Source organism: Anabas testudineus, chromosome 19, assembly GCF_900324465.2.
Source record: "Anabas testudineus chromosome 19, fAnaTes1.2, whole genome shotgun sequence".
In the NCBI taxonomy this organism is placed as follows: domain Eukaryota; kingdom Metazoa; phylum Chordata; class Actinopteri; order Anabantiformes; family Anabantidae; genus Anabas; species Anabas testudineus.
In genome coordinates, this window is record NC_046628.1 from 3,081,180 (window position 1) to 3,333,217 (window position 252,038).

Sequence of the window (252,038 nt, forward strand, 5' to 3'; positions counted from 1 at the left end):
AAGCAATTTCAAACATGGCAGCATCTGTGATTGTGCAGCTTTCATACAAACCACATGGCAGCACTGCCCTTCTTAACACAGTCTTGGAACTTTATTGAGTTGTGTGTGTGAATGCTGTATATGTAAGGTGTGTGTGTGTGTGTGCGCATATGTACTTTTACGTGTGTAAATCTGTGTGTATACGGCCTCTGCCGATAGCAAGGCAGTAATTATGTAAATGAATGTGTTCGAGGAGTAATGGTGAGGGGGCAACTGCCAGCATCTGTCACGCTCTACATCTGCTGGTTACAGCTCGCACACATTCAGCACAGGCATGAATCAACAAAGACAGAGAGGGAGCGAGGGAAGGAAACGGAAAAGGTAAGGTAGGAAGCAACAAAAGAAACCTGTTAAATTCCCCTGTTTGCATATTTACAGTACTCAAATACAGAATTCACAGCCTGTGGAGGCCTATGTATCACACTCCAGCATGTGGAGAAGTGAAGAATGGGTGTAAAATTAAATCAGCTTAATGAAGCTAAAGGTATTTTACAGCCACATAAACCGTGTGTCTTTATTCATATGAGCCTGGTAGATAATTGAAAAAATGTGTCCAGAATACTGCAATACTCCTACTTATTACTGTCAATGTTATTATTTTCATTATGTAAATCTTTTTACCTCAATTATGAATTAGCGAGTCACACTGTGTTAAAAGTGGTCTCTGTAAAACTGTAACTAATCATCAAAATGTGATGCTCTCATTGCATATTAACTCCCATTATTCCTCTTCTTTCCCCCCGTATCAACAAATGACAGAAGCCTGGAGGACCGTGGATTTACTGTCCTCCTCCTCCAACTACTTGAGTTTACTGACTTACGTAGTAAACATCTTTCTGTGCACCAATTATCCAAAAGTGTGTCATCTGGTACGTGCGTAAATGTAACCTGAAGTGTATTTTTAGGCTTCAAGCCCATTTTCCTGTGTTTACATGTTACTACAGTGATTGTGTTGTGTGTGGGCTCTTCCAAAACTCAGGTGACCTACATTTTCTATTGGACTCAAACGCCTCCTACGTAGATGCACACATAGCAACAAAACAGTTGCTGTTGTTGTGCTAACGTGCAGCTTGTGTTACACTTTCTTTGTAGATATGCCCTTAGCTTTGTAAAATCGGATTCACGTTTTCATGGTATCAAGTATCGAGATTCAAATCCTTTAGTTTATTTAAAGGAATTATTGAGTCTATTTTGTTTTCCATATCACGTCACCATTCAGAATGAAACGGTCTTATGGGGTTGCTTCTGTTGCCAGTTCAGTCTTATTATGAGTAGGTATTCTGAAACAGATGCAAGGGGTTGTGCTGTTGGTTGCATGTTAATTCAGGTAACAGAGAGAAAATGAAGTTCAGTTTGAGTAACTCACGAGTACATTAAATTATTCTATACGCTTCTCAAATGCACAATGTTACAGAAAGGCTATGGAAGGTTTTCACAGTTATTGCCTGATTCATCACATTTGCAGGATTTACATGCATGAAGACTTCCATCAAGAATGTGTCAGCATGTTGCTTTTAACCACATGGCTGTTTCGGATAGCTGTAATCTACGGGCTTTGTATCACAACTCCAACTATCTGTCTTTCCTTAAATTCTGAAAATGTGTGTGGAAACTACTTGCCACAAAGCAGCTGCACATGGAGCATGCTGTTTTATTGATGCACCAGTTACAATGGGTGTTAGCAAATTAACCACAAAAGAATTCTTGTTGAGTTAAATGAAATTCCCCAGATCAGACCTACTAACATCTTGGGGGTATGTAGCCAAATCTTATTATTACTGTTAATTATACCAGTCTCCTGAATGCATCATTAGTTTCGTTAAATGTTGCACTTTAAATAGTCTCTCTTATCTCTTCACGACCTGTGTAGACCCTAACTTTGCAGGCGGTGTCCTCTGAAGGCTCGATCAGGCTCTAGACTGCTGCTGCCAGCCTGAGCAGCTAGCGCTTCAAATAGTCCTCCACTTTGTCCACCCAGTGGACCTGGGGGCTCCAACCCGCTGCCTGTGCCGTCAAACCTCCATGCTGCTGTCACTTGTTGATATAGGGAAATAAAGAGAGGAAATAAAAAGAAGAGGAATATTGGAATTGATTATACAGTGAGAGCCGTTACATAATTACAGTTTTACAGACCCCACTTTTAAATGAAACCATGGCTGTATCTAATTTTACCTTGTCAACAGGTTCCACAAGATTGAAGTCAGTCAAACTAAAGGAAAAGTATTTAAATGCTTTCAACTCACATAATTCAATTTTGTGGAACCTGAAACTTTGACTTTAATTAGTAAAATTACTCTAATTTAATGAATTAAAATCTTTTTTTTTTTTTTTTAATGAATCTGATTACCTCATGTTTTAAATTTGTCATTTAACAACCAGTAGCATCTGAATGCTCCATTAAACAAGTGAACTTCAGAATATGAGGTGTGCTACACAGGATATGCTGGTTATGGTCTACACAGTTACGCAAAAAGATAATATAAAATATAAAATATGACAAAACTATAGTCAGTCTGCTGTATAAATGTGGACACTAGAGGATCCAGACTCAGTGCATGACTACACTGTAAAGCAGGGTGCAAACAAATAAATCCCAGATAAAATGTATGAATTCTTGCCCATTTCTGCATTTGACCTCACCCAGGATACTGGGTCACATGAGCTGACTCTGCAATCTTATCCTCTTGCAAGCATGCAATAACTCCAACTTTATTAATCTCTGCATCTGCCACTCGTCCCCACATATTCGTAAACGCAGGCAGTACATGGGACGGCTGAAATGTCTTATCGAGGCGCCCCGCGAGGTCCTGCAAGGTCTCATCGCCCGTCCTTGGAGTTTTTCTTCTTTGGCTCTGGGGCAGGAAATGAGTCAAGCAGCAGAGCGGGCCCTCACTGAAATATTCCAGTCAGAGTGAGACCTCCCTCCTACAGTAACAGTATAGATCATCCTGAAGGTGACAGAGCCCGAGGATGCAAGATCAAACTGTGCGTGTGTGTGTGTGTGTGTGTCCAATCCAAGCACTGTGGATACAGTCCCAATAGCTCCACTATTGATTATATCTGGCGCACACACTAACACACATCACACTGAGGATATGACGGGAAGCAGCAGCAGCAGCGCATACATCACTGATATTAATTAAGATCATTACTGTGTGGTTCGATGAGGGAAAGAATGCAAAGGGGGTGGAAAATGAGCAACCGTGTTGTATCTCTTCTTGAGCCACATTCATCCAGTGTGTGTGTGTGTGTGTGTGTGTGTGTGTACGTGTGTTTGATTGTGGGTCGGTGTAGGTCAGTAGGAGGAGGAGGGCATAGAGGAAAGAGTGATGACTTTTAATCTCATGGGACAAATGTATGCCGTTCCTCGACAGCCTCCTCCTAACACACACACACACTCTCCTCCTGTGTCACACCACCCCATGACCGCGCACACACATACTGTCCACACTGACACACACCATTTCTCCCATTGTTATTCATATCCACAGCAGGAGGAAATTACTGATGGACATCACAATGTGCCGAATATCCTCAGACCACACACACACACACACACATTTATATAAGATAAAAACCTGCCAACAAAATATTAGCGGGTCATGCTTGAATATTTCCCCACCTCCAGCTGTTTCACCAGCCTCCTGCCCACCCTGACCTGACACCAGCAGAGCTATTCCCTCGCTAGCAATTAGGTGGTGGTGCTGTCAGTATCTGTCTGTTAGTGGAGTGATAAACTTTCACTGTCAGCAGTTATTTTTTCTCTCCTTTCATGGGGGGATCCAGAGGTCCCAAATGCTATGGGCTAAAAACTACATCATATATTTACACAGGTTTTTATTTATTGATTTTCTTGGGGGGGGGGTTATATTTTATATGCTTAACTTTACTACAGTTCCAACTTCTATCATTGCTACCTTTATTTGATGGACTTTACATGTCAGATTTGCATTAATGAAACAAAATAAGAATTAATAATGACACTCCTTCACTCTTTTAGTATTATTTAAATATGGGATTATTAAAACAACATATGACTGCAAGCAGGTGCAACATTAAAGTGATAAACACGTGAATGCATCAATAATTTTCATCCTCTAACATCTCTGATGTGAAATGAGTCATTCTGCATCAAAGATACTTTTAGTACATTTGTAACTGTTGCAACACTGTGGTCTGTGTTGACCCAGCAACACATGGCTATTTAGTGGAAATGTGTAAAGTGTAAGAACGTGTGACTAATCGAGCTTTAATGACCTTTATTTCCATACTGTATAAAGATTATTGTTTTAAACAACTGCTCTAAACACTTCCTTCAGTCTACAGACAAACAAGACATCGTGTAAAAGCTTCATATCAATTTTCATTTATTCTCTCAGCTTGTCTCAGAGATAACAGAGATACAGTAGTTTGAAAAGAAGAATATGCAACACAATACAAAGGGGACTGAAACACTGGTGCTCTGGATATTCGTGCACCCCGGTTCTGGTTGGTTTGAATAGAATCCAAACGTTTTGTTCAGCGTGTCATTTGGTCGCTTATACTGCAGAGGTTATCTTTACTGACCTGTTCCTTCAGTTGACATCATCTGGAGGAGTTTTTTTCAACTAGAAGCAGAGAGATATGTTCACATGAGCTGTCAAAATAAAGCGTTGATTTTCTTCAATTCATGACACAAGAAATAACACATTAAAAATTAAACCAATACTAATCATGTTGTGTGGTTTCCTTTGACCTGAAGGGAATAGTACAGTAGAGTCCTTAACTCAGAAAGTAGAAAAATCTCAGGCTCAGCTCCATTGTTATTTATTTATTTATGTTTTAATTTGTCTTATGTGAGTCTAACTCTGTGGAAATACAGGAATAAAAAGCAAAAACCAAAGACCCATATACGTTATACAGGCATTTACTGTGGTGGAATGGTTGAAACAAATCATTTTTATTGACTGTTAAACAAATCTAAAAAACAAACAAACTGATTTTCAAAATAAGAGTCATTGGCAGCCTTGAAGAAATGTCTTCAGCGTCATTTCACATAAAGAATATAACTGAAAAAATGGAAACAACAGTTAGAAAAGTTGTTTTAAGAAGGAGTGCCATCAAAGAAAGACTGAGAAGCGAGTGTGTGAGTGTGTGAGTGTGCTGGGAGAGGGAGGGAGGGGGTATCAGGTGGTCATGGAGGGGGGGTAGCCCACAATATGAGAGGGTCGGCGGCACTGGAGCAGCAGATGTGAGCGGAGCACCGGAGGAGCCAGACGCGCCGCGATAATTAGCCGCGGATATATTCACGGGAATAACCGGATTATGAGGATCTGAGCAGGAGAAGTCGCCACAATCTGGTGTCACACGAGCCGAGGGATTAAGTTCGGCGTCTTCACTCCTCCGGTCGCCGTCATGGGGATAGACCGGCGGCGGAGAGCATCTCTGGCTCTCACCTTGAACTTTGTCGCCTTGTTCCTCGCCGTGTCGGCCCTGACCACCAGCTACTGGTGCGAGGGGACGCGGAAAGTGGTGAAGCCGTTCTGCACCGGGCCGGCACCCGCCAAGCAGTCGTTCTGCATCGGGTACAACAGCTCCAGCGTCAACGACACGCGGACGGTGCAGTACATCTGGGAGACCGGGGAGGACAAGTACGTGATGAGGAAGTTCCACACGGGCATCTGGTTCTCCTGCGAGCAGAACATCAACATGTCCGGTAAGTTTGACAGGGAAAAGCTGCCCCCGGGAGGGAGGAGGGGGGGTGGGGAGCTGCTGATGGTGGGACCCGGAGCGCAGCCGGGCGCAGAGCGGTGCGCGCCGAGAGGTGCGTCACGGGCAGGCACGTGCGTTTTCCACATTAAACATCAACATTAAAGTCAGGATTTAAAATAATCTATGATTATCGTGATTTTATATTCTAAGAAGAGTGTAGAAACATGTTCAAGTTGACTCACTGAGTGCGGTAAACCTCGGACATCAGACTAAGAAAAGCTGGAACCATTCATCTAATATCATAAACTCACTCTGTCTCTGGACTAATCAGCTCATTTCAGATGGATTTTAATGTCTCACAACACACATATGAAACATATCTTCAGCAGCCATCTGTGGATCTATGAGTACGCGTGGCTCCAGCTCCAGAAACCGTGCGTCTCCTCAGCACCATTTGGTCTCCAGATAGGACCCGGAACAGTGGCACACTGCTGGATCTAAGACAGGAGGTGTTTTTTTTTTTTTAACATGCTGCTGCAGGAGGAGGTGACAGGAGTTGTTGTTATTTCACTAACACCAAAACGAAAATCCCATCCCAGGCTGGATCAAATTGTAATTTCTTTTTTCTTTAACATCACAGCTTCATTCTGTCTGGTTGATGGTATACAGATGAAGTCCCTGTCTCACTTATCAGCTTGTGGCAGGAGTTGCCTGTTGTCACTGAGTTTTCAATCAAATGGCTAATTTGCCTTCTTTTACAGGTGAACAATGCAGAAGTTTCCTTTATGTTGCACCTTCGAATGAAAGAGGTGAGTGTTTATGTTTATACATCAATGCATTTACATGTCAGTGTTGCAAACGCACCTTAAAATGATAGTTTTTGCAGAGATTCATGTTAAAAATGTCTATAGAACTCAACATAGGAAACATAAGGGTTTCACCCAGCTGGGTTTCATCTAATGGCAAATAATATTGAAGCTTACTGCACTGCTGGTGCTGGTTTAAGAGCCTGATGATCAGAGTTGCTCATGAAAAGGAAACACAGTGGGGTTTTATCAGGTTTGTCACCTTGAAGTCCAAAATGCCTCCCTCTGTCATTACAGGGGCTGTTTTCTCATCGCTGTAACTAAGCTGCTTAGCTCTGCAGTGACCATTTTGACTGAAGGGGACATTTTGGAAAAAAGGAATTTCGGATCCTTTGTCACTGTAAGAAAATCCAATAAGAAGCGTCTATCGGCTTCCAAGAGCTGCGTTTATTCTTCTTTTAATCTTAAGGCTTACACTGAAATTTAATGCCATATGAGAACGCTTAGTGCTATGAAAACACCTCTATCACGCTGCAGTGGATCAGTAGAAAGCATCTCCATCACACTAGTCTTTCTTTTATTATAATGTGTATAGTCATTACAGTATATTTGGCAAAGTCAATGGTCCTTGGTTGAGCTGTAGATGAACTGATCTCTTCTAGAATTAGGAGGAGGTGTCTCGTCACATCAGTCACCCTGCTCCTGTGCTAGGACCTGCTGCCTGACGAACACACTGAACTGTCACATTATTCAGTCGAACGTCTTGCTCAGCAGCTCCTAATTAAAATCTTTGTCACGTGTTCGTCAAAGTGATGTGATGGTTTAAAGAAACGGTGTGCTTATTAAGGAGAATCTGTGCATTGAGCAAAGTGTCAAGAGGCAATCAGCTTGACTTAGACAATGGAAATAGAGAGAGAGCAGCAAGCCAGGCTCTGTCCGAAGCCCACAGGATTATGTTTTTATGGACGTCTAACATGTCAAGAAAGAAACTAGTTGTTTGCTTCTGGCCTCCAGTGAAGTTACAGTTTACATGCAAATCTGTCCAGACTCGTATTCTAATCAGTTCTTCCTTGAGTCCAAAGGGACTTTTGTTGTCCAAAGGTGATGAAATTCCCACCATTAAAATGGGGCAGACATGAGGTCGCAGTGATTTTGACCTTTAACAGTAAAATCTAATCAGTTCATTCTTGAGTCTGAATGAATGGAACAGCCTTGGATACACACAGACGGACAAGTTTCAAAAGATTTATTTCTCAGTCACCTTATAGCAGTCTGTACAGCTGCATCTGTTGCTTTTCACGCTTGGAGCCATTTTTGCAGCAGTTTCTCTTTCTACATTTTTCTGACTCATGAGCAAGATTACGCCCCCATCTTTGGAACCTCTATAGTCTTATTCTATATTTTCATTTTGCCAGAAGATTCCATGAAAAGAGCAAAAACAACAGTGAACTAATCTCACTAACAAGTCGTGTCTTGCCTCCAAGGCCATAATACATCCTATATTCAGGTAAAAGCACAGTTTGCAAAAAAACACAAATCTTTTATTGTGTTTGTTCCATTGGGTCATAGGGGTCAATTAAACTATTAAAGTCTGATTACGTTTTCCTGCGAAGATTTAACAGGTCTTGGGGGCTGACATGGTAGGAAAGTCGGAGAGTAGTCAGAGGAGCAGACTAACACTAACAGGTCAAGAAAACCACCATCTTTCTCCCTTAATCCCAGCTACAAACATCTTTCTCTGAGAACCTTTGTTTACCATGGAATAATCGTCAGTAAGCAGCACATATGTACCTTCAGTATGTGAATTAATCCAAGGTGTGGGCAGAGATTTAGAGTTTTGGAACCAGCCAACTCCATGTTTGCTTTTCCAAAACTTGACAGTGATCCAGAACTGAAGGGGTCCCTGAGACACTGAAATGACAGCTTAGCTGCATCGTCTTTCAGACAGTGTGTTTTTCAAGGAACTCTATATGCTTTACTTCCAATTGATACCTTCAGTCATTTTTGCAGTTTCATCTCTGCCTTATGCTGGAATCATATGATTGAAACATTAGATATACTGTGGGTAAGCAAAATTAAGAGAAATCTCTAATGAAACAGCATCTGATATTAAAGCCCTAAATGTCCTCCAATGAGGTTTTCCTTGTCGTCTCCACCTCCTTACCATAAACTGAATGGTCAAAATCTCGAACTGAAGCGTGGAATTCAGTTTAGAGCAGGTAATAAGGCTTTAGCTGAAGAATGTAACTAGTCATAATTCATACAGAGATATTTTGGGTAACAGGCATATTACTTAATCCACCTTGTGATTAATTAACCACACAATAACCACATGCCCTTGGGTGATGTATGCAATTACACTACAGCTTACATTTACAGGCTTTTAAATCCATTGATATTTCATTCTATCATGCACAGTCCCGTGAACTCAGGATGTCGTACAGCTCCTGGTGGATAATATATCCTTTCAGTGAATGTGAAGGTTAATGATATGGGTGACGGAGTCACTGGGCCACCTTTCCCCACACCGTCTCCCCCACTAACTCCTTCCTTTCTCGTCTCGTTCTCTCCCTTTGCCCTTGCTTACCTATATTCCTTCTTCAATTCCCTACCCCCATATCTCCTCTCTCTCATTTCCTATCCCTACACCCCCTCCATTATTCACTCACCCCTGTCACCCCCACTTCCATGACATGAATCTCTTCTCTCTCTCTCTCTCTCTCTCTCTCTCTTTGCAAATCCTTTTCCATAATCAACTCTTTCTGCAGGAGTGCTGTGGCTGTGCATTGTTGCAGAGTGCCTGTACATCCTCCTGCTGGCCACCGGGGGCATCCTCATGTCCATAGAGGTGTGTCACTTTGGCAATGTCATCGACGGCCTCAAGCTCAACGCCTTCGCTGCCATATTCACCGTGCTCTCAGGTGAGTGAGAGGACAGTTGAATGAATCACATGAATATGTTATATGCAGGGACATAACTGCGTGTGGGCCTTTTCATTAGCAGAGGGTGACTGACATATAAGAGTTAATGTACGCACGCTCAACTTAGACTGTTTACTCAAGAAGGTCATAGACTAAAGCCAGCTAACAATAAACTCTTTTTTCACTTAAAAAAAAATCCACATAGTGTTGGTTGGGGATTAAAACGTTTAGACCTGTAGGACCAGGGCCAGTCAGGGGCTGTGCCAAAAAAAAAAAACGATTTCTTCAGTCAGAGAGATCTACGGTTTGTCTAGAAGTGGAGATTTATCATAGCTAGATTTGGCAGAAAAGGCACACAGACAGGTTCAATTATCTGTATCAACATTAATAGTCAGAAGCAAAAATGTAATAATAATGTCATACTTTATTGATCTCCTTGGGGAAACTGCTGTTTGGACAGCTGCAGCAGATGACGGCACTACTGTGGAGTGTCGGTGTCTTGTCCAAGGACACCTCGACATATGGCCAGGAGGAACCAGGAATCAAAACAGTAACCCTGGGGTTTATAGATGACTGCTCTACCAACTGAGCTAACTGCCCCAGGCTAATGCCTACTGAACAACACTGATGCTTTGGAAAATAGCAGAAATGTAGATTACTTTGTTTGGCAAATACTATTTTGACCAAATATGTATACAAGTCAAAAAGAAACATTAGGGAGGGTGATATACCAGCAAAGAATCAATTTGCCTTTACAGCTATTCAGTCTTTCGTTCTGCTTCTAGGTTCTTTGCAATCACATGAATATTATAATGCGCAAAATTCAGTTGGAGGGCAGGAGGTGAGAAGCAGGAATATATGAGATGGAGAAAAGCCCATACTGTGCTAGTGTGGTGATCGCTGTGTTATGAAGAGGAGTGATGTTTCGATTGAACTGAAAGATCTGCCTGATATGTAGGTAGGAGATAACTATAGATCTAGAACCACGGTGTACTGGCCCCTGTCATACACACCAGTGTAGGGGTTCAGTTAGCCAGTAATTACTGGTTTTACCTGATAAAGAATTAATTCAAAACCTTATTGAATGATTTAATTTAAACCTGCCTGTTGTAAAGCTGTTGGCATGCTGTAAGCTCAGTGTTCGGCACGTGTGTGAAATTAGTGTTTTGTTTTGGGAAACAGCTCCGGAGCGCGATGGAAAATCTATATGTATAATATTCCAGAGGGAGAAAACTTTAATTGGTGTAGGGTGGCATTTAGTGATTCCGTGTCAGATCAATAACAACAACTAAGTTTCTCAGGAGCGAAGCTGGAGACTGCTGCTGTTATTTGAGTTAGTTTAATGCAAGCGTTACCTGTGTGACGAGGCTTCCATTCATGCTTTTATTGGACAATACGTGGCGTATCCTTGTCCACCAATAGAGCTAAATTTATGTCTACACTTGCTGTTTCATTACTCTTAACTAACAGCTGTGGTCCCTCCGTGTTAACATTACGGCCTTTACTTGATGTAGGGATGTAGTTGAAGCACTCTCAAAATTTTTGTGAAAACGCTGCTAGCACTAAATGAGTGTGTGACAGTATCTTCAATGTATAAAAACTGCATATGCAAATCACATATTCTAGCATATTCAGGCCAGTTGCTTCTTCTCAGCCCCAGAGAAGATTTCCAGCCAGTTTGCAGTCTGCCCCCCCCCCTCTCAACGGAGGAATTAACAATGACCTTCCCTCTAATCCACTCTGTGAAAATGATCCCGACCACCACACTCTGGGCAGTAAATCAGCAGTGAGAGATTCTCTGCTCAACAGCGATGGCTTGCAGCGTTTGACCGACTTGAAGGGTCAGGTTCAGAGGATGTCTCAAAGAGCCGCTGGTTGAGGGATTGAACCCAGTGTACAACCAGGGTTCAAACATTGAACATCTACCTCAATTCTCCTCAATATAGACCTATATTTAAGGAACATGGCTTTCCTTTTGTGTTTCTGTGGGGTTTAGGATTCTTACTTGAAGCATCCAGAGCTATGTCCATCCCTCGTGTGCAATAACAACTACAATGATAAAAAGCTGCAGGAACTCCCTTCTGAATATTGATCGGTTTGGAATTAGAGGTTCTCTCAGTCTGACTAATGCTTTGATTTTAGACAAAGCACAGACAGCTAAGTCCCATTTAATCTGTTGACATGTGAAAAAAAAAAAAGCTGTGACCTTATACTGGTTAAACATCCAACAAGCTTTGTAGAACTTGGTGCCAAATTAGTGTAATGTGATTTTTGCCTGAATCTATCTTAAACTGGCGATAAGATATGGTTTTTTAACACAATAAGAAGGGACGCCGCAGGATATATATGTGTATTCAACCACTGCTGAAAATTGTCCCAGGAAATGCATGAATTACTCATTTATGAGTCATGTTTGGCAATAACTAGAAGGCCCATGTATTTACTGTATATTATATTATAAAACAATTTGAGTCCTTTTTAGTGCAGTAAAGAACCATTAAAAGTGAAAAATCAACAATTCAGTAGAAATTTGCACATCATTTGGCATTTTAATTATTATATTCAGAAGACATACATATTGATATGTATACATTTTTTCATCTTGTTAGCACATTCCAGCTGATACAAAACAGCAAACGCAATCATTTGGAGTTGTGTTTCTAGCCAATGTGCGTCCACATCGTGTGCTGTTTGATTCTAAGCAGGTAGCATGTAATACCACGGTTTATTTAGCTTCCTTGCTGAAAACAAATACTGATGGGTATAAGGTTTATGAGAGGAATGAGACTGAACGAAAACAGTAAAGTTGCAGGTCTGAAAAACGAAGCAATGAGCTGAGAGACTCTAAATCATTAGAACTGAAGCCAACTGCTGCACAGTGTGGAGACAATTCTCTTTGGCGTACCCTTTTCACATTAAACATCCATTTGATTCATTGTGTATAAACATTTTTATTAGTGCAGCTTTAATTTAAAGCTTTTTAAAGAAGGAAAGTTAATCGAATCCTTAAAGTGGGAGAAGGTCTGGGCTTCTGCACTGAAGCCCAAGTATTTCTGGCACCTGCAACAAGGTGAAATGCATCCAAACTAACTCCCACTTGCTTCTTCTAACTTGACAAATAATGTCTGGAAATCTGGCAAGGTCCTTAGCAACATAGTACAAATTCCTGTAATAAAAGGCTGCAGCTCCTCCACCTGAACGTTTGCCAGAAAATATTTGGGTGGAGGTGCTTTTTATGTATGGCGGGGGCAGTGCATAGGTTAATGGAGTTGAAACAATCATGCTTATCAGTGTCACACATAAGAAAGGAATTGTTGACTGTCTTTCAGTCATCCAGTTGTGGTGTCCTCATCTTTTCATTTTAGTTGACAGGAGTCAAACCAAAGATGCCGTCTAGCCGCTGAAGCCTCTCCAGCTCAGGCTTCAGTGATTTATGTCTTCAAGGCCTTGCCCTGGCATTTTGCCTGTTCTGACTTTTAGTTGAAGAGTAACTGAACCTCTCAACTCTGCATGTCTTCATGTCTTATGTTTTATTTATACGCGGCTCACGGAGAAGTGAGCTGCTTGCATAAATGGGGAGGTGAACCCTGTAAAGTCCACACTGAGTGTCATTTTCATCCTTGTGAAAAGATATTCTGAGATGTTTTGTGGCATCTGTCAGTGTGTTGGCTTTCTTTTTTTTTTACCAGCTTCCCAGGCTTATAGCAAAGGGTTTAGTCTGATTGTAAAGTGTTGGAATTGAGGAAGACATTTAAAAGTTGTTGTTTCTAATGGTGTGAATAGATTGAGAGTGGTTATGGTAATGAAGTCTAGGAACACAATAGAGGGGGTCAAATTAACCCTTATTACAGCCGTCAATCATCTGGGTTATGATGAGAGTGTATAAAGAAGAGATGAGAGACTATGACTGTGTGTGGAAGAAAAACAGATCACTTTTTTCTGTGGGTGAGAAACGACTGTTGTTGTGGATGATAAATTTTATCATCTCTGTAAAAACAGCACTTTCTTCCGTTTTTAATTGATTTTGCTGCAAGTGCACAAAAAGCACAAGTGCTTTTTTTTTTTTTTTTTTATAGCCAAACTGTGCGACACCTGTGAGACTGACAATTTGTATAAAGGCTCAAGAGTGATGATACATTCTGTGCTGTACAAAACTACACTCATAAACCAGGGTGGCTGAATCCTTTTAGTTTTATGCTTTGTCTTTTTTTGAATGAATGAATGAAACAGAATCGCTTCTCGGAATTGCAGTTTCAAATGTGCATCATATTTGAGCAGGGAGGAAATACAAGAAAATTGAGAGATGTGAAGTTTCAGGTAAAGCAAGGAACTAATAAAGCAGCCAAAGCTAGACCCCTAAAGGACAGCACAGTGGTTGTAGTAATCTGAATTAGAATAGTCTAACTCAGAAAGCTTAAAATACTGGCAGCAACTGTTTTATGTTTGGCTGTGATTATTCTGAAATAAGCAGGAGAAATAAGGAGTAAACATCATAAGGTAATTCTTTCATACTGGATGAAGTTCACCCAGATACATTATTTTCTCCTAACAACACTGCAGTGTTTTGATGCAGGCCCCATACTCCCAGTGATACCAGTGGTTGAAGCAAAGAGGTATCTTCTCACAGAAATGAATGAGAAGGTCTGAAAGTCTGTCTGAACACAGCCTGAAAGACTAAAGGCCTGTGTGAACGCGGGCTGAAAATCTGTCTGACCACCATCATAGCCTAATAAGTGATGAGAAAACAATAAGAAGCATTGTTTTTTTCTTATTTTGTCATTAATATCTACTGCAAAACGTGTCCTTTTGTATTGTTCCATTTGAAGTAAGCACCACAGCTGGATGATTGGGATTGATAGCGTGTTTCTACTTGCATTTGTTGTTTATATATCATCCACAGCAAAAGTCGCATCCCTACATTCACCGGGCAGTTTTCTGACATCCTTAAAACCTGTGACACAGATTGCAATCACGATTTTCTTAGCCCCATCTGGCACAGTGCGGCATACAATGACCCTTCTAAATCACTGTTATGTAACAGTGTATAGGTATCTTTAAACTGAAGCAATATCTACATGCAGTCCTCGTTGCAGTTTGTTTTCTTAGAGTATTTTTAGTTGTTTAGTGGCAAAGGTGGAAAACACAGTAATCAACAAACTCAACATAATAATTTTCACGTCATATTACAACATAAACGTCATCATAATAAACTCATATTTAGTGTATTTGCACACTACATATATTTATAAGAACAAACTGAAACACATGATAACATTGGACATTTACAGATCATATTACAACTGAACAGTTTAAGAAGCACCCTCTTCCATGATGCCCTGTGCTCATGTATGTGCTTTGCCACTAAAAATAAATAACCTGGTCTGACATCCATTCTCTTCACATTGGATAATCTAACCTTGCATGAACAGAACAAGCAGAATTTTCTCATGACAGAACAGATTTGTTCCACTCAGCCCGACACAAAGCTGCCGCTTATCTGCATAACATTATGATAATATTGGACTGTGATATCTTTAAGAATAAACATGAGCAGTAAAACAGGGATGAGATGGGAATTTAGGTGTTTGGTGCTGAACCTGGTGCGCTCTTGCTCAGCCCAGGGATTTGTGGGGGGCTTATGCAGTAATCGGATTGGTTGGCTACACATGTTGGTTTTTTACTCCTGCTCTGTTTTATGGTCGATGAGAACTCCGGTGTGAGGACAGACGCAACCTGTGCTTCAGCTGACAAAATGTGGTACATTAACTGAAAAAAAAAACTGAATAGCGACCATGGCTCTGTTGGTGGGGAAGTATCAATTATAATTATTAAAAACGAAATAATCAGGGAGCAGAGAAAACCAGATAAGAGATGGAAGGAGAGACTGAGAGAAGTGCACTTGAGAAAATGACAATGAGTAGCACTGATTTGAGGAGCAGACGAAAAAAACATCCAGAGGGTGGTAGCACTATTATTCTTTCCATGTATGAAAACGGCATGTATGGAGCTGTTGCAATTTACAATGTTTTAGCCTTTTACATATTGCATGTAGCCTGTCTGGCTAACAGCCGTACTGTATACTGTACCTATATACAGGAATTTACTGTAGGAATCTAGCATTACTTTGTAACCATCATGTAACCATGATGGCCAACATGCCACTCAGCTCTTAACTCTTCCAAATTCAGAATTAGATTTGGAAGAGTTAAGAGTTAAATAAATAATACATAAATACAAATACATTTAGTCCCTATCCTCAAATGAAAAACTGCTCAGGGATAGTTGGGAGTAGCTTTATCTGCAGCTTCTAAAAATGACATAATAATGTATCACATACTTAAGAGACATAAAACAGGTCCAGAAGAAGTCAAAATGTTGGTTAAAAAAAAAAAAAAAACAATTATAAAACATATCCCTCTGAAATGCAGCGAGTCACATATGTAAAGCGAGGTACACAAATCTCACACTCGCATTAAAAACAAACTTGTATATTAGAAAAAGTGTGCCATATGAAAGACCTTCTTTTGCTGATTAGTTTGCTTATTTGAGTAAGCTTGCAAATCTTCCAGTACATGCAAAAATAAATAAATAAAAAGAAACAGAGTTGCAGTGGGTGTTCAGCCTCACATTATGTAACACTGCCACCAAGTGGTAAATGATGGGACGTGCAGCAACTTGGTCTCAATGGATGGGGACTGTGTGTGTGTTTAAACCTTTCTTCCTGTGTGATACGAGTGTCGTCCTTTTCTGTTTGGCAGGTCTGTTGGGTATGGTGGCCCACATGATGTTCACCACAGCCTTCCAGCTGACTGTCAGTCTGGGCCCCGAGGACTGGAAACCTCAGACGTGGGACTACAGCTGGTCATACATGTAAGCTCACGTACAGCAGGGGGTATGAGGCAGATACCGGCCTCTACTATTCTGAGAAGACTATCCAGCATTTGCTGGAACCTTTGCTCTCGTTTAGTCCGACCATTACCAAACTGGAGAAAATCATTTCTTCATACGGATCTCCACTGCATGATTTCGTCTTGTGATTACTAATCACGACAAGCTTTGTTTTCTTGTCATGTATTAATTATTGCTTGATTGTGCCAAAAATGGTGTCGACGGCTTGTTTTGCTGGGGTGGGGTAATTGTCACAACCCCACCAACTTTTATTTCTATTTTATTTAACTCAAGCTGCTTGTCTCTGCTTCCTTTAGTCTGGCGTGGAGCTCCTTCACAGCCTGCATGGCGTCCTCGGTCACCACCATCAACCGCTACACCAAAACCATCCTGGAGTTCAAGCACAAGCGCAGGAACATCGAGAAGAATCTGAAGATCAAGCAGAAGCTGTTGGAGCTGGACTCTCCGGAGCAGGTGTGGGACATGTACATCAGCTCGGTGCCGAGCACGGCCGAGGAGCTGCTCGACCTGTCGTCCAACGGCCGCAAACTCTCCAACGCCTCCATCTTCCTGGACCTCAACGACCTGCCTGACCCACAGGGAGAGGAGTACTGCTAGTGGAGCAGCATGTGGCGTTTTCAAACATCAGCAGGTCACTGTCACCTTCAAGCTGATACACTGGTTTAATTACTGGAAACAAAATGAAGCCGCGCTCGGAAGATCCCACAGATTCATTAGTTACTCGCTGGCTTTAACATTTTAGCAAACAGTTGGCCTTTAATCGTAAAATGATTGGGTATGTCCATTTCATGGACAAACCTAATCTATCTTAAAACCCATTTCAAAGCTGTATTAAAGAGATTAATAGGTCTTTAGAAGGCATTTGAAAACACATCTGACATGGCTGACGTGGTAGCTCATTATAATAGTGCTTATTATAGCATCCAGCAGACGTGGAGAAATGCTAACATCAATTTAGTATAATTTTTCAGTTTATCTGCTAAAAGTAGGTCTAATATTCTTCTTTAATGTAGTCTCCTTTTAGCTCTGTTTTGGTCCACACTAACTAGCTAATATACGACTGACTCTTCAGCTGCTAAGTGTTTTTTTTTTTAAGTTCATTAGCTAGTTAGCTCATTAGCTGCTATCTAGTACACAAGGTCTATGAGAGCAGTGGACACAAAACAGTACGCTAAAAGACACTTAAACTGCCTTTTGGTGCTTGTTGGTACACGACCAAAAGGTACGTTCACTTACAGACACGTTCAAGGCCTCTCTTTGCACGACAATGCTGTGCAGGTGCGCAAAATTTCAACGTTTGCAGTCATTTTGGCGGCGATCTCGTTTGTTTACTGTAGCTAATACCAATGTCACAGCATAGATGTGGTGATGGTGCATTGATGCTAAAATGCTACATGTAGCACCATTAAGACCTAGTGCTGAGCCCACCTTTTTTGCTCTAGTTGTGTTATACGGTGTTAACGTACGTTATACCTCTGCCCGAGCAATACTGTTGTTGTTGATCCCTGGGAGGATGGGACTACCATCTCAGTGGGAGAGGACTCAGCCTCCTCATCCCACAACTAGCACATTCCAACGACTGCCAAGCCTGGTTCAGATGCTATTCATTGAGGAAAAAGTACTAAATTGCTGAAGCGGCGTGTCCCCCCAAGCTGTAGATACGCATTGCTGGACGCCCCAGAGATAAGGTGCTCACACTGATTCTAAATGTGAAGTACATACTGCCTCCCACATGAGAGCCAAGTGGCATTAGGAAGCATCAAAGCCAGCTGATCAGATGTCTCGCTATGGAGGAGGTGAACTGAGATGAGGAATTGCAGAAGCACGGTGTGGACCTGAGGATTTCTGCTTCACCCACGGAGGGATTAAAGATGTTAAGGTGTATAGGATGATGGTTATATGCATGGAAGACGCTTAACAGGCCATGCTGAGTGCCTTTACTTCCAGCAGCATGCTCCGTGCTCACATTCCTAACAAGGGCGATGCTGATTCTCCGACTAACAACCGCTTTAGGGGTCACATGTAGCTGTCTGTGCAAACTGCCAAAAGTCATCCACGAGAGGAGCGCACCTCTTTTGAAGCTCTGTTCATATTTACTTGACTGTGGGACACTTTTCTTAAGTATTCACACTGAATTGTACTGATGGACTGGAAGAGTGTCATTTCCAGTGCTTTTAAGTGCATTTGAAAATGTAAATCTGTTTGTTCGATTCAAAATGAAATGTAATGTAGATAGCTTTCAGACTTGATCTGGTTCTGTTTCATTTCTATTTCTTCACCCTGGGTTTGGGGTGAATACTGAAGCATGGATTGTTGTGTCTTTGTGTGTACGTCGGACTTATGGCACTTTTTGTGTAGTGTTGTTTAGTCACAATTTTGTGGGTGATTATTTGGAATTTAAAATTATAATATAAATACATTTCTATCAGCAGATATCTTTTAAAGGTAAATGGGGAGGGTATATCATAATAAAGAAGGAACTTCTTTTTACTGTTGCTTGACTTTTTCCCTAAAGTTGCATTTATTGTCCACAAGAGGGCGATGGTGTCTTTTTGAGATGCTGCAACAATGCCTAACGTCTTCCCTCTCCCACCCAGTGATTACACACACACAAAGTGTTAAACATTCAAATGTTTAATAGTAATTTACCATTTTAAAATAGAATCACCCATAAAAATAAGTTTAACCAAACTCAGAGAAATAATTTAGTTATTCACATTACTACAGTGACCAACAGATTTTGCATCTTAGCAACAAGGCAGCAGTTGTTGCAGCCCCTAAATCTCTGACGTGAACAGAATTACATTAGTAAAGCAGTCGCATTAACGTTGCCTGCGCTCACATTCAACATAAAGCCAATTCTTATCCATCAACGCTCAACAGGGCCTTATAATAACAACAGCATTGTGTGGTAAACACAGAAGCAAAAGAAGAGATGTGAGAAAGATAAGCACAAAAATCAACTTTGCTTAAAAATAGCTTTATTTTTTATGCTTTCAAACTAGTGCAAATACATGCAAACTGAAATATGACAACCCTGTAAGCAGGCCCCTCATGGTACCACAGTAAAGACTGAAAGCTTCGTCACTGATGGGTCGACCCTCCCTTTTGGTTGTCCTCCAGCGGTCCCTTTACTTTGCACACAGCACAGTAGGGTTTTTTTGCAGTCATAATGCTAACCTAAGCCAAGACACATAAATGTGCCAACAGGCCAAGAGGCAAGTGATCCACATCCGTTCCCCTACATCCATTTATCCACATTCATTATTCAAGAATACAAAACCACTCAGTCAAATCTGAGCTCATATAAAGATTCTCTCGCTCACCCCTCTGCTGCTCGCCACATAAAAGATTCATCCCCCTCTTTTTCCAGAACAATGCTTAGAGGACGACGCTCAATATGTATGCATTGATTGCCCTTAAATTCTTAACCAGTGAGACTGAAGAACAAGCAGGTAGAAAAAGGAAACTGTGGAGGCTCGGGAATGTGACGTTGTTCTGGGTTTGTCTACAGCCTACCAGCTAGAGGACTGAACTGCAGAGCAGACACACTAAAAGCTACACTGTGAATTTCGACAATCAACTTTTACATAGCCACAGTGTTATTTATGACCCACCTGCACATGGATGCTTTACTTAACCACCTAGCGTAGGACTCAGTGTCCTGCCCAGCACTTACACTTTTGTTACATTGCACACATCCACTCTTTCACTGAACATCTATGATATAGAAAATGACACTGAACCACTTGAACAAGGTGACTGACAGACTGAGGTGAATGTATGGACACAGGGTTTTTATTATTAAGTCTCTGTGATGCTACTCTGCTGGTCACAAGTGGAAATTGGCTTTGTTCTCTGGATCTTTACACTTTGAGTCTTTGCATCTGTTTCAGTCAGATGGAAGATTTGCACAGGTTTCTAACCAAAGCAGTGTAATTCTAACATGAGCCACGAGTTTTACACAATCAAAAAGAGTCACTGCCATCCAAAGTCCTGTCCCGCCATCTGATAGAAGCGCTGGTTATGCGGCTTGTAGAAATCCCTCAGTCTCTGCATAACCTCTGGGTCGATGGAGGCGTGCGTCCTCCCTTTAGTTTTCCCCAGGCAATGAGGTTTGCTGCTGCCCTCGGGCTTTTTCAGGCAGGGGAAGCCTTTCGTTTTGTTGAAGTAGAAGTGCTTGTCCGTGACAATCCTCTGGAGGCCTAGAAAGTCCTGGACTTTGCCAAGTTCTCCAGCCGGGTCGGAGATGAGCCTCTCCCCGCTGACCAGATGGATCTGACTCCTGGGGAACCAGGCCAGCCAGCGCTCCAGGTGCTGAGCATATAAGCCAATCCACAGTGGGCTCCACAGAGAGTCGATCTGACCTGGAGGCAAAACAGAAATGTAAAAATTTAACAGAAAATGATCATTGCTATTATCACTGTAGTCCTAGGTCCTCATCCACCCTTTACATTTAAACTATTATCCTTTAGCCATTATCTTAAGTGAGAGGTTTCCAAAGCCTGGCACACTGCCACTTATCATTTTTAACCTGTTCCACTCCTGTTTCCTTTTAGCTTTCATATTAATTAATGTCACTTTAATTGCTACAACAGATAATAAGCATTACAGAGAAATCAAATCAGCGTGTTAAAAATCTAAATAAGAAAGGATTTTGCTAAAAACTAACTGTCACTGATGATAATATCAACATATTCCTTTCTTAAAGCTCCAGTATATAACTTTTTTGCTATGGATCAGACTAAACCCGGGCTGAACCCGATGAAGTTGAGTTTGTCCTGTGCTTATCTTTCAGAAGCAACGACCCAAATCACCAAATTACCAATGGTTCCCGTCCGGTTCAATTTGGGTGGTCATGTCAAAGGCTTCTATGACCCATTGAGGGTCAGTTATTTCTACTTAACATTCTTATTTATTGAAAAAGACTAATAATTGGACGGGTCGGATTGGACTTGGAAATATATACACACCTGGTATTTCCTGTCCACTGCATTAGTTGCATTATGTCCCAGTTTTTGCTTTTATTTGCTCATGTTCAAGTAAAAGAACAACAAAGATAGAGCAGAAAAGAAGTGGCTAATATGTCATGTTATATAGGCATAGCATGAGAAACCAGGAAGATGCCAGCTTAATCTTTTTATGAAAGGTTCATTGAGCACTAGTTAGGAAATCTTGAGCTCAGACACCAAACTGAAGTAGACCAAAACTGACCAAACTGAGTCAAACTGTACCTGTGGAGCGGTTCTTGAATGCAAGGCTCTCAAACGGAGGGATGTCTGGGGTCTTGGAGATGATCTGTGTGTAGTCAGATATGGCTCGGGTCACGGGGTCACGGACTACCACGATCAGCTTCACATCCCGCGACATAGCATGGACTCTTGGTGGCGTTTCCACAGTAACAAAGTAACGCGGCGTCTTCTCCATAACAATCTGGCCATCCAGGGCTTTGGGCATCATACTTCTGGAAGTACAGAAAAAGGTGTGTTAATTTATAGAAACATAATATATAATAATATAAAGACCAATAGGAGATTATAGCAGAAAATGTGGGCTGTGTTTGAAAGCATTTACCGGTTCACGACTCCCTATATAACATACATTACACAGATTTCAAACACTTGCTAATCAGTGTCATATTGTAACTGTTTGAACTATTCAACTGTAATTGTTTTATGTGCATTGTGGGACTGCTTGCAGAAAGAAGTATATACAGTATGATATGTGCCCGACCTTTACTGTTGCATTGTGGGATGCTTTCAGTGCACTATATGGACTGTGAGTCGACATTCAGAACATCCTATATAGTGACAAGGGAGTGATTGTTGAAGCAAGACAATGGCTGTGTCCAAAAGGTTTGTTTTGTAAGTACAAAATATGTACCAGAAACACTAAATAAACTTAAAAATAAAAGTAAAAAAAAAGTGCAATGTAAATTAAAAGAAAAAGGTTTTTAGTTAAAATAAGCAACTGTTTTCATCAAATAAAAATATTCTAGACATGTCTCCATAAATCACCAGTTCATTTGGTATACTGACCAGTGCTTTTTGAAAGCATTTTTATATTTTACAAAAAAAAAATGTCAGATTTAGGTGAGAAAACACCACCAGGACGTAGTTAGCTTAGCATAAAACCATGAAGCACCCGGAAATAGCGAAATATTTGTTTTTATTTAATGAACTTTAGAAGTGTGCTTGGGGAAGACCTTTAGGCTGACACATCCGAGCTGTTACCACCTGCTTACAGTCCAAATCTAGGCTAGAGCACACACTCTAAGCAAATAAGTATACTTTACAAAACAATGTCAGCTTAGCTTTAAAGTATCTTCACAGCTAATATTTGAGAAATCTCGAAGATTAAAAAGGTAATTATTGATACAGATATTGATGATAAAAATTGGGCAGTGACACAGTATGTGTACAGTAGATCTCCAGTGATCCAGATCTGCAGGCAGGTGACAGCTGCGCTACATAAACACAGGAGTCTTTCCGTAAATGTCTCTCACTCTGTTCACCTCCACCTCCACAGCAGAAGCCCAGCAGATGGGACTCATTTAGAGATAAATGACTCCAAAGGCCCAACAGGACCAACTGGAAACTCAGGGACATCTGCCAGCACACCTGCCACACACCTGACTGACTGAGTGAACATGCACTGCCTCAGTGGCATGATCACACGCAGCTCGGATTCAGCATCTCGGCTTGTTTAAAGGGGGGCAGAATGCGTTTTGTGAGACCAAAACAACAAGCTGAAAGAGTATAAAACGCTTGCAAAAACACATTAAGATGATCATTTTCTGTGGGTTTTTCATTATAAGCAGCACCTTCCACATTATAGACCATCTATAATAGTTATTTGTCCTTTGTCATTACAAATATATTTATCAATGCAGCTTTAAGTTGCCATCTCTATATTAGAGATTGCATAGTGATAACTCATGGGTGTGTACTGAGATGCCCTTGTTTTTATACAGTCTCCTATTTTAGGGATGTATCACAAAACAGAGACTCAATAAAACGTTGTAAAGGAGACAGACAGAGGCAGAGCAGAGGGGACATAGTGCTGATACAGTGAGGACAGGATGCACTGATTGTCCTCTGGTATCAGCTCAGGTTGCAGATGCACTTGCAACACGACCTCCTGTCAATACATTTCCCCCCAAACTGGCCCCACTATTACGAATCTGACAAAAACACACACACACACTCACAAACACACGAGTGATTTCATTTGATCGGATCGGTGTGAGGCAGCGCTTACCACCACTTAGCCTGAAGACTTCCCTTTTAACTCCAATACCCAGAGCAGGAGGAGCCGCGCAGTCTGTTACACACACATGCACGTGCAGGAAGCGCACACACACAATGGCACATACACACACACACACACTCATTATTCACTTATTAGCCGAGCGTTTGCCATCATGCCTCTAGTTTCCCAGTGGACCAATCTTCCAAAGCCTAACACACACACATTACACACAAATACTATGAAGACATAAAGGATGGGTGTGGTGGATTTTAACCAGACCCCGTAAAGACTGTGTGTGTGTGTGTGTGCTCATCCAACTGTGTGTCTGTCTCAGAACATTTTCTAGAGTGTTTTAAATGAAAGGGGTGGATGACTGATGAAGGAATGATGGGAGTGGATACAAACGCGACTCCATTAGCAATCTGTTTGTGAATAGCCTCAGAGCGAAGAGCCCCCATACCATTACCTAGGCACAAAGAGCTAATTACTGGCCTTAAGAGAAGCCTTAAAAGAAAGGATGTATTATAAATATGCTTCTGCTCTGAGGTTTTAACAGACACTAATTGACAAACAAAATTGCTGTTAGTTTTTCTAATAACTGAATTCTCCTTTATCCTACTTTTGAAAAAGTAAAAAACATTGATATCCCGGGGCTACGTCTGTAACCTCAATTCAGTTTCCACCCTGAATAAATGCAGACTGGAATTTTAATGGTGCAAGACTTTTTTATTATGATATTGGTTAAGTTAATCCTCAGGGAGCAGAATCAAACAATAGTTATTTGAATTTTAAAATTAAGTTTATATGAAATCCCATCTTGAACAAGAAATATTAAACAGTGCTGTCAAAGGTTATTCAGAGAAACCAATCAGAGAAGCTGGATTATTTCTGCTTGAGTGTAAGTTTTTGAAAGAGTCATTCCTGAAATAATAATAATAAAAGTATAGTAGTAGTAAGAGTAATTTACATACAAGGGTTTATGGCAGACAGTGGTTAATTGTATGTTGTGTTTAAACCCCAGACCACTAGACGGCAGTGTTGTGTATGTTGTGATTTTTTATTTTTTTTTTACTCAGAATTTATGCATACATACCGTGTATCATACCCAATTCTTGTCAATACACAGCCATATCTGTAAAGCAGTGCTTCAAATAGCATTTGATTGGCCAGTGCTACTAACTGACTTACAGCTGTCAGCAAGTCACATACATTTTCAGCGAAATCTAGAAAAAAATCACTTTACACTGCACTTAATTGCTTTATTCTGTTTGCACTCTGATTACGGGAAGAAGAGGTGTTGGAGCAATCTAATGTATTGTAATGTTATAATGACAAGTAACTGAAGTGCTGCGTGGAGCCTAACGGGGCAGGGAGAGGGAGGACTTTGAGTTGTGGATTGAGTTAGACTATCCTGCTAGTGTTACTGTTGCTTTAATGTGCACTTGACAGCTAGCATTTTCCAAATGATGGGCAATAAATCACTTTCTTATTATTTTGTTTGTAAATGTTGTTACTTTACTTAACGTGTTTAAACAAAAGACTAATTTTAAAGTTGAGTTCTTACTCACTTCTGCCAGAGAGGGCTACTTATTGGATATGTTCACTGATGGGAAGCCAGTGAGGGATCTCACTGTTCTTGCTGCAATCGTAATAACAACAAGAATAATAACTTCTGGTTGACCTGGGTGCAGTAGAATGGAGAAAGGAGGTGGGGCAGTAGAATGGGTAAACAGGGTGGGAGTGTTAACTTCTAATGCCCTATCACTGGCAAGTGAATAGAACCGGCTGGTGACACCATGTGTTACAGCGGAAATCTCTCCAAAAAAAAAAATGGCTGAATTAATTGACAGTTTAAAACCTGCTTTAGCAACATCCTTACACTGCTCATTTATTACTGAGTGTGAGATCAAACATCCAGTATGATGAACATGGGGATTATCCAGCAGCTTATAATAAGCCGGTTTTGCCTCTAAGGAACCTCTCTTTTGTCGATAAGTTCCCAATATTTCAGCAGGCCTCCCTGGTGAATTACTTCAGGCCAGCCAAGGCCACTGGCTATTGATCCTGTGGGGGCTTAGGGTAAATATTCCTAGGCGGGTGTGGATTGTGTACAAGCAGGAACAGTAGGGATAGTGTGTACCAGGATGCGTGCTTTATGACGCAAGAAGGTGTTGGTGTAAATGTAAGGGGACGGACTGAGAATGGTAATGCAGCCCGGGGCCTCAGCTGGGACCAAGAGTGGCAGGTGGAGAATAGGGGAACCAGGACCCTCTGGAGCCCCATCAGTTGCATGCTGTGTCATGCAATGTGTGTGTGTGTGTGTGTGTGTGTGTGTGTGTGTGTGTGTGTGTGTGTGTGGTTAACAAATGTGAAGCAATTGAAATGGCCATCATATGTACTGCAGGAGATATGCAGCAAAGGATCAGAGGGATTTGACTGGGTGCGAAATCAAAGATGAAAAAAATCTGGTCTGTTCATCTTTGATGTTTGATCCAAAAACAGAAACAATAGCCAACCCAAGAGCAGAGGATTGACTGTGTTCATTATCCACACCTGACTGCTTATTTATGAGTCAAATGTAGGATTTTAGTGTGTATTTGTGTGCCTGCATGCATGAGCGTGTTAGCATGTGTGTTACTGGGGGACCGCTCATCCATTTCCTCCGGATGGGGGACCATTAAGGGGTCGGTCCATTGTGGCTGTGCCCTGTCCACTTCCAGGAAGCATCCATCATAGAGGGGCCCCAGACCCCCCACCTTACCCCACAGCTTCGTTTCTGAAGCCCCATGGGAGGGCCCTAATGAGGGCCAGATCGCCCCACCCGTCTGGGCCTTATGGTGATCTCCTCCGGTACAGTACAGCGACAGAATAGAGCACACCTGAACCCCAGTTACACACACAACAAACAAAGCTCAGTGTGGCCGACAAGTCAAATCTACTCTTAAAGCTTTAATTATATCACACTTCAATACTAAAAATATTAGATACTTCTCTCTTTCTCTCTTTCAACTCAACAAATCTGATTCATCAGGAAATCCACTTTTTTTTTTTTTTGTTTGCAGCTAATACCCGCCCACTGAATCCTGCTGAACATCAAATGTTTTGGCAGCCATTCTTCTCTGATTTGCATGGCAATTATATTCCATTGTACAAACACAAAAACACAAGTAGCACCATGTGCTGTGTCATGGCAGGACAAAGCCGCCAATGTATGGGTATGAATTTAAAAGCCTCCCTTAACGAGTTCAATATGAATTGCAAATGAGTCGGGTGCCATCCGAGCAGCTGACTCTGAATAGGCAGAGTAATTTCGGCCCTCCCTTCCTGTCATTGTGTGTGATGAGAGGCATGGTATCTCAAAATTCAAAATAACTGAGGGCTTCAGAGACAGAATACACTTAGGAAGCACTGTTCATTTCTTTGGTTCATCACAAAGGTAGTAAACACCACACAGAAAACTCAAATGAAACTCTTTACATAAGCCCGGATCACGAAGATAGCCAATAAATTATATTAATAAATTAAATCTGGTGTTATTAATGTGGCAACAGGGGTTTATAAACTGTGTTATCTTAATGTGTTAAATGTCTGTTAGCAATTTAACACTCGATTAAAACAGGTATGAAACACCAGGTGGTGGGAGGAAGGAGACAACCTACAGCCTCTTTAGCTTTCAATAGGCCGATGGTAATCTTTACGACATATAACACAAACTTTAAATCCAGCTCATGGAATTCCAAGACATTCCAGGACATTTGCTGATTCACAGCTCTCTAAATAACGCACGCGCAGTAGTTCGCTCAGTGGCGACTTCACACTTACACTTACTAGTTATTGTCATTTCACATTAACAGCTGTGGAGCCACGCAGCAGTAATTTTCTCATCTGTGAAACAAAAGACAGATCCTAAAACTGCAACGCAAACGTGTGCAATGTCAGCAGAAAGACGACACACAAGTTTAGATTTTTACTTTCCTGACTATAATGACTGAAATCCCTGTTTTCTGGTTGTGTGGGGCTTCATATTTAGTTTTGTGAAGTTTGAACAGCTCTGTATCAGCCCATATAAATATGCATTAGACAGTTCCACCTTTGCCAAACTTGATTATTTCTTTTTCCTTCAGTTTTCTCGCTCACTGCAATAGCTTACATCAGCTAACTAGAGCTGACCTCAATGGTGAGTCTCCAAATTAAGCTTATTTTGCCTGGTTACCTTTTATTTATTATTATTTTTTATATCACTTCTTGGAAATGAACAAGAGCGACTGACTGTGGAATACAATGCAAAGATGTGCCGGTAATTCCGAGTCAATAATATATTGATAAATCTTACTGTACCTCAAGAACAGAATACTTGCAGCCCCACTGGACTGAGAGAGAACCTGGAGAAGTCAGCCGCTACACGCAAATTCACATACTCAAGCCCAGACCAGCTCTGATGACAGTCCCCCAGGTTGAAGCGAGGGTCAGCAGAGATGTGTGAGGCTGCGGTAACATTGACTTCACCCTTTAACCTCCAGCTCACCCAATCCTTATCTCTTCAGCCATAATATTATCTGCCCTTTTCGTTTTTTTTCACCATCCACTTGTCACAGCAAGAGACCATCATGAGTAAGATGCGAATTTCCAGCTGAACAATATTAATGGATGCCTCCAGAGCAACAGAGGAAAAAAAAAAAAGCTGTGCGTAACATGACCCTAGTGTGTCTATATAGAAGGCAAGGGTGGGGGGGGGGTGCCAGTGTAGGATAAAGCTTCCTGCTAATTGTAACAGAAGCCGAGCTGACCAACGCTAACCGCTCTAACGCTGGAGTCAACCCAAGGTCAGAATGAGGAGATAGAGCTATCGATCCCAGACAACACAGTAAGGAGGAAACTTCCAGTCCATCTTGAGGCTCATCGCAGCGCTCTTCCAGATCCAATCTCCGCTCCAAACGCCATTAGTGGATCTTTGTCAGGGGCTCTGATCTCAATTGCCCCGGCAAAGCTAAATGTTATTTTACTCTCAGGGAGACAAGGAGTGATTCTGAGGAAGATACACTATATGTCATTCTCTTTTATTGTCCGTGATAGGGCTAGAAGGAAAAAAAAAAAAAACGCCTGTCTATGCAAGAATTTAATGTTATCTGAGGAAGCACCACAGCTGACCCTCCATTTACTGTGTGATTCCCATAAAGGATAATCCCGCCTAAAGGATAATTCTATTCTGCTTTGTATTATTTTCATATTTATAGTCGTTTGCTAGAAAAATTTTATTCTATACTTTTGATGAAGTTGGGTGCCCATGTTACACATTGTCAGACGCCAAAGCTTGAGGTGAACCATGTGTTCGCATGGTGGTTGGTGGTGAAACGCCCTTGATTCAGTCTGGCCAATTCACTTTGCCAGTCCATAACTTGCCAACCATTTTGGGTTCCTACACTCACTAACTACACCCCACCAACCACCCTCTCAGTTTAGCTGCCACAGCTCCTATCACGGCTAGCAGTGGTTCAAGTGTTTGTGCAGACGCTGATACATCTATCAGAAATGTTTAAGAAAATTCCTTTTTTTACTTTTCCCAAAGGTTTAACCATAAACAAAATGTTTGCTCAGTCCACAGGAAGACTTTCACAAGCTGGCCAATCAAAACAGAGTGGGATAGAGGGAAGAGGGGACCTTAGAGGGAAAGACACTGGAGCTGAAACAACAACATTATTCATTATATGAATCTGTGCAGACATGCAGACAAGTCCAAAATACCAATCCCATATTAAGGGAACGCATTTTTTCAAGTCTGTCTGTCTGAAATAATAGGCATTTGAACAAACAGCATTCACGGAAAACTGCGGGAAAAACTTTCCCTCAAGTTCCTTATGTGTGACAATCACTGGTTTTGTGCAGTCTGGTAGAAGTCTTAGTAACAACCTGTTCCACTGCTCCTGTTTCTCTGGCCCTTTTTGGTCAGACTTTGCTTTCCCAGTGTCACTGGGTCCCACACTTTGAGCATATATTTAAAAAAAAAGAAAGTAAGGAGTTGTAAAAATCCTCTAAGGTGCTAGAAAAGACACTGAGAACTGATGAAGTTCAGTTCATTGGCAAAAAAGTCATTTTGTGTCTTATTTGTATATTTTTAGTCAACCCAAACACTGACACGTATCATTTGTCTGTGTGCACACTCGAGTGTGTGCTGTTGGTTATGAAGTGGTGTGAACACATCATTAACTCCCAGCGTAAAGTGACCCGGAGTCAGAGGTCAGTTGACAGAGCTGACAGTGATGTCAAGTGGCTCGACGTGCAGCGAGCCCCATCTGGCCCCGAAGGGAAGACGCGACAATCTAGTGTCGCACTCACATCACCTGGTGTGACACAAAACACACACACACACACACACACACACACACACACATATGAACAGCAGACATGCTGAAGCCAAGCGGCTTTTCCACTACATCCAGATTTGAAGAGTTCTCCAGTTCTGTTTCCACCCCGCAGCTTTGACAGGATGGTGCGCGGTCACGTCAACATAGAAACACAACCAGGAAGCAGAAATACATCATCTGACTTTATCTCTGTCATAGGATAAATTGTTGCAGACACGCCAAACATCGTCCCAGAACGGTGCCAACGCCACTGCTGAACTCAGTAATATACTGTAAGCTGGTTAACAGAACGCCACACAGTCCAGATCTGGATGCTTTTTTTTAATCTGTCATACTAGGAGGAATTTGTGGGACTATAGGTACATCCACTTATAAAAATACACGGAGCCCAGAAATCTGGAAGTGACTTGAATCTGATTCCACCCTGAATCTCATGCGTGTGTGTGCGTGTCTTCTGAGTATTTCCAAGTTTTCATTTAACAGGCTGAGAACAGAGCCACATGACAACAGTAACATCTGGCTCAGGCTCCAGAGATGATTACTCTGCTGCTCTGTGAGAAATCATCCTGCAAGGCCTCACTCGCTCTCCCTACTGTACACACACACACCCACACACACAAAGAGGATGCACTGCCGGCACACACGCACAGATTGGCATAGCCAGATGGTGGAGTCTATTTGATTGTCACCTAAACCTCAGCAGAATAGCTGTGGATGTGTTTGGGTATGCAAACAACACAAATAGGTTCATTTCATCTTTGTGGAAGTTACTAATTGGCTCTTGGACTTAGATTGGAATGATAAATGTAAAAACTTCCTAATTGCACACACACACACACACACACACACACACACACACACACACAAAGAACTCAAGTTAAAGTCCATTTAAATGACAAAATCACAATTTGTGAAACACAACAACTGTGCAAATAGGGTGGAGAGGAGCTGGCTGCTTTGAGGAGAGAAGCATATTTCACAAAAAACAAAGAAAGAAATATAAATGTCCAATGTGCTGGATTAATTTAATTGACTTTGCCGACATAGAATTCGTGCGTAACCGTGTGCATACCTGTACCAATCCAATCCCCGTGCGTAATGTCGGTCGAAGAAGTGCGGCTCCGAACCCAGTGCGCGGATGTCCGGGTGGAGCCGCAGAAACTCCAACAGAGCTCTGGTGCCTCCCTTTTTAACCCCTATGATCAGAGCCTGGGGTAACCTCCGAGTGGCTGTCCATTCTTTCCCCGAGCTGTTCGCCTCCATCCCGGGATGCCCGCTGAACGCGCCCTCGCCAGCACCGTTGTTCCCCTCCTGGGCCACGCTGGTGCCGTTCCTGTCGTATCGTGTCGGCCATCCCGAGCCAGACGCCAGGAACTCGCGCTGGGGCGTCTTGACCTCCGAGTTTTCCGCCAGTTGCGACTCGCAGCATCCGGTGAGGAGGTAGACAAGAGAGAAGCAGAGGATGCTCAGAGAGGACGCGATGGTGAGTCGGTGGAAGAGCCGCCGCAAGTCCGCGTGTGGATGGTGATAGTGGTGGTGGTGGTGGTGATGAAAAGCTGCCATCCCTCAGAGGTCCATGGGAGATACGGGGCCATTCTACCACAAGTTCATCTCACATCCCGCCAGCACACTCACACACAGCGCCGTTCATTCTGGGAGAGTGTCTCTCTCTCAGTGCGCTCCGCCGCTCTCCTCCTTAATGCTGCGCGCTCGTGGCTCATTGAGCCCCCCCCCCACACTGACCAGCCAAGCAGTCACCCTCACTAACTCAGTGGAACTAGTTTTTTGCGTGATGTCCAGGGGGTGTGAGCTCACGGACTCGCCAAACCCCGGGGGGTGGGGGTGGATAGATTTAAGGTGCTGGCTCAGAAACCTAACTTCCTAACTCCCAGGCAGCGGGGATCCACTCCACGGGACGACTCTCATCTCACGGGGATTCCACATCTCTCTCTCTCTCTCTCTCTCTCTCTCTCTCTACCTCACTCTCACTCTCCCCCCACTTTGATTGGAGGGTCATGGCCTGAGGCGCGTTTAATTTCAGTGTTATTTACTGGGGGGACCCAGGATGGATCAGATCCAGCGCACAGATGACGGCCATGCTCTGTACCTCATATGTGCCATTATCCCTCACATCTAATATGATTGATTGATTCTGCTCCTTTGTGACTGTATGTCTAAATGCAGTAAACAACACACACAGGCACACTTGTTTACCAGTAAAATGCTCTGAATGCACCACATGCACCAGTAAGTAAACAAGTGTGGGTCACTGGTGGCTGAGGATCTGGGTTTATCACAGTCAGCTGACTTCAAGCGGTCAACTCTGGACTCCAAGACTTATCACTTTATTGGCTTAGTGGTCAGACAGTATTAGACTGATCCTGAACCCAGAGAACAGCCTGAGTAAACCTACATTCAGCCGTCATTCAGAAATGTCTTCAAATCACCTCTCTACAGAGACGTTTGAGAGATTTCCAGATGAATCACACACACTTTTCTGAAAAATACCTTCAATACCCAATGGGCCTAATTCTCTAAACAACTGACAAATGACATAAAAGATACATTCTGCTGATTTATTGTTTTTGATAAAGAAAAAAAGTTTAAGAAAAAGGTCAGTACATCATCAGCGGATGCTTTACCGCTTGCACTAGCAGAGGAGTGTGTTGTGTTACAGTCTCCAGATAGGGAGCTCTGCAATGTTAGCTTTTATTATTGCAGAGTGCGGAGCTAAGGTACGGATAATAGCTCATAGGAGACTCATTAGTTCCCCCTTACAACCGCACGTGCACGCGAGCGTGCACACACACACACATTGGCTCACACGCACACAAAAAAACGCACATACTTTGTGTTCCATTTGGCTTACCCCTGTCATTATCTCACAGCAGATGTGACCCATGCCATAAAACCACTGCATTGTCCTACAGTGAGGGAAGAGATCCACCAGTCCATTTTCAACAGCCGGATACAACTTGGTGTTATTTGACTTTCCTGTGTCCCAACTTCATCCACAGAGTGAAATAACGAGTCACCGGATGTGATAGGATTTTGACTGCATACATATAATTTAATAAAATAACCTCATGCAGCCTGATAAACATACAGAATCTATTAATACAGTGCTTCCTCATTAACGTTTCATTGAGCAGTTGCCATCTGACTGAACCTCTGTCTGCACTTGAACGTTAATCTCCAACTCTTCTGACTTTTTCTTGCTCATAATTACCGTCTAAGCAGAATTACATCAGAATATGACTTGAACGCAGCAACAGAAGCTGAACCCGTTTCCAGGAAATGAGTGCAGAAGTTGGCTTTTGGCACATGACCTGGATATGGCTACAGTGTAATAAGCAATGTCATATTTTGATGTAGTTTACACCAGGACTTGCTGAACAGAGTGCTGGAAACTGAAAACCTTTTTATTACCACTTCATTATCATTGTCAGCACTTTGTCTGACTAGGGCTGAATATTGCCATGGTTTTATTATAAAGTGCTGCCAAAACAATATATTTAAATTTATGCAGTTGTACATTTATTGAAATCATTATTGCATTCAAGTGAAATTGTGGCTGTGATCTTTTTCAGAGCAACGCCGTAACTCTGTTACCCAGAAAGCTGTTGACAAAAGTTGCATTAAATACTGCAGAACCTTTAAAAAGTATGCTTTTACAATTTTTTTTCTTGAACATAAAGAAAAGCGCAAATTTCAAATAAGACCATTTTTATTTAGCATTCATTTAGGGAAAATTACAGATTTTACAAACTTACGAAGTTAATTTCCAGACATTACTACTCAATAATTTCATTGAGGCTCTTTGTTTTTGTCAGTTAGAAAAAGAAAAATTTTATTGTTAGAGCCTAAAGGAGCAAGACATATTTCTGTTGCCGTTTTCTTGTTTGTCACTGTTAAACTCCCAGTATCAGCCCAGTAAAAACTCTATACATTGTTCAACTGACCCTGAAATAAGAAAATCATTATGTGCCCCAGTTACTCAATAACCAATATCACCCTGAAATACCCCTTTAACTCCTCAACACGACGTTGCTGAAGAGCGACAGAGTTGAAAGTCTACAGCTCCATTATAAATTCATCAACAGCTATAAGTTGACGCCTCTTTCTTCTTATTATTTCCTGTTTATTTTATTCTCCGACCTCCCTCCATGGATGACGAAGCAAGGTCATCAGGTGAGGTAGTGCGTCTTTTGTCTGCAGTCTCCCAGCAGATTGTTCCGTGATGAAGTGGTCGTCTATAAAAGCTTGACCCCTGGGGTCAGGGCCAGAGCCCATGGCAGTGATTCATTATCCATTGCAGGGCTAGAGCTGGCTGAATTATACACTCCTGCTTCCCAGTGTATGAAATGACTAGATTTTAGACGATTTATGTTTTTTACATGACTCACAGTGTGTAATTCACTTCAGTCTGATAATGTTTTGGATTCCTGTGATATTAGTTTCCTGCAGGAATCAACATAAAATCAACATAATTGTCATCAGCCTCGCATATTTTGCATGAATCCCTCGCAGCCAGCTTGTCTGCATCATTCATCCCTGTGCTGAGTGACAGTCTAATTAGAGTCAAAGTAATGGTGTATGTAATCAAAGCTAAATTACAGCCATAAGTCACTCAGCAGAGAGCCTTATACCTGCAAGCCAATCACAGTTGCAAGCTAATAAACCCCGATCACTGACCGCTGGCCTCCCCATCCATTTCAAACATAAGGACCTGGCACTAACTTTCCTCAGCACCGTGAGCCACTCTGATGCTGGTTTCTGTGATGTCTTTAGGGGTTAGTTTAACTGCATTAGAAAATAGCGTCATCCTTAACCACGCAGATGGAGGAGAGAGAGTGGGTTTTGGTGAACTGACCCTTTAAAAGTTAGATTCCTTTTCTTTTTTTTTTAGTTTATCAATCCAGTCAGATGTGACCTATTTTAAAATTCCTTTAATCTCTCTGTGAAACCATAAGCAGAGACTAATTAAAGAACTGTGAAACTGGGGGTTATGTGAACATGCCCACGTGCACGTTTCGAGTAGGGAAACAAACCAGGATGGCTGGAAGTTAATGAGGAGATCAACAGTAAAGTCGCCTGTGAGCCAAATGTTAAACATCCTAAACACTACAGAGTGTAGAATTAGTTATGAGCATCCATCAAAACCACAGCGGTGAAGGAGGAAGGTGAAAGGTGATGTGCATTTTTTTACAACATGATGACTCAGCATAATGTAATTAAGTCATATACTGTTACTGTGTTATTTCTCAGTCACAGGAGACATTTCACTGCGCAATCTACATTTTAAAATGTATTTATTTATTTATTTGTAACTTCACGTGCACTTGACTCCAGCCAAACAAAGTAGTGGCCATATGAGGAACCTTAATGTCCTGCTTCTGTCTCTGGTTTGGAGGCCTGTAGGGTCACTGAGTCGTGCCAGAGCCGCGCCCTGATCAGAGGCCTGCACCTCCTGCTCCCCCAGCACCTTCTCCACCTGTCATTGATCCACACACAGGCCAAGAAACCACACTGTGCACTGATGAAGAGTGTGTGTGTGTGTGTGTGTGTGTGTGTGTGTGTGTGTGTGTGTGTGTGTGTGTGTGTGTGTGTGTGTGTGTGTGTGTGTGTGTGTGTGTGTGTGTGTGCATTTGACCCATTGGGTGAAGAGGGATGAGAGGTAGGTGCCAGATCAGATCAGAGCACTGCAAGAAGGGATAAGCTCTACTTATACAGCTTTGGGGAGGGCTTGTTCTATGTGTGTGTGTGTGTGTGTGTGTGTGTGTGTGTGTCCAGTTCCTTTGTGTGAGTGCCCAACCCTGCATGTATACGGTTTTGGTTTTAATGAGCAAGGTGCTTCTTTGACCCCTCCATGTCGTAGCTGCAATGAGGTTATGGTGTAGTTGTAAAATACAGGACACGGTCCACTGCTCTACTGAGCTGTCTACAGCCTGTGCCCAGCTTTTATCCGTGAGGTGTTCGAACTTACCATGAATTATTACATTCATTTCTCAATCAGAAAAGTTGGAATAATAATTCTGCGAGTAGAGAAATAAAATGATAAAATTTGACGTCAGGTGAATTAGATGAGAGCGAAGTGCAAGAAGAAAAAAATCCACCAGTAACCGAAGAACTGAACAGTCTATTTCCTGGAGGGAGTGAAAACAGCACAGCAGCAATGCAAAAGCGAGAGCTAAACAATGAGACTTCAAGGTTGCTCAGTCACTGATTCAACATTCAGCAGTTTAATTTTGTTTCTATTACTTTAAATGACACAAGACAAAAATATGAGAAGAAGAAGAGTGCTGGAAATAAAAAAGAGATTTCTACAGAAATCCAGGAGAAATCTGTGACAGCAGAGTTCAGAAGATGCTTGTGAGTGTGCCCTGGTTCTGGCCTGCTTGTTTTCCAACTGTTCCAGGTACCAGTTTACTTGCTCTCTGCCCCGCTGCACCTTAATCTGAGACATCTTCCAGCTTCGGATTGACTGAACACACTCGTTCCAGTTAATTGGCAGCGGCTAGGGCAGGAAGAGGCATAGCTGGAAAACAAACCCCCCCTTGTATGCCAAGGCCGTGAGACTGACCTGTTTACCTTGGTGTTTCTTGACTTTTTAAAATGCCTCGGTCACAGGCTGTGGCTTGTTGTGTCTCCTCCACAGCTCAGGAACTTTGAGGGAGTTGATTGGGCTTGCTAGGCCAACCCTAATCTCCCCTTAACGCCCCGCCGCTGGTGCCAACACCACTATCAGCATGGCTACATCTCCACGGTGGAGCAGAGTTGGGCTAATCAGCTGAGCCGCACCCTCTAACCCCTTTAAGTAACAAGATTAACAGAGTTGAAGGCACGGAGGCCTTTCGCATGGAAGGACGAACAGCATTTACAGTTTGTCCCGAAGACGGAATGAGCCTGCAGGTGCTGCACCACTTTCTGGATCGACATAAGTGTTTCTCTATGGAATCTAATGGAATAATAATGAATTGTAATTGCAAAAAGCCTCTCTCTGGGTCTTGATGCATTTTTGGTATTGACCTGCCTGCAGTCAGCTGAAGCATGAACACCTTACATTCCATATTGATTTGGCTTTTACAAGGAGGACCCGGCAGCGTGATGCATTTTTCTCCCAGTTTTCTGCCATTAAAATGTATAATTACACTCAGGCGAGAGCAATTGTGCGCACACGCATGAATGCTCGCAGGCACATGCACATGCACACGCGGCCCGATAGCACCCAGCGTCACGACTCTCACGGCCAGACTCTAACCGCTAGAGACAACAGGTTAATGTCCTGGCACTCAGAGGCAGAGAGTGCACGGAAAGATAAAGTGTGCGAGTGCATTGGAAAGACCGAGAGAGAGAGAGAGAGAGAGAGACAGATCGGGAAAAAAGAGATTAAGACTACCTGCTGGAAAGCCTGTCCTCATTTCCACAGGCTGCCAGACACATCTGCTAGCATTGTTTAACATCCCCATTGTAAAGAGAGACGGATTATTGCTCCCCTTGGCCTCTGAGAGGAGGGCAGACTATGTAACGACATGGACGTTATCCCAGATAAATCTGTTATCCAGGGTTTGTACAGGGATATCTGTGGAAGGGGATTAAAGACAGAGAGCGAGAGAGAGTTCAGCAATATGGGAGTAATCCCATCCAGTTTTCCGTTTCACCTTATAAAAGCTTCTGTCATGGAAAGAATTACTTCTCGTGGATGTATCTCCGTGTGGGTGGGAGGGTGTTTGTGAGGTTTACTAGCTCATTTTAAGGCTCACAGACATCCTCCGCACTCCGCTGTATCAATACAGCACAGTTTTCTCATTCCATGGTATAATAAAGGTTGTATTAAATAAACGTTCACCCTAAGCAGCGGTCAGATGGAGTAGCAAACACTGTCTCCAGGCTATGATTTGATTACACTAAAAAAAGGCTGTGTTAAATAATGAATCTGGACAGTTTAGATGATTTCAACAATTGGACATTTGCATCCACTCATTATCATTTATTGATTTGCTACAAGTGACCTGTCAGCGCTCCATCTGAGCAAGAACGCAGCAGAACATGTTGAATATTAGCCCGTATTCATGTGTCAAATCACCGAAATGGGGTGTGTTTCATCCCAATTTATCATGCACGGTGGAACTAGGGATTAAGTTTTCCCTCTCGCATCTCCTATCACTAGATTACCGCCTCCTTTAACCCCTAATTTCAAACAGGATTACACCCTTAATGTATTTATCTGGCTTTCATCAAATGTAGACACCAGGAGTCCCCATACAAGTGTCTGTGAGGGCAATACTTTGAAGAGATTCTCCTCACAGAACTCTTTGAAATCCACTCATGTCAGGATGATTAATGTCTTTTCAGGGCAAAGTAGGATTTTTTGTTTGTTCCCAAAAAATTTGGCTCAAATCCGGATTATTTTCTCTCAATGAGTTCTTATCAGCATTCTTAAATCATCTTCCTGATCTTATTCTGCTGTGTGTGATGTTATCACAGCTCCACGTGTTATTTGGTAATAATAGTGCTGATACACCCTGCTTCCCGTAGCCACCCCTAAATCTGGTCATGACAGCAGCAAGTAGCCAGAGACCGATGACCCTGTTCATTTAGCTGGCCCCCGGGGCTTTCCTCACATCAGTCTTTGATAGGACACACATATGTGCAGACGCCAGTACACACGAGGTAACACACACACTGACACATTTGTGTCTGTATGGAGGTGTCTGTCATTGTCACAAGTCTGTAGGTGTCACTTTTATGGAAGTCGGTTTAATTTTACTACTTTGCATTCTCTTAAGTACTGGACCCAGAGGTTCCCTGGACTTTATCCTGTGAGCCCCCCGGTGCAAAGCTGGGGTAACATCCGAGTGCGATTGTTGTGTCATGTTGGGCCTTCTGCACACTCAGTCGCCCCCCCTGCCCCTCGCTGAAATCATCAGAACACATCTGAGATGCATAATCTCCCACTGCTCCCTGTACACGATGTCCAGACCTGATTCTCCAACATTGTCTCCAAAAACAGAACTGTAACAAATGTACTTTATAAGTAAAGCTGATTATGCATTTTGAGCCACTTACTGAACATGGAAATATAGTGAAAGGAGGGAACTAAATACATTTTGATGAGGTCGGGTTGTAAAGGCCATTATGCTGCATTGTTGTTGAGTTGGCACTCCTGTATCTAACAACGCATTAATCCCCTCTAATTGTCCCGTTTTGTTGCTGCTAAAAAGCCCCACTTCCACTCCACACCCAACGCCACTGATTATACTGATTATACAGTGAGAATAATTCCGTCTTGTAAAGAGGTTAAGCATGAAGGACAGCTTTATATTTTCCTTGTGGTTCTTGTGTGTGTGTGTGTGTGTGTGTGTGTGAGTGTTTGTGTTTGTGTGCTCCCCTGTGAATGCCAGCTGTAGGGAGTGTATTCCCACTGAGACAGAAGCCCATCTGACTGAGCTGAGACATATGCTGCTCCAATCTAATGGACACACACATAGAGACAGTCCTCGCTTGTATGTACACAATAAATAACACACAGCCTAATCAGTTTTGAGACTATTTGCACTTTGTATTGTCTTTATGAAGAGCCATTCACAGTGATTGACATGATGTAAGTGAGGCCATTATGAGGATGTTGGCTGCTGACGTCAGTTTGTTGCATTACAGAAATACAAAAAAGTCTTGGCAGTCAGATCCCACGTCCTAAATATTGCCATTGTGAGACTAAGTAATAAGTTCTTCATCAAAGTCTTTGAAACAAATGTAAACGCCAGGACAAACGTCCAAAGCACTGGTCTGTTGTCAATGTGTGTTGACTTTGAATTAAAGTTTGGAATTAAATCATCATTAACTAAAAAGTTATTCTGTGAAAATTAGGGAAAATGTATCCTTAAGTTAGTTTGACCATGCTCTTATTTTGAAAACAGAAGAGTTTGTTTCATAAGATTGTGCTTGCTCAAATTTTAAAAGCCCCCCACAGATAAATGGGACCCAACGTTTAACTATCTGTTTCGATGTATCTTGTTCATCAATGCATCATTTTATTACACACAGGAAACTCAGAAATTAGGCAAACACAGCTCCACCTACAGCAACGTTTGGCCTAGCAGAGAAAAGAACAGTTGTAGTGAACAGCATTAATTGTGTTTTTGCTCCCAGTAAGCCGTGTCAATGAGTCAGCTCGCACAGTAGCAGCACCCAGGAACTGACAAACATGAATTAATCCAGTCATTATTAACTGGCTGCATCCTAAGCACCTTCCAGTGACTCTGTGGCTTTTATAGAAAACGGAAGATAAAACAAAACGACATGTGAACACACAACTTAACTCAGCCAAGTTTTTTTTTTTTCTGATTCCAGAGGAGCTTTACTCTGACAAATGTTTGTGGAGATAAAATCCCAATCTGCCAGTCTTTGCCTTCATCCCTGCTGGGTAAAGGAAGAAATAACACCATGGGACTCTAAATAAAATATTGTCATATATATAAAAAGGGTGCATACTACTGTTTGTGACTTTTGTTTGTACAATTTACAATAAAAATATGATGTCCATGTTGTTAATTTCTCTGTTTAAGTCAGATCTAAGCTGCTCAGAGCTTGCCTTCCCATTATGTACATACTCTAATACTCCCACAGAGACTGGAGCGGTTTGCCATTATTTCAGATGAGCAGAGGAGATCACAGCAGTCCCACCATTGATCCCCGAGTCCCCTGAGTCCTGCACAGCTTCTAACAGCATGGCTTTCCATCAGGACTGATAACAATTCCAAATTCATCAAACGGTAATAGGCTGCTAGAACAACATCAAATGTTATACAGCTGCATATCTGCTCAGAAGGGGTTGAAAGTGAAAACAGCACTAACTGCGTTGTAGTAAAAGCACAATGCACTTGGTTAAGGTTAGAAAAAGATGAGAGCTAGTCAACAATTGTTCTCTAATCTTTACCAAAGCAGAGTGTTTTTCTTACCTCAACCATACACCAGTCAAGCTCCACACCTTAGCTAAAGAACACAATTTGCTTATTGATTTATTTGATGAAAAACACCTATGATGCAGAATCCAAACCTCCCAAACCCTCCTAACTACCTTAATAGCACGACAGGAAGTGACATCCCCACTTTTGACCATGCTGAAATTTGTGCAGCCATTCTATCCTTTAAAATATTTACTTGGAAATTATAAATTATAAATATTAATAGATGGATAGATGGACTGTTAAAAACTGAAGTGGAAAGAAAATTAGCAGAACTCTGTAGCCAGCTGCTCATCGCTGCCAATCTCCGTTCAAGCTGATGGTGGTTATACAGCATCATGGTTAATGTAATAGGTATATTAGAGTACAACAATTAAAAAAAAGATTTAGTTTCTCTTACACAGCTTCCAAACAACCTGAACCTCTGTTTCTGAATTATTACCACAAATTAACAACAATGGTTGATCAATTTTCTATTAAACCTATGTTGTAATATAATTCATACAAATGCTTCAAAGTGTCTTCAAAAACTCTTTTAAGAGATCTTCTCATGGCTCAAAGAAACCTTCTGACTGATACGTTAGCGACTCGGATCACGTGTACACAGCCACGTTCATAAATCCGTCGTACGTTTGGGCCCCAGTTACTCATTACAAAGATTATCCAACAACCCACATGGTTTCCATTCACAAATTCAAAATAACCCCATCCTGCCTGAAGCCCAAACTCCAGAGAGCCAATCAGGGGGCGGGATTCCACCAGCGGATACACAACGGCTACCAGACGTTCTTTTCATAACCAGTGATCCGAGGCCTGTTAGTGGCCATGTAAATCCTGTACGACAGGCAATCGGGTTGACACACAGCCCATTTCACCTTCTCTTTTGATGAGGTGTACTGGTGAAGACTTGTTTTACAGGTGCAATTTTGTTGTAATGTCCCTCCTGGTGACCCTGATTTTATGTGTTTTACTATACAAGTAGTAAAGGAGGCCTATTGGTATTGACCGGCTCTACCCATGTGTATCTCAGTTGGAAACAGTGTCTTTGTTCATTTCTGTGTATAAACAAAAATTTGAATTATCCTCACATTTATTCATTATCGTTACTTTATACCAACACAGTAGCCATTTACACATGGGGATCACCAGTTTAACCATATTTTATTGTATGTATGCTGATGTGGTGACAATCATACAAATCTTGAAAAGAAGATAAATTAAGTAAATGATTTTTATACCATCCTAGAATACTATGTCTGGTAGTGGCATCCCATAAAACTCAGGTCACCTTTTCACTTGTTTTACAGATGCAATTTTCCTTTAACGTTTCCCCTGGTGACACTGATTTTATATGTTTCACTCTACAAAGCACAAGAAGGCCTGTTGACAGGCTCAACAAAGAATATTTATGATTTTCTAATGTTGCCCCAGAAATGTTTTTCATCTGTTTCATATTTTTCATATATATAACAGTGGCTCACAGGAATTTAAGTAAATCCACAATGTGTGACTGAACACAACATTTTTGAACTTAAGTGAGCATGTGTGTGATCAAGTGTGTTTTCTCTTCCCACGCAGCGTGTGTAAGGTAAGTCCAGGCTATTCAGAGGTCACTCACTGAAATGATCCTCTAGTAGTTATGCTGAAGCACACACACAAGATCCGTCTTCATTCTGAAGAGTGAGGCTGAGAAGCAGAGGTCCTCACATTGATGTCTTCTTCCCATTTCGCAGAAAAATCCAATCAAGTCCTCTGAAAAGCCTCTGCCTCTCTTTGGTCCTCGCTGGGTTACGTACGGTGGCTCAAGGAGGCCAAGATGGTGGCTGAGCTGAGCCAGGGGTCAAGGCATCCAGCAATGGTACACTTTAGAAATCCCTACTCTCCCGGTGCCCCTTCTGTTTCATTAGCCGCCCCTCCTCCCATTTTCACCCCTGTCTAAATTAGGTGAGAGGCAGGGAGAGGGTGGGAGCATGTGTAGGGGGGTGGGTAGCCGGACATGTGTGTTTGTTCAAGATTATTTGCTTGTGTGTGTTTGCTCCAACTCCTATCCAGGCAGGTTTCCAGTGATGCAACCCCTGCTTCTCTTCCTCTAAAGCAGCAGTCGGCCTAATGACCCCACTCTAATTGCACACTGTCAATATTGCCGCATTTCGATTCCCATAGCTCTCATATAATATGCACAAAGAGGGATGGCTCATCAGAACTCAATATGCCGGAGCTTAGCAAGTTGGTCGAGGCGCACAAACACTGATATCGTGTAGCAGACTGTCACCATCTGCAATAATCTGCAGTTTCACAGGAATGGGTCCACGTGCAGCGTGTCAGACTCCATCTGAACTTGTGGAGTCTTTGCTGCTGAAGTCACTGCTATGGAGTTTCTCTATTACTTATCATAGTGTGCAAACATTTCAATGTGACATAACATGAGTTTTCATTTATTTGTTCTCGTCACGTCTCTTGCTCATTGGCATATCTCACCCACAGGGGTCCGTTTACCAGACACGGCCCTTCAGTCTGCAGGCATGTAGGGAGTACGAAGTTTAGGACTTTGATACCAGGGGCAGGAATAAAGCAGCATAAAGAATTGCATACATAAGATGATCTAAATACACATTTATTTTCTTTCTTTTTGTTTCTTGTTGTTGTTTTTGGAACACTTTTCTTGAAAAAATTTAAATTTGACCTACAGCTGTATGAAAACCTGCAGGAAGGAGGAAAATCCATGAAAAGCTCAAACAGTGAGTGACATGGTTGAGCTGATCCAAATCAGAGATCATACAAGTTATTGTTTTTGTGTTACTTCCAACACTAAGCTGCGTATTGGGTATTATATTTTAAGTTCACAAGTTTTGCATTTTCCCAAAACAAACAATGATTGATAGCACCATAGTCACGTTACAGAGATCTTCCTCAATAAAAAACCCAATAAACTAACACTTAGGCGGCACTAAAACTCAACACAAGGCCAGAGCCTGACATTGAACACTGAGTTACCACCGAATACACTGAGTGATAATAGGCAGGCAATCAATACGGAGACTCAAACTTTATTAACATCTCCAGTTAGACTCAGTCTGATCAATAAGCGCTCGGAGACACAGACATGCTGACAGGGTAACAGAGAGAGGTTGCCAGTAGTCAAAAAAATCCAACTCCAAAAAGGAACGCTAAACTCTGCACTTATCAAATAAATCCAAATCTATTTCCAGAACAAAGTCTCAGGATTTGTGTTTCAGTTTTGGCCTTTGTTGCATTTGCGCGCATTGGATTTAGCCTGCCTAACTGTAATGCTTATTCCCTGTGGTGTGCGCTGATTTAAATCTCTCTCTGACATCCGCTGCTTGCACAATTATATCTATGGTCTCTCTTGGTTTCAGGGTCATGCGAAACATTATAATGCTTTTCCGTCTAAAGCAAGAAAACTGAAGGATTACCCAGAAAAAAACGTCTCTAATCTGCCACTGGCTGTGCAGCGCTGCTCTTTGGGAGAGTGCAGTGTGTCTGTGAGAAAGAGTTTCTCAAGTGATGGGATGATATGAGAAGCTGGTGCGTGCCGGGATTAAGGCAAACTTTTCCCTCTAAGATTAAATATGTGTAATCTTTAAACCAAGTCAGACTGAGGGATTAGGAAGACTTCTATGACTAAAAAAACATTTGTTCTTAAGATGACGTGAGGCCAAGATTATACCTTGAAAGATTAGTTGAATCCTGTGTAGTGTGTTCACTGACACGTCGAGTCACGGCACACACTTCCACTGTGTGCAGTGCAGCTTCAGAGCCTGTAATAGTTAATGATAACTTAGTGTTGCTAGCTGAGTTGTAGAATAATACATTTGAATCAATTTGACACAACCAACTTTGAGCTTTGTCACTAAAATTGATACCTTTCACCTAAGTCACACTAGTCATTTATTCTATTCTAAACAGATAAATATTGACCCATGAGTTTGATAGTAGGAGGAGATATAAATCTTAAAGATCATGATAATAATTAGTGCAATGTTGCAAATAAACAAATTTGCATTAAGTGCTTTTTTATTCTGTAAAGATGTTTTACAGAATAAAAACAGCAGCAACAATAAAAGATCAGTAAAAAAAAAACAATAAAATGCAAGCGGAACAAAGACGGAAAGAAAATATCATTACATTATGACTTTTTAGAGAAATTGGAAATCGGGATTATTACTCTAATAAAAAAGAACAATGCATAATAAAATGCGCACAGCGAAAGGAGTGAAATGACTGGCTGATAAGAAAGAAAAATGAAGACACATACAAAAAAAAAACAAGAAAAAATCCAAATATGTGATGTGTTTATTTAGTTTGATGATCCCTGATGGAGCTGGGGCTGCAGCTGCTATTAATGCCTCCAGTCAGCCACGTTTACAAGAACAATGGGTTTTCCAATGCTCTACTAAGCCTGGGTTAAACCTAAAATGTGAGGAGAAACTAGGATTTGTCACCATTCTGTATTTATTCAAAGTTCAGCATGAGCTGTAGTTGTGTTCTGGTTGATATATCCACTCTGAGTATACGTACTGCTTTTGAGTCACTTATTTTTATGTCTTTGGTGACCCCCCCAGGGCAGAATCCAAGTATTCAGAGCAACAAACAATGGACAAAGAGAACCCCACTGTGGAGACATGGCCGTAAGACTCACTGGAGCAATGACGTTCGCTATCAGCCAATATTTTAAACTAAGAGCCGGCCCCTCTGGTGTTGTGTGTGAAGGCTTGGGGAATCATTACCATGGCCTCTGCATAACCTCCATAAGTCAGGTTAGTGTCAATAACTTGGGCTTTAAAAATTGATAAGGGTGATCACCTCGCTCATGGAAAGACCATTTCTGAGCAGCAGACGTCCCTGTGAGGTGATTCTCATATATAAGTCATGCCTCGCATTCAGGAAGCATCACTCCGGACGTCGCCTCGGGGCAATCATGTCGGTCGTGTTTGGGCCTTATCAACATATCGCTCACCAGAGAGCCCAGACACATGATTGAGAGAATCTATTAGGCTTAGATCATTCAAAGATATTACTGCACACCTCGATGCATTTCTATTTGATTTACCTCCAAGCAGAAATAAATCTGACAATTTCATGGCTGATATGATATGGAGCGCCTGTGATCTTGCCCTGGAAATGCATGTTAAACAATTATTCAGTTGCGGGCTGACGTCCGTCCGCACTCAAAGAAACCTGCGCGACCTGGCAGTCGCGGGTGACACATGTAAATGTGTCTGATCAAAATGCCAATTTGGAGAGTCCAGCTGAGTGCTCTGAAGCCGCCCTTCCTGGTTGACATGTGGAAATGTCACAGAGCTGCATTTATTCATGTGAACATTAGAGGCACATTCCTGGTCCCGAGGCCCTGGAGACAAAAGATGCTGGACTCCCCAGAGGAGAGTGACCTGGAGGACAGCCTCACGCATACCAGCTGGACTTGATGCCTGTAGTCTCTCTCTCCCCTCTCCCTCTCACACATACACACACACACACACACACACACACACACACACACACACACACACACACACACACACACACACACACACAGCTTGGATGAGAATCATTTACATCACAGAAACCACACAATAAAAGGGATGCCAGTCACAAAGATGGACATCCTGGTTAACATATTCTGATATCATGTGCCAGGTTTTGAGGGTTTTGAGGGTTCTGGGTTCAGCCAACTGGTTAATTGTTAACTCTAAACTGCCCGCACACACCGAATGTGTGACTTTATACATGGTAGTCTTATTGATTTAGATGTGTTGAGGCCTCTATTTGGGCTTTGGACACATGGAGTAATCACTAAATAGCATATACATCATGTTCAGAGCATTGATCCCAGCAGTGTGATCCTCACAGGATAATATCTGGTTGAAGCTCCGCTCCTCCAGCCCTGAACTGATGAGTGCAATAAATCTATGAGTGACGTGTAATTGGATGTATTACGTCTGTGTGAGCGTCGTAGCTGCCTGGTCTGAATTTGTAGTGGTGAAATGAATTACTCCACAAACAAATTCATACGTTTTAGCTTCTTTGTTGTTGTTTTTCTATCTTACAATACTAACAGTTCGTGTAAAAATAGGTTTTCCAACATTTGAAACGTGTAGTTGTGAAATCTGGTGAAAGAAGCTCTGGGAGTGTCACTAACGCTCTGTTGCTGCCACCTAGAGGATAAATAGAGAGAGATATTCAAGACTTGACTCACTGTGATGCGATTGAGTTTCAATGATTTAAATGTCAATATTAAGAATTCAGTGATGGTTACATTTCACAGTTAGATATTGTGTTGCACATAGGTTCTAGAGGTAAAGATTGAGTTTGCTGTTTAAAGAGGCTAAATCTACGTGAAAACCACAGGGCTGTCTACAGGATTAAAGAAAGTCATTGTGAATCTAAGAAAAGAGGAAACGTCAATCAGAGGCACTGCACAAACGACGAGCAGGAGCAATGCAACAACCAGTAATGTCCTTAAAACGAAAGAATGCACTGGTGTACTGAGCCACATTCAGTATGTAGTAGTAGTAGTAGTAGTATGGTAGTAGAAGGTTTTAGACTGCATGCACGTGACCTGCTGAAGAGGTCTGTTCTGTAAATCTGACCAGTTGACAAATTTACAAGGCATGGCAAGATGTTTCACGTCATCTTTATTAACATATTGCAGTTGTTTTCTCACTGCATTACTTTTTTTGTTTCTTTCTCATCGGTTACAATATATCTGCATTGTTGCAGTTGTGAAAAAGCACAAGTGAATTTGAAGCACTCCAGTCATTGTATTGTTTTCAATGAGGAATTCCCATGTTTTTGACATACAGTGTGACCGTTTGTGTGTAATTAGTGAATGCATGTGGATTTGTCGCTTATTTGTTTGACTTAGAGCCAACATTTTATTCCACAGGATTCTTATACTTCTTCTTCTTACCTCTAAATTCTTCAGGTGGAAAGAAACTCAACTCTCTTTTCACACGTTTCTGCTGCCACCAAATGGCTAAGTTAGGAGCTATTGCAAGTACAGGACTCATCATATTAACGTTCAATGTATTTAGTGGGTATTGTTACTATATATGAGCAGCTGCCCACTGTTTTCCTTCCCATCCATTACATTACCTTACATAAACATAATCTCAATTGATCCATGCTTTATTTGACATCTCTCATCTTCCATTTCTACTTGTCTCCTACTGCACAGCCAACACTGAGTCCTTCACTCCAGCAGACAACACAGCAAAGAGGAAGGGGGGGACGAGGGAGCGGAGGTAGAGGGCCACCCTGGGGATGGGGTGGGCCAGCACGACTTCCTTCCTCTTCCTGTTCACCGTTTGCATAATCTCATTGGCCAGGACGGACGGGCGCACACCATGGGTGAGCTGACTGGCGATAACTGGGGAGGAAAAGATAAATATAGATTTGTTCGTGAACTTCAAAAAAGGGATCTTCCAAACATTTCAAATGGGTTTAGACAACTATTTCCTCTACTCTGAAAGCAAACAACCCACCATCAACTAAGCGCTGATACTCATTCAGTCACTTCCACACCAGTTCTTTTACTCACATGCAGCCAGGGTGTTGGGTTTAGGGGTGGGCTCCTCCACAGGTGGTGGATCAGAGGCATTGATGAAGGTATGACTGATGGTGCTAACAACAATCCCATACTCCTCCACCTCGGCCCGCAGGCAGTCAAAGAAGGCCTGCGCCGCGTGTTTTGACGCCGCATCTGACAGGTGCCGACACAAACACGCACACGATCATTGTTGTGCACAAGCACGAAAGGGGTGTGACTCATTCCACGCATTGCAGAGGGCGCTTTTGTTTTTGTTGTTTTCTGCTGTGTGACGCCACACTGTGAGTAGAAAACCAGCTGTTCGAACGCTGTGTTTCATTGCGATGAAGTGTAAGAGGTAATTTCTTGACTTTTTAAAATCCGTGCACGTTTCAAACACAGTTACTGATGTATGACAACACGGACTCAATAATTAAATAGGAACTTTGTGAATTATGACCCGTAACTGACAACAGTTTTTGAAACTGTTCCCATGTGGCTATATTCCTCACAGTAACATGATGTTGAGTTTTTGATGTCACACAACAGTCAACTAGTTGTTTCCCCGTCTGGCATTTACACACAGGGATTTCCAAAAAACTGAACCTTATAACCTGCAAGACTGAGTTTGTTTTACCTATGTGTTTCAAAACTGGCAACACAGTGAATATAATGGGATATTTCATTGCAAGGAATATAAATATCACACGTTTACATAACAAAACACTGAAGAGAAATTTATTAGTCAGTCTATTTTTTCAGTTTATACTTTCATAGATGGATCATTTGATTTAATTCTTCTTTACAAAAGTAGTTTAAAGATACTCTAGATACTATAGGTACAAATACTGCAATATGCTAAGTATAGTACTTGATCAAAGTTTTTTGGCCAAACCAGTAGTACTTGAATTCTAAAAGGGAATAAACCATCTTTTTCAGTTGTGTATAACAAGCCATGAAATATCATTGAGACGAAGTCATGCAGACTTTTGGTGGCAACTCACATGAACTCCTGAATGGGACGGCCAGTCTGCCCTGGATGCTGTTGACCAATACAATGTGTCCCGATCTTCTTGAAATCATCGGAGGAAGAACCCCTGAGGCACAATTTGGACGTGTTAGCATTTAGACAAGAGAGAGAGCAGGTCGTCTGTGTGGTGGCACATTTTGCAGGAATGCCTCGCTCACCTTTGGCCAGAGTGCTGGGTCCGAAGTAGTTGACATCCATGATGTTCCTGTCCAGTTCCAGAGAGACACTCTGCACAGGGGCCTTCACTTTCACGCTGCTGTTACAGATCAGCACGTCCACATAGCCATAGCACTCTAACACCTCAGCCACCACGTCCTCAATGCTATCCATGTCACTGAAGTCCAGAATCACTAGCTTTGGGGCAAATGTCTAGAAACACAATAACTTGTATTACTTTAATATGTGAGGACAAAATGTGCAGTTAGTAAGCATGACAGTCCTGACAGGTACTCCTACCTACAGGCACATAAGTCAACATTAGTATAGAAGTTGTAACAAGATGATAAAGAAGCCACAGTTCTTAGTCCCTTAGGTTTTCACTTGGCATTTGCATTTCTTCATTGATAATCTCTCGTCATCTGTGTTGCATTCCAACAATCTGTATCCTGTCATTTTCTGTCACTTGCTATTAAAGATAAACACCTGGGACCAACAACAGTGCGTGACCTATGACCTTTTTCTAATTGATTGACATTGCTGTCGTAGTTAGGCCTGTAGTATGTGTTTTTTTCCCCATATACACACGTCTGCTGTGGCTGTGGATCAGATCAGTGGAGGACAGTGTGCTGTCAGAGGGGACATCCTGCTATTGTGTTGCTCCGAGGCAGAAGTGGTGACAGAGCAGAGGATTATCATGAAAACAACGACAGAACCTGCTATTCTCTTACTGAAACTTTAAACCCACAGTGTCATGTGTTGATTCCTGGTGGCTATTCGAGGGATTTTTGTGGCATGATAAAGGCTTTGAGCTCAGATAAGAACTGTCACTGTAGACTTTCCAGTGCATATTAGTAGGCATGACATAGTGTCTAGTAGAGCAACCATACTGAAAGATTTGTTTCTCTGTCGGCCAGTTTGCCAAAAACGATTCATCAGCACCACAGAAAAGAGAAGCAGTATTAGTTTGGAAAGGTTTTCTCAGTCTGGCTTATTTATGATAAAACTTTCATAGTGTACCACTTTCATTTCCTCACCTCTTTGGGGTCAGCATCATTAGTCAGCCTGTCATACAGAGACTCCAGTTTATCCCAGTTAGTCCCACACAGAATCAGCCTGGCACCACCTTTATGGAAGAGCTGAGCACACTCTGACCAAAACAGAGAAAAATATTAATTGAATATATCTGCAAATAACTGCATAACATGATGTCATTCATTTGGCATTTGTGCACTTTGTTTTTCTGTTTTTGTTGTTGTTGTTGTTTTTTGCATTAGCTTTTTCTCCCTGTTTCCAGTCTGAGCAGGAAATAAGTGGCCTGGCCACAGTGCCAGCACTTCTAAAGCCCAATGACTAACACATTATGTATTAATAAGTAACTTATATTTGGATAGAGCCAAGCAGGCTGTTTTGTCAAGCTAACACAAGTGCTAGCAGCTAAAAAACTCTTTATTGTACTTTCATTTTCAGACAGTGATGTGGTAGCCTATTAATCTCCTCTTCTAACTGTTGGCAATAAAGCAAATACCTTCATTGCCTAAAATATCAAGCTATTGCTTTAATCATGTAGTTCAAAGCAGTGTGCCGAATTTTGAATTATCTGCATCATTTCATTTCTGCAATAATCAGCAAGTGGCACAAAGCCGAGATCTGAATCACCACTTAAATCAACTTTTCCTAAGCCCCGGAGGCTTATAAGCCTGGTGAAAATTTTATGAAATCTGCCTTTTGATGCACTTCTGCTGACAGACAGACGGAGCAACTAACAAGGAAAGAAGCAAAATAAAACGAAACCTCCATGGCGATGTGAGGTTAAACATTAAAAAAAACACAAGCGGGGTAGTTTTTACCGGTTCCCACTCCAGACACAGCGTCCGTAATCACCACCACTTTGTTTCGCACTTGGGACTTGGACATGAAGTGCATGACCTCATTGTAGATGTAATACACCCCCGCTGCAATGACTATGAGCAGGGGCAACACCATCACAGAGGGCAGCGCCATGTTCTGCAGAGGAGAGAGAGGAGAATACATGAAGTCCTGCGTTGAACAGCTCACATAAGGTGTAAACTGATGCAGGATAACAACAGACACTCCATTAAATTGAAAGTGAATGCACAACACAACTCAGGTGTCACTCAAACACAAACCTGTTCTCTAAATAATTTCTTCTACCCGTACTTTCTCTTTTGCTTTTGGTACTGATTGAATCATGGAAACCAATACTCGCTGATGAGTTTTATCTGGATTCAGTTTGTGTCAAACACAGCAGAAGTCCCTAATGTTTGTGTAAATTCGGTGGTTATCAGATAGTTATCAGTTATCAGATATAAGTGTAAAAGTTACCCTCCTGATTCTTTCCCCACAATAAACCTCAGGCCATGAAACACGTAGTTCTTTGTATCATATGTCTCCTCTCTACAAGACGAGGAGTGAAATCTGAGCAAAACATAGATCAGCGTTCAACATAGCGTGTAAAACAAGAGAATACTTTGAAGTAGTCTTGACGTGAGACATTTTCATCTCAGGTGTTAGACGAATAGTAGTAGTCGCTCACGTGTGTAAGCTAGAGCTAGCAGCCAGTTAGCTTGGCATAGCATAAAAACTAAAAACAGCACCATGCAAGGCTGTTCAAATGTGTGTCAAGATACGTTTATATGAACGTGTTTGATGCACAAAAATAAATGAGCTTAGATTAGCATAAATCAGTGGGAAATAAGTAGCCACACAAACCAATCCAGTGCTGAGAAAATCTGCAGATCAAAACCAGACCAGTCTTAATGCTAAGCTAACTTAGCCAGCTAACTGGCTGCACAGTCCAGTTTCATAGGTCCTACAAGGCCTGCAGACATTAAAGTTGGATCGTTCTTGTAATATTTAATCAAATAAGCTTATTTGAAAACATGTCAACTATTGCTTTAGAGTGGACAACACACAGTAAACATGCAAAGGCTAATAAACTGTAGCACCTAAAGATACTTGCAGACCAATATATCAGCTCTCTGGCGATCCAGTATTTGATTTGACTGTGACGAACTGTAGTTTTCTGCTCCAAAGCCCTCTGAGGTATGAATTTGTATTTGGTGCCACTGCTATCACACACAGCATGTCAAATGAGTTTGAGGCTAAATATATTCTGGCCAAGTAGCCGCCACAGAATGGCTCGCACTGTGTCACCTCCAGGATATTGTCATAGGATCCCCCCAAGAGGGGCGGCTGGCTGGGCTCACATTCATCAGCAATGGATGACCTTACTTGTCCCGCTTTACTCAGCAAAGCGCTGAGATAGCCCCTAATCCACCTTAAAACTAGTATTTCTGATTTACCTCTGGGCTCAGCCCTGTGTTTGGGCTGACACCTTATTGGATCTGAGTGGGTTAGTCAGCTTGTGAGTGCCATCTTAGCAAACACACACACACACACACACACACACACACGCGTAATCTGTGTTATTCTTGGTTCACTTACAGCACGGACAAGGAGCTATTCCTTCAGCAGGACCGGCTGTGTCTCTTGTTGTTGTTTTGTTTTTTTCCAGGGTCTAGTTAACAGCTCCTCTCCTCCCGTGTCCCTCGTCCATTCAAACAGCTCTGTTCCTCGGTGTGTCTGTGTGTCTGTCCCCCCCCCCCCCCGCCGTCCACTGGACCTGGTTACTTATAATAGCCTCTGCTTGAGTCAGCCATTAATACGCACATATGTGGTGCATAGAATCTGAGGCATGTCCCCTTGTTGCCAGCATGAAGGAATGGAGAAATGAGAGTCTTATGTGTTGGGGACACACGACTCATTTTGATTATTTTAAAATAGATTCTTTTTTACTGGCAATGATTTGAATAGGTAGGATGGTAACCACATTTACTGAGGTACGTGTAGTATGCATGAGTACTTCCACTTTGTGCAACTTTATCCTTCTATTTGGCTTATCGCATTGTATATTGTATTTTACTACATTCACCTCTTGTTAATGAGTTCTTTAATTTTTCTAATTCTATTAGTTCAACTACGCAGTAAGTAATAATAAACACTGTGTACTAGGTGTCACGGTGATGATACACTCAAGCAGCTCAGTAACTGTGTTTCCTCTGTAGGTGGCGACAGTGAGCCGCTATCGCGAGAACTGACAGAATTCCATGCGATTGTGCGAGCTCTCGTCGCTCCCCCTCGCTCCGCTGGGAGAGAAGAAAATAAACCTATTGCTGCTAACCAGGCTAGTTATGAACCGAGCCCTAAACACTTAGTTTGCCATCTGTGACGGGCCAAGAGGTGCTTTCTCTGCATGCAGCGTCGCTACCTGGGAGAAAAGCACGGCAAGCGTTTGGTTTTTCGGCCCGTCCCTTCTTGAAAAGTCAAGTTGAAAGCGCCAGCCAGGAGAGGATTTTATTAGCTATCCTCTCTGCGAGCTAGCTAACTGGGCTAACCGTAGGCTAGCACAGGAGCACTGGATGAACTTCGCATGGATTGACCGCTGCGACTGGTATAGTAGTCTGCTGTCTGACTGCAAGCTTTCTCTAGGCTTGGGTCCTTCACATGGGAGTGTGTTGTTACTTAATAGACACCACCGCCTCGGAGCTTGAAGGCGATAACTGTGCGCAAATGTTGTTTTTGTGGCTTACGCCATCACGTTATTGATTTGGCACTGGCAAGCTAACAGCACATTAGCCACCTTTCTCGCCACTGCGCTTTGTGGTTGCAGGCCATTGACTGAAAAGCATTCATCACTGACTGAGTGATGAGAAGGCTGGCTTGATGGCAGCTAATTATTTATTGGGAAGAAGCAATTGGATACAACTAAACGGACAAACGAAGGGCTTAATTTGAACTTTCTATCTGAACAGTTCCACTCATGTTTGGTCTTTTTACTTGAAAATGCATCGCGGAGCTGGAGCTTTTTCCAAGTTGGAATAGAAGAGACCGCACCAGAAAACAGCGGGATTATCAACGTAACGTTACAGTTTCACTGCTGATTAACAAAAGAAAACAAAAATCCTACAGAGAGGTTACCACAGAGGGATTATACAAGAGGAGAAATATAATGTCTGCCGCAAAAGAAAACCCCTGCAGGAAATTTCAGGCGAACTTCTTCAACAAAAGTAAATGTCAAAACTGCTTCAAACCACGGGAGCTGCATCTATTGACGGATCAGGATTTGACCCAGGTAAGCAAAGTGGGAAGCAATAATTACATTACTAACATTAGGATCCCCCAGTACCTTTGAGTATTTTAAAGTAATCGTTGCCAATTAGGATAATCCTTTTCTCTTGTTGCTGCCAAACTCTGAAAAGTGGGAAGTGATTGGGAGCTTAGTAACCAGCTTGTCAAGTCTATAGGTTTTTAAGGTTTGGATGACAGATGGGTCATTACTTCATTGCTTGCATTTGTATCTATTATGAGGCACTTTTCAAGTAGGGGAGCTTTAACTAAAGTATAAAATACATTAAAGTTGAGCTGTAATGTCTAGCAGGATGTCTAGATATCTCAGAGAGACAGATATGTCTGAATAGGGTACAATTAATCTTAAAGTAGCAGTTATGCAACAGTAAAATTTCAGCTAAAAAGTAGGGAAAATTAGGGTGTTTATTTTGGCTGAATCACAAAACATCTATGGTTTCTCCTTCATGTCTTCTTTGTGCTTTGACCCTCATATGTGACTGAATCAGGCTGGTGAAAGTGAATTCCTAAACTTGAAACTAAAGTTTGCCACCCGGTTTGGTCTCAGCAGTTCACTGAGTAACCTGCAGCTGTTGTTTATCTGCAGTTGTTTGTTTTACTGCGTACCCCAGGAAGGCTGGTGGTCACTGTGAGCAGGGTAATGGGAACACGAGTGATGAGGAACAAAGATGGGAGGGAAGCTCTATACGGCTGCAGAGATCAAATTCTAAGCATGTTTTCCTAGTCCCTCTTTCTCGCTCTCAGATCATTAGTTTAGTCTCTGTTGTGTCCTGTAATGGATCCCAGATGATGAGGCTCAGATGGGGCCTTGAACACAGCTTAAGAGCCAAACGGCAACGTCAGCATCCTCCTCTCCTCTGTGAGTGTGTGGGAGCCACGCTCGCTTTCTTTTTTTTTTCCTCTTCAGAGTGTATCTCTTGCTGAGCTGAGTTTATTGCAGGTTAACCCTTTAAATGCAAGACCCCTGAGTCAGGCTAGAAAGCGTATGGTTACATCACTTCCTCTAATCCCCCTATGTCCTTGCCCGCACTCTTTTCTGCAGCGTCTATGATGATAGCCACAACCTAAGCAGCAAGACAGCCTAGCCTTCAAGAATAATACACCATCAGTCGTCGTTGTCCCAGTCACCCACAGGCTTTTTGAAAGCGTCTCTAGTGTGTCACCTAGCCAAACAATTACCAGGGAGCTCAGTTGCACAATCAGGTTTTATAGGGATTTAATATGAGCTGTCCTCGAGCTAGTTAGTGCTATGCACCAGGTCATTACTGGCCTAAAGCTGTATTATGTAACAGGTGAGGGTTAGGCTTTATAAAATGTTCCAAGTGTTAACAAACTGATGCAGGACACCTCAGAGGAGATAAACTCAATAACCCAGTGTAAAGACAGTTCTGGTAAAGCTGTGTAATGATGTTAAAACACCATGAGTAGCTCATTTAGTTAACTGAATTTGAGCCCTAAATTAAATGCAGTTTAGTCAGAACTGGTAGGGAGCTGGAGCTGGAGGATGCAATTTTGTAACAGATAGCCCACATGGAAAAGTCATGCAAAGGGAACAGAGCTGAATGTCAGAAGGACAATATCCAATATAAACAATCTCTTTTTTTTCCAGTACTGCTAGAATAAAAAGTGAGCTGGGGGAGGGGTTGCTGCTAAAGCCCCCAGTGAATTCTTTTATTGCAGACAACACACTCCAAAAAGAGTTTTGTTTCCTCGTGAGTTCCAGCTCTGTTGTCACGGTTTTCACTCAGCCGCGTGAATTGTTCGTCCCCAGAGCGCTGAGATGTTCTTACAGGCCAGCATGATCTCTGTGGTAGAGAAAGAGAAGATCACACTTTGTCTAGAAGAGGTGGTGGTGGGAGGCAGGACAGTGATGGAGGATCCAGGCAGACTGAGGTTTACATGTACGTGGGAGAGCCGGAGAATGACAGGCGGGGATGTGATGAGACTTTAAGGAGTGAGAGCAGGAGTCACAGAGTGAGAACGGAAGTGTGGGGTTTGGGAAATGAGGGGAGAGGTTCCCAGAGGGCTGCTGCTCAACATCCCACTTTGAGCTTCTGAGCAGTGGATACAGAGAAGAATTAAACTTTACAGAGCCTATAGCTTTAACCTGTTCCAAATGTTCCAGTGCAGTTACAAGCTAAACTCAAGGATAGACACCATCACTACAGGTCAAATTGACTAATAAAAAGCTTACTGTATATCCATAGCCAATACAGTTTGTATTGGAGGGACTATTAAGATCACTGAGATATTAAGATATTTAAGATCACTGTTGTGATAATAACATAACTTTCACACCAGTGCCCAGGTGTCACACCCAGCTGTGTTTGTTTTTGTCACCTCCAAGTCAGTTCAATGAAAACAGGACCCCAGCTAGAATGAATCTGCTCTTCTAAGCCGCCATTAGAACTATGGCAACATCTCTGCTAATGCAGACAAACTTGAAACACCTTTTTCTTGATTTGCTACACATTAAAGTGGTGCTCTTCAGAAAAGAAATTAATATTAATAGACTGTTCTCGTACTATAGATCAAACAGAATTTAGACATATTATTAGCAAAGGCTGAGTACTTCTGTGTAGCAGCAGCAGGGAAATTAAGCCAACTTTCTGTCACCTCTCTCCCTGATAACTCATTCATATGACACCACAACCCATCACACAGTATTATGTAAATAATAATATAATTATCTTTACCCTGTCAAGTGCCAACTGGATTATAAAGCTGTTTGAAGGTTTGCCCAGGAAGCACTTAAGTCCATTGTGAGATAGTAGTTATGAGTTAATGGTTTTGCATGTTGTGTGACAACACAACAGTAAATTGAAACGGTAGACAAATGATGATGAGAGTTGAAGGTGACGTGCACCCTCCTTATCCACACACAGAAGACAATGGCAAAAAGAATACTGTTACACAGGGGTTCCATATAACCTGTTGACTATGACGTGTCTTTTGCTCTTGATGTGATCTCTGTTGGTCGACCACTCCTAAGGGGGGGTAATAGTGGTGTTCAGTCAGTGGAGTCCAAACTCTTTTGGAAACTATTGGAGTCCTTTCCAGCCTGGTCAGCATTAAAAACTCTTGTTCTGTGGTCTTAGTATCCATACTTCTACAAACCTGCATTCACTGATTGAAACACTAACATTTAAAGTTAGACCCTTTTCCTTTATGAATGGATGATCTCCCATCTTATTTGTTTTTTTTTTTTTGGGTTCCCTTTATCTAGTTTTAGGAATCACGTGATGCAGAAATAAAAAAAATAATAATAAAAAAAAGGTTATCTATGCAGACCTGCTGCAGTTTACAGGTTAGCTTTCCCATGCTCTCTCGTAATAGATTTAATAATCACTAACAATGCTAGTCTGATGAATGGGATACATTTCAAGAAAACAACAGGTGCAGGTAGATTAGAGAGTGGACCAGATCAAGACCAAGAAATGGAAGCAGCTAAATGGAATTCAGCCGTTTTCTGATTTACCTGTGATTTTACTGCTATGACGTGTCAAAATGTCTTCTAAGAAAAAGACTTATTGTCGCTGTGGAGATAACTTGAGACAAATCTACATTAGAATGGTCAAAACCATAAAGTCAGAATTACTGTGAAAAGTAGTGCAGTGCCGGTTGGAAGAGTTGTGGCTGGTTGTTCACTGCAGGATTAGCAGAGAGGAAGTTTGCTCCTTTGTGTGATTTCTGTAAGTGTGTGAGCATATGTGGGGCCTGTGTTGCTTCTTTTTAATAGCTTCTAAAAACAGCTGCTCCTTGTTTACCTCCTCTCCGGTAGTTCTCATCTCTTTTAAGTGTCTCCATGTTGGACAGAGCATGAGTAACATTGTTTATCATCCCTTTTTGTCAAATTAGCAGACTGGCTTGATTTATGTGGGTCCTCCACAATAACCTTTTTAATGGATTCAGCTCATCAAACCATGCCTTCATAAGCATGTCTATACACGCTCCAACAAGACACATATAGATTTCTGGCAGGCAAGCAGTGGCATGGAGCAGCAGCAGCAGGGCCGGCATTAGAACAGAAGACTAATAATCAGATCCTTCTGGCTTCCGGCAGAGACATTTTATTTAAGGTTTGTGTAAGAGTTGGGGGGTGTGAGTGCCGAGAGCTGCTTCCTAATGGTTAACACTTAGAGCACTGAGATTGTCAGCATTGATGGAGAGCAAAGAGCAGCAGTTTTAAAGGGCCTACGTGCTGCTTCTCAACAGCTCGAAGTCTTCATGTCTGCATGTCTTTGGAACTGTTCTGCCTCTGTTGAGCTGAGGCAGTTTGTGGTCAAGCAAGTCTGAGTACGAGTGAGTGTGTGTAGATAGACAGTATTTTGTTGTGTTCCACCAGTCGGTCTGTCCACGTTTGTCATACCGGTGTCATCTGCTGCAAGAAAACAGGAAACAGTATCACTCAAGCATGTCATCAAACCAAGCTCACTAACAGGTTGTGTGTGTGTTTTGTATGGCTATTATTGTAGGGACCAGCAGATTTTAAACCATTGAACTGAGGACATTTTAACAAAGTAAGGACATTTTAGCTGAGAATAAGAATGGTGTTTCTGAGTTAAGACAAGCTTTTAGGGTTAGGGTAAAGTTTAGGGTAAGTTATGGTCTACGCAACAGTAGGGAGCTAGGCAATGCATTGTGTCAATAAGTATTCTCACACTGACTGCCATGCGAAGGTGTGTGTGTGTGGCTGGAAAACGTCCTGTAAGAACAGAGGAAACATCTGGACCCCAAAAGGCCTCTCTCATATTTACACCCTCTCTCATACCTCACTCCCCCCCCCCCCCAGCTTACTCTCAGTTCCAGTTTAATGATTACCTAAATTGCTCTCTTCTCTCTCTCTCTCTCTCTCTCCCCCCCCCCCCCCTCTCATTTACAGGCTAAACCTATTTATGGTGGATGGCTGTGCTTGGCGCCTGAGGGAACTGACTTTGACAATCCTATGCACAGATCACGGGTAAGAGAATGTATATAGGCCTATTTGTTAGTGTGGTAAACATTTATTGTACAGTATATGTTTTTACTTCCTCATTAATTTAAACCTTCTGTGTTTATTCATTCACTGCCCTTACAGCCCTTTGCTTAAATGAAAAGTGAGCCTTACTGTTTTTGGTCCTTTTAGGAAAAACAAGTTGACCGTAAAGTGCAACTTTTCAGTCTGAGTGTAACTCATAAAAACTCTTGCCTGGTTTTAAGTTCATGTATTTCTTCGAACAGAAATGGCAGCGGAGATTCTTTGTGCTGTACGAACACGGGTGTCTGCGCTTTGCCCTGGATGAATCGGTAAGTAGCACATCTCAGACTACACTGACATAATGCCACAACTGCAGTTACAAGTGGCAGAAATCCACCAAGCAGGCACAACATTTGATGGAGGCCACCACCTTGTAATTTTCTGCTTACAATAACAGTGGTGTTGGTACCCAAAACAAGTGCTGTGGGCTCGACAATCACCATCAGTCCCCCCCATACCTTATTGTGCATAGTATGTTTCCAGCTTTAACTTTGTTATTGGTCTATAACTATCAGTAAGTAAAACCTGAAAAGTGTGTTGGTGTCTGAGATATGAGATTGTTCTGAGCGCCGCCTGGGACTGTCATGAGGATACACCAGGTCTTATCTGGTGGAGGGCTGATGAAAGCATGAGCCTACAGAGACAGCAGTGTTGGAAATGTGCTACGTCACCAGAAACGTACTCATCAGTTCATGGAGAAGTAAATAGAGCCTCTGAGATAACCCCCGATCTTCTTGAAAATTGGACTTGCACAATCTGCCGCCCCGTAGCACCATGGTCTCACATTCATTAAGGAAAATGTGTTGTTAAAATGCATTTTGAAACAGATAGCTACAACATTGGCATATGTTTTGGAGAGTCCAGGAAGGCAGGAGGAAGTGCAGTGAACAAGGTCTTAAAATCACAAAGAGGAAAAGGCTAGTGCCCCGTGTAAGCTCGTGTTTGTGGTGGTAGGACTGGTTGTGTGTAAACACCGGGAACCACACACCCCAGCCAGCCAGCCTGAAACACGCAGACACTGAGTTTAAGATGTTGCACTGCAGGATTTTCAGGTGTGTCGTTGTTTGAGAGTAAGGACAGTGAGGGGAGAGGAGATGAGCCAGCTGTGTAATAACACGACTACGCCTCAGTGTCACAGCCAGACGTTTGAAGTTACATTTGGTGAATCTCTTTGTGTTGCCAGTGATGACAATGGGAGGAAACTTGGTTGCGTTTGCGTGAGTGCGTGTGCGTGTTTCCACTGTGTGATGTGTTTCCAGTGACACCCAAGCTGGTGTGCAGTTGTGTTTTCCTCTCATTGTAACTGTGATTCCAAAACTGTCTGCCTCATTGTCCTGTGCTCTTTTCATCTCCTCCACAAGGCAGGAAAAGTGGGTCAGGGAAATGGCTGCTTTGTGCTCTGGGCCCTGAGGATAGGAACCCTCCTAAATCTTGCAGCTGATAACAAACCATTAACAGTCTTGATCTCATCAAGCTCATCATTGTTTACCCACTGGCTCGAGCCACAAGTGGAGGGCAGATATGATCCATTTCAGGTCACGGTCGAGGTTTACCTTCATATGTCTCATTTATCTTGTGTCTTATTACACTTTTGATCACATTATCTCCACTTTTATTGCTGTTCGTCTTCAGAACCAAGCCTCTCATAACGCAGAGGTTCTTACCGTAGACTACATGCAAACATTGTTGCTTTTAGCTCTGTATTTAATAGTGTATCAAATCTATTCCTTCATGCTCATGGTTTTTGCTGACTAAGAGTAAATATTTTTATTAAAAGTGACCGAGTTCTGCCAAAAATGGACATTTTTTTTCTTAAAGACCAGTTTTATTCTCTTGATTAGGGATGTGAGAAGAACTAGAAAAACAGCAACTTAATAAACCAACCAACAACTCCGCAACTGCAAAGAGAAAAAGGAAGTTAACGTTAACAGCTGTATGTGAGAGGGTGCAGCAACAGGTCCAGTGTGGCTTGTAGGAAAGACAATTTCATATTCGTGTATGGAGATATTTAGCATTTTAGTCGAATGATCAGGGACATATAATGGACTATCACAAGCAGGTATACAAACAGTGTTTCACAGCTTTTGGAACCAAAGGAGAAAAAAAACTCGAACTTAGCTAATCTTCTCAAAGACAGACATCGGTGACAGACAATTGTGAATTTCTATTGCCGAGTCTGTTGTAGCAGTGTGCCACAAACAGTGTTCATAAAGGCTAATGTGAGCTTGTGTAGGTCTAGGCTAAAAGGTGATGGCTTATAAAGTTACTAAGCTATTGTCATTACTGTTAATCTTGTGAACATATAGCAGTGAGTGTTGTAGTTAGTGTTAGTAGTCTTCTTCTTTTTATTATCTTACCGGCTAAAGCCATGACTCAGTAGAGCTCACTACTGAAGATATTATATCTTGTTTGTGTAATCTGTTCAAAAATCCCCGTGACATCAACAGTTGTGGATTTTACAGAAGGTCATGTGCACAAGTCACTTTCTAGTAAATGATTTGTCACTATTCCCAGTGATGTTATTAAAGAGCTACTCCACCAATTTAGTATTACATATTCATAAAGTTAGAAAATGAGAAAACAAAAAGAAGGTTGACATCTAAACAGCGGGGGCGGACGTTTAGTCCCTTGGATCAGACTATAAAACGTCATTTCCCACATCATGTTATGTAATTTTACACTATATCCACATCTGTTGCTTTACTGTTTATTGATCTTGGTCCTATTTTGTGGAGTTTGCAGCAAAGTGATTTTCCTTTTCCTGAGAAAATCCAGTAAATATCTCCGCTAGTCCCCAGGGAAATCTGTAGCCCCTAATAAAATGACGCAGAAAAACTTTATCGTACATGTGCATAACTTTCAAAGTGCATCAATATTCGGTTTATCTACAACTATTGTTTTTGAAAGCTATATGCAGTTTTTTTCTGATGTATGTTATACATCACTGTGGACGACATTCTAAGCACTATGATTTTTGTGTTGGCAAACCAACCCATCAAAGTTTAGTATATAACAAAATCTACTTTAGAGAAATTATCTTGATGTCAAAATGCCATCACCACCCAAGGCTCGTAATGTAGCCGGCCTGCTCGCTGTCACTGTATTTCAAGGTGATGTCATGTTCACCTCACATTAAGTTGGTCTTATGTTTACACCCTATTCAGAAACCCATTTTAACATTGTTGTATGCATGACTGTAACTGATGTTTTGCTTGTTCCTTCATGTGTATTGGCCCCAGAAAGCCAACTGTACAGACAATAGCTGTAATCTAGCTACTGTTGTGCGTACGAAGTGTGTTTGTTGACAGCTTAGCTGCAGACCAATTCCAACTGGTCACACAATTTACCAGGAACTCCACTTCTTCCTAGTATTGCCATGAGCATGACTTTCTTGTTTCCATACATTCAGATTGTTCTATGCAGTGACACCTTGTCAAATCAGTGCATTGTCCCTGTAAATGACCTCTTGAACTTGGTTAAGCTTGTGCTTCAGTAGCGTTGATTCATAGTTGTTGATAATGTTATGTTGACTCATGGCTATTATCAGCTTAGGTTAGACATCAACCAATGGTTCTTGTGTCATTCTTATTGCAGAAAGATGAGAATGGTGATATTTTTTTGCTCTTTGTGTGTTTTAGTCAGACTAGAAGTTAAGGTGTGTATGCTTTCACAAGTATGCGTGTGATGAAACTCCTATCATTGTCATCAGGTCCCAGTAAGTACAAAATGAGTAAGTAAAAAATGGTTAAATCGATCAATTTGGCTCAACATCTGAGTCATTTTTGAAGAACGAGGTCCAGGCAGCCATGACATCGTCTGCTATTTTTGCCCAGTAGACAGCAGGGTGCTATCTGAAGCAGTGGCCTCATAAAGCCAAACTATTTTCACCACAAGGGAAAGATGCTCTCCCGTCTAAATTCCTCCTCCAATGCCCTTATTTGGTGAACTGCAGCGAGCTTGCAGCCCCGGGACCAGAGAGAGGGAGAAGGAACAGGAGCCAAAGCCCCCAAAAACCACAGAGGAAACTTCAGATATGCCCCAGACCCAGACATTCCACACACAGCCTGCCACAGCAAGCATAGAGCTTGTTAATTGAACAGTTTAGAGTTAGGAATAGTTTAGTCACTATACACATGGGTAATTGATAATAATTGATATGAAGACAGATTTTTTTACATGAAAGTGGGACCAGTGAGACCACCCTGAAAGCATTAAGGTTAAAAGTTCAATGTCCATGAGAACTTGCTGGCAGAGGGACTGGGAGGCGAACTCTCTTCTCCAGATCCGCCTCTGTCCTACATCATGTATTTATAAAATCCAAAACACTTGTGTTTTACTCAGAATAACCCACTGTTGGTTTCCTGAAAGTATCTCAATCACATTAGACCTAGTGCAGACAGTGTTAGGGGAAACTAGACCAACTGTTCCTGTCTGTGAAGGGTTTTGATGTGTCTAGAACAATGTAGCACATAAAACGGCACTCTCCTCTCCAGAGCCTTCTGTTGCGGACTTGCCTTTGGCTCAGACTGTAAAAGCCTCCAGGAGAATTTATCCTTTATGGACTAGGTATACGCCACTTAATTCTAAAGCAGCTTTTGTTGTTTTTTCTTCCGCTGTTACAGGTTAGTGTTAAGCGTCGGCCGTAATAACATTATGGTGTGGACACATCTCTTTTCTGTTTTAAGAAACAGTTTGGTTCGGTTTTAGCTTGGTTCCGTCTCTGTGTGTTTTATATTCTCTTGTGTCATGTGAGCCACAGAGGCTGTGAGAAAGTCATTGCTTTTAATAATATCCCATAGCAAAGCTAAAAATAGTCAGCTTCATGGAAGGCAGACACAATTGGAGGATATGGAATTTGTGTAGAAATCAAACCCACAACAATTCAGTTGTGTTTGAATGGTAGCCTTGGCAGATACACCACCTTTGTTTTGCTGCCAGCAGCAGTGGGCAGTTTCCAAGCAACAAGTTGCTTTTCCACTTTCAGCACCAAGATCAGCCGGACTCTAGAAATCCACACCCCACATAACAGCAACAAATAAACTCGGAGGACTCATCTTCAAGCGCTGCACCACCTTCACCTCAGCTTGATCACCTACAGTGTGTTAAGCAGTTGTTGGATCAAACTAGACTCCATCTATTATTGTGAATATAGTTTGAATGTGTTTTCATTTCTTATAGCTCCCATAGCTGCATACTGTAAAAATAATTACACTGTTGAGGTCTTGGATCAATAAAGTTTTATGGCAAGGCTTTTGGTTTTATTTAAATGGGTGGGTTACAGCTCCATTACTACCACCGCAATTGGAGAAACTTTACCTGTGTTTCAACCTGAGGAAGCAACCCCGACCCTGCATTTAGTTCATTTGCCATAGTTTCAGGTTCCAAAAAAAGTTATTTTGTTGTGATGAGGGTGGTCAAAAAAACAACAACTTTTAAATCTAATTGACTAAATTAATCTTCACACATCTACAGATGTGGTGGCGAAATTGTTTTCTCAACGTTTCTGGTTTCATTCCGTGAATGGCCCCCTGCTACCTTCTCTTAAGTTTGATCACTTTCTTTCTAATGGAGGAAATTCTTCCATAGCATTTGAGTTCTGAAGTGCGACGCAGTGTAATTGCCATATTTGGCAGCCCTTGGGGGTTTACAGGCAGATCTTAATAAAGCTGGATCTGTGTTCAGTGGCCTTAAAAGGAGCTGGAAAGAGACCCAGCACCTGTTTTACATCTGTAGCAGGCATATCCTAGCAAAGCCTGATAACAGAGCTGCAGGATTCCGAGCAGACACAGAAAAAGGTTGGAGAGGAAGTTTGGAGGATTTCTTCGCTCTGTTGTTAACGAGACAATAAGTTATCAGGTTCAAATGGTAGTGCAGTCAAACAAAACCCACACGAAAGTTACATCAGTGTGCTGTCTGTGGCTTGTTGAAAATGCAGTGGCTTCAGAAAGTATTCAGACCCCTTCCAGCTGCCAACGGCTGCCAGAGGAGCTAACAGAAAGTACTGAGTTAAGTCTGACTACTTCCTGAAGCTACTGTATTTCTGGTTTTACCACCAAGGTATGGAGACATTTAAGCACTGCATGTGTGTAGCTGTTTGACAAAGCAGATACAACTCAACATTTTTCACTGATCACACAGACAAAGCAGCTTTAGTCCGGCATCCAATCGCTGTCATCTCCCCCTTTTCACTAACTGTGCACTACAACTGAAAGGATTTGCCTAGTTGCCATGGTGAGCCGATGATAACAGCCAGAGAGAGCACATAGCGCAGTGCCCTGAAATCTGCCTCTGACAAAGAGAGGCAGATGAGGAATGAAAGACTGGAACAAAGAAAAAAGAGCGCTGCTGCTGTGGAACACTATACAGCTCTGAGACATGTTTTTCCTCAGATCATCTCTGTTTGAAGTTTATAATATGAAACAAATTATATCCGTGTTTAGTCGGGCAGCCCCCAATCTTATATGGAAACACTACAGTGGACATGGTTGGAAACAGTGGCTCAAGCATTCCGTTTTCCACACTTGTCCTTTTTATGTTCAACTATTGCACTTGTGTTTGTTCCTAGTGTTGTAATACTTAATTGAGTTATGTGTCTATTACTCTCGAACTGTGTGGTTATTCTCTCTCTCAGCTGTTTATCAAAGGGTGAAGTAATACTAGCTAGTACACAAGATATAAAATAATCTGATGTGATGTTTGTCACGTTTCTCCTGTAGCCAAGCACACTGCCTCAGGGCACCGTGAACATGAACCTCTGTACAGACGTCATTGATGCTGAACCGAAGACAGGCCAGAAGAACTCTCTGTGCATCGTCACCCCCGACCAGGAGTACTTCATCAGAGGAGAGAATAAAGAGATCATCAATGGGTCAGTTGCTTTCCTTCTTGAGCTTTGGAGCATAAGGTATACAAGTGTAGGCTGGAGTTTGTAGACACAAATGCAAAACACTCTTTGTTTTGTTTTTTTTTCAGGTGGAGTGAGCAGCTGGTGGTATACCCTCGAACCAATAAACAGAATCAAAAGAAGAAACGCAAGGTGGAGCCTACAACCTTCCAGGTAAATCCTTTTTACATCACAAAGAGTTCTCGTTACATTGTATTTCCTTGCTCCATCGTGTTTGATTGAGTCACGCACTTCCGTCCAGGAGCCGGGTCCAGCCAAGGTAGCGGTGACCGGCTCTGGCATCCCAGAGGCAGAGAAGGGTCCAGACTCCAGCTCAATTATCTGGCAGGAGGAGCTGAACCAGATAGGGGCTGAGGGAGCTGCTGTCTGGGCCGCTGGCGACTTTCCTCCAGGATCGCCTGCAGGTGAGGAGGAATAACACCTATATAAATCATCGCTGGTTAAATAAAATCAAGCACAGTGCTCATAAATGGACCTGAAGAAAGTAGACTTAATATGTTGTAACACACTGAGGGTGCAGAGCTGGAATTTCCACATTGCTTAGTGTACTGATTGTTTTCTTGCTGAATGGGTCATTTGGTCTATAAACCAACAGAAAATGGAAATAAAAACACACTTTCCCAGACTCCAAAACCCTGAAGATGATTGTGTCAGATTAGAATAAAACTGCACATTTTAGCAGACGTATTAATGCTCTTTGGCATCCTCTGTTTGTCTTGTCAAGGTGACTGTGCATCTGTGGGTCAGGGCTCAGACGTTGGTTCGGTTAATGGCGACGAGGTGGACCGTGGCAGCCTGATGCTGCACGGCTCTGCTCCCCAACCTTCCAGTGACCTGCTCTCACCTACAGGCTCCTGCTCCAGCCTAGGAGGAGTCCCACGCTGCCTCTCCCCAGCGCCCAGCGACCCCTTCCCCTCCGGCAGCTCTCTGCTCTCCAATGGCTCCCATATCAGCGGCTCAGTCAGTTCTTTGGACTCGGATGCCAGCGGAAGCACGGTGACCAGCACCGACAGCCACCCAATCGCCCAGAGAGGCGGCCACTCCTACAGCCACCACGACACACCGCGATCCAGACGACTGGAGGCCGAGGCCAGAAAGGCTGAGAGGAGGAGCCGCTTTAGGAGTCCAGACAGGCAGGAGAGGGAGGCCATCCTCAGTCCCGAGAGGAGGTCGGTGTTCATCAGTTTATTTATTTTTTTATTGTGTACCTCACTTAAGAGATGAATCCTAAACAGAAGAGTCACAATCTTTGCAGCAGCAGCTATTCTCACAGACAACTTTATGCACGTTTTCTGAGCAAACCGATCTTACGTGTCTGAAGTCGTTCTGCATCTTTGATCTTTACTGGGTGTCATTCTATTTTATTTTTTTTTTTTTTAACTTACCATTACTATAATAAAACTAAAAACCTTGAGAAAACACTTTAAACACGTGAGTCCTTCCTCATCTGAGTGTCTGCCACACTCACTGGCAGACCAAGATGTTTGGGTGAAGTCATTACATGCACTTTGCCGTCTGAATAAATCAGGCTTAACTTGAGAACAGGCTCAGTTTCACTGGTCTGTTTCCTTCTGCTGAGGCTTGAAACAAGAACACATTAACACGTAGGTCAGACTGTAGAGGAAGTGATATTCTTAGCCTCACTGACATGTCAGGAATTTAATCAGTGTCTGATTTATCCTGATGAACCAGGTTAGTGGACTTCTTTCTTGGAATGTCTGCTCTGTGCTACAGACACTGGAAATAGTTAAGCTGCTGGCTTATCCTTTTAAAGGCATTTATGCACATATACACAGGCACACACACACATTTTGTGACGCACAAAGCTTTTGATGTGCACATGTACACTCTCACAGTAGTGTTTTTTAGTGTTTTTGGGTTTTTTCTTCTCCAAAGGAAGGAGAACAGACTGTGTTTGGTCAAAGAAGATATATTAGGATTTGTAATGTGCTTTTAATACCCCTGCTCTGTGTGTGAGAAAAATGCATTTCTTAATAATCACCCCTCCCAGTTTTCATTTTTTATCATACTAACTGTAAGCATAGACTGTAAAAACACACAGTAATCTGCCTCAGAGCCCTGCTATTGGTGAAGAGGTTAAACAGTCATACACATGCCATAGATGGCAAAACTTCCAACAAATGAGCAGATGAGGTGCGGGGTCATCTGTTTTTTCCTTGTTGAGCCAGCTTCCTGCTCCATCCAGTCCCTCCATTCAAACTGGGTGTGAAAGGAAAAGTAGGAGAGGAAAATGGGAGGGGTGCCCACATAGTGCCCCATAAACACATTACTGGAGTGGTCCATTTGAGCCAGGATTTAAGTGAGCAGACCTTTCAATAGCCACAGAGCCAGCCATAGACTCTGGCATTTAAGCCCCTTCAGACATTTAGCTCATTCTGTAAATGTCACAGCACTTTAACATGTCGGCCTTGTGTCTGAGTGAGCACCAGAATCACTTTCGTGTAAAAATTACAGTAGCACATATATTATATAATACTATAAACATTATATTCATGCAAAGTCAGTGTATAAAAAATATTTTCCCCTTGTAGTGAGAACTATTATAAAACATAAAAACTGAGGTTTTAGCCTCCTTTAACAAATCCAGAAATGTATTAAAATAGGACGTAAGCTTGTAACTTCACTCCTTCTTAAACATGGTGCCAAATATCATGCAGTCCCAGTGACATCATGTCTGAAGAAAAAGGAGCATGGCCATCATGTGCACCTCCTTTTGAAGGCCAAAAAGCCATCACTGCAAAAGACACATGGTTCCAGTGATGTTCCATGTCTGAAAAAGATCTAAACAAATTCAGAGTCAAACCTGGACAGTATTATTCAGATTAATAGGTTCACTGGGTAATATTTCGAGCTTGTTTTCATGGCAAATAAGCCACAAACTGAAACCTACTCTAAACCAGCTTTGTTTTCAGGTTGGGACATGTAAACAAAATAACCTCTCACATTTGAACAGTGCTGGCAGGAACTCCATCCTACCAATAATGCACCATAGTCATTTGTTGAAAACAAATAGAAAAATGGTGGCTGTTTGGTCTCACACTGTCCTTGTCCTCCACCCTTTTCCTTCATTTCCTTTTAAGCACAGCAGCTCTGGCTAAAGAGCCTCTAAATAAGAGTAATATAATATTTCCCTACTGCCTCTCACCCTGTTCCTCCCTCTCATGCAGATTCCTCTTGTCATTTAACAAAGTGTATGGGAACGTGTCACAGTTGGCAGAGTACTGTTGCAAATGGATACCAATGAGCGTAGGCTGTTCAGTGCTCAAACTCTCAGATCGTTCTTCCAGCAGCACTTTTTCATAAAGGACCTAATTTAGCTTTGCAGCTTCGTTATCACTGTGTGACATTCATTATGTCCTTCTTAAATATTGTCGATCATATTCTAGACATGTTAGGCTTTTAGCTGATTCAGCAAATCAACTACCATCGAAACACAACATGACTGCACTAGTAGCTTTATTCCCCAGGGTGTTTCATGAGATGTTATTTTTTACAACTTCTGACAGTTTAAATGTAGCCACATGTACATTATACAGCAGCATTGACAGAGACTGTACAATGGTGCTGGGGATTAGCAAGCTGAGCAATAGAAACCACTGAACCAACTAGAAGTCGTTTTCCCTGAGGTGGTTACAGCAAGAGCCTGTCATCTGCATCTCTGCACTGTGAAGCCGCTCACCGTGGCTCCTGCTTGTCCTCACACCTGTGTAACCTGCTTCATACAGAAAAACTCCAGAATATCTGGGTGTGTGGAGCTCTTTTTATATTTGATATAGCTGCTTCAAAAAAATAGCTTGTACTGTTAATAGCTGTAGGAAATATAGAAAACTTTGACATGCGTGAACACCATTACTTAGAACGGTTCTGAATCTGAAGCTGTAGCAGCAAAACTATCACATGTTGCGGTTCCACAGCAATGTGTGATTTAAGTGGACCAACCAAAAGGCCAGTACATCATAAAAGTGTAGTTACATTAGTAAGACATAAATTATGTATAAATTACGAAAATGTCATAAGCCAGATCTCAGTTGCAGATTATAATGGAAGCACTGAATCAGTCCAGCCTAAAGAACTATCATATAAGAACATAGTTCTTGGAAAAATTGAGACGCAAATAAGAAATGCTGAGTGGATTGTTAATTTACAGTTAGTGTATGTCTGTGTGTGTCTGTCTGTGTGTGTGTGTGTGTGTGTGTGTTGCCTGTACAGTCGCTCCGGTGTTATTGAGAAGCTGGAGGCCTTGGAGTTGGAGAATCCAGAGAAAATGGAGGTGGAAGAGTCCGGGAGGAGTGGAGCCAGACAGGGCCGAAGTGAGCACAGACGCTTCCACAGAGAGGTAATACTGCTGTGAGCGCGTGTCTGTGTGCGTGTGCGCACGTACAAGGCAACAGTGCCAACATTGTGCAGCCGTTTACAATAGATAGGGGTGAAACTTGTAAACACTGTTTTTAAGCAACATCACATGGCAGAACAGATGTGAGCTCAGCATCAGGCCGTCCAGCGTGGGTTTTGTTTTTTCACCCCCATCCCTTCTCAGCCTTCACTCCTCCTCTATCTTTTCCCTTTGCCCTCTTTCCCCCCCAATCGCTCCCTCTCTGTCCTGTCTTTGTTTTGGTTATAGGTCAGAGGTCAGCAGCGTGTGCTGTATTCATTTCCAGTTTCCATTCTGTGGTGGGATTCCCCTGATGATTATGCTTCCCTTTCCCACCCTGTCCCTCTGTACTCGGATAGAATGGCCCAAAATCAGAATTTTAGAACACAAAGACCCAACACAAACACAGTTAGTAGTCAGACACCATTAAAAACTTATGTTTTTGTCGTGGCACAAGATATTTGTCAGTCATACACGTGAAAATAATGCAAACACTGCTGGTGGTATTTAAACAATACACTCACAGATCTGTTGTGTTCACCCCCCCATTCTCACCCCTCAACCCCCTGATTCTCTTTACTTCAGTGCTGGGCTATGCGGAGTTGATCCTCAAATAATATGTGTTTGACATAGAAGGAGCAGTTTTCTTGACATTTCTCCACAGCACATTAATACTAGTCCAAACTGACCTAATGAGCTGCAGTCTATAGTAAATGATGTGTGGTTATTGTGTTTCATATGTTGACTAAAAGAAGCTGACGTTTCATGCTTCATGTATGTTTGAATTTTTTTTTTTTTAAAGTAATTTGTGAAACAGTGACTCATTTAACATCTACACAGGTTTAAAAACAATGTAGAAAGACTTACGTGCGTTTGTGTGTGTGTGTGTTGTTGTTTAGGAGCAAAGGCATGACGTGGATCAGGGTCTGGATTTCCCCTCCACACTGCCTCCTCTGAGAAGAGCAAAATCCCTGGACAGAAGGACGACTGAGTCAGTCATGACGGTGAGTTTTTTCTCTTTTTTCAGTTTGTAAAACATCCTCAACGAGGTCCGTTTGTCTGGATGTCATCTGCTATAACTGTCAAAAGTTCTGATGCATGTTAACAGAGTCAAAAAATCTTCTTTCACACTGGTAAATTAAAAAAAGGCAGCTTTCTGTTAATTAGATTGGATTGGATTAATCGTTTTAGTTCTACACCTGAAACCACTGCACAATCTACACATCCGGCTGCTTATTTTGTGCATGTCAGCTACAAACTACAGGAGATTCAGTCTGATTATTTTAACATTAACAAACACTCAAGTTTTGATATTACCTCCAAAGGCCAGTGTGTTCCAGTGTGTCTGTGGTTCCCCAGACAAAGCCTCTCCTGTTCCTGCTAAGCTGCAGGATCCAGGCTCAGCATCAGTGCCAGAGCTCCAGCCAGTGCAGAGAGCTAGCTAAGTTGTTGTCAGAAGTGAGAGGCTGGATTCAGTTAGGTAACAGAGTTAGCAGAATTAGCTATTGAGAAAGGTCTCTGTGGACGGCCAACAACAACGACATGCCTTAGGGGTTACATGGCAGCTTTTGAAAACAGTTTTTTTTTGTTGGTTTATTGCGTGTTTTGACATACACCTCCATCTCTCATCTTTTCATTAAACTGAATAAAAAGATTTGTTTTAGATGGTAGGACCGTCTGTTCAAAAAGACATGATATCAGTGCATCATTTCTTTTGAAAAAGAATGTATATTTTTCCTAATGTTTCTCTGGTCTTGCTGTGGGGGTACAAGGGTTTGGATGTTGTTGGGCAAACCTCCTTGCTGCAGGGGGCAGTGCAGCCCCCTCTTCTCCATCTCCTCTTCAGGTTATATTCCTCATTCTGCTCCCTCTGTTTGCAGACTTTTCCCACTGTGTGTTTATCGCATCCATTCTGTGCCATGTGTAGTGCCATGTATATCGTGATATGTTGACTGAGAAAGAGCGACGTGTTTGTGCGCGTGCGTGCGTGCGTGTTTGACTCACCATTGCTTCCTGAGGTCACTTTTCACGTGTGTGCGTGTGTATTAGTGTTTCTCCCACTGTGTGGAATCACAGCAGACTACAGCAGCATTGAGCACTGGGCTCTGCATCCTCAGTTGGAGTAGCACAGAACAAGAACAAGAGAAAGTATGGCAGAAGTTGTCCCCAGCCAGTGGTCCACCTTACTTAAACAGTCTCATATCCCTGGCCTTTAATTTGTCCGACCCAATGGTAGGGTCAACTTCTACCCTCAGCTTATTGAGTGAGCATGTGTTTTTATTAACGGTATGATTTTGTACCTCAATTTGGCACATTGCCGGTATCATTTGTGAACAGTTTCTGGCTTCCTTTAACTGAATCCTCAGCCTGCTTCATTTTGTTACATGTAGTTTTTTAGGTGGTAAACTACTGTCAGATGGTTTGTATTTAACTGGTTTCTGTCATTTTGCATGTTAAACACAAAAAGTATTTCCCTGCACTCAGAAAGGTTTTGCTCAGTGTTGTTTCTCTTTTTTTCTTCTAGCCAGATTTACTGAACTTCAAGAAAGGTTGGATGGTGAAACTGGATGAGCAAGGCCAGGTATTCTATTAAGTGCAAAAGATTTTAACAAATAAAATGTTTGTTTAATTGATTAAATGTAAATATAAAGGAAAATGTGGACGAAGATATACCAAACTTTATATTGTGTTGACAGATTGACATATTAAATGTATGGTGCTTTCATGAGGAACTGGTCTATTAACGAGAGTGTTCAAAAAGCAAGTCAAAAGCCAGTTCAAACAGCATCTGAACTGTCCTCCTAAATCACTCTTGAATGTCTGTAGCATTCTATGGCCTTTACAGAGGTGTGGTCAGACTTTGATGTTGTATCTTCAATGGAGTTAAAAGACAAGGGTGGAGCCTGAAGGCTTTGAAATACACATGTACATCATGTACAGATGTACATGCTGCTGCTAGAGCAGGTGTTATTGACCAACTGGATGGTTTAATTGTATGACTGCATTTTTATTTCTTTAACGTGCAGCATAGATGTGACTGGCTGCTTTCCAGAGCTCTGCCTTGTAGCCCAGCTCACTCTTTTCTTTGCTTTCCATGTTGTAGTGGAAGAAGTACTGGTTTGTTTTGACAGATCACAGCCTGAGATACTACAAAGATTCAATCGCAGAGGAGGTGAGCTTATTGGTTTTGTCTGAGTATCATTTTTTAACAGTCTTTTATGACACATTATTTATGTTTGCCCTGTTCCTTTGTGCCTCAGGCGTCTGACTTGGATGGCGAGATTGACTTGACTTCCTGTTACAATGTTACTGAATACCAGGCTCAACGCAACTATGGTTTTCAAATACATGTAAGACACTTTTCCTTATAAAAGGACAAATGTTTTTGCTTTTTATGTTTATTTATTAATGGTACAGGAAACAGTTTTTAATAAAGTAAACAGCTATAGCAGCCCTGAAGTAAATACTAAGCCAACCACAAACTGCAGACTCAACATACAAACAACTTAGACAAAAGTCTCAATAAGAGGTTTCACATGTAGTTACATTTATGTATTTGGTAATTTAGTAAATGTTAAAGAAACTTGTTCATAGCGTGCTGCAGGAAGAAGTGCTAAAACCTGCAAACAAGTTTACCACTTTAATCACAGTCAGTGGGATTTTTTTATTTTTTCTTTGGATGTCGTTGGAACTATTTTTCAAAGCTTTTTACAAGCCTTAAAAAGGTGATTGCTAAAAAGGGGCTAAGTAACATTAAACATCATCACCCTAGTCAATAAACTTTGAAAAAAAACTAACACTGACCCAGACAGGTGATAGTAGGAGAAAAGGCTTTTGAGATTGGCCTGCTAAATCAAGCTAAAAGTTGGAAGTGACGGTATTGTTAAAGTTACATAACTGTGGTGTAGTTCACGTATAGCCTGTACAAGGGAACAATTGTGATGCTAACCTCCACCTTGCTAACCTCATATAAAAAATATCATCCCTGCAGACCTCTGAGTGAAATAACCAGACATGAAAACCTGTTTCGCTAATCCACTGAATTAACCTTTTGTATTAAGATGATGATGATGTCAAACCTGATTAACCCTTCAGTGGCTTAATACATCCAACAACTCCTAAATGTTTAGACCCAGGAGGGAGTGCACACCCTGTCAGCCATGACAGCGGGCATACGCAGGAATTGGATCCAGGCAGTGATGAAGAACGTCAGACCCTCCACTGCCCCTGATGTGGCAAGGTCAGTACAGTTACTTAAATTTGCCATCATCATGTAAACTGCAGCCTTTGGCAACATAGAAATGTTACATGACATTTAGTTTGTTAAGTAACTATTTAAAATGGCAGTATTCCTTTCCTTACTTCTCAGACTCATGAACTAACAACTGGAGCTGGTTTGCTAAATTTATGTAAAAAACATGTATGTAGGTGTTCGAATAAAACTAAAGCTATTTTCATACCTCAGAGATACAAGTTGCCCAAGGTCACAGTATACTCGGTACACAGTCTCTGCCAATTGTGATGTATCCAGGACACTTGGGGGATCCAGGAGCTAAAACCTACTTGTTTTCTGTCTTCCAGCTCAACTGAGGACCATGTCTTCTCTCCTTCGGAAGGCCTCGTTAGACCAGATGTCACTCAGGACTCTCCCTCGTCAGAGGCCTCATCTGTGGATAGAGAATCCACTCCGGGAGTCATAAAGAGCCGGGCGCGTGAACGTAGACGAGAAGGCCGCTCTAAGACTTTCGACTGGGCAGAGTTCAGGCCCATTGCTCAGGCTCTGGCTCAACAGCGGGCACAGGAGGCCGAGAGCCTCCACACAGACTTAGGAGAACTCGAGCGGAGCCGGAGAAGGGAAGAGAGGCGAAAGAGATATGAGTCTGTGACCAGTTCCTCGGAACACACGTCTGTTAAGGAAGGAGAGAGGACAGACAATGAGAGTGGAGAGGTAGACGGACACACAGATTCTTTAGGTCCCACATCTTTGGAGAAGCAGCAGAGGGTGGAGGAGGTCATTGAACAACACTGGCGACAGGTGGAGAAGACGCCCATAAGGGAAGAGAGGAGGGTACCTCTGCCCACCCCAGTGCAGACTAGAGATACCGGGGAGCTGGAGCAGCTGTTGGAAAACTACAAGCAAGGGGTACATTTACTGTTAAATGTCGTGTGTTTGTGGGTGTATAAACAGCTAGCTGGTGTACCGAGGCCACACTTAAAAATAAAGAGAGTTCCTCAGGTCTTAGAATGGATCGATTGACTAGTTGCTTTAATTCCAGCTTTAATAGTTTTGTAATTTTTTTCTGCTAAACATACATCTTGGCTGTAACCCATTTGAGTAGTTGTAGCACATGCTTTTAATAGGTTATTATTATGATTAATAAAACACTGTCCCCTCTGCTCTGGCAGATAGAGGACCTCAAGGCACAGTTGGAGAGCTGCCACCAGCAGCTTCTTGACTCCAACAAGCATAAGCAGGAGCTGGAGTTCCAGCTAAGAACAGCCCTAGAGAGAGAGCAGGACATCCGGACAGGTTACATCTCACCGGTGAGTTATTAGTATGCATTCATACATTCATTCATTCATTCTGTTCTGGACTGAATGTTACTGTGCTACGATGAAAAGTGTTGTAGTAGATTTTATGCTCAATTCAGCAGTATTTCCCCTTCATTGTGTATCATTCTGTGCATGTTGTTTTTAATTGTAAGAAAACATCAAACAAACTGACACTGAAGCAACAAAGAGGCTACAGATATGTGCGCTTGCATGAGTTCATTGCATGTGGAAAAACATTAAAATCTTATTACTAAATTGGCTTCTACTAGTTCATCTCTTTTCTCTGTGTCATGGTACTATACAATATCTGAACTCATGCTATTAGCTACTTGAGTACTGTGCTAATTATGGATGAAATAATACCAGTTTAATGGTTCTTTGTGTGACTTTCAGAGGATTATTTCACTCTAAATAAAAAGAAAGAAAAGCAATTGCCAATAATTGCTGTAAATGACTATGGGCTACAAGTAAATGTTAAAATAGAATATCAAGAATAGGAAAATTGAAATAAAATTTATAATTAAAAGAACAAACAAGAAAATATATTCATGAAAAGGCTACTTTGAATAAGAAATAGGAATTGAAATGTAACAGTAAATGGACAAATTTGAATTGTACTTTGACTGTCAATTTAGACTTTTCCGTTTTAATGGACAGTAGAAACTGAGGTTGAAAAGATAAACTTGAATAGAGATGCCTTGAAAAATATAAAGTATCCCTATTTTCAATTGCCATTCATTTCCATATTATATGATACCCATGCCTTCAAACAACCAAAAGGAAAAACACAAGAAAAGTAGGAAAGAATTAGTAAAAAGACAAATATTTGTCATTTGAAATTCATTTTCCTTTATAAAAAACTATGTTTTTATTCATTGTCCATATAGAAGTCCTCCTTTCTATTGAAAAGGAAAATTGCATAATAAACACTTGTTGTATGTTCTTATGTTTTCATTTAGAGTGATATTATCCTTTGCAGCCACTGACAGAATAGCTTTACCTGTTGAAATGTTTGACTCAACATGTATGAATAATAACCTCTTGGCCTGTTGTCTAATTATCTGCATGGACGTCAGATTCTCATTTTCCCTTAACTGCTGTACAGACCATCCATTTGAGTTAACAAATAATGTGTAAAGATCTATAGCTGTGTGATGACAGTTGTATGATGTTGAATGAATTTCTGTACTTATGTGTCAATGTATGGATGGATTTGCCAGAGAGGGGCTGAATGAATAGTTTTACAGATGATTTAGTTTGTTTATGATTGAGTTAATTTAGATAATGCTGTTATTATAACTATAAATGTATGGATTTCTGACTTTGACTTTTGACTTGTCAGTGACTTGCACAAAATTATGGAGTCATACATATACATGTAAATAAATAAATGTTTCTACATATATAAATTAATTAATTAGACATAAGTTGGATAGTAAAGTTTGCTACTTCCAGTCAGATAATGATTGCTTTAATGAAAGACATGATCTTCGACTACAGAACGTCAGAAATGTTTGTAGGACCTGGTATGCGTTCCATCCTTGAGTAAACCATCCAGCTGAAACTAATATTGCATTACTTACCACATGAAGTAACCTTTAACCATTTAGTGCATGCTGTGTTGTGATTAACTAACTCCAGTCTTTAAATCTCTTTCCTTTGCTTTTAATTTGCACCATTAAACATAAGGGAATTTTTGAATTTGTTTTCAATCACTGTTGGTTTACAGAATATGGGATTTCTAATTGTAATGTCACTGTTTAATAGAAATTAGAGGCAAATGATTGGTAGATAATGCTGAGAATTATTAGCAAGCCTTGTGTCTCCCCTGCTGTGTGTTAACCAACTGTCTGGTCCCCTTTTCCAAGCTGGAAAACCCTTTGGTTCTGGAGGCTGATGTGACGCCCCAGACGAAGAGGCCTGAACTGGTTAGTTCTCAAGCACAGAGTTTAACAAAGAAGTACCAGGAGACCAAAGAGCTCCTGAAGCTGCAAGAGCTGAAAAAGCGCAATATGCAGGCACAGCTTGGCCTCTCGCTTTCTCACCTCCCCATCAAGGAACCTTACTTTTCTGAACCCCCAAAACAGACTATTCTGGAAGCCCCTCCCCCTGAACCTGTTCAAAAAACTGTTACCATCTTGCTCCAGGACAGTGCAGAGGCAATTCAACAACTAGAAGACTTGATAACAGATACCCCTCTTTCTCTAACACAGTTAGGGAAAGTGTTGAAATCCCATAGTTGTAATCAGGAAACGACAGAAAAGTACCATCTTGAGAAGTTGCTGGAGACCTGGAAATATCAGCAGGAAATTGAAAATGAAACGATAAAAAAGAGTTTTGCCAGGGCAGGAGAAAGCATCCGTGAATACGAAGCTCGTCTTCTTACCATGGAGGATTTGATTGGGAGGATTCAGAAGCAAAAAAGCCTCTATGGCCCCCTGTCAAAAATTGAAAACCATCCGGAGACAAATGAGGTGACAATTGGGATGCTCTCTCAGAGGGTTGAACATTTAACAAATGAAAATGGGGCGTTGAAACAACGATGTCAGGAGATAGTGAACCAGCTGACGGAGGCTGACAGAGAAATAGACAGACTGAAAGCCGAACTGATCGGCCAGCAGGGCAGCAAACAGCATCATATGGTTACGGAAGAGCTGAAAAGACTCAAAGCTGAACTGGCTGAAAACCAAGCTAACGCCATAGACAGGGAGTATTATGAAAGGGAGCTGAATGAGAAATCCTTAAGGCTCCATGAAGCTCTTGTTACATTGGAGGAGCTTGGCAACACCCTTAAAGATACTGAGAAGAAGCTGCAGCTGAAAGAGGCTACGCTGAAAGGTCTTGGCTTCCACACAGATTATGAGGATGAGGAGTTACACCCTGAGAAAGACCAAGTCAAAGTGCTACTGGAAGCTTCACAAGCAAAGTTATTTGAGATGGAGGCAAAGCTTCAGTATGCAGAGCAGCATTATATGGACCTGGAAGGCAGGAACAGTGAACTAATCGCACTAAACCAGGAATCTGAGAAAGTCAGTAGAGAAAAGCTAGCAGAAGCAGAAAATGAAATAAGAATGCTACGAGAGAAGTTAGAAATGACAGGGAGAGATGAAAAGGCAATTGGCGAGAGTGTTGAGACAAGAGACAAGCAGGTTGATGAAAAAAAAATTATAACGCAAGTAGTAGAAGAGATTGAGATGAAGTCTGAAGCAGTTACTCAGGTTGTAGAGATGTTAGCAAAGGTAGATATTAATATAAAAGGAATGCTCAGTGACTTGAAAAGCACTTTATTTAAGTTTTCAAAAGGAGAGTTTGTCTGTGTAAGTCAGAAAGACATGAGGTTGATAGTGGAGGCAGAGTTCTGGAGCCATCTGTTGAGAACCACTGAAGCCCAACAGGAAGAAGACAGATACAGCTGTTTGAGAGGGATGGCAGAACAGATGATGGCACAGAAACGATTGATGCTCTTGATTAGTAGGATTTGTCCGCAAGCAAATGTTGAGAGTGAGATGGCTACAGAGACCGATTTTGCATCCATGTACAGCTGGCTCAATAATGACACAAATGCTCAGATTTTCACAAAGCTAACAGAGACCTTGGAGGAAAAGTCAAATGAGTTGAGGCAGATTGCCTCCAGTGTGAAGCTGGACAAAGATGATGAGCTTCTCTCCATGGCTCTAGCAAGTTATCATCTTGGTAGAGAACAGAAACAATCGTCAGAATATCTCTTTGAAGCTCTCAAAGAAGCATGCACATATTACCTGATCATTAGGCTAGAGGCCCAGCATGAGAAAGAGATAAAGCAAAAGCAGACAGATGCTCAGATTGGTAGCTCTGACTGTCCAAATTGTCCAAAATTAAGAGAAGAGGTCCGTGATCTCCAGTCTAAACTAGGAGAACTTCAGAGTATATCCAATGCTTCTTTAAAAACCTGTCCAGGTCCACAGACTTTGATCCACATTGACGGAGAGCCCATTGACTCACTGGATAAAACCATTGAGCTTCAGGATATGATGGCACTGCACAGAAAGGAGTTAAGAGAGGTCAAAGAAAGCTATGAACAGGAAGTTGAAAAGTTAAGGCAGGAAATGGCTAAAGCCAGTGAGACACTGCGTCTCCGCTCAGAAGAAAATGTGAAAGAGATCGACTCCTTGACGAACTGCATGGAGAACCTTAAGAAGAAGCATGAGACGGAAAGGACAAACCTTGTGGAGAGGTTTAACAGGGAAATGGAAGAGCTGAGGAGTATGATGAGCGCAGCAAAACCACACAGGAACTCGACAGACGAGGACAGCGCATCACATCAGTCCCTGGCCCAAACATCAACCCTGAAGGAGCGCATTCAAGAGCTGGTGACCCAAGTCTCAGTCATGACCGAAGAGATGAGGCGCCGTGAAGAACAGGGTGACATGACGACTCTGCAGCTGAAATACGAGAAAGACCTGGAAAACCTGAAGGTGGAAGCGCTCCTTGTCCTTGCCGTCCTCCATCTGTGATGCCTTGTGTTCCTTTGTGGCATTTCAAGATCCTCCCTTCCTTCCCCAAACCCTCCTCCCCTCCCTAACCTTGCTCACCGTACTCTTGCTCTTTGTTCTGTAAACCACTTTGCTTCTGTGTTGCATGACACTAACCTCCCTTTAGGTTTATGTGATCAATGACAATGCAGTAGTTGTGCACTGAGGAACCCATTTTGTTGATGCTTCATTCCAATCACAAGTAGAAATATTAAAAACTGATATATAATATTAGCAACATGCAACCACATCATATAAGCCTGTTCTGCTATGAAATGAGTTCCTCCGTTGGTAGTTCAATGTGCTAAATTTGACTCAGCTTTGCTGCATTTTATGTTAAGGGCAAAGAGGTGACCCCCCTTTTTTTTAATTAATCAGTATCACCAAAGCCAGATCAATTTTGGCTGTGGTATTATTTGTAAGGGTCTGATCTCTTTTCCTTTGGCTGTTTCTACTAACAGTTTAAGTGTAATCCCTACTTTCTCCGAATAACAGTTGATTACTTAACATTTCAGTTCCTTGACTAAGTAATTTTAACCCATATTTCAGAAGCTAGTTTTTTGCTAGAGGTTTTAACTGCATCTCACAGTAGCTGTTCGTTCATTTGCCATCAAATAACCATTGTGTGGCGCTTTGACCATGTGATAAGAAGTGGTTGTGACAACAGAGGCAGTAAATGTGTTTGCTGATTTAAAAACTGTGAGCTGTGGTTGAAAACATGATAGCAGTTCTTGACTCAGGTTATATTTCTAAACAGCCACAAACATAAGGTTAAAGAATAACCTCTCAAACTTAAGTGTTCAAAGTTCTAGTCATGATAAATGGTCAAATACATATGATTAATTGTATTTGGCCAATAGTTGTGGTTTTATTTGGAGGAGAACGGAATTGTTGCTGTTTGTTTGTGTGTTCATAGAAATTAATGAACTTGTCACCAAGTGCACCATGTGGCCAATTTGTAGGCACACTAACTGCATATTGATAATTGGACATCAGAGTAGCTATGTCCGTTAGTGGGATGCATTCATTATTGGTTATGGTCTTCAGGGATTTAGAATATTGTCACGTTTATGTCCTTTTTAAATGGTAGTTTGATGCTTCATAGGCCAGGAGGCTGTGATGGAATAGAAAACGTGTCCAGATTAGAAGGTATCCAAGAATCATTAAAGATTTGATTACACAAACTTTATAAACCTTGCACTGGAATAATCATAAGGAATGTTCTTTTGCACTACAGTGTGACAGTAGTAGACACAACACTTGGCTTAACTACGTAATTATCAAAGTTAGAAAAATGACCACAAATGAAAGCGTAGGAAGAATGATTGCTGATGCAGTAGAGGCTAATTGTTGGTTTGGTTTGATGAAGCAGAACTTTGACTTGTTGAGATGGTCAGCTTGTGTTTTAGCTCAGCTAGTACTAGGCTACCTAGTATTAGATACTCTAGAGCAGGTTCAATCATGAACCTCGAGGGCCACTTCCCTGCTTGTTGTTCAACTATCTCTGCCTTAAACACTGCTGTTTACCTGGTTCAGGTGTGTTCAGCCAATCAGGAGCTGTAAGTGTAGAGATTGTTGCAAAACAAGCAGGACACTGGCCCACAGTATGTCTGAGTAGTGAGTCCATGCCTCCACCATGACCAAGGATATATTTACATACACAACAACATCTCCGGACATGCTTCCAAATAAAGCTGCTGCCTGGTCTGATGTCAGAGCAGGAAGTTTACATTTGCTCTGTGGGGAAACTTTTCATCCTCTCACAGTAGGTTCCTGGCTCTGAGTACACTTAAGGGGGTTTATCCCTCTGAAAACACTCTAGACCTCAATTTCCCCTGTTATAACGGGGAGTCTGCAGTTTAGTGGCATTGAATAGAGAAGGTGAGCAGCGCTAGGTTTTGGGTCCAGTTGTGAGGGTTATTCTGCTCTCCCTTTCTGCATACTAGAGAAAGGTGCTAGCCAGGCAAGTTGACTTCATATGCTTTTAACTGCAATATCTCACATCAGCCTAGCTATTTATGATTGCACTAGTACCGGCTTAACCCGACATTCCTTCAAAGATTTGACCTATGGGCAGATTAGGATTTGCACATTAGCTGCAGATTGCAGCCACTGTTCAACAACATGAGCTTTGTTTGGTGTAAGAATTTTCTACGCTTTATTAGTAGGTGTCACTGTGGATAGGAAATGGCAACATATACTTTCCTCTCTCATTGTGCATTCCTTCAGTGTGTTGTGTATCCTGTCATTCCTTAAACCTTTTATACTCACACAGGCTCAACTTGCTCATGGCTAACAAGCTGTAGCTTGCAGTTGCTGCAAATGAATGGATGATGTACATTGGTGTACAGTAGCTTCAAAAAGTATTCACAACCCTTCACATTAAATGTATTTATTTAAATATAATGTTTGCCCTGTAGCTCCTGATTACAATGTCAAAACATGGTTTTACAATTTTTTGCTCATATTTACTTATAAACTTATTAAAAATCAAAATCTGATAGGTCTCATTTACAAAAGTAAATAATATTTAGAGACTTAATTTGGTACTTTGGCAGCAGATACAGCATTGAGTCTTCTTGGCTAAGTCTCTAGAGGCTTCTCAAATCTGAATTTGAGCAGTATTTTCCTATTCTTCATGGCAGGTTCTCCCAGGCTCCATCAGATTTGGTAGGAAGTGCCTGTGAACTGACCTTCAGATCTCTCCACAGTTGTTCTGTTGGGTTTAAGTCTGGGCTTTGGCCAGGTTACTTAGACAGAGACTTGTCCTGTTCAAGACTTCTCTGAATTCGTTGCCTGAACTCACCACTCTTTTCTGTCACTCCCACTGAGAAGCCCTCCTAATAGCATTGTGCTGCCACTGCCAAGCTTTACCTTAGGAATGGTCAGATCAATCTTACCATCAAACAAAGTGTCAGGCAAGGGTCATTTGTACATTTTGAAGCAACTGTATATTTGTCCTGCTCAACCGATGCGCTGAGAAAAACCTTTAAATCTTTGTGAAGATAACCTTTGAACTCACTGTACTGTGTACTGCGTTTTCCATTGTCACAGGCCACCTGTGAGAGGGGCTTTGCCGCCATGGAGGAGTCACATCAGAAGGTGATAGACGAGCTGCAGAGGAAACACCAGAGAGAGCTCGAGAACCTGAAGGAAGAGAAAGAGAGGCTACTGGCAGAGGAGACAGCAGCCACCATCGCTGGTAAAGCGATTTAACAACAACAACAAAAAAAAAGCCTTTTGACTAATAAGAAGAAAGTCTGTTTATTTAACTGGCTAGCTCAACCCAAGTTAGTTATTATAGTTTTATACGTCAAGTAAATATGTTAAACTGGTACTTTTTACCTGTTATCAGCAATCGAAGCAATGAAAAACGCCCATCGGACAGAGTTGGAGAAGGAGTTGGAGAAGGCTCGCAAAGCCAACAGCAACACAGAGAATGCAGATATAGAGGAGATTCGCAGACAGCATGAGTAAGTTTTCTTCACTGACGCAGCAGATTATGGCTAAAACAAGAAGTAGTCGATGAACAGAATTGGTATTTTCTCATTAGGATGCGTATACATGCTGGGTTAGAATTGATTGAGACACAAAACAAGAAGCGCTACATGCTATGTTTGGGTTCATTTGGGATTTATGGCAGAGATGGCAAAGATTCATGTGTTTACAAAGTCACGTCACTGGACAACTCAAGACAAAGTTTACACTGTAGAACTGATGTCATTCTGCTCTCAGGCGATGGTGGCCTTCATCATTTCAGAGAAGTAAAAAAGGTGACTCACTAGATTGGTCGTTGCAGTCCTTTAAGGCAGGTTTATTTCACATACAGTTTTTTCTGTGTGAAATAAGCCTGTGCTTGACGTCAGTGCTGTATAGTCAGAATAATACTTCACAATGACTTTGAGTGCTTTTGGCCTTGGTTATCGGTTCAGCATGAGTGCTCCCTGTTATGACATTGAACAGAGAAACAGCAGCCAAGTTTTGCAGAGAGGGCAGTTGGACATGGAAAAGATCAGGAGTCATTTCAGTAGTAATAATAATTTATATACTACCTTTAATGAAAAGAAAATGTCTGAGTGGTGTGCACCAACAAAATAAGTCAAATATGACTGCATACTGAATCATATGAAATAAAACGTAATAATAAAAACATAAAATATACATGAAATATCATTAAAAGGCAAACAGATGTTGGTTTACAGTTTGAGGTCTTAAAAAGTCCTAACCAATCAGGCCTGTCTAATTTCCAGGGGAAGGTTATTCCGTATTCCAGACTATCTTAGCTCTTTGAGACGACACTTTAACTCCACAGCTACATGCAAATCAACAACTCTTGATCGTGGGTGTTCCAAGATCCTTTTTTTGTGAGGCATGGCTCACGTCAGCCAGTGCTGCTAACTAGTTGTTTTTTAGTTAATTTTTCGTGCAGCTGTATCCTCCAATAAAATTAGAAATCATGACATGCCTACATACTATGATTGTACAACGCACAGGCCACCTATAATTTGACGAATGGTAGAGAACAGGAGATGGCTGAGGACAGAGCTCTGGGGAAGAGGAGTGCAAGGCGGACAAACAAAAAGAGATCAGACTTGTAAAACATTGATACTGTTTAATTGTTACAAAACCACTTCACCAAAACTGTAGAAATAAACACTGATTTAGTTTATGTCTCGTTGGATTCTACCATGTAATGCGAAACAGATGTGTTGTGCTAAAGCAGTCTCAGGCAGAGCAGTCATGAACAGTCTATTGTATGTACAGTATTAAGGCAGTGAACATATTTGCTGAAAGCAGATACATTAGTATAAATACATATGTTCGCTGATTTAGTAAAAAGGAACAATACATTTGATGTTAGAAACAGTTTGTCCCTTTCTACTAGTATTCACCTGTGAAGTGTCCTTTCTGACATTAGTGTCAGCCTCAAAGGTCATTTGTTCTGAATGATCAGATTAATGCGGTGCTTTCACTTGCTGGGACATGTTTATTCCTCACCTGCTTGTCTTCAGTGGGCTCATGGGACCGCAGGTGATAACAGTAGATTAAAGCTGGAAGTCTTTTTTCTTCTTTTACTGTTTTATTTTATTTTATTTTTTTATCCAATGGAAATATTGGGACAAAGACGTCCTGCTGCACAGCTTGTCAGACTTAACTGAAGTAATGGAGGCCTGAAGTAGGAACATAAGGCACTGCCGAACATGGAATTATAGACACAGCTCGAGTCTGATGGCAATCTTTGTTCTGGCCACAGATCTGTCAGTTGATGAAGATCAACTGTTTAACTAAAGCAGAGCCTGAATGTCTAGCTGCAATTGCTCCTTTTTGCTCTTGAAGCACGGGTGCCATCATATTTTCTCTCACTGTGGTGTTGTGTTGTGTTTCAGGGAGGAGCTGTGTTCATTTCAGCGGGAGATTGAGGTGTTGTCAGAGCAGTATTCCCAGAAGTGCCTGGAAAACGCCCACCTGGCCCAGGCGCTGGAGGCCGAGAGGCAGGCCCTCAGGCAGTGTCAGAGAGAGAACCAGGAGCTCAACGCACACAACCAGGTGCAAACACACAGTCATGTCCCTCACTGGTACACACAACTCACCTGTGTCCAAATATTTACTCAGCATGGAGGCACACCTGACCACATGTGAAACTGTTCTAAGCTCCTACTTTGGCATTTTTAGGAGCTCAACAACCGCTTGGCAGCAGAGATCACAAAGATGCGTTCCATGACATCTGAGGATGGAGTGGGAGACACAAGCACCACAATACAGGGGAAAGAACTCTATGAGTTAGAGGTAAGGTTCAAGCGAAAAAATAACTTCAAGCAAAGCAGTAAAATCTAACAGCAGGTCTGAACTGGTGAGGTTTTAAAAAGCAGCTGATGCTCCCCAGGCTAGCTCTTAAAAACTCTTGAAATACCAGAAATAAAGGATGTTCCACCCTTTCATTTTGCCTGTGAATTTCTTTTCTTTGCTAGGTGATGCTAAGGGTGAAGGAGTCTGAAGTCCAGTATCTAAAGCAGGAAATCAATTCCCTGAAAGACGAACTCCAGACTGCTCAAAGAGTAAGTTTCATGTTTTGTTTTGTTTTTTGTTTTTTTTTGTCTTTGTCTGTTCCCTCTTCCCCTCAAGCCCCGTTTCACATGGGGACAGCCACAGATTTCTAGCTGAGTGAACATGAATATCTGAACTTTATCTGAACTGCTCAACAATGTGTTTTCAGGACAAGAAATATGCAACGGATAAGTATAAGGACATCTACACGGAGCTGAGCATTGTCAAGGCCAAAGCGGAGAGGGACCTGGGGCGCCTCAAAGACCAGCTGCAGCTGGCTCACGAGGCACTCGGAGAGTCGACGCTGGAGGAGGTGGAGCGAGGGGGTTACGGTGCAAAAAATATATATATACATATACACATATATAAATAAAATCCACTTCATGCAAGAACATGTTCACATTCTTATTTGAAAGTGCTGTGAGGGAGTTAAATTAACATTTTGAACATGTTCTGACTCTGTTGTGTCACTGCAGAGTGCAAGCGTTGGTTGCACGATACCCACTGTATGTGATGCGAATTAGTCCCTCCTGTGTCTCTGTCCCCACCTTTATTTTAACTCTGATACGTTTTCCCTCCTAGATATCATGAAGTCCAAAAGCAACCCTGACATCCTGAAGATGGCAGCTGCCGCAGCTAAACGCTCAGAGCGCACCATGAGGTCAAAGGTGGGTTTCCTGTCAAGAGACCAGTTAAGAGTTAAACAGTTATCACCAATTGCACCATTTTTGCTTAAGCAGCAACAGATTGAGAACTGACAGAGAAGTCTTGACTGCAGACTTCTTCCACCACAGAAGTTTCTAGTGCTATGCTGCCATCAACAGGTCACCAGCAGTGTTGCACGCAGCATGGCATGCCCACTGCCTCATTATCTCCAGTTCCCATTGGCCTGAGTTGTATTTATCCATTTTGTGACTCCATCAAAACTGCAGACTTGGGATTGTGATGCAAAATGAAACGCCGTGGTAGTCTAACTGTAACACACACTTACTGGTGTGTTTTCCCCCTTCTGTCCTCCAGTCTGTGAGTCGAGACATGCCCTGGGACAGTTAGGGCTGCTGAGGACGCGTAGGCCTCCCTCCCCTTCTCCTTTTAGGTAAACCAAACCAGACGCACCCACGCGTGGTTTAGGCACATCCTCCTGTCCTCCACCTCGGAAGCACTCAATAGCTCTGAGTCAGCACTTCACATTAGTATACACAATTATCCCACTCGACAGACGCATGGCAGTGAAGAACGAATGACATCAGCTCGGGCAGCGAGACAGTGTCTGATACATCACTGGGTTTTAAATAATCACTAATGGTACATTCTGTGAATGAGCTGCTTTCAGACTTGGTACCAAACCTAGAGACCCAAAGCCATGAAATGGCCGTACAAGAGACGTCAAATGTGTTAAATACTGTAATAAATTAAGATGGAACGTAGGATGTAAAGCTTTATATTTTCCTTCATCTCCAGTCCCTTAAATATGAGAACTTTCCACCAGTGCAGGTTATGTTATTCAGCTGCGTGTAATGTAGCATAATAACAGTTACTAAAGCTAACTATGAGTCTAGCTGTGTGATGCAACTTAACTTTAGTTTGACAGGAAGGAAATCTGAAACTGTACACAAAGGCAAATATCATTGTTTTGAATGAACTCCAAAATATTTGCATTGGCACTTTGTTTATAAATTATAATAATGTCAAGGAGATGGAAGTTGAGGGGTTTGCACTCTGTGTTTTTAGTTCTTTAATCAGCATTTTATAAATATTGAACTGAATCTTTAAAGTGAACTATACCGCATTTTACACAAATATTCATATGATGTCTACTACGTTACAACAGAAAGTGAACACAAAATTAAGAACACTTCTACACATTTTCATTTTTTTTTCTAATATAGGAGAATAAACAAAATGTAAAGCTTTACATTACTTTTTATTTAAATTAACTTTTTATTTTTAACTTTAATTGATGCATTTAGCTATGTTTTTGACTCATCTATTTTTACTTGTACTGCCTCTTGTGAGCTTTGGGGGTCAATTCTTTACAGGGTGTTAGTGCATGCTGTCAATCGTCACGTGGTGTGTGGGCTCTCCTGATTCCTTATAGAGATTCACTCACTGGGCGACAACAGGTTTACACTGACAAGGGGAAACACTGCCTGCTCAGGAACATTATGTCTATCCAGACAAATTACAGCGAATCCCGGTTATTAACGTCTGCTTTCTCTTTCTCCATCTCTTCCCAGAGTCTAAAGGAAGGGCTGACGGCGGAGCAGAGACTCCACCTGTTTGAAAATAAAGACACTAAGGAGTTCTGATAGTGATGCATCTTGTCTACCTGCCTTGCTGCATGTTTAAAAAGTCCACTATATTTTAGCTCTGTAACACCACACACTGGCCACAAACACAGATCATATATTATATATAAAAAAAACATGGTATGAAGTTTGAATTTCATGTCTAGACTTTGCATTCCATGCACTTCAGTTAACTGTGACATTTTTTTGTATTGTTTATTTTGTTGCTGCCACGTCTTACTGTAAATACTGTTTTTAATTGAGCATATGTCATGCGTACACTAAAACTACGAGTGTGTAAGCTACTGTTTTAACTCCCTAGACTGTTGCTAGCCAAGGGCATAAATGTGATGTTTAACGGCTACAACACAACTACATGAGTGAGGAATAGCTGCGTAACAAAATCATAGGAATGAGTCTTGCGTTCAGGTCTGCACGTTAACGCTCCATCACCCCGTTGATATTCCAGCACTGATGGAAGTGTTGCTCGCTAGACAAGCTAAGGGACAAAAGTGCTCGTCTGCATTACAAAACAAGGAACCTACCATGTTGCTTCGTCGCCTGACTGTAAAACTAACATCATAGATGTTCTCTGTAATCCTTGGCTCAGTCTGAGCTACCCATGGAAAGACGACAGCTGAATGCATGTGGATAGGATTCACTGATTCTCACTGACATATATATATATATATATGAAAATTTATATAGTGTTTTTTTTTTTTTTTTCTTACTGCAACCATTGGTCCACCTGTATAGGAGTTGTTGGAGTTGGTTTATGTTGTAGTCTTGTTAAGTGGCAGTCCCTTTGTATTTATTGAAATGGCTGGGATTTTTCGTTCACCTTCCCATTCCTCTGTACTCTATTATTGTAAATATAAAGCAAATATACACCAACTGACTACAGGTTTATTAGCAATAAATATTTTTGCACCCTTCCCAGAGTGTGACTGTTTCGAAGTCTTCATTCTGCTTGCTGCTCCTGTACATTGAAATTGGATCTCATCATAAAAGTCTGAACTCAGGATCCACTTACTAGCTTCTATTGAGCTTTCAAGTGTGTCTCACTGTCTTTAAGAGTGAATGGAGGTTTGATGGTGTAGGTAGGTTTTATGATATTACATAAGAAATTACTCAGCACGTGTAGCATGGGGCTTTTGGGGAGCATCACCCTGCCCTTTAAATCAGTGGTGCCCTTTTAAACATTAATGAACCGTCTTGGAGTTGAAGCATTTTTGTCCTGTTTTTACAGATGTCTCAACTCTCAGTATATATTTAAAAAATCTTGTACCAATCTTTTTTTTTTGTCAAATTTTTTTTTTATTATAACTAATAGCTATTGTGATTGCAGGTAATTACTATCGTTTATTTTAGCACAACATAAGTTATAAAAAAAATTTGATAGATGCCTCCTTCATTTTGAGCCTGTGCCCCAAGAAACACCCTGCATAGTGTATCATGTTCATTCAGATTGGTGTAAAATCCACAAGACTGACTTAGAATACGGATGTTCACATGGTCACTGGCCTTTTTATTGTTGATATTCGATATATAAGAGCAGGAAAAGCCTGGATTACATTAATAACTAATAATAGCTGCATTTGCATTGTTAGTTTTCACTAGTGTCTGTCCAAATGTCTACCATGACAATAGCCTTAGAACAATGAATACACACGTCATTATGTTTTAATGCTCATAATTAGAATGTAGCCTCGTAAAGTAGCAGATGACATCCCTCAGCTTGCATGATTGATTAAAGCACTAATGTTTCTGGCACACTTCCTGTTCCTGCTGGTGAAGCAGCAGCAGTGTTGCAATGATCCACTGGTGTGTTTATAACACTGAGGCGCAAAAATGTAGCCCACAGGAGATTTTTCCAAGAAGAACGTACAGTCGAGATGAAAATGAATCATAACGAGTGTTTAATCTCACAATTTATGTTCAATTAACAATGGTACATTTGTTTGTTCCCCCTTTGTGGAACAAAACTGTTGTTAAGGAGTTCAGTGAAAAAGGCCACATACTTTACATGTCCATGATCTCGTTCAGAGCAGAATGTCGTTTTGAGGTTGCGATTGTTTCCATAAATGTTTTCCAGATTTGATATGAACTCTTCCTGGTTGGAAATGCCGCGTTGACAAAATGATCCCAGCTCACAGGAACCCGTCTGCTAGTTTTCTCCCAGAGCTTACGGCCAATTTACATTCATGAACAGAGTGACCTCACTCACCTGATGCGTGTGTGCAAGTAGCTGTTTCATCCATAGCACTTTTGGAAATTGGAGGTCGGTTTAGTGTTGCAGATGAAAGCTTATCTTGGGACTTGGACGTAGTCATTTTACACAACTCATTTTACATTTTAAAGGGGCTCCCTAGTAGCTGTTGTATGCTCTGTCTTGAATGGTGCTTTCAAATGATAACCCTGATGATGTCATTGGGGTTCTCTTGATGATGTCATTAGAGTTATCTTGGCTTGCAGGCTAAATGTGTCAAACAAAAGATTGCAGTTAAGTTGCTTTACTAAAAATGTTGGATCCATTTTTATTAAGTTTGCTGCTTTCATGCTGAAGCTGAACTTTAATGCCGTTTGGTATTTTAAGCTTTTTCATTTTATCCCACTACTCAGACACAGTCAGCGTGAAGCAAATCAGTTGTCGTGCTAGTGTTTGTGTGTTCTCATCTTCCAAATCATTAAAGAGTGTGCGAGTTTCGCTTTTCCCCCTGAAATAAATGATGCCAAGTAGTAAGAGATCATCTTTAGTGTCTGATTGAAACAGATCCCACTCCTTTCCTCCCAGAATGCCTTTCTGTTGCCCAGCTGAGCGACAACTGTCCACCGCTGCTCGGTGAGCTCGTCAAGCCGCCGACACTTAGCACCGAGCTGAACGCAGCAGCAAGTCAGGAAGTGGCGGCTGGTAAACCCTCTGCACTCCACAGTCTGCATGCAACAGCTGCATAATGGGAAGACGGTTCCCGTCTGGGCAAATAATGGGCTGCCTTTAGTAAATACCCCAGTTTAATGTAGTGTTTCACTCTGCTTTTTATTCCCAATCTTTCAAATAAAAACATGATCACTAAAATGTCTTACTGTTGGTTTTATTGTGAAGGCGCTCTCCGGAAGTTTGACGGTAACACGCGAACCAACTCGACACTGCTATACTGATATCAGAGTAGTGTGTTCCTGGAAAGTGTGTGGATCTTCATTTAATTTGGGACTTTCACTCTTCGTAGTGTTACCAGGGCTCGCTAGAGCAGATGGGATTTTGAAAGACATGCCGGGTGGGACGAACTCTTAACGGGACGTTTAAACGCGCTACGGTCTCTCCTGTCCGGGTAAGTTTTGATGAGCAGCTCAGCTCAGCTCAGCGCTTCACCTCCGCTCTGTCTTTGTTTCACCCAGCCGGGCCTTGCCCCGATGTGTACCGTGCTTTTAAATGGAGAGAACATGCAGCCAAACTCGATTAAAAGTCGCCCACTATTGAATGATACACTATTTATCATAAGAAAAATGACATCCAGTAGGAAACATTGTGTACTTAATTGAACCAGTAAGGTTGGGAATTCAATTCGGAATTAATGTAATATAGAAACAAATGCCGTTTGAAACAACATTTAACATTTTCAAATGGGTTCAGCAGTTGTTCTTGCAAGAAAGTTAGTAAGAGTCGGATTCGGTAGTAAGGACCACTGACCTATAAAAGTTGACATTTTACGTAAATAATGAGTTTCCAGGTAGTGTAGACCTCGCCGAATTCAGATATGGCCTCTGATAAATAGTGCAAGCTGATAAGCTAAGTTCAGTGTTGTGTCACTTTGTGCCATTAACGAGAAAACTTTAAAGCCGTCTGATATTTGGTGGAGTTCGCCGTTAGGGAACGTTGCCGGAGCCAAGACGGGCCTAGCTAGCTCACGTTAGCTGTGGCTAAGCTAAGCTAAGTGTCGTTAGCAACCCTGCCCTGTCAGTGTTGGTAAAAAGTCAGCCGGTCGCATACAGAAACGCTATCCACCGAACCTAACAGCTGAATATTATGAGCATTAAATAATAATTAGATAAATTGGACCTAAGCCAAAACATAAATTGTCAGTTAACCCCTGCTAATCTCTCCAGCATTAATGAAATTCAAGCACACGCCAGTTTTCTAGCTAGTGACAGTGTTATGACTTTAGGTGTGAGGGCTTGTTGCTTAACTTTATGCTTCAAAATAGCAGGTTGAATGATGCAAACAAAAAAAAAAACAAAAAAAAACGATAACTCAGTGGTCAGAAGTAGGTAAACTCCAGGTCCTGAAAACAGCATTTGTGCTCGGTGAATCCATTCCAGTCAGATGAAGAGTGTCTGGACCAGAGACTAGTAATGATCATTGCAGAAACTGATTCTTCTAATCTTCCTTTCATCATTTCCCCTCTATCTCTGTCACTGTCTGTTGCAGTTGTTATGGAGCAGCCACCTGGGAGCTTAGATGATCTACAGCCTCAAGACCTCTCCACCTCCAGCATCCCCACTGTGATCGACCTGACCCGGAAGGACGAGGAATGTGTTCCCGATGCCACATCTCTTGACGCCCTGCAGATCAAGAGCCCTGGCTGCTACTCAAACTCCGGAACCAGCAACCCAGGTTTGCCCTTCTCAGAGACCGGCTCCTCGGACGTCACGCTCCAATCAGTGGATCAGAATCAACCAAACGATGCCTTCTCCCACACTACAGTCACCCTTTCTTATGTGAGCAGGTCTCACGTCCTCTCCAATCCTGAATCCCTGTCTCGACATTCACCTGGGTACAAAATGCCTCCAGTTAGCAAGTTCTCCCTCCACCCTCCTTGTGACTCAGATAAAGGGCTTGGGGAGACTGGCTTTGCACTGAACCAGCATTACTTGGAGCACGCTGAGGGGCCCGTGGACCTGGCCACTCAGACAGAACTTTTGCACTCATTGTCTCAGGCTCAAGTGCAACCAGACAATGATGGCGGTGTGTGTCTAGCAGAGGCGCTTCATGAGTTTAATGGAGAAGTTATTTCCAGTGAAGGGGACATGGGTAACAATGTAGAAGAGGAACAGGAGCGCAGTTTGTCACGGTTAAAGTGTAAAGCTCTGGAGAACGGTCAAGATAACAGCTGCTCAAGTTCTGGAGTATGCGCTGAATCCTCACCGGAAACTCTCACCCCTGTCACAGGGGAGGATGAGGACAGGGGGAGCTCTGAGGTGCTATTTCTCTCATCTGAAAAACAAGGGCCAGCGGTCATCAAAGACAGTTTCAGTGCAAGAGACCTATGTTCACTGAGCAGGGAGTATGTAAGTCCTTTAGAGGACCCCGTCTCCCCCTCTGCTACCTCACTGGACGATGTAGAGGACGTGTTCGACCTGCCTCAGGCCTCCAGCTCGCCCAGCGCCAACCACTCTTATTTAGAGACAGCTGAGGATGTCGCGTGGGATGGCCTAAGCACAGAGGGGGCCATTCAGCCAGGATCTGGCATCAGTGGTAGCTTAACAAGGTTGAATTCAAGCAGTGAAAATAAGCAGCCAATCTGTAGACAGAAGGCCGAGATAGAGCCTTTGATTGACTTGACAGATGATGTTTGTGTATCAGATGTTTTGGAAAACAAATCCAAGACTGCAGTTCCCCACATGAACGGGAACACAAAGGCACTACAGAGAACTTTAAAAGAAAAGAAGCTACCTATGCGTCCTGGCAGAGGGGTGCGGCTAGAGGCCATAGTTATGAACATAAATTCAAGCAGGTATAAAGTGTCAGGGTGTATACGCACTAATAAGAAAGCAAGTGCTTCCCAATCAGCAGCTAGTGATTGTAGCTTAACCAGTCCAAGGATGAATGACACTGTGTCAGTAGGAAGAAGAAAAAGCAGAGTGATGGCTACTCCTTCAGTGAAAACAGTAAAACGAAAAGCAGGAAGGAGTAAAACTAATGACATTAATACTGACAGCTGTAAATACTCTACCTCTGATTCTGAAATCCTCAGTAATTCTAAAAGGCCCCATCACAGCACAGCTCCAAAAAGTCCTCACTTTGCTGTGTGCAAGAGGTCAAAGAAAGAGCCAGAGAATGGTTCGATCATCGTACCCTCACCACAGACCAGCCCCCCAAAGTCAAAGAGGAGAAGCTCTTCCCAGTCAAGTCCTCAGTTATCTGTGCACAGGAACTCAACAAAGGATCCGGAGCTTCAATCCCATCCTAACCCCTCAGTGGAAAGTCATGTGGCGAGATTTTCCCCACCACCATCGAAGTCTCCAAAGAAAAGGCAAGGAAAAGGCAAGTCTGCAGGTATTAAAATGTCACCCACTGCCAAGACGAAGGCGGCTCGCACTCCCAAGAGGAGACAAAAGAAACACAAACGCAGCCAGTCATCATCCATGTTTTCACCCAGGGAGCCTGAGATCAAGCTAAAGTATGTCAACTACAAGGAGGAGAAAAGGGACTTGAGATTAGACAGTTTTTCTCCATTTATCCGCGTGGAGCGGCAGCAGTCATCACCTTCGCGGTGTACCATAATCAACTACCCTGAGGAGGAGAGGACCCAACGCAAGAAGGGTCAACAGCCTCAGGCTCACCCCAGTGGCTTTATTTCTGCAATTGTACCCAGCACTTCCTGTCTCCAGATAGGCCGAGCGTCCATGCACAGCCAGCACCAGCGCTCTCTTGTGTGCTGTCTGTGTGGGCAGTCGGCCAACGCCATGGACTTAGGGGACCTCCACGGCCCCTACTACCCAGAGGGATACCAGCCAAGCACCAAAACATCAGCCAGCATGTCGGGCCTCAAAGAGGACGGGGACGACTACAGCGATTCAGACTCCTCATCCTGCAGCATCCGACGAAGCAGGGGGAGAAAGTGTGCTGTCCCACCAACGCTGTGGCCCCTTAGAACTGGAGCTCAGCTCAAACAGAAGGGCCTCCTGGGGAGCCACCGGTGGAGCAGTGACAGAACCAGCAGCCCTGCAGCTAAGCGAGCTCGGTCGAATGATGGTTCTGCAGATGTGGAGGACTGGTACAGCCCCCCTGTGCTGCCTTTAGAGCCCTGCGAGTACTGGCTTCACGAGGACTGCGGCATCTGGTCTGCAGGCGTTTTCCTCGTGAAGGGCAAAGTCTACGGACTTGAGGAGGCTGTCAGAGTGGCCCAGGAAACGGTAATGATGCACTTAAGGCCTGTATACGACATGATGTGATCAGTTACAATGGCATGATAATGCATTAATCGTCTGGAAGTGTTTCCTCTGCCTCTAGGATACTAATAGATTTCAGATGTTAACAAATCAAAGTTTGAACAAGCATAAATAATCCATCAGTTAGACAAAGATGGGAAATTATTGGCCCCAGACAGGAAACACTGAGACGTGGCTTTAGCCCTTTATTTCATAGAGATTTTCACTCGTTGCTCTAGAAACAGTAGTTGGACTTAAACATCTACTGTATTTATTATTGCTACTTAAAATAATAAATACAGTATTTATGAGCTGTCTTACAGCGCTTTGAATCACATCTCAGTCTCCCTCAAGAGCCGTTGTCATGACAATATGCCAGTTGCCATGATGTGATCTAAATATGGAGCTTTGGGGTCACCAGTTTTCAGACTCTTTGACTTTTCGCACACTTCATTTTGTTACAGATTGAGTTGTAAATTTGCAGAATCTGTCTGTGTTCAGTAGCTCACAATGACAACAAGTAAACAGACTAAATACCCACTTCTCTTTTCTGTGGCAGATGGCAGGTGCAACCTGTTTGCTTCAGATTTTCTTGAGAGGAGTCTTCAGCTTGACTTTTTGTGATGAGGCACAGATAAGGACAAGGTTATAAAACTATTACCAATTGGCCTATATAATTGTGAAATGGTCTGAAACTACCAGGACTCTTCATAGAGTTGGCTGTCTTGCCAAACTAAGGAAGAAAGGTCAGAAGTCTTTTGCAAAGATTGAGGAACCTGCCAGACCATCTCAGCGAACACCGTGGTAGAGTGGCTATTATGAGACAAAACTTAGTGTTGGGCCAGAACTCCTTTGTGGCAAACAGCTGGCTAGTAAAAGAACTGTGTTGTGACTAGATCACCAGTCTACACAGTGCTTGAGGTGGGGAAAAAAACAACACTGGTTGACTTACTGGAAGAATTGTCTTATTAAAGCAACATGTTTTGGCACATGGGCCTTCATCAGGGTGATATACAGGAAATGCAAACAAAGAGCCTGAATGAACTCTGTAAGAGGGAGCAATCACTTAAAGATGTCACTGTTAGTTCAATTCTGAGACACAGTAATTGGTCAGTTTTTGACAAAAAAAATGACTTTTAAGTGATCGTTAAAATAGTCACAGTCGAACTGTGTTGATCAGATAAAGTGTGAGTAATAATGAGAACTCAGCCACCAGAGGCTGCTGGCAGAGCTGCAGCTGACTGAGTCATGTTTTCCCTCACTGGTGGTCACCAGTGAGCATGCCAGGAGCATGTGGTCAGATATGACCAAAGTTCAGTTCTGGCATCTTAAATGGTTTTCTGACATCATCTGTGCTGGTAATCAGGCCTATCTCTGCAGCTTCTAAAGGGAAAATATGATGGGAACTGGTTAGTGAGGGCTGTCCTGTCGCACTGTAATGTTTTGCACCTCCACTGATTAAATACTAGCATGTCTCCATGTAGACATTCCAGGAAATTTGTATGCAAAACAGAGAAATGAGGATTTGGAGGAACTGATCAGATGCATGGTTCATGTGACCCCCTACTTAATGAGCTCAGATTGCAGCTAAAATAAACAGGTTTAACTTTACTTTGAAAGCTGTTGAAGGAGTTCCCTGCTGTGCTCCATTTATGAATCTTATAATGAATAACTACTGAAAAGAAGAGTTTTAATTAAAAAAGCAAATAATCACCTGACTTCCTCCTCGCGACTGTCTTTAAATGTGTAGCAGTGCAAATGGAAGCTATCATCTACTGAATGCTGTCGGTGTTATATTTCTTTTTAGATGTGTTCAGCGTGCGGTGATCGAGGTGCTACACTGGGCTGCTTCTTCAAATGCTGCCCCAACAAGTACCACTACAGGTGTGCCCTGGAGTCGGGTGAGTCCAGCTTTCTTCTTTCTGCTCTGATGATCAGTAATGGTGATCAGTACTACTGCAGCAGAGTACAACAAGAATTATAGAAGGGAACATTTCAACCTTGTTCTTGAACAAACCTGATGTCTCACTTTAGCATTGTACCTGAGAAGTGCTGAATGCACCCACAACTTGTTTTTTTACTCTCTCTTTTTGTGAGTGTGAATGGAAATAGCTCTTGTGTGAACCGTCGTTGGCTGCTTTCACTTCCTGTTAAGCCCTGAACTTGCACGTGTGGGCGGTCAAACCTTTCACATGAATCAGTGTGGCGTCCTCAACTCCTGTTCTGTTCTTGTTCTCGCAGACTGTGTACTCATTGAAGAAAATTTCTCCATGAAGTGTAAAAAGCACAAGGTGAGCGAAGACAAACTGCACTTTGTAAAAGTTCTTTATCGAATCTGTTCGAGGACTTTGTGATTCATTCGAAGACTCTCGTGCCTGCTTTGTGAGCTGTATCAATAACTAAATACCAATCTCTTGATTCCTCATTCTTCCTCAGAACAAGACGTTCAAAGCCCCTCCAGGGAATAGATCTGATGACAGGTGACAAAGTTAGCAGACACCTCGTGAGGTTAGTAAACGCCGCTCTACGTTCATGTCGAGGCTCGTCAGTCTTCAAAGTAAATCTAACATGACACTTCTTTGAAGCATGTTTCTTGTGTTCTAAACTGGGACTGTGGGATCTTTTGGGAAGTGATTTTCTTTTCTTAATTGTCTCTCGTAAGTTCCTCTATTGTATCAACGGGATTTTTAAATGTAAATTTGTTTATTGGTTTAATTAATTATTCAATTTAATGCCGACAGAAAACAACATTAACTAGAATTGCCAACATGCTGCAACATGTTTGTCTCCGTCCGGACTCATTCTAATCAGTTCATCCACGAGTCAAGTGGACGTTTGTGCCACATTTTAAGAAATTGCCTGATGCCATTCCTGAGATATCATGTTCAGAAGAACGAGGCAGATGGACAGTAGTAGTTTATGAACTATTCACCTCCTCACTTACCAACTGTATAACTGATATATTTGTTTGTGGTGGGTTCTCTATTTCCCTCTAACTGAAGGCCAAATGAGGGCAGCATGAGACGAAGAAAGTACTTGAAATTAAAAAAAGACGTGTAAGGCTCTCTACTTAAATCTAGTCATTTACAGGAAATGAAGTGATGATGTTATTTTACAGACTAACCTCTTACAGATGTCCGTTTGACATTAATGAATTCACTTCTCATTAGTCACCACGAATGTTATCATCAACATACATGTGTAGAAAACTATAACAGCAAACAGTCACTGAAACAGAAGAAGCAGAACGTTTTTATTTTGTGGGGGGTTTGCCTTGTTTTGCAGCTTCCTTTTGAGCCTGCTGTTGGTTTTTGGTTATTTTGTGTATTTTTAGTGATTTCTTTTTTTCTTTAAATTTTAGTTGAACTTTTTAAATAAATGTTAGTTGGTTTATGGATCACATATTATTAAATGTAATTAGGTGTCCTTTAACTGAGCCTCTGTGAATTTAAATCAAGAACCATTAGCACTCACGTCCGGGTACCACAGAGCTGCTATATCCGTGATCACAGATACACAACATTTGCAGCATTGTCTGCTTGAATCGTTGTTTTAAATGATATTTCTCTCTTTCAGACATTCACCTGCGACACGCTGCAGGAGCTCTCCTTTCCCTTCCGCTGGTAACCATGGCGACAGTGGACCGGTTTTCTTCTGACTGACAGCTAGCACCCGCAAACCTTAACTTCACCCTCTGCTCTTCAGCTGCACTGTTAATCTCCTCCATGCTGCGACTGGAGGGCAATGAAAGCTTCCCTGTTCCAGTCTGATGGTACTCAGCAGCCAGTAACACCTGTGGACTGATAGAAAAAAAACTACTCTCACTTCAAGTAACATGCTGAATTTGGCATTTGTGTAGTTATTTATATGGAATTTTTTTTCCTGGATTAAATATGAATAACAATCAAAGATATTTAATTTTTATATTTGTATTTGATTATATTTGGTTTATTTATTCCTGGAGCTTTCTTATTGGCTCCTTTAGTATCAAGAGGTTTGATTGTGTGTTTTAAGTTATTGGTAAGGCAGTTCAATGTTGAAATATCAAGGAGACGCAGGTTTTATTAAGAGATGGGACAGAAAAAGAGCTGGATGCTCCGGAAATGACCCTCAAACAACAAGGTACCCAACTGGATGTTGTCAACACAACAGGGTTCCATAGCAGCCACACAGCAGCTCTGTTTGGTTTTTGTGGATCGCAAGTGGCATTACATTTAGTTTCAAACAGTCAGGTGGAAAAGGCAAACCTCAAATACTCCCAGATGCCACTCGCTCTACAGAAATGTGCCCAGTTTGTTGTTACTCAGAGAACAGAACTGTGTGTGTTTGAATGTATTCTTCCTGCGTGAGGGGTTTTTGCAGGAAGAACTTTGGAGTGGCGCTGAACATGTCTGGTCCTCTGCTACTGCCCCACAACGCTTCCCTGTTTGCCTCAGGCTCTCTCATGTGGTTCACGGGCCATTCTGTGAACTTTAAAAGAGCCACGTCTAACTGTCAGGATGAGACCATGTGATTTTATTTGGCTTAACGCACTTTGGCCTCCCACTTCAGACTGGGAGAATTCAACCGTGCCCGAGTTCTGGACGTCTGCACGACCTTTAAATCAGTTGCTATCTTAATGAAGTTTTATTGCAATTTGTTGTGAGCCCTCTTTAAGGATAATCAATTAAAGTAAGGTTTGGTTTATCATTTGCTGCTTAGTTGGACGACTCCTCTGTCGGAGCTGCAGGCATTTTTCTGTTCAGTTACATTGTCTGCGTACCTCAGCGGCCGCTCGGCTTCACCAGTGTCTCTAGAGTTTAAAGGCGTATGTTTGCAGAACACTCATTTTTATATGGACATTAGAAAATTTTTGGTTTACATGCTAATTTCTGAAACAATGGCCATGCTAGTATTACGAAATCTGATCTATTGCAATTTTAGTTTTCTCGACCTGGGCCCAAGTGGTGCATGTTCACCTTTCACCTTTCTGAAAAGCCTTATCTGACATACAACAAGTATAAAAAGTTTTTCTTCTAGCTCTAGCTTGTGGTGCAAAGACAAATCAGTGGATGTACTTCACCTTCTTTTGGACATCCAGATGACTGAAGGCAGCTTGCATGCACGTTTTTGCTGCAGATGTTGTTGTTGTTAACGTCGTTGTCATGATGGGCCATGTCCTAATGGACCCCCTCTACCATGCAGGTACACACTGACCCCCTGGGAGTTGTTTAAACTATGTATTGAGATTAGTTCCTGGTGTATTAGTACCTGTTGTGGTGGTCAGGAGGTCAGGTCTTCTGCCTTTCAGCTTGTTTGTTTTAGAGAAAAGTCTCTGATCAGTGTTGTTGTTGTTGACGTCTCTGTGTACATCTCCATAGCGCCACTAGGGGCAGCATCTTGCTGTGTCCGTGAAGCCACGGCTGTGTGTTAATGGACACAGGCAGCTGAAGGCTTTGTCTGTTTAGTGTCTCACCAGCAGCAGCAGGACACAACACACACACACACACACACACAAATCTCCTTATTCTTAAACAGCACATCTCTCATATTTGTGCCATCTTTGTGTTATTTGTCTATTTTATATTTTTGCTGAGGTTAACTGTTTTTTAAATGCGCAAGCCTGAAATTTTCACTGCACAGTGTTTTTCAATTACAAGCAGCTGTTTGCATTGAACCAAATACAGCGTTCGGAATCTGTTTTATTCTTACAAGAATTAGGGTTTTTAAGAATCTTTTCTCTGTGTGTTAATCTCAGGGCTGAATCTCAGATATTCTAATGATTTTAATTTCCTTTTTTGTGATTTTTCTTTTCTCTCCCTCTCTCTCTTCTGTGTTAACCCCACATTGACTGGAGCAATGACACGTGTAGCAGGATGTGGTTGTCGCCTCAGAAGCAAAACCTTTTCTGTCCTGGTACACACTACCCATCACATTCCAACGCCTCTTTTCATGTGCCTGTCAGTGCTGTGGTGTTTTTAGGTTTTACATGGGACTGCCAATTTATGTGTCTTCTTCTCCATCGTCTTGGTTTTACAACAACTTTTTGTACCGTCTTGCTCAACTCTTGGAGCATCAGAGGTCATGTAATTGTAAAAAATAAATATTTTGTTGAAGATTGTGGTTTTCGCTAACATAGTTGTCTTTCTTTGTGACTAATGGGGAAAGAACTAATTTGCCAAAATATAAATTAGAATGACACAATGGAGAGTAATGCATAATAATAAATAAAGTCGCACCTTAAATACACTATAGTTCATCACAGGGGGGCTGTGGGAAATGAAAGATAATAAATTCACATTAATCACAAAAATCCAACAAGAAGTCTGATTTTATTGACTAAATTTCAGCTTACAGGAAGACAGTTGTATTGCAAAGACAGAACCGGTTACGAGTTCTAGTGCTGTGGTCATCTACTCACTAAAACTCCACTAAAATCATGATGCTTTGAAATATGCCACTGGACAGAAGGACACTGAAGCTCCATTACAATGCATTACATTATGGATGAAGTGAGGAGGCAGCAGAGACTGCAGCTAAAGCCTGTATGTCCATCTGTATCTCATTTCCCAGGTCAGGTGTGCTCAGTCGACTATAGCATCCATTTTAACACCCCATCTAATCTTTTGGGTTTATTCTGAATCACAAGGAAAACTTAAATCATAATAGTTAATAATCATAATTAACAGATTTATGAATAAATCCATATGATGTTTTTTTTTTTACTGAAATCCTAATAGAAAAAAAAAAATCACCAGAAAACCAAAAATACAGTGTGTCAAGAAAATGCACAAGCAAAATCTTGTATTTCCACTCAAACTCAGTTTAACGCTGTTCCACCAGCAACGGGTGGCAGGAACATGTTTGTTTACAGGAAAACGGCATCAGGCAAGTTTCATATAACTCCTGAACAACATATGAAAAGGTTGGCCTGCTAACGTAGCTATTGGCAGGAAAGATTATGCAAAAGTATATAAAAAAAAAAGGAGTGACAAGAAAAGCTACAGTGAGTGGCCAATGGAGATGCCAGGAGGGCCGTCATCTTTTATTATTAATTTAAAATCCAGTTTTGAAATGGTGAATAATTCTGTAATCTTGACTAAGACAGTTTCCTGTACTTTCTTTTTTTTTTTAAGGTGACAGTCCACCACTGGACACCTCTTGGCTCAGCCACAGTCACATTTACAAAAGTCCCCACTTGACCAAAATGAGACTAGACGGCTTGTTAGGATGGACGGTGCTGAGGAAAAGTAGGAGGTTAGCTCGGGGTGAACAGTTAATGTAAAAAGGAATGACAATGATGAGGTAATACACAGGCCCATGTCTTTATGTGATCACGTGAAAGGCCTCGCCAGTACAATCTGATGAGCTGGAGCTTACACAGTAAACGCTGCAGAGCCAGCGCTGCTCGCAGCTGGCTGGAGAGAACAGCACAGCTACAGTCATCAGTGTCAGGACTGTCCTTTGTTCTGAGTCAGTAAGCTGCTGATGAGGTCAGAGATTGTCACAAGATGTAGTAATTTGCATACTCGCTGGCTGATCCGGGAGCAGCTTTGAAGAACATGATCCAAACGCTTTTTATATATATATATATATATATATATATATATATATATATATAAATGTGGGCTGAACCCAGTTTAGCCGACCTTCGCTCACGAAGATCCTGGCTGAGGCTACTGACTCTCACAGGACAAAGAAACACGTTGTTGCAGCTAGACTACATTTACAAAGTACTGCAGCTTGTGACAGGAGAAGCACAGAGCAGGTTTTCACAATAGAGCGGTAGCACATACAAGTTCATGCAGATTTCTGTCTGGAAGGCGACACACACCATGCGTGAGCCAAGGTTTTTTTTAAAGAGTCAAAGAAATATAATTCAATTTTTTTTTTTTTTTGCTGTTGTTTTTCACTTGATAAAAAAAAAACAAAAAAAAACAAAAAGCCAGGCCACTGTATTTCACTAAAGGTGGCAACCGGGAAGCAAAAATCTCTTATATCTAAAAACGTTGTCTGTAATTTTAAATTCAAGCCTCTCACTCTATGTCCTCATGCTTTGCTTTTTTTTTTTTTCCTGTTCCTGAAGGTGGTGAGATGAGAACACGATATTAATAGCAATACAAATACAACACGCTGAAGAAAAACTAATTGTTCCGATGTTTTTTTTTTTTTAGCCCTAAGAAGTCTCAAGAGATCATAATGATAATTAATATTTACTCTGGGACATAATGCAAGAAATTGTGCTACGGCAAAAATTCCACATCACAACATTTTACTATTCTTTTTCAGTTTTTTTTAAATCCATATTTGTTTTGTAAAGTCGGTTGAAATTTTTTGTAAAGATAAGTTTGAGCTACTTCTCATGCACTTTATAAAAGGAGACTCTTTTAGTCTTTTTTAAATTCATATTGAATTGAAAATGCTAACTGACGCTTGTTTCTTTTCTTTTCAAACTAAATTTCAAGTTTTGAAGACAACTACAAACAGAATTCTTCTGCAAACGTTAAGAACTACAAACCAAAAATTTTCCAGAAATGTTAAAAAAAAAAACAAACACAAACAAAATTTTTCTGAAAAAGTTTCAAAGTAAACAGAAGCTATACAAACAAATTTAGAGAGTGAGTAGAAAATAGTCTTTCAACAGTGAAGTAGATATGTTTGTCATGAAGAACAGAGACATCATAAACCTTTTCCCAGTCTAGTCGAACACTCGTGGACATATTGGTTTAACAGCCAACAGTGGGAAAACTCAACCTGCAAACCACTGGTCAAACATAGCAACTAACACCAATATGTACAGCAGTCAACCCAACGTGTTGCACAGAGAAGTGAATTTGGCAGAACTAAGCCGGAACCCCACGCGAACTGAAAACAACGTAAGGTACTTTACAAAAACAATAGAAAAAATAGAGTGTGTAGTCTTTTTAGAATCAAATAAATAATCAAAACCTCAAAGGAAAAGAAATCCACTACTGTTGGATTCATCCATACTGAACGTACAGAAATACACACACACACACACACACTCGCACGTTCACATTTTTGCAACACGTGAAACATTTAAAACCACCACTCGCTTGTTTGTTTATTTTTTTTTTTTTTTTTTATCTTACAAGGTGAAGTCTGTTTTAGTGTTCTTCAAAAATACAAATCCTTTTTCCCTTGGCTTCGTCAAAAACGACGTCCTGAAGAGATCGCGAAGCATCCTGACCCTCTCCATGTGTAGTTGCTGTTTTTGCTGGAAGTATTGCTTTAAGAAATACATTTTGGTCTTTTTCTCTGATGGTTTTAGCGACAGAATCTCTAATGGAAGCAATTTTTTTCGTTTTCCTCTGGGTTTAACAAAACTGCAGCTCCGACACATCATTAAATTCATTAAATTCAAAGTGGAAACGGGAGCTTCTTTTTGGAGTCTTGTGAGGAAATTGACCGAAAACCTCTACGTCATGAGGAATGTGTGCATTCTGCAGAAGTCTTCCGTGTGTGTGTGTGCTCTTCTGGTCCAAAGATGGTTTAAAACAGGATACGTGTTAGTACTCGTTTTCTCTTCGTTTATTTTTCCATGCATGCACATCTACGAGAGGTATCAAAGTGTGTACTGGTGAAGTCTGTGACACCGTTAATGTTCCTACGAGCTCAAACGCAGATTTCTATGGGGGTAGCCACCAGCATGCGGCCGCCTGGAGAGCCGTTTTCTCGCGGCATCCTATCGTAGCTGTTGGTGGACGACACAGAGCTGTTGGTGGAGACGGACACGAAATGGTGGCCGCCACCTGGTTCCATCATCCCGCCTTTGGCCCCGCCACCGTTCCCTCTCTCCACCGCCGCCGGGGACATGGGGGATAAGGGCGACAGCGGGGAGAGAGGAGATAAAGTCTGCTGCTTCATCCTCTCCACCAGCAACTCTTCGTCTTCTTCCCCGGATGAAGATGAAGAGATAGTGCCATCCACCTCTGCTCGCACACCTCCTCCTCCTCCTCCGCCTCCGCCGCCAACCCTCTCTCCGCCGCCGGCGCTTCCTGTGTTGCTGTTGCCGTTGTTGTTGTTGTTCTCCGCATCCAGCATCCAGGAGTGGCTGAAATACCCAAACACCTCTTTGACGGAGCAGCGGCGGTCCTGCTCCACGGAGAGCAGTCGGCGGAACATGCGCAGCGCCTGCTCGGTGAAGCGCCTCCACTGGGACGGCACCGTGTTCGTCCTCCTTCTCTGCCAGCGGATGAACTCCTGGTAGAAGGAGTCGGAAGGCAGCGCTTTCTCCCAGGGGAAGTTGCCGGTCAGCATGCAGAAGAGCAGCACGCCAAAGGCCCACACGTCGGTGCTGTAGTCCACACAGAAACCCTCGTGGCGGGACACGTCGCAGAGTTCCGGGGCCGTGTATGGGATGGTGCCACTCACCTGGAGGGGAAACGCAGCAGGTTATCACCACAGCTCCAACTAGATACTACAAAACAGGAAGCCACCTGCTGATACTTCTCCTTACCCTTTTCACAGGTGAGCCAGCCCGGCGGGTCATGCCAAAGTCTGACAGCTTGACTTTGCGGCACTCTCGGTCAAAAATGAGGATGTTTTCAGGCTTGATGTCCCTGTGGACCAGCTTCTTACAGTGCAGGTAGTCCAGCGCGATGGCTACTTGGTGCACACAGCGCTTTGCCACAGCTTCAGGGAGACCAACCTGGAAGACAGCGACAGAGGAGACAGAGGCTTAACTCACTTCAAAACTTTCTGAGGTGGTTCACTGAGATCTTTCTGCGAGAGATGCAGAAGAACTCAAGATGAATGGATGAGATGGAGTACCTGTGGAGGAATGATATCGAAGAGGTCTCCTGCGAGAGCGTACTCCTGTGCAAACACGTAGTACTCGTCTGTTTCGAAGGCAATGCCAAACATGTTGATGATGAAAGGGCATGGTGACAGGTAGAGGGAGATGCTGTACTCCCTCAGGAACGACTTCAGCTTGGTCGTCTTCTTCTTCAGGAACTTCAACGCCATTTTTGTACCTGTTGGGGGAAGACAGATGAGATGAGTCTGTCTTGATGATGTTAGGTTTCTGGTTACTGCTGTTTGTCCGATGTGTGTGCACTTGATGCCCTCACCTCTGATCTTGTGGATGACCAGGTCCACCTTTCCATAGGTCCCCTTGCCCAGCTCCCTGATCACCTCATAGTATTTGTTGACCTCCAGCCTCTCCAAGTTCTGGGCTGCGATCAGTTGCAGCTCATCCAGGATGTCCATGTTGGCTCTGGACACCAGCGGAGAGGAACTCATGTTGGGCACTGTTTCCAGGGAATGGACCGGGGGAAGAAAACTGGGGTACGGACACTGAGGCAGGACAAGAGCAGCAGCTAACGGCTGGTGTCACTGTGTAGAAACAAGAGAGGACACAGAATGTTAAGTGCAATATAATAACAATATTTTAAAATATTTACTTTATTTTCATGATAAAGTTCAATACAATTTGTCCTATAGGGGTGCTACCAATGTAGTTTCAGTGTGAAATATGTTTTTGGAAATAAAACAAAACTTGCATTAAACGTTAGAGTTGTTTCTTTATAAAAAAATAAATAAATACATGTTCATGTAAATCCACCATAATTCAATAAATATTAAATGAATATTAAAAAAATTGGAATACAAATTGTAACTAAAATTGTAAAAATGCAAAAAAAAAAAAAAAAGCTAGCTATAATAGACAAAAAAAACAAAAACTAATTTATTCTATGTGGAAAAAAATTACATTAAAAGAAACATATATTATGTGGAAAACCATAAATAAAACTGAGAAAATGTGAGAAACTTGACGAAGACTGACCAGATACATTTTTCCATCTTTTTCCAGTTATGTTTATATTTTTTATGTTTTTTACATTTTAAATGTTTATAAAACAAAGCAAAGTCCCAAATGGAACCCCGTTTATGTGAAATATGATGATAATGACAACATAATGAATAAAAAAGAAACTTGGTGACATGAGAAGACAGGATCGTGTGTTAGGGTTTGGACACATGGAAGACATGCACAGGATGTACAGGATGCACGACATGCACGTGTACAATTATGGGTGCGTTTGTGATTTTCTGGAGCTTTTCAAGGTCAGCAATGGACAACAAGCTGCTGATGCTGGAGCTCAGTGTGCTGCTCTGATCTGCAGTGTGATAGCCACGGAAAATGCTAATTATCTGCAGTGAAGGTCTTAAGTAATTCGAAATGCTACTCGCCAGGAGGGATGCCAGAGCTGAGCTGTGAACTGAGTCACACAGAACCGGCCGATAACCGTCCTCTCTAGCGAATCCACTCTCTGCTGCAGTGTGATTATTCTTAGTGATTGCTTTCTCTTTTTCTTCCTCCATCCTGAGCAGCCGAGACCTGCCAAGTCCTGACCCTCACTCTATAGATGCAGGCCCATGTGGAAGAAACGGAGGAGCTGCTACACACACACACACACACACACACACACAAAACTATTACATAACCTGAAGTGCTGGAGGGCAGCCTTTTCTCCCTCCCTGAGCAGATCCTTGTGAATCTGCCTACCTGTCATTGCTCACAGGAAAAACAGCAACTCGAGGTCTGCTGTGACATTTACAGCATCTTCAGCACCACCAACACACAGTCGTCTGATATTCTCGCAAAAAGTGTTGAACCGCTTTTCCCTAGTCTAGTTGAAACACACGGAAAATAATATTCTGACAGGAGCTGAGCAGCTGTGAGCCGTCCTGCAGTAACCTGCTGCATCGTATTTACGTCTCACACACACACACACACACACACAGAGCAACACACTAGTTTGAGTAGAAAGTCATCCCCTCCACAGGCGTCTGTGTTCTGCTGTGGGAGTGCAGTGGTCTTTTTTTTTGTGTGTGAAGCAGACATGGAGAGCAGTTGACAGCAGCAGGTGAGCACAGGATGCGTCAGTTCAGATGATAAATGGCAGCGCAGAGAGGATGTACTGTAGCTCTCCGCTTTAAATAAAAGCTCCTGGACACATGCAATAAACACACACACACACACACACACGTAAGCAAGAGGGAGGGCAGGGAGTTGTAAACAGAGAAGGGCTTTTGTTTGTGTCTGGGATCAGAAGTGCTTACTGTAGCACCGCAGGATACGGGCACGTGTTGTTCTCTGTGTGTGGACCACACGGGTACATCCAACAGAACCTTCTGCTAAATGCTCACTTTTTAGGGAAAGAAATGACAACCACCAGGTTTTTTAAAGGTGCAGTAGGTTGGATTTAGAGGGAGAGGTTTGGTGACGCTGCAGCACCACTTAGAATAAGAAAGATCAAGAATGTAGCGACCTAAAGAACCTGATCATTTGATTTATTAGCCACTTGGCACAGGACAGCGTGTGCGTGTAAGTGAGTTAGTATTCTTATGTTAGCACTTCACCTACAAGTTTGCCATCTCAATAAATACTAGTGATTGAAAACAAGATTATGGTTAAAGAAAGACTCAGTTCTCTTTTTTCTGCAAAATGTCTCCTTGCCGCAGTCATTATTTTCACAAAGTGACTGTGCAGCAGTCGTCTCTCATTTAGAACTGAGGTGCAACAAGGGAATTAATAATTTAAACACAGTTACTTGGAATTTATCATTAAATCATGAGTTGAAAAAAAGAACATTTTTATACAGCCCAATATAACGTTTATTCTCTGTCTTTTGACAGGATCGAATAAGGAAAAACAGAATAAGAGCAAAATAATAAAAGACTTCACTAGGGAAATCATTCTTCTGTCAACCATCATAGTAGCGCTCCACAGCTCACCAGTTCTTTCACAGAACACAGTCAAAAGTCAATCACCAAGTCAAGGATGAAGACAACATGCTCCCAGCACAGGCACCGACCAAAGACAGCTGCAGTAAAGGACTGTCAGAAACCAGTCGAGTGCAAAAGATCTGCAACACAGGTTTAAAACCATTTAATGGATGGCTGTGTTTATATTCTACTAATATTATAGAGCAAACCCTGACATTAAAGCTGACGGTCTACGCTATCCAGGAATCCCTGAGAATCAGTACTGACACTGAGTGAATTATCTGTGCGAAATGAAGTCAGCTGAATTCAATTCCACCTTAAGTCTGCTGATCTAACTGCATTCAACTCATTATCAGTATAAGCATTACGAGATCAGCACACCTACACTGTGCTCAACCATTTCCTTTAATGGGGTTAAGCACATGGCCCGATTTCATTTGGTGCTTTAAAAGTACACGTGAGAGGATACGGAGCGAAAGTTTTTATGATTAGTGTTCGTGTGCGTTTGTCCCACATTATATCCACATCTGTGGAAAAACACTGATCATGAGGAGCGGCTGCGTTTTGGAGTTTGACGACTCGCTGTGTTAAATTCATTCAAATTTGAATGTCACCAACTGAATGTGATGGTAAAATGTTGCCCACAGTAACTACAGCTCACATAATTAGATTTGATATTTCACAAAGACGCGTTCGCAGCTTATGTAAACATTGCGACTAGTTTCAACTAGAGTGGGCGTTTGGAAGTGGAAAGATGTTTCTGATCAGTTCCCTGAACTACTATCACAACATTCAGGAGATTTTCCGCTCTCACTAGCCCTCACACACCCTCACACACCCTCTGTCTTTACCTCAGCCTGTCTTCATGTGTGATGGACATCAGTGTGTGTGTTTGTTTATCACATTAAAAGCTGCATATGTATTTATATAGAAGCAGTATTAGATTCATAGCTGAATGAGTCATTGGGTCGGGACAAATGTCGGCTCCCACTGTGGAGAGGAAGTCTGCAATCCTACTGAGTGTGTGTGTGTGTCTGAGAGTGAACAACAGAATTAACTCAAGCTGAATTTCACTACTATTTCACTTTACTGAGACAAGCGACTGCAGAACCTGCAGGCGTTAAATCTGATTGGAAAGGAAATAAAAGGATGTTCACAGAGCTCTAAAACTACATGTTTGCCCCGCAGCACATTCTCCTTAAAGCTGCAACATGATTTTGAACTAATATAAATAAATGTGAGGGCAAGGAAGTGCGCATTAAAAGAATTTAGGCAGTGGAAAGTTGGTAAAGATTTAAGTTGTTTCAGAAAAACGAGCGTAGTGGAAGAAAAACACATGTACAACAGTTCAGGCCAAATGTCAGACACAGACCCCCAGTGACTGTAACTGAACTGAACTGAAGTCTTGTGGCCCCCCTGAAGATTATTTGCCATTTCAAACCATTTGGACAAAATGAGCAACTAACTGGCCTGATTCTCTGTAGTAATACAGTCAGACCAACACTACACCTGTGTCTGGTAGCTGTTTATTCCCTTATTATTTGTTGTAGTACTGGTGGCAGAACAGTCGACGCAGACTCCCCAGCTAGACGTGCTAATGTGGAAAACACAGCACCTTCTTTCTATTTTGTGCTTTGTGCTGTAAAGCAGTTTACTCAAATTAAACGTGCCAATCATTTGTGGATGATGCAGCTTTTACACCGAGCCTTGCATAAAGTCTTCCAGCAGGACTGCACCTGTACACTCCCACAGGCTTTAAAATGCTATGCGCTGGAAAAAAAAAAAGGCACAAAATAGACTGTGTTCCTTTTGAAATGACCACAGCCTTCCTCCTCCTCCTCCTCCTCCTCCTCCTCCTCCTCCTCCTCCTCCTCCTCCTCCTGCCTCTTCTCTCAGCGCTGACACTCTGTGCCACCAGGTTTAACACTGTGTGGAAACAGAGCAGCGACCAGGGGCCGCAGCTGACTAAATCCCAGACTGCTTATGCAACCAAGCGGGCAGAGCTGACCAGCCAAGCACATTCGGCGAGCCAAGGCGATGATCACAGCCACATCCACCCCCGCCGATGCCGCCATGCTGCCCTCAAACAATTAGAGCAACGCCATCTTCATCCTTTGTCCCATTTCACTGACTTATCAGTTCCCGATGCACAAGCTGCAAACACTCACTCTCACTGTTCTCCCATACGAGATGCAGCCATTAAAAAAAAGTGCCCACGTAAGATTGGTCCTCTGCGTGATCACACACACACACACACACACACACACACACACACACACACACACACAGCAACGTAGTGGCAGATGTTTGACCGCTGCTGTGTAAAGGTGCAAAGCAGCTGGACAGTGTAGTGGTAAGACCGCTTACCCTGCATCTCCTAGGTTTGGATGAAAGCATCCGCTAAAGGTAAATAAGGTCAGACACAACTGACCTTTGACCTCACCATAATGAGAAAAGATTCAAAGGCTAAAATCACATTGAAACCCCCATCAAATGCGAAAGCAAATGAAAAAAGCACAGATCGTGTCCTTCTCTCTCTTTTAAGGGACACTTTCACACGTGAACATACATACGTTGGTCCGACTCGACAAAGCTTCTCCGCTGTTGGATGATTTGCTGTGGATTTACAGATTAAGCTCTATTTCTAATATGCGTGGGTGAAAGAAGAGAGTGTTACAGCCGCTATATATAAATATCTAGTACGAACATGATGTCCCCACATCCACTTACATGTTGTCACCGAGGTGCCACAACACAAGTTAGAGGAACAGCTTGACGTTTAAGTTTCTTCCATGAGAATTAGATAATAAGACGACTGATACCAGTTTAGTGTGTGTAAGATAAAAGTGAAGCTAGAGCTAGCAAACAGTTAGCTTAGCTTAGCGTTAAGGTGGAAGCCACACGTTTCTTTTTAGTGTTTGTATATCCGGGTGATTTTTGTTGACTGTTTTTTTTACAGTATTCTAATAAAACACATGCCATCATCAAATGTTTTACAGACAAACAAGAACTTATCTCAATGATAATTTACTGTTGTGAACATGTCAAATTTGATGTATCATGTGAAGTCCTTCTCCTAAGCTAAGTGACTCTTAAGCTAACGATCAGCTGAAGCCAAAATGACTTCTTTATGTTTTATAGTCATATTATTTATGACCTTAAAACTCCAGTGAGAATAACAATTCTGCAGAAGAAAACTTTGCAATATGCATTTCCTAAAATGAAAAGCAACTTAGCTGCAAATGGCCGGTGAGTAGGCTAAACGGTTGTTAGCATTTATCAGCTCTGCATTGTGATGACATGATGCTATGCTGTAAACTTCCATCAGTTACATTAACTGCAGAGTGAGTAAAAACATGTTTGTGTAATATTTTACACATATAAACATCATGCATAGTTTTTTATATGACACTTTGAACGGTTACCACATTGTTCTGCTGTACATTAAAAACATGATGATGATCCTGGTAATAAGGACTTCGAGGTGCGGCTCTTAGCCAACACCCACATTGAAACACAACTGTGCATTGTTTGTTTGTGTACAAGCAGCATCAGGACGCCGCTCATCCTCCTGCCAGAACTGTATTTTAATATTACAGGGACGACTCTGGCTTAGTTACCACAGCCATCTATGTGACCTAAATTGTGATCTGTGACTCATCATGGTGGTGTGTTGTGTGTGTGTGTGTGTGTGTGTGTGTGTGATGTGTCAGCTTTTATGTACCATCAAGGAGCTTAAGCCCGCTTTGATCAGCTGGGTTTCAACACACAGACACATGCAACTGTGCAGCCTCCCAGGACACACACTGTAGATTTCAGCAAACTAACGACTCATTAGTAGCACGTTGTCTGGATGACAATAACAATGCAACACAACACAGTGTGCTACAAGCATTCATTGTAATGAGGAGTCACACAGATGGATGTTCTTTGGCCCGGCCAGCACAGAAACCAGCAGGTGGACGTAGCCGGTCAGGATGTAAACATTATGAGCTCTTATTAATCCCCCTCGGCTTAATAAGAGCTGTGGGGCTACGTCATGTTGGATCCCACCTGCAGTGTGTCCTCAGACTGCACTGGCTCGGAGGAAAATCACTGTCACTTAGTGTAACAGAGCTCAGCGGAGGTGAATGACAGGAAAGCACACACACACACACACACACACACACACACACACACACACGAGAGCAGCTGCAGATACCTGGCTTCCCCCAACACACAGAATGGATGAGGGAGTGTCTGAGTTGTTATAATAATAAATCCCACTACATCCAAATATTGTCAACATTGTAGGATGGTTAATAGGAGAGAAATAGGATACCACCAAACACACACACACACACACACACACACACATCATGGGGGAGCATTGTTTTCAGTGTGTATGCTGCTACACAGAATGGGCTTGACCGATTTTGCATTCAATCCACTGTAATACAGCTCAATAACAGCAGTGCCTGATCTAGGGGGTCACAGGGGGGGTTTGGGCCGAGCAGGCTGCAGGTGAGGAAAGATGAAGCGTCACTCCGGGTTCATTCCGCTACTCACCCTTCACTTGGTTCCCATATGGAGGCTGTGGAGTCCGCCCTGTCAGCCCAGGCAGCTGGCAAACACTCGGGATGGTACCAGGGCATACTAAGGCCAGTCGAGCCGAGAGAAACGCCTGAGCTCCGCGTCCTGCGAGAACAGTCCCAGCAGCCGTGTGTCGGTGGATGTGGCTCCGAGCATCCTGCAGCCTCCTCCGGCTCTGCGTCCTATTGTCTCCGCATCGCTGTGTCCTCCAGGATGGGAGGAGAGCACAGGGGGGAAGCAGCGGAGGAGAGGAAAGACCCTCCCCCTCCTCGCCGCTCTGGCCAATCGCAGCGCTGCTCCGCCGGGAGCCGCCGCTGCTCGCTGTCTCCGTACAGACTATGCCGCCTTCACGGGCTGTCGTAAAACTCACGAATGTTGCGGATTTGCAGCAAACATTCGCTGCAACCTCCGGTTCACAATTCAGCTGTTTACATTGATTCGTGTCTCCATCACCTTATGTTGGTTCTGTCTTTATAAGATAAGTGCGATTTAGTTGTTAAAGCCGCTGTGTGTGGCTTTTGTTGAATATCTTAATAAAATAAGTTCCGTCTGATTATTCCATTGATGACTATAGCATTAGTATTTATTGTAATTTCGTAAGAGTAATAAAACAAACAAACAAAACTGAAACAGTTCCAGCTCATGGTGTATTTATAAACTAACACTTTTGCATACTCCTCCTGGGAGATTTGTCCTGCCTGAAAAATGCAATTCACACCTGTCTCCAAGGGACATTTACCCAAGTGAAGCTTCCTGACTAATACCAAGAACATCCCTATATTATATTATTTATGAATTCTTCTGTGAAGAATGTACAAGCTGTACTTGAATGCCTCAAGTCCAATACAGCGTGAACAACTATGCAGTAAGAGAAGTCCCACTTCTAATATAAATGTGGGGTTTGTGAAACAACAAATATCACAGCAGTCATCTCTGTTCTGTCTCATAACTGGGGCTCAATATCACATATCTAACAGAACAACGGCACAATATTCAGCTTTGTTTTTCTTAAAACATCTTTACACTAAATTATTTCTGGTGGGGTCGGAAACATCTTGCTATTGGTTCATTTAGTTTAGTTTGTGTCTCAGTGATGCATTACCCGCGTCTGATGCTCTGAAAACAGCCCCCTGGTTACCAAGGTGTTGCATCACGGAAAGGAAACAGGGAGGTGCTGTCCCCAGAGGCAGTTTCTGATCTCTCCACCAACACTCATCACATGGATATTAAGTGTCCTGTTTTGCAAGAATTACCATCCTGCAGCAACTACACAGACCTAAAGTGGGGTCCAAGTAGTGTTTAATATCAGAAATCAGATTGAATATTTTTTCATGTTTGGTTGATTTACTTCTTTTGTTTGAATTTAAATATACTATGCATTTATTTCTGTTATAAAGTAAAATAATGTGTGGCTCTTGTCTTTGAAGAGTACTCTTTGCACCAATAACAGGTTTGTGAGTGATCAAAGATGAGCCGAGGAGATCTGTGACCATCGCATAGATGTTCTTTGTGTCTGCACTATCAAAGTACAGCCTGTTCGCTGACAGTGTAATTACCAGGAGTGATGGGAGCCTTTGAGGGACCTGTCCAGTCTGCTCTGCTCCCACTTAATTTGAGTTCATTCTCAGCTATAATCAAGTGTCAGTGAAGTTAAGATGACAGTTTCCTTCATTACTAAAGCTGTACTACAACCGTCTGTCAGTCAGATTATTTGAGAAATAACAACAGGCCGTTCACAGACAGCCCCATAAGTCAAAAAAACATTCATTTAGTAGACAGAAATAAGATTGATTTATTTTGAAGGAATGCTAGAGTAAAGGTGAGGTAGAGGGAATAGAAAAAATTAAAATATTCAGTATATCAAGTGGTCACATTTAAAATAGTGAATAGAGTAGAAAACACACAGGTATCTGCACTGTATTGGAAATAAAATGTATATTCTGAACAGTAAACAAAATTAAAAATTAATGTGCAAAATGTCATTACAGTAGTAATATAAGCAAGATTAAAAGATCTAAAATCAGTGCAGGGAACTTAAAAAGGCATCTATCCTGTAGTTGTGCTGACTTACAGTGCAAAGATCTCCACACACTTTAAATGAACAGAAAAAGCTCCAGGTCTTTGGTGTGGAGATGCTGTGCCAGGTTCTGAATGCGACATAGGCGAACACTCTGAGCATTTCCTGCACTGTACACTCTGTATACATGGTACCGCTCTCTCTCTTTTAGTGCAAAGTTCAGCTCATTGGCAGAGAGGTGGATGAATGACTTCTCCTTCTTTATGGTTGACTTCACTTCCACATAAACCACCTCTGGCCTTGTTCCCGGTTCGAAGGTGAGTTTGAAGTCGTAGGGCTGCCCACTCTCTCCGCTCTGATTGCACCACAGGACGTGTGTGGGGTGTGCAGGGTCACTGCTGTCTCTCCAGTGGCACAGGAAGGAGTTGACAAGCTGCTCTCCCCAATCGCCAATCGCAGCCACATCCATCACATCATCGGATAACACCACCTACAAAAGACCAGCATCATTTTAAAAACTTGGCCAATGCCCAGCCGCTGGATAAGCAACACATGTAGTGAATGTTACTGACAGTGGTGGGTCTCTGGCAGGTGAGCTCCATGTCCTCCAGAGTGGCCTGTGGAGGCTGGAATTTGTTCAGAAGACTGAAGTCCAGGTTCAGAGGAGGACGCTGAGTCTCTGAGATGGCAGTCCCCTGAAATGTACTGGAGAGCACCACGGCCTCAGGGGTGGCGCTGGTATAGACACAAAGTGAAAAAAACTAAATAGGTGAAGTGGGAGTCCCTTTTGAAAATCAACATTAGTTTTCTGCATGAATATTTGGACATATTCTTGGACAAGAAGAAGAAACCTACAGGCTGTTTGGAGCAGGATGGTCACTGGCTGTCCCTGCAGACTGTGCAGATGGAGGACTCTGAGATGTGAGGCTTTCCTCTCCACCCTCAGCTCTGTCAGACTCAGCAGTCTCACTCTGCTGACTGTGCTCTGTCAGTGACAGACAGGACAAAATGGACAAATTGAGCATTTATAGCATTTGCTGCACATATAGAATTTTTTTTCTGTGTTGCTAATAAAGTTGACAGCATCAATTTATTTTATCTTGCAATAACCCTTTTAACTTCCTTTCTCAGATTGACCCATTATTATATTATATGAAATATTTGATTGGCTGTGGTGTCCTCCATGGATCTATTCTTGGCCCTTTATTGTTTATACATATTATATATGTATATATTATATATGTGTGCCTACAACACCCTCAGGAAAGTTGGAACAGAGGCATGTTAATCATTGAGTTATTTCATCTTTCCTTTTAATTACACCTCTCCTGTTCATTGTATGTTTTTCACTGGCAGACAGGTCTGAATTACATGCAGTCCAGTATGAAAAATACAATAGTTTCCAAAGTACTCTTGAGTCCATGTGGCTATATTCATCATGTCACACACGTTCAACATTGGTTTCTGCCTTTGGCCTTTGCACACTGATATTTCTCCAAAATCCCTCAATGTTTGACACATATTAGTTTTGAACTGACTGACAACTTTCATAAAGTCTGGCACAAAATGGTGAACCAGGACTCATCTTTGCTTACAAAGAAGAAGACTTTAGTGAATGCACCTTTTATACCTAATCATGATCCCTCTGGTGTTAACAATTAACCTGGCTTCATGACAAATCACAGATTTGAGATTTTATAGCAATTTTCTGGTTAATAAATCAAGTCACACTATTTATTTACTGCTTTGCTAAAGATACTTAGTCATAGTCATAGTCATAGTCGGTCGGACCATAATCCCAACCTCTTTTCTGTCACACACGCTTTTATTCCAGGATTGAAAACCCCTTAATTATGTCCATGTTTACAGTCATTTGGACTGCCTTAGTCAGTAGCTTGCCCCAGAAAGTGACTCAACGGCTCATTAGCTTGTAAAACACTGCTGCAAGGGTTTCATGAGAACTAGAAAATGATGTGATGGATCCTCTGCATACTCTGGTTGTGTTAAGCTGCAAAGTTGGATTGACTTTTTAAGGCTTGTCGCTATGAGTCACTTCATTAACCCTGTTGGTGGTGGAGCTCTAAATACAATTAATACTGCTTACAACAGTTACATTTAAAGATTCTTTCCTTCAAACTCTAAACCAGTAAAAACACTTTGAATTGCAATAAGAGGTAAACAGAGGTTTCTTAAAACATTTAACCTGGAGGCTGTGAGCTGGTGTTAAGGTTGGTAGTCAGCAAAGCGGGGTTAGGTGGTCCTGGGTGGTTGAGGACTTTCTGAGAAATGGAGGGATCTGCAGCTTTCATGATACTGTTCCTGAGTGGCTGATTTCCTTCACAACTGCTGGGACCCTGAGAGATGACATGGCTGCCTCCTTTTGGGGTGACATCTCTCTCTGGGTTTCTGTCTTTAGGACCAGCAGGAGGTGGCCACATCTTCATGACAGCTTCAACTACACCCCCACTGGCCTGGCCTGTTGGCACATAGAAATTGTAGGAATGAGAAATGTCTTTTTACCATTGTTAAAAATGTATCAAGCCAAAATGGCCAGTTTCTTAAAGTACCTGCTCGACTGCCTCCTGTATTCACTATAGATGCACGAGGAGGCCAGCAAGCCAGCGTCTGTTCTCCATCCTCCTGTGCTGGGCGAGATGGCACCTCTGGGGTGCTGGTGGAGGAGAAACTCCTTGACAGGACTAGAATGAAAACATTTTCAAGAGTTAAAAGACGAAAACAAAAAGGCTGCCAATCATTTACCAGCCTGCTTGAGTGCTGTCAGGCCATAAAAACTGATTTTGTATTGAAAAACCCTTTCGATCACATTAATCCTTATACGAGTGTGTAAATGTGTGAGAGCAAGTGTGTGTGTGTGTACTCTTTGCTGCAATGAGGGATCTGCTCTTCTCGCTCTTTGAGCCCTGGCAACAGCTGCTCTTTTATGCCGCCACACACACCCGTGAACAAACCAGAATTAGCATATGTGAGAAACACACCAGTTATTTTTCTCAATGTGTGTGTGTGTGTGTAGAAAAAGTGTGTTGCTGCAGGTTTGTGGCTGAGAAGAAAAAGAATTTCAATTTTATGAAATGATAATGGAAATCAGGGCAAGTGTCACAGAGAGGACTGCAGAAATTGCAGATGTAAGATGTCAGCACAGAAGAAGCTGCACTGTGATGTTGGAATTCATCTGATGCGGCAGCTACATGATGTTCTGCATCAAACTGGGATCCGTTCCCACGTTAATACTGAGCCACACACAAGTATTTTTTCTAAGGCTGTATACAGGCTAACAATAGTGTGGACAATCCTGTCAGTCAGTGTGCCTGCGTTTTGTTGGGAACTACTTTAGCTGTAGATTCAGTGTGCTATGGAGTATGTGGGATCACATCCCTCATCCTTCAGAGTCTATAGATGCACACGCATTGTCTCTGAACAGATTCTCACAACAAGTATTGTTGTAAACAATTTGTTTTTCCTAACTAAAAACTATTTTCTTAAAACTACAGTAATCAGCTGATGGTTTTTATTTTACCCATGTCTCAAACTGCTGCTAAATATAATGCAGCAGTTGTGCAAGTAGAGAAGATTCACAGAGCGAGTGTCCTGACTGACTTATGTCAAACGATTGAGGTCTGAACTGAACAGTGGATTTGGAGAACCTTCACAAGCCTTTTTAAAAGAGTATAACTTAACCACAGGTCAGTCAGACACTCAACTGTATCATGCTAGTAGCAGTTTGCCCGAAGGCTCTATCATGAAGCAGAGCTCACAAGTAGACAACAGAGGTCCAGTACGGTCACTTAGTTTTCACTCCACGCTGCCACATTTTTTAACTTTTCAAATTTGTAGTCTTTAGCCCTAAGTGGTTCTGACTTAAGTGATGTCGCTTGAGGCAATTATTTGACTTGTGAATTTATTAGACTTCACATATTCGTAGCCAGCTCACCAACTTGAAAAAAAATTCAGTGTCATAACTAGGACATCTCTATATCCAGAGCTAGAAAAACAGTGCATCCATTCATGTCTAGCGGACTGGATTACTGAAAAGTTTTTTTTTTTTCATACAATACAGCAGCACGAACGTGGTACTTCAAATACTCCACTTCTTAAATGTCTTTATTGGCTCAAAGTACAACAGAGAATTAACTTGAGATTTCTTCTGCCAGTCTATGAGGAATTCAATGTTTTGGCTCCCCAGTATATTTCTGATCTGATCAGTGACTATAGTCCAGACAGTCCCCTCAGGTCCACTTGTATACATACCCAGAATAAGATGCAGCTCTTCAGAGTGAGCTGATCAACTTGCTCTTTTAATAATGTAAAGCAGCCGGAATTACTATTGTGTATGCCAGTGTTCTACAGATAAACCTGACTTGACCTAACAAATTAGAATTTTCCATTGCAGTGTAGTGACGTGTAGTTTTTGGTAACTGTGTGTGTGTGTGTGTCCTGTGTACCTCTCTCCAGGTTTATCTCTGGAGTGGGAGGCTCTGGGACCTCCCACTGCTCCTCCTCACTGGGCAGCTCTTTGATGTCCTCTTTGCGTAAGAATCTCTTGAGCGCTGCTGAGTCCTGCAGACACAAAAACAGTTAATGAGTGTGATGAAAAAAGCTGAATTAAGGCTCTGTCTTGACATAGGATAATACATGTGTTTTATATGAAAGATTTACAAGAATAGCTAAATTACATTGTGTTTTTTATCCACACTGGCTGAAGAATTACAAAATTTCACTACAGTCACTGAGTATTAATACAGAATGAACGGATCAATTTAAAATTTGCAAAGTCAATTCGGTTGGTGAAGACTCTCAGTCATCTGAGTAGTAGATTTTAGCTTTTTCTCCTTTCAGACTCTTGCCAGCAGTGGCAGGCGATCTTGTTAAAATGTTGATGGCCTAATTAACATGTACTGCCAATTGCTGAATCAATGTCCTGGAATAATATAAAAGTTGAAGTCATAATCGATTACTGAGAAATGGGAGGCAGATCTGAATGCTGTTCCCCCTAAGCCTCTCATATATGCATCTGTTTCACTCCAGTGTATTAAACAAGTGTTACTTCTGAAATCATGCCATTAAAGCCTTTAATAAAACAGTCACAAATTTCACTTCATTGGCTTTTGCAAATCCAGGCAAGTTGTGCAAGGTAATCAAACGGTCATTCTACAGATTTCTTCAGCAATTCTATGAAGCAGACCAGTTCTACTGCACAGAGAAAACACAGGATATTCAAGCAGGAAGGATCAAAGTTGAGGCCTGGTGTGAGCTCTGACTTTACAGCTCTACAGAGATGAGACCAAGTTGCCATGTAATGCAAACGTGACTCCCTCAAGGGACACAGCTTATTAACTCCAGCTACAGTCAGCTCTGTGATGCGTGTTTGTTTATGTGTGCGAAGGAAAGTGAACAAAATGAAAAACATTGAGCTAGCCAAGGCCCATGTGATGTGGATTAGAGAGGATCAATAAGAGATGTGAGGTTGTGACCATATTCACTACGACTTACACTGAGTGAGGTTATCAAGCCACTCAGGAAATGTGTCAGCTCTTTCCTATGGCTGCTCTCGATGCAGAACAGTGTCACCAGCTCCCTGGAAAACACACACAATTAAAGGGTATTGCCATACAAAATATAATATAAAAAAAAGTGGGCATCAATAACATTTTATCACACTGATACCTTCATTTATAATCAGCTTTATAATGTCTAAACGCACAGAAAGACACAATCTTTTTTAGACACACATCACAAACACACACCTGCAGATGTCCAGCTTGCATGAGAGGTGGTCTTTCTGGATGTACAGCTCCTTCTCGTCCTTTAGCAGACAGATGACATCCTGTAACTCCACCACAGCTTCGTCACTCTCAGAGACATCCAGTTGGTAGCGAATGTACAGCTTACCCACCTGGGTTTTAAAGAAGTGTAGAGCTCAGAAATGTCAATTTATTATTTCTTTTGTGAGGCAGCTGATTTTAGACATATAATATTGACAATTCAACTACACTGATTCAACAATTAACTTAAATTTGCTGCACAGTGATACAAAATGTTTCAGTATTGTACAGGTAAGAAGACAAATATAAACAACACTATTTTTACTTTAAATCACCAAAGATTATGTAGATTTTTAAGATGACACTGGATGTGTTTCAGAAAGTTTGTGGCACTGCCATACAGAATATTTCAGTATTTAAACAGGTATGAAGACTGTTGGTTTTTATGTCTTGGATAGTGGGAAGAGGAATCACTGGATCATCAACTGTTAGTTGGGATCAAATGAAAAGTGGTAATTTCATTGTGTTGTAACATTGCAGTATTTGGTGAATGTCAAGTAAAATAAATGTCTATCACTGTGAATGCTCAACAGCATTCACAGTGATAAACTTCGAACAGAAAAATTTAGTTGTTATGTGTGATTTATTTTGGTATTAGTGTGGATGTCTACTATGGTTTCCATATAATGCCAACTTATTATTCAGTGTTATATTGCCTTTGATCTTTGATTTTCTCTTCACTCATTGGCTGAACTCATCTTAGTTCCATCAGTGACATCACAGCTGCTCACAGGTGACATCACAATCCCACAGAATCAGAGCTTTTAAATAGGACCTGGTCTCTTCAGATTTCAGTCTCTCCCACAGAGGAGAGCTGGACAGTTCTGAATCTCAGAGCTGAGCCGCTTGGAGCTCCTGCTCCAGGCTGCTGAAGGTCAGCTGCTTCGGCAGAGACTGATGCAGCTAGGTTCAGGGGGACACCTGCTTGAAGCCGCTGGCCTCTAGTCAGCCTGAGCAGAGGCTCCAATCGTCTCTCCTGTGAGAAACAGAGCTACCAGCACTAGTCTGTGGTCAGGGACTGGGCGGTTGGGAGGGCTTAGCATAATATCATAACATCAATACCAACACATCCTCAAATAGTGACATTATCATGTCTAATAGATGCTGAAAGACATTTGAGCAGCATCATACAAGAGCTGTGCTCACTGTCCACATCAGACTAGTCAGGTTAGTTAGTACTAGTTCAAATACGTCTGTAGTACAGTATCTAACTGATCTGAACGTAGCTCCAGAACTACAGACAAAACATACTGATGCCAGCACTCCATTCATCTTGATAAGATGTTCAGTTTAGTACAGGACTTCTCCTCTCTCTGGAGTCCACAAAACTCCGGAGACACTCAAAGCTGGAGAACCCCCGGTGCTCTGCAAGGATCGTGTTGATCGACGTGTCAACACGGGGTGTGCAGAGTTTCCTGAACAGTACCGGCCTGAGAGGACGATTACAGGCTTGGGGGATTCGATGCTAGAGGTTAAAGCTGGAGGAACCCCTGGCGCGCTGCAAGGATCGTGTAGATGGACGTGTCAACACCGGCTGTGCAGAGTTTTCAAGGTTGGAGGAACTCTCGGTAGAGGAAGTGCTCCCTCTCTCTCTCTCTCAGGCAACAAGAGACGCAACAGTTTTAATGAACGAGCGCCGCCACGTACGCTGTGGCTCTGTGGCTCAGGAGGTAGCAGCTGTCAATCAACCGCGACAGGCGTCTGAAAATTGAGCGGCGACGTCTCGACTGACGTCACGAGTGACGCCATTTAGAACCCAAATCCGAGGTTATGAATAGAAGGTGAATCCATCAGTTTAGTACAGCACTCCTCTTCTCTCCGGAGTCCCGGGGACAACCAAAGCTGGAGGACCCCCGGTGCTCTGCAAGGATCGTGTTGATCGACGTGTCAACACGGGGTGTGCAGAGTTTCCTGAACAGTACCGGCCTGAGAGGACGATTACAGGCTTGGGGGATCCGATGCTCAAGGTCATAGTTGGAGGGACTCCAGGAGGAGAAAGTGCACATCAAGACTGGAAACAACTCGAACATCTTTCAACTGTTACATCATGTGCGACATACTTTCATATTTACTAGTGACTCACAGGAGAGACGATTGGAGCCTCTGCTCAGGCTGACTAGAGGCCAGCGGCTTCAAGCAGGTGTCCCCCTGAACCTAGCTGCATCAGTCTCTGCCGAAGCAGCTGACCTTCAGCAGCCTGAGCAGTGTTATGATGCCTTTGATCTTTGATTTTCTCTTCACTCATTGGCTGAACTCATCTTTGATCCATCAGTGACATCACAGCTGCTCACAGGTGACATCACAATCCCACAGAATCAGAGCTTTTAAATAGGACCTGGTCTCTTCAGATTTCAGTCTCTCCCACAGAGGAGAGCTGGACAGTTCTGAATCTCAGAGCTGAGCCGCTTGGAGCTCCTGCTCCAGGCTGCTGAAGGTCAGCTGCTTCGGCAGAGACTGATGCAGCTAGGTTCAGGGGGACACCTGCTTGAAGCCGCTGGCCTCTAGTCAGCCTGAGCAGAGGCTCCAATCGTCTCTCCTGTGAGAAACAGAGCTACCAGCACTAGTCTGTGGTCAGGGGCTGGGCGGTTGGGAGGGCTTAGCATAATATCATAATATCAATACCAACACATCCTCAAATAGTGACATTATCATGTCTAATAGATGCTGAAAGACATTTGAGCAGCATCATACAAGAGCTGTGCTCACTGTCCACATCAGACTAGTCAGGTTAGTTAGTACTAGTTCAAATACGTCTGTAGTACAGTATCTAACTGATCTGAACGTAGCTCCAGAACTACAGACAAAACATACTGATGCCAGCACTCCATTCATCTTGATAAGATGTTCAGTTTAGTACAGGACTTCTCCTCTCTCTGGAGTCCACAAAACTCCGGAGACACTCAAAGCTGGAGAACCCCCGGTGCTCTGCAAGGATCGTGTTGATCGACGTGTCAACACGGGGTGTGCAGAGTTTCCTGAACAGTACCGGCCTGAGAGGACGATTACAGGCTTGGGGGATTCGATGCTAGAGGTTAAAGCTGGAGGAACCCCTGGCGCGCTGCAAGGATCTTGTAGATGGACGTGTCAACACCGGCTGTGCAGAGTTTTCAAGGTTGGAGGAACTCTCAGTAGAGAAAGTGCTCCCTCTCTCTCTATCTCTCTCTCTCTCTCTGTCTCTCTCTCTCTCTCTCTCTCTCAGGAAACAAGAGACGCAACAGTTTTAATGAACGAGCGCCGCCACGTACGCTGTGGCTCTGTGGCTCAGGAGGTAGCAGCTGTCAATCAACCGCGACAGGCGTCTGAAAATTGAGCGGCGACGTCTCGACTGACGTCACGAGTGACGCCATTTAGAACCCAAATCCGAGGTTATGAATAGAAGGTGAATCCATCAGTTTAGTAGAGCACTCCTCCTCTCTCTGGAGTCCCGGAGACAACCAAAGCTGGAGGACCCCCGGTGCTCTGCAAGGATCGTGTTGATCGACGTGTCAACACGGGGTGTGCAGAGTTTCCTGAACAGTACCGGCCTGAGAGGACGATTACAGGCTTGGGGGATCCGATGCTCAAGGTCATAGTTGGAGGGACTCCAGGAGGAGAAAGTGCACATCAAGACTGGAAACAACTCGAACATCTTTCAACTGTTACATCATGTGCGACATACTTTCATATTTACTAGTGACTCACAGGAGAGACGATTGGAGCCTCTGCTCAGGCTGACTAGAGGCCAGCGGCTTCAAGCAGGTGTCCCCCTGAACCTAGCTGCATCAGTCTCTGCCGAAGCAGCTGACCTTCAGCAGCCTGAGCAGTGTTATGATGCCTTTGATCTTTGATTTTCTCTTCACTCATTGGCTGAACTCATCTTTGATCCATCAGTGACATCACAGCTGCTCACAGGTGACATCACAATCCCACAGAATCAGAGCTTTTAAATAGGACCTGGTCTCTTCAGATTTCAGTCTCTCCCACAGAGGAGAGCTGGACAGTTCTGAATCTCAGAGCTGAGCCGCTTGGAGCTCCTGCTCCAGGCTGCTGAAGGTCAGCTGCTTCGGCAGAGACTGATGCAGCTAGGTTCAGGGGGACACCTGCTTGAAGCCGCTGGCCTCTAGTCAGCCTGAGCAGAGGCTCCAATCGTCTCTCCTGTGAGAAACAGAGCTACCAGCACTAGTCTGTGGTCAGGGGCTGGGCGGTTGGGAGGGCTTAGCATAATATCATAACATCAATACCAACACATCCTCAAATAGTGACATTATCATGTCTAATAGATGCTGAAAGACATTTGAGCAGCATCATACAAGAGCTGTGCTCACTGTCCACATCGGACTAGTCAGGTTAGTTAGTACTAGTTCAAATACGTCTGTAGTACAGTATCTAACTGATCTGAACGTAGCTCCAGAACTACAGACAAAACATACTGATGCCAGCACTCCATTCATCTTGATAAGATGTTCAGTTTAGTACAGGACTTCTCCTCTCTCTGGAGTCCACAAAACTCCGGAGACACTCAAAGCTGGAGAACCCCCGGTGCTCTGCAAGGATCGTGTTGATCGACGTGTCAACACGGGGTGTGCAGAGTTTCCTGAACAGTACCGGCCTGAGAGGACGATTACAGGCTTGGGGGATTCGATGCTAGAGGTTAAAGCTGGAGGAACCCCTGGCGCGCTGCAAGGATCTTGTAGATGGACGTGTCAACACCGGCTGTGCAGAGTTTTCAAGGTTGGAGGAACTCTCAGTAGAGAAAGTGCTCCCTCTCTCTATCTCTCTCTCTCTCTCTCTCTCTCTCTCTCTCAGGAAACAAGAGACGCAACAGTTTTAATGAACGAGCGCCGCCACGTACGCTGTGGCTCTGTGGCTCAGGAGGTAGCAGCTGTCAATCAACCGCGACAGGCGTCTGAAAATTGAGCGGCGACGTCTCGACTGACGTCACGAGTGACGCCATTTAGAACCCAAATCCGAGGTTATGAATAGAAGGTGAATCCATCAGTTTAGTACAGCACTCCTCCTCTCTCCGGAGTCCCGGAGACAACCAAAGCTGGAGGACCCCCGGTACTCTGCAAGGATCGTGTTGATCGACGTGTCAACACGGGGTGTGCAGAGTTTCCTGAACAGTACCGGCCTGAGAGGACGATTACAGGCTTGGGGGATCCGATGCTCAAGGTCATAGTTGGAGGGACTCCAGGAGGAGAAAGTGCACATCAAGACTGGAAACAACTCGAACATCTTTCAACTGTTACATCATGTGCGACATACTTTCATATTTACTAGTGACTCACAGGAGAGACGATTGGAGCCTCTGCTCAGGCTGACTAGAGGCCAGCGGCTTCAAGCAGGTGTCCCCCTGAACCTAGCTGCATCAGTCTCTGCCGAAGCAGCTGACCTTCAGCAGCCTGAGCAGTGTTATGATGCCTTTGATCTTTGATTTTCTCTTCACTCATTGGCTGAACTCATCTTTGATCCATCAGTGACATCACAGCTGCTCACAGGTGACATCACAATCCCACAGAATCAGAGCTTTTAAATAGGACCTGGTCTCTTCAGATTTCAGTCTCTCCCACAGAGGAGAGCTGGACAGTTCTGAATCTCAGAGCTGAGCCGCTTGGAGCTCCTGCTCCAGGCTGCTGAAGGTCAGCTGCTTCGGCAGAGACTGATGCAGCTAGGTTCAGGGGGACACCTGCTTGAAGCCGCTGGCCTCTAGTCAGCCTGAGCAGAGGCTCCAATCGTCTCTCCTGTGAGAAACAGAGCTACTAGCACTAGTCTGTGGTCAGGGACTGGGCGGTTGGGAGGGCTTTACATGATAATCATAACAATCAATACCAACAAAACAACAATCCTCAAATAGTGACATTAATCATGGTCTAATAGATGCTGAAAGACAGTTATACCCCAACATTAAAAAAATATAAAAAACATCCAGCCTTGATAAGAATGTTCAAAGCAAAGGATCACTGCTTTCAAACAGTGTTTTTTAAGTGTAGTGGGTTAGAAGATGGAATGAGTCCAGCTGGGGTCCTACACCACACAGCCACAGAGGAGGGGGGAACAAACCAGTTGAGCACAGTGGCTGTGATACCACAGTTACATCGTCTGTGGTATCACAGATAAAGCAGAAAAAGGAAAGATAATCTGGAATGCATCATTTTGAGGCCACACACATCAACATGCAAATATGTGGTCTCATCTGTGACAAAATAGTATTCTGAAACTGTAAAATTATCATAAAACAATAATTATACATTAATGTACTAAAGCCTTCAGTAAAATTACCTCCACCCTTTAAACAATTGTTGTAAACTAACTACTATAAGTGTGAACTTCTGACCTGTCCAAAGTAAAGCCTCTTGATTTTCTCTCCTATGTTGTTGTCAGTCAGCTCTGAGTAGACATCAGCCAGCTCTTCATGGTAGTAGAGAAACCTCTGGATGTAGGGGACAATTGAGCGTACCATGGCCTGCATGGCTGGACAGGGCCTTAGGTTCTCTGTCTGAGCTTCAGTCTTGACACACTGGGACAACTGACAGATACCACAGATGTCCAGAAACAATAATCTGTCTTTTTCGTTGAAGGTAGATACAGTGTTAGTTTGTTCTCCTCGGACTGTATGACCTGGAAAATAATAATAATAAATATTTAGGATCTCAATTTTTCCAAGATTTCCATAGTTTTGGTCACAGGGTGTACTCTAAAGTAACTTGATATAGAAAAGATATAGCAGCAGCTTACCAAAGGTTCCAGTCTTGCTCCTATAAGCAGCCTTCTTCTCTGCTGGTGGTAGGTTCAGCAGACACACCTGCTTGTGAGGTTTAAAGATCTTCTCCAGCTCTCTGTTGTCAGCAATCATAGGCTTACGTGCCAGACTCACCCAGTTGTTATCCTTGGTAGGGAAGACTCTCTTATCAGACACCATACCTGAATACCAGGGAAAAGGGACAATCAGAACTAGAGAAAGCAATTTCTGAAGAAATTACACGGGTGAGCTGGTATGTTGCCGCTTAGAAGATGCTGACCGATGACAAGTTATCCCAAGTTCTTATATAGAAGAACATCACAAAGACAAGTTGACAAAGGGTAAACGTTGTCAAAGTGAAAATGTTCTTAAAAACAGAGCTGAGGCTAAAAATATACAGCAGAAAATGAGGAAAATAAGTGCAAGGAAAGCAAGAAGAAAACAAGATGTAGACAGTAAATGAGAAAGGAGAAACAAAGACAATCAAGTTACAGGAATTTTGTATGCTTTTAGTTCATTTGTAAATACAAATTGTCCAAACGCTGCTGCTAGAATTTTAACTAAATCCAGGAAATCTGACCATATCACACCAGTTTTAGCTTCCCTCTACTGGCTCCCTTTGAAAGTAGGATTAGATTTTAAGGTTATTCTGATGACAATAACTGCCTTATCTAATTCTATCCCTCCCCCAAGCACATGAGCACATGGCTGTGCTTTTCTCTCTCCCTTTTCCTCTCCCTCCCTCTGTTGTGCCTACTATCCTTCTTCTAGGTCCTCATTATGGGAGGATCTTGATCACATGATCTGATTCAGCTGTGTAGAAATGATAACAGTTTAACAGAAACAGTGCTGTGTATGTGTCTGGGCAAAGGTATGTTAATATGCTCCTGGTTACTTAATATTCCTGTATATTCCAGTAAAGTTATACAATTAACTAATCACAGGCACAAGGGCACTTTGACAGTTATAGGTGGTTAGAGCTAGGTATCGAACCCCTAACCTCCCGGTTGGTAGTGGACCCCTGTACCTATTGATCCACAGCTGTGTTAGTAGTTTGACAGAGCTCAGCTTAACACAGCTTTGATCCTGATCACATGATTTGATTCATCTGTTTGTTGTTAGCAAAGAGATGTTAACAGAAACATGCTAACTGAAAAGTGCTGAGTCATATTGTGGTCAGGAGCCAATGGAGAAGCTGAACATGAAGCAAAAACTACATAAAACTGAAACAGAAAAAGACACAAAGAAGCTGACTTAAAGGGAAAAAGTTGAAACTGTCTCCACTAGTTTTAAGTTTAAAAGCATGGTGATAGTGGAAGCTGAGGAAAGAGAAAAGGTGATAGGAAGCTGAACGATGACTTATAAAGAACTAAAAAAAAAAAAAAACGTTGAAAACGTGAATAGTAATAACAGTCAACATAGTCGCCTATGTTTCTACAACAAAGCAGTGACCATGTTAACAATCAAAGGAACGGGCAGAATAATAATAAAGAGCAAAGATAATAATAGTGTAAGAGCTGTTGGTCAGCTCTACTACTAATAACCTGTACAGTGTGTGTACTACAAATTGTTTATACAGTGGCAAATCTTGCCCTTTGTTTATTCTAGCTTATTTTTTTATATTATGCCAAATTGGAATTGTCAAGAGAATTTATGGACTTAACTGCACTGTATTATCAGAGATAATATGTCATGTCTTGGTGCTCAGATTGTACGTGAGTTATGATGCAACTACTGTTGTAAATACATTGTACATTAATTATTAAGTAACTTCCTGATATTATTACAACACTATGAACCTGTCCTTTTCACACACACAACACAGCGTCTTTGATTCATGCTTGCCTCAACTCTCCCATGATATTCATTCCTCACTTCAAGACACTGGTCATTTAGAATACACCAAAAACAAAAGTGTACTGCTTGAGAGAAGATCTCTTCCAGTCCCTGATTACATTAGTATTATAGTTACCTCTGCTGGTGCCACTTCTTTAAACACTTGTACTGCAGACTGTACAGTTGCCTACAGTGTGTGACTGCTTTCAGTCTCAAGTGTGAACTAATTCCACACTGCAGTAACAAATTGTCGCTAGCTGCTTTCAAAGCATGTGCCACACTGGTGGGTGTTGGATGATTCTTGTTTGCAGCAAATACTTTGCAGTTGATAGTCAGGACAACAGGAAGTCAGGCAATAGTGAAGACATAATGATGGGAAACATTATGTGTTCAACATAAATGTGTATGCTTTACTCACCTTTCAAGGTGGAGCAGTAAGCAGGATTGCGTTTGAACTGAGACATGTTTTCCTGGTCTCCGGATACTTCAATCTTGCACTTTTTAGCTGTTAGACAGAACATTTATATGATATTATATTACAATGCAGAAAACAGAGCGAGGATGTAACCAGAGGGAAACATAGCAGTTGTTGAGCAGAGAGATAATGATCTGCTGACAGATGGGATATAAAGAGTAAAGAAGTGTGTGGATCAGTCTGAATGCAAAAGCATTTATGATACAAAAGATTGACAATATCCACATTCTTACCAAGTCTGGCATAGAGCACCGACACATCCTGTAGCACTTCGGCAGTTGGTATAGGAGTAGATGAACATATCAGTTCCAGCAAACTAACGTACTGCTTCATATTGGGGCTGAGGTCCACATTTAGCACCTATACATAAGAAAAATTATCTCAGTAATGGTACAACTTGGTCTAAAACTTTTACAGTCAGGCATTTAGATTTATTAAATCTAGAGACACCTATACATAGACATTTAAACTAAACCTAAATTACAAAACCTACAATTATTATCTTAGGATGTAAACATTAATGAAATTTAATTATTTAATGTAAGTAATTGACCTTGACACAAAATATCATATCATATTATCGACATTATAAATCAATCATGGTCAATAAAAGATTTTTTTTTAAATACCTCATTAATGTCAAAGTGAAAACAGGGTTCTACAAAATAATGTCAATTAAATAAAAATTTATAAGGTGAAATCTGTGTTTGCATTAAAATTCACCCCCTTCAGGTCAGTATTTAGTAAATGCACCTTTGGCTGCAATCACACCATGGAGTCTTTGTGGATAGGTCAATCAGGCTTGCACATCTAGACACTGGAATTTTATTCCATTCTTCTTTGCAAAACTGCTCAAGCTCTGTCAGGTTTTGTAGGAATTGGGTGTGAACAGCCCTTTTCAAGTCCATCCACAAATTCTCTATTGGATTGAGATCTGGGCTTTGACTCGGCCACTCCAGAACATTCACCTTGTTGTCTGTAGACCATTTCTGATGAGCTAACAGTAACAGAGACAAAGAGTGTTTTGGGAAAAATTGATAAGCAGCTTACTCTGGTGAAAAAGTCTTGCATGCCTTCCAGAGGGTTGTAGAAGGGAGCCAGGACTTTAGGGTTCTGGATGGGGCTGTCTGGTGCTTGAGTCAGCTGTCTGTAGCGCTGGAACATTGACGTCGGGTCACTCCAGCACACCTCCTTCAGGTGGTAGAAGCGTCCTGAACACCAGTCATTTCGCCTGGGGAGAGTTATGATGTACATGTGGCTTCAGGTGTTTACACTTTGACAATAAGCAGAATAACTAGGCTGACAGTCGAGCTGTTAAAGTACCTGTTGTATTCAATGAATACAGCAGGAGAATGCTGGAACAGCTCCTTCAGGCTGCTCAGGGAACAGTGTGTATGCAGATAGTTGTAGATGTTGTGAATGTGCTGGACTGTGGAAGAGAAATTTGCGCCCTCTGACTCTTCTTCAGGAAGTGTCTTCTCCTGGTTATCTGCTTCTGGTTTGACACACCACTTCTTCAGGTAGTTAATCAGAACGTCCACTGAGATAGTTTGTCTCATTCCTAAGGGACAGGGAAGACAAATGCTTATATGTAACTGACTCAAAATAACTTGCTACAACTACAGGATGACCTATAACTAAAGCTGTGTACCAGAGAGATCTTCCCTGTAGTAGACATATTTTTACCTAGAGCTCTACTGAACTCGCTGGGGTCTATGTCCACGTAATCCACATGAGTCCCCAAGACATCTGTGACCTCAGGTGAGCGCAGGTAGACTGAGTTTGGACAGAGGTACTTTCTCTCTTGCTTTCCTCCCTCCAGAAGGCGATAGGCTGGCACCCATTCAAGACGACACAAGAAGTAATAGAAGGAGGACTTGATGCTTTTAACTGGTCGTCCATCACTGTCAATCACCTGTGCAGTTAGGTACTGGGAGTAGTGGTGCCTGGAAGAATGAGAAAGGGCTGAAGGTAACAGTGGTTTTACAGTAGAAAGTAACAGAAGACGCTATCACATAACTTCAGAAACCCCATCGTGACAGTGTGTGGATGACACCTTCTTCGGCTGCAGCTCAGTGATTTTGATGTCACTTATGACGACTCAACTATGGGGAAGAACTGTGTGACCTACATTCTCCTGCAGAATACACAGCTCTCAGCAACAGTGGAAATGCTTAATGATTAAATGCACTGTGAAATTCTGATCTACTCTCTTGAAAGAAAAAACTTCTCACCGTCATACTGACAGTTTCACTTACTGTGTGACATGGTGACTTGTTCAACAGTTTTCCTGCCTTTTGTCTCATAAATGCTGCGGTAGGCTCTAAAACTTATGCTACCTTGAGGTTAAGAGTAGTTATCTAATTTATGCCTGCTTAAGGCAGTTTAAACTATAGGATATTTACCAGTTTTATGAGTTTGCGTGAGTCCTTACCTGAACTGCTGTCCTCTACACACATCTAGTTTACAACAGTAACACACGAGACGGGGCAGAGCTAAGACCATCTAAATCCAGAAGATTAATCCCCAGACTGATCTGGCACTGTTCACCCGAACAAAAGGCTAGCATGTCACTGCTTTTCTCTCAGGGACAAAATATAATTTAAGTGTCAAACATTGTCCCATTTTTTTTCCCCAGTAATCGCTTAATGGCTTCAGCAGAATTATGGGAATTAATATGTGAAAATGACCAACCCCAAATCCATCAACCAAGCCATTATTTATAACAGAATCCCAGAGAAAGCAACTGCTTATTCACAGGAGAATATTCACTGGACCCAAAAGTGACACAGACCGAGAAATTTGTCAGTGAGATTGTGACAGTAGCTGCGCGTTTGTTACCCTGCATCCCAGTTGGTCACCAACAGCTCCAGCAAGGCCATTCTTTGCTGCAGGAGGATGGAGCCAGGCAGCTGGGCTGTGGCCAGGCCATGGAACTCTTCACAGGGGTAGTCATCAAGTACACAACTCTCTCCAGGGTTTTGGTACCACCCTGAACTTTCAACTGACCAGGGACTGGAGGCCTGGGAGGAAGAGGGAGAGAGAAAAGAATAAAAATAAAGACACTGATCACATCCACATTCACTCAGTGAGTTTACATGCACTCAAGTAACACAGTTACAGTCGGGTATCTCGAGAAAGCTGATTTCTTAAGTGTCATGTTAACGGGAAACCTGGTTACTGTAATTGGGGTAGGAGATTCGAGAAACCAGATTTCTCGAGGTAGATTTCTCATATAGAACATAACAAAGGCATAACAAAGGCTGTTGACAGTCACTACTCTACTACTGTTAGCTGAGAAGTGCTGCTGAATGTTTTTTAAATCAATTCCGCCCAAAATCAGAAGTTCCCTGAAGACATTTAAATAAGTCACTTTTCACCATGCAACTAGGTGTTCTGTTACTGCCTGTCTGTTGCTGTATGGGTCTCTCACAATGCTGTCAGTCACCTCCCCTACACCGACCAAAAGAAAAAGCGATAGGGAAGCATCTTTTCTATCTCTATACAGCTTAAATCTGTGGACTACACTTCCTAAATAAGCAGAGTACAGAGGAGAAATCTGATTATTCTTTTGCTGCATGTATACTCGGTTAATTTTTGATAACCTGAGAAACCTGGTTTCTCTCAGTAACCTAGTTACTTGGGTCAATGTAAACGCACTGACTGACTGGTAGCTTGACTGAACAGTGGAATAGTGTAACATCATTGGTCTGACCAAAAAACATGCTTGACAATGCATATTTGCAACATACACTAAATAGAATGATCAACGTCAAATGGAAAAAGTTAGTTCTACAAGAACTTAAAAAAAAAAAACACCATCTTCAGATGAAGATCATGTTATGTGATCAAAAGCTCCAGGTCAGCAACTAGTCATTCTCCAAATCCACTGATTTAGATCTTGATTTTTGAACCACGGTGTGTGATTTTTTATGGTGCACTGTGGGCTTTCAAAACATGGATGACCTACTGTTTTACTCTTCCTAATTGCAGCACAGAAGAGCTGCCACTAACGGACAGTTCATGCTCCACCTTTTACATAGAAACAACATTACATCCGTGAACAAAGGCAAGTGATAGGACCTCTTAATATCAGATTTCTGGGACATTGGGCAGGCATCAGGGAAACCAAACACAATAGTTAACACAAATAAGAAATCTAACTGGAAACGTTATGTGACTAATGTGATAAAAGTCAGTTCTTTTTCTCCACATTGTGTGAAGACAGCAAAAGTTACACATTGACGTATGGCGTCAGGACAAATCCACATTCCCTTGTAGCTGTGGCCGAGGCTAAAAGAGGCATCAGGAATGTCTGACCTGCACAGCCCCTGCTCTGTCTTTGACACGTCCCCTCAGCCACCTGTTTTTTCTGCTCATCCTTAAAGCAGCTATTGATCTCTCTAGTCCTAGTGTGACTCATAATCATTAGTATCTTTATCCTTTAATCACTACCTTAGTCATGACGCTAGTTTCTAATATAGATATGATTCTGGTCTGCCTCTGGTGTCCATGCAACCAGTAAATATTTTGTCCTTACACAACAGATCCACAACGTTTTTATCATGTTGATGTCCTCCTCACCAGTTCTTTTGCAGTGAGCGTTTGTCTCTCTTTGCGGATGATGAGACCGTCTCTGACGCCCAGTCTGCTGAAAAGCTCTCTCCATCCTGCAACATCATCGTCTGTCTGTACATAGCAGGGGCTCAGTAAGATCCAATTGTAGCCTAGGATAGGGAAAGTAGACAGGCAGCAAGATAAGTATATACAGGTGGAGAAACAACAACAACATGCTCTATAATGAATGGGAAGGACAGTAAAGGAGATAGAATTTAAGCCAAATGAAACACCAGGGTAATTTATCAAATTTCACAGAGAATCTGGGAGATTTAAAGCCTGTGGGAACTGCTTTATGGCCAAATGGTAGAATACTACACTGTTTTCCAACTGCAAATAGAACCAAGTCTAAGGAGAGGCGGGTAAATACTATTGATAGTTAAAAGTAATATTTTAAGGAAATATGGCAAAACACCATTGGCTCTAGCTTCATAAATGTAAATATTCAGTTTTATCACATTATCTTCAGGTTTTGGAATAAACAGGGAGTGAAATATTCAAAAGATTAATCAGTGATAAAAACAAGAACCAGAAGCAGAAATATAGTTTTACCACTGATCAGCTGAGCATAGTATACTGCATATCTAAAATATAACTGGCATCGACAATGAGCACTACTGTAGGGGCGTACAGAAAACAAGACTGAAAGCGTGTCACACGCATCAATGGTCGACATAGCAGCTGCTCTGGTATGCTGCATTCAAGGACAGTGCAGTTATTGGAAATTTAGAGAATCACTACGCTACTAATAAGCACATATTTTCAAAATTTTCAGACGGAAAATAAAGTTGACTATACCTGCAGTGGCTTGCTGTTAACAGAAGCTACAGTACTATAAACACAGTCAGTATGTTGACGGGACCAACTTGTGAAACAAAAACTGTGTATTAATAGTTGTTGACCTTCTGTTTAAATATGCTCTCAGCAATGTTTTTAAATGGCCATGAGAGCAGAAAGAAAGTAAATAAAACAGTAGTTTGTGAATGTAGCTTCTCTTTTTCAAAGTGCAGGCCAAGTGTTCTGATCCAGTTTCCGTGGCTCATTGTCCACTCCACCACACACACACTCCTTTGTTCAATACTGCCAGGCATTTCATGCTTTCCTTAACCCTAACAACTGAAGTAAACCCAAACATAATCACAAACCACTTTGCTTAAAAAAGAAAAATATGCACACACACACGCACGCACACACACCGCTAAGCTAGCTTAGTGTGTGCACATAAGACCAATGTGAACAATAGCTGCAAAAGTGTGTTGATGCATGTTCACTTGTGTTTGATTGTTTGTGTGTCAGTATCAAGAGCAGTGTTTTTTCTGTACCGGGCAGTTTCTCTGGCAGCTTGATGTTGCCATACTCCTCGGAGAAGTGCACCCTCTCTTGTCCTGGGCATAGCAGACCCCTGTTGGTGAGGACGGGTACTGCGGTGTCTGAGTACTCCCGGCTGGAGGAGGAATGCTGCTTGATAAAAACCAAGTAACTCACCACCACTGCCTCAGGTTTTGACTGATGATGGAATCAATGGGGAAGGATGGGAGAGAGAAAAACAACAGACATTTAAGCCAAATACAACAACTTTAGTTGTAGAAGAGCAACATGTAAAGTGAGCATTAAACCAGCTGATCCAGCAAATCCAGTTACCTTCCATTTGTTGGTTCTTATTGAGGGGTAGATGTGCTGCTCCAGCAGCTCTTGAGGCTCCAGTTCATGAACTCCCAGTCTTCTCAGCAGCTCTCGAACCTGCTGACTTTCCAGTGGCTCCACACAGCTCAGCAGGGAGGGGTGAACAACATTTACATCCTTGTATAGTGCAGAGAGAGGACCTGTGAAGAGTTAGAGTAATAGACAATGAATTAAAAGAAAGCTGATTTATGAAGTAAGGCTACAAAATGACCATGGAGTTGAATCAACATTTATTTGACATTCAGATGTTTTGGGTGAACGTTTTTAGCATATTTTGCTGAGTTTACAAGGCTTCTAATGAGCCTAAAAAGTGTTTTTCCAGTTCATTTCCTAATTTATATCCCCTCAAGAGATGTTAAGAGATGCAGAAGACGGCTGTTGTAGAAAACATTCAGTACTGATGTTCCGCTGTGAGCTCATTTTGGCCTGGAGTCAAAAAATTCTACAATCACTTATTAGTGTGAATTTTTTCATTCCTTAATTTTCTCTTAGACACTTCTTGGGAAATTTACTACACAATTAAATGTATAATTTTTGACATCATAACATTTCAAAACACAACTAATTGTGTGTAACTGAAAACCTCCAGTGACCTACTTTTCTATTTTCTGAGGCTGGCATCTGAAGAAACATTGCTGCACTGATCCCTGTGCTGCTCAATATTTCAAAAGAACACTGTGTTTAACTCAGCTGCCTCTCTGAAGTGATCACAAGCATCTCAGTTCACTTGACTTCACCTCTAAGTAGATCTTGAGGTTCGCACTGCACACTGGCTTCACTTTCAGAAGCCTGGCTCGAAATACTCCCACTGACCTGAAAACGAGGCTGAGCCAAGACGTAGTTTGCACTAATATTCATTTCCTCTCAACTTTCATAGAATTCTTTGTTCTCATTCTGTTTTCAGTGTCACGTATACTTGTGACAGTAAGCTGAGTCTTTTTTTTCTTCCTTCATTTAAAAGTGAAGTTTAAATGCTGCCCTAGCAAAGAATATAATTATTTTAATAAAAGTAACTATCATTTTTCAAATGATGAACAGCTGTCAAGTGCCATATGAACACTGAAACAGGTTTTTCAGCAAAAGGGGGCTACTTTGAAAAATCCAAAAATATAAATCATATTCCGGGTTTTTTAAATTTTTTTCCTACATGTTCTTTTACAGTCTGGATGTCTTCAGAATGAATGCACAATATTATAAATAAGGAGAAAGTATGTGTGTGTGTGTGTGTGGTAATGTACTAGTTGGTCATCATCTGATCAGTCAGTCACTTATGTGAAACACTGGCTCAAGAGTGATTATTATACTCTGATTCAAAAGAGTGTGAATACTTAAAAAGGTAAAGCAGAAGAAAATATCCCAAGATAAAATAAGAATTGTGAGTCACTTACAAAGACACTGAACCACTTAGACTACATGATTATTAAAGCCAGCTATTAAAGCCAGCTAACTGCAGTGGCAGCTTACATCACAGTGTGAAAATCATTTATTAATGCTTCCAAACCTCTGCTTTGGGTGCTGGCCCTGAATGTGATGACGCACAACACTTTTGTGTGTCGCGTGTTGTGATGCGAATGGAGGTGGCACAGCTGCTTATTCTTAGAGAGAGGTCAAGTTTGTCATACACCTACCTCCATGCCCTTAATGTCTGGGAATGTGCTGACTGCTAAAAGAGCAGACACAGCTGGTGACGCAGGTCCTATGCCAGGGTTCTTACTGTTACGTTTCAAGAACTACTCAAGCAAGTTTTACTTTGTCCTGCAGCCAGTGTTACCACCTGTTTATCTGAGTGTGCTGATCAAATGTTACACAATATTCAATGTGCTGTTTTTCTTAATCTTGAGAAGGACCATTATTATTTTCGGTGTGTTCAAGTGCTACACAGCTGAGCATTATAAGCACAGATGGAGAGTGTTACATGTGCACTTCCCACCATCACCAAGGTGACACCTATTTAACTGTTTTGATTTTTCTACATTTGCCTCACATTTTTGGAAATCGGGAACCTGTGAAACTGTACTGCCCTGTCTGACTGCTTTTCTCTACCAATCTGCTGTGATAGCTTGTTTCTGTTCAATTTAGCACCGTGAAATCAGGAGCCATATGTATCTATAAATTCTCACAAAGGTGCTGGGTAACAATTATCTGCACAAAAAGGCAGAAAATACCCACACACTGCCGCCTGGATGCCAGTTCTTTTAGCATTCTACATGTTCCTGAAAACTGCACCTATTTTTAGCGATGTCACAGTGTTCTTGTGTTTTCATTAAGTGGAAGAAATGATGTCCTGGCTACAAAACTTTAATCTCATTTATGATACACCATAGGTTTTTTGCACACACAATCTATCTAGTCTCTCTTCACCCTCACCATACACAAGGTACTTCAATTCCAAAAAAGTTGTGATGCTCTGTAAGATAAAAGCGTGTATCTTGTCTTTGCTCTGTTTTCTGTCAAAAATCGGTTTTAAAAATCTTCCTTCTATTTTCATTTACATTTTAGTTTTGTGTCCATGTTATTTTTGGAAACAGGAAGAATTGGGAACGAGACAGCGTGGGGTTTTCTTTTGTGACTTTTAGATTTACTATTATTTTTATTTCTACTCACACATAATTTAAATAGGAGAAATTAAAATTCTGCAAATACTTGGAAGGTGAAATCATTTAACAAGAGCTCCATTTTGGAATCATATCACCAAGTACCTGGGCAAAGTCCACAGTGAGATTAAAATCTGAGATATAGTAGTTGTTAGCAATCACTAAGTACTACTACAGACTGTACCACTATACCACTATAATATATCCTGGTGTTAAGTTGAAATTATCATTTCAGTATGTGTATGCCGATGCTATAGTGTTACCTGTCTGAGTTTGAGCTTTCTTTTTCTTGGTCTTCGTTTCTTCCATTGGAAAGAACACTCCCTCTACATTAAGTGCCACCACACGCCCATCAGCCAGTGGGATTATGGGTAGATTCCTGAGAGTCTCCAAGATGGATTCTGTCTCTCCGTAACCATGTTCCAGAGCCCTAAAGTTGCAAACGAGTAAACGGGCCAGCTGGCGCAGACCACCATCTACAACACACACAAAGGGACAATATCCAAAACTAAATGATAAATATAGAAAGTGGAGAAATCGGTCAAGTTTTCAATATACCCAATAACCATGAGTGAGTGTGCCTGGGTGTAGCACAGTGAATGCTCACCTTTTAGTTACAAACAGCTAAATTAGTACAGCATCATAGCCTATTCTTTACACTGAACACAGCAGTTGGACAATACAATCCCTCATTAGGGCTTCCCTACTTACTAGCTTTCGCTTGGAATTATTTTGCTCATCAAACAAAATTAACTAATTTACTTAAAGAAATGCATAATGTTAACTATTATTTATTTAAAACATGGAACAGTTTGTTTATGCCTATGTAAAACTCAATAAAAACAATCAAAAAATCTGAGTGACCAATCTGAAGCTGTGCTAGTGATGTCAATAATGAGCAAATTACAGCATTGGCTTAATTAGCTAATATTTTCCATACTCTATAGGCATTCTTTTTTCTCTAATAAGCTGTTTATTCAGTTTATTCACATATGTGTATATGAACACAGTTGTTGTGTCAGTTCACAGTTACTTGGGCATATAACATATGTTGCATTCATGTACATGGTGCGGCCTGACTATCAATCCTTAAACTCCTCACCTCGCTGTCTTACAGACACAGTCCAGTGCACACACCTGAATTGATGCCTTTCATCTTCATCAGCTCTTTTGCCATGGCTGTGGTTACCGTGGTAACATCTGATCCCCGCAGGTACCGGACTCCCAGGTGTGTGAGCAGGGAGGTGGGTGGGGCAGGGCACAAACCCGGGTGGAGATAAAACAGAGACAGATGCCTTTCGAGCTCATCTCCACCAATCACGTCGCGGATCACGGCGTCCTGACAAACAGCCACTTGGGAAGGCAGCTTGTACACAACCCTACCATCTGGGGAAAGAGAGAGAGAGCATGGAGAGGAACATTTACAACAGTTACAGTGTTTTCAGAGGGTTGTAAAGTAGGGCCAGGTCGTCAGCATTAGTGTATCAGAAATATTTTTATGTTGAGTTTTATGTTATGTTAAGTTGCAGCAGTGAGCAACAACCTGAACTGAGTGTAGGCAGAAAGTCTTTGCCCTTGAGCAACTGAATAATCTGCCCGGCAACAGGCTTGAAGAAGTCCAGCACCTCATCGGGGAGAGGAATAAACTGCAGAAACTGGGAGAGACCCTTCATCCCACTGAACTCTGGATGATTCTGGAATGAGGACAAAGCAGTTAAAGTTAGTTTAGTTAAAGGTCAACCAGCAGCTAAGGATCAATTATTTTACTATATTTTAGACATCCAATTGTTCTGTTTCAGATCCTCATTTAGTTTCAAAAACAGCAAAGAAGCAGCCACTGCAATAACTCATACGAAATTGATTTCTTAAAAAAAGAAAAGACAAGCAGAGAGGTGACGTTATACTAATGTAAACATGAATTTACCATAAAGCCAATTATAATAAAGGTCTTTTCCTTCTATGGATTATTAACATCTCAGTCATTTAAATGTTAATAGGGGCCTGCAGATATAGCATTGTCTTACAGTGAAGACGTCCATGGCTTGGAGGAAAAGTTGTGGGATCTCAGATCGAAGCCACTGGTTCCAAGGGCTGTCTCTGTCAACATCTTCACGAGAGGAAGGGATGTCGAAGTCACCTGGAGGACAAAAGGCTATCAGTTAATGAGAGTGGGGTACAGAAACTGTGTCTATGAATGGTTCGCTCCTAGATCTAAATCTCCATTCTGACCTTGGATGATGAAACGGAAGCCGAAGCTACGAAGGGGCAGATAGGCAAACACAGGCTGTTTCTGAGGCTGGCATACAATGTCATTTCCTGTGTCGTTGCTGCCAAGCTGGAAAGCCAGGGCAAGCTCTGTCGACTCAACATCCTCTTTGATCTGAAAGAGAAACAGATCAATGTTGGCATCGATGCACCAGCTCACAAATAAACTTGCAGGTGCAGTTTCTTCTTACAGACCCAGACCTTGGTGCCTTGTAAATAAAGAGGAAAACTGAAGAACACAATGTCTCAACATATTTATCTCAGTCAACTTCATATCTATGTTATACAACCCAACTGCAGGTAAGAAGAAGCTGCCTGGGGGACATGGAAGAAGAAAGATAACTGAAGAAGACAGGGTAGCAGGGATTATAGCATCGTTTCATGCTGACAGATCATTAAAATCTGCTCTGTGGTGTTGATGCGCTTGTGTGTGCTAGCAGTGTGTGTTTGTGTCTTTGCGTGATGCTGAAACCAACACCCTGCCTAATGAGTGAGTTTTTACAAAGTCTGGAAAGAAGAAAAGAAGGAAAGACTTTTGTGGAGCACAAGAGTTATGACGCACAAACACAGGAGCACATCAGAGAAATGCAAATCTAGAGTGAATTTTATTTATTCCCCACGAGGGATAGAATCTAAAAAAACAGATGTCAACTTTTAAAATGTAGATGTGCTAAACGTGCCTGAAGAAACTGAAGTCTTTGAAACTGAAGAATAAGAATGAACTGTGGAGGTTTGAGTTTGTGCATTACCTTCTTGGGCTGCAATGTAGTTTTGACCACTAGCCAGCGCTCAACGCCCTCTGTGTGTTCCACCTCTAGGACATTGTGACTCAGGTCTTTACGAGTCATTGTCACAAGACGATTATCACTCTGCAGGATAACAGAAGCAACAGGCGAGAGACAGGTTAGGAAGTGACTCACAATGACTTATTTTACTCTTGTCTACAATGTGTTCACAGGTTATATTTACTGTACTGCCATAGATACATAGGTGTGATTGTTCTGTGCAAGAATGGCTTTAAATATAGTGACCTCTAAAAGTAGTGGAACAGCAAGGCTAATTTATTTGTAAAGTAAATAAAACTAATATTTGGATCCAAATCCCCATTAGTTGTGTCAAGCCTACAACTCACTGACATCACCAATAACCAATTGTTGGTTACTACTTGATATGCTTTTCCATGTTTTTACTGCCTGTTTCAGAAAAGGTAAAACCAGCATACAGCAAAAAGAAACAAATTAGCCGTGCCGTTCTTTTCGGTGGGCATTGTATATTTGCATATGTGCAAGAGTTACCTGGTTGTAGATGGTAATGGAGCGCAGGCGGTGCAAAAAGAGCAGCAAGGAGGGGTGCACGTCATGAAACAGGTTCCTAGTCTGATGGTTCTCAGAGCGAAGAGGGAGGCAGATCTTAGTGGTCCAGCTGATAAAGAGAACAAATTTTGTGTATTTTTGTTCCTCTGTTCTTTCTTTTAGTCACTTAAACCTTTTTCACATCTGGTTACAGGTTCAATGGTTAGCAGTTTATTACTATTAGGCTATTATAGTATATTACTTGTACTAATATAACTTACATAGTTTCATGGTTGGTTGAATACCGACTTACTTGAATACTTACATACAGCTGATCCATCATTAATATCATTAATACCACATGAGCTTTTACTTTTTACAAGTCAATTTTTTTTCTCAGTCATCTAACCTAAGCTGTTTCAAGGGCTTCATCTGCGTGTCCACAGGTCTCTCATCTTCAAGCCAGTGGGGGAGGATATATCCCATTGAGCCACATGTCTTGTCGAAGCGCAAGTGGAATCCATTGGAGTGAATCTCAGGACAATCTGTTACTTTAAACACAGACTTGAAGCCAATTCCCTTTTGTCCTGTGTGGAGAAGAACAACCATATTTATGTTTCTAACATCATATATTTAAAAGCATTCTCAGACACAATTCAATATGGTATCTACAGTGCAGACTTACCTATGTATCCATATTTGTGTTTGCCCTTGGTGCTGCAGCCCACATCACAGATAGCCCTGATGTTTTTCTCCTGGAAGCCTGTCTCGTTGTTGAGAACAGTGATGCAGTCTCTCTCCACTACAAAGGCGAGTGCTGGAACAACACCAGCCTCTGTTGGATAACTGTTGTCATCAGCATTCTGAAGAGTGGGAAGCAAAATGTTTAAAATAAGTCAGAGTTAGAAATTTTAGACCTTGCATGTTTTTAATTTACTGTTAGAAAAAATAATAAACATTTGGAAAATAAAGGGCAACAGATTAAGAGCCACCTGAATAAGTTCCAACACAAAGTGTGTGTCCTTGCTGTAGAGTTCAGTGGAGAGGCGTTCCAAACTGCGGCCCAACCTGTCCTGGTGAACCTGCATCAGCTTCTGCCCTTCAGCAGTCAATTCTACACCAATACCAAACTCAGTTTTCCTGTTAGAAAATTAAATAAGACAGAGGAGGACAGCACTCTGTATGATCCATATTTGTTGAAACAAAACCAGGACTTCAATAGAGGTAGTGATGATAAAGAAAGGTAGAGAAATAAGAACAAACCTGATGTCCTCAATTATGGCTCTTTGAAGATCTAATGTGGTCTCTGAATGGCTGCTGGCAGAATCCTTTTCATTAGAATCAGACATTTCTGACTGTTCATCCCCCTGACCTCCGTCAGTGTCACTGCTGACATCTAATGTCACTCCGTTAGGCAGTGAGGTCAACTCATACAGCTCGTCTTCATCCTCTTCTTCCTCAATCTCGATGTCATGCTCTCCATTGACTAGAAGAAAACATTTTGTAATTTAAATAAAGTGAAACTGGAACATAGTTATGCAACACACTATGAAATGAAAATTCAATTGACTGTGGTTGAATACTACCACCACCTTGTTGTTGTTCTACTGTGCAGTTGTCCACATCAAGTCCACATCCATCATCAAGATACTCATCCTCACTTGTATTCAGAGCTGACATACTGCTGCTCTCAGAATCTATCAAATTAGACTGAAATACAACAAAAAAGTCAGAGAAATATCAAAAAGTCACTATTTAATTCACTACACAATTGCCCCAAGGGGGTCAATAGAGTATGTTATTATACAACACGGCTATCCAAATATCTGCTGTTTGGTATATGGCAGTTAAAAACTGGAGGGGCACACAGTATTTTTAAAAACTGCAATGAGGGTGTAGGTTTGACAACATTTTACACAAACTCATGCAATGCTTAAGCTGAACATATGGCTATTCCGAGCCAACAGGACTACAGTTCTTATATTTTTCTGACTCGTTCTGACCTTGAGCTGTTCTATAGGTGCTGTGTGCATGTGCTTTTGGCTCTGTGGTTGGTTCAGCTTCTTCTGGTAGTCTTTGACCCACTCAGTGACTCCCAGGAGGATTCCCAGCCGGTGCAGACAGTTCATGTGTCTCGGGTCAGACTGGGCCACAGTGATGAGGACCTGTTTAGACTTGGCTTGGCCCAGAACACGGGAGAAAGGCTCCAGAAACACCTGGAAGGCACATTCACAAAGCGACATATACATACAGTACACCATTTCCTACTGGTAGCTGAAAAAGAAATGCACTGACTTTTCATTTTGGTATTTGGTTATGTAACCTCTGCTGCAATTACAGCTGCAACTACAAACAACATAGTGAAAAGTTGGCACAAGGTTGGATTTACCCTCATTTCTTACATAAAGAAAAGAGGTTTTAAGTCTGAAATGACCAACGAGCCAGGAAGCTGCTGGAAGCCTGTGGTTGGCATGACAACTGTGAGACACTGTTTATTTGACGAGATTAAATGGACAGAAAAAAGCTGCCCACTCTTAGGTCAAAATGTTGTTACTGTTTATGTTTGTTTGTTGAGAGCTGTGTTTGCTGGTGAAGAATGTTTCCAAATTATAAACATAACACAATTTCAAAAGAAATGAAACCCTTCTCATCATCTGTAATGTACAATCCAATACAGCTTTTCTCCAAAGATAAGGAGCTATGTGCCTTGATCGTCTTATCTGTACAGACAACACAGTCCAACTGACCTGCTGTAAAAGAGCCTGGCAGATTTTGGTGGGGATTCTAGCCAAACATGCCAAGAGGAATTTGGCCACTCTGCTGTAACATGATACATCCTCCTCATCCTGGGACAAATCTGACAGACACAAATTTTATATAAGTAAAAATGACACAATCTATGCAGGACAGTGTATCAGTCCACTAAATGAATGCTTTCTTGCTCTGAAACAGTCCTGTTGAATCATTACCTTCTATAGCCACGGCTGCAGCCAGGGAGCTCTGCATGTGATTGGCCAGGAGGGCAGTAGGAGCATTGATGATCCCATCAGCTGCCACCATGGACACCAGGTGACCAGCTGTGCCAACGGGGTCGAGGACCATGGTGGCACTAGAGAAATATTTGTCTCCTGTGTGTGTGGTGATCCTGAGCAGCAAACTAGGTGTCACCTCCAATGCTGCTAGGCCCGTATCAGCTGGATCACATGTAAAAATGAGAGAAATGTTTTTTTTTTTTTTATTTCAACTATGTCCCGTCCGGCAAGTGCCGCATGAAACATGGAGTACTGTTTGCCTTGTTGTGCTGGACAGTTTTGCTTTTTCAAGTGAGGCATACTGTTTTTATCCAGGTGTAATTAGGGTGTAGTATACTCCTTTTGATTGGGTTTCACAACATTTCAAGAAATTTGATCCACATTGGTCCATTTGGTTTGTTTCGTATCCCACATAATTTCCTTACAGTAGAAATTTCGTTGTTTGAGTTCTTATGGCTTAAATGAGTGAAATCATATATTCACTCTTACTACTCACTCTTACCTGCATTTCTTTCGATGAAATCTTTGAGGGAGCCAAGGAGGGGTTTAAAGATCAGCTCCCACTGGCTCCACTCGCTTAAATCCTCCAGCAGAGGACAGGACAGCAAGCTGGCCAGGGCCTGGGCCTTAGACATCTCACCTAGAAAGCCGACTGCCTCACATCCACCTTCAGCCCTGTTCATGGGAGAAATTACAAGTTTTAACTGCCTTTGTGAGTCTTTAAACATGACTAAAACTACTTTAGTAATGTCTGTCTGTTGATATGCTGCTAACCTTGTTTTGCCATGTCTGGCAAACAGGGCAGACTCATAGAAGACCTGGGTCAGTCCTCCTCCAGCCAGTTCTTTCTGCCGTTTAACTAGACCAGCCAGCATGTGCAGAGTGCCATAGCCCAGGTCCCGACTGTCCCGGACCTTGTAGTGCGACCTCAGAGCTAACTCAATATGGGAGAGCTGAAAAAACAGAAGAGTAGGACTAGGGAAAACCAAATTTTAAAAAGCTTCATTCTGTTCATTTACACAGCAAAATGTGTATGTATATGCCTGTTAATGACTCACTTCATCTGGATCAGTGCTGGTTATGTCGCCACACTGTTTGATGAACTCAAACACATCTTGTCTGGTGGGTCTGAAACCACTGCCTGCAAGTCCTGTGCTGCCACTGCCCAGAATTAAGGTAGATCCCACTGTGTCCTGCAGCATCTGTACACAGCCAGAGGCAGACAGGATGAAAACAGTATCTGTTTTTAATCTTCTCACTGCTAGATAAGGAGGTCTTTGCAAAGACTGTTAGCCCTTAGATCTAGTGATTACCCTCAATACACAAGCTGAGGAATGTTAAACAAAAAAATCAACAGATGTGAAAAGATATAAATAAGAATTTAGTTTTAAGATATCAAAACCAAATTGTACCTGATTGTTTTTAACCAGGAAGTCCAGAAAGTTGCCTTGCTCTAAGGATAGGAAATCTTTGACCTTAAAGTGTTTGGTCAACTTTGTCTCCAGAGAGGCAATGTGTGCCAGAGTGATGGCTGAGTTCAGAGAGGACAGGCTGTCTTTCAGATACTGCTTCACTTTGGCTGAGACACACAAAGCAGAAAATATCAAAAAACAATATCATTAGTAGAAATTAGAGTGACTACTGCATGTGACAAAAACACTGTATATCCTGTAGTAATACCTTCGCAGGGGAGGGACGTGGTGGATTTGTCCTCTTTCTTAGACTGTCCTGTGGGTTTGGATGCCTTGTCTTTGAGTACTAGGTCCTGTGGGACAGCCAAGGAGCCACCACAGATGGCCAGTTGAAACAGAGCAGTCGTCAACCGATCACCAGACACTTGCAGCAGGAAGTTCTGGACATGCTGCATTGGAAATAAACAAAGGTGTGTGTTGGAGACATGAAAAATATTCACATGACCCATTAAAAAACAATCTTTGCTAGAGCGCCCTGATAACCAAATGGTTAAAGCACATGTCTTGTAACTGCTGTGTCCCTAGTACCAGCTGGGGACCTTCGCTGCATGTCATACCCCTCCTCTTCTCCCATGTTTCATCATGTCTAGCGCTTCACTAGAGTCTGTCAACCTTTGCTAAATGTTTAGTTGCTACCACACACTCCTGTCTTTGTGGCTGCTAACTAAGAGGACAATGCAACCTACTGCCATGTCATTTCCAGTGACAAATGTTTGCACATACATGCTTTCAGCATTCAGCAATTTTTAAATAACTATGTACACTCTTACACCAACTTTTACAGGCATGAAACATTTTAGGGCCACTTTTTTTTAGTTTGCACAATATCCCTATTGCACCTGCTGGGTTATCTAAATGCTGAAGCAGCAAAGATAAAGGATTTTAGACAGTAGTAAACCTTCTACCTCAGGACATGGTGTTGAAAAGAAGAGTCAGAGATATTTAACTGACATAATGTTGACCTGAACGTGTGATGAATTAATATTACTTTGAAGACAGTGATCTGTAACATGTCAGCAGATGAATAAGATAATGCCTCCAGTGCAAAGATAATCCCAGGACACATACAAGTCAAGAGTTTTCAGTATGTATCAGTTAAAACCAACTTTTTTTTCTAGTACTCATTGAGGATTAAGACATTATGGAGGGTGACATTTTGTTAATGAGTTCAATACTGGAGAGCTGCTCTGTAACTTGTCATCCTCTTGATGGCTCATTGTTTAGAGGCTTAGTGGAATTAACACCCAGCCGTCTAAAACAGAAAATTAAAGACAAGACCAGAGTGGCATAGCTAGTGCACTTCCAAAGGAATGGAAACAAATTCCCCACACTGTCGCTCAGCAAGCTCTTTTGAGATTCACTATATAAGATTCACACTAATAGAATGCATTTGTCAGTGTCTGGCACCCACCTTGGTCATCCTGGGGTTAAATACCCCCTCTGCATTTGAGAAGACTGTCAGCACTAGCTCGGCTGCAGGCATGGAGGCATACTTTTTCCTAAGATCCAAGTTGACTGTGGAGGAGAAGGAACCTGCTCCTTCAACAGGCTCCAGCACGCTTTTCTTGATCTTTCTCAGCCGCTCTTGGGTTTCCTCCTCCAGTTCTTTCTGGATGACCTCCCTGGCTCGATCCAAAGTGTTGTGCTCACAACGATTCACCTTCATCACAGTCTGGTTGGGACAGAGAAGTGTTTGAGAAGCTGTAAGTAAGTAACGTAGGCAACTTTTCTTTTGGCTCCACTGCTATAGTAACTTCCAAGGCAATGGCAAGGTCAGTTAATTTGAAAAAAATATTAATATGTGGTGAAAGTTCAGAATTTTATCTGATGGTATTTTCACCTAGATATTCTCTCTGTCATTGACCTGGGACGAGAGACCAACTTTGAATGGTGTATTTACAGAGAGCAATGCACAAATACTATTTGTTGCTTTCCTGTATGTGTATCTATATGTATGCACATAAAACATCTGGTTAGCAACAACCTAAGTTAACCCATGTTTGTGTGGACTAGGCCTCAGATAATGAACCAAATTAGAAGTGTGCAAAAGTAATTGAATATGTGACTTGGAAAAGGTGTTTCTTCTTCCCCACAGGTGTCGTGTGAAATTGATTCTTTAAACAATGAATAGAAGGGCTGCAGGGATTCTCCAAATCAATCATTACTTAGCTAAGTGAGTAAGGGGATTAACTCCAACACAAATAGTGAAAAATAGTGCAGAATAAAAAATAAAAAAAACCTACACATCCCCCCATTATCATCATGAAACTTGGATGCTGTAGGTTATGTCTCTTACCGATATGGGCAGTGCAATACTGTGTATCCTGATGCCCAGCTCGTAGGGAGATTCACAGTTGTAATGATCAGCCAGATACTTCATAAACTCAGCCAGGTCTACTTTTGGCTTGTTCTGCTTCCTCCGAAAATTACGAAGTTGCTAAGGAAAGAAAACAGAAAAGAAACATTTAGGATCATTTATAATGCCAAACGTTCTTTGTGGACCACACAGAACACACAGTCAGTGGGTGAGGTATCATGTGTTGCAGTCGCTCTGGAAGGTATTCATACCCACTGCACTTTTTACAATGTTATAAATTCATTTTGAAATGGAAAATTTCAAATTACTACCTACAGTAACCCTCAATGATGCAAAAGTCAAAAATAATTTGCAGTATTTTAGATGAGCTTCGTAAAATTAATTTGAATCATTGAAATGTGGTGTAGACATAGTGTACCTTGTCTAGATTGTTTAGTGTAACTATAATACATCACTGTACACATATACATAAATTAAAAATACTAGCTTTAATAAAAAGTTTTTTGGTTTGGTTTTCAAACACTAATATATTAAAAAAAACCTCATCCTAAATTTGAAGTTCAACCAACAAAAAATATCAGCCAGGTTTATCTATGATATGGTTTGGCAAAATTTCATTATAACTTCATTTGTTTTTTCAGTCGTACCCTCAAGATTTCTATTGTCTCAATCTGTGGGATGTCATCATCCTTGGTGTTACTGTCAATCTTGAACATGCGGTGGATGAGGGGCAGTTTGCAGAGAGGACCCAGGTTCAGCTCTTCATAGCGCTTCTTGTCCTTCAGTCCAGCCAGTGACTGGCCCAGCTCATACAGAGTACAGACGGAAGACACGGCTTCAGTGGACTGATAAAAGAGGAAAAAAAAACTTCAACAGGTGCCAAACAGTCAGAGAAAAAAAAAACTTGTTAGCAAACACACAGGTTCCAAACCTCTATAAAAATGTTGATCTCTCTTGTAATGTACTGAAGGTTTTTTAAAGCTGGAATGTTCCAGGGTTTGATTCTTGCAGCATCCAAAGAGGGAATCTGCAATAGCACGCACACCCTGGAAATGACCTAGAAAGATGTGTGGAAGCCATTGGTAAAAGAAGGAGCAAATTAAATAAGGTTCATCAGTTAGTTGTATAAATTGACAAACACATTGCGGATGCAGTCCATCTATCAGCAACTATTTCACATGACTAACAGCATACAGTAATGTGATAATATGTCAAGACGCCTACTGTAGCAATGCAAAGGCAAGAGAGAAGAAGAATTCTAGCAAACATGTGGATGCTGGTAATGCAAGTATTTAATTAATCAACTAACTTTAGTGCCCAGACTAAACAAATAAGATAAACAGAGTTAACTAGTTAATTTTTAGAAGTGATGGTGGGCATGGTGATACCCTGTTTAAACTTCTACACTTTATCCTAACTGCCTTCTGCTTCAACCTTGATCTTTCCCCTACACATGGGATTGATAACAAATAAACAGCGTATCTACCCTAATGTTAAATTGTTCCTTTAAGATTAAAACTGTGTCCTCTTTCTCCCACCTGCTCTTTAGTGACTAGTTCTCCGTCTGCAGCGATTTCTCGTATCACATCCTCCATCAGACTGTTGACTGTGTCCTGATTGACAACCCTGTTCCTCCTCTTCCCAGAGAGCTCGTCCTCATCCTCCTCCATGGCCTCCAGTGCCCGCATGTTGGCTCCATGGACCTCTCTGAGCTGGGCATGATAAGCTTCTCTAAAGATGGGAGCACAGCCACTGCTCTGAGTTTCAACTCTTTCTTTGCTTTTCTGCTTTCTGGTCAAATTCACATCTGACCCCAGCGCTGGAAAATCAGAACCACACAAGAAGTTGTATGCCATGCCCGGTTGCTGCTGTTCTTTTTCTGGTTCTTTACCAAGATCCTGGGCTGCTGTGAAAGGATATGCCAACACAGATGGGTTTCATTAGTCTGGGCAAGTGACAATATTTGATAATGATTTTTAAATGACAGAAAATAATGATGAATAACATGTTTGGCTACCTGGAGGTGTCTGTGATACAACAGTGTTGGAATTTGCTGTTGGTTCAGAATGACTGGACAGCTTCTTACTAGAAGATGCTTCCCAGTTGTCATACAGGGAGAAGTACTGTGTGAGAGGAAGCTCTTCACCAAACTGTTGTAAATAACAGTTTTGGAGCTGGTCCATTGAAGGAGCAGTCAGCTGATACTTCTTCATTACCTGGAACACAATCAATAAACTTACTGTACAGGAACCAGATGGTTTATTTTATGTATGAAGTACAAGGTTTATCAGAGGTAATTACTTAGTTTGCTGTAAAAGTCAAAGGTCATTTTTTATATTAGAGCAATAGCTTAGATGCTATGACACCACAATGCAAACTATATCCTGGCTATTAGCACAATATTTTTTTACTTTCAAAATATGTTTAATAATCCCAAATAAACAATACCTTGTTGCTACATTTTCTGTCTACTCAAACACTTCTAAGTGTCACTGTGAACGAACATCTGAGTTACTTGGTCTGACAAAATGAAATGAAAATGCAAAACTGGCCACACCTTTTAACAATCACCACTCTGTGCACAGTTTCAGTCTGTATGTGTCTGATGTGAGTGGCAATTGTCACTGAGATGATCTAACTTGGGACATTTAAAGCTGCTGTAAGAAGTTTCTCAATATGTTCAGAGAGCACCAACATCTTCTCAGTAAGACGTTTCTGTACACTGTAATGTAAGGTCTGACTCGCCTGCATGCATTACTCTAGCCTTATCTATGACCAGTTTCAAATACTTCCCTTCATACGGCTCAAGGCTTGTGGCAGTGCACCACCAATAAGTAAACATGGTATATGTTAGGTACCTCATGTTAAGGGACCTTTAGTGGCAATTGATGAAAAATAAAGTCTAAAAAAGTGAGTGATACCACTAGAATCTTCAACTCTAAACTGCAACAAAGCTATAAATATAACATCCCCATTTTTTTCGGCTGTTTGATATAAGTTGCTGAATTCAAACATCTTTCTTTTCAATTGACTTGGTCCACCCTCAGTAGCATTCTGGGTCGGTAAACCTGTATGTATTCGACTTGCTAAGTCCTCTATCCTGTCATAATGCAATGGTTTATGTTGGATTTTGTGTCACGTTATTAGCATCATGTTAGCATCAGAAAGTTCATTTAGTAATTTTTCTTCACTGTCAAATGAAGCATAAGAAACAAATGCTAACATAAACACAACCTAGCTGAAAAATATGAACTGGTGAATATATTTAATTACACTGACCGCTAAAACCCTCTGGTAGAGCTGCTGCTGGGTAAGTTGCTCAGCTGGCATGGACGCAGCAAATAGCGGGCTGGCTGAAAGACATTGGGTGGAGAGGAAAGAGGGCGTGGAAAACACCAATGAAGGACCTAGAAAGCTAATTCCTGCCTGAGTGGGAGGCACACTGACATGAGAGTTGACATCCTCCAGTGGCACAGTAGCAGTTCTACCCTCTATGAGTGGTTCAGGTCTTTTTGGAGTTGCAGGCCTGCTGTTTGTTGTAGCTCCTGCTGATGTCCCAGCTGCAGGTTGATCTTGAGGCTGGTAAATGGTATGGAACACCATGTCCCCTCTCACAACTAGAACTCCTTGCAAGGACTCTATCAGGCTGGAAATAGTTTCGAAGCCCAAAGATGCTAAGGCTAGGTTTTGATGGTATACCTGGCTGTAGATTCTGGTAATCATATTAAGAGGAATGCCTTCCGGGTGTTCTCTCATCATTGCCTTAAGATTTTCCAAAACCTTAAAATGCTCACTGCCTTCTGTGGCTTTTAATTTCGATGCTTTAGCGACCGCTCCTGCCTGACTTTCCCAATGGTCCCTGTGAAACACCACGTTCGCCTCTACAACTAGATCTCTACCCAGAGAGTCTATCAGGCTAGCCATGGAGTCAAAGCCCAGCAGGGATAACGTCAGGTTCTCGTGGTATGTCTGGCTGTATAAAACAGCAAGCTTTTTAAGTGGTATCCCATCTTGGTATTGCTTCACCATGGACACTATATTTTCCAGAACCTTCTTCGTTTTATTGTGGTGTTTTATAGCTTCTTTCGATGATCCAACTGCAGCTCCAGCTCGTCCTGCATGGCGGTTTGTTTTGTGAAACACCACCTCCCTGTCTACAACTAGATCTCTATCCAGAGAGTCTATCAGGCTAGCCATGGAGTCAAAGCCCAGCAGGGACAATGTCAGGTTCTCGTGGTATGTCTGGCTGTATAAAACAGCAAGCTTTTTAAGTGGTATCCCATCTTGGTATTGCTTCACCATGGACACTATATTTTCTAGAACCTTCTTCATTTTATTGTGGTGTTTTATAGCTTCTTTCGATGATCCAACTGCAGCTCCAGCTCGTCCTGCATGGCGGTTTGTTTTGTGAAACACCACCTCCCTGTCTACTACTAGATCTCTATCCAGAGAGTCTATCAGGCTAGCCATGGAGTCAAAGCCTAATGAGGATAAAATCAGGTTTTTGTGGTATGTCTGGCTGTATAAAACAGCAAGCTTTTTAAGTGGGATCCCAGCTGGGTGCTGCATCACCATGGACACTATATCTTCCAGAACCTTCTTCTCCATCTTGCATAATGCTGTCAAGGAAGGAGAGACCAACAATATTAATAAGTATCACTGCAGAGCATTTTACCAGTAACATTTCACTAATACACTGTATATACTACAGTAAATAATAATACAGGTGGTTTAAGTAATAAGCTGTAAAAATATAAAAGAATCATCCTTAACGCTACAATATGAAAATCCTTAGCACATTTCTCGCACACAAATATTTAGACATATTTAGCTACTTACTGCAGCTTTATTGTTACACCAAATATTGTATATTGGCCTCAATTATTGTTTAAATGCTTTGAGTGAGTGATATTGGCCCTCATTAACGTGCATATTCATTTTATGGGTACACACAGAAAATTCAAAAATATTTTTGAGGTAATTTAGAAACAATGCCAGAAATTTCAAAGTACAAACTTTGAGTGCAAAAGCTTAAGCTGCTTTAATTATACTTTTGTTTTTGAGTTTCTTCCTATAGTTTTAATTTGTTCTAATTTGAGGCATGCATGGATATGAGTGGTGTATGTGTTCCCACAGTAAGAATATTTCTGTTTCTAAGTATGGATCTTTGAAGTAGGATTTTTTCAGTTTCAGTTTTTAGATGAGGAGTTCTGGAAGAGTAGATTGACTAGGAGTACTGCCTTTGTAGTCTGAAGAACCACATGACATAATCTGAACTGAAAATGTGCTTTGTAAAGCAATATTTTAATATGTGGAAGATAAATGGAGGTTTTGTACCTTTCATTTATTACCTAAAGTAGAACAATAGGAAGCAAGTTGAAAAACAGTAAAGCAGTCTCTTTAATGATTATTATAAACTGATTATTTTAATATTTTTTATAATTAATATTATGTTAATAATATTTCACTGTTATCTTCAGACAGCTAAAGTGCCAGACAAAAATTCCTTAAAAACTACACAGAATCTGCCTGCCCAGCACCAAATTACATAAATAGCAAGGATCTATTGACAAAACAAAGATGTAAAAGGAGAGTGAGCAATGCAAGATTCATCCTGTGACCAGACATGTCTCTTCATAAATGCTAATGTTGCTTCATGCCTGTTCAATGTGTAAATAGAGCCACAGTTTAATAACAGGTGCATGTTACAGGTGACATAGTGTTGTGTGGCATGTATAGTTTGTTGTGGTTTCCCCCAAGTGGTCAAAAGCTGTTACTGCAGTAAGATGATAACATTAATATTTAACAAAACATTTACAAAATGTGTTGATGCATCTCTATATTTATGATGTTCATAACTAGCTAAATTTTTATTTAGATTTTGAAATATATGATAAAAAAAGAATGATAATCTGTCTTTCCTTTTGATTTAATTGTGACAGCTTTGTGTTCTGCTGTGCTACCTAGATATTTTGGCCAGTGCTCACAAAATATCATGAATGAATACCAAGCCTTAGTCAATTTTCCGGTCAATATTGACTAATGCAGAAATTGCAATATTGTACCATAAGTCTTCCCCTTTATCTGTCTTTGGTACAAAGTTGCCAAACCAGTGTAATAACATCCTAAGGTGCATTCTTTTCTCTTCAGAGGCACGCCCAACAAAACAATAGTCATAAAAAAATAATTTATATCTGTTTATGATTACATTTCATATTATTAAAGCAGATAGCACCACAAATAATTATGATGGCAGAGTTTTTCTTTTTACTTCAGCTTCTCAAACATAAAGCCCAAATTTTAAAATGACCTTTGGATAAAAAACATTACATTGCCAAAATAAATAACTGACTAACTAAACAGCCAACGGTACAAAGTTGCATGAAAACCAAGCCGAGAGCAGGGCTTGGGTCCATCTTACCTATTTCTTTTTTAATGCCAAGATATGTGGTTCATCTCCCTCAGGTGTTGAAATGCTGCATATGAACCAGCAACCTTCCTCTTTTAGCTTTTCAACTCCCCTCCCCTACTCCTCCCCTCATGTTGTGTTTCATTCTAAGCTAAATTAGAGAGAAATGAAACTGAAAGTAACAGGGAGGTTTATTCAAGTCAATGCCTGATTGTGACCCACAGTCAAACTCTCATATTCCTGGAAATGGCTGAGCCTCACCACGCAGGAAAGCAGTAAAAAAACAGAGAGCAGAAGACAGCTAGGTGCTCATATTTTATAGCCTACAGTGAACATTTGTTTCATGATATCAATTCAATTACAAGTCCACTTGTATGTATTTCTACAAGGTAACATAGTGAGGAGAGAGCTCTGAGTTTCACATTCGTGACTTGGTCCAGCTGATTCATCATAACAACTGTGTAATAAACCATGTGACTGCATTACCCAATCTGTGTGACTGTAAAAACAAACCTGAGGAACCTGAGAAAATGAAACATAAACAACAAAGGTTCTTTGAATGGATATTTACAGGGGTAGGAAAACGTATGTGCACCTTTTGGAATTTCATGGTTTTCTTTATTAGTTTGTCATAAAACGTGATCTAATCTTTATCTAAGTCAAGAATATATATATATATATATATATATATATATATATATATATATATATACATAAAATAATTACTCAAAAATTCAGAACTTTCATGTCTTTGTTATTATTTTATGAACATGATATTTGTTAATACTCTTGACTTAGATGAAACTCAGATCTTATGACAAATCAATGCAGAAAATCATGAAATTCCCAAAGGTCCACATACTTTTTCTTGCCACTCTATATCAACTAGTCACGTCACCACAATGGCCACCACCTTTCCTTTGTCTGGCTAATGCTTCCAAAGTAACAACGACAAGCAGCTACTGATGAATTGAAAGCACAACTGCTAATGTGCATTACCACATTTCTTTCGTCCCCCAGTGCTATTAACTTTGGTTTTGCGAGAAAAACACTTAGCTAATGATGATTAAACCACCTGAAAAAAGGAAAAGAGCATTGTCCATGACACAACTATACACAGCTATGAAAACACAAGTGAAATGAAACAGAAACTGTGCACTTATAAAGACCCTGACAACATACCTTGCATTGATCAGCTTGCGACCCTTTCGTCAGTGCATCAGATCTCCTCTCCTCTCACATTTAGAGCAGTGGCTTGCAGCATGGGGTCAGCGCTGCAAAACGACAGTGAGGACAGAAGGCAAGAGTGAGCCGATGATGGGCAGACTGACAGGTCACGTATGTAAACTTATCAAAACAGAGCAAAGATTACAGTCGATCACAGAGATCAGTTGATTCATGATACATGACAAGTTTGATTTCACTAATTATTCATTTATATCTCTGGCAGCATGGTTGAAGAGGTGGAGGCAGGTGGTGATTACTTTGCCTGCCATCTGTACCCGAGCCTGGGGTTAAATATGTATGAGACTTACATCTGAGCTAAATGTACAGGCAATGCAAGATTATTAAATGAAGACATACATAAGCATAAGCATAGGTTTTTACGCTCACAACATTGCGTTAATATAACGTTACTGTACAATGAGGGGGACACCTGTTTAAAACGCATGGTGTATGTTAAGGGAAAACAGGACAACAACAACAAACAGGACAACAACAACAAACAGGACAACAACAACAAACAGGACAACAACAACAAACAGGACAGGACAACAACAACAAACAGGACAACAACAACAAACTGCGTGTTAGCAATAAACGAACTTTAAAACTCACCAGCAGCACGAAGGCTAACTAAAACCCTTCCTCTATATGTTTGACTTTGTACCAAACAGTTCCCATTAGCTGCACTTGTGGGCTGTGTGCGTCTTTTCCTTCATCCAGCATCCTCAGTTACTGTCCATGTAGCTATGCTGCTAGCTAGCGTTAGCTTATAATAGCAAAACATTATGATACCGCTTTACATTAACCAAATTGGTTGGTTGCTAACGTGCGTTAAAATGGCTAGTGTCAGTGAATTTGCATGTCGGAATATTTAAACTGTTGTTATTAAAAGCTGCACGGTACAAACGAAGCAAAACTGATAACCGAGTTTGATATTTAGTTTCATATTGTTTTGCCGCTGCTAACCGGCTACGATGCTAACCACATGCTGCATTCAGGTTGCACGACAAAGATAGTAAATACGAGCTCTCTACACAAAATTTAAAAAAGCCTGCATACTAAAAAAAAAATTCTTATGTAATATCTAATTTCAGGCACACATTATTGTTTAACATAGCTTTTTGTTGATATTTGCGTGTTGAATTGAGTTTAGTGTTGTGGGGTATGCTATTTTGTTTTAGAAAAATGTTTATTACCAATTATAGTGAGAGAACTGCCGCCTATCAAAAAGAAAATGTTATAGATTGATCTAACTAATAGTAAAGTCATTTAAATGTGTCTTGTCAGAATAAAGCAGCAGTTTGTTTGACAGCTTTAATGGAAATGATGCGACTTCAGAGATATTGGAACTGAAGTTAAATGGGACAATGAATGCAGCACTGTGTTTTCCTGATGTCTTTCTGCATAGAAACAGAGGCCCGTGAACGTAGCCTTAAACACAACATGTGTCAAAGTGTAAAGTTCACAGACAAGGAAAAGACAAAATAATAATTAAAACACAGATCTGATTTGAACTGAAGCTACTTTTACTGTTATTCTGTCTATGATAAGTTCAGCGACAGTATAATGAATATCTTAACAACTAATTACCTAAAATGAATTTTGGGCCTCCATACACATGTAGTCCTCTGGATGAATGAATGTGATCCCCTGATCGTTTCATCTGGCACCACTCATCCAGTCCCATTTAACATTTCCCCCACCGGCCTTATCTGTACCTTGTGTTAAATCCTAAATAGCAAATGTTGGCATAAACTAAGATGGTGAACACTGTAAACATTATATACTCTTGCATACCTGGTTCATTAGCGCTCTACAGACATGGCTTGAATTAATGAAAGCAAATAATCCAACAAAGCAGTCATGCATCCTACGCCCAAACAGGTTCTCAGATCCAAACAGGTTCTCAGATCCTCCTGTCCGTCTGTCTGTCTGCATGTAGCCACAGTGTCAGCAACATAGCAACACTGACACCTGCTGAACTGTTGTGGATAGTACAGACTGGCACTGTCATAACATGCACGACTGAGACTGACATAGATGATGATGTGTGTACAAATAAGAATAATAATAACTTTATTTATAGAGCACCTTTCTAAACATATGTTACAAAGTGAAATAATTTAAGGGGGACATAAAGAAAAGGACTCATCTCACAATCTCACATTTAGAAAATTATCATATTTATTTATCTAATACAGCTAAATAATAATAAAACCACTAACCACTAAGACACAAAATGAATGCTATGTTCAATGTTGATTTGTGTATCAAGGTGTAATTACCATCAAATTAAAGCTGAAAGTCAAAGTATAGAATAAAAAGATCTGGGAATACATCAGAAAGATGGCCTCTACTGAATATGTGCTTAGTGAATACCTTAGGCAGCAGAAACCTGAGAAGGGCTGTAGCCTTTTAGCAACCATCATGGAAACAGAACCCCCTGCATGGTATCTACCACTGGCACACAGAAGAAGTAACTGAAAAGTGGCTGGACAAAGCTGAATTGAGCAAAAAGGCACGGATGATGGTGATGATGATGATGGAAGGTGAAGGCAACAGTGGTCCCTGTCGTGATAATACACTGTGCAACTGAGAACACAATGGTAGACCACGTGCACTGCAAGTTTCCATCACATATACTCCAGTTATCTATGAAACAAAGATAGCGGTGTTCACTCCCCCAAACTTGTACAAGATATGTTTGAGGTAGTAATCAAGTCCATCCTAATACTGCCCCCTTGTGATCAAAGTCAAAAATGACAAAAAAAAATATATACAATAATTATTATAATAATAATAATCCAGCACTTTTTCAGTTATTAAGATAGATAGATAAATGCTTTATTAATTAATATCAGCAGACAACATATTTCACGACTTTTCACAAAAAATAAAAAAACAATGACAAAGATGTCTCGAACATTTCCATACAGTCATTTCTGTTTCAATGTGCTGCATGTAATATCCTCCTCTTTTGCTTCTACCTGTTGGAAAAAAAAGGAAGAACAAAAATTTAAGTTCTGCAACTTTGGAAAAGCAAATACAAATAAAATGTATTTTATGTATGTGGTAATTCTTCACCCTTTGCACAGTTTGTTATGTTGTGGTGACCACTGAATTGTACATCATATTCACACCCCCCTCAGCATTGAATGTCTGGTTGATGAAAGAGATGCAAATGTAAAACATAACTATTAGTTCAACCTACATGTAACTACCTCCTCAGCCTGTATTGAAAAAACGAACTAAACTGAAGATATGAACAGTTGTACTCAAATACAACCTCACATAAGTAAAAGTGAAAAAGAACAAATTAACATTTCTTACCACTACTGCATCTGATAACTGTGCTGTGGTTTGATCTAAAGGAGAAACAGTAAAAACTTATCTTGACTCTTTTACATAAAACATATGTAAATAGATTTATGAAAACTCAGAGAGACTTACTGCGTCTTCTCAACAGTATCCAGATCAATGGTGAGGTCAACATTAGAATGAAGATCAACAGAGTCAAACGAATGATGAAGCTCAGGGGGTAAATGGAAGTACTGCAGCAAAAGCTGGAAACACATACAGTTAGGTCCATAAATAATGGAAGGAAAAAAAAAACCACTCAACTTGTGTCAAATTTTTTCAAGGAGTTTAAGGAGCATTAAGGACCATTATTTATGGGTCAAACTGACAAATACACATAAATGAAGATAAACAATTATTTGTTGAAGTCTTAGTCTTGAAGTTTTTTTTTATAGATTGTGAACAAATACATGCACACACATCCTCTCATATAAAATGTGGTTTTTGACCATAAAGTAGCCACCGAACTCAAATACCATCATGAGAACAGACAATACTGACCTGTGGTTCTCACTTTGAGCACTTATTAATGACTCAGATGTAAAAATAGAAGTGTTGTTCACAGGTTCGAGAGTGGTTAAATATTCTGTTGCCACAACTGTGGGAAACAGCACAGATCAATGATTGTACTGTTACTTATTAGCACTTGTACAACTTTATAATTCCTGTTTTCTAACAGTGTGTTTATACTTTCTTACCCATAGTAAGTGTTGTGACAGTAGTACTAGCTCTCTCCTGTTTTTTAATTACAGTTAGACGTACAGGCATCCGTAGGTCTCCTTTGACACAGTAATACCAGCCGCTGCTCTCTGTCCTCAGTCCTTTAATAGTCACCGTGACAACACTGGCGTTTACATTGATCACTGTTGTTCCATCTATTGATCCAGACGACTCCGTCACACAGGACCCCCCCAGCCTGCACATCCTTGATAAAAGCCTGTTACAGTGTGCTCTGGACCTCACACTGGGGCAACGGCTCATATTTTAACAGGACAACAACTTTAAGCACAGACTCAAAATAACAGATGAGTGGCTACGGGACAACTGTGAATGTCCTTGAGTGACTTAAATCTGACTGAACATCTCTGGAGAAATCTGAAAGTGACTGTGCACTGACACTCCCGATCCAACATGACGGAGCTTGAAAGGTATTGCAAGGAAGAATGAGAGAAACTGCCCTAGAATAGGTGTGCTAATCTTGTAGCATCATATATATGACTGGAGGCTGTAATTGTTGCTAAATGTGCTTTAACACAGTACTGAGCACTGTGAATACTTATGTACATTAAAAAAAATGTGAAAACATTTCTAACAATCCTCCTTTACTTTGTCAAAATGAGGACATTGTTGTAGAATTCTGTAGAAATAAGGATTGAAAGTCTGATTTGCTTTGTGTGTTAGAGTTTAAAAATTTGGGCAAAAGTCAAAGCTGCCACACTTGAGCTGTGCACAACCATTGATGGTAACTAAATGTATGCATTTAAATCGTGTGTGTGCAAATGCAACATACTTGTGGTAGTTGCGTTGTCCTGGTCCCAGAATAGTAGAGATTCTAGCTGCTGTAAGTGTAGCAATGTGAAACAACACAATGATTACCAGAGTTATAGCACAGCAATTAACACAATTATGCCATCTATGTTAAAGGGAGATTATTACTAACACCCTCAAATGGCAAATGTTTATTAGCAATATCTTGTAATACTTTTCTTATAATTTCTTGACATCATGAGTAGTTTGATACACACTAGTACTAGGTCTCTCCTGTTTTTCATTGACAGTTAGATGTACGGGCATCTGTAGGTCTCCTTTGACACAGTAATACCAGCCGCTGCTCTCTGTCCTCAGTCCTCTCATAGTCACCGTGAAAGCACCGGGGACGTTTACACTGATGATCACTGTTGTTCCATCTATTGATCCAGACGACTCCATCACACAGGATCCCCCCAGCCTGCACCACCAACCACCTTCTCCAGAGATACTATGGTAACAGCTGATGGTTACATCACCTCCATTAAATCCAGTCATCTCCTGATGATCAACATAGAGCTGAGGGGAACCTCGACGGAGAAACAATAAAAAACTGTCAACATAGCAATATATAGTATAAAAGGTACATGGAGGATGATTTATAGGCCGCTGTTTGGTAGATACAGATGTAACTCTTAAAATTGTCAGTCTGACATGTGACTCCACCTTCACCGCATCTGCTCATCATCTGTGTTACAGTATAATATCTGTAGGTGGCACTCAGCATCCTCTCACAGCATCCTGTGCGAACGAATCTGTAGCCTATGTTACGAAACACGATCGTTGAGAAACAGAACAAGTATATCAGCTCCTGTAAACTGTGGTTGTTCTTGCGTGTGGATACATGTGCACAGAGAAACCGTGACCAACTCTAATGTGTTGTGAATGTTGCCGAGTGAGCAGAGTACAGGACTTTTACGCCAGCAGCAGTTCGAGGCCAGGTGCTGTCTAAGTCAGAGCAGGCCAGAGCCACACATAAACTAATAGTCAGTGTTAGTTTATCATTGTTTTAGGTGGGACATTCTGACCTTGTCTGCACCAATGCACGTGAATGCATTTTATGGGAAAAAGAAAGCAATGCTGCCTGACATTTGACCTTTGAAGAGTTATTTCTGCTGTTTAGAGGTCAAGGATCTGATGCATCATGACGCAAGAGGCAGCGATGAAACAAATAAAAGTCAATAAGGTCTTGCTCTCTCTTTAGTTTATAGTACTGGAATATCAGGTATTTAACAGCCGAAGATCCATTTAGTAGCTGTTATGAGCTACTTTCAGACAAATCACAGGATCTGCCTGATTTTTTTATGAAGGACTAACTGTTAATCAAGTCCCCTAAAATTTACATTTACATTTACATTTAGTCATTTAGCAGACGCTTTTATCCAAAGCGACTTACAAGTGAGGAACAAGGCAAGCAAACAAAATCTAAGTCAAGAAGAAACAACATCAAAGCAAAGTGCTATCAAAAAAGTGTTACTGTTTCAAGAGATGTTAGAAAGAAAGGGTAGAATTTTTTTTTTTTTTTTTTTTTTTTTTTTTTTTAAGTGCAAAGGAAGATGCGGAAGAGTTCTGTTTTCAGCAGTTTTTTAAAGATTGCAAGTGAGGTGGCTGAGCGTGCAGAGATAGGCAGCTCATTCCACCATCTTGGGATCACTGAGCTGAACAGTTTTCCTTGGTGTCGACTGTGTGGTGCTGGTACCACCAGACGACGTTCCCTGGTTGAGCGCAGTGGACGGGAGGGGATGTAGACCTGAACGATTGAATTGAGATAAGATGGAGCTGTGGAGTTCACCACTCTGTAGGCAAGAGACAGAGCTTTGAACCTGATCCTTGCAGCCACAGGAAGCCAGTGTAAAGATCTGAAGAGCGGTGTGACATGAGACCTTCTAGGTTGATTGAAAATGAGGCGTGCTGCCGCATTTTGGATCATCTGGAGGGGTTTGGTCGTGGATGCCGGTAAACCCATCAGTAGTGCATTGCAGTAATCCAGGCGAGATAAGATCAACGCCTGTACAATGAGTTGGGTCGTGTATTCCGTCAGATAGGGTCTGATCTTTCTGATGTTGTGGAGGGCATATCTACACGACCTAGCGACTGTGGCGATGTGATCTGTGAAGGTCAGCTGGTCATCAATGATGACCCCCAGGTTTCTGGCTGACTTAGTAGGGGATATCACTGCAGATCCAATGTTAATGCTGATGTTGTGTTGAGTTGAAGGTCTGGCAGGGAAGACTAGAAGTTCAGTTTTGGGTATGTTGAGTTGAAGGTGTCTTTTTCTCATCCAGGCAGAGATGTCAGAGAGACAGGCAGAGATGCGAGATGAGACAGTTGAGTCATCCGGCGGAAAAGACAGGAAGAGCTGTGTGTCATCTGCATAGCAGTGATAAGAAAAGCCATGAGAATGGATGATAGAGCCTAGAGAAGAAGTATAGATTGAAAAAAGAAGAGGACCAAGGACTGAGCCCTGCGGTACACCGGTGGAGAGGTTATGAGAGTCAGAGACACGCCCCTGCCAGGATACCTTAAAGGTTCGTTCGGACAAGTATGACCGAAGCCAGGCTAGAGCTGATCCAGAGATGCCCAGGTCTGAGAGGGCAGTCATGAGAATCTGATGGTTCACAGTGTCAAAGGCTGCAGATAGATCTAATAGAATAAGGACAAAATTTAGTTTGTAGCTTCCAGCTGTTAGGACAGTTATTCCCTGTGAGTATAGTAAACTCCTGAAGCAATGACTTAGTGAAATGATGCATATGATCTCTTATAGCTCTGAGATTTCCTCTTTCTCTGTAGCTTCTGTGAGCTTCAGACCTCATGACACGTCAAAAAGATGCTGGAGCTCATTCTGCTTGCATGTTTGCGGACAGGTGCACAAAAGGAACACTAAGTAAAATATTTATTATTATACTAAATAATAAACTGACCATTACAAGTCAACAGAGATGAAACAACTCCATGCTTGGCTTTGGTCATGTATCAAGCTAACACTGACAGAATAATATATAATATAATACAATATTTTTTATATTTTGCAGAATTTAAAATGTTTTTTAAGATACTTTAAAAGTTCTTACCTCTGACTGACAGCTGGAAAAACGTCATAACATCTATGAAACCTTGTATCTCCACAGCACACCAGTAATAAGAGTCATCATCCGTCAGATTATTAATAGTGACGTTGAAGATTCTTTGGTCTTTGTCATCAGAGATAGAAAACTTTTGTGAAGATCCTGGTTGATCCGTTTTAACTGTGTATGAACAGGTCATCCAATAATATCCTTTACACAAGTATTTGACATGATGTGTGTACTTAGAGTCATAGAGACATGGGATTGAGATGGAGCGTCCGGCCTTCACTGACACTTCACTGACTGTAGTTATGCTGTGAAGTCCTGCAACAAGAACCATGTTACTGACATTAGATTATTAGTGAACAATAAAAGAAACAGTTTTCATTGTAATTACACTCATATCATCTTCTACCATAAGCAGCACACACATAGAGAACTGACCTGTGAGTCCAGTGAAGAAGAGAACGATGCTGAGATGAACAGACATGTTAGAGAGTGAACAGACAAGACGACAAAGACCAACTCACTGTGATGGTACTTCCTTAGTGGTTAACATGACTCTTCCTTCTACATTAAAGGTGCCATCAGATCAGTCTTGCAGCACTAACATAAATGCCCGCCCTGAAACCCTATACAGAAAATTATGCCCACACACACACACACACACACACACACACACACACACACACACACACACACACACACACACACAGCATTTTCTCTCTCTGCCTCTGAGTCAGAGAATACAGTACTAAGAATTAATAATAACTAATAAAAATCACTTTGCATAAAAGCATCTGCCAAAATGACTAAATGTAAACATCTATGTACATGAGGGTGTGGAAAAGTTGTGGTTGTAACGTGTGTAATAAAGTGAGAATACCTGATGACGATGTTTGATTTTTGAATTTTAACGCAAAAGTGTGGTCCTTTTTCAGAAAAGTCATCTTTAAATAGTTGGAGGCCTTTAAAAGGATGGTACTCAACCCACTGGATTGGATGTGAATGGTGCATATCCTACCGTCCTCCATTCGTTTAAAACAAGTGCACATGTCAGAAAAACTGACCCATTCAGAAGGCATGACTGGTTTGAATGGATACAACCAACTCCTATAGTTTGTCAGTAGGACTGGGAGAAAAGACAAGCTTTTTCTCGCATCTACATGAACTTTCAGGAAGAAAATTGCAAAATAAAACCCATCACTATTCCTGACTAGGAGGATGAGAGTGAAAAAGAGAATAAGGCTGCATCTTCTTTAGTCAAATCTAAATATTCATGAACTCACCATGAATGACATCCAACTGAAACACTGTTATGGCAAAATCGTTAAAAAAGATCATAAAACTTGTCTTTCTATGTTTTTTTCCTTGGCATGAGAACAAAGTACACAAGCTCAGTGTAGTATCGAGATCACACACATTCTTTACATAAAGATCAGAACCTCCCTTAACATAATGAAATAGTGTTCTGTAACAATAGTGTTCTTGTTTTTTTACCATTATCAAGTCACTCCAAATACCTGAGTTATGTCAATTCATACCGTCAGAGGTGTGGAAATAAATAATGAAACAGTTCTGAACTGTCATAGCTTTACTTCACAGCAAAAGTATTATGGACATACACATAGAAGGATTTGGTATCCTACACTGCCACCAAGTGACACTTTAACACCAGTGTTTTAACCTACTTAACAGTTACATAGTGTGTATGAACAATCGAGTTGAACACCTATTGACTTTGATTGATTATTCATACTATGAAACATGCAATATTGAGAATCCAAATATTGATAATCCAAAAAAAACAGACAAACAATGTGAAATAAGGGTGCAGGTGCACTGTGGGGGGTTGAGGACTCAGGTAGAGAACCACCAGTGAGGGTATTGAATGATAGGAATTGGTTGTTCTCAAGTAGGTGGTGAAGGTGGGTGATTCCTTTATGCTGCCATTTTGGGAAGTGAATAGTGGTATCGTATAGTAGGAAATCGGGATTTTACATGGAGTTAGTGTTGAATTGGTAATATTGTAAGCTTTCCACCTAGCTGTCAGAGTTGAATTTATAGTGACATCTATATATATATATACATATATATATATATATTATATATATATATATATATATATATATACATATATATACATATATATATATATATATACATATATATACATATATATACATATACATATATATATATACATATATACATATACATATATATATATATATATACATATATATATATATATATACATATACCTATATATATATACATATATATATATATACATATACATATATATATATATATATATATATATATATATATATATAGATAGATAGATAGATAGATAGATAGATAGATATTTTTTATGGGTTTTTGTAATTATCTTTTTGGATGTATTTGACTAAGTATTGTAATTGTGTTGCTATTAAAATACCTATGCCCAGGTATTTAATGTTGCCAATATGAAGGAGGGATTCCTGTGCTGCAGCATCCCAGGCATCTTTAGAAAGTGGGAGTATGGTTTAAACAAGCGTTGTTTAGTAAGGTGACGTAGAAACCGTTCTCCTTCATGGAAGTGTATGACAATCTTGTCTTGTTTTTGAGCACACGCACATATGCCATTTTGGAAAAAATATCTATAACAGTCAACACAAACCGCAAGCCGTCATTGTGTTCTGCTAAGACCTACATATCGCACAAGTCTGCTTAAAACTGAATTAAAGGATGTCTGATGAACACTCTCTCTTGAAGTGCAATCTGGCGGGTTTGTGAAGCGTGTAGGCATCCTGTCCTAGATGGTTCACGTGTTGAGTCCACTTCTTTGAGGCAGCACCTTTCATGAGAGAAAAGTGTCTGGTAGCGCTTCTAAAATGGTTAAAGAAAAAACATTTGGGCCGTTCAAATAGACAAGAGTGTTGTCTTTGATTCGGATGGTTAATTTCACATCCGGAGCAGTTTTCAGCCAGATGCCACCCACCAAAACGTTCACAATTTAACAGCGAAACGCAAACATTCATTCTTGCTCTCCCTGACGGAACCCACTTCTAACACGGATTTCCTACGTCTACTGAAATGTTTCAAATCACGCGCCCCTTTTGGAGTGACCTTCTTCAACGTCACTCAGCCACACTGCACAAACATGTGGCTCCTCACAGTCCGAGGGTGATTCAATTTTACTGAATATACTTTTCATTTTGTCTGTGGAACCTAAAAGCAACAACCAGTCCTTTCATCCAAAAAAGAATACTTTGACTGTGGGGTGTTACACCTCTACAGACAGAGTCTTGGCGGAGGAAACTTGCAAAAAGTAACATTTGTACACCTTAACCTCATCCTCAAGATAGGTCATGGGTCAACTCTTCAGCGCCCTAAAAAGGTCTGAAAATATCAGGCAAAAGACAGAAAGAGAACTGGATGACAAAATGAGAAAACTGTTGCTCAATCCCCGAGCTCTGTGGGTTAAGTAATACACACAGTGGTGGCCACAGGCAGAGTTTTTTGTTGAAACTCTTTGGTGTTGCATCAAACAAGCCGAGGTTTCTTGTAAAAAGGCAAAAATATCTGATGGGTAAATAGAATGGTTGGGAGGAAGCTCGTGATTGCTCATGATTTCTAAATGCCTGCTCATAACTTGACGTTTGCTACTGATCTCTAAAACATCTTCAAAACAGGCGTAGACTCACTGTCTTTCTCTCTCACTCTGACTGGTTCAACTCTGTCCAAACCAGATCAATGTTAGAATAAAAACAGCCCAAGACTTTTCAGCTGATAATGTGGGTTACATCCTCTTTTGTTCTCAATTCAAAGTAAGCCTGTGTAGGAGGAATATTATACCACATATGAGGAAATATGATTTCGCTAATGCCCAAAACCCAAGACCCTTCAAATTCGAAGGTTTTGGCAAAACTGTCTCTATGAGAAGCTAACAACTAAGGTCTGCCTTGTTAAAATCACCTAATACAGTAACCACAAGTCTGTTTTTTTGTATTGCTGTAATTCTTTTATTGACTCAGAGAGTGAAAAAACTTAAAAAAAAAAAAAAAAAAACATTTATCAGGGAACAGATTTTGCACAGTACTGTGAGATTGTTGCACATTTCGTCATTGGTATTAAACTCTGGAATCCTAGCTGCAGCACATCATCTGAGGTAGACTCAGATAACCCCTGTCCCAGATCAGTAAATACAGGACTGCATGCATCATGAATTTGGTGTAAGGATGTTGTGAATATGCAAATCAGAAAGCAAAGGTGGCAAGCCAGAGTAGTAGCAGTAGATTGAATGAAACTGATCTTTTATGGTTGTTCATTGGGGCCAGGTGCTCCTGTTCACCCAAATGAGCAGCCACGTGACCGGCATCCACCTGCAGGTTAAAAGCTTGGTTCAGCTGTGGAGCTGGATTTTAGAAAGCATGTTGACAGTCAGAGCACCACACATATCTAACACTACTCTTTAACCAATTAGTTAAAGGTGCAATCATAGAAGAAAGGTTCTTACAAAAATGGTGGTAAGACCCTACCAGACCCAGAAAGTGCATCAGCTCTTTCTTGGTGGTGGTGGGGGAGGGGTAATACTGCTGCACAGCCAACACCTTGGGTTGCACAGCTCCTACCTTGCCCTGCCCAACCACTCTTCCCAAACAGGTGACTGTTGCTTTGGCAAACTCGCATTTCTACTGATGCTGTTAGACTTTCTCCCTTCGCCTCTTTTGGTTGGTTTTATTTTTTGTTTGTTTCACCTGATTGCACTCCCACTCCAGCCACTTCCTGTTTGCCCGTATTTGGACTTCCTTTTCCTCCACTCTCCTGCTTCTTGATCATCCATTTGTTTCACCTGTGTGTCCCGGTTTCCTTTGAAAGCTCCTCTCAGTCTTTCTTTGTTGCTGGTTTGTCACATTGAACTTTGCCACTCATTAGTTTGTTCGTTTATTGGATTACTCTGGACTCTGCCTATTTTTCAGACTTTTGCAATGAATTTCGTTTGTTACTTTATATTTCTAATTAGTGAGTTAATTTGTGTTTTTTGATTTTTGTCGCTTTATATTTCCAGTTAGTTTGTTGGTTTATAGTTTGTCTGTCTCTGTTCATTAATGTTTGTTGGTACTTATTATTTTTGAATTAATATATTAGTATTTTTGTCTGCTTCAGAGCAGTTATTTATGTTACTTTGTATGTTGGGTCAATGTGTTTAGTTAGTATTTTTGCAGATAAGTGTTTTTCTTAATTATTGCTGTAGATGACCATGTCATCTAAATACACTGTCACAATTATATTCATCAGCTGCTGAAACGCGGTGGGAGCACTACGTGTGCCAAAGAGCATGACCTTATAAGAATAAAAGCCTGAAGATGTAAAGAAGGCAACTCATGAACTTGGCAGCTCTTACAAGGTCAATACAGGCGTCCATCCGCAGTAACGTTAACATTTAGAACAAAACCGTGGAGTCAGACCGGGACCTCCAGCAGGCACTGGGGCGGTTTGCAGCCGAGTGTGAAGGAGTTGGGATGGGAATCAGCACCTCCAAGTCCGAGGCCATGGTTCTTAACCGGAAAAAGGTGGCCTGCACCCTCCAGGTTGGGGGAGGAGATCCTCCCTCAAGTGGAGGAGTTTAAGTATCTCGGGGTCTTGTTCACGAGTGTGGGAAAAAGGGAGCGTGAGATTGACAGACAGATTGGTGCATCGGCAGCAGTAATGCGGTCAGTGTACCAGTCCGTCGTGGTGAAAAAGGAGCTGAGCCGAAAGGCAAAGCTCTCGATTTACCGGTCAGTCTACGTTCCCACCCTCACCTATGGTCATGAGCTTTGGATCATGGCCGAAAGGACAACGTCGCGGATACAAGCGGCCGAAATGAGTTTCCTCTGCAGAGTGGCTGGGCGCACCCTTAGCGATAGGGTGAGGAGCTGAGTCACCCGGGAGGAGCTCGGAGTAGAGCCGCTGCTCCTCTGCATCGAGAGGGGCCAGTTGAAGTGGCTTGGGCATCTGTTTCGGATGCCCCCGGGACGCCTCGCAGGGGAGGTTTTCCGGACATGTCCCACTGGGTGGAGGCCCTGGGGAAGACCCAGGACACGTTGGAGGGACTATGTCTCTCGGCTGGCCTGTGAATGCCTTGGTGTTCCCCCGGAAGAGCTGGAGGTGGTGCCTAGGGAGAGGGAAGTCTGGTCATCTCTGCTTAAGCTGCTCCCCCCGCGACCCAGCCCTGGATAAGCGGAAGAAAATGAAATGAGAGATGAGATGAGAGACCGTGGAGTATTGTTGGCACCAGGACACATGGCGATGCCCAGCAGAAAGAGGATGGCTCACTACACTGCTACCTCATCCACTTCATCCACTGTCTGACTGTGAATCAGAGCTGACTCACTCAACAGACAGTGTCAATCATGCTCAGAAGGCTTTAAATCAAGGATATAATAAGATTCACATTTCACATATTCTAGATTCTAAATTCAAATTGCATCTACTGAAATATTCTTAATTTATGGAGGAATTCCAAGTATTGGAACAATGGCAATGATGGACACATCTACAAAATCAACACCAATGTTATAAAAAATGAATTTTCATTCACAAAGCAGACACAACTTGACCACTCTCTACTCTGATTCTGTGATTAGGAGGAAGAGAAAGTGGCAATAGAGTCAGACACCTATCAATAGAGATCAAAAAATGGGTAAATCCTGTGGTCTCCCACACGAGACCCTGCTATTCTTTCCCCCTCCTATCATGACCACAGGACCGACTTACTTGCACCTGCCAGGATCAGTAGCCCTAGGACAGCATTTGACCTTTTTTTCCCTGAGGACATCCTGCAGCTAATCCTGCACTTCACAAGCCTTTGAGACAACGAGATAGGGCGTGCAATTGTTGCTGCAACAATGTCTCAGAAGAGACTTTTGCAGATCAATCTGGCTCTGCGGTTTGATGACAGACTGTCCTGGCCAGACCGCCACAGAAAAGACAAGCTATTCAGACAGATTCAGATGGAGTTCGGATGAACAGCTGGTTCCCATTAGGGGCCGCTGTTCATTTAGACAGTATATGCCCTCCAAACCTGGAAAGTATGAGTTAAAGATATGGGCTCTCTGTGACGTGCAGATCTCGTATGCATGGAGGCTCCAAGTATTTACAGGGAGGTCTGCCTCAACACCTAGAGAGCACAACCAAGGGATGCGCTGATGAGCTTGAGCTTAATTTTTTTTTTTACATTTCTCTTTCTCTTGCTGAGGAGTTACAGAAGAGGAGCATGGCCCTGGTAGGGACACGTATATCAAATAAACCTGAGCTCCCCCACAGCTGCTCAACATCAAACACAGAGAGGGTCTCTACTGTCTGATTTCCTAAATGTCAGGTTTTGCTCTTCAGATTAACTCTAAAAAAACATTTTTGTATCCAGTTCTTGGTAATATTTCTTCAAAATAATGTTTCAAATATGAGAAAGGTGTTTTAAAACCTATTTGGCTTATTCATGTTAAATAAATCTTTGCCTTAATGTGTGTCCGAGAAATCACTGTCAACTGTGTTACCCATTAAAAAAATTCCGTAGAGCTCAGCAATAGTTTGCTCCAAAGTCACATGTCCAACATCATGTGATGTCACTTCCATGTTGGCCATGTTTTCACTACACACCTCTTCAATATCTCATCATTATTATTTAGTGGACATGAAGAGTGTTAATTGATCGTCAACTGTGATACCAACATATCCTTGTAAACTTGTTTTAGATGTTATGTTAACAAATATGAAGGGAAAGTACATAAAAACATGAGTTGATGAAGGTAATGTGGTGAGTGGTCACGTCTTAATATTTCCAAAATGTCAAGAGTCAACAGTGTTACCCATCAACTGTAACACAGTTGACAGAGATTGACATTATGACAATGTTAGCAGTCCTGTCATAATTTATGCTAATTTACTATGTATGTTACTAATTACATAGTAGTTACATATTAACTGCCTAAAACCATGTTTTATATTAGAAGGTATAAATTAGTTATGGTTCGTACGTTATATTGAACAGCGTGATTTGTGTCTTTTGGTAGATGGGTTTATCTGCTGCTGACATTTTTCAAAGCAAACCACGGCAAGGGGGCCACAGATGGAATTGGAGGTCTCCTAAAGAGGACCGCTGGTAGGCTCGTCAGTCATGGGAAAAACATCCCTAATCTGAGCTATTATTCAATGCACTGGTGAATGCATAGACCACTGGTGAATGCACAAAACTGTTCTACATCAGTCGGAACAAAGCCACAAAAAACATGCCAGAGAGTCTCCTCGTAGTCCCATCAACCATACGCATTCACCAAGTCGTAGCCATTACCTTGGGAGAAATCAGCATACCGTGATGTGAGCTGCCTTCGCTTTGCGAGACACACCCCGTGTCAGTGTAATTCCAAAACTTTTACTTCGAGGTTCACGCAACAGCATCCACACAGAAACACAAAAGTCAGAAACTGTCCCAGCTTCCATGGCAAAACTCAGACATCAGCCAGTGGTGTTGTCTGAAATATGATGATCCTGAGATTTATCCTGGAGTGATTCAAGAAGTGAATGAAACTCATGTTCAAGTCAAATGTATGCAATAGATTGGCATCAAATGCTTTTTTTGGCCATGGAGGGATGATATCCTTTGGTATTTGCATGAAGATGTCATCAGAATGATTCCTCCTCCAACTTCTGTGACCTCTCATCATATGGAGATTGACAGGTCCATATGGTCAAAGATCTCAGACTTCAGAATTGTCTGAACTCAAAAGCAATATAGAAGAACAAAAGTAACACAACATAAAACTGACCAGTTACGAGCTAGTTAAAATGGACAGTTTTCTGAATGAGAAGAAGAAACTAGAACAACATGTCGGACGTTTTCTCCCAACACGACCTGGACTTTAGCTGCACAAATAAGGTCCAACATCACATCAAGCTCCATGATGAGACCCCCTTCAAGCACACGTCCAATCCATCCGCAATATCTTGAAGCAGTGCGGAAACATCTACGGGATCTGCTTGAAGCTGGAGTCATTAGAGCAGGGGTGTCAAAGTCAAATGGACAGGGGGCCAAATGAAAAATTTAGGAACAAGCCGAGGGCCGGACTGATCGAATGTTCATTGAAAAAAAAATAAAATGACCGCATATATTCTAGTGATCCCCATTAAACAGACTGAAAACCTAAAAATATATTACTATATGATCAAATAAATAAATCAAAAATTTCTTATGGCTCTGTCAGTAAATTTTAATTTTCAACAGGGACAAAAGCTTTATGTAAAAATCCCCAAAACATTAACATTAAATGAATGAAGTGGTAAGGCACCATCAGTATTTCTTCTCAGGGAAATAGCAAAAATGGCCTAAATTTACTTCAAATAAATAAATAATATCAGCAATTTTCTATAATTCACTCAACTGAAATATTTTTAAAACAAATTGGATTGAAATAAAATAAAGTGCAAAAATCTATGTGGTGTGAAAACAAATATTTCACTTTTAAACTTTAACTGAGTAAAAACTCTAAATACGTCATTGCACAGTAATGAGTGGAGGTGTTCTGCAGTAAGTCGACTTCTGTGGGATGTTTTGTTTAGCTTCATCAAAGAAAACAGTTGTTCACACAAGTATGTGCTGCCAAACATAGACAGCGTTTGAGCAGCCTGGATGCGCAACTGGGGCATTGTTTCGGGGAGGAAACGGGCAAACTCCGCAGCACCCACCGCCGCATATTTTGCTTTCAGTGCATCACTGCATTGGAGCTCGATCAACTCCATTTGGAGGTTTGGTGGTGAGCTTTCCACGTCAACTGCAAATGGATTACTGAGCAGTTCAAACCTGCTTTTTTGTGCTTCAAAGTCAGCAAATCGGCGTCGGAAGTCAGCGGCGAGTACGCTAATTTTATCAGCAAACTGAACGCACAGGAACACACTAGTAGATAGCTTTTTTTCATGGCCTGGCAGCAAGGAAAGTGGCACAAGTTTTCTTTCAGCATCTGTGCCTCCCACATAGTCAGTTTGGTTTTAAACGCCTTCACTGTGCTGTACATATCAGAGATGACACGACCCCGACCCTGCAGCTGCAAGTTCATTGCATTCAAATGAGTCGTGATGTCACACAGAGATGCCATTTCACACAAAAATGTTTTATCTCGGAGTTGACTAGTGTCTTTCCCTGTCCCTGTCCAAGAACAGACAAATCTAATAACACAGCTCAAAGCATCTTTGCAGCACCTTTCCCTGGCTTAGCCATCGCACCTCAGTGTGATAGGGCAAAATGTCAGTGCTCTCATCCACAGCCAGGGAATATGCGATGAACTCTTTCCCCTTTTTCACAAGCTGCTCTTTTAGATTGAAGGACAGCTCATCCACACGCTCAGCAATGGTGTTTCTGCTCAGGCTCACGTTCGAAAAGAGTTGCCTTTTGTCTGGGCAAACTTCGTCACAAACTCTTAGCATACAGTTTTTAATAAAATCCCCCTCAGTGAGAGGCCGGGCTGATTTAGCGATCTCTTCTGCCAAAATAAAACTGGCCTTGACAGCAGCCTCGCTTTGAGATTTGACTTTTCTGAACAGAGCCTGCCGAGATTTGAGGCCTCATTTTAATTCTTCCACCTTCTGTAGTCTCTGTTCCATGTCCATATCCTTGTTTTTGTCCGCGTGTTTTGTCTCATGATGCCGTCTCAGATTAAACTCTTTCATCACCGCCACACTTTCTCCACACAAAAGACACACAGGTTTTCCAGCTACCTCCGTGAACATGTACTCCGACTCCCACCTTGTTTTAAAAGCCGGTTCTCAATGTCCACCTTCCGTTTTGCCATTTTTAAGGGTAGGCTATCTGAAAGTTGACTTTTGAAGTAATGTTAATGCACGCTCAATGAATAATGAAAAGAAGTGGCCTCCCGCTCGGAGCGCCACCATTGAATTATGGGAAATGTAGTGCGTTGGTGCGTTTAAAGTACCTGGATTCTGCCGGCGTGCAGTGACCTGCGGGCCAGTTCTAATAATAAATTTATATAATCCTGGGGGCCAGAAAAACCCCTCTCATGGGCCGGATGTCCGCGGGCCTTGACTTTGACATATGGGCGTTAGAGAGTCGGAGTCACCCTTTTCCTCTCCAATTGTGGTTGTCCGTAAAAAGAACGGTGATGTAAGGCTGTGCATCGACTACAGGAAACTAAACCTACAGATAGTTAAGGATGCTTATGCCCTCCCAAGCCTGGAGGAATCCTTTTCAGCTTTAACTGGCTCCAAATGGTTTAGTGTATTGGACCTGAAGTCTGGATATTACCAGATTGAGATGAATGAGGAAGACAAAGCGAGGACTGCATTCGTCACTCCACTGGGATTCTGGGAATGGAATCGGATGCCTCAGGGAGTAACAAATGCCCCAAGCACCTTTCAAAGGTTAATGGAGAAGTGTATGGGAGATTTGCATCTTAACGAAGTTCTTGTGTTCATCGACAACCTCATCATCTTCTCCGCCTCTCTTGAGGAACATGAGAAAAGATTGTTGCGAGTACTTCACCGATTAAGGGAGTTCGGTTTGAAATTTACCCCTGAGAAATGCAAGTTCTTTCAGACCAGCGTGCGATACTTTGGGCCATGTTGTGTCTGAAAAAGGTGTGGAAACGGATCCAGAGAAGATCTCCACATTAAAATCCTGGCCAGTACCCCGAAACCTCAAGGAGCTGAGATCTTTCCTAGGATTCGCTGGTTACTACAGACGTTTCATCAAGGACTATGCCACCATTATTAAACCTTTGAATCTCCTTACTCGAGGCTATGCACCAGTTCGTCGGTCCACCACGATGAAGGCTCCTGCAGGGAAGTACTTGGAACCGAAGCAGCCTTTCGGCGAGAGATGGACCTCCGACTGCCAAACTGCCTTTGAAATGGCTATTGACAAGCTGACCTCTGCTCCTGTGCTTGGTTTTGCTAATCCTAAATTGCCCTAAATTTTGCACACACACGCAAGCACCACATGATTAGACGCTGTCCTGTACCAGGAACAGGAGGATAAGCTTCAAGTTCTCGCTTATGCCAGCCGAGGCCTGTCCCAAAGTAAGTCGAGATACCCGGCTCACAAGCTTGAGTTCTTGGCCTTGAAATGGAGTGTAACAGAGAACTTTCATGATTACCTCTATGGTGCTAACGTCACAGTCCTCACTGACAGTAATCCCCTCACGTATGTCCTGACCTCAGCGAAACTTGATGCCACAAGTCATCGATGGTTAGCTGCACTTTCTACATACTCATTCAAGCCTTAGTACTGTGCTGGTCGGTACAACTTCGACGCTGATGCCCTATCAAGGCGATCGCAAGGAGAAGTGCCTGAAGAGGATCATCTTTGTAAGGAGTTGGAGCTGGTTCAACACCTGACCAAGCAACTGTGCAAGCCTGGCGATGCAGACGAGATCTCTACCGATATCGTGGACGCCATCTGCCAGAGCTGCCTGGTGAGAGCACATCTCCAATCCGACCCTCCACACTCTGACATTACCCTGGTTGAGTCCTTAACAGCCAGTATCAAAGCCATTTCAGACAGTTACCATGACGAAGAATTCCATGGCCTTCCGGTCATCCCATCTCTGTCCCATGCTGATTTAAAGGCAGAACAACAAGCTGACCCTGCTATCCGTGAGTTCCTCCCTCTGCCCTGGTCTGTGGGTTTAGTTTTGTTTTTGTTCTGTCTCACTCTCGTGCCACACGCCCATATATGGATTTCCTCTACTCTCCACTCTCACTCACCGGACTAATTGACTCACTCATTTCACCTGGTCATCCCTCCATGTTATAAGCACCCCTCAGTCCTCAGTTCGGTGCTAGTTTGTTGACATTCACACATTGATGTCTTTCATGCTCACTCATGTCGTTCATGCTGCACCCTGTTCATGGAATCCACGCCACTGTTTCATCAGTTTGTCAAGTTAGTCATTCAGTCTTTTTGGATAACCCTGGACTCTCTGTTTGTTTCAACCTGGACTGCACTTCGTTTGTTTGACCCTGGTTTCTTTTGTGAGTTTGTTTGTGAGTTGCCTGCCTGTTTGCAGTGTGTTTTTTGTTGTTGCTTTGTCCTGTTGGCTTTGTTTGTTTGTTCCCTTCTGGCCTGCCTTCTGCCGTGAATTTTGTTTGTTACTTTGTTCATCTATTTTGTCCGTTTTGCCCACAGTTAGTAAGTAGTTTTTCGTTGTTACTTTGTCTAGTTAGCTTTGTATGTTTGTTCCTGTTTGCCTGCCGTCCGCATTGATTTCAGTTGTTACTTTGTATGTCGGGTTATGGTTTGTTAGTATTTTTTGCCACAGAGTTTTTGGGTCTCTTTAATTTGATACTTTGTTAGTTTGTGTTAGTTCCCTGTGCCCCCTGACCCTATTGTGAATAAATATCCTTTTGTTCTTACCTGTTTGGTCCCCGTCAGTCCTGTCAGTCCAGATTGTAACACTTTGCTGTTGCGGGAGTGGAACCGGCTGGAGTTGGAGGACGGCGTGTTGTATAGAAGGAGGCAGGAGGATGAGCATCTCACTCTCCAATTAGTTCTTCCTCCCAATCTACGCCTGACAATCCTGAAAGCCCTTCATCATGACATGGGGCATATGGGCATAGAGCGCACTCTTGACCTTGTGCGCCAGCGATTCTTCTGGCCAAAGATGGCTGTAGATGTGAACCAGACCATTAAAACTTGTGGCCGGTGTGTCAGACGTGAGGCCCTGACAGAGAAGGCCGCTCCATTGGTCAACATTCGAACTTATCGTCCACTTGAACTTGTGTGTATGGACTTTTTGTCACTGGAACCTGACAGTGCAAACACAAAAGACATCCTTGTTCTTACTGATCACTTCACCAAGTTTGCAGTTGCCATACCCACTCCCAATCAGAAAGCCAAGACTGTTGCTAAGTGTCTCTGGAATGACTTTATGGTCTACTATGGCATTCCAGAGCGCTTGCACTCAGACCAGGGGCCAGACTTCGAGTCAAAAGTGATCAAGGAACTCTGCGAGGTAACCCAGCCGTTTCTAGGCTGTCCTTTTTCAGCTGCTTATGTCTGAAATCTCGCGAGGTTTCTCACAGGGTTTGCCAAAAGATTTTGCGGGACTTGTTACGACGTGAAGTAAGAAAGTTTGGAGCTGCTGCAGGTAGGTTTCCATCCATTATAACTGGGGTGTCTTCTGTCATTATTGTCATGTCACTTACTGGTATGGCTCTCAGTTGCAGATGTCTCAGGCCATTTGCAAACACACCTTGTTTGTGCTGTATGAGGTATAATGCAACCGGGAACTGGTGAGTGTCTGCAGGTGTGCTAGCACCACATTGCATTGTTTGTATTTTGTATCTATTGATTAGGGCTTGTTAGCTTAGCACGGGCGCTAGCTTCACTTCCCCCAATCACTTGCATATATGTATTAAGATATTTAATACTAATAATGGATACATTGCTGATTTGACTGGAATTGATTGGAGAGCTGACGTGCCGATGCGGTAGGAGGCGCTGTGCCTGCTCTCCCAATTGTGTATAATTTTCCCCTTAGGCTTATCCAGTCTCTGTGCCATGGACTTCTGCCCGGGTGGGCTTATGGACTGATTATTTTGTTGGCGTTGATTGCTTTTGTAAATATCAATACATTCACCTATATGCACTCTACTACTGTGTCTGTTTCAAATCACGATCCAAATCCTCCCAGAGCCGAACCTGTAGATCTTTTGAACTGGCCCATTCAGATCTGTGCTTGCACATCACGTGGCATCTGCTGTGTAGGCATATGCTACAAAATACAATTAGTTGGAAATAGAGAGATCACAGATACTCATATGGACTTGACAGACACCAGGGAGACCTGCATCTGGACTAGGGAGATACCACAGACACCATGGATTAAAAATGTTCAAGTTTTTCAAGGGATGTTTGAGCTTCCATTGTTCTAATGTTTTTAATCTTTTCAGTTTATCTCATCTGTATTGCATGACAATTGTTGTATCTACTAATGGGTTGTGTCAACTGCGTTACTCCTGTCAATTGCGTTAATTTGTTCGTCAACTGTGTAAAGTGTGTTTTTTGTGTCAAATCTTTTAAATGTTAGCTAAACTGCAACAAAAAAGACATGGGGTATCTCTGAAGATAAAGGCCTTACACAAGGATGATTAATTCATTGTAAATTTAGTATTTAATGTGGATTTATGTAAAAAAAAAGAAAAAAATAAATAAAGAAAAGTCCGTCATGATACCTTCCCACAGATTGTTCATCACGGAGCTCAAAATTAATTTAGACAGATAATCTCAAAATAACAGGAGATTAGACTAAAACACTTTTAAATAAATGTGTTATCAAATGTGTACACTACATATATGTTTTACATGACAACATTTGTCCGTAACACAGTTGACAAAAAAAAAAAAAAATGAATGAAATGTTTGTCAATAAAATATCTCAAAAAATATTAGCTTGGCAATAAATTAATTTAGCACATTAAGGTGGTCATTTACAGAAACATCTAGTATAACAATCATAATAAAATACTCATTTACTCACTTTTTGATTGATATGAAATGTACCCTAAATTATAGAATGAGCCAACTATCAACAGGAAACAAAACGCTCTACAAAAAGTAGGTAGGAGGAAAAACTAACAATAAAAACGAAAAAAAGAAACAAACTGACTAACCAAAAGCCAACACTAACTCCGAATAATAAGCCAACAGAGAAACTTGTGACTGACCAACGCACTAGAAAGAATAATAAGCTAGAGGTTGGTGAATTGAATGAGAATAGGAAAAAACAAGATACATGGGGAGACACACTAACAACAAACAATAGTAATGGAAGTCCTTATAAAACAAGAATAGATGGATGATGTGAATCAGGTGTGGTGACCGGTGCCATCCAAAGAACGGACAACTGTGAATCTATATCTAAAATCTATATCTAAAATCTAACCAAAGAAAAGAAAAACCCAAATTTAATTTATGAAGTGAAAACAGTTGTCCAAAACTTTTGCTGGCCCTATGAGCAAAAGTGATTGCCCCCAAACCTAATAACGGGTTGTGCCACCCTGGAAGAAAATGTTATATCACGACCAAAAGTGTTAGAAAGTTCTGAAACTTTTCAAAAAGTCATGAAACATTCATCTGGTGGCGGTATTACTACTATTATTACGAATGCACTCTCTCACATACACACCTAAAATGAACAAGTATTAGGAGTTTTTAAATACCGGCTGTATCTAGTGGAAATTAGATCAAGCGTTTCATCTTTAGCAAGCCTCAACCACGGTACGATTACGTAAACCTCAGTTGAAAACTTGCAGACTGACATTGTTTGTTGCTCAGGCTAAATGTTGCTAATGTTAGCTTCTCTTAGACTCTGGAGCAGGATATGATTGAGCTAATTACACAGCAGAACAGTCAGGGTGTTTGTTACTTCCCCAGTATGAACTAAGGTATGTGGAGATAGTAGCCAAGGAGCGGGTATAAAACTCATGCAGTTCATTCACTACTAAAACTCTAAACCAAAAAGCACATCTATCATCAGATCAATCAATCATATCTATAAGCATCAGCCGTGCAACCCTACCGGCTGCGTATAGCATTTCTTGCCTACGTGATGCACATGTATTGGGTACCCGCCAACTTAACTAAATCCTGCCTCCCATAACAAACCACTTTACAGATTCAAACACAGCGTACACAGTAGTGCACAGGCAAAGCATTCGTCTCCCACATTCGAAGCCAGTTAACAGATGTGGACCAATCGGTGGAGACTGCATTAGAAAACACAGAAAAACATTGGTTACGTATTGTAACCCCAGCTTCTATGAGTATAGGTGTAGCCCTCTAAGGGCTCTCCCTATTGGGTTTATCCCCACGCCCAGTAAATATGAACTGTAACAGTCCCCTGCCGCTTGCATTTGTTGACTTGATGTAAGATTTTAAGGCAGCCTTTGGACTTAAAAAATTACAGCGTTTTTCTTTTGCAGGGTTTGTATTTTGCATATAATAGTGGTTAGACTTTAGATCACATATTGCACATTTTACATTACATACTGTATATCACGCAGAGAAATTAGTTATGCACACTTCAACTGTTTGTACCTACTGTAGGTCTGTGCATGAAATGTGTTTCTGGATGGAAATCAGTATATTTATTTATATACGGGAGAGGTTGGGATGATCATTCAATTTTTAATGAATGCTCATTTATCATTTACAGTATTCAATTGTCTGTGGTGTAATTTGTACTACTACAGTATCAATTTTACTGTACAGATTAACTGGCTGAAACCTTTTTAATTACCTCAAAATTGCAGTTCAGTGGCTCTTGGACTTCTTGATTGAAGATTTTTCACCTTCAGCAGTTGGTCACTTGTTGTTCGTCCTGGCTTTTGTGTGGCACTGTAACCACCTGAGACACAGTGTAAAGGACTGTGAAACTGCCTAGGTACACATGAAAGAAATTTGGACATTGGTTTTCCTTGCTGCAGCAGACTCACTCTGCAAACAGCAAAACGGTAGCAGCAGAGCCGAAAGAGCCTGCCTTTTGGAATGAACACAGACACCTGGAGAGTGACTTTGTGAGTGAAGTGGCAAAATCTAGCAGCAGAATGAGGGTTGGGAGAGGGTGAGCACAGGTGGAGCTGAACAGGTAATCAGAGTGAGCTTATCTCTCAAACATGGTTCCTTGTGAGGCTTGATCCTCAGAATGAAATAAGAGGCTTTGGGACGTTCAAGATGAAGGAGCAGTTCAAGCGAAGTGAAATATACCCAATGTAAAGAGAAGTTCAGAACCAGAAAGTGGACAAGAAGGGTCTGGCGTAAGAAGGGGAGGCTGAGCTGAGTCAAAGAATGGTGAGCGCATCTGGGTGTTGGAGCGACGTTCTAAGAATTAAGTGAGTGGGGAACAGAAGATGCCATAAGTCAACTAAGTAATGTAAAGTTTAGGTTTTTTTTTAATTCTTTTTATAAAATTAGTGTTCAAGACATAGGCAATATGGGGAAACAAATGTCAGCCCTCATTGGTACTAGCTGTTTTCACCTTGACTGGGTGGGTCTCTGCCTTTATCCTGCCTCCTCTGAAGCCCCAGACCGGGCGGGTTCCCTCATATAGCGACCATTGGGCGACCTCGAGCGTTGGAGGCTGGCTAACTAAATGGTTGCTCCAGAGATCCAAATCCGGAGCTGAATGGGTTTTATGCTCTTCGTAAATAGAGCGAACCTCCTCAAGGCTCAGAGCAACAGGTGCTAAAGAGTCAGGTGAGGTGAGTGCAGTGCCATAAAAGTCCAAATACTCATCGTCCCAACATCCACAAAAGAACAGGGGAGAAAAATGGAGCGACCAGTGGCGGAATATGGCCACCACTAAGGATAAGTCCATGGTCGCTTGACTTGGCTGGTTTGTTCCGTAAGGATTTGACAGACGGGACAAACAGGTGAGTACAAAAGGGTGTTATTTATTAACAAAAGGTAAGGGACACGGGAAACTAACAAAGTACCAACGTAAAGAGACTCAAAAACACAGTGGATACAAAAGTACAAACAAAACCATAAACCTGACATGCAAAGTATCAACTAAATACGCTGCAGTAACGCAGGCAAGAAATACCAACCACAAAGCTATAACATACAAAGTACCAACAAAAGACACTGCAATAGCAGGGAAAAAGAAATGCAAACTTACAAACTCGGAAACAACGTCCAACAAACAAAGGAAGAGTCCAGGGGGTTCAAGTAAACTAACAGGAAAGTACTTGACTGCCTAATTGACAGACGAACAAACAAACCGGAGTCATGGAGGGTGCAGCGTATCATGAGCAACAAACCAGCTACAAACAAAAGACTGAAGGGAGCTTATAAAGTGAACAGGAAACACAGGTGAAATGAATCAGTCATTATGAGTCCGGTGAGTGGAGGAAGTGAGACCAGGTAAACACCAGGGGGAGAAAAAAAAACCCCAACAGAACGGGGAAGAAGCAGGAACCATGACTTGTTCGTTTCTGGATAGTTTTACCTGTAAGTCAGCAGAAAAACAAAATGGCAAATAGAAATATTAGGGCATGTCCCCGATTTCCTCTACATTATAAATCCTGTACCAGTAGTGTAATCAAACTCCAAACGTTTAATGTTATATTATGTTGTGGTTCAAAACCTTGGGGATAATTATGCTAAAACAACTTTTCCACCCCTACAACAGACCAAAAGAAAAACAACTGTATCAACAATGCCATTGCATATGTTGCTGAAGTATGTATCCCTTTACATTTTAGCCCACCGAGACAATGTGGAAGAATATTTTCAACGCTAGAGATCCAAACATAAGCAGAACTATAGTATACAGAGCTCAATGTAACAAAGAATGCCCAGGCTGAAGAAACTAATCCAACATTGCACACTACACTAAGCTGTAATTTTACAGTGCCTACTCCTGAGGGCTCTTCATCTGTTGATGGTGGTCTGCATCTCCTGGGTGGTGGTGGCATTTCGTTCCTCTCAGCAGGTGGAAGACTCTCTGCAGATTATTAATTGTTGTATGATTTGTTGACAACAAAAAATCTCTTGCCATTTCCTTAAGTGGCAAGTGTGAGTGATTCTGTCATTCACCAATTTTCTTGTAAAATCTTTTCTTAGGTATCAGTTAAATTAATTTTTGTCCAGATCTGTTCAGTGAGTCATGAATCAACATAATTCTGGATAAAGCAATTATGAATTTAATTAAATACATATCTGCCCCCTTATACTATATAATATACTATATATACTAAAACAATGTCAGAGCTTGTAAATTACACTACATAAACACTGTTCAGTGGTAAGAAAAGTATGTGAACCATTTGGAATTATGTTGTCTTTTCCTTTTTTTTTTTTTTTTTACATTAATCTGCATTTAATCCCCTGATCACAATCCTTGAAAAGTGGCGGCAGAGTTTCCTTTCCACTTCACTTCACTGTCCACATCCTGATGGGAATCGGATTTGTCTCTTGACAAAAAGGCAGTCAATGGCATACTTGCCAACTCTCCCTCCCTGTGCCGGTAGAAGAGAATGGTCTGTGCCAAACAAACCTTTGTCAGGTCAATCCAAGTTTCCGACTTTCAGGCTTTCAGTCCTCTTGCATCTGGCTGAGGAGCTGATGAATTTTTTGTACATCCTCAGTAAAAGGCATTAAGGCCGGCACATTCCACTTTGCTTCAGCAATGTTCCTCAAAGCTGTTGCAGAAATCATCTCATTCCACTTTTCACTCTGAACTTCTTAAAACTTAACTTTATTTCTTACAAGCTCTTTGTTGTTTGAAATCAAGCCTTGAGCTTTTAAGAGTTTGCTGACTTTAACCAAGGTATTCCCAAGTTTGTTTGCCAGTGATGTCACTATCATAGCCACATGTAAACTTTACAGCTTTGACCGTCTCAAGGTATTTCTTTGGATGTATGAAGTCCTCCCATTTTTTTCAAAGTGGTGACTCCCCGGGCCTTGTGGACCAGCCTTCCCATTTCTCGCATCTTCTCTCTGACATACTGTTTATTTTTTGCTGTAATCCCACCTTTGTTCAACAAGCTCAAGAATCACAGAGTCAGGCCCAGCGTATGTACACAAGGACTGAACACGATTCTTTCCTGGTTTAGGTGTGACTGATGAGGTTTGAAGTCTACAACTTTGCATATGCCGCCACAGGACCTTTCTCATAAACAACCCTTGGCAGTGTGCACAGTGCATCTTTAGGTGGCCGTTTACATGGTACTAGTTCACCCTTTCCTTTTTCTATAACAGCAGCATTATGAGCATAATTTCCTTTATTACGAATATAATCCAGCTGCTGTTTTCTCTCTTTGGACCCCTTGGGAAAGCTAATAGCTCTAGCCACATCAAGCTTTGTTTTATGAGCCTTTTTATTGCCATCCTGGTAAAAGGCTTACTGTTACTCTTTTGCCATTTCTTTTTTTGGCAGTGCCAACAATGACGCCATCAGTATCACCCTGACTTAAGCAAGGTTCCTCTTCTGCTTCACAGGTTTCAGACAGAATGTTGCTCCTCTGAAAGGTTAAATTGTCTGATGTTGTACTGTCACAGATGGGAGGACTTTTTGAGCCAGAGTCATTCAAGACATCAAGAAGAGAACTGCATTTTGTCTTTGAATTTAGTTCAAGGCTATTGTCACTGTCTTCACTTTCAGAGCTTGTATCTGGAACATAGTCATCAGCACTTCTTGATGCAGTGTCATACAGTTCATAAGAATCTTTAAGATTTATATCTGGAATCTAAAAAGAAATTCAGTAGTAAGTAAATCTGTTTTACTATGTGTAGTAAAATAATGAAAAATGACAAAAACATTGAACCAGCCAAAATTACTTACTCTGACACTTTTAGTCCGTCTCAGCCTTGGCACAGGTATTTCCTTGAAGGATTCTTTCACAGTCTGTGAATGAAAGCTCATTGTGTGTCTAAACTGTAGTAAAATGTATTTTTACAGTACAAACCACTAAGATACTTCATGTGAGAATTTTGGTTTACCATTCATTTAAATATACCATTATATGTAATATGTTTGGTATAGTACCATCCCTCTGAAGGTTCAAATCTACCATCACACCGCATTACCATTAGCTTTAACAATCAAATTGAACTGCTAAACATCAGTGTACCTGTTGACCATCATATTTATGTGAATTCTGTTGTTACCGACTCGGAAAAAGATAAAATACAAAAACATTGACAATTACTTTGGAAAACATCCGAAACCACTGCACTTTCATCTTTTACTATATATATATATATATATATATATATATATATATATATATATATATATATATTCTCTTAACCACAAATCAGTCACAGAACAATGAAGAATTTAAATTAGATTTGAAATAACATCAAGTCCCTTTCAGAAATAACCATATTTGTGCTACGTACTTGTGTTCTCCATGGGCATCCATCTTCACAGTTCATACTCATAGGTAATTTTTCCTCCTTCTTTTAATATCACCAGACACAGAATGGGGCATGTCATTTCTTAGCTGTGCTAGTAGATCACACGTAGATGCAAATGTGTTGTTCCGGAGCATCACATTTTGGAGACAGTAGAAGACAGCTTACTGTCTTCAGGATTCAGATGCCTGTATGCAAACATCAGACATCAACATCAAGTTCAGCTAACATGTAATAAGTTTAGTCTTACCACCATATTTTCCCTCTCCACTTGAATGCAAACAAAAATGCAGCACATGATGGGTGGTATATTTTTCTTCTTTTCTCGCACTCTGCATCATTTATCATATCTCCCCTACAGTATATTCAACAACAAAATCTCCCTTGCAGAATGAACCAAGAGCAAATAGACCACGGCCTGCAAGAAATATAAACATTTTTAATGAGAGATTTTAAAATTCTTATTACGTAGCGTGGCATCTGTAAGTTCTCATTTAATGTTCCACAGTGTTTTCTGATAATCATTGCAGCTTTCCCATGTCTACCATTATAGAAATAATTTTTTCTCTTTTTTAGTTTGTCATGTTGAACAAGATGCTGACAAACAGAAGAATCCTGAAGGGAGTTTAAGCCTCCACCAACATTTTGCTTCCAATAAATGTGCAGGAACTTCAAGTGTTGTTACTTTTATCTTGAGGAAATTGTCTTGTCATTAGCTGGAGACCCTTCCTTCAAAACGAAGAATGCAAATCAACGAGGACTGAGCTGGAATTCTGTCAGTTTTATCTTCCTTTGTTTTCTAACAACAACTCCTTTGTAGATTACATGTGGAGTTTACTGTAGCTCCAGAACAACTGAAATAAAATACAAATATAAAGAGAGAGAAAACTGGCCTATGGTGAAAAAGTTCATACTGTAGCCAGGTCTGTGAAGAGTCCTGCACCATAAAAATCTAACATCCACTAACAACGTCACTGTTCAAACCAAAGTGTATACTGAGTTTCTTCTCTAAATATTTCATAATCAGTAAGGTTTAATGCTACAGGCTTTTGGTTTAGTGACTTGGGGTGGGACATTGTTTGTATAGTTGTGGCATCGACTGCTGGCTCTGGGACAGAAAATGTAGGCAAGCTGCTCAGCACAGTTCCTGAGTTAGGCTGTAATCAGAACCAAGACTTGATCGAGCTTTGTAATACTTGAAAATACAAAGACAGGTCTTTGCTTACCTATGGGTCACTGTTTACATAGACTAGTTAGCATAGAAATCACCTTTAAAGGAATTATAAGTAAGATGTTTATGAGCTGACCACATCTGTCAATGTCCTACACAGTACTGTCCAAGCAGCCTTGAAATTTTACTGTGTCTTCTGAACACACTTTTTATTGGTCACGGTTCCAACTGTAGGCAGGTAAAAAATGGACGGCAAGCACATCCACATCAGGACACCTCCAAAATTAGGCAAGATAGCAGTTATTTACTGTTACTGTCAGAATACATACAATTTAATTTTAGTCATTTCTTATTGATACACAGTTTATCATCTCCTAAAAGTAGGGAAGAGGTGCATTTTAACACCTGTGAATTCATTTTCACAATGTGCCCCTTTTTCAGTGTGTGCACTAATCTGAGTGAAGCAACCAATAAGTGAACCTAATGTAGGATGAATTAGTGTACTGTGTTATCTTAACTGAACAGTCTGATGAGTGTAGAGGTGTGTGTGTGTGGATTTTCTGTTGTGTTTCACTGAAAGTAAACTCGACCTTCTGCCATTACTCAGTTCACTCATGTTAATGCACACATAAATACAGACTTATTTACTGACATTTGTGTCTTAACCACACTGAAAAGTGTTTTTAGTGCAGAGATAAACACCTGCTGGTTGAGGAATGTTTAAATAAATCAATCTATTTATATGTCCCTTCCTCCACCTGTGCATCATGCATTGTCTTTAGCACCAGAATACCACACACAGTCAAACTCAATTTCACAGTCAGGCTGTTTGTTTCACAAAGCCAACCCTGTAGGCTGTTCATATTCTGTGATCATAGTAAAAAATATTTGTTTAAAACATGTCAGGTGCTGTAGAATTTCACAAGACACAAGAAACGAAACGCAAGAAGAAATATTTAATGTAAGGATGTAAGTGTGAGGTCACTTGTAATAAATTGCCAGGTCAAAGTTTCTTATAGAAGTTTATTTTAGAATAATCAACTGTCAAACCGTCAAAAAAATAAAAAAAAGAAGACTTCTCATTGAATAAAATCAACATAAACAGAAATACATTTAATCATTTAATTCTAAGCCAATGTGCTGTATGTCACGTCCTGCTCATTTCTTTCTACCTGTTTTAAAAAGGAAAGAACAAAATTCAGCGAGTAATATGTATATATATATTTTTTTTCTTTTTTTCCCACAGGTGGGTTAAAATATTTACCCTCTGCACATCTTGTTGTCTTTTGATAACCACAGATCTATACAGGACGTCTACATCACCCTCAGCGTGCGATGCCTGTGCGAACGTGAAGAAGGAGAAATGCATGTGAAACCGTGTGTGGCTTTTACAGTGTCAGTGTACATTTATTTTATGCCCTTTCGACCTACATTTAACTTCCTCCTCCTCTTCCTCTGCTGAAAAAAAAAAGATCATCAGTAAAACATTAGTTTTAACTGAAAATATGAACAGTTTGACGAATTGAATACAACCTCACATCGCCCTAAGTACAATCCTGAGATTTTTGAGTTTTACTTGTGTCCATTCTCTGCTTCTTTGTTCCTAAACGTCACCATATTTCACACAAGACGTCTTGCATTAGTGTAAAGAACTAATTAACATTTCTTACCACTGTTAAAGCTGATGACTGAGCTTTGGTTTGACCTGAAGGTGAAACAATAAAAATCATTTTTACTTGCTCTATCATCTCATATTAAAGGTATTTACCAACAAAATATTGATTAACTAGATTTATGAAAACTCAGAAGAGACTTACTGTATCTTTTCAACATAAACCAGATTAGTGAGGTCACTATTAGAATGATAGTCAACACAGTCAAAGCGATCATGAGACTCAGTGGGTAAATAGAGGCTCTGTAGAGAAAATTTGAAACACATTAATAGAAGTTTAATACCTAAGAGAATCTTAAACCATCTTCACATATGCACTTCGGACTATCTCCGGAGGATCAGGTCCAGACATTGTGCGTTCACACGTGCATCACACAGCAGGCGCTTGACCGGCACAGGAAAATATTCTGTGTGGGGCAGGCCCCTTTTTGTTTGGGGTGTGCTGGAGGCAGGACATTGATATTGAGATATTGCGGTTAGTGATCCCCAGCTAGCATTAGTAATTCTATTATTATTAACATTTTATACTATTATCTTATATAAGATGATTAAAATAATGTATGTACATTATCTGATGTAACCAAAGTGTTTTATTGACCATAAAACTGCCACAGAGCTCAAATATTTACAAGAAAAACAAAGAACTCTGACCCGTAGTAGTCACTCTGAGCTGGTGCCTCAGCTGCAGGATCAGTCGTAGGATCCACAGGTACTGAAATATGAGACAAAGTGGTTGAATGCTTTCATTGAACACAGTAAATACAAGAAATCACAAAACTTTAGTCATACTTAAATTACTTTTATGTTAAAAGAAAATGAAAGGACACATACACATATTTGTATTGAATGTTTTAGTGAATTTAATATTTATTTTCAGACTATACCCGTTGTAAGTGGCGCGGCAGTAGTAGTAGGTCTTTCATTGACAGTTAGATGTACGGGCATCTGTAGGTCTCCTTTGACACAGAAATACCAGCCGCTGCTCTCTGTCCTCAGTCCTCTCATAGTCACCGTGACAACACCGGGGACGTTTACGTTGATGATCACTTTTGTTCCATCTATTGATCCAGACGACTCCTTCACACAGGACCCCCCCAGCCTGCACCAACCACCTTCTCCAGAGATACTATGGTAACAGTTGATGGTTACATCACCTCCGTTAAATCCAGTCATCTCCTGATGATCCACATAGAGCTGAGGGGAAACCTCGATGGAGAATTAAAAAAGAAAAAAAGTAAAATAACCACCTTTTACATTTGTTCTTAAAAGATTAGAGGATTTAAAATGTGCTTAAAGTTACTTTAAAAGTTCTTACCTCTGGTGACTGACAACCTAAAATATTTCCCAACATCTGAACCATCTTTTATCTCAACAACACACCAGTAATGAGAGTCATCATCCGTCAGATCATTAATAGTGACAGTGAAGATTCTTTGGTCTTTGTCATCAGAGATAGAAAACTTTTGTGAAGATCCTGCTTGATCTGTTTTAACTGTGTATGAACAGGTCACCCAATGATATCCGTCACACAAGTATTTGACATGATGTGTGTGTTCTGACTCATAGAGACATGGGATTGAGATGGAGCCTCCGGCCTTCACTGACACTTCACTGACTGTAGTTATGCTGTGAAGTCCTGCAACAAGAACCACGTTACTGACATTAGATTATTACTCAGCTGACAACCATCTTCTGACATAAAGAACTGACCTGTGAGTCCGGTGAAGAGGAGAACGATGCTGAGATGAACAGACATGTTAGAGAGTGAACAGACAAGACGACAAAGACCAACTCAGTGTGATGCAGATTTTCTGCTTCCTCGTTTTACTAAAGAAGCTGCTGCAGTAACTAACATTGCTCCTCCTTCTGCTATAAGACAGCTGCAGTAAACGGGTTTGGTGATGAATCAAATATATATATACAAAAATAAATAACCCTAGAATAACAGGACATTAATGATGACATCAAATACCATAGTGAATACAATATAAAGTCAAAGAGTCTAAATAGAATATTGTATATTGTTTTGTCTGTGGCTGTGACATGGTCAGTGTGTTTTTGTGGGCTTATTCACAATTACTATTTGTGGGTTTGGTGCCCCCTGTTCCATGACCTTCCAGCAGCTGAAAGCCGCCCTCACTGATGCTCCTGTCCTGGCACACGCCCTTCATTGTGGACACAGATGCCAGTAAAGTGGGATACACCAGGTTCATTCTTAGATCCCACCATGCATCTTTCACCTGGCTGCTCAACGTCAGGCGGCACCAGACAGGGGTACTGACCGTGGTCCATGTGGTGGCTGCGTCTGGCTACTTTGAGAACTCCTAAGATAGTGCATCACTCGAGGCAGCACTTCCACCGGCTGGGCTGGCCCGCCCAATACTCATATGGTCGGCTGCAGCAGCACCTGCACCTATGGAGTGGGTTGGAGTGGACGCCCTGGGCCTCTTCCCCATCACCAAAGCCGGCATCCGTCATCGGCTCCTTTCCCCGTGTCATTTCCTCCCTCTGCCAGCAGATGTCTCCAGACTTTCTCTTTTACCTTCTCACAGTCACACACTCACATAGCTCATCCGGTGTTTAGTCTGACTGTGTTGTTGTTTGTTCTTTTTTTCCCCACGAAGATCAAATCAATTAATTGTCAGTTTTCATTCAAGCGTCAATATCTGCAATGTATTTATAATTAAAACAGAGAACATAAAACACATCTTCCTAAACCAAAAAAGTTGCTCATCCTTAGAGGGAACCTTTATGGTTCCACTGGTGACATTTTAACAGGACAGATAACATGAGTTAGTTGTCACAGTAATTGACTGAAGTCACTAAATTATAGATTTCTACCGTGGAAACTGCATAAATAAATATACACAATATTTGAACAACCATCTTGTCAGTGGGGAATTGATAATAAAAGATTTACTTAGAAACAAAAATGTCATTTATTTAATGTGTAGAAAACTATACATAGGAGTTTATGTTTGCTGTAATTGTTCTTTAGTTTCTATTGCAGGTAGTTTTTTGGATGTCTGATGCTTTGTAGGATGTTTTTAAGAGTGTACCACACTAAGGCTCTGCACACACAACAGTGGTTTAATTCAGTTGCAAGTCTGAAATCAGAAATTACTTCAATTACACAAATGCTTGAGTGGTTTGCAGTTACCTGACCTGAACCTTCCCTGAGCTGAATGACTGTGTTTAATTTTTTAATGTTGCCTCCTTTTTCAGCCCGTGTTAGCTAAATCGTCAATTACAGAACAAATACATGCACATATTTTTATCTAACACTCAGTAAAACATTAAATATGTGCACTCTCCAAAAAGTAAAACTTTATAACCATAAAAAAATGCATATAAAGTAAAGAAATCAAAATCATTCAATGTCACGAAAGCCACATAATAAGTTCTAACTTGTAGCTGCAGATGGCACAATATAGCTCTGCTTTTGGTTTCTCCATATTTGTGTTGCTGTGAATAAAACAGTCTAATAAATGATATTTGCAATGAATAAATGTGATTTGATCATTGTCATTTGAGCTGCATTGTTAAAACAGTACAACGTCTTTCTCAAAAACCACGACTCAGAACATGTGTATGTAGAATGTACAGAGAATCTTCACTTTAAAAGTGAAACAATAAAAACTCCTGATACTGACTAACAACTGTGCAGCACGTGTACAGTTATCAATAGAATATTTAGGGATAACATTCAGGACATGAGTTTATTAATTATTAATTTAAGTTCAGCATGAACCTAAATTTAAATGTCTTTTAAAAGTGAAGCATATAGACAAAACCACAATGGTAATGAAGATCAAGAAGCTAAGACGGATGATGAAGGTCTTCGGATGATCATAAACACTGCAACAGAAAAACAGAAAAATACAAAACATAACCATAAACAGGTTTGTTCTAATGTTGTTATTACATATACTACATATATATATTAGATATGTATATATTACATATGTTTTTCACCGTCTCAAGTTGTTGACTTAGTTAAACATTTTCAAATACATTTTTATGTCACTGTCTGTTGTCAGTTTAAATGTATGTTTAGAAATGTTGGACTAATTTAAATGATCACAGAATGGTCAATTGAAAGGCTGCTAACCTGGGCTGTCGACTCTGAGCTGTCGTTGGTGGCTCTGTTGATAAAATAGAAAGGTTATTCACAGTTTCAGAAGTAGGTTATGGGTTGATTGAACCTCTTGTTGCTGTAGATTTGGTCATAGAACCCACCACAATCACACAACAAGAAAGCAAACACACAAAGAGCTGTACATGACAAATATGTATAATTAAATATTTCTAGAATATTTTATTATGTTGCCTCACCAATAGTAAGTGTTGTGACAGTAGTACTAGGTCTCTCCTGTTTTTTAATAACAGTTAGATGTACGGGCATCTGTAGGTCTCCTTTGACACAGTAATACCAGCCGCTGCTCTCTGTCCTCAGTCCTCTCATAGTCACCGTGAAAGCACCGGGGACGTTTACGTTGATGATCACTTTTGTTCCATCTATTGATCCAGACGACTCCGTCACACAGGACCCCCCCAGCCTGCACCAACCACCTTCTCCAGAGATACTATGGTAACAGCTGATGGTTACATCATCTCCATTAAATCCAGTCATCTCCTGATTATGCACATAGAGCTGAAGGGAACCTTGATGGAAAAAAAAAAAAAAAAAAAAAAACCCCAAAGATAAATAACTAAAATAAGCAACTTTTACATTTGTTCTTAAAAGATTAGAGGATTTAAAATGTGCTTAAAGTTACTTTAAAGGTTCTTACCTCTGGCGACTGACAACTTAAAATTTTTCCCAACATCTGGACCATCTTTTACCTCCACAGCACACCAGTAATGAGAGTCTTCATCCGTCAGATCATTAATAGTGACAGTGAAGATTCTTTGGTCTTCGTCATCAGAGATGAACAACTTGTCGGAAGTTCCTGCTTCATCTGTTTTAACTGTGAATGAACAGGTCACCCATTTGTGTCCTCTACACAAGTATTTGACATGACTGTGTGTGTTCTGACTCATAGAGACATGGGATTGAGATGGAGCCTCCAGCCTTCACTGACACTTCACTGACTGTAGTTATGCTGTGAAGTCCTGCAACAAGAACCATGTTACTGACATTAGATTATTACTCAGCTGACAACCATCTTCTGACATAGAGAACTGACCTGTGAGTCCGGTGAAGAGGAGAACGATGCTGAGATGAACAGACATGGTAATGAGTGAACAGAGTCAGACAAGTAAAAACAAGGACCAACACACAGTGACAACAATTTTCTTACTTCCTTATTCCTTAATTCTCTTCCGTCTATCATGAGGCAGTTGCAGTTCACCGCATCTCACACAGTATGACGCCAGCATAAGAAACATTTAAATACTAGATTTTAACAGTTTTGTTTCCAAATTCAGATTTGATACATTGACAAACCTTTGGTGGAGTTTACAAAACTCTAGTTAGATCACAGTTTATCACTTTATCATGAAAAACAGACACTACAGGTATTTCAGTCTAGTGGAGCTTTAATGGCCCTTTGCAAAAGTCACTGTCTTGATATCTGTGCTGCAGAGCAGCTGGTGGTGTTACTACAAGAAGCAGTGCGGTGTGAATATCTAATGGGGAATGTCAGCACATCGTCATAACCCTTTTGTTTAGTCCTGTGGCCCTGCACAGTTAATGTATCTATCAGCACTAAATAGCTAAATTTAAAGAGGAAGAAGTTGTTCATATCAAGTCCCCAGTAACAGCGCAGGGATCTGAAGCTACTGTTGGCATAGAGGTCATAGAGGACAACCTCCACATATCACACTCACTAGTCATCTGTATTATTTAATGGTTTATAGGGTGTTGAGGATTGTAATAATGTTTATGTGGCTGAGTGAGGAATCCAGTGTATGAATGAATTAATATATTTTTAAACTATTGTTTGTAATAATAAATAACAGACATAATAAACTGATGTGTACTTGTATCATACAGTTCAGAAAAGATGATCTTATCTGTTTGAGTGTACAGGATGGAAAGACTTCAGCTTTGTTTTAAAGATAGAAGATCAAACTTCCCTTTTTCAATTCCATACCTCATGAAAGGAAGTGAGGTTTCTGAGAGAAATAAGAAAGATGACCTCCTGAAAACATTTATATTCTGTGCATTTTATTGGTTGGACATTCTTTTTCTACTGTTACCAATTCACTTGCTCATTTTGGAATCACCCAGAACATAAGTCATTACTCTCATCCTATTCTAATAGTTTACTTTTGTCAGTTCAAGAGATCTGATAATTGAGGATTGGACTGTATTTTTTTTGGCCGGCCGCCAGTCAAACACAGTAATGTCATGGTTGACAAACCATGTTAGTTTTAGCACTATGGACTGGTGCTTAGTCCTCCTGGAAAAGGAAATCAGCATCTATATAAGGCTTGCCAGCATTAAGTGTTGCAAAATCTCCTGGCAGGCAACTGCATTGACTTTGGACTTGATGAAACACAGTCGACCAGCCTAGATAAGACACGTCTCATGTTCCCGAGTGGCTTGATACCCAGCATGCAACAGTTGTAGCAACAGTTCTTGTGCTTTCAGCGATGACCTTCTGCAGCTTACCCCTCTTGTATAGGGTGTCAAAGATCCTCTTCTAGAGAACTATCAGGCAACCATTCACACATTGATTTACTCACATTGACAGCTATGAACTATTTAGAGTTCCCCTACCGAAGTGACTTTGGGCTGTGGGTCTAATTATCTCTAATTCAGTTATCGCTCTTACTCACAATATTGTGTTATATGTGTGCATTTGTGTGTAGATGAATGTAGCAGAGACAGAAATAACTCTCTAAATAAAATGTAATCACTAGCTCCTCTATTGACATAAAAGATTGCAGCAGTAACATTTGTACTGTAGGTGATTATACAGAAGAGAGGTCATCAAAGCAAAGGTTTCATTATTATATCCTGTGTCTCTGGGGCTGAGGTTGCACATGCTGAACCAGTCAGACCCCAAACACTATGATGACATCTCAAATGATATGTTCTGTGAGATCTTTTACCTTTAGTGCAGTTCAATCCGGCTGCACTTAGCATGCAGCCGGATGAACTGCTTCTGAGAAGCAGCAAAGCATATGGTTCTGTGCGTTATGGCACCAGCAATGGTAGATGTGATATACAGAAATAGTTTAGATATTATTTTTTACATCATTGAACTTGAATTCCTCCATAGCCAGTCAAAAAAGCAGGAAAGTCTTCACACGATTAAACCTATTACCTTTATCAAAGTAAAACTCAGCCATACTATATAAATACTTACGCGTTAAAGGAATCGTTTAACAGTCCCCAATACTGCAACCAACATTATCTTATATATATACTTGCTTTCTGGCATAGAATATGTTTAAATCAGTATAAATACTACTAAAATGCTGCTGCTTTACTGCACATGTGCAGAACTCAGTTTGCTTTTCTCTCCTGGAAGTCCACTCACCTAACTAATGTTAAGTATTATGTAGAAGGAGGACATTACTCACAATATGTTAGTGAAATCAACAGGATAAAGACATATAAGTAAAGCATACTGATAGATTTTAAGAAAACACGTGTTACCTTTTACAGTGTAGGTATGATTTTAATGTTTTAGATCTTAGCAGCACCCTGTCAAATCTGTAGCTAATATACAAACAACAAAACATTGTTACAGTTATAAATGCATCAAAAAGACCTGTAAACGATATTTTACTCTAAATGAAATAAATGATCTATGTTAAATTTGGCTACATAATATTAGGTCCACTATCGATATCTGTCTCTGACATCTGACAGAACGTGCTGTATATTTATGTTATATTAACAGCTGATGTTGGCAGATTACATTGACTAAATGCATTCAAACTCAATTTTTCCCTTCATGACATCACCATGACACAAACACACAGAATCAAACAGTGCATCAAAAGTTAATTAACACAATTTCAACACATCTACTAGTAGTGGAGCGTTTGTCTATTTACATTTTAAGCATTCTTCTGTTATTTCTGTGCAAGAATGTTCATGTGCTGCAACACAGTAGGTTTGTATGTATTAAACAAGTAAGCACTTATTTAAAGCATTCTCTAATGGGAAAAATAAAAGCGAGCAACTTTCAAAAATGATACATGAAGATCACAGCAGACAAGAGACATTTAGACTTTCTCATAAAAAAGAAAACAGTGATCAACAAATACATAACACAGCATTTTCATATATTTATTTATTGGAAAGCCAGCGCACTATATGTAACAGCCTCATCTTTGACCTGCTGGAGAACAAAAGGACAAGAACAAAGATTTAAAAAACAAAAGGTGACTTACAATAAAATGTGGTCAGAAAAAAAAAAAAAAAAAAAAACTTGTTCAAAGCTCAAGCCTCTTAATATTTACCGTCTCTTGAGCTTGATGACTTGTGGTGATCACAGGACTATATGTGACATTCACATCTACATCACTCTCATCACGTATTGCCTGCGTGAGAGATAGAAGATTAGTAGAAATACATATGAGTATTCATCTTAACAGTTTGAAATGAGTGCTTTCTTTTAGGGTATGGTTATATCACATTGTGAAGAATCGGCATGATAATTATAAAGTTTTGATCACAGACAAGTTGAATTGAGTTCTTATTAGTAATAAAAAAATCTATAAAGTAAATATTTGTGCTTGTGACTTACATTTTATAAGTGTGGTTTTAAAACAACAAGACACATTACAAGCTGCTTTGAAGATGTGCTTAGCATATAAACTAATGCAATTTATATGATCCACAAATATGACTGCTTATACTTAGCCTCATGTAAGCAATATTTACACCATTGTATTGGTTCTGTTACCATACCTAGATAAAGAATGAAAATACACTGTTCACAACTTCCCATACCTAATTCCTCTTTTATGACAGCAAATTAACCACAACAATTCTTCCTCAGCACAAAACAAAGTGCATGTTCATACTGTCTTATTATACAATAAAAGGAAGAGGTGATGAGACAGCAGTGTTGAGGTATTTTTTTTACAAAGTTTACTTGCACCTGCAAATTAAATATAGAACCATCTCAGTTTGAGTCAACAGTGTTAAATACTGCACTGCAAACACTCATAGACGTCTTTGGTAGAGAAAAGAGAAAAAAAAAAAAAAACTGTCTTACCACTGCAGCAGCTGATGACTGTGCTACATTTAGATCTAAAAGTAAAACGGTAAAGTTCCTGTTACTGACTTTCACACGTCTACATTTCTAATACAAACATGTAACAACTAAATACTGAGAAACTAAGTTTACAAAAGCACAGAACAGACTCACTGAATTGCTTCATCAAAACCCAGATGATCAAGACCACCGTGATGAGGATCACCAAAGGGAGGGTAAAACCCAAAGCATAGATGGAAGCGCTGTAAGAAAGGTTGTTAGTTGAATGTTTCCTTTTACTTTTCTTGCTATGATATTTTTGTTGTACTACTCTGAGATTTGTTGTTTTTGTAGTGTTAACGCAGTTATTAGAAATACTTTTGAACTATCTGTTCCAATACGTGACACGGCTACAGTTACAGTTCACCTCATGGAGACTTGGACTGAGCTTGGTTCAGTGTTTGGTTTGGCAGGTAGTAGCAGGCAGTGTGTTTATCCTGTGCATTCCATTCCTCTAAAGGTAAATCATAGTAGCTCACGTTGATGGATTCCTTTGCAGCTCCATCTGAGGACTTGCTGAATTTATGTGCTAGGGATTGGTGCTTGGAGTGGCAGATGATTGAGGGTTTGGGATTTTGGAGAGGAGACTCAGTGAAGGTGCTATGTCCAAGGTACAAACCAGAAGTCTCTGATCTCTGCTGAAGCTGTAGTTTTGGGGGTATGTTACATGTTATGCTGGCTAACTGTCTAGTTGCAGACACACTAACTTTTTCCACATTTTGTTATGTTACAGCCATATTCCTAAATGGATTAAATTCATTCTTTTTCTCAAAATACAAACAATACCTCATAATGACAGAAGAACAATCATCTCTGCAGCACTCCACCGATCAGGCCTGTAAAAGGCACATGACAGCCCAAATGCACCTGAAGGACTCTCAGAGCATGAGAAACAAGATTCTCTGGTCTGATGAAACAAAGATTAAACTCCTTGGCCTGAATGCCAAGCGTCATGTCTGGATGAAACCAGGCACTGCTCAGCACCTGGCCAATACCATCCCTACAGTGAAACATGGTGGCGGCAGCATCAGGCTGTGGGGATGTTTTTCAGGGGCAAGAACTGGGAGACTAGTTAGGATAGAGGAAAAGATGAATGCAGCAATGTACAGAGACATCCTTGATAAAAGCCTGTTACAGTGTGCTCTGGACCTCAGACTGGGGCAACGGCTCATATTTTAACAGGACAACAACTTTAAGCACAGACTCAAAATAACAGATGAGTGGCTACGGGACAACTGTGAATGTCCTTGAGTGACTTAAATCTGACTGAACATCTCTGGAGAAATCTGAAAGTGACTGTGCACTGACACTCCCAATCCAACATGACGGAGCTTGAATGGTATTGCAAGGAAGAATGAGAGAAACTGCCCTAGAATAGGTGTGCTAATCTTGTAGCATCATATATACGACTGGAGGCTGTAATTGTTGCTAAATGTGCTTTAACACAGTACTGAGCACTGTGAATACTTATGTACATTAAAAAAAATGTGAAAACATTTCTAACAATCCTCCTTTACTTTGTCAAAATGAGGACATTGTTGTAGAATTCTGTAGAAATAAGGATTGAAAGTCTGATTTGTTTTGTGTGTTAGAGTTTAAAAAGTGGGCAAAAGTCAAAGCTGCCACACTTGAGCTGTGCACAACCATTGATGGTAACTAAATGTATGCATTTAAATCGTGTGTGTGCAAATGCAACATACTTGTGGTAGTTGCGTTGTCCTGGTCCCAGAATAGTAGAGATTCTAGCTGCTGTAAGTGTAGCAATGTGAAACAACACAATGATTACCAGAGTTATAGCACAGCAATTAACACAATTATGCCATCTATGTTAAAGGGAGATTATTACTAACACCCTCAAATGGCAAATGTTTATTAGCAATATCTTGTAATACTTTTCTTATAATTTCTTGACATCATGAGTAGTTTGATACCCACTAGTACTAGGTCTCTCTTGTTTTTCATTGACAGTTAGATGTACGGGCATCTGTAGGTCTCCTTTGACACAGAAATACCAGCCGCTGCTCTCTGTCCTCAGTCCTCTCATAGTCACCGTGAAAGCACCGGGGACGTTGACATTGATGATCACTGTTGTTCCATCTATTGATCCAGACGACTCCATCACACAGGACCCCCCCAGCCTGCACCAACCACCTTCTCCAGAGATACTATGGTAACAGCTGATGGTTACATCATCTCCATTAAATCCAGTCATCTCCTGATGATCCACATAGAGCAGAGGGGAACCTCGAGAGAGATCAAATTAATTGTGTTCAGTCGTATAACTGTATCATCTTTTTCCCAGTCTCATCTGGTAGATTGCAGCTTTTATATTTATTCTAAGTACTGACTGATTTTAATTTTATGATTTTACGTATTGATCCTCTTTAGATTAGAAAGATTTTTTTAAATACTAGCGGTTGCAATGTGGTTAAAGATACCCTAAAAGTTCTTACCTCTGGTGACTGACAACCTAAAATATTTCCCAACATCTGAACCATCTTTTATCTCAACAATACACCAGTAATGAGAGTCATCATCCGTCAGGTTATTAATAGTGACAGTGAAGATTCTTTGGTCTTTGTCATCAGAGATAGAAAACCTTTGTGAAGATCCTGCTTCATCTGTTTTAACTGTGTATGAACAGGTCACCCATTTGTGTCCTCTACACAAGTATTTGACATGATGTGTGTACTTAGAGTCATAGAGACATGGGATTGAGATGGAGCCTCCAGCCTTCACTGACACTTCACTGACTGTAGTTATGCTGTGAAGTCCTGCAACAAGAACCATGTTACTGACATTAGATTATTAGTCAACAATAAAAGAAACAGTTTTCATTGTAATTACAGTCATATCATCTTCTACCATAAGCAGCACACACATAGAGAACTGACCTGTGAGTCCAGTGAAGAAGAGAGCGATGCTGAAATGAACAGACATGTTAGAGAGTGAACAGAGACAAACAAGACTGACAAGAAACTGTGGTGCAACTTCCTTAGTGGTTAACGGCGCTCTTTCTTCTACATTAAAGCAGTTACATTACACATATATAGATATGGTGTTATTATCTATAGAATTATCACAGATTTTGAAAAAGTATGAGGTGAAAACAGGATTAAAACTGGCAACACTGACACTAGGAGCTGAATGTTTGAAAATGCATGTTGAAAGTAAAAACAATATGGTTTTAAAACTGAAAAAATGTGATTACAACTTTTCAAAATAAGATTTCAAGATTCCATTTACTTAAACCTGAAACTTCAAGTTTTAAAACAGAAACATATCATGCAAACATTTACAAATAATATTTAAATGTGATTTTTTTTTTTTTTTTTTACAATATTCTATTCAGTTTATTCAGTTTCTACAACTCTTAAGAAGGCCAGGGTGGGAGATCCAATCACATAGCTTGTAACAGAATAGGCGAATCAGCTAACAGGGATAGTCTACATGTGTCAATTGGTCATGTTGGAGGCCAGTTACAAAAGTAGGTTTTCACAATGTTTTTTCAGTCAGTATTGCTGAATCTAATAGTGAAATACTAATTTAATACTGACAGAAGCGTGTATGAGGACTTGGAAATCCAGAATTGAGTAGAAATTGAGAATAGAAAAAGTTTGCCATGAATTAATTTTAGGGGTAATCATCAAGTCATCTGTGTGATCTGAATGTAATTTCATATTTGAGAGGCACAAGCTGAGGCCCAACTCAGGTAATAACGTATCAAACAACATTTAAGGGGAACACGTTTAGGGGAACACCTCCATTTAAATGTAAAATTTGATAGACAGAAACTTGATTATCACATCAGAGGTTGGAATGGTACAGGAACCGCATTTGTGTTTACTGTACACTGAAGACATTTGGTCTGTCCCACTAATAGCAGTAGCCACTGAGCTACGTCAAACTGGCAGGCCCAAGTGCTAAGACCCCTGAGAAATTGAGGGGAAATGCAAAGTAGACCCAGTGGACAAATGTACCTACTGTAATGTATTGTATAGTGTATTGTGTAAATGTAGTGCAGGTGTACTACAAGAATCCAGCAGGGTCTGAGCCTCCACTGTCAAACTCTCTGCTCTCCATTTAGCACAAATTCTAACTTGTAATTGCATTTTATTTTTCAGATGAATGGAACTTGGTACATAGGTAAAAATTAGAAAGTTAAGCAATAACATAAAATAATCCCGATTTACCAGTGCTTTTGGTAAAGCATGTGCATTGACATGATAATTCATTACTTAAATGGTAATAATACTGTATGAAACATCTGGATTGGTCTTTGATACAAATAAAACACTTAACAGTTACAGATGTGGAGGAAATTGTTGGTGTCCTTCCGTTAAAGAAATAATAAACCACAGTTCACTGATATAAGATGAAACTGACAAAAGTAGTAGTAATAATAATAATGTTAATAATAAATAAAATAACCATAATAATAGTAATGAATCAATTAAGCAGATGTTGCTTTTGAGTTGTGGCTCAAAAGAAGAATGTACAAAATGATGGTACTCCTAGAAAAGAGGGACATGTTAAACTAAAGATTTTCATGATTACATTTTTTTGTACATTTTTATTTAGTTTTGTCAGTTTTACGTTATTTCAGTGACCACTGTGGATTATTCTTTCTTTAAAAGAAAGGTTACCAACAATCTATAATCAACAGCATCTTTGCATTTGTTTCTATTAATCATAGTAGGAAGGGCAGATTAATTTGATTCATTAAAATCCCATGCAAATTTGTACTTGACGTCCTTCATTTTGTCTTTGTAAACGGCGTCAAAGTGCTCAGCTTCTGCCTCTGTTAGTAGGTTTTTCCAGTCTCCAACAATTCCTGAAACACAAGAGGAACCAGATTACATCTGAAGGAAAGGTATTTAAAACCAGAGTCCTGCACAGGGTCAGATCCCTGTGGGTAAATTGTTAGTAATGCAGTGAAGTGTTGTAAGCACGCTTCACTTCCATGCATCCAGTGAACGTGGAATTTATACTTTTGCTGACAGAGACGCACCTTTTCTGAGAAATTCGGACTTTGTCTGGTCCATGAATTCACGAGGAACTGCCGAATAGTTGGACATGTTGTTCTTCTTCATGTTCTTGAACACACACCTGTCGGCTATCTTCTCTATCACCTCAGCATCAAGAGGTTTCTCCAAGAACTGAGCGATTCTGGCCACGGAGTCCTTCAGGTCCTGCATCCCAGAGAAACCCAGGAGGAAACGTTCAGGAAATGAGATTTTAGTAGACTCAGACTGTCCTGAGCAGTGTTGTTAAGACTCACCGTGATCATTTCTTCATAGCTGATGTACATTATTCGTTCTTTATTGTCAGCACTCAGCCAGCCCTTCACGTGGTCAAACCACGAGCCAAACATAGCTAGAAGGAAATGAAAATCATCAAAAGTAAAGCTCAGCTTTTTCTAATCAGTATTATGACTAGAGCTCCTGTATGCAGCAGACGTCTAACACTGAAAAGAACCTTTCCCGTTGAGGAACTTGTCCAGGAACTCGCTCTGCGGGCCTGGTTTCACCAGGAAGGACGCAATGTCATAATAATGATAGGAGGATGTGAACACGTCTTTGGGGTTCCTCATGACGTAGATGACCTGCAGTGACAACACAGCAGCCATCTATCAGTTAATCCTCTGCCACGCAGCGTTTACTGTAGTTGTTCAGTTTTCAGCACATGTGTACAGCATGTGGCAAACGTACCTTTGGCTTCACTTCGAAGAAGGATGCCGGCATCATGTTGTAGTGGAAGTGAGTGGAAAACATGCGAGGAGACGGCCTCTGTTCTAGATTGAGGATGCAGGCCCGCTGCTCCTCCAGCCAGGGAACACGGTCCCAGTTGGGAAGAGTTTCAACAGAGGCCGGATCTCCTCCGCTCACGACCAGAGGAACAATCTCCTGCATCCAAGTCGTCCCTGCACAAAGGAAAAGAGCAGATTATTCTTCCCTTGATAATTATTGTGACATGTATTATATCTGTCTTTTATTTAGCTCTTATTGCTTTAGAATCACTCTTGTTGTTTTTGCATCACTCTTATTGTTTTTGTTACAATCTTCTTCCAGGGGAACTGGACGTTTCCTGTCTGTGCAGACATGAAATAAGAACTCAGAGAGCAGAAAGTGCAACATCTGTCCTGCACCAGCTGATCCACGAGTGGACTGGAAGTGTGACTTAGGACATACAGTATCATCGCTATTTAACTATTCAAACATGCAATGAGAAACTTTCCAAACTCGACTCGACCTTTGTGCTCGGACTGAACACGGAGCACAGGGCGGATCGACGTCAGGTCGCTGAAGCTGCAGCTTTAATTTGCTTTTCAGCGTCTTTTTATGTTAGAGAAACGATCAAAAGCTCAGCTGCTCCACAGTGAGGACACATATAACGGAGTGTGTCCACACGTCCTCGCTGGCGGTGACTGACCTGACTTGGGATACGTCGCCACGATGATGTCATCGGGACGAAAGGCGAACTCCTCGTAGTATCTGAGGCTGTGTGGGGGGTGCAGGTGGGACGGGACGTACACTCCTTTGTACACAGTGTACAACTCAGCCTCCGTCATCGTTTAACAGCAGCAGTGTCCGCAGATCCACTAGTTGGGTTGCACACGCAGCTTCCACGGGCGGACTCGGCTGCACCGGTTGGGTCTCCCCGTCCCTCGACGTCTCTTCCGGTCTCTGCGCTCGACTTGTCCTGCAGATCGAGGACGGTCTTAATCAAGAAGAAAGTCTAGGACATGTGAAAAAAGACAGTGTAGTCCACTGGTGAGCGAGCTAGATCTAAGCTGGCCCGCACACGTATCGATCATCATCATAGTAATCAGCTGGTTAATCAATAATAACACAGCAGGATGTGTGGCTACAGCTGATTACTTAATTTCTTTATGAAGACAGAAGAAGTGGTGCATGGTTCAGTGATTTATAAGATGAGTCATGAAATAACCAGTGGAATAATCAGATTGATTGATAAATTAGTTAATTCATTCTGTAAGGCTGTCTATGTGTACTGGATCCTAGTTTTTTCCTTTACTTCCATAATTGTATCACAAATAATGAAACCTCCTCTTTGAGTGCTTGAGGTGTGGAATACAGAGAATGTACCCATGTGCCACCTGTTCACTGGTCCCATCCACAGACACAGCCTTTAGGACATCTAGAGAAGCAATCTGTGTGTATTAAACATCTTCCTGAAGTTTGATGAAAGAAATTATTACGTTAATTAAGTGAAATCTTTATCTAAAAAGTTGTTTTAGTCAAGCTCATGCAACTCCAATTGAAATTATTAAAGCAATGGCAGTTCAAAACTGCCCTGCACATAATAGTGATTCAAATGAATGTGGCACATGTATTTAGGTTAATGAATGTTCCAGATGGTAAATGGTTATAATAATAATAATAAAAAAAAAATTATAAAACGAAAAATTGTTCCTACCAGCAAATTTTATCTTTTTGTTTTCAGATCTGAATGTATGCAAATAGATTTTTTATTTTTTACAGGACTATATCATTGTTTCTGCCTCCACCGAGAATTTGAGTTCGAGTGTCCCTGTGATCCCTGTAGGATCTGTGCTGTCACATCTGCTGGTTTGAAGTCACCTCGCCTGGAATAGGGAAACGGGGGTCCACCATTTGTAATGTACAATTACAGGTTATGATACTGTACAAAAAATTGTTCTGTATGTACTGTATGTTACCATTTGTAGCTCATTGTAATAGCTGCATTAACCCGGTATGTTTCTGTCATGTTTCTGTGTGTGATCCAAGCTGTAGAGCTGGGAGCTTGTGCCATCTAGTGACTAATGTCTGTATTACACCTATATAGTTGTTTCAGTATTCACAATTCAGTGTATCTGGAATAAAATGAATACTTACTTTATTACACATAAACACGTTCATTTACAGTTTATTATATGCAAAAATCCAATGTTTAAATTTGAGTGTACCCGTTGACTCTTAAGTACTTCACTTTCTTTACCTCTGCCCCCTGTAACCTCACCGTTCCACTTGGTTCCCTCCCATTCACACACGTAGTCTTGCTGCGACTAACATTCATTTGTCTGCTTTCCAGAGCACACCTCCACCTCTCTCGATTTTCCTCCACCTGCTCCCTGCTCTCGCCATTGATCACAATGTCATCTGTGAACATCATAGTCCGTGGAGATTCCTGTCTAACCTCATCTGTCAGCCTGTCCATCACCAGAGCAAACAAGAAGGGGCTCAGAGCCCATCCTTGATGCAAACCCACCTCCACCTTTAACTCCTCTGTCACACCTACAGCACACCTCACCACTGTCTTACAGCTGTCATGCATGTCCTGCACTACTTGAATATACTTTTCTGTGATCTCCTTCCATCTTCCCATCACACTCCCGGCACCTGTCAATACATTTCCCTCCCTGTCTTTAATCACTCTAACCTGCTGCACATCCTTCCCATCTCTAGCTTTTTGCCTCTCCACCCTGTACAAACCCACCTCTTCAGTCCACTTCTTCTTAGCTAAGCTCTTTCTTTGTGTACACACCCAGACTTCCTCATTTCACCACCAAGTCTTCTTCACACGCATGTTTTCTGTCTCCCTGATCACATTAGCTGTAGTTGTCCAGTCATCTGAAAACACTTCCTGAACCACTCAGAGCCTGTCTCACCTCTTCTCTGTAAACTACACACCATTTTTCCTGTTTCAACTTGCACTGATTCATCCTCTGCTCTGCTTTAGTCCTTTTCATCTTCCTCCTCACCATAGTCATTTTACACACCACCATCCTGTGTTGTATCTCCCAAACAACGCACGTCCTTCTTCCACCATCTCTATCTCTGTCTGTTACTATTTTACCAAGTAGGAAAGTTATCTATACAGTCAGCATGTTCATTCACCAGAAACCTCCAGAAGTGTTGAATATTGACAGATGATGCCTTCACCGCTGGCAAGATGAACTATTCTGGGGAATCTAGGGAGGCTGTGTTGGAAAACATGCAGAAATAGCAGTATTAAAAAATAAAAAGACAGGCTGTGCAGTGGGACCAGTGAAAAATCCCACTTTAGAAACCCTATGTACAGGCAGCAGGCAGAAAAAAGGTAGCACCTAGGTATAAACGTGGAGTCTTAACAGTGGCAGCTAAAGAGCTGATCATTTTAGCAATTACAAAACAGAGCTACAGCTTCAGCTTCATGAGGTTTAAGTCTTGAGAAGTCTGAAGTGCCGTTGATTTGATATCGACTGCCAAGTTACCTTTATCAGTCTATCTTTGCCATCCTTATTTATGGTAATGAATGTAGGCTTTGGGACGCAACTAATACAAGTGGTTGAAATGGTGATGTTTGGGCATTTTATCAGGATGCCTCCTGGACGATTTCTATTAATTTACAATGCCGTTCTGGGCAAATCCAACTGCTAGTTGGATGTTCCTGGAGTAGGATTAACGTCACTGAGAAGGGGGACGTCTGCACTACTTTGCTGAACCTACTGCCTCTGCAACATGACTTGAGATAAGCGGTAGAAAACGCATGGATGTCGTTGGCAGAGCTTTGAGTGTGATGCAGGAAGAACAGCAACGCTCAACAAGATTAAAGCATAATAAATAACCTCTAACCAAAGATAATTGAGATTTATTTTAGAGACGTGTGTCTCAGTGAGAGCTGCTTTACATACTGTGCAGGAATTAACAGCAGCAACTGGCTGTTAGTCCTCATTTCCTCAACTACTGCTGTAAGACAGCTGCACAGGTAAATTATTCTCGTTTTAAAGCACCAAAGTCAATGCCAAATATGCAGCTTAGCACTGACAGACGGATTTCACAGTCTTCACACCTTGTAATTGAAGACGACCTGGAAAAAAAAACTTACTAATTATCCTCCACAGTGCACAGCTTGCTAATCAGCAAGAAGACGTAAGGAGTGAAGACTGCATAAAACTGAATACAAGAGAGTTATGATTGAGCCCAGTAAGCATCCCATGCTTCCAGAGATAGACAGACATGACTCCTGTATGCTACACATTCAGTTCATATGTAGACTGCACAGTATAAATAGACCCTACATATGCATATTAATATTAAATAGTAAGCTTAATTCGTCTACTTATCTTTTCATCCTTTCACTGAAAGATACAGTAAACTAGAGAGCTTAGTGTTGCACTAAGCTTAGGTCTGTACTGTACATGACTGCCAATTCTTGGTGTGTGTTTTGGGCTCAATATGTTCCAGTGCTTGGCATTTGGGTTAGCACCAGGCCCCTGGATTTGGACCAGCATACTCTGTCCAATTCTGTGGTGTCTTTCTGCATGAAGCCTGTCTCACAATTCCTGCCCTGGTCTTATACATTTTGCTGATGATGTCACTCACGTTTGTTACTTAGTCAGGCCTGTCTATCATTCCTTATCCAACTACAGATACTAGCTACTTGGACGTTTTTTTCCTGTCACCTGACTCCTATGCCCAATTATTCATAAATCACCCAGTGACCTCTGTCCTAGAATCCAAATTAATTTGTTGACAGCAAGTGCAGGTGGAAGAATTATAGCGACTAATATTCCTTTCAATGTGCATTTAATTCCTAAACCTAACCATTTTCTTTTGGAAGCCCCACAACTTTGAATGCTGATATCTTGCGGCCGGTATACTCTCTTTGGAAAGGCTCCTTTCTCCTTGTTGCAATTTCTGCAACTTTCCAAAACAGACAAGCTGACGTTGACAACAACCATTTTCTCATCCTCGATGGTCAATTGTTGTGTCTCACTTTTCCAAGAGGTGACGCAACCAGGTGGAGATTATAGCCTGTCACTAAGTATTTCCCCCCCATTCGTCACAAAACCATTTCTGTCACTTCTCATGTGAACAACAGTGTGACTATGTTCCAAGACACACATACACACACACACTTTATATTTGGTATATTGCAATGGACTAGGAACCACTCTACAGTGTCTGTGCCTTTCACCCATTCACCCAGAGCATACTGGGTGGATGGGTGAAAGCTGCTGCCTCAGTTGATCCTGCATACTAGAGTGTGGTAAATGGATGAGCGCTTACTTTAGTGCTTTTCTATTTCTACAAGAGAAGTGAACAATGTTCCAGTGTGAGGTTTCAGAGAGTGTAGGGAAAAGAGTTCAAACCACAGTAACACATGATTCTTAAATGGAAAAAGTGCCCTGATGGGTGGAATGGATGCTTTTACAAAATGGGCCACTGTATTCATTTATTTTTATTTCACAGGCTTCTGTCTGTAAAATGGAACAGTAAAAAAATAACCCTAATCTAACCCAACCATTGTAGCCATTGTTTTAATTAAGCAGCAGAGCCCCTGAGGCAACCACAGTGACACCTAATTAGATTTGGTACCACATATGTAATTATTAAAGTACACCTCCGAGTCGTGGTGCACAGTTTGCCACAGTTCTATCTTCACTGTGGACTTTGATCTGAAGCACTGAACCAGGAGAGAAACTAAAAATAGTTATTATGCCCTGCCATGTTTCTTCTCCGAGCTTTAAAAACCAGTGGGTGGTTTGTTTGTACACCATCTCCTTATCTCTATTAGTTTTTTTGGATTACATACTGTACGTGCTGTGTATTTTTAACAGCATTCACAAATAAAGCTGGATACAACTGACACCCCCAGCGAGTGTGACTCTCTATTGCTTCATCACGTTATTATGTGTACTGTAATTATTCGGCTGCTGTGGCTCAGAGAGGCTTCATTTGTACTCATGAACCTGTCGGCTCATCTGGCTGTAGCAGGGGTGGAACTAACTGGCAGTAGTTCAAACTCAAATCACATGAGCACAGAGGCGCGCTCTCGGCAAAGGAAAACCTAATGTTTGGATAGAGGGCCCCTGATGACTGCTCCTATTGTTACATGTTGCAATTACCCTCATAAATTCCAATTTTATGTGTTTTCATTATCACAACTGACAATGTCAATAGTTTCTAACGTTGCCTCTCGTGTATTTAAACACTATTAAGCAGTTTTGTTCTTTATATTTAATTCTAATCATAGCAAATGCAGCTTCAGTTTCCGCTGAGCAGCAGCTTTGTGATACCTTCTCTGTAGATTTGTGTCATCTTTAACAGTTGTTATATCACTGTGGAAATATTTGGATCATTTTAACAGCTTCAATTACAAAAGCATGAAAAATCCACTAAAATAAAATCAGTTCTGTTCAGAATTACAAAGACAAACCTGTTCCTCTCATGCAGTATGTGTTAACAGTGTATATGTGAGTGTGGGCATGGAAGTGGAAACAGAGATTGTGGGTGTTTGGTCAAAAGGTCTTCAGCTAGAACACAGCACATGAGCAGAGTGTCTCAGCCCTCTCCATCATCTTGAACTGAGGTGCCCTCGAGCAATAAAACACTAAACCTGCAGGAAGCAACTTCTAGTACTAGAAGAAGCTGCAAGCAGAGTCAGTAGTGTGTATGTGTGGGTGAGAGAGAGAGTGATGAGAATAACACACACATCATACCTCTGGAATAGTATCACGTGAATGGTTGAAACTGTTGAAAATTGATGAGTTCTCTTACATCATCAGGTTTTGGTAATAGAAAACCACAAAGCAAAAGAGGCAACAAGATACATGTACATAAATCAGTGATTTACAAAGACTGATGAAATTGGGGATTCCTAACATACAACCTGGCACATTTCTTTTATCAGATCACCTGATACACTTTTAAGATCCTGGATTGGGATTAATTTTCCTTTAATCACCAGCAAGTGGTGCTATTGTATATGTTTCTTCTATGTGTATTGTAAGGAGCTGGATTTTCCATCCTGCACTACATCATAATGTCATGTGGCAGATGATGTAATCAGTATTTACTGAATTCACCTTAAACTCATATTTGCAGTTGTATATAACATATAACATATAACATTAACATTTGCAACTTCCTAGTCATAGTCTTCATTGTATTTTCAACTTCTTAGTATGTAATCACCTGAAAATAAAAGGCTAGTTCCCTTCTTTGTCAGCTGAGAATTCATTTTTTATTTCCACACGTGAGGCCGGCCCCCTTTAACGGAGTCTGCCACATTGCACTGCAATATTTCTATTATACTATTAAGTCAAAAGTGATGCAGCAACAAAGTAGCATCAACTATACAGAATTACAGCCATTCTTAGGCAGCACCCCCCACACCCATTTGTGAGGGTTCAGAAATAATGGAACAAATGGCTGGCAAGCAGTTGCATGGCCAGCGATTTTCTGTTCCCTCAGTACTAAATGGCTAATCAAGTCATATTTGGCATCTGCCTGGAGGCTCTCTAGTACTTGGAAATGAATATCATTATATTTAATGCCTGGTACTTTATGTTTGTATTAAATTATGTCATGTGTTCTTTTGTGACTACAGATAAACACTGCCCTTTGGCTATCTCAGGCTCATTTACAGTATAGAAATGTTTACCAATCTACTGTCCCTTTGTGAATAAAGCATTAAAAATGCCTCCTTCAAATGTTAATTTAATAATTTAACCATGTGCCAGTATAAACAGTCTTTTTGTAGCTTGAACTTTTCTATGAGAAAACTCTCTTCAACAACTCTGTTATCAAATTATGGTCTGATGAGGAAAATCTGTCTATAATATTTGCCTAAAATAGAGAAATCCAGAAAACCCAGCCAATTAGTGCAAACCAGCAGCAGCAGCTGGCTGCGTGACCTCTGCGCGGCCAAAGTGTGTGGTGAAGGGACATGCTGCATTTTTTTTTTACATATGCTTACTTGCAGCAGACTTCACTTACACACCCTTTGTGTCTCAGTTTGTAAGTCGTGACCATTTGATGGTTTAAAATTTCGAGTATTACATGAGTCATAGCAAGTGTGTGTATGTGTGACAAAAGAGAAACTGAGATGGTCTGATTTCATGTTTACTATGTGTTTATGAGTGTGTGTAATATTTGTTTACTTTGCTTGAGCCTCATTTCTGAGTCCACAAGATAACGCGTAATGGAACAATAAGTGAGGCTTTCATCAAATGAAAGTAGCAGAGCTGGCCCAACGTTTTCTAATGGCTCTAACACAGAATACTAATGATGACTATGTAGAATTTAAGCTGCACTGTAAAGAGCACTGCTCAAAGAAAAATGACCTTTTACACAATGTAAGAGGTAAAAGGGGTCTCTTTAACTCTGACTTTTTTTGACCTATGGAAACGAAGACTATAACCATTGTTAGATGTCGTTATCTCAGTGTATCTCCAGGTTTGAATCCATGGGTCAGCTGGGTACCGTTCTGTGTGGAGTTGTGCATATTCTACCCATCACTGTGTGGGTTTTCTAGAGGTACTCCAGGTGTATTGTTAAATTCTGTAAGGTCTTAGACTTTATGTTGTAAAGTGCCTTTCGCTGACGTTTGTTGTGATTTGGTGTTGTTTAAATAAACTGATTTGAATTGAACTGAATTGAATTAAACTGGGAGAAAAAACTTACTGTGGATTTGGTGAATTTGCATATTCATTAAAGACTTAACTTTAACTGTATATAAAATTACAGTACATAAACATATCTATCAACATCGGAGAGGAAAAACTCCCTTTAAGAAAGGAAGAATCTCCAGCAGATCTAGGGTCAGGGTGGGAGGCCAAAGAGAAAACAGGGCACTGTGCTCCATTTGCTTGTTTTTTCCAATTAATAGATTATACATTATACTGTAGACAGTAATAACAGAAACTCTCCCATACAAGTATTTTGTTTCAAAGTGTCTGAAATTGTTAATTATCAAAATTGCTACAGGCAATGCTCGGCTTATGTACTCATCAACTAACAAACTACCAAGCCTAACACTCATGTATGTTAGTCCTTCAGCCCTGCATTCATATACAAAAAACATTCCACAACAATCTTAATTATGATTATAGCAGTAATTATCACAGGTGCAGTGTTCTGAGTCTGTCTCACACAGTCCACTGTCTTAAAGTGGACTGTGTGAGACAGCACTCTAAAAAGTCAGTAAAGAACAGAAATGTGTCTTCCAACCAGCTTCCAGCTTCGTGTTTGTCACAGGTGACACACTACCTGGAGGAAAAAAATAAAAATAAACAGTTTCCACTGACACTGCTGCAATTTTAGAAACCTGAAATTATATATAGATTTCAGCTAATTGAAACTTTTTGCTCCTTAGTAACACAACACCCACAAACTCCCACTTCATCTTCGTTCATCTTCATCTACTGGCAGAAACACGGAGAATTGAACACAGTCTTACCAACAACAGCCTCCCTGTCAATATTCATCTTCTCTGCATCAGGGCAGCAGAGGGTCAACTCTATCTAAATTTATTCTCCACTTCATTTTCTACTGCATCTGATTGTGTTGTATCTACTGTATATCTCTGGAACAGTACCATTTTTGCCTAATGTATTCTTCCTGTGGTTATTGAGGCATTTTATACACTAAACCTTCTGGGGTTTTGTTCTCCACCTCTTACAGTTTAAAACTCATCACCTTTTTCCTTTTTTAGTAATTTGCGTCTCACCACTTAAACACCACAGTTAAAGTTCTTGATGAATTGTGTTGGTGGAGGGAATCTCAAGCTTGCAAATGGAAGGAGGAGAACTTAAAAGAACCATTGTTCCTTTATGAGCGTGGGCGAGCGACGAACAGGAGGCAGGTTCAGACAAAGTTTAAAGAGGTAATGCACATACTTCATGTTTTCTCTGTGTTTAGTACCATTGTGTTTCTGCACTTCACACTTGTTAAGCTGCGTTGGCTGCACTGTGATGCCACTGCATCTTTGATTTAATGTAGTTTTTGTATGTGGTGTTACCTACATAAGGGATTCTAATATCTAACATCTAAAATGCTAATGATTATGGATGATTTATATCCTACAAAACATCTCAAAGGGCATTCTGTCCCATGATCCCTTTAAAGGTGAATGGTGTATAAGTTGTGATGCTCATAGCATTGAACAATCAGTCCTGCCAGGATTCTGCATTTTAACGATCCAATCACCAAAACTTTACCATTTAATCTACACTCTGTACTCTCCCTGAACAGTTTACAACAGCTCTGCTGATGAGACCCTTTATGCTATGCAGTGTCACTCAGTGTAAGCTGTGAGCAAAGGCCATGACCATGCAACCATGTTCTGCACAAAAGATGGAGGGGCAGTATTTTGCCCCACATGCACTTTTGTTGCTGAACACAATAATTAACACTTTTCTACTCAAAAATCACACAGGGATAAAGAAAGAGACTCTTTTTTCCCCTGCTTCTGGATTTTCCTGTGGGGAATGCTCCAGCAGAGGTTAGGTCCACATGACTTTAATGTACCATTTTTAAATTGAATTATTAATTATTAAAGTATTACACTTTTAATAAATTAAAGTAAAGTAATAAATCGGTTTAGTTTGCTGTAAATGTCATTCTGGAAGCCTATTCCTCTATCTGAACAGGTCAGCTTTGGACTTGTTGACACTGAAATTTTTTGAAACCAACATTTGAAAATGCACAAGAGAAAAACTGAGAGGGGCAACAAGAAGAAGGAGGTAACAAGTGTTCGTGACAGTGTGGGTGGGAGGCAGCATAAGCACGGCTGACAGGGTATGGTTTGGCAATAGTCGGTGCCAGATGGACTTGACAGCATGAACCTCACGGCAATAGTCAACCTGCCAAAGCCCATCTCTGCAGAACCAATTTCCTCTTCTTCCAACAGGCATTCTCCTGGAAGGTCCTGAGCCATGCAGGACCATTACTGCAGGTACAAATATTTTTTTTATGTTGTGATGGCCATTTTGCTTGCTTATATTGGCTGTACGCCATCAGTGCAGGAAAACAGAAGAGAGAAAAAAACACAAAAGCAACCATGGTCGTATGAATCCCTTTTAAATGTTGCCTTCACTTCCCAATTTTATTCAGCCTCTTATCCTAAATCATTTCAATCATAATTGCTAAGATACAACATTTAATCAGTTAATATTAGGTGTATCCTGCACCAAGGCAGTTTAAGGGCTGGTTTGGAGCCGATGACTAATCATAGAATGAGTTCTTTGCATTTTAGTAGGCAAACAAATGACTCTGAGCCAGGAAAACTGGTTTGAGAGCAGTAACAATTCTGTGCTGGTTAAGAACCAAAAACAGCTTACGTCAGAGGCTGGGAACAGGATCATAATGACCAACAAGATTGCTGTCCATAGCAATTGCAACAAGCAGGATGTGTGCCAGTGTAGGCTTGCAAAGCCAGGAGCGACACATTGTAGTCGTTTGTGCTGTGGTTGGTGCTGGTAAAATACAGAAACAAACATAGATATACAGTTACATAGTGATGGGGCTCTATGGAGACTCTAGCTCATGGAAAACAAAACTGGTACCTAGAAGGCTCCAATGACCTGGCACTGGCACTAGCCTGGAACACCTAGTTCATGCTAGTAGAAAAGGGGTCATCACACTTAAAATGTATTTTGAGGTACACATCATGACAGTAATAGGTTGGCTGTTACTGCAAAGTACAAAAATGAGTCCACTTAGTCGACCCTGGTCCTCAAGGCTCACTGTTTCACATTCACAGCATCCTGTAGGACAGCGGTCCCACAGGATGCAGCCGGACAAAGACGCTGAGCTTCAAAGTAATTCTACTAGGACTTCAGAGACACAAAATCACCTTTTTGGTGTGTCCCAAACAGAGTTCAGACCTCTATCCAAAGGTCGGGCTCTGTTCTCCTGGGCATTGAAGGTCTAATCCGCAGCTGCAAGACATGAATGATCATGATTGTTGGTGTTTTTCACCTTAGAAATATTGTGTTGATATTTGTGAGTGGTGAAAATCAGATCACGTCAGGAAACTGGTAAACTATGCAACTGTATTTTTTAGGGCTGTTTATTATCCATAGCCAAGTATGCATTTCACAAGCTTACACCACATTTTAACAGCAATTGCTCCAACTTTCCTCACTGTCTTCTTCTTTGTTCAATTCACCTCCTGATAAACATTCACCTGCTCACTGACCCATAAGGAAGCAGTGTTTACTGTATGTGTCTACAATATGTGTGAATAGTGGGTGGTTTCATGTTAGTGTGTGTGTTGGGGGGGGATATGTGTTTCTGTATATGCCTATCTTTGGCATAAAGCTATTCAGTGTTACCCAGTGTGAACGGGTGACGACAGCACAGCGGACAGTAGCGTAAGATCTTTCTATAGCTCTCACCCTCCTCTGCCTCCTCCTCCACTGCCATCTTTCCTCAAAGCTTTGTGTGTTGAAACACTTGCACTATCCAGTATTGAAGGCTGCTATCTGTTATTAGAATGACCTTCCTCTACAAATGGAAACAGACACACACAACCTGTACCACGCAAAAAAAAGCCTTTCTTCTACGCCACTCTAATAGCCCAATATCACCTTCAGTGCCAGTGCTTTCCCGAGTTCTTATGTCTTTAGATTAAGAGCGTTATCTGTCTTTGCTTTATAGCTTATAGGCTCCTCTGTGGTTCTCACACTGAAATAGCATCATACAACAGCACCAAAGGGCAGGCAGAATAGCAGAAACCTTCGCCAGACAAAGCCCATTAAATCGCGGTCAGCATTTTACTGCAGATTGGCTGCGTTTGCCCTCTGCTGGAGATACCTAATGGAGGCCGGATTAGACGTCATCAAGAGTATAGCAAGCATCATCAAAGATTTGAGTACCTTTAACCAGACTTATTTAAGACACCTATTAATGAAGGCCATTTAAGAAATGAGATTAGTAATTGTACCACAATGGTTTAAAGAGCAGTTTTAGTGCAAACACAATTAGACGCAGAGAATGAAAGATAAAAAAGAAAAACTGATTGCAGTAATTTTTTGAGACTGCTAATGCCTTACCACATGCATACCCACAGAATAAAAAAAAAATTAAATGAATTACTGCTAGATAACTGAGTGTGTGCCGCTGTCTTAATAAGACTGTAAATAATCAGCCAAAAATGTTATATTGGAAAAGGTGCTGTCTTATCTTCAGTTGTTCTTGGATGCTTTTAATCCAACATGAGATAAAGGCAAAGGTCTCTGTGCTGTCACACAGTTCTGCTTCCACACTAATATGAGATAAGTTCATGTGCCATTATCTTGTTGGCCCTTGGGTGTCACCACAACTACAGGGAGGACGACTTCTTTCCACTTCACCAGTTGCATTTCGCTAATTAGCACTGAGGCACTGAACCATAGTAACACCAGAGATTACCATTAGATTTCAGGTGGAAGTAAAAGGAAAATCAGGCTTGTGTCTTTGAATAATTTACCAATTTTATACCTGTTTTTAGCCTTTTAGTCTTATTCTAAAGCTAAATATTTATCACAACCCTCACTGTTGGTAAAGCTGCTTTGGAAATGTAACTATAAGTTATACAGGAGCTAATAAGTAGTAGTTAAGCTACAGTTAACACTACTGTGTACTTTAGTTTCTGAACTATGCTACAAGCTAAAGAGTTAAAAGTACTGTAAAGTACAAAGCTAAATGTTTACTATTTATTTATTTGTGCTATTTTGTAAAAATAAAAGTCAAATAATTGTGTCTTAGTTACTTGATGGAACTTGTTACTTACTTAATTAACTTATCGTTAATGCTATTAATCACCCCTGTCCCAGCCACAATGAGTTGAACTGTTTCTGCTGAGAAAAATACATTTTAACATTTTGCTTGTTGGATGAACGATGGTCGATGTTCAAGGACAGTCAACAAATCTCATTTGGCTACAGACAGGGATTAGCTGTGGAAATAAGGAACTTCCATTCAACAGATTATGTGTTATATCAGTGTCATTTTGATGTCTGGGTGACAATTAAAAAACTATTGTTGCTACTCTGAAAATAACTAACTCACTGCCTTTAAGTTTATATTTGAATGTCTAAGAAAAGTATAACTACATTATTTTGTGTCATGATTAGTGGAGTCTTTTGAGCCACCAATTTCAGTGCTCTTAATTAAAATTGCTGCTTATTAGACCACTTCTGCCTTGGATTCAATATTAAGCCAGAATTTCCTCTTGAACATGAACTCTTCTTAGCCTTTGTCATTTTCACTGAGCTTCAGTAACACAAATATCTGGCTGTGTCACTACACCGTTTGAGGTTTAACACAACCAATGGGAGTGCGGCTGCCTCCAGAGCAGCTGTGCCTGTGAGATATCAGCCAAAATCGGACATGGGATAATTACAGCAGATCCTGTGGATTGGAGAATTTCTACGCCTCAGGAAACAAGGAAATCATGGAAAATACAGATCAATGCAGATGCATGCACATGCACTGCGTGTCCTATTAGGGTGATTCGAGCCGTCCCCAGAGACACGTGGCGTTTGGGCTCATGTGTCTCGCTGACATTGTCTGAGAGGAGAAAGGGGAGTGTGAACAACAAGCGCACACAAAAAAGGGGGGTCTGATGAGGTCGGTGACTGTGACAAGGCTAACTGTCATGCCTTTGTGCAGGGGAACACGGATGACGCACTTGACGTGGAACAATGCAGAGACAGACATAGGGAGGAATGGAGACAGACGAGTTAACGTTGTGTAGGTGTTTTGACTTAAATCATAAATGTATTAAATGTCAGCATTTACATGTGAAAAGCCCTAATTTGGGTGTTTTTTAGAAATCTTCAGTTATTAGACGTCATGCTTCTCTAAGGGCTTGTGAGACATACAAGAATATTAAGAATATTAAGAATATTCTTAATATTATAATATAACATTTGGCAAGGCTGATTTCAGTGATGAAAATGAAATTGGAGATTTTCACCTAACAGTAATAATATTCACTCATCGTCCCTGAGGTGGAAATCTTGCACAGATTTGTAAAAAAAAAAAAAAAAGCTGGAGATACTGGCGTTTTTCACATGAGGTGTGTGACAGCAACTGTGAAAAATGGAGAGAAACAGAGATATGTGCAGCACATACATTTCAGGAATGTTCAGCCAAGACAGCAAGTCACATATGATAGTACGTGATGATTTAAAAACACTGCACTGTTGTCAGTGTCACATCTGCTCCTTCCAGATGAACCCATCTACTTTGATTCTGCAGCCCACAGCAGTGCACAGGTATGAACAAGACACTACCTTCCGGGCATCTTACATTTCTCGTCACACTAAATAATGAATTAATATCAGTGAATGAGACCGCTGAACAGTTAACCTCACCCCCGCCCCTCCTCTCTGAAATCACTCTGCTCAGGGAGCCAATCGCAGCCTTGCATTCTGTCTACGGCTTCCAGCACGCTCCTCCTCCTCCTCCTCCTCCTCCTCTCTGTGTTCATATAGTCTATGGGCATCGGCATCACAACACACACGCACACATGCACACCGTGCTGCTGCTGTTGCAAGCAGCTCCGGAGACGAGGCAGTACTGAAAACACTCACGCACTGAAGAACACTACAAATACAGGGTGAGTGCAGCTGGCCTGTGCTAGAAGGATATTTTTGTCTTGTGCTAATTTCTCTTGCACCTTTTTCTTTTGACTATTTTCTTTCTGACCCAGCTGAAATGTTTGCCCAGTAGTTGTCTTTTTCTTTTATGTCTTGCCCTATTTTTCCTTCCTATCTCTCACTTTCTATTTTCAGCTATTTTCTCCAAATGCATGCACATGCCGGCCAGTGTTGAGAGCACAAACATCAGCAGCAACCTCCCTGGCTTTGACAGCGCCACAAGCAGCTTTAGAGAAACCCCCTGGAGCGTCATAAGCGCCAGCAACAAACATCAGACGCACGCTGAGAGGATCGTCAGCCATTCTCACATCGTCGCCCGACGACAGCAGCTCGGTGATGGGCTGCTCCTCAGGCCGTCAGCCGCCGGCCCCGGTCCTGCACCCGGACCTCGACTGTGGCAACAACAGTGACACCAACACCTTACCCCAGGACTCTGAGAGCCAGACCCAGGGACTGAATGGGCTTGGAGAAGGAGGAGAAAGGGATGGAAGTGTTGGGAGAGAGGCATGCAAAATCCCAGAGTCTCTCCCCACTCTGGAGAGGCTTGCCCAGGCTACTGGAGGGACAGAGAAATCCTGGTACCGGTGCGTGTTCCCATTTGGCGTCATATCACTAGTCATTGGCATGGCGGGTACCGGGGTGACATTCACCTTTAACACGCTGCTCCAGACCAAAGTGGTGTCCGTGGCATTGCTCTGTGTTGGCATAATCATGCTGCTGGTGGCAGCTCTTTGCTGGAGGGCCCACAGACTGAGGAGAAGAAAAAAGAAGGAAGGCGGATTCTTCACTGCTGATCAGGGAACTTTGTGATGGACAGTGGACTTGTAGTTCAGACAGAGCACTTTGAGTCATACTTTTTAAATTAGGTGTTGGGATGTCAATACTTTTTCTCTGTGCTCTAGGACAGGGGGTGAAGAAGGTAGATAAGTTGGATTATATTGTGCCAGTGTTGACTAAGACAGTAGTACAGTATTGTGAAAATGCCACTTTACCAAAGGCATCATCACCATCCTCAGCATGTACACAGGGTAAAGTACGCATCACACTAAAAGCTCTCCCCCTCTCCTTTTCCTTCCTGTTATGGATTTACCTGGGGATCCAGTGGAGCGCAGAGCTCAGAGCACATTATAGATCATAGCTCCGAGGCCTGACTCTATGTGTCAGGGAAATGTGTGAGTGATAGGCACCTCAGGAATAGTTATAAACACCTCGTGGTCCTATATCTGCTGCCTGACAGTGCACAGTCTCCCTAAAGAGGTGTGCCTAGGTGGGAAAGGGGGTGTTATCTATGAGCAGATATGCCTGTCAGGAAGATCTGAGTCAGATTATGTTAGAACTGACCACAGCAAGAGTCTCTCAGGCTATTGTGCTTGGGAATGCTACTTAAAGTGTGTTTTTTCTTCTCAAGGGAACTGTAATTGAAATTTAAGCTCATGACCACAACTTTGCCTGTGTAAAACCTGGGCCTGGCTTTTAGAGGTAAATGAAACCTAATTTCCCTTCCTTCCAAAACCTCTGCTCAGGTTCCCTTTTTGCACGTCCACCACTTAGCCTCCAACTGCTCCAGCGCAGCTGCTCATTAGGCAAAAGCACCGGGCAAAGCTGAAGGGTTGTGTCTGAAAAGGACTCTGGGAATCTGCGGAGCTAAAATGATGGGCATGCTTTCCCTTGATGACAAAGTCTGTACACATGTAGCCTCTCTTTCATTTCTACTTTAGTGTTATTACGCACACACGTTGACACTCTGTCTTGCTGCCACCAAATGTTGTGGTCAATATCTGCAATCCAGCTGCACCGGATCAGTAGAAATCACCACTCTGTGAAGTAGTAATAGTTGGAGGCAGCATTTTTTGGTCCCTGTAGATGAAATGATTTCACATCCACCTGATTCCTCTGATTGCCACCTCCTGCTGAACCACATGGAGGTGACACCAGTTGATATGTGGGTGTGAGCATGAGGGGAAAATCAATTCCTCCCTTCTTTGTACCCTCAGTTCTCCAGCTCTTGATGATTCATTTACACTAGTGTTTACTTAGATAATTGGGTAAGATAGACACTAAGTTAACTCCTCCTGGACAGAAAGCTTAACCAAGTTTATTCCTCCCAGATCACTGTAGGCTTTAAAAGTAGTAGCTATTGTAAAAACCTGTCTTAATGCTGTTGTCCTGGATATTGTCCTTTCTTGAACGACATCAACTGGATTGAGACGACTCAAAAGTCAAGTGTTTCTTGGCCAACCAGTTATGTCACCGTTCCTTGTTACAGGAGCAAACTCCTATTTCTCCCTCTTACTTGTGGAGTTAAAATGTAGCAGTACGTGTAGCCACATTAGCTATTAGTGTGTGGTCTTTAGCAGCAGGTGATGTGGTTTTGAGGAAGACCCAGCAGCTTCTTCTCAGCTGTAGCTACCATCTGTTATTGCATTTGACAGAAAATGTTTGATGGCTATATTTGTTTACTGGGCATCACGTGGTCCCTTTATTTATTTATTTATTTATTTATTTTTTGCATGGGGTTAGTGCAGTGATCATGTGACGCAGCAGCAGCTGTTTAAATGTGTGAAACCAAAGCTACACCTTATCTTTTTACTCCTTCTACATCATCAGTTAAGCATTTTTTTTTCAAATGGTAATGCACTGTTACATTTTATTTCATTTCCATAAGTAATGTGGCATATACAACAGTTTGGGTGCCCTTTCACTTGTAACATCAGTTTTGAACTTATTAGGCTTGAAAGGATTTGTTAGCTTGTGCGGCAGGTGATGAATTATTGACAATAAGTTCAAACTCTGACAACAATGTTCTCATCTAAGCAACTAATTTAATTTCTATTCAATGAAATGAATTGAGACCTACACAGCTGGGAAGGCTATAAAAAGATATAAAAGCACTTTCCTGTTTGAGATTGTCTTTGTTTGAAATGTCAGTAAGAACTGGCAGTTAAGAGGAAGTGTGGAAGTGTGGAAAAAATGTCGGTGTCTTAAGTCTGAAAACAACATCTGGATAAGCCAGGGTGATTCTGGAAACAAGTGCTTTCAACAGATGAAGTTAGATCACCAAAATTTTAGAGAAAAAACCTAGAAATGTTTGATGAAAGGAACACCTGGCCACCGCTTAAGCATGACTCTGGAATCATTCTGCTTTAGGGTTGTCTAGTTAGTCTAGGGTTGCGCTGATAGAGGGAAGAATAATTTCCACTCTACCCATGTGTTTGCACTTGCTGTAATTACAGTTTAATGTCTTCACGATCATGAAATAAAAAGTAGCAGTGTGATAATGTTTGCACAAAAGGCTAGTCTGTCTGTTTCCTGCAGGGATTTGCTTTGTTTCACTTTGCAAATGAACAAAATATGTAATCTGAATACTGTATTTGTTCTCAAAAACTGGGTAATCTTCTAAATGACATATCACAAATACTGTAGGTACTGTGTAGCCACATTTCTGAATGTACCTCCAACAGTTAAGGTCTTATGAACATCCTTGTAAAGTGAGTACAGGCTATTTATGTATCTTCTCCACAGAGTAGACAGAGCCAATGTAGACATACAGTCCAGTTAGTATCTACAGTACTTGAGGCGGTTGCTGCACTATTGGTTTTATTTCTGGTTTAGTGTGTTGCTGTGAGTGTAAATTGTAATTATTTCATTCCAAAATAAGAGATCTACCATTTTAAAAACTTTCACACAGTAAAAAGTTCTATTAAAGAGAAGCACATTATGGGCCATAGTTATTTTTAAACTACTGTATTTCAGTCAATTAAATTTCATATAGTAATTTTTTTAAGACAAACTTAATAGTTACCCACAGTTTTGGAATGAAACTATTATACTATATACAGTTGCTTAAGTAGTTGTGGTCAATTTGCTTTAGATTATTGGCATGGACCAGCATTTCTGTGCCTTTTACTTCCAACATTAGTATTTCTCTGTAAGGTGCCGCTAATGTAAGCTGTGCAGGCCTGCTGGTGCCAGTAATAGAGTAGCCCAAGGCAGAAATATGTCAAGTTTATTTCAGTCTATGTGAGTCTTTTGCATGAAAATATTGTCAGTCTAAATTTGATACGATTCTTTTAGTAAAATAATTAAATAATATTATTTACTGTATGAAAAAACTATTTTTTGTCTCCTTTACCTGTGTCATTGTTTACTGTGAGTTGGTGAAGCACTGTATTAAATGCAAAAGTTGATTTTGGTAACAAGCTCTATGGTTATGGGTATTTCTTTTTACTATTCTGGCAAAGTGCTGCTGAAATGGCATTTAGTGTCATTAGTGAAGCCATTCATACCGAGCATTTAGAGAACAGTTAGCAGACATGACCATTTCCTTCTTGCTGACCTTTTTACACATTCTGTAGTACACATTAAAAGCAGTATGCGCTGCATTTGGTACCATCATTTTCTAGTACAGCCGTACTGCTAGCCATTACCATACACTGGTTCAGCTATAGTGCCCAGAGTTGGTCGCTGAATGTTGTACAGTAGCAATGTAGTTGAGTTACAGTTCTGATAAAGCAAAACAATACCTTAAAAGAACATTATGTTATGTAAGATGATGGTTAGCATATTTTTTTTATCAACAATTACCAAAGAATCTTACCTCCACCACTTACACATGTGACCAGAAAACCAGGAGTCAAACCTACAAACTGCCCAAACAACTAATCCACCGTTTTATATATTCAGTAGTTTTTGATATATTTCAGCATGGACCAAAGCAGAGAACCAATCAAATGACAGACCCACATTACCATCCATAAATCTGAAAAGAATACACTCATGGTTTGCAACTCATGGCCAGATGAGATGAAGGACCACTGAGGCCCGCTTGGGAGCAAACTCTGTATGATCATGTTTTAGAACCAAATAAGTTCAAGAGCATCAGCTGCCATAGAAACTGCCTGAGTTTGGTCTGTGGAACCAGATTTTCCTTTATTTGGTAAGAAAAAAAAAAAAGGTAATTGAAGGAAATGGAAATCACGTCTAAAAAAGCTGGTGATATCTGAGATATGAAACTCACCAGATCTTGCTTCTCTCTGAAAATCACCTCTTCAGTTCCCTGAAAACAATATCCTGTCTTATCAAGCTCGTAGAGAAGTCGAGACCAGATATAGTCCTTATTTCATCAGTCCAGCATTCTCCACAGCCTGCATATCTGCTATATTTCTGCAGTTTACACACTTAACCACAGTGACTGTTTATGGTATGATATATTAGGTGCTCAGCATTTTTTGAAATGCAGGTGACCTACACTTTGTATGGCTCCTGAACGGCTACTTTGTAAACACACGAAGCACTGTTACTGTTGCTCTGCTAACGTGCCGCTCACACTGCCACTGCGTGCAGACACAGCATCAGGATGCCTGGGACAGCTACAGAGCTGGCTTTTATCGTTAGCAATACTGTAGGCACATGCTTAAATGAGCAATTATTTTAACAAAGCAAGATTACCATAATCATAGAGATGAGACCCTTCAATATGGTTGTCGAGTGCTACCACATAAATGTCCTTTCTGCTGTCACTCAGGCAGAGACAAATCATCTCTTGCTTTTATTGTCATTTCTCTATCACATCAGCATGTCCCACGTAATTTCTCATTGGTATGCTCCACTTATTAGTCAAGCCTATCATCCAAAACTCTCAACGGCAGAAGCCTCTATTGATTTTCACCAGTGCATCCATACTCATTGCCATCTCAGCACCTTTGTCAACACAGCTGTTTCCATAAATATTCAAATGAGCACCCATCCTGAATGTGCCCACGCTTTTTCCCCTTCCTCCTCCTCCATACTCTTCTCACCCACCCATCTATAAGGCATTGTGTCATTCTCCGTAAAGCTCCCTCATCCCTGGGATGAATCTAAAAATAACCAATGTTGAAAACAAAGGAAACAGACAGCGATAGGGGTGGGCCACTGGCTGAGAGAAGGATGTGTAAGAGGGAAAGCAGGGAGGCAGTTCAATTGCACCACACAATTTACACTGAAGGTAATTGCCATTAGATGGACTCTGCTTTTCACACTGCTTATTTGGCGACTGCAGAAAAAGCATGTGAAAACCAAGTGATGATTGTGAAGCAACCACACAAACGTGTATGGTCACTCATCGCATACAGATGTGCAAAGTGGCTGTAATCGATATTGTATTGTAAAATGTATTAACAATAAATCATATCACCACTTGTATGTACAAGTTATTGCCTGTGGTGTTAAATAACTAAAAATGAACACAGAATCACTCTGCAGCTCCACAGTTTTTGTTTTTTTTATCACGTTTCAGCCCATTGCAATTTTACAGTTCACTAAAACTCTCATTAGTGTCACGTTCAGTCACAGTAGGTAGCTCTTCAGGAAACAAGCTCAAATTACTCAGTGTACGCAGTGTCTGCCTGTGCACCAAACAACAAAGTCAGTAACTAACTCATCAACAAGGCTGAAATTTTTTTTGCAGGAGCTGGTGGAGAACAAAACAGAAGTAAAATGAGACTGAATATTGGACATACATTATCATAGTGGACATAACAAATACAAAAAACACACTAATAATGCTGCATATTGTACTTAATGTATAAATCAGTGTTTGCTCAGAGGTTCACCATTTAAACAACAGCAAATTAATGACATGTTTAGCATGTTTTTTTGTACCCTATGGTGGCCAAAATAAAATAATATGTAGCTTTTTAGAAGTGTTTTCTGTAACTTATCTTAATCTTTCCTATGACGCAGAACAGCATCTATTCATTCTAAAGGTTTTTGAGTGAGGCTCACCCTTTTGGCCAATCAGAGAGGGCCTCTCTGATTGGCCAAAACTTTAAAATTATTCTTTTTTACATCTATGTTTTTGTACATCAAATCAGTGAGATATATAGTGGAAATCCTTAAGAGGTCATGTTTTCCACTTTAGATAAAGTTAGGTTATCTTTGTCTAATGCACTTTGTTTTAGCTAAACATAGGCTAAACATACACTCATGAATAAAATGTTGTTTCTCCTTAAGTGAGAGCAAACCAATTTCCTAAAATGTTAACTATCCCCTTAATGTAATTTGCTGCTTTCGTGAAAAAAGAAAATTTAAATGAAACAAGCTTTTCAGAAGCATTTATAGCGGATTCCACTACTTCCAAATGATTTCCACCTGTGTTCGAGCAGACTATAGAGGTGAAGCGTTGGTAAATTAGTACTAATCACCTTTACCTATCAGTCTCTTTGCTTCCACGCTGTTTGTTTCTCACCTCTCCTCCCTCACTGTTCCCTCATCTTTTCATTCTCTCGTCTACGGCCGGTGTCATGGACAAATCATCTCATTAGCATGTTCTGTTAATTAGCCAGCCACAGCTTCCGTCTGCTCAGACGCTACTCACTCACGGCGGGTCCAGTGTCAAAGGTCGCTAATTAGTCCCCTCACATGTTCTGATCTGTCAGCGCGATCTCCCATCCCCTCTGCCATCCTGCCTTCTGCATCGTCTCCTCTGTTGTTTTAGCTGCTCATTCACTCATTCACAAAAGAGAAGAGGGCATTAAAGAAGCAGGTGTTATCCCTGTAAGAGGTGAGTGCTGCCTCTTATTTTCAAAGCAAGCTCCTGGGAAAAAAAAAGAAAAGATAATTAGCCTAAAATCTAAAAGCACTGCTTGGCACAAGCTTAACTCTAAAAGCTGGCGATGAGGTTTTGCTTATGCATGAAGTGTTGTAATTATGTACATGCGGATGCATTGCGTGTGTCCTCAATTCAGATTTAAGTTATTTCTCATGGATCTCTGTGTGAAGAAATACGAGCTTGAAGGGGGCTCGTCTAAGTGCAGGCATGTATTCATGTCCATGTCAAAAGAAGAAAGCCCAAAAAACACAAGGCACAATTGCTAATTTACTTAAGTGTGAGTTGTTAAAAAAACGCCTGCATCCAAGAGCCCTCAAATATAAGTACGGTCCGTGTCCCCAAGTAACCGAAAACTAACTCATGACTGTTGGATGGTATACGTGCCGTTCATGCATGTGCAGTTTTTGAAAAGGAAATCTGTTCTGATCAACTGATCATCTACGGTGCTACAGCACACTACGCTTATGCAGTGAGATGGTTGTCATGGTTTCTTCTTCTGCCAGATCAGTTTATTCAGATGTGTGTGTTTGTGTGTGTGTGTGTGTGTGTGTGTGTGTTACCCTCGTCACATTCCAGACCTGCCACTCCTCACTCGTCCAGTGGTCCCACTTAGTGACCCTATTTACAGGTGAGATTCATGTCTAATAAGCATCTGAATATATCATCTGAATGGGGGAGGAAAACAAGCTGCCAATGAAAAATTCTTCAGGACTGGATTGTGATTGTGAAATGGACTGGCTCGCATTCTGATCAGGTGTCAGTCAGGTGGAAATGTGATCTGTACAGCATCTATATTCTCAGACAGAGTGAAGTAAAGAATACCACATTTCCACTTTCAGAGGATGATATCAGTGTAATCATCTCTCTGATCTACAGCCCTGTGACAGATTCAAATTTAAATATGTGAACGTGTCATTTATCATGACTCACCTTAAACTCAGGGGACTACAGGTAGCACAGTAATACAGTAAGTGGATAAATTATTAGTAATATTTAATGCATATTACAGTAGAATTTTCATTATAGCTCAGTAATAAGAAAGTAATGGGGGGTAGTATATTTTCAGAAATGAATGAGCTGTTCTCTTTCTCCCTGGTCTGCTAGCACTGCTCCTCCGTCTGTGCACCTGTGATTGCCTGTCTGTCAAACCTGCCAATCATGCTGAGACACACCTCTTTTTATATCACCTATTAGGTTATTTAAAAAAAGGTTTTTAGAACCTATATATATATATATATATATATATATATATAGTTGTACATCAGAGCCTCCCACTCTTTCTTCTGTCCCCGTTAGAGCCAGTTTATGCTGCTCTCTGAAGGGAGTAGTTAACATTAACAACATGATAGGAAATTTTAAGTTTCCTCACAATTTCTAGTATTGAGTAGACAACAACAGACTGACTCGTAAAAAATGATTCACTTGAATCATCAGTTTAATTCATCAATTGTTTTTGAATTGAATAAAGTTGTTTGTGAATTGCATGAAAATGTGTTTTTTCTTTGGAAAACAAAGAAATTTGCAAGTCTCCTATGCACTATACAAACTACCGCTCAATCTTTTGAGCAGTAGTGTGTATACTGTACTACCATGTGTGCGTTGAGGTGATCACTGTGGCTCTTAGTTTTTGGTTTAATCCGATATCATTGTGAAATAATAATAATACATTTAAAATTTTTATCTTTTTCACGGTAGTTGTACAGAAACTACCATGTAATGTAACACATCTACAGAAGATATACTGTATCTGTTCTATACTAAGCCATTACGTAGTTATCACTGGGAATTACCATGATATGATTACTACTACTACTACTACAAGTTACTTTTATTATTATATCTCTATTGCAGATATATTATTGCCATTATTTAATACTAAGTTATTTCAAGTTCTAACCATTTTATTTTGATAGGAACCTGTTTGATGATGAAAGCGTGTCCATTACGTTGTTTCTCAGATACAGCATCAGGAAAACCATCACTCCAAGTTCATCAGCCCTGCTGACTGATTTGCATATTAGCTTCTGATTACAATGTGAGCCGAATGGAGACGAGAAGAACTCTCATTATACAAGGTGCAAATTTAAAGGTCAGTGGATGTCATTATCCAGATAATGTATTGAGATACAGATCACATGTTAACTCCATTTAACAGTAGGCCGGTGTGTTCCCACCTGAGCGCATCATCAAACCTTCCTTCACAGCCCACTCTCGTTTCTTCATTCACCTCACTGGACAACAGCTCCACTGTCTGTGTGTGCTAGTTCTGTCTTAAGGTTTCCACCTGGAAATGTCAACAAAGATGAAAAGACAGTTTTATTCCCATCTTCTGAGGCTGCTCTTATGCATTTTGGCCACAGTGTTACACTCGCCATGACACTTTCATGCATGAATCAGTATCTGTGCCGTCAGGAGCTGACCACGTATCACTGCAGGTACCGTGTCGGGGATGTGAGGTCAATTTCTCCACATGACTCTGTTTTAATGGAGTGTAAAGCAAAGGTAATCTCTCAGATCCTCTCACGCTGTTACATCTCATTAACCTGGAACACTCACTGTTCTCCAGGTGTTACTTTCTGATCTGTTGTAAATTACTCTCCCCCTGTACCCTATAAACCCTTTCGCCCTGCCTTTCTCTGTCCTTCATTTCATGTTAGTAATTTACTACGTTTCCCATAACGTTTTAATGATTCATCCCTGAGAACAGACATTGAAACATGCAGAGATACTGTAATTAAGTAACAGTTTGAAACAAAAGTGCTGGTGCCAGATGATGAAAAGTACATGGAAACAACTAAACGATCATGAAGGAGAATTAGAGCTGCAGTTTGTAACCTTTTTGTCAATTTATTAGGAATATATTCCCTACTACTGTGGAGAGATCTGCCAAACACACTGAACTGCAGAAAAATTCCTTTTTTAAATTAACTTAATGATAAATACCTGATGCAGACGACTGTACTAGGTCATTCTGATCAATGCTCAATCAATGATCAATGCTTGGATTCTGTTCTCGGGCTGTTAGTGACTGTGAAATAGCTTTCTTGTTCCTCTGGGAGTTTTATTCTCTCGTTACCCTCGGTTGGTGGTGTATCTGTGATTGAATTCAACCACGGACTGTATGACGGAAGGAAGTATCAATAACTGAATGCTAAAATTCTTGCTCTGTTGTCATTGGGGGACAAGCTACGGAAGGCCAGCAGGAAAGTGGGTTGAAGTGGAACAATTAGGATTCAAGCACTTGTGCTTAAAAGTAAAACCCAGTCAGGTTCTGCATCATCCTTCTTTCCATTAGAATTCACCAGCTCAAGTCACCAAAAAAAAAAAAAAAAAAGCTAATCGTGTGCAGCCAGCCGTGATGTAGATGAGAAATTAGCTTTTACTGCAACCGATTTCGCTCAGGAAGTGTTAGCGACGCAGGAGAAGTGGTGCACCATTCTACTATTTTTGGGTGAAATATTGCAGAGATTGAGGGAAGAATAGACTCCAGTAAATATAAGCAAACTGTGGATACAAATAAAAACACAGGAGAAAAAAGAGGCTGGCTCCTACAATAGGCAGACGATATAGAAAATGCTGCAGGTAGGACTTAAACATGCTGCTTCTGGAAGACAAACTAAAAATGTCTCCAGGAGCAGGAAGAAAAATCAATGAATCAATACAAAGACAGTGAGCGGCTACATAAAGTGTTTGCAGCCTGTGATACCTGTGGATGGGGAGGCTACTAAGTGACTTACCGTGGTAGAGTACCCAAGCTTGTGCACAAACTCTAATTATTACATTTTGTATTATTACACTGTCTATTTCTTTTCCTAAAGGTCATGATGCAAAAAAAAAAAAAAACATTTTAGGAAAGTTTCAGGGCCAAACGCCGGCATATAACTACTGTATATTAATGAACCGCGACAACACAACCGGGAGGCCACAGAAAAAGTTTGTATGTGTCGACAGTGATTCATGAATTCATGAAATGGAGAAACTAGCAAATAAATCAAGAGCAAAATTATTTAAGCATACCGCCCCTGCGGACAATATCCAAGGACTACACCGGGTAGCTAAATATTATCTGCACTGCTTTGTTTACCTCTCAAATTTATCTCTTAGATACTTGTAGTACAAAAGTAGTGATAAGTCAAAATATTCAAGTGTAGCATCCAACGACATGCAAGCAGGTTAATTGGTGACTATAAATTGCCCATAGATGTGAATGATTGCCTGTGTCTATGTGTCAACCCTTTGATAGATTGGTGACTTGTCCAGGGTGCACCCTGCCTTTTGCTCAATGACAGCTTGGATTGGCTCCAGCACCCCCCACGACTCTTAACTGGAAAAGGTGCTTAGGATGACGAATGGATTTTACATCTGTTTTCTGGTCTGTAGAGTGATCTGAGTTTTGTTAGGTTACGTATCTGTAGTGAGTAGTTTTATATTAATGCTCAACATCATATCAATATAAGCAGCATCTGAAGGCAGCAGGACAGATGTTGATGAAAAGGTTAGAGCCTCTGATTTCAGAAGTGCAGTGTCAGAGCACAGTGCAGTCATACACAACCATCCACTGTGTTTACCTTGATTAAAACATGCAAATGACACCAGTCTACACACGCACACACATCTAAACACATCAGACGTGTCAGTTAGATCTTGATACGCTGCCTGTAATAAGGCAGATTATTAATCCTGTGTATTCGCACCAGCGATGAATGATACAAGTTTTATTCTCAAAATGTCTGACAGTGCAAATCCTGCTGCATAGAGCTCTGGATTTCACGTGACTATTTCTGTTCACGCCACGCAAATGTTGGCAGGAACATTATCAGTAACAATGACTGGCTGTAGTATAGATTTCAAGCTGCTATTCTATGTTGCAATATTCAATAGTTTAAACATCTATGACTCTTACAAAGCCCCTGGAGTGTTTCTCAGAAATATTGAAACAGCTGATCGTTATAAAATGTGATCTGATCTTCATCTAAGTGTTAACAAATATAATGTGCAATGTGTAATTGGGAACAACCATAAAAACCTCATAGTGCTGGTGGAAAAAGTTTGATCCCAGGTCAAACAGATGTTTTTAATCCTGACGAGATGGCGGCGTTTTTGGTTTCTGGGGTTGAGAGACATCAACTCCCGGAGCTTCATAGTTAGAATTTACAGTAGACTTAAGACTGAAAAATCATTAGATTAATTATTAAACATCACTAAAAATATATCCTCCTCTTGGATCTTCAGGCTTTTAACCAAATTTAACCAATATTCTTCCTCCTCACTTGGAGTTGTTTGACAGTACTTTTGCTGATTGGAGTGTTGTGTTTCTTAACTAAACTCTTTATCTGTGATGAACTAATTTGTCTTATTTCCAAGTTTACATTAATAATCACGGAACCATTGTTTGCATTTTCAAGAGCTGTAGTTGTGTGAATGTGACTTCCCTAAGCTGAGGAGTGTGTCCTTCTCACTTACACACACTTAATAAAATATAGCAAAAAGCTGAAATATGTTCAACAACATATATCCAAACCAACATGAAGACAACTGGTGACAGACTTCACTGTGTATCTTTCACTGTCACTTGTCAGTACAGGCGTGAGCTCCCTGTGCTTTTTGATGCTGCTCCTTTTCCCTTCATTTTCTTTTAACTCCCGGACCAAGCGAAGACCATTTGTTCCCCACCTGTGATGAATTGGCGGCAAATGACAGGAGAGCAAATGAGATCTCTTATCTCGTTCGTTATCACAGCCCGCGTCTGTGTGTGCGCGCACATGCGTGTGTGTGTGTTGTGTTTGCGTAGGAAGCTAATAAAAGACTGGCCATACCATGTGAGAGAGAGAGAGTCTGACTCACTAATCAATGAACATCCCTGCACACTACTGTGGACACTTCAAACACATACACACACACGTAAAAAGAGAAGCACACTAGCACATGAGATCATTTAGCTCCACACTCACACAGCGCACAGTTCAATGACAGTGTGTCTTCACCTTGTCCCTGCCTACAATGGATGTTATTTCTTCTCTGGCTGGCCCACTCCAACGCGGCAGTACACACGAGCACAGGACACTAACATTACGAAATGTGATCTAATCTAACTTGAATCTTCAGTCTAAGAAGATAACGGTTATAGAAAACATTTTGATCCAGCAACACACCACATCCTGCAAACCAGACACCCTCAAATACAAGAAACACCCACACAACCAAATACAAATGTCTGAAATTACTTAAAAAGCACAAACCAAAGAAAAATAGTGGCTCGTTTTCCATCACCACCAGCAGTTAGTCAACTTCAGCTCCATGAGTTGCTGACAGGCTGTGCCCATCACCTTTTAGTGCCCATCTCAAAATATTTCCATTGTCTTCAGTGATATCTGCATGTCGGGTTATGTTTCCTGTGTTTTTACTACCACTGTGCAGCTAATTGGACAGTGTTTTCTTAATTTGTTCATGTCTGTTTATAGTGGCATGTGTTTTCTTGAAGCTACTGTAGAAAACGCAACTATAGCAATAACTAACTAAGCAGAAATAATCTGATTGGTTAGAAGGGTGAGCCTCACTCAAAAACCTAAGTGCTCGAATATAAAAAAGGGATTACAGCAGCTTTTTTTTTACACAGTTTAGTACATGGTTCACTACTCTGACTGTGGAAACGTAAATATTCATTTTTACTAAATGTCCAAAATGTCAACTAGTGGAAGATTTGATCTGTGGGTGTAAGGACACTAGGTACTTTTGTATAACTAGTGTGAAGAGCGTGCAACAATATTACACAATCCAATTAACACCTGTAACTTTTGTGGCTGTCATGAATCATGTTTTTAAAGAGTCTTCAGTCTTAAAATAGAGAAAACCTTTTTGAATATACTTCAGTGTGTTTAACTGACATTCTTCTGTTTGGCTTTAATGTGTTATTTTGGTGGAAATGATGAGATTAGACTAAAAGCAGATGGGGAATTTTATTTAATGATCTGCGACTGCAGAGCTTCGAACAGACAAATGAGATGTTTCTCACTGGTGCTGGCTTTCATAACATCACTTCATGCAAACACGTTGGAGATAGCCAAGAAGTGCTAATTAGAGAGCCTCAATAAAGTCAAATGAAAAAGAAAACTAATAACGGCACGAAAACGAAGCAGAAACAGTGTCATTCTGCTTTTCTGTGATGTGAGGTCACTGATCAGTTAAAGTTAAAGACTGTTGAGAAAACTTTCTTGTAGCAATAATCAACTAGGAAGGAACAGAATTGAAAGGTAGAGGAGATTTTCTGTACTTCTGTGCAAAAGTCTAAAAGTGAAAGGCATCCACCATAACAACACTTAATATCGTAGTTGTTACTTTTTCCCGGTGGCCGTCTTAAATTTGACCAATCACGCTGCAGTTTTTTATGACTGAGAACACGACACACTTTCCGTTTCATAATGTCCTCTGCTCCAGTGTGAACAAAGCCCAGTGGTATCCTACTATAATACTCCAAGGAAGCACAGTCTGCACCTGTTATTGATCTGTCTTTGATTCTTTTTTTAACGGCAGACATTATTGTTATGAGATTAACCATTTTGATTAAGATAAAGCCTGATCTCACCCGTTTTCTGATCCTTTTTCGCTTCACTTGTTTATTTGTAAGACCTAAGAAAATAAATATGGGCTTAAACCTGTTATGTGCAATCAAAGAGTGTAATTTTCATTAAGTGCACTTCAACATTTCAACACAAAGGACAAAACCTTTGAGTGGAGGAACATTTAATAGCACCCTGCCTTGTGATATATCCCCACAAGTTAGAAAACATGACAAAGTGCTCTTTAAAGATAGTTTTTAGAAATGCCTGTCCACTTGTGCTCTAGTAGGCCAAAGTTTCTGGTTGTTTGAAGAAGCTAATTACAGTTTCTCGATTGCTAAGACACATTTCTTGAAAGCTGCTCTCCTTTTCTTTAAACTGTGAACACAAAAGTTTCAAGCTACATTCACAAAACCTCAGACTCCTCTTGCAAAACCAAACTTTCACCTCAAAACAGTTCAATCTGTACTCAAAACTGAACTATGTTGTCAAATCGTGCCCAGAGTCAATCAAAATTAAAAACACTACTGAACAGTCACTAAACACTATGTAGAAAAATATAAAACACAATGCTCAGGACATGAAGCTGGGGCTAAATGCATGTTGCAAAACAAAAGAAATCTTGTGCATCTACACATAGCACTTGTAAGAACAAACAGAAATCTTATGCATTTGCCCCTTGTGTACAGTTAGCCTATGTAAAAATGAAATACAAAAATGTACAAATAAGTCCCTTACTCAGCCACAGCATCATGTCTCCGTACTGGGTCAGGCCACAGGACTTCATCCACATCACAGGCCACATTTTGTCTGGCCAGGCAACGGGGGAAGAAACCCCTGGCATGCCGTATCCAGGCTTGGCATGCCTCCACACCTTTGTCACCACAGGCAAGTTCCATGGCGTGCAGGAGATTTACCCTGGTGTAAGGTTGGCGTTCATATACCCTCCACCGCCATGAGGAGAAGAATTCCTCAATGGGGTTTAGGAAAGGGGAGTACGGTGGAAGGCAAAGATTGATAAAACCTTGGTTCATATTGAACCACTCTCTAACCTGGGGGGCTCTGTGAAAACTCACATTGTCCCAAACAACAACATAGATGGGATGATAGATATTACTGTTCTTTGTCTTTGCTGACCACCTTGACCACCTCGACCTCCTCTCACACGAACTCTTCCTCTCAGATTTCTATCCATTGTAAGGTCTGACAAACCAGTGCTCTCTGAACTGGCTTACTGTATATGTTCCCTCACATCATTAGCCACAAGTGTGATCAGTCTTGAGTTGTTGTGTTCAGGTGGTGACACCTGTGCTTTAATTGTGTTTGACTTTTGTCACCTGTGCTCACCATTTTGCAGCACAGGTGCATCACAATGAAAATGTGTTGGCAATCTGTGTCTAAACAGGCGGAAAGTGCTTATGGTTTTGCCAAAAGAGTGATTGATTCAATCAGTGGGTCCAGGCAACTGAGCATTTGTTCAGACAATAGGGTGTAGTGTTTTAGCTATTGAGAAAAACTGTAAAACAAAAACTGTAACCCCCCCTTAACACTTCTCGTGAAAAGTGGCACAAACCCTGAGTTACTGCATCATTTGGTACTCACAAACTTAATAAATCGCAGAAGAAAATCGCTTTGCCACGTTACAGGTGCCCTCTGCTCAAAAAGAAAAGGAAAGACAACACAAATACAAAAAACCGACAGTGTCAAATGTTATTTAGATATGTAGGACTGAGGGCGGGATATCAGCCAGGTTAAGAAAGAAAAAACTAATAATAATAGAATAATTTTAACATTAATAATAGTAATAATAGCAACAACAATAATGTAGGAGCTTGTGGGGATGTGTATGTGTGTGGTTTCAATGACAAATAAAAAGGTCCCCATGTCTCGTGAAAACCTGATATATTGTTTTGTTTGTGGGACTATTATTGATGTGTCTTTTGTTAAAATAATTACATAGAGTTTTGCTGTCAAATGAAATGGGTATATTATAGCAGCAGAGTCTACACCAACTTTAGTTAATGTTATTGCTTAAATGGCCAGGCTGAAGTCACCAAATTAGAAACGGATTAGCTGTTAGCTCTGTCAAGCACAGAGACTGCTTGGCAGTAAGTGTCATCCAGTATGGTGCTTGCGAGACTTCTGTTTTTCCTTTTTGCAAACGATGACGCGGCTGTGAATGTTCATTTTCAAGTGGAGCATATCCATAATAAAGGCTAGGAGAGCACTTATTTACAGACTTTATTTATATCAAGATAATGGGAGGCTTTTCAGCATTTTACTGTTTTGCAGGTTCATTCAAGTGTAAAATTAGGTTTCAAGATCATAATTTAAAATAAAAGTCTGCCACTGTCTGGCCCAGAACCTCCTGACCCCAGAAATTATGACACTAGTTCACAGTATAAATCCAAAACTCAGCGTTAAATCATTATTTTGTTATTTTTTTCTGTTTTGTGGATCAGCACCTGCTAAGAACTTATAGAGCTCCAGGTCCCACAGTTCACACTACACGCTGAATAAAAACCAAGCTTCTCAGCAGCAGGGACCTAACCGCTGCTGATGTTTTAATTATATTTGAACCCTAATTATTTTTTTCAGGCAATTTATTGCAGGGGAGATTCTTTCTATTAACGCCTTAGTCACTGGGACTACTGATGAACGGGAGACTATTCTTAACACTTCACCAGCTGGTGAGTTCAGGGACCGAAATCTGCGCCGTCCTAGCCACGCAACCTCATGACGATAACGATGGAGATGGAGGTGATGATGTAATTTCACACTGTCTAAAGACATTCATAAATAAATCTGCCTGCTGGTGTCAAATATTACTTCTGTGTAGACCATCTGCTGCCTTTCTGTTTTAAGAGCTGTTCAAAAAGCGCAAGTGGGAACGTTGCCATGGATCCTTCAGTAGCTTAACATAGTATGTTTCTTCAGACTTCTGCTCCCCCCACCCCCCACTTGATTTTTCCTTTTATATTTGTCTCTGATTCACAAAAAACCTCTCTCTCTGCCTCGCTGCGAGGTCTTTTTGTCTGTTTTTGGTCACTTCCTGTTTCCAGTTCTGCCACATGATTCCACTCTCCCTTTCTTTCCTCTGCCTTCTCCAACTCCTGCTCCGGAGATGACAGTTTACCCCCGAAGGCCACTGGGGTCGCCACCTGGTAGAGAGCATCAGCATTGCGTGACGCACGCTCACACACATCATGGCATATGGGCAGACCGTTGTTTTGACAGTGAATTGAATATTAGGTCGGCCTCCACAGTGTGCACATTACACACCAGATGCATTTTTAACTTGGAATTTTTGAGTGTGCTGCTGTGAAATTGAAGTGGAGCCGCACACGGGAGCATGCAGGATATAGAAATCACTATATATTCCATTTGCGCTTTTTTTGGGCACAACTGTAAATACAAATTAGAATGAATGCAACAAATAACCAACTAATTGGTAGTTGGTGACACTGAAGCCATGTGACAGCAGCATACAGTACATAATCAATGCACTGTGGGAGAAAACAACATTTGTAGACTATATAGAGCGACTGTATGTGTTCTGGTAACACACCGCACAAGTCAAGAGCATGTGCCTAGTAACACCAACTCTCTGTTCTGTGCTCAGTGTCAACCACTGCCATGGGAAACGCTCACCCAGAGACTAGAGTCTTAAGTAATGTGCTGTTTCCATGTAACAGAAAAGCTTTCGAAGTAGCAGATATTTACTTTCACTTCAACTTTTCAAAGCTGTAAAACTTTTCAAAATGTAACCTGTCTGATGGAGAGGCATCCCTTGTGGGGGACGACATGCTACTGAATGAAAAGCAAAAACAAAAGAAAACATCCAAGACGTAATTTAGAAAAAACTTTTTTTTTTTAACCTATATTTTTAGAAAGGTCAGTGTTAATCAGAGCGGCTGGCAGCTCCCACTTCTCAAACAGATGTTCACCGCTTTGTTCCTCCTACATCGATGTGTGTTTACAGTCATCATTTATGTTATTTATTTATCACTCATTTATATGCTCAGAGGGTTTGAATTATCATTGCAGGCAGCTTTTTCTGAATACCTGCCTGATGCTACGTGTCTAATGACGGCTCATATGACGACAAAAAAAAAAAAAGAGGCAAAACAGATATTTTCTTTCAATAAAAATGTCAGACTTTATTACTTTAATTGCTCTTTAGCTTTGCTGTAGATCCCCTTGCGCACTTAAGCGTGTGTGTGGGTGGGCTGGATATGCATTCCTGGATTGTCTGGGAAAATGTCACAGGAGACAGAAAGTGAAACGGAGGAGAGGAAGAAGCACAGGGGCCGACACTGATCTTCCTTTTACACCATTGTATGTTGCGTGACTCACTCGTTTGCGACGGGGCGTGATCAAGCGTGGGTGTGCACACGTCTGCGCGCCCTGAGGTGTTCGATCTTGTAACTTTCTTTGTGCACCTACTGTGCACATGGGCGCAAGTGTTTAAGCTAATTTGTTGCGCGTTATGGATCCAGTTTCGCTTTAAAAAGCCTCTTTTTAATTATCTCAAGTGGTTCCCATGAGCCCGTGCTGTATACAGTACGTGCTCCATCTTCTGCTGGAATTGGCTCCCCCACATGCACAACCTCATTAAACCCTTCCGCACATTGATCTGGAAATAAAAGTTGCGAGTTAGCTGCAAAATGAAGTACAAATGCAAACTGTACAGGTCATTGGCTTACCAGCGACACAAACCACGAATCATTAACACAACAAAGTTTGTGTGGGCTCCATCTCACATGTGTCCGTGTGTGGAGGAAGGTGCTGTGCGAATCTCCTTCTTTGACGAAGTACCCTTCTCTCTCTCACTCTTTTTTTTCTTGCACCTACACTCTCTCTGGCTCCCCTCATGGTCCAACAGCGCTCTCAGCTTCTTCAGTGGTCCACCCACAGCCACTGAGAGCAAGGTGTGAATTAACGTTGCTGCCTGGCCAGCATATGTGTCAGATGGTGCCTGCATATGCAGATTGGGAGCAAAATTGGTGGAAAAGTCGATTGTGAAACACAGTGGCTGGTGTGAAAATGATGGACGTGGCGTGTATCCCTCTGTAGTCCTTGGAGGTTATTTTGGGAGTTGTTGCATAACGTCACTAAGGAAGGGTAAAGGTGTGTTCTGCATTAAACAAACAGTAGGAAGCCATACACTGAAGACTACTGTATAAGGTGTTTACTGTACCTTCCACAAAAGGTCAAATCTGAATAATAATGAGGTGCAGGCTGCTGTGTATCAATATCCTAAACAAAAGTATGGAAATACAAAGTGTTAAAAAAGTTTCTTATAAGAAAATATTCAATTTACGATAAGAATAAATGAAAAGTGAATTGATGATGCGAGAGCTTTGTTCTCATGTTAATGTAGCTGATGATAGCGAGTAAATACTTTGTTTCTTAGATACAGAAGATGTTTTGTTTTAGGAGACTAAAGACAGTTGGAAATGAGCTCAGTTATGAAATAATGCATTAGTGCTATTTTTAGGGCTGACGAGTGTTACAGTAGACTGCAATTTGGAATTGAGTATGAGATTAGTGCAGGCATAGGTTCCATTATTTCAGAAATTTCACTGGCTTGTTCACCTAACAGCAGTTTGAAGTACACTGGATGATTGGTGTCTGTCCATAATTTCTGAGTGTCTGCTACCATATCCATGAAACTAATGTCATCACCACCTCTGTCTGTTAAGGTCTGGACAGACTCACTATAAGCCAGCCAAAGATTTTGTGTCTGCACAGACCGTGCATGTGACAGAAAGTAAGTCTTTTGTAATCTTTTTGTAATGTTTATTACATTATTTTCTTTTTAAGATGTTGTTGCTTACTCTTTTATTTATTTCACTTATTCAGATTATTGTAGTCAAATGCAATAAACCCAAGTGAAGTGCCTCTTTTAGCTACTGCTGCTGTCCAGAGTTAAGCCTTATGATTTGCAGTCAGTGGGGGCAAACAGATCTCAGTTCATGATAGCTCAACGCTGAGGCCGGAGGCGTCTTGTTACCCGGTTTGTCAATATATTTTGGATCCCAAATTTTAAGTGTTATAAAAGGCCCTGCTTTTATGTTTCTTTGCTTTGCTAAATACACTTTAGAGTCTATTGTAGTTACCTGCATTTATTCCAGGACTGGTGTTCTGCACGCACATGCTCTTTTTCTGAAATTAAGGCAGTTAACCCTTTCTAACCTACTCTTAACAAGTGGCTTCCAGCTACCATGGCTCCCCCATGCACCTACCTCCTCCCCACCTACACCTATACCGTACTGTCATACCTCAAGTAGCTCTAACAAACAGTGCAAGGCAAGATCACGTCTAAATGGTAAACAGAGTGTGGGAGGTTACCCATGGGAGAGTACTGAAACACTGAAACCTCTTTATGTGGTTTTATTACACTCTTTGCTGAATCATATCTCTTTGTCAGTGGTCGTTTTAACTGTCACTTTTTATTCAGCCAGTAAATGTGTACCAATTATTGTTCCCCACTGTGTATTAGTTGCAAATCATGTAGTCTTTGGAATGCCCTGTGGTACATAGTGCTCCTGTTAGCATTACATATTAACAAAAACACAAATTAGAGTGTAGTTTCACTCGATCTTTGTGTAATAACACCACATGATTGACATTTGCCCAGATAAAAATTGGCAAACAAGTGGGGATTTAAACAATGCAATGTTCACATAGCCTAAAACTAAATTAAAACAGGTGAGGAAAAGGAGCTGAATCGTGACGGCTTGGATACTCTTGACTGAAGGTAAATGTAGCAGACATCTAAAAATACTCGGCAGCTGCAACACAAATACACTCTATGTTCAGTCATAGGCTTTTATGTCAAAGAACCAGTTATTAAAGGGCTATGCAGTTAGATTTGATGTAAAAGTGTCTGAGAGAGGCTTTAAAAAAAATCCGAGCAGCAGGTTCTGCTGGAAAAGCTAATCTAACTTTATAATGAAGACACATATAAGCATTAGATCACAAAAAAAAACAAAAAACAACTCAAATCAGCTGTTGCATGAGGCACTGATTGTGCAGCATAAACTACAAGAATATACATCCAAATGGTCACGCTGCCATTCCAGGTGAGGACTAAAAAGAGCTGGGAAGAGAAAGAAAACAGGTGGCTCTGTTGATCAGGCTTCCCGTCCGTTAAGATGGATGTATAAGCAGCCAGGTTCAGTGACTGTTAGGGGCGCTTCTACCTCCCTCCATCATCTCCATGCCTGTGCTGTCTAAAGCACCCTCTCCCTCTCTGTCTCTAGTGGAATGGCCCCTTTTCACTTAGCACATGAGGTAGTCATCAGCCCAGCCAGGCTCACATATAGGGAGACAGTTTTACAGTAGGGCCGTAATTGTGAGGATCTCTGCTCTCCCTCAAAGTGGAGTTTGTTTATGGACGCCTGGTGATCCAGTATTTTCTTTGCTTTTTAGCTCTGTTTCCGTCCATCGTCTGTGAGAGAAACATCTAGCTGTTGGTCTGCAAAGTACTCGACAATGTTAACCTGCTAGTTGATAATGTTGTCTCTTCATGCTGGGTTAGTTTTGCAGAGCATGCTTGTAAAAAGCGAAAGCTGGGTGGGGTCACTGTAAATCAGATGGTACAAGCAGTCGTCCACAGTTCGGGTTCCTCCTGGCCACACATTGCTTATTGTGTGTGTACTAAAATGTTTTTGGACTAATGGAGAAAATAACACAGTTACTGCCATACACTGGAAGGTGTGTCTTTCTATATATTGGCTTTCATTTTACTTGCTCAATACATACATTAACCCACACACAAAAATCCAAACCCAAAAACAGTGTGGGTGTTTTTCTTTTTGTTTTTTTTAGCTGGTCACCACAGTCCCAGCTTCTCAATATTATTACCTTCCTTATTTTGTCTGTGGCATGAAGTGGCTTTGGGAATAGATCTGTCCTAGAAGGAGAAACAAAGCAAATGAAAGAGAAGATCCGCACAGTGTGTGTGAGTTACAGAGAGAGACAGCAATTGGCAGTGATCGATGAGTCATACAGAGGCAGCAGCTGACGGACAAATTGGCTTCATGGTTTTCTTTCATTCACTTTTTTTTTTTTTTTTGCTGCGTGTCATTTGCCAGATATCATTAATAATTCAGCGTAATGTGTGGTGTATGAAAGAGAGACATATGAGAAGAGAAGGGAAATAGGAAACAATCCAATTTGAAAAAGCACTAGGCAGTAGTGGAGAGGAAAAACTCCCTTTAGAGGAAGAAACCTCCAGCAGAACCAGGCTCCGGGTGGGCGGCCATCAGTCTCAACCTGTTTGGATGAGTGGAAAGGGGAGAGAGAAAAGAACACAACAACAACAAGCAGCAAAAACACTATAACCATACAAAATAACTTAATATCTGTCTTGTCTGAATTTCGGAGAAGGACATTGAAGGACACCCAGACCTTTATGTCTTTTAAGCATACCTGAAGTTTGTTTAATTGATTAGTTTATTTTGGTTTTTGAGATAAATATAGCTGAATATTAATTCCCATTGCTATGCAGATGAGTGTTTCTTAATAATATTGCCTAAGGGGGACATAAAAAGAATTGGTCCAAGCATATAACCCTGTGGAACTCCATAACTAACTTTTGTGTGCATGCAAGACTCATTAACATTCACAAACTGTAATCTATCTGTGAGATATGATTTAAACCATTCTAGTGCTGTTCCTTTAACCCCAATGACATGTTCCAGCCTGTGCAATAAAATGTTCTGATCTATAGTATCGAATGCAGCACTAAGATCTAACAAAACGAGTATAGAGAGAAGTCCACTGTCTGATGCTAATAGAAGATCGGTCTTCCAGTGCTGTTTCTGTACTATGATGTACTCTAAATCCTGACTAGAAATCTTCATACAGGTTATTCTTGCACAGAAGTCGGGATGGGGTCTAAGAGACATGTTGATGGTTTAGAATGAATTAATGAAATGAATTCAGATTGTACCATGGAGCTGGCTTCCTCTGATTTACTACCTTCTTTTTTAGAGGGGCAACAGTATTGAGTATTGTTTGGAGTGAGGCTGCAGTACTATTAACAAGATAGTCGACTTGTACTGCAGTAAAGTTGGAATGACTGCCCTCCTCTGTGTTGGTACATGGCTCTGAAATAACATTGTTGGGTTTTCTAAATAATTCTGAATGCAATTATACTTTTTAAGGTCTTAAACCTTATACTGTCAAGTGCCTAGATATGACTTCTGTTGTGATTTGGTGCTACTGAATTGAATTGAAAGAGCTGCATGAATCTGTTTGCTTCCTCCCTGCTCAGTGTAATATGTTATGAAAGTGTGAAATCAGCCATAGTATTGGAGACGTTCATTGTGTGTTTGCTCAGGTTGCATTAAGGAACATCACTCTTCGCCTCACGAGGGTATGTGCTTCACTTGCTGGTAAAGTTGCAGCTGCAGGTGAGCTGACAAATTCTGCTGCATCCTCCCTGGGCTGTGTTCATGTGTCCGGCCAGAAAAACACTATTTGTACGTCACGTCAGGTCTGAGCAAAACCACTGCCAGGCAGCATTAACACTCTCTCTGACCCCTTAAAAGAGACGTCCAAAGAATATAAACCCAGTTTGATGTTCAATCAGTTGATCCTGTTGTTTCATCCTGGGAAAACCTGTCACATTTCTTATCTGTTCATGTTCGTTGAACACTCTAGATAAAGACGAAATTTGACGTGTACATTCACTGAAAAATTAATGATACAGCGTCCTTTGAAGCTGGTGTCTGTCCATCCAGCAAGATTTTCTTGGAACTGTTGTTTGTCTTAGGGCTCAGATAAAAGCACTTATCGTGGTTGTGTGGCCACCAGAATGTGCACTACTGCAAAGTGCATTTCTTTGTGATCTTTAGACAGCATGAAATCCCTGGAAAGAGCGATATTTGCTTTAAATCGCTTCTTTGCCAAAAGAAAGCAATAGAAACACCAGTACTCGCGCCACATAAATCATTGATCTACTTTCAATCTGATATCCCACATGTAATATGTTACAACCTGCATATTTAATCCTGTGAAGCACAAGTCATTCAAAATTCATACAGTAGATAGCTCAGATGGCAAACCAGTAAATTAGAACCCACTGCTCAATTTGTATATTTGAATTTAAAATAAGCTCCATCAGAATTTTTATGTGGTGTATGATGACATTTTTAAAAAGGTCAAAAAGTTCATGATAATTGCCTCTGCCATCGAATTTGTACATGCTGGGTTTTGCCATCACTCTTAACACAACCCTTTTCTGTTTAAAAGCATATGTTTTGTTTAGGGCTTCACATACCGATTATTACTTTTACTCAATTAAGCTAACAATACATTTTTCAATTGAAACTTTTTTTTTTTATTACATGATTAATACGTTAAATATCCAATAAATAATAATCAGAAATGTATCACTTAGTTTTCCATAAAATCTATGAATGAAAGACCCATTTCAAAGTTGAACTTTAACCTTTTTGTACTATTCATCACAAAAGTTTAGATTTATTCATGGCAGGCCTAATTTGGAAATACTGTCATTATGGGGTGAGGGAGGGCAGCGTCATATTTCATGTGCAGCCTTTTGGGCTCTGACTGTTTCTAAAACACAGATGACCTACACTACTGTCTCTCAACATGCGGTGATGAGAGGTTGCTAATTCTAACATGGCTAGTGTTGATTGTGATCACGAATGCGCTTGTATTATTTATCTGTAACAGGTTCCTTTCACTGTACAGAGCAATATTATTGAGAATCAGATGGGAAAATGGGAAAACAGATAACAACGCAGTGACTGCTCTCAGGCACTGAGATCCAACCAACAATCAGACAAAACTCACTGTAGTAAATACCAACACTGCTGTTTGGTCATTTTGAGCTAATAATGTAAACATTGTGACGCATCGACATAGCATTACATGCAATTTGGAAATTACAGGAACGACTAAGACTAATGAAGGCTGAAATTAACAGCCCACACAAACAGAGTGTATTTAAAAACGTATTGCATAAACACAAAGAGATAGTTGGCTGATTGACCCCAGTTAGGAGAATGGCCTTGCTACTCCTAGGTCAGCGAGGATAGGATATAGGAAGAAACTCCTGGGGTCTAAATGCTGGTGGTGTGATGGAGTCAGGGGGGTTGCTTGACACAGGTCTGAGAGGCAGAATGACAAACACAAGACTATTTAAAGAAGTAACTCTGTGAACCGATTGGCTTGTGAAAGCGGGAGGAAACATTATTGGTTAGAAATGGTGATGACGAATTGATAGAAAGGATTTTTTGACAGTGGTAGAAATCCCAGCACAGAGTTTGATAGGAAGGAGAGATATTCCTTATTGAACTTCGTTTAGTTTTAACAACAATCAGAACTTATTGAATGTAAACAGCATTGACAAGCAACACAAATGAGTCAGACCACTTGTGTTTAAATGTGAGTTAGTGACCTTCCATCAGGACAATGAGAATTGTCCCTATAAGAACCAACAATAGTACTTTATTTAACCCATTTTCTTCTCCCGGCAGATCTGTCTACATTACTACAACATTGTTATTTGTTTTTTAAGACCGTGCTAGTGCGACTATTATTTAACCTGCTTTAAAGTAAAGCAGTATGAACAACCATTCACTGGGGAGAGCGAGATCACCGTGGTGCCAGTCCTTCTAAAAAATACCGGGTGAGATTACTGACTCAGATACTGGGTCAGGTTACTACCTTCTGTCCTTCAGGGCCCGGAGATTCGCTTCAGTGCATTTCCTTCTCAAACCACTCTGAATGAACCAAAGTAGCTCAAATCAGTCCGTGTAAAGCCTGATAAAACGTTTCTCTGCTCTGTTCTGCGTGTGGTGTGGAAGGCCAACAAATCTGCCCTGAAATGTTGAAGGACCTGCTCTTTCGAAATATATAACGTTGGAATCAGTCTCCCTCTGAAATCCTGCTAAGTGTTATTGATTCAGTAATGCATCTTTGGTCTGTCTTTAACCTCTCCTCTACTTGCTCTTTCCTCTTGCCCAACTCTCTTTCTAGCCTCTCTTATAATGATAGAAAGGAGACTGACTTCAGCTAATTATTTCTCCATGACATAATTCAAACATACGACAGAATAACAAACATTACCTGTTATACTTTTGTGTTCATATGTTTATCTGTTTGGTGCAGTCTCTCCCTCTCTGTCACACACACACACACACACAGGCTTCAAAGTCGCTCTGTTTTCTGCTTTTGATAAGTGTTTAAATGCTGTGGAGGTCTCAGCAGGTGTAACTCAGAATGGTGTCACACTGGACATGACTGCTTTCACACTGTGTTTCTATTTTCACACATCAAAAATAAGCTACTACCAGACACGTTAAAACCATTTTTTACTTTGTTGTTGTTGTGGATACACCTGCAATTTGGACACAGATGTGGCCTCTTTTGAACTCGGTTAGCTGTCTGAAGTTACTGCGTCACACTCATATGTCCAATTTCTACATATCACACTGTGTGCAGCTTCATTATGGATGCTGGTGATGCACTGTTTATACTACAAACAATTACAGCACCAATTACCATTGCTCCTTTATATTCCAGCTCCATCATTCTACCTTGGCTCTATACTGCACTGACTGCAGCTGCGTTATTGTCGACTGTCCCTCTGTCTCCGCCTCTCAGCACATATGCTCTATGTTCTCTTACAAGTACAATCTCTCATATTTGACAAGCTCTTCGTGTTCTCGGTTCCAGACAGATTTTGTCCAAAGTCTGGAGTTTATGTATTTCTAATGCTATAATGTGGCGAAGCAATGTAAATGTAAACCGTGAAAACATGTTTAAGGATAAACATACTGGTGCTATTGGTGAATGAGACCCATTAATTTTTTTTTACCAGTTTTACTTGAAAGTGTATGGCTCGGATAATTAAGTTGGCTCCATTCTGGACTCACAGACTTCATGGTTAAAAGATGCAGTTCATCGATGATTTTATTCGAATTATGGTATTTTATATGAATTATGGTATAAAGAGTCATTGATCTGAGCTTTAAGGGTTAGGGGACTGCCCCTAATATTCCGTTCTTGTGCATGAACGTTAAATACTCCACCTTGACCTTGACACTCATTCTGCTACATGTGTGACACTTTATTGTGACCTCTTTTGGCTAGAACGTCTGCACTGAATACAAACAACCAGTACCCTGGGTATTGCATCAAATATAGATTTACTCCAGGGTACTGGAGTAACACTTTGACATAAGCTACTTCATTAATGTTCACTGTGCGGTTCACTGATCAGCCTCTTGGCTGCACCGATATTGATGCAGCTACCTCAAGTGCTGGAGATTTGCTATTGTTGATTTAGCTAAAAATTAACATGTATGTACGTCTTTTTTTGACCAGACAATGAGCTCTCTCAGCACAATCTTTATGGTTGATTCAATTCTTTGCGGGCTTTCTCGAAGCACTTTAGGACAGATCTGCAAAACCATTTGCTGTAATTGGTACAAATGATGCTAATTCAACCTAATTTGCCAATTTCTTTTTAACAGTGTAGAAAAGAATTAAAGTCCCCTTCCAAACGGTGATTGGCTTTTTTGTCTTCCTGCTCTCTTCTGTTTGTTTGCCTGGCAGCAGCATTACTTGACAACATGTCTGAATATTTTATTACAGGAACATTACAGTTTTTTTATCAGGGTCCTCAGATGTGCTATCCCTGACAGCTGTGCTTTCCTCACATCGAAGGTGTTCGGTTTTTCATCATTTTCACAGAATTTCTAACTGCCTTTACAGCACTGCTAAAAGATGGTGTTGGATATTAAACACAGTGAAGGGCTGGTGACTCATCCCCGGATGACGGGAGTGTTTTCCCCCCTCGGCTGTCTCATCTCCTCCCTGGTTTCTACATCGATGCCCAACAGAACAGGCTAATTTGTCATCCCCAGTCTTTCCCAAGTCATTACTTTATCTTCTATCCATTCACATTGTCTCCTCCCCAGCCTCCCACTCTTCCTCACCTGCTCTGTTAAATCCGTTACCATCTCTTCTCTAACTCTGTTGGTCTGTCTATCCAGGAGAAGTGCTTTAAAAGGCTGCAGAGTGACTCAGCGCATGTTTCTCCTGGAGGTCACTGCTAATGCATACCAATGGTAGTGTGGCCAGATGGCCAGTGACTGGGCCAGGAGGATGACACAAGGGCAACAGCGTTACACAGAACCAGCATCTTTTCAACTAACACTCAGCAAGTGAACAAGTATACAATATTTCCCCAAATGTCAAACTGTACCTTGATGTTCTAGTTAATTGTGGTTGAAGCTAGGATTATAATTGACAATTAGCCAATAACAATAGCACAACAATATGTAGTTTAAATTTCTAATATAAAACCTTATGTTCAGGCCATATAATTATTTAATTGTATTTAGTACAGTGTGTTTTCATTCCTCCATTTACTTGTGGCTAGATGTGAAAACCCCATCCTGCACAAGTCAAGAACACCGCATAGTGTCTCTCTGTTCAGTCTGCTACAGGGTGTTACCACCACCTTTTGACCTCTGCTTTAGGCTGTAATTTAGCTTTTGCACATTTGACTGGAGAAGCAGATTTGTCATATGTATTGATTAATTGATTATTTTAATCAGCCGTATAATGGAATCTGCATTGTTTGGATAAAAAAAAAAAAAAAAAAAAAATAGAATTTAAGTAGGCAAAAACAGTATCTAGGCTCCTGTGCCACCTGACGTTATTATGCATGCTTGGCTAACTTGCTTGTCCACCACACAGTCAGCCATACAGA

At 41.1% G+C, this 252,038-nt stretch overlaps 12 protein-coding genes and 1 long non-coding RNA gene across 24 annotated transcripts; 4 read left to right on the forward strand and 9 right to left on the reverse strand.

Annotated features, from left to right (window-relative positions):
• The first annotated feature begins 5,433 nt into the window (after positions 1–5,433).
• On the forward strand, positions 5,434–16,967 carry LOC113156511 (germ cell-specific gene 1-like protein). The gene is made up of 5 exons (XM_026351712.1): positions 5,434–5,734; positions 6,492–6,539; positions 9,305–9,457; positions 16,216–16,327; positions 16,663–16,967. The coding sequence occupies exons 1-5, from the start codon at positions 5,434–5,436 to the stop codon at positions 16,961–16,963; spliced, it is 915 nt and encodes a 304-aa protein (XP_026207497.1). The 3' UTR covers positions 16,964–16,967.
• A 2,454-nt stretch (positions 16,968–19,421) lies between these two features.
• hs3st3l (heparan sulfate (glucosamine) 3-O-sulfotransferase 3-like) lies at positions 19,422–31,542 on the reverse strand. Its single transcript, XM_026351576.1, has 3 exons — positions 31,052–31,542; positions 21,601–21,830; positions 19,422–20,733 (listed from the first exon to the last, which is right to left on the reverse strand). The coding sequence occupies exons 1-3, from the start codon at positions 31,540–31,542 to the stop codon at positions 20,345–20,347; spliced, it is 1,110 nt and encodes a 369-aa protein (XP_026207361.1). The 3' UTR covers positions 19,422–20,344.
• A 16,041-nt stretch (positions 31,543–47,583) lies between these two features.
• Positions 47,584–53,286, reverse strand: dhrs7cb (dehydrogenase/reductase (SDR family) member 7Cb). Of its 2 annotated transcripts, none has more exons than XM_026350685.2 (7): positions 53,150–53,286; positions 51,532–51,688; positions 50,719–50,831; positions 49,684–49,894; positions 49,500–49,592; positions 48,508–48,669; positions 47,584–48,336 (listed from the first exon to the last, which is right to left on the reverse strand). In XM_026350685.2, exons 2-7 carry the CDS (start codon positions 51,683–51,685, stop codon positions 48,134–48,136), a joined length of 936 nt encoding a protein of 311 aa, XP_026206470.1. In that variant the 5' UTR covers positions 51,686–51,688; positions 53,150–53,286; the 3' UTR covers positions 47,584–48,133. The 2 variants fall into 2 exon arrangements, with proteins under 2 accessions (XP_026206470.1, XP_026206471.1); XM_026350686.2 differs by lacking the exon at positions 53,150–53,286 and adding an exon at positions 52,651–52,747.
• A 551-nt stretch (positions 53,287–53,837) lies between these two features.
• mprip (myosin phosphatase Rho interacting protein) lies at positions 53,838–90,496 on the forward strand. Of its 4 annotated transcripts, XM_026350963.1 has the most exons (25): positions 53,838–54,836; positions 59,733–59,810; positions 60,071–60,136; positions 66,584–66,735; positions 66,840–66,924; positions 67,013–67,175; positions 67,496–67,940; positions 71,002–71,128; positions 72,064–72,168; positions 73,689–73,745; positions 74,268–74,336; positions 74,425–74,514; positions 75,295–75,404; positions 75,746–76,307; positions 76,571–76,708; positions 78,586–81,171; positions 84,283–84,430; positions 84,584–84,701; positions 86,616–86,775; positions 86,902–87,015; positions 87,198–87,284; positions 87,443–87,605; positions 87,856–87,941; positions 88,294–88,369; positions 89,511–90,496. In XM_026350963.1, the coding sequence occupies exons 1-24, from the start codon at positions 54,714–54,716 to the stop codon at positions 88,324–88,326; spliced, it is 5,865 nt and encodes a 1,954-aa protein (XP_026206748.1). In that variant the 5' UTR covers positions 53,838–54,713; the 3' UTR covers positions 88,327–88,369; positions 89,511–90,496. The 4 variants fall into 4 exon arrangements, with proteins under 4 accessions (XP_026206748.1, XP_026206747.1, XP_026206749.1 ...); XM_026350962.1 differs by lacking the exon at positions 88,294–88,369; XM_026350964.1 differs by lacking the exon at positions 88,294–88,369 and having other exon boundaries at positions 53,842–54,836; positions 78,586–78,645.
• A 2,201-nt stretch (positions 90,497–92,697) lies between these two features.
• On the forward strand, positions 92,698–101,672 carry si:dkey-94l16.4 (transcription factor 20). The gene is made up of 6 exons (XM_026351601.1): positions 92,698–92,890; positions 93,988–96,695; positions 98,518–98,611; positions 98,952–99,001; positions 99,147–99,218; positions 100,287–101,672. Exons 2-5 carry the CDS (start codon positions 93,993–93,995, stop codon positions 99,192–99,194), a joined length of 2,895 nt encoding a protein of 964 aa, XP_026207386.1. The 5' UTR covers positions 92,698–92,890; positions 93,988–93,992; the 3' UTR covers positions 99,195–99,218; positions 100,287–101,672.
• Positions 101,673–105,975: 4,303 nt separating this feature from the next.
• bsk146 (brain specific kinase 146) lies at positions 105,976–115,190 on the reverse strand. Its single transcript, XM_026350820.1, has 5 exons — positions 114,993–115,190; positions 107,783–108,047; positions 107,484–107,686; positions 107,170–107,361; positions 105,976–107,084 (listed from the first exon to the last, which is right to left on the reverse strand). Exons 2-5 carry the CDS (start codon positions 107,952–107,954, stop codon positions 106,326–106,328), a joined length of 1,326 nt encoding a protein of 441 aa, XP_026206605.1. The 5' UTR covers positions 107,955–108,047; positions 114,993–115,190; the 3' UTR covers positions 105,976–106,325.
• A 1,581-nt stretch (positions 115,191–116,771) lies between these two features.
• On the reverse strand, positions 116,772–159,790 carry wu:fj29h11. Of its 3 annotated transcripts, none has more exons than XM_026352058.1 (48): positions 159,423–159,790; positions 158,766–158,857; positions 154,454–155,793; positions 153,192–153,390; positions 152,713–153,077; positions 152,106–152,231; positions 151,822–152,019; positions 151,154–151,294; positions 150,269–150,529; positions 149,066–149,246; positions 148,798–148,964; positions 148,444–148,587; positions 148,160–148,338; positions 147,888–148,060; positions 147,323–147,547; positions 147,101–147,210; positions 146,357–146,569; positions 145,946–146,063; positions 145,617–145,839; positions 145,346–145,493; positions 145,039–145,216; positions 144,763–144,940; positions 144,357–144,483; positions 143,811–143,930; positions 143,026–143,176; positions 142,821–142,933; positions 142,340–142,490; positions 141,934–142,182; positions 141,060–141,272; positions 138,161–138,342; positions 137,842–138,025; positions 136,487–136,629; positions 134,744–134,925; positions 133,589–133,848; positions 133,226–133,463; positions 132,953–133,133; positions 132,136–132,262; positions 131,846–131,932; positions 129,588–129,773; positions 129,187–129,470; positions 122,796–122,944; positions 122,542–122,626; positions 121,494–121,608; positions 119,601–119,732; positions 119,237–119,509; positions 117,889–118,018; positions 117,606–117,768; positions 116,772–117,523 (listed from the first exon to the last, which is right to left on the reverse strand). In XM_026352058.1, exons 2-48 carry the CDS (start codon positions 158,770–158,772, stop codon positions 117,110–117,112), a joined length of 9,513 nt encoding a protein of 3,170 aa, XP_026207843.1. In that variant the 5' UTR covers positions 158,773–158,857; positions 159,423–159,790; the 3' UTR covers positions 116,772–117,109. The 3 variants fall into 3 exon arrangements, with proteins under 3 accessions (XP_026207843.1, XP_026207841.1, XP_026207844.1); XM_026352056.1 differs by having other exon boundaries at positions 152,713–153,080; XM_026352059.1 differs by lacking the exons at positions 158,766–158,857; positions 159,423–159,790 and adding an exon at positions 157,596–157,674 and having other exon boundaries at positions 152,713–153,080.
• A 3,781-nt stretch (positions 159,791–163,571) lies between these two features.
• LOC113156600 lies at positions 163,572–167,375 on the reverse strand. The gene is made up of 4 exons (XM_026351834.1): positions 167,204–167,375; positions 166,766–167,083; positions 163,913–164,224; positions 163,572–163,726 (listed from the first exon to the last, which is right to left on the reverse strand). The coding sequence occupies exons 1-4, from the start codon at positions 167,247–167,249 to the stop codon at positions 163,572–163,574; spliced, it is 831 nt and encodes a 276-aa protein (XP_026207619.1). The 5' UTR covers positions 167,250–167,375.
• A 23,459-nt stretch (positions 167,376–190,834) lies between these two features.
• LOC113156831 lies at positions 190,835–193,322 on the reverse strand. 5 transcript variants are annotated; one of them, XM_026352182.1, is made up of 9 exons: positions 193,214–193,322; positions 192,818–193,139; positions 192,388–192,707; positions 192,155–192,215; positions 191,649–191,746; positions 191,502–191,536; positions 191,263–191,286; positions 191,096–191,170; positions 190,835–191,003 (listed from the first exon to the last, which is right to left on the reverse strand). In XM_026352182.1, the coding sequence occupies exons 1-9, from the start codon at positions 193,257–193,259 to the stop codon at positions 190,959–190,961; spliced, it is 1,026 nt and encodes a 341-aa protein (XP_026207967.1). In that variant the 5' UTR covers positions 193,260–193,322; the 3' UTR covers positions 190,835–190,958. The 5 variants fall into 5 exon arrangements, with proteins under 5 accessions (XP_026207967.1, XP_026207966.1, XP_026207971.1 ...); XM_026352181.1 differs by having other exon boundaries at positions 191,263–191,289; XM_026352186.1 differs by lacking the exon at positions 193,214–193,322 and having other exon boundaries at positions 191,263–191,289; positions 192,388–192,697; positions 192,819–192,992.
• Positions 193,323–194,820: 1,498 nt separating this feature from the next.
• Positions 194,821–195,889, reverse strand: LOC113156832. The gene is made up of 3 exons (XR_003298314.1): positions 195,839–195,889; positions 195,615–195,648; positions 194,821–195,361 (listed from the first exon to the last, which is right to left on the reverse strand). It is a non-coding gene; the product is annotated as an uncharacterized LOC113156832 (long non-coding RNA).
• A 3,246-nt stretch (positions 195,890–199,135) lies between these two features.
• Positions 199,136–203,874, reverse strand: LOC113155939. Of its 2 annotated transcripts, none has more exons than XM_026350692.2 (8): positions 203,622–203,874; positions 203,181–203,501; positions 202,663–202,971; positions 202,428–202,476; positions 200,842–200,930; positions 200,689–200,723; positions 199,928–200,008; positions 199,136–199,803 (listed from the first exon to the last, which is right to left on the reverse strand). In XM_026350692.2, the coding sequence occupies exons 1-8, from the start codon at positions 203,665–203,667 to the stop codon at positions 199,759–199,761; spliced, it is 975 nt and encodes a 324-aa protein (XP_026206477.1). In that variant the 5' UTR covers positions 203,668–203,874; the 3' UTR covers positions 199,136–199,758. The 2 variants fall into 2 exon arrangements, with proteins under 2 accessions (XP_026206477.1, XP_026206476.1); XM_026350691.2 differs by having other exon boundaries at positions 199,136–199,806.
• A 196-nt stretch (positions 203,875–204,070) lies between these two features.
• sult2st2 (sulfotransferase family 2, cytosolic sulfotransferase 2) lies at positions 204,071–208,541 on the reverse strand. Its single transcript, XM_026352257.1, has 6 exons — positions 207,160–208,541; positions 206,439–206,650; positions 206,206–206,332; positions 206,009–206,103; positions 205,739–205,919; positions 204,071–205,561 (listed from the first exon to the last, which is right to left on the reverse strand). The coding sequence occupies exons 1-6, from the start codon at positions 207,296–207,298 to the stop codon at positions 205,437–205,439; spliced, it is 879 nt and encodes a 292-aa protein (XP_026208042.1). The 5' UTR covers positions 207,299–208,541; the 3' UTR covers positions 204,071–205,436.
• A 13,451-nt stretch (positions 208,542–221,992) lies between these two features.
• Positions 221,993–226,180, forward strand: LOC117153126. Its single transcript, XM_033326834.1, has 2 exons — positions 221,993–222,087; positions 222,263–226,180. Exon 2 carries the CDS (start codon positions 222,464–222,466, stop codon positions 222,935–222,937), a length of 474 nt encoding a protein of 157 aa, XP_033182725.1. The 5' UTR covers positions 221,993–222,087; positions 222,263–222,463; the 3' UTR covers positions 222,938–226,180.
• The last annotated feature ends 25,858 nt before the right edge of the window (positions 226,181–252,038 follow it).

Excerpts from the sequence above, each read along its gene's own strand:
- LOC113156511 (XM_026351712.1), top strand. The coding sequence starts at position 5,434 with ATGGGGATAGACCGGCGGCGGAGAGCATCTCTGGCTCTCACCTTGAAC. Across the intron at positions 6,540-9,304 it reads TGCACCTTCGAATGAAAGAG|GAGTGCTGTGGCTGTGCATT; the intron begins GTGAGTGTTTAT and ends CTCTTTCTGCAG. Across the intron at positions 16,328-16,662 it reads GACTACAGCTGGTCATACAT|TCTGGCGTGGAGCTCCTTCA; the intron begins GTAAGCTCACGT and ends TGCTTCCTTTAG.
- hs3st3l (XM_026351576.1), bottom strand. The coding sequence starts at position 31,542 with ATGGCAGCTTTTCATCACCACCACCACCACCACTATCACCATCCACAC. Across the intron at positions 21,831-31,051 it reads CGGGGATTGGATTGGTACAG|AAGTATGATGCCCAAAGCCC; the intron begins GTATGCACACGG and ends CTGTACTTCCAG. Across the intron at positions 20,734-21,600 it reads ATTCAAGAACCGCTCCACAG|GTCAGATCGACTCTCTGTGG; the intron begins GTACAGTTTGAC and ends TTTTGCCTCCAG.
- dhrs7cb (XM_026350685.2), bottom strand. The coding sequence starts at position 51,685 with ATGGCGCTGCCCTCTGTGATGGTGTTGCCCCTGCTCATAGTCATTGCA. Across the intron at positions 49,593-49,683 it reads ACCCAGCACTCTGGCCAAAG|GGGTTCTTCCTCCGATGATT; the intron begins GTGAGCGAGGCA and ends ATTGTGCCTCAG. Across the intron at positions 48,670-49,499 it reads CGTCCCATTCAGGAGTTCAT|ATGCGGCGTCAAAACACGCG; the intron begins GTGAGTTGCCAC and ends GGCACCTGTCAG.
- mprip (XM_026350962.1), top strand. The coding sequence starts at position 54,714 with ATGTCTGCCGCAAAAGAAAACCCCTGCAGGAAATTTCAGGCGAACTTC. Across the intron at positions 75,405-75,745 it reads ACTGCCCCTGATGTGGCAAG|CTCAACTGAGGACCATGTCT; the intron begins GTCAGTACAGTT and ends TCTGTCTTCCAG. Across the intron at positions 87,016-87,197 it reads AAGAACTCTATGAGTTAGAG|GTGATGCTAAGGGTGAAGGA; the intron begins GTAAGGTTCAAG and ends TTTCTTTGCTAG.
- si:dkey-94l16.4 (XM_026351601.1), top strand. The coding sequence starts at position 93,993 with ATGGAGCAGCCACCTGGGAGCTTAGATGATCTACAGCCTCAAGACCTC. Across the intron at positions 96,696-98,517 it reads TCAGAGTGGCCCAGGAAACG|ATGTGTTCAGCGTGCGGTGA; the intron begins GTAATGATGCAC and ends ATTTCTTTTTAG. Across the intron at positions 99,002-99,146 it reads TGAAGTGTAAAAAGCACAAG|AACAAGACGTTCAAAGCCCC; the intron begins GTGAGCGAAGAC and ends ATTCTTCCTCAG.
- bsk146 (XM_026350820.1), bottom strand. The coding sequence starts at position 107,954 with ATGAGTTCCTCTCCGCTGGTGTCCAGAGCCAACATGGACATCCTGGAT. Across the intron at positions 107,362-107,483 it reads TCGATATCATTCCTCCACAG|GTTGGTCTCCCTGAAGCTGT; the intron begins GTACTCCATCTC and ends GCTGTCTTCCAG. Across the intron at positions 107,085-107,169 it reads CTGGCTCACCTGTGAAAAGG|GTGAGTGGCACCATCCCATA; the intron begins GTAAGGAGAAGT and ends TTTCCCCTCCAG.
- wu:fj29h11 (XM_026352056.1), bottom strand. Across the intron at positions 153,081-153,191 it reads TGTATCACAGACACCTCCAG|CAGCCCAGGATCTTGGTAAA; the intron begins GTAGCCAAACAT and ends ATCCTTTCACAG. Across the intron at positions 129,471-129,587 it reads GAGCAAGACTGGAACCTTTG|GTCATACAGTCCGAGGAGAA; the intron begins GTAAGCTGCTGC and ends ATTATTTTCCAG.
- LOC113156600 (XM_026351834.1), bottom strand. The coding sequence starts at position 167,249 with ATGTCTGTTCATCTCAGCATCGTTCTCTTCTTCACTGGACTCACAG. Across the intron at positions 164,225-166,765 it reads TTTCCAGCTGTCAGTCAGAG|GTTCCCCTCAGCTCTATGTT; the intron begins GTAAGAACTTTT and ends TTCTCCGTCGAG. Across the intron at positions 163,727-163,912 it reads ACAGGAGAGACCTAGTACTA|CAGCTAGAATCTCTACTATT; the intron begins GTGTGTATCAAA and ends CTACACTTACAG.
- LOC113156831 (XM_026352181.1), bottom strand. The coding sequence starts at position 193,259 with ATGTCTGTTCATCTCAGCATCGTTCTCCTCTTCACCGGACTCACAG. Across the intron at positions 192,216-192,387 it reads TGCCGCGCCACTTACAACGG|TACCTGTGGATCCTACGACT; the intron begins GTATAGTCTGAA and ends CTCATATTTCAG. Across the intron at positions 191,171-191,262 it reads AGAGGAGGAGGAAGTTAAAT|GCATCGCACGCTGAGGGTGA; the intron begins GTAGGTCGAAAG and ends ACGTTCGCACAG.
- LOC113155939 (XM_026350691.2), bottom strand. The coding sequence starts at position 203,667 with ATGTCTGTTCATTTCAGCATCGCTCTCTTCTTCACTGGACTCACAG. Across the intron at positions 203,502-203,621 it reads CTTCTTCACTGGACTCACAG|GACTTCACAGCATAACTACA; the intron begins GTCAGTTCTCTA and ends TTCTTGTTGCAG. Across the intron at positions 199,807-199,927 it reads GTCATCAAGCTCAAGAGACG|CAGGTCAAAGATGAGGCTGT; the intron begins GTAAATATTAAG and ends TTTGTTCTCCAG.
- sult2st2 (XM_026352257.1), bottom strand. The coding sequence starts at position 207,298 with ATGACGGAGGCTGAGTTGTACACTGTGTACAAAGGAGTGTACGTCCCG. Across the intron at positions 206,651-207,159 it reads GGCGACGTATCCCAAGTCAG|GGACGACTTGGATGCAGGAG; the intron begins GTCAGTCACCGC and ends TCCTTTGTGCAG. Across the intron at positions 206,333-206,438 it reads TCTTCGAAGTGAAGCCAAAG|GTCATCTACGTCATGAGGAA; the intron begins GTACGTTTGCCA and ends TTGTCACTGCAG.
- LOC117153126 (XM_033326834.1), top strand. The coding sequence starts at position 222,464 with ATGGGCTGCTCCTCAGGCCGTCAGCCGCCGGCCCCGGTCCTGCACCCG.